This window comes from Anabas testudineus, chromosome 2 (assembly GCF_900324465.2).
Source record: "Anabas testudineus chromosome 2, fAnaTes1.2, whole genome shotgun sequence".
NCBI lineage: Eukaryota > Metazoa > Chordata > Actinopteri > Anabantiformes > Anabantidae > Anabas > Anabas testudineus.
Genome location: NC_046611.1, coordinates 17,122,127 through 17,368,724, shown reverse-complemented (window position 1 = coordinate 17,368,724; position 246,598 = coordinate 17,122,127). Strand labels below are relative to the sequence as shown.

General features: G+C 40.2%; 14 protein-coding genes across 26 annotated transcripts; 4 read left to right on the top strand and 10 right to left on the bottom strand.

Moving 5' to 3' along the window:
* Window positions 1-16,050: 16,050 nt before the first annotated feature.
* On the bottom strand, window positions 16,051-20,471 carry LOC113163196. 2 transcript variants are annotated; one of them, XM_026361581.1, is made up of 5 exons: window positions 20,414-20,471; window positions 20,014-20,310; window positions 17,028-19,151; window positions 16,631-16,741; window positions 16,051-16,200 (listed from the first exon to the last, which is right to left on the bottom strand). In XM_026361581.1, exons 2-5 carry the CDS (start codon window positions 20,306-20,308, stop codon window positions 16,172-16,174), a joined length of 2,559 nt encoding a protein of 852 aa, XP_026217366.1. In that variant the 5' UTR covers window positions 20,309-20,310; window positions 20,414-20,471; the 3' UTR covers window positions 16,051-16,171. The 2 variants fall into 2 exon arrangements, with proteins under 2 accessions (XP_026217366.1, XP_026217365.1); XM_026361580.1 differs by having other exon boundaries at window positions 20,418-20,465.
* A 1,520-nt stretch (window positions 20,472-21,991) lies between these two features.
* On the bottom strand, window positions 21,992-25,284 carry buc (bucky ball). Of its 2 annotated transcripts, none has more exons than XM_026361576.1 (7): window positions 25,090-25,284; window positions 24,783-24,935; window positions 23,257-24,699; window positions 23,073-23,174; window positions 22,431-22,520; window positions 22,272-22,338; window positions 21,992-22,106 (listed from the first exon to the last, which is right to left on the bottom strand). In XM_026361576.1, the coding sequence occupies exons 1-6, from the start codon at window positions 25,094-25,096 to the stop codon at window positions 22,307-22,309; spliced, it is 1,827 nt and encodes a 608-aa protein (XP_026217361.1). In that variant the 5' UTR covers window positions 25,097-25,284; the 3' UTR covers window positions 21,992-22,106; window positions 22,272-22,306. The 2 variants fall into 2 exon arrangements, with proteins under 2 accessions (XP_026217361.1, XP_026217363.1); XM_026361578.1 differs by having other exon boundaries at window positions 24,804-24,935.
* A 460-nt stretch (window positions 25,285-25,744) lies between these two features.
* On the top strand, window positions 25,745-36,632 carry kbtbd2 (kelch repeat and BTB (POZ) domain containing 2). 3 transcript variants are annotated; one of them, XM_026364001.1, is made up of 4 exons: window positions 25,745-25,870; window positions 28,138-28,698; window positions 32,735-32,900; window positions 33,419-36,632. In XM_026364001.1, exons 2-4 carry the CDS (start codon window positions 28,526-28,528, stop codon window positions 34,976-34,978), a joined length of 1,899 nt encoding a protein of 632 aa, XP_026219786.1. In that variant the 5' UTR covers window positions 25,745-25,870; window positions 28,138-28,525; the 3' UTR covers window positions 34,979-36,632. The 3 variants fall into 3 exon arrangements, with proteins under 3 accessions (XP_026219786.1, XP_026219785.1, XP_026219787.1); XM_026364000.1 differs by having other exon boundaries at window positions 25,745-25,900; XM_026364002.1 differs by lacking the exon at window positions 25,745-25,870 and adding an exon at window positions 25,931-26,130.
* A 1,607-nt stretch (window positions 36,633-38,239) lies between these two features.
* Window positions 38,240-58,260, bottom strand: avl9 (AVL9 homolog (S. cerevisiase)). 2 transcript variants are annotated; one of them, XM_026362635.1, is made up of 16 exons: window positions 57,854-58,242; window positions 56,069-56,189; window positions 52,475-52,560; window positions 51,600-51,671; window positions 50,878-50,967; window positions 50,725-50,791; window positions 50,424-50,464; window positions 50,306-50,344; window positions 50,139-50,208; window positions 49,153-49,643; window positions 48,603-48,737; window positions 48,283-48,502; window positions 46,904-47,021; window positions 46,104-46,157; window positions 40,463-40,551; window positions 38,240-40,020 (listed from the first exon to the last, which is right to left on the bottom strand). In XM_026362635.1, exons 1-16 carry the CDS (start codon window positions 57,935-57,937, stop codon window positions 39,893-39,895), a joined length of 1,905 nt encoding a protein of 634 aa, XP_026218420.1. In that variant the 5' UTR covers window positions 57,938-58,242; the 3' UTR covers window positions 38,240-39,892. The 2 variants fall into 2 exon arrangements, with proteins under 2 accessions (XP_026218420.1, XP_026218421.1); XM_026362636.1 differs by lacking the exons at window positions 38,240-40,020; window positions 40,463-40,551 and adding an exon at window positions 42,207-43,278 and having other exon boundaries at window positions 57,854-58,260.
* Window positions 58,261-61,338: 3,078 nt separating this feature from the next.
* Window positions 61,339-79,553, top strand: ezh2 (enhancer of zeste 2 polycomb repressive complex 2 subunit). Its single transcript, XM_026363162.1, has 19 exons — window positions 61,339-61,715; window positions 66,203-66,326; window positions 68,500-68,628; window positions 68,721-68,840; window positions 68,954-69,074; window positions 69,581-69,760; window positions 69,967-70,072; window positions 70,242-70,405; window positions 70,712-70,809; window positions 70,943-71,171; window positions 71,929-72,095; window positions 72,216-72,351; window positions 73,187-73,312; window positions 73,436-73,614; window positions 73,783-73,878; window positions 74,128-74,209; window positions 74,501-74,581; window positions 74,660-74,744; window positions 75,581-79,553. Exons 2-19 carry the CDS (start codon window positions 66,210-66,212, stop codon window positions 75,639-75,641), a joined length of 2,277 nt encoding a protein of 758 aa, XP_026218947.1. The 5' UTR covers window positions 61,339-61,715; window positions 66,203-66,209; the 3' UTR covers window positions 75,642-79,553.
* Window positions 79,554-80,017: 464 nt separating this feature from the next.
* On the bottom strand, window positions 80,018-99,210 carry LOC113164044 (cullin-1). Its single transcript, XM_026363141.1, has 22 exons — window positions 99,036-99,210; window positions 90,291-90,699; window positions 88,979-89,153; window positions 88,664-88,831; window positions 88,314-88,364; window positions 88,148-88,238; window positions 87,316-87,479; window positions 87,033-87,195; window positions 84,911-85,041; window positions 84,520-84,627; window positions 84,295-84,401; window positions 84,088-84,136; window positions 83,735-83,866; window positions 83,520-83,637; window positions 83,049-83,125; window positions 82,797-82,915; window positions 82,207-82,312; window positions 82,037-82,084; window positions 81,461-81,543; window positions 81,226-81,331; window positions 81,027-81,140; window positions 80,018-80,844 (listed from the first exon to the last, which is right to left on the bottom strand). The coding sequence occupies exons 2-22, from the start codon at window positions 90,428-90,430 to the stop codon at window positions 80,764-80,766; spliced, it is 2,331 nt and encodes a 776-aa protein (XP_026218926.1). The 5' UTR covers window positions 90,431-90,699; window positions 99,036-99,210; the 3' UTR covers window positions 80,018-80,763.
* A 2,332-nt stretch (window positions 99,211-101,542) lies between these two features.
* On the bottom strand, window positions 101,543-106,582 carry zgc:194621 (uncharacterized protein LOC795037 homolog). Of its 2 annotated transcripts, none has more exons than XM_026361392.1 (5): window positions 106,015-106,582; window positions 104,616-104,674; window positions 104,430-104,513; window positions 104,232-104,308; window positions 101,543-103,351 (listed from the first exon to the last, which is right to left on the bottom strand). In XM_026361392.1, exons 1-5 carry the CDS (start codon window positions 106,461-106,463, stop codon window positions 103,307-103,309), a joined length of 714 nt encoding a protein of 237 aa, XP_026217177.1. In that variant the 5' UTR covers window positions 106,464-106,582; the 3' UTR covers window positions 101,543-103,306. The 2 variants fall into 2 exon arrangements, with proteins under 2 accessions (XP_026217177.1, XP_026217179.1); XM_026361394.1 differs by having other exon boundaries at window positions 104,236-104,308.
* Window positions 106,583-108,155: 1,573 nt separating this feature from the next.
* Window positions 108,156-129,232, top strand: si:ch211-230g15.5 (polyhomeotic-like protein 3). 2 transcript variants are annotated; one of them, XM_026362863.1, is made up of 12 exons: window positions 108,156-108,627; window positions 108,711-108,969; window positions 112,360-112,996; window positions 116,754-116,906; window positions 118,248-118,455; window positions 120,798-121,862; window positions 122,690-123,024; window positions 124,425-124,590; window positions 125,914-126,025; window positions 126,292-126,412; window positions 127,358-127,643; window positions 128,473-129,232. In XM_026362863.1, the coding sequence occupies exons 3-12, from the start codon at window positions 112,379-112,381 to the stop codon at window positions 128,625-128,627; spliced, it is 3,219 nt and encodes a 1,072-aa protein (XP_026218648.1). In that variant the 5' UTR covers window positions 108,156-108,627; window positions 108,711-108,969; window positions 112,360-112,378; the 3' UTR covers window positions 128,628-129,232. The 2 variants fall into 2 exon arrangements, with proteins under 2 accessions (XP_026218648.1, XP_026218647.1); XM_026362862.1 differs by having other exon boundaries at window positions 108,156-108,969.
* A 742-nt stretch (window positions 129,233-129,974) lies between these two features.
* On the top strand, window positions 129,975-132,552 carry cldn11b (claudin 11b). The gene is made up of 3 exons (XM_026362867.1): window positions 129,975-130,200; window positions 130,515-130,679; window positions 131,395-132,552. The coding sequence occupies exons 1-3, from the start codon at window positions 129,975-129,977 to the stop codon at window positions 131,652-131,654; spliced, it is 651 nt and encodes a 216-aa protein (XP_026218652.1). The 3' UTR covers window positions 131,655-132,552.
* A 547-nt stretch (window positions 132,553-133,099) lies between these two features.
* Window positions 133,100-142,696, bottom strand: slc7a14b (solute carrier family 7 member 14b). Of its 2 annotated transcripts, none has more exons than XM_026362866.1 (9): window positions 139,788-142,696; window positions 139,127-139,247; window positions 138,329-138,768; window positions 137,950-138,186; window positions 137,436-137,653; window positions 137,190-137,336; window positions 136,258-136,466; window positions 135,376-136,160; window positions 133,100-134,512 (listed from the first exon to the last, which is right to left on the bottom strand). In XM_026362866.1, the coding sequence occupies exons 3-9, from the start codon at window positions 138,627-138,629 to the stop codon at window positions 134,091-134,093; spliced, it is 2,319 nt and encodes a 772-aa protein (XP_026218651.1). In that variant the 5' UTR covers window positions 138,630-138,768; window positions 139,127-139,247; window positions 139,788-142,696; the 3' UTR covers window positions 133,100-134,090. The 2 variants fall into 2 exon arrangements, with proteins under 2 accessions (XP_026218651.1, XP_026218650.1); XM_026362865.1 differs by having other exon boundaries at window positions 134,091-134,512; window positions 139,127-139,243.
* Window positions 142,697-142,822: 126 nt separating this feature from the next.
* Window positions 142,823-144,518, bottom strand: rpl22l1 (ribosomal protein L22-like 1). The gene is made up of 4 exons (XM_026362868.1): window positions 144,454-144,518; window positions 143,497-143,610; window positions 143,141-143,262; window positions 142,823-143,051 (listed from the first exon to the last, which is right to left on the bottom strand). Exons 1-4 carry the CDS (start codon window positions 144,460-144,462, stop codon window positions 142,907-142,909), a joined length of 390 nt encoding a protein of 129 aa, XP_026218653.1. The 5' UTR covers window positions 144,463-144,518; the 3' UTR covers window positions 142,823-142,906.
* Window positions 144,519-145,831: 1,313 nt separating this feature from the next.
* Window positions 145,832-152,273, bottom strand: eif5a (eukaryotic translation initiation factor 5A). The gene is given in 6 exon segments (XM_033325832.1): window positions 145,832-146,957; window positions 147,277-147,408; window positions 149,476-149,580; window positions 149,919-150,106; window positions 152,133-152,210; window positions 152,213-152,273. Coding segments are annotated over 6 exon segments (630 nt in total). The 3' UTR covers window positions 145,832-146,891.
* Window positions 152,274-153,241: 968 nt separating this feature from the next.
* tnikb (TRAF2 and NCK interacting kinase b) lies at window positions 153,242-201,673 on the bottom strand. Of its 4 annotated transcripts, XM_026363203.1 has the most exons (32): window positions 201,152-201,673; window positions 195,198-195,263; window positions 185,953-186,009; window positions 185,621-185,746; window positions 184,764-184,874; window positions 184,513-184,603; window positions 184,304-184,434; window positions 182,847-182,901; window positions 182,205-182,283; window positions 181,309-181,484; window positions 181,159-181,225; window positions 180,512-180,710; window positions 180,103-180,219; window positions 177,752-177,961; window positions 175,702-176,004; window positions 173,159-173,323; window positions 171,601-171,840; window positions 170,598-170,704; window positions 170,096-170,211; window positions 169,245-169,336; window positions 166,069-166,250; window positions 165,262-165,376; window positions 164,387-164,533; window positions 163,034-163,142; window positions 162,608-162,784; window positions 162,381-162,524; window positions 161,193-161,327; window positions 160,931-161,031; window positions 160,015-160,164; window positions 159,228-159,387; window positions 156,521-156,660; window positions 153,242-156,228 (listed from the first exon to the last, which is right to left on the bottom strand). In XM_026363203.1, exons 1-32 carry the CDS (start codon window positions 201,257-201,259, stop codon window positions 156,145-156,147), a joined length of 4,260 nt encoding a protein of 1,419 aa, XP_026218988.1. In that variant the 5' UTR covers window positions 201,260-201,673; the 3' UTR covers window positions 153,242-156,144. The 4 variants fall into 4 exon arrangements, with proteins under 4 accessions (XP_026218988.1, XP_026218991.1, XP_026218989.1 ...); XM_026363206.1 differs by lacking the exon at window positions 175,702-176,004; XM_026363204.1 differs by lacking the exon at window positions 164,387-164,533 and having other exon boundaries at window positions 201,152-201,672.
* Window positions 201,674-207,454: 5,781 nt separating this feature from the next.
* On the bottom strand, window positions 207,455-240,707 carry pld1b (phospholipase D1b). Of its 2 annotated transcripts, none has more exons than XM_026362481.1 (26): window positions 240,609-240,707; window positions 225,659-225,826; window positions 225,368-225,531; window positions 224,922-225,064; window positions 224,561-224,672; window positions 224,410-224,475; window positions 224,237-224,295; window positions 224,018-224,110; window positions 223,592-223,744; window positions 223,322-223,471; window positions 221,822-221,905; window positions 221,120-221,201; window positions 220,766-220,876; window positions 220,503-220,685; window positions 220,026-220,245; window positions 217,623-217,751; window positions 217,413-217,531; window positions 216,904-217,017; window positions 216,557-216,667; window positions 216,265-216,353; window positions 214,308-214,421; window positions 213,902-213,951; window positions 211,246-211,380; window positions 210,313-210,466; window positions 209,895-210,012; window positions 207,455-208,950 (listed from the first exon to the last, which is right to left on the bottom strand). In XM_026362481.1, exons 2-26 carry the CDS (start codon window positions 225,792-225,794, stop codon window positions 208,726-208,728), a joined length of 3,114 nt encoding a protein of 1,037 aa, XP_026218266.1. In that variant the 5' UTR covers window positions 225,795-225,826; window positions 240,609-240,707; the 3' UTR covers window positions 207,455-208,725. The 2 variants fall into 2 exon arrangements, with proteins under 2 accessions (XP_026218266.1, XP_026218264.1); XM_026362479.1 differs by lacking the exon at window positions 240,609-240,707 and adding an exon at window positions 230,031-230,208.
* Between the last annotated feature and the right edge of the window lie 5,891 nt (window positions 240,708-246,598).

Genomic DNA, 246,598 nt, shown 5'->3' with positions numbered 1-246,598 from the left:
ATAGGTCCCCCCAAGCCTGGCACCAGGTTCAGCCACCATGATGAGGACATTTACATTTTAAGCATTTGGCTGACGCTGATATCGAGAGTGATTTACAGTTAGCAGGTCCGGAGGGCAGAGACTGACCTTGTGCAAATCACTGGTCGTCTTTGTTTTATGATCTAAGCTGGGGCAGCTTGCGCACATTCATGTTCCCTGTTATCACACATCAGGAGAGGAGCTGCAGTTTTCCCACAACATCATACACTTTAAACACTTTGTATCTCTGGAATGAACTAATCAACCTTGAAGCGGAGCACTAATGAAATGAAATGTGCTGCTGAGGCCTGACTAATGAACATACAGATTATATTAGTGCAGTAACTGTTAGTGTTATTCCAGGATTTATGATGTATAAAGGATAAAAGGTTGTTTGAACAATAGTTCTCCATTCATACTAGTAACTACAGCCCCTTTTACAATGCATAGTATTTACATTGCACTTGATCAACCTCCTCTCGACTCCTCTGCAATTAAAAGTTCAATATTTCTGCATTTCTGGCATGAAAGGGAGTCTGTCTAACTTTTGCTTGATAACACTGTAGCCTCAAACAGTCACTTAATGACACGATCATTAGGCAATCTGAGTGAGAACCATTCAAGCCAGCACCCGGGAGCAGCACTGAGCCAAAGCATGACCTGCATAAAGACTTTTATTGCACACCCCTATTATGAAGATGGCTCTAAATTAACAAATTGCTCTTTGTATTATCAAAAACTGAGGGAACAGAGTCCCATGCAGGAGTATGACCATGTTATTTTTATACCACTTACTGCGCAGGAGGTAACAGAAAAACAGCTCAGACACAGACAGACTGTGTTCCACAAAACCAAAAGATGCTGAATATTTTTAATCATCATTAAAAAGAAGACGGGGCTGAATGCAGCCATGAATAACAGCCAGCCGTGGAGTGTTCAGCTCCATAGTTTTACAATGGTGTAATTGCAGAAGTTGCCCCTGTTGCTTATTTGACACATTCAGCAGTTGAACAGTCCTTTGTTTGGAGCATGCTGCCGCTCCACCTGATGAATGTAAGTCCAGTATTACCTGTTTTAGCTCTGTTTTTGGTCACCACCAACTCCTTAATTAAATGGCTCTTTAGCTGTTAAATGCTTTGTTCACTAACAAGTTTCCAGCTGTGTCTCTCCACTGTTGGGCTGGTGGTGTGTGGTCGATTTTATAGCTGTTTTTTTTGCTGAAATCAACCGCCTGCTGCAGCTGAAACAATAAAGCTGTGGGTCGTACAACTAAACAATGCACTGAAACACACAATAAAGCTCCATAAAGGTTTAACGTGGCTGTTGCAAGTGGAAAGTGAATCAACCTACTTTTATGTTCAGGGCTGCACAATGCATTGTTGCACACCTCTCACTTTTTTCTGTGAAATCCACAGACATGTTTATCATCACAGAAGCAGACTTCCAACTTGGGTTCACTAAACTGCATATAGCAATGAATAATTTATATATTATTCTGAAAAGCTTCCTATAATACCGGCCTGCACTTTATCTCCTGACTAAAATATCGTACCTGCTGCCAGGGGGTTTTCTGCCATGTAAAGGAAAAAGTTCCTCCCACCACCTTCCATCACTTTCAGCTCAAGATCAGGGGAGGATAAGAGGATAAAGAGTCATTTCTTACTAAATCATCACTTTTCAAAGAGCCCTGTATGACCCTTATGAGCCACTGCTGCAGCTGTACACAGTCAAGTCTCTCATTAGCTTGTGCATAAGTAATAAATACAATTACAGTAAGTGCAGTTTACAGACACATCAACACACAATCACACGAAAGCTGACTGATGGTGACAGAGCATTTGCTGACTCATCCCTCAAATGACCACCACCGTCACTTCACACTCCATTTGGCAAGACGAACATTTTGCTGATACCCCGCCACCACTAAACCTAACCACTATCAACCCGATCAAATCCACCTTCCAATCTCTGCTCGATGAGGAAGAGATAGGAGTTAAGGTGACCTCGCTCTGAATGAAGCCTGCAGGGCTTTATAATTGGATATTTTCTGACGAGATTGGGTTTATCCCAGGTTGAAAAAAAAAATCATAAGCTCTGACTGGCCTGCTTTCCCAGATACCTTGTTGGCAAACCACAGCAGTAGCTGGGAAACAATCCACATCTTGAGTCTCTGAGATGGATGTTTGTGAATGAAACTAATCATTTGACAGAGGCTGACACGGGACACGGAAGCAGCAATCAATTAAAACTGCTGCTCCTGCAGTTGCAATAACTCATAGCCAGGTAAACACACCAGGAGTCGACTTCAGTTACCTTTGACTGCTGTTAGTTATGTGTTAATCAACAACACACTTGTTCTAGTGTTTTCGCATGTTACCTAATGATAAGTCAGTGTATCCACCACTTTCCAGAATGATAGTGCTGAATGCTTGTGCACAATTAAACCACCAAAACGTTAGTAGTGTTTTTGTGTTACTGTGCTGAGTTTTCGGTGATATACCACACACAATGGACACTGAATCTGAGCAGATCATGTTGTTGCTGGAATTAATAGACACAGAGCAGCAGTTCCCTTCCTACCATCCCACCTTGGTGGATTAGATAGTTTTACTATGTCCGGAGGAGAAGTTACTGACAAGTAATATCTGCAATGTCGATTAATCATTCAGAAAAGAAAATTAGGATTGATTAATCATAAGTAAAACAGGATGATTAGGTAAAACTGGCGATTCCTGTATTTTTGATGTTGCTAACAAATGTTATTAATTGTATCATCTGTGAATGCAGAGCTTAGCTCTTCTGTCCACTCTATTGTTGTTCGCATATCAGTGCACAGAGTAACACGCTCCTTCATTTCCAGAAATATGGGCATTGTTTAACTAGAAACAGCTCCACAGACTGATTACAGTGGTGACTTTCACAGACTCTCGTGGTCACTGCACATGTCACCAGCTTGTTCTTATTGTAAACATTCACAGTTTTTTTTCTTTGTCTTTCATTACAAAATGAAGTGATCTGTACCTGGTTCAGACCTCACAATTCTGGTGTCTTCTATCTTGCAGGTCCTTCAGAATCAGTATCTGATCTTCATCTCAGTAAAGAGTAATGACAAATATAATATAACACTAAAAGATTCAGATCTTCTATGTCTTTATTGAGAATATTCATAAAAACCTCATCGTAATAGTGGAAAAAGTCTGTGAACCCTTGGAATTAATAACTTGTTGACCGCTAACTGACAGTCCCAAATGGTCTCTATTTGTAGAAATATGTGAATATATGTAAATAAATAAACATAAAGTCCTCCAGTCAACACAAACGTGTGGATCATTTGTCCATACTCACAGACAATATACAGGAGTGCAGCATGACACAGCACCACTATGGCAAAAATAGCACCCCTATGGAATCAGGTGCATCTTGAAATAGCACCCCCATCGCAGCTGACCAGCGAGACCTTCATCATCATGGAAGCACCAAAATAACACAGTTAAGGTTTGGTACAAAAGGCACGAAAAACAACCTGCTTAGGTTTAAATAAAAGGCAGTTTGTCTTCAAATATGTACTTCCTGAATTTTAGAGGATCTTAACATTGCCAAACTTCAACCTTCAGTGGAGACCCCTGAGATCACCGGCCCCATTTAATACTCTGTCGTTTAGAGGAGAAAGTGTAAATAAAATGCATGCTGAAGTTTGAAGGTAGGTTCAGATGTATTTTGTTAATTTAAAAAAATACAGTTTTAAAATAACCAAATACTGTACAACATAATATTTGAATTCTGGAAATACAACCTGAAAGACTAAACTAACATGCTGGTTGTTTCAGTGTGACCATCACTAAAGGTTAAACATCTAACAAGACTTGTCTTCTAAAGTTTACTTACTTACTAAATGAGATGTGGGACACGGGAATTCAACTGATCTCTGACTGCACGGAATTACAGATAAAACAGCCTCTTTGTTTTAATTTTCTTTGGAAGTGATCCATCGCTTTGAAAATGTCCTGATAGGTTCCAGAGTTAGGTTTTTTTTCCTCAAAAGCAAATCAGCAGCACCTGAAGTTTCTTTGTCTTTGAAGCCAAGTTGAGCTAAATTTGGGGAATATTTCAGTGGAGGTCAGATCAAACGCATGCCTCTTCAAATCAAAGTTCTGGCAAGGTGAAAATTAGAAATCAAATCCCCTTAAAGTTAGAATATGCAACTTCTTCTGACCTTAAAATAAAAGATGAATAAAAGAAATCTCATGCATAATCTGTCTCGAGTTCCCAGTTTTTCTTAAGTTTGATTTGGAGTGATGTTTTGGAGTGACCATGAAGCTGTCGCCGGGTAAAAAGTCAAAGGAAAAGAAGAGATGGAAAAAAGAAGTAATTGGCTATCCGTCTGGTTTCAAATAACAGTCACAAAACTGAGGTTACCAATGGTCAAATTCACTAAATATCACTAAGAAAAGTTAAAAAGTATTACAGAGAGATAACAGAAATAAAAATACAAAACACAGTCACACAATCAAAGTTGAAGGAACCGAGAAAAGCTTGAAACCAGAGGCAAAAAACAAAAGCAGTGGCTGAAGCAAGAACACAATGGTTTGATGGTGTTTTTCATTTGTTGCTGCTGTTACAAACAACATATAAAGTTCCAAGATGGATGATCCACACATCAACACTTCACGGTGTTGATGTATGAATATACTGGTTATGTGCTCCTGTGTTTGTATGAACAACGAACAAAGCGGCTAACAATTGCTAACCTCACCAAAACTGGTATTGTTATGGTTAACCTGGCTGGTTTACTGGAATGCCATGAGCTAAGGTGTGCCACCACTCCCATAGGGGCGCATTCAAGAGCTGTTCCACCCTTCAATGTAAATCTAGTGATAAGTGTTTGAGGTTCAATGTGCAGTCTGACATCTCTCAGACATTATCTCCAAATCTGACATAGTGATCCTCTAGAGAGACAAAACTGTGGCTTGGTCTGATCTCTGAATGAGATTAGTGCATTGCAAAACCACAGTGCTAAGATAACACTGTGCCGGAGCAGCTTATTACATGCAGTGACTCGGAGAATGACTGGTTCATCTTGATGGACAACGCCAGAAGTTACACTGTTCAGCGTCTGACTGCGGGAGCTGTAAATCCTCACAGTGTCTGTATCTCACTCCGCAGACACACAGTTCCTCCACGCTTCAGTACATATCGCTCTCTATTTTCCACTCATTCTGTCTCACTTTGTTGCACCGTCTTTTCTCACCCAAATTTCGTCTCTCTTCTCAAAATCTTCTCTTTCCACTTGCCTTTCTCACTTTCGAACGCCTCTGTCAGTCTAATTAATTCTCTCCTCTCATCGTTCTCAGGCTGTGGGTGATCAATGATCTCTCACTAATTTAGTTGGCAGTGTACGGTGCAAGTTGGACACCTTCTCAGGGAGTTGGTGGTGGTTATATGTCAGTAGGCTCCCATGTGCATGAGTATAAAATACAGAAGGCTGCATTAACATCTCTGTCGCGGCCTGGAAATGAAGCAGAAATTGAATTTTGAGGCCGACCACTTCTTATTTCAGGAAGCTGACCTTCAATTCTATTACTAAGTGGAGATGGATGAATATATTATACAGTGTATTGTGTATACAGAAGCAGCAGACACACTCTAATAGCAGAGCAGCAGTAGGAGGTTGTGGGAGGTTTCTGCACAACCTCCTGCTGGGTCCAGAGGTCTAATGACCTTGTGATGAGACTATCTCCAGCGAGAAATTTCATGCATTTTGAAATGAACCAAACCATGACAGTAAATGTGTGCACTTTCACACCTGGATGGCACCTCTGCCCATCGGCTCCATCTCCTCTCCAACTCTGATTCCAATTCAGCTCTGCTAATCCATGATAGAGGCACAGCAGGGTCTCCAGAAATCAGCGGCTGGGTCAGATATTTCTTATCCATGAGGGATTATCTTAGCCTGCCTTGGGATAGTAGGGGGAAAAAAAGCTCCATATCTTGTGTTAACAGGCCCCAAAAGCAGGCAGGAGATCAAGTTTTTCCTTGCTCTCGAGGTTTAGTCATCACAGTTAAAAGGATAAGCAAATTTCCTTCATTACATTCAGTGAAGTTACCTTTAAAGAGCATCGGCTGAGAGAAAACTACAAGATATAACATTCTGAGTTTAAGTATAACAGATTTCATTTGGTTGTGAAATGCAAGTGTGTGTGTTGTGGAAGTAGCAATACTGGCACCATTGTTCACAGCATGGATCAAAATGAGAATGGAGAGCACAGTCGAAGTCTGGGAAGAGTTTTCTGTTCAGTTCTCTTAGCAGACCACATGGTGGAAGCTTTCATGCCATCTGTGCTTCGGTTTCATTTCTTTACTGAAAATTAAACGAGGCTTATCACAGGAGAAGCACAAAGAGAACTCGGCTAAAAGAGGACATTGTGGTAGCTGACAGGATGAGGGCTGATTATCTCAGTGAGTAAGGTCTGAGCAACAGTTTGTTGCCTAATAATACACTGCTGGCAGTTGCCACAGGGAGATGTGGGTCATTTGGGCCCTACTGCACCTCCCTGCCAGTTCGGTACACCGTTATGTGCAAGACATTGAGTGCACAGATTTTCTTTATTCATCAACAGAAGAATTTGCCATTGTAAGTTATTGGTTAGTTGTTTTTGTCCAAAAGCTAATTGAGAGTCTCATTAACATTTTAATAAATTCCCATGTGTATTTGAAATATTCTGACTTCATATTCACAGACAGCAACAGATTCCAAGTGCAAATGCCACATTGAAATCAGCTTTGGATCTTTCACACACCTGTAAATAAACTAATGTGGAAACAACACATACAGCTTTGGAAAATCAGAGCAGCCAACTGTCCAAGGACTTTAAGCTACTAGATTTGCAATGGTTGCAATTCCAACATGGTTCAATTCCTATTTTAACAAAACCTTTAAAAATATAAATTCACTTCTAATCTGACAATGTACGCTGAAAACCCATCTTGACTGTTACTCTTAACATCAATTATGGGTCAATATGACGTAAACACTGCCTCACTGTTTGGATGCTACAAACGGTTCAGAGGCTATGGTTGCTGTGCCCCCAAGGCCCCTAACTTTTATGAACCCCCACTAGAAAGAGCAAGACGCTAGACCACTGTTATGGCTCAATAAAAGAAGCTTATAGATTAGTCTGTCTTCCACCGCTGAGCACTCCCAATCACAACCGAGTGCACCTCTTCCCTGCCTACCACACGTCTACAGAGGGGAAAGGTGTGTTGGAGGTTTCGTCGAGGTGAACTGAATCCTTCTGAGACTGAGTCTGCTAAGATTTTATAATATTTAGAAGAAGAGGAGAAATTTCTATGACAGGTGACCACAAGAAAAGTGAAAATCTGGTCACAAGAGGCTCTGATGGAACTTCAAGGCTGCCTGGACAGCACTGTGTGGGATGAATTCATTGGATCATGCAGGGATATCGATGAACTAAGAGATGTGGTCAGCTCGTGGGTGTTTTTCTGTGAGGAAAACATAATTCCTGAAAAGGTGATTAAGGTATAAGGAATAATCTGAGAACTTCCTTTTACACAAGTCCTGTCTTTGAGCAGTCTTTTAAGTACTGCAAAGCTGGAGTCAACCGGCTGAACAAGAGTCGTCTCATGGTCCTGTGGTGGGTGAATTTAGTAAATGGTCCTTTGAATCCTTTCTTGAGTTGAATGTAATTAAAACTAGGAATATGTGTATTGATTTTAGATGTAATGCACCAGGTTAGGACTGAGATAAATGGCCATGCTGTAGAGTCCTTTATATCCCTGGGCGCCATAATTGACAGGTGAACAAAATCCAAACGTGCTGTGCAAGAAAAGTCTTTTCAGTCTACGAAGGCTAAACACGTTTCAGATTGACAGAACTGTGATGACATTGTTCTACAGAGCTTCCATTGAAAGTGCCCTTACATTTTCTTGTATCTGTTGATTTGGCTCACTCAGTGTTAAAGAAGTTCATTAAATGTGATGGTTAAAGTTTGTAGCAAAATCATTGGAACTCCATTAAGCAGCCTGTCTGACCTCCATAGGAAGCAGCTGCTGAACAAAGTACAGTCGATCCTGTCTGACAGCTCCATTTCTAACCAACAGTCAACAATCTCCTTCAAATTAAACCATTACTCCTATAGTAAAGGTTTAATGTCAAGGAGATTGGTCCATTGCACAGCTAACAGACACTCAGATTCACACAAGATATAATCATTTCATGTCACTTTCATTATCAGCTTTTGCCTTTATTTGCCTTTAATCTCTCGTGTGGCAGCGTAATCAGCTACTAAACCTGCAGATGTGATGGTAACACAACAGCTCAGCTCCTGCTTTGCAGGTAGGTGTGTGCATTTCTCCTGCTTGCTGTATCCTACCTCATTTCCCACCACCTTACATAACCAGGATTACCTCATTGCTCCTTCCTGTGTGTTATTGTTTTCTTCGCCACCCTATAATCCTTTTCTGCAAATGAGTGCTCTGCCTCTGATAGCCACATCTGGTGCATGTTTGTGGCAATTAGGCCTGTAGAGGAACACGATGTTCCTTCATGCTTTCAGGACCAGAACTACACATGTTTGCAATCTCTCTCTCCTTGGATTTGCTCATCACTGACATTCTCTCCTTTGCTGTGTTTGTTAGGATCTTGTTAAAGTCGCTCAGTGTGGCCCTCAATCCCTGTCAGCCAAGTTCTCACTTAACAACATTTATATGGAACTTATGACTAAACTGCATTTTGTTAGCTGTCTCAGATCTGTTCCCATTCTCCTCACTCGCTCCTGTGCATATATGTATATTTTTGCCACTTCTTGTTTTGTCGACTTGTATCCAGTCACTGGTTCCTGTTCCCTGTTTTTGGTTCCTCTTGTGTGAATCAGCCTATTCACCTGCCTCAAAACCTTTGTTTTCACCTCAGCTTTAAGCCTTAAAATCAGTTTGTTACATCGACCCATGAGTCTGGGTGCTTCTCTCTAGTTGTCCTGTATTTAATAAACTTAATAAACTTAATGAAATCACAAAGCTGTTTAGAAGTTGAGCCTCAGTTTTACAGTTCAGGTTAGAATTAGGTTCAGGTCACTTATCAAGGTAGCTCACTGTTTGATCTGACGACCACAATTTTTGTGGTGCAGGACCTGGAAACAACTTTTTGTTGCTCAAACCAGTGCTTTCTATGCATTGCTAGATAAGGTTGATAACATTAACAAGTTGTTTTGACTGACAGGTGAAAACCTTCCTGCAAAGGCCAGACTCATCCATGTGTACGTCATGGTGGACGTTAACCCCAGTTTGTGCCTTTGTATTACACATTTGAGTCCAATCTGGAAAGATATACCTGGTGACTGTTTCTAACTTGTAGAGTCAATGACAGGTGTAGCTAAACCAGAGTGTCTCTGTATGTATGAATATAGTGTAAAACTAAAAACTACACTTATCCTATGGTTCAAAGCCCTGACTGTTGTCTATAGAGTGGTCAACTACCTGAATACCCTCATCCAGTCTATAATCCCTCCCATCCTCTGCGCTCTACCAATGGTGGTCCTCTCATCTCACTTCAATAGATTGCAGGCTAAGCTCTTCAGCTCAGTGCTCCAATGATGGTGGAACAACCTTCTCACCTTCTGCACGCTCAGCAGCTTCACTCCCAATTTAAAAAATCTGCTGGAAAAAAAAGAAAGGAAACTTGCACTTGCACCTCATGAAAGTGAAACAGTTCTTACTAAACCACTAATGTTTTTCTCCAGTGTCTGCCAAATTGAGGATTATTTCCGTGTTCTGGTAGCACAGTCTCAGGATTATTAGTAAAGACTGTTAGTTAAACATGAGCTGGTATAGTGTGTGGTAGCAGGGAACTGTTTTCACATAACAAAAAATAGTTCAGCCACAATGACCCTCAGCCATCACACCATCAACATCACCCTCTGAAACAACCTGGCTCCATTAAATCCCACTTTTCTCTGAGTCCCATGATTCCTGCGCCATCCTGTTGGGGATCACTGACACTGGCTGCTCTAGGAGGTCAGCGAGGTGCTCTTTATAAACACAGGTCATTTGTCAAGTGAAAGGCATTAAAGTGTAAAAGATATTAAGACCGCGGAGCACAGGCTGATCTGTCTAGCATCACCTCAGTGGTGGAGAAATGCAGAGCCTGCAGCAGGCGGTGCTGAGGCTCGTTTCCTGCCTCTGCTCTGTGATGGAGCTGTTTTATCGCTCGCTAACAAGTGGACACGCTGAACTTTGCCGCTTCTGCTTCCCTCTGGGCTCAGCCAGTACATTACAGTACACAATGCCTGGAGACCTTACACCTTATTCCTTTTCACAGTACACTTGCTCAATATCCGACAAGGCCACGCTTTGTTCTCGTGTTTTTGTTTGTGTCGCAGGCGAAATGCAGACAGGAGAGTGTTGTTGTTCTGATGCTCCCTGGTGTATCTGAATAAGGCTGAGAGGGCTCGGTTCCTTCAGGTAAGAGGTGATTGATAGTGTGAATCATCCCAATGAGCAGAAAAAAAAAAAAAAACACCCTGACATTTCTGTGTGGAGCTCATAAGCAGTCGAGCATCACCAGCTTTTGAATTTGACCTTATCAATAAACAGGTCTGAAACAAGACGTGCTGTTAGATTCCTTATTTCCTTCTCAGTTCAAACTGTGAACACAGAGGATCAGCCAGAAATTTAATTCACAATTGTTTCTTAATTGTTTAATGTCACCCTTTAAAACACTCATGAGGCTGTGCGTTCAGGCTCCTGTCTCGATGTAGTCAGTGCTGCAAAAGAGCAATGATACAGTCAAGGTTGAGTTTCACTGTATGTTGGCTGATCTACATTTCCTCCAGCTGCAGCACACTGCCAGTAACCACAGCGCAGAGTGACCTTCAGTATGTTATTGCCTAATTGAGTGCAAACACCTGAGTGTGGGAGGCCCCAGCGGAAATCAGAACCCCCAACTCTGCCGATGTTAGAGCCGCGGAGCCATTTTGCAGCAGCACACACACGTTTGAATGTATTAGTCGAATTTTTTGCAAATGTTGCACTTCTGCTCTCACTCATTTAGATTTTTTAGTCCGTGTTTTACTGAACACGCAGGATCTGAAGTGGATTACTGCAGTGTTACTAGCGATCCTATTGAACTGTCTAATTGTACCCTTGCTTATACACACAATTGTACACAATGTACAATTTATTTTCTGTGTACAGTAATTGAATTTGCAGCAATTCGACTTGAATAAAAGCCATGTTTTAAAACAGTGCAAAGGGGCTGCTTTGGTGGAAACTTACTGTTTCAGAAACATCAAATGTTATCCAAGAAAATCCAGTTTAAGCAGAACACCAAAACTTGTGACACAGCCTTTTAGACAATTGCAGTTGTAACAGGTAGATTAATGTTAGTTAATGCAGGAGCTCAAATCAAGCTTTGAAATCAAGCAGTAGACATCCCTGATATGATTTTGCAGAAATGGATAAAAGGTCAAAACAATGACTGGGTTGTGAAATTAGCTTTTCATTGGTTGCGAGGGTTTTCTACACCTACTTTCTTTGTAGTTTACTTAAATTGTAAACCAGTGCAGGTGTGATCTGACAAGAAACTGTCTCCCGCAGTAAATGAAGATATTACAGGTGTCAACTTTGACATACTGACTGTCAAAGCCTTGTTAAGTTCCCTAGAGAGAGCCACGCAATCCACCGGCTTCACAGATGCTTTTGTTGCTGTGTCGGGTCACCAATGGGCATAGCTGTCAAAAAGTCTGTGTGGTCCGCTGAGTGAATGATGCTGCCCTCCTACCTCTCAGTCCAGAGTGGCCAGCCTCTAATTGGACGTCTGGGTGACAGAAGGAATCTTTCAAAAAAACATCCATCATGCCCTTCAGGAGTTGGAGAGAGCAGACGGCACTGTCAAGACCACAGCGGTGTTTGTCTCTGATAATGCAGTTTTACTATATTCTGATGGTGGAGGTGTCGTGCTGTCGTGCTGTACTACTAAGCTACAATAAGACACATTTTCCTAATATAGTTTAGCAGAAATATGCTCTGAAATTGGAGGAGCAGTGGGGTTCGTCCATCAAAATCATCAATCTACCTGCTCTACTGTATAGTCTATTGACAGACTTACCTTAAAACTGTTTTCCAGCCATTTTCCACCTGTTCGACTTTAAAGATGTCAGCCCAGGACTGTCCATAAACCAAATGTGACAAAAAAGTATTGATCATTTATTATTATCTTGTGTCTCCATAGTTAGTTATCTTGATAATATTTAAATTATAATAGGTACTTTAAACCCTCCGGTGCCACAGTATAATCTCTTGCTGTATTTTTATCCAGAGCTCTTTTTACTTGCTGTAAAAGGAGCAGAGAGCATTTGAGGAAACTCTCCTCAAAGTAATCTGGTGTTCTGATACCACTTAGTCATCTCTGAGACGTCGGTTGATGATGAGCATTTCAAAACACTTGAACCGTGTGACACATGCTCCGATGTTTTCCAGGAAAACCAACTTGACAGCTTGACAGAATCACTCCGACGGCTAAGGAGGCAGGATGGATGCTCTTAACCTCTCACAGCTTTTATAGGCATCTCAAGCTGTTACACACACCCCCATTCGCATACAGAGTCGTACACTGACATTAACACAAGCTACTCAAACACACTCAGAGACACTGTCAAGGGAAGTTTTCCAAAAATATTTCAATCCTTTGTTGGAAATGCACAAATACAGCAAGCACACAGAAAAAACAGCATCTCATTTATTTACTTTAACCTGAGATACATCAGTCAGTTCAACATTTTGGAAAATACACTCTTGAAGTCTCACTTATTTCATACTAAAGCAGTGCTGCAGCATTGGCCTTTCAGCATTTTCTTGATTACATTGCTGAACTAGTCCATTGGCAAATTTGTGCATGTGCATGAAGAGATGTATTTACATGTATATATCTGTAACTGTATACAGTCCTTACTGACAGCACTGCGACAGCAGGGCTTATTATAAGATAGAACGATATTTGGTGCACAGATTAAATGATATACCTCCAAATAATAAACAAAGAAGTTTTGTATCCTTTTGTTTTAAATCACCCAAATTCTAGGTTCTAATACTAAAATTGACCATTTAAACAATAACTAACTCTAAATGACTCCTACTGATTCTAAGCTTTGGTTTTACCCGTGTCGACTCCATTTAACAATCAGAGAGCTGTCAATGGGAGAAAAGGTGGCCATTCTGAATCAGAGAAAGAGGGAAAAGCAATCAGCACTGCACAAACATTGAGCGTAGCCAAAACTACAGTTTGGAATGTGCTGTAAAAGAAAGAGACCACCGGTGCACTGAGCGACATACAAAGACAGGGGCCAGCCAAGAAAAACGATGACAGATGACAGAAGCATTGTGCACTGGTACCACCAACAACCTCCAAACAAGCATGGTCAGCCAAAAACTGTCTCGTGAGCACTTCGCTATTGAATTGAATTAACTATTTGCACAACTTTCTGTTATGAATGTTGATGAAAGATGCTACTTACATAATCAGTTTGTTTGTGCTGCTCAAGAAAAGGTTTAAAATGCTCTCACTTCTGAGACTTGTCTCCCTTTTCCTGGTGTTAGGAGAACAATTTAGTGTTTGTGCGTAGTAATACATTAACTCACACCTGTCCTGTTATGAGATATCATCACTGCGGGATGTTTCACCCACAGAGACCACGGCTGTTTATGTTGCTCTGTGTGAAATACACTGTGTGTGCGTCCTCCAGCTTCATGTCATACACACAGCAGATCAGACATGCACCTTACACTGTAAATCCCCCTGAGAGCCAATCACTCTGAAGCCTTTCACATTTACCGATAATGCAAGCGTCATGAAGATGGAACTGCAGCGTGAAGAAATCGTCTGCAAGATATGAGCTCTGAGACGGTCCAAACTGGGCTATCCATCTCCGGCCTGAAACTAGTGAATCTGAGGGGAAATCATGTGTTGTTCCGGTGCTGCAACTTTCCTCATCCGATCTGTCTTCCCCCTCCACACGTTGTTAGCTTCAAAGAACCTCTGCACCCCATTAGCCAGAAATCACTTAAAAGGGTTGTTTCAAATTGCAAAAGCCTTTCACTGTCTTTGTTTCAAACAAGGAACAAAAGCAGGACTTTCTCTGTCTTTGAAAGCAGCACATTGTGTGGGATTTCTGTGCAGAGCGAAGAAGAATCGGGAGAAGAAAGCAAAGCAATATGAGGCAAAGTAAGAAGTTATTAGCCTGTTGCAAGAGCCTGAAAATAACATCCATTGCTTTAACTCTCTAACATGAAGCAACTCACAGAAACATAGTACATTATATTTACCACTCCTCCAGACAGGAAAGCTATTATAGATGCCTTTGCATTAGATGTTTCATGCGAAACAAAGTCAGTACAACTGGTTTCATTACCAAGACCTGCTGATCACTGCATAAACTCTAATGGTCTGCTCCAACAGGATTCATTATTTATTGAATACATGTTTTTTTTTTTTTTTTTTTTTTTGCTTTGGGAATATGGGCTTCACAGTTGCCTTCACTGCTTGACAAGAAACATTTATTTCAACAAAATAAAAAAATAAAAAAAACAGCAGCTATGGGTAAAAGCTAACATCGTTGACAGTTGGTTGATGTTTAGCAGTTGCCATTTTTTGATGTCTCATGGGATATTTGTAGGTTGTTTCTTAATTTTCACGACAGCTCATTGCAAGTTGAATAAAACTTAAATATCTCATTAAAACATTTTGTTGCACAGAAAAGACACAGGTAAATGAGTTTCAAAGACATTTTTTCTGTACTTTCTCACTCTGTCATCACCTAAATATTTCCTAATTTAAACATCTTATATGGAAGACCAAAAGACAAATCAAAGAACAAAGGCGGAATACTGGAATACCATAAAGATTATTACACTATTTGTGGATTGTTATGCATGCATTTATGCTTTGTTTGTTTTAGACATTTTACCCATTTTTAGATTGCTTGACAGCAGAAAGGCAGATAGGAAACATGGAGAGAAAGAAGGTGACATGCGACAAATGTCTCCAGCCAGACAAACCATTAGCCTGTCAGTGTGCTCCATGGTCAGTGTTTGAGAACTGATCTGTTGATGTACAAAAACCTCTACAAACTGTTTCACTTTGCTTGTTTAGTTTGATCTAATTAGGCATTTTAAATCTTCTATAGCCTACATATTAGGGATGAATGCACATTTGCATTGTCATGGAGATGCTGCCACATCACAATATGGTCTGAGCTGATATAGTTTATTTTAGCAATGACAAAGCTAAATCTCCCTGTTAATAATGGATACAGGCCAAGGGGATCAGTGAACTGGGACCTGGTCTTCACCAAATATACCAAAAAAGAAAACGAAACAGCAAAACCAAATCGAAAACCAAAACTACAAAGCAATAAAAAGCAACCACAATGAGACACGATATCTACAAAGAAATGTAAAGGGTCCTCAAACAGCATTTTACACGTCTGTGCCCAGGGTCATAATTCATCAATGATTCTGTATATAGACAAAACCAGTTTGTGAAAACTGGTTTAAAAGAAATGCAACAGTGTCCACCTGAGGAAATACATTGTCAAACTGCAGGATTTACATCTTGCCTCCAAAGGGTAAACTATCTGTAAAATTGCCGCTCTCCATGTAGGAGACCGGGGTTTGAATCCTAATAGTGGACTACCTCCAGTAAGGGTCTTTAAGCAAGACCTCCTTACACTTACCCTGCAAGTTGCTTTGGATAAAAGCTTCTGCTAAATGACCAAATGTATCTTACAGCACTTTATATTAAACCTTTCCATTTAAAAAGATTGTTTGCCTTATAAATAAATGTATAAAAAAAAAGAAAAAACAATAGACCAAGTTTGACATTACTTCATGAATGGGTTGTTTAGTTTATACAGAAATGGTTCCATCTAGTGGTCAAATGATTAAACTTTAAACTTCATTTTCACTACTGGAATTAAAAAAAAAAAAAAAAAAAAAAGACAAACTTATATCAAAGTTGTGTTTATTTGAATATTATAAATAGTGAACATAGTGAATATACAAATATATTAAGTGGAAATATTTAAATTAAGTGTCATCATTTAAAAAGTGCTTTTTTTGCTTTTGATTTGTGCTCTTGTGCAAATCAACATCTTGTGTCTTTTCTTAGAGTTCCTGCAGAGAAAAAATAAAATTACACAAAATGTTAAACATTTCATATGTGCAAATTTGAATAATGTGACAATTATATTCACCCTTTAAAACAGCATTGTGGATTATATTACAACAAAGCAGCAATTAGGGACTTAAGTGCTAACATGCATTAATCTCTCTCAGTATTAGGTTAACATTTAGAAGCCTGACTTTGACTGCAGAACACTAGAGTGTCACATACAGATAACTGCTAAATCCAAAGTGAAATGGCTGTAAATATTTTACAGAAAATTAAAGCTCCAAAAATGTCAAACAGCACACAGAATAAAAAGCCCAGAGGAGTATTTAGAATACATACGTGTATATGATATGTACGCTGTCACAACATAAATTGTCACAGCATTCATTAAGTTGAATTTTGTGTACAGTACAGTCAAAGTGAAAAACAAACCTTGTGACTGTGGTTGTGATTTCTTGTGTTTGTTCTGTGCTCTGGCTTCATTGTTGGAGCCACCAGGGTTGGACATCACTGATTTCCATGACCTGTCTGGTGGATGGGAAACTGAATAAAAGACAGAGGATAATTATCAATGCTTGATCACCAACTGGGCCCCAAAAGGTTTGGCTCATAACATTTGGGTCCTTATTGTACTGTAAGGAATCATTATCCCCTGACTAAATAGTTAAATATTCAGTGATCAGCAGCAAAAACCCCAGACATTAATGCCGTTTTCCAGTCTCTTCTAAGCACTGACCTAACATATTTTTGCCCTAGGGCTAGAAGTTTAATATGACAACAGTGCACAGTGTAATTTTTCCTGATATCAAAATGAAAGCCATTTGCTTACCAGTTTGCCACATTTGTGTCAGGTAAATCTGATCCACATTTCTCCATTTGTCCTGAAATGAAGATGGCATGGCACAGTTTTCATCCATTTCCCTTATGGCATTGCCATGTGGACAACGTTGCAGCCTCTCTCGTGGCTCTCGAGGCTGATGCTGCTGCTCATTACACATACAGTTCTTTTCCCTCAGCTTTGGGTACACTGCTGCAGGACACCTCTCTAGGTTTTGTTTTGAGGCCAGAGGCCTTTTAAGGTCTGTATGCTTCCTGGGATTGTTAACTGCCCTCCAGTTTTGTCCCATGCGACAGGAGCTATTCTCAGAAGATTCTCCCTCGGTGTCGTGTCCGTGATAAGAAATACGAACATCAGGATTAGAACCTTTCCGCATCAGTCGCCTCTTGCTGTGAGATTTACAGGTTTCACAAGTTGGTAAGAGCGCATCATTCCACTGTTGGAAGGGAGCAGCTTTTCTTTTTAGGCTTCTACCATCAAGTCCTGGACTGGCAGATGTGCAGATCCTGTGTTTTGCCAAACATCTGGAGCAAAGTCGTTCCATCTTGGACCCATAAGGGGAGAATGTGTTCTCGTTGAAATTTCTGCTAAGGCAGCATTCATGGTCAGAAAGGCTTCGTTGATCCACCTTGCCTTTGGGTTTGTACCTCTCTTTTGGTTTAGGACCAGGTGGTTTTTTGTATTCCAAGTCTAATTTTCTTCTTCTGCTAGGTACATCTAAAGTGCGGTTGGTCAAAGGTTGGTTCTGCTTCTTGGGAGGTGGTGGCATCTTGCTACAGTAGTAGGCTTTATCAAAGTCAACTAGCCAGCTTGTTGAGGGAAGGTATGCAGGTAAGGACTCAAAGGAAGTGTCCTGGTGATCCTGCACATTTGTTTCTTGTCCATGTTGGTTTCTATTTCCCTTAAGAGGGGAATTATCCAACAAGAGCAGATTACATGAAAGATCTACCTCTGCTGTGTGTGTTTTGATGATCATAGGAGCTTCATCTTCAACATCCCTTACAGAACACATAGGTTCAGACACCATCTCTTGTCCAGGACATTCCACAGTGGGGACCATGTCCTCCAGTTCAATGTCGGGGACAACCTCTTCTGTAGGAGTAGCTTCTTTTACTGTCAGCACATCTGCTGAGGGCACTACAGCAGCTTCATCATGAGAGTCTGTGCAGTTGTTCTGCATCAGTGATTCAGACGATGGAACCAAAGTTTCTTCCAATGACCAAACAGTAGACTCCATCTTCCGCAGCTCGTCCAGGTATTTGGGATCAAAGGGTAGGTGAACAACTTTAAAGTCATAATCCTTGGAAGTTATTCTTATATCCTTCTCAATGTTGGTCTCATCAAAGTCACCATTTACTGGCAAGTCAGAAGCGACAGTCAAAGGATTAATTTGGTTCTCTGAAGCGACAGTCAGAGGATTAATTTGGTTCTCGCACTCCTCCAGAGCAGGGATCTTCTCATCAGTGCTTGATGTCCCACCCAACAGTATGTCAGGACAAACTTGAAGTGCCTGCTTCGACTGGTCTGGAGAAAGGCCCAGTCCCTCATCTTGCAGCACATGACCCTGGAGGATGGAGCTGCACTGGACAACATCTTCAGAAAATGTGTGGGACATTTCTGCGGTCTCATGAGAGTGCAGGAGCTGGAGTCCCACTGGTGTGGTGCGGCATTCGATCCTCACTTCCTCAGTCTGAATCACAAAGCCACCATTTTGTGGTTTTGTGGTAGAAGGCACCATGTCCTTAAGCTCCAGAGAATGATCCTCCTTCTGCACAACCAAGGCTGGTGAAAGTGAATGACTGTTGGCGATGCTGGAGGGATCACTCCTACAGACTGGGTGGACAACAGAGGCTTCAAAATCACTGGAAGCTGGAGTGCTGGTCCTCTGGGGTGTAGAGAGGGGCTCAGTTTGAACCTCAGAGCTGGTCATTTCTCTAGTGGGACCATTGTGCTGATAGCGGAACCTGCGGGAGTGATAGGCCATGGTCTGGTAATAATGAGGGTTGAGCATGCGTCTGTAGTCCATCAGATGGAGATGGGTATGTGGCACAACAAAGCCAGGTGGCTCAAGGCAAGGATTTGCCTGATAGTGTGGCATTACTGGCATGCCATAACCTTAAACAACAGAACAAAATAAATTAATAGGAAAATGCTGTCAAGAGTTATTTCAAAAGAACAATTCTGCAAAGAGGTGAGATAGGTACCCTTTAAATCACAACTTTCAGTTCTACTAGCAAACCAAACAGGTCTCAAAGTTTTGTATTGGATGTATATGGCATAGCTAAAAAAGGCTATTTACCATTAACTAGACATGCTACAAGTTTTGAAGATGTTTCACGTGTCATGCTGAAGAATTAAAGAAGTCTTTCTGATGAGAGGTGAAATGTCTTCAAGAATTGGCAAGTCCAGTCCAACAACCAGCTCTTTAGGGATAGCCATATTATTTAGAATTTATTAAAAATCAATGCATCGTATCTTTCAGTCGTTGGTGTCCATGTGTCAGTTGCTTAAAGTAGATATAAAAATGTGATGAGCTGGAAGGGCTCAGCAACTACCATAGCAATACAAGATACAAACATTTTTAGCCACCCTCTAAACCAAACTAAGCCCTACTAGTAGACACAGCAGTGCATTGAGCTGTATGCCAACATTACCATGCTTACAATGACCATGCATCATTTCTTGTTCGTCACTTTAGTTAAGCATGTTACAATGCTTACATTTGCTAATTAGCACAAAGTAATTTTGTCAATCTGAGCAGTATAGACTTCCAACTACTTATTTAGACATGCCTTTCATCGTTAAGGGAAAACTGGAGGATTAGAAAAGTCAGAAGGATTCTCTGGGCAATTAAGACACATAATTAAATTACTAATTATTTTATGGGTGATCACCTCGGGCATTATGGAGCAGTGATTGTGTCTACACGACTTTGAAAACAGTTGGCCAAAAGACAAAGATACTTTTTCTTATTTACCTAAACCAGGATAGCCATAAAATGGGTTGTAGGACACAGGCATGGGCACGGGTACAGGCCACTGCAGACTCTGCATGGGCAAATATGGCTGCGATGGCTGTATGTAGAAGAAAGGTTTGTGGTGCTGCTGCTGGTGGGGCTGCTGCTGCTGCTGCTGCTGCTGTTGTTGCTGTTGTTCCTCTGGAGCTCCTGAAGCCGGTCCTGGAGCTGGTTGATTGACCCCCCGGGCTTGTTGAGCTCCATGTGGCGGGCCTAGACCATAAGAGTGTTGCAAACTAGATGTAGTTGCCTCCATATCTGACAAAGAGATAAGAAGCAAGTTGAAAGAATTGTTTGCTGTTCCTTTGGCTCATTAGCTTTAATGTAATTTGGTAGCAAAATAGGTACTAAACAAACCTACCTACAAGCAATAAGATAATAGCTAACAAACCAACCAAGCTTTTCTAGCATGATTTAAGATGGAAATCAGTGGTGTGGACTTACATTTAGGTTTTTTTTTAGTTAAAAGCTACTGTGATTGGCTAAATTTCGGCACCAGGTGACAGATGTCTAATTAAAGCCAATGAAAAATGTTTGTTTCCCACTGAATCCCTCCCACCAGGGTGCATTAACTCACCTGAGGAAGGGCAGGCAATCGATCAAAGATAGGAAGAAAAAGTAAGACCACTGTCTTAAAACTATTTGCTATGACCTGAAACCTAAGGTAGCAGATGTGGGAAGTTGATTGTCTTCAATAGACAAAAAAGGTCTGCAGCTTGTTGTCATCACCAGCTTGATGATAGAATAGGACGCAGAGTTTACAGCACTCATACAAAGCTAAAAGTCTAAAACATCTTGTCATTTTGAGCATCTTCATTTAATCCTTTTCTAGTTGATCACCTCACCTGCAGCAGAGCAGAGCTAAAATGCAAAACACACCCACACATCGTGTGCTAGGATGCAGGTGTAAGAGTCACTCATGTGCGTGTTTGGTCGCCTGGAGCTGTGTTTTTATATAGAGAGTATTGTTGACAAAGAATAAACCTGCTATGAGCTTGTTGACTTGAACAGTGGCTTACAATCAGTACTGTTTTCTAGCAAAGGTGTTTCCAGATGATCCAGAAATTCATGGCACATTCATATCACTTATTTTTACACATATAAAATCTACTTTTATTAATTGCTGTAAGAGCACACTCTAGTACTAAATATGCAATGGCAAAAGCCAAAAAGCCTTTCCTCTTTAAGAATGGCAACTTACTGTAAATTAGTGTCTCAGCTTTCTGTAAAACAACTGTCTACAAAATAAGCATTAAGATAGTAAATAAAATGCCTGCAGTTAATTTTCATTGTCAAAATCCACAATTGCATGATATTCATTGTATCAAATGTCAGAAAATAGTTTAAAATGCCCATAATGACTCTCAAAGTTCTCTTCTATCTTTTTTTTTTTTTTTACAAACAATAACAGTACAGAATGACTTATTGGTAGTGACATTTTAAGTCAAACATTTATGATTTAGACAAAATCAGTAAGTCCACACATTTGAGTAGCTGGAATATGCAAATGTTTAAGATATCTACTTGATCCTTCACTGAATTCATTATTTGTAAGTAGATGCAGGATGCACATTTACTGAACCTACAACCTGACATTTCCTATTGCTGCTAGGGTCTATTGTATGCTTTTGCTCTGTATTACTAAACATTCAGACACCTCATGACTTTAGTCACTGTTAAATATCAACTAGACCTCCTCTGCACCAGCATTTCTAAAAGAGTATACATCTACAACAGATACATTATATCAGTTGTTTCAAATGTGTATAAAAGAATTAAACACCAAGCTTAAATAATGACTCTTTTATTGGACTGGCCCCAAACAGTGGCTCACCATCTGCAACACAATCTTTCAGCCCATTTGCCTGTTTGTGAAATTCATTAATGAATAGTGTAAGGCAGTGTCACCACATAAACTTTACCTTCTTTCTTTTTTTTAGTTTTTTACATTTAGTTAACAAAAAGAGGGTTCCTGTGCAGTGCATTTCACCTAGTGCTTTAAGTATAAATATATAAGTTTAAGTATCCTGGAACATTTACACCTCTGTGGGGACCTACAGGGGAGAAAGAAAAAAACATTTTTATCAAGTCTGTCTTTGAAGATTGTACCAGTGCATATGAAATCATTAGTCATTGAGAAATAATTAATCCTCTTTTAGAATATTGTGATTGATGGGGAAAAGCTTAATCTCATGCTGTGTTTTGCAACTTTCACCTACAGTTCACACTTTGCTCAAAAGTCAGTCCTGGGACATTAACGTCTTGGTTCTCCCCTCATCGTGGAGCCTTAAAAATGTTAAACAATAACAGGAAATATAGTCAAAAAAGTCACACATTGCCAGAATTACAGAATCATATTATAAATAATACATATTAACCTCTTTCCCAGTGTAATGGCGGTGGCTCGTCGTCATCATTGTCTTCATCTCTTGGTCTGTGGTACATCAGTTTCCTCTGAGAACTCATCTCTATCAAATACAGTTGATCAAATCACCAAAGGCTTAACAATTAAAAAAAAATAAAACATTTATCCTCACATCAACTGTCACTGATTTTTAACAGTCTACAACATCTCACATCTCAGCTGTGACTACAGAAACAGAGTCTCATGAACCTTAACTTAATCTGTCACACGTGTGGGTGCAGACCTCGTCATGTGTCTTTTGTTTTAACTTTTACACTGTTAATACACTGATGTGGAGAAACCAACTCAACTAATTTCAATGCAAGACATTCAAACCTGATCTGTCCAGACAACATGACATATGCAGAATATACTGTATTTCATGCACATTGTTGTCTGAATAATTCAGAGTGTGTGTGGCGCTAAATACAAGTAACTGAATAAATTAAAAACTGCACTCCATTGGTGGCAAAAATCATTATTATGCTGCTCAAGCTGTTTGGACAAATTTGTTTGCCAATTAAAGCTGCAAAATGGCACCAAGATGGAATTAATTTGTTTAATTTTCCAGCTGTAGAGTTTTTGTTTTCATTTTTCCTTTAGTCATTCTTCTAACCTTGTTGTTGCAGGGGAGCTGTCTGTCTCCGTCTGGGGATTGCGTCACAGTCTCCCCACCTGTCGTGGTCTGCAGTGGTCAGATCTTCTCTGCAGAGTCCATCTATGGCACATTTAGTACATATTTCTAAAGACAATTTAACCACAAAGTGCACAAAATGTTGTGGTTGTCAAAAAAGACTTACCCTGACAGGTTCTACAGTGTAGCTCACCACCAGCCATGTCTCGAATCTCCCCATCAGCTGCCTCCTGCTTACGAATGTCGCGACCTTCCTCCTGGTCAACTAGATCTGAGGGATCCTTATATTGACCTCTTTTATACCAAGACTTTGGTGCATGTCTCAGTGGAACAGGATTGGGTTTCCTGGGTGCTGGATGTTTCCTCACAATCACTCGAGCAGGCTGCTCACACCCTCTGCCAAACCTGCTTTCCTCCTCCGAGTCTCCAGCTTCTTCTCTGTAGATCTTGGAGCTGTGGACTTTGCTCCTGCTCGGCCCTTTTGACAGGCTTTTTCCGCAGCAGGTGCACACAAGCCTCTTTGAACCTGGCAGCCACACTTCTTCTGCGTCCTCAGCAGCTTGAGGAGACGCACCCACGACCTCTGCGATCTTCCTGCCTGCGTAGACGTGTTTCGGGAAGAGATCTACATCCTCCAGATCTGTGGAGAACATCTCATCTCTGGAGGAAAGCTCATCCAGAGACGGACTGAGGACGCTCATCCGCTCATGGGTGGTCTGCATGGAGAGGTAGTTGTAGCAGTACGGGGCTGCAGGGGAAGAGAGGCAGCCAGCTCCAGGTGTCAAAACGTTGTCAAAAGGCAGCTTGAGGATCTGGTAGCCTGGGTCAGATTTGGCTTCATTTACCGACACTGCCTGATGTTCTATCTTTGAGCGTTTTGACAGCTTGTCGCTGCTCTTACTGGAAGAAAATGAAGGTGCCAGGGGTTGTGATGGCTGCAGGAGCTCTTCATCATCGCCTTTGGGAACACACTGGTCGGTCACTAAGCTATCTGACTGGATACCTGTGACCTGCTCTTTCTCAAGAGGGAGGCGTTTGTCTCCTGCAGGCTGCTCGAGCTTAGGACAGTCTTCATGAACTGAGGAGCTATCCAGGGGCAGTTCTTCTTCCAGTCCTCCTGACCAACATTCCTGAGGGTTCAGGGCATCTGAGCTCCGCCGGCTGGTCTCACCATCGTACACAGCTGAGGTTGAGTTAATGAAGGTCACGGTGGGAGAGTCTAAATGACTCTCATCGGGTGCTGCACACTGCTCTTCACTTTTCTTCTCTTCCTCTGGAGAAAACATCACTGAGGACTGCGAGGCAACACCAGAGTCAAGTTCTCTGTCAGCACCCTGCAGCTCACTGGCTCGGATTTTATCCAGGCACTCGATGAGCTTGGTTATGGCATCGCTGGGGTCGGTTTGAACCTCTGAACAGGCCATTTCTCTACGGCCCTGAGGCTGCGAATGATGCTGCTGGCGTGGCATGTCATTCCAGGTAGGAGCAGGGAAGCGAGGATCAATCATTCGCCTGTAATCCATCGGATATATGGGGGCGTGTGGGAAAATAAAGCCAGGATACTGCATGTACTGGTAGGGGTGCATGCAGGGACGGCCAAAGTTAAAACCTGGAAAAACAACAGAGGAACAGTGAGATTTCAGGCAATCAATACTGGTTTAAGGAAACAAAATCACTGAAACAGCTTGATACCTCCAGGCAAACCATACTGACTGTATGGGTTGTTCATTTGCCAGTGCTGGTACAGGTAGTAAGGTTGAGATGGTGGCTGGACATAGAAAAAAGGTCTGGGATGGTGAGTCCTCTGTTGTCCACTCCCAAATGCATGTGGCTGTTTGCCTCCATCTACAGGAAGGAGCAGGTTAATAAGTGTGTTTGTTTAGTTTTTTTTTTAAGAGTTATATAACTTTCTAATAATTGTTTTTGATAATGACACAAATGCAAAGTGGTCACAGGTCAAATGTTGATTCAATTTGTAAGAAAGAAAGTCTGTCGCTACCGTCCATTTTCACTTTCGCGCTGATGCTCAACCTGTCAGAAATAAAACACGGCAGCAGTAAAAGCCAAAAAACATCCCCCAGCTTGTGAAAGTTCAAGACAGTTTGTTTACTGTCAGTTTGTCTTTAAAGTAGAGACGCTTGACTCTCGGCTCCACACGACGTCCTACCAACAAAAGGCCAAACATGTCCGCTAATCACTCAAATAGGAAACAGCTGCAGCTCCAGGACTGCACTGCGAGTCACTTATCAGAAGGTGTTTTAATGATTATTATTGTTATAGTTATTATTATAGGAACACATTATTATTATAGGAATTATTGTATTACCATATAGCCATACAATGTTCCCCACCAACTACCAACTGCGACATTATTAATACATATCTATTAATATATCAACTATAGTTCTTCACTTGGGTTACTTCTTGTGCTGTTTTTTAGGCGAGTACCTGCACTTTTACTTTGCTTATTGTGTATTTATGTTTTTACTAAGGCTTTGTAAAGGTTTATTTCTTTATTTATACACAGTCCCGCACGGTTTGTTATGATTGCAGTACCGCTGTGTGTCTGCTGTACGTCCAGCAGATGTCGCTGTTTTGTCGCTGTTGCCGAGTTCCGGCGCATGCGCAGTATCCTCACTTGGCCTCTGGTCTTTGAGGCGCTTATGATGTGCTGAAAGGTTGTTCGCTGCTCGGCGCTTCTTTACAACTGTTTAATGTCTATATTTGGCTGGTGGAGCTTACTTGGCACTTTCACCTTACGAGAAAAGCATCTGTGACGGGTCAGTGTGTGGAGTCCACCAGCAGTTACTGTAAGAAAGCTTGTATTTAGATTATTGGGATAGAAATGTGGCTCAGTCAGGTAGCTAGCTTACGTATATTTAGCTAACCCTGTTAGCCTAGCTAGCTGTGTGTCTACTACTACGAGCAGCACGACCGCTCTTTAAATTACTTTCTGGATTGGTGTGTAGCTATAATGTCCCTTCTGGAACTATTTCACAACTGGGCTGATGGTGTCAGATGGCTGACTTTTTAATAAGCAGTAAGTGTGCATCAGCAGACATGCTAACCCATGCTAGCTAACCCCGGAATTGTGCAGCGAAGAGAAGCTAAACTTGCTAACTTGCCGCGAGTGGCAGTAGTTAGTGATATTGTGTGAACATTACATCGTATATAGCTGATTATAGATGCACAAGTCAGTTGATCTAAATAAGGATGGTCACAACCTTGAAGTTGTGCTTTAAAATGTAATGAAAAGAGAAGTTGATGTTAGGGTTCGCTGGCTTAGCTAACCTCAGAGAGATATGTGTTTTGCCACAGGGCCTGCGTGTCTAATGTTACTTTGTCATGTTTTAAATCGTAGACAGTGTTTGTTTTGGACATGGTGGTTAACAGTGACTTGCTAACGTTGCTAACCGGAATCAGACTAAATATATTAAGAATCGTTTCCAATTTTCAGTCTTCACCTTTAGCTCAGCCCGCTAGTTAGCAGGTTTAGGATGGTAAACAGTCGAAGGTGGACTGGTGTTTGTTTTGTAGGTGGCTGACTAGTGATTTATGCGTGATTTATGTAGATACTCTAACGTAGGTAGGTAGCTAGGGTGAGGGATGTGTGTGTCTTGGTAAGGTAAATGACTGATGCTCGCCAAAATCTAACGTTAGCAGCTCTAGATTGCACACATTGTCAGCAGACAGCATCCCTAATGTTACTTATCTGTAGCATAGACAACATATCATAACACTGACCACACATGTCGTGTCAGTTCCTTTGAAATCTTATCCATTTTGTTAAATGCTAAGTAACTAGTTCCTCACATCACTTAAATAGTGTTCACAGAAACTAAAGATGATATAAATCTCACAGTGACAGCTGTCGCAGGGCGTGTTAACAACAGAAGTGTTGAGGCGAAAAAGATGACACCAGATCAGGGGTTGTGTCGTCTGATCGCCAGAATCAGCCTGCAACAGATCAGATTAAGTGTGCTGTGGTCATGGTTGTAAAATCAATCGATACGCAGTCTTGAATTTGACATAGATATTCAGCTGAGGGGATGATGTGAGCTGTGCTATTTTATTACATTCATAGTGGCTGTGTCATTTTAACCAGCAAAAAGCCCAGTTCATTCAAACTGGGTGCAGTTTAACTCATCTCTTACAGCCAACAGCATCGTTTTTTTTTGTTTGCATCATTTATACATTACATTTTTCTCATTGGCTTTTATTATCTGACAAACTGCAGGACTCCACTTAAAGGCAGTTGTTATATATCTGTATTGACTACGTATTACCTCTCTGGACCATAAAACCTAATTTTACCCAGTAAAGACAATATTAGTTACTAGACATGTTCATATAAACTCATGCTCTCTTCACTGTAACCTGCAAAAATCATAGTCAGAGCTGTGCATCCCATGGAAAAATGTGCATTTTGCCTTGAGTGAATGTATTTACAACTTCATGTCCATTAATGTGTGTGCATACATATAAATCTAATTGAATGAATGCTAACATATTCATTAGTACCATTTTATCAAAAGTTTTAAATTAATCTAACAAATGGCTCTTTGTAGACAAACACTGAAGGTAAACTCAACTGTGGCAGAATGTGATGCATCTTTATCTAAAAAACAGAATATGACTATAATAATATACTATAATATAATGTCTTTACAACTAAAACCAATGATTCTGTATAATTCAGAAGATTTATTTAATAAAAACTTAATAATAATAGTGACATGCTTTATTGAGCAACTTGGGGACAGATGCACAAATATGATGGCGCTGCTACAGGTTCTCAGTGTCTTAAGGACACCTTGACACATGTGGCCAGGAGGAACTGGTAGTCGAATCACTGGCACTGAGGTTTACAAATATCTGCACCACTGCCACCACGATCGGTCATTATGTGTCCAACTGTCTGACAATTAGAAGAAATGAATAAAGAGAGTAACTGGATGTAGTAGGAGTTATGATTTTTCTGTACTGCCACAGTTGTTTCCATGGATTCTAGACTCATCGTCTCTTGTTTTTCCTCTCTGTCTTTTAGACCCAGCACTGATGTAGCAGTGTTGCGACAGCAATCGCACTCTCTCTCTACCTCTGGTCAACAACAAAAGATCAATCCACGAGGGGGAAACTACCCTTCCCTCAACCGGGACCCCTTCCTCTGGACTCCTCTGACAGTAACACCAGCTCAGCACAACCCTACAACCTTCTCATCTTTCAAGTCATCTTCAGCGCAAGGAGAACCAAACATTTTCTACATAAGACCTGAACACCTCCACTTGGGTGAGTGGAGGTGTTGGAGAGCTGTTCCACCATTTATCCTCTTCAGTCATAAAAAATATATACGTTTTTTCTCCTGGTTGTCTTGAGTCCGGTTCTGCCGGCTGTGTGACTTTTCAAAACTGGGGCGCGATTCATGGGATGCAACCATGTCGGATCTCAGTGAGCGCAGGCCGGTCAACACGGAGTATGCTGTCACCCTTCTGGAGCAGCTCAAGTTCTTTTATGAACAGAAATTACTGACTGACGTTGTCCTTCTGGTGGAGGACACGGAGTTCCCATGTCACAAGATGGTCCTGGCCACATGTAGCTCCTATTTCAGGTGAGTGTGCCACACTGCTGTCAGCCTCATGCTGCAGATATGGGATAATCACGTTGTATGTTGGAAATTTCAGTTTTTAACAGTGTTAGGGTGGTATTGATTATCCTTTGTGTAGTATTCAATAAATAATGCAATGTTCAGCATTGTTTTATGTGCATAAAGAAAGGAATTTCTCCCCACAGTTTTATTGTTTTAGTTTATTCATTGTTGTACTTTAGGCACGCTGTCATTATGTAGCATGGTTATGTCTGTATGTGGTCGCCTCCTATGGTTACAGTGAATAATGCAACACGTTGTAGAGCAAGTGTTATCCGCTCTATACATGCAGGATGAAAAACAAAGGGATGGTGTTTCCTTAAAAGCAGGGACTTGGGTCACTCTGTGCTCCAGTTATTCCGCCTCTGCTATATTTTTGCATGGAACAAATGACACAATCGTTAACCTGTAGTACCACAGATGTATCCCTCAAGTCCCAAGGGAGGCCTCATTTGCACGCACAACATTGCATAATGAAGTGTGTGCACTGCAGCAAATGTGACAGAACAGCAGCCTCAACTCTGGGAAGAGTCCATCTGTACATGACAGGAGCTCATGCAGCATTTGAACATGCTGTAAACCTCTGTCTTACCACTCCCTCCCTGCTCGTTTTTCCTTGCACACTCTAACAAGCATTCCAAGAAAAGGTCCTAACAACTTCATGCCTTCCTTACCCTCCCTCACCCTGATATTCCAGAGATTCTCACGCACTTGTTATCTGGCGCGAACATGCAAAACATTTCCCCTCTAGGGTTTAGAGGTGTCGCAGCGCTTCCTCTAAACTGCTACTCCTTCCCTATTTCAGTGTGTGTCTGTCGCCTCTCCTCCCACCTCCTCTCACTTCTCCTTGCACGCATCGCTTTAGGGAAGAAAGGGGGGGACTCTGGAGAGAGCTTGCATTTGGAGGGGAAAGTCTGGTCACGTAGGTCTTGGTGAGAGATGGAGAGAAAAGGGGAAGAAAGGGGAAGAAGAGGGAGGGGGGTGCAGGGGTATGCCTGCAGGGTTGCGTAATGCAGCCTGGCAGGTTTAGCCCCTGCTGTGATCAGCACACAGCTACACACCCCAAACCTCCTGTTCAAGAGGGCAGAGCTGTTTTGCAGCCAAGTTACTGTTAAAAACTAGAGTAACAATTATTTTAATAATTACATAATCTATTCATGTTTAATTAAATCAATCAAAAATCTATAAAATGTTGTAAATGTAAATGGGCTCATCAAGAATGCAGTCTCTCATAAGTGATTGCTTTGAGGGCTGCAATTGATCATTCTCTCTTTCAATTATTTTCTTGATTAATCAATCAGTTCTTCAAGAACTGAAATGATTATAGGAAATAAATATCACAAGTTCCCAGAGCCTACAGGGTGTTTTATTTGGTCAGATCAGCACTTCAAACCGCATATATGTCTAGTTTCCCATCCTATAAGATATGTAACAACATGTTTTTGTCTAAAAACGTCCTCAAAGGATGGATGGATTATCAAAATAATTGCTGTGGCTGAATTAATAAACTATTTTTACTTATTATTTTGTCTGTCCAAAATCAATAACTCAGTAATATAAAAGAGAAAAGCAGTAACCCTCACATATAAGGAGCTGGACCTAGAAAATATATTTATTATTTGATGAATTAGGATTAAATAGTTGTGAAATATGTCAATAAACCATTGATTATAAAAGGAAACTATACACTAAAAGATTCATAGTGCTCACTAATGCTTTGTTTATAGTGCACATTGTGCACATTTACATGATTGTTCAAAATCCTTTGGTGTCTGGAGGTAATGTTTTGACATTACTCGCTATACACAGAATAAAGTAGAATAATTGTGTAGCTACTTTGTGCTTTCATGATGTACAAGTAGTAAAATCTAGACACAAACAATGAAAGCAATATTGTCAGCACTTTGTATTTAACATCGTCGGCTCAAGCTACTAACACTTCCACAGTCACATAAAATGTGACTAACTGGTGTAGTGAAAGAGGTTAAAGATGATCAGAGTCACTGCAAGTGCTGAAGAATGACAACATTCGAGTGTAGGCGGCCTGCGGAGGCTGATGCAGCAATGTGTGCACAGAGAGCCCGTCACTCTTTTGTCAGTCAGTGTTTGGAAAACTGTGTAGATGGGGAAGCTAATCAGTGTATGACAAGTGCAAAGTATCAAAGTAGTAACACTTCAAAATGTTCCAAAATGTTTGGACAAAAATAAATAAAAGCACTTAGTGAAAACTGTGCCTGACTTAAAACAAATGGAGAATTTCATCCATTGCCTGGAGCTTATCTGGATGTTTGGTCACTGTAACATTAGGTTTAACAAGGTAGTCCAGGCTCCTCTCTCCCCAACCACGTTTTTCAGCTCCTTCTGGAAGATCCCCAGACAGATGGCATATGTAATTCATTCAGTGTGTTCTGGGTCTCCCCCTCTGGTCTCTTACTAGTTGGACATGCCCAGTATACCTCCAGTGGGAGGCCTCCGTCCTAATCAGGTGCTCAAACCACTTCAACTGGCTCAGTTTGACACATAGCAGCCGTGGCTCTCCTTTACTATCGAAATTGGTATCATATCTCTAAGCCTGAGCCCAGACGCAAACAGAGAAAACTTATTTCAGCTGCTTGTGTACGTGATTTTATTCTCTGAGCACATGACTATAGGTGAGAGTTGGAACGCTCTGTTTTACCGTCACTCGTGAACAAGACTCTGAGGTACTCCTTCCTGTGAGCAAAGACTCCCAAGCTATGAGAGCAACCACTATTTTCTAGCAGAGAACAATGGCTTCAGACAAAATCATTAACAATGTGGAAAAAAATTGGTAAAGACACTAGTGCAATTCACTTTTCCATATCACATTTTTTTTAGTGTGTTACATCTTTACTTATAACATATTATTGTTAATGAATGGAGCTTTTGAGCTGAAATTATCAAAAAATAAATGCATTGGCAATGACTTTTGTAGTTGATGGTTAGTAGTTGGTTTCACATTGCTGTTTGAAATGAATGTGATGTAAATAAGATTCTGGATTCACAATAAATTTTAAATTTTGACAGATATCCTACTTAATAACTTTCTAACATCCCAACAGTTAATCTAGAAAAAAACTAACGTATTAATCTTGGTGGCTTTTAAAATGAAAAGTTCTCATTGACGATGTATTGCAGTATTACAACGTCTGGTTTTGTATCAGTACACAGATGCGTGTAGGAACATTCAGTCTACATGGTGTTGGCTTTCAAATGACATGACCACAGTGGGGAATTAACTCCAGCAACAGCGGTTACATGTACCCAGGCTCTGGCTGCAAACTTTGTTTTTCCATCCAGTCTGGACATTTGCCAACTGTCATTAGGAGGCTCTGTTTATTTAAAAGAAAAACTTTGGATAGTAAAACAGTGAACAAGACTGAACTAGCAGTTGCTTTACTCTCTACGGGTTTATCAAGAGCTCGGGCCTTTTTCTCTAATTGAGGAAGTTGACAGAAACGCTGGATACTTTTAGAATAAATAAAGAAATTCCAACAATGCTATGAATTAAAAATCCAAAATCCAGCTGCAAAATACTCAGCATTTATGTAAAAAAAAAAAAAGTTTAGTGGAACTCATAAGGACGTCTTCACTGTCTTTTACGATCACTGTCAAGTTTTAAAATGAATATAGGCTAATTGACAGATGAGTAGATTTGTCATTTGTGTCTAACTTTGCACTATCGACTTATCTGTCTATCTATGCTGCACTGAAATATATCTGATGTGATGTTGCCACTATCATGGATCAAGTTTCACTAGCAAATGCTGGTTTGGATTTGCAAAGTACGGTAGAAATCTGACCTGGCTCATGTTACAACACAGTTACCATAATACAGGCCTGACACGAGGTGTGCAATTAAATTCTGCCTGTATTGAAGCAGCTGATGAAATCTCTTCTCTTCATGGAAACATTAGTGAATGGTGTGAGATCTCATTCAGTAACAACTGCTAAAGCCTGCGTCGCCGTCTTTCTCCTGCAGGGCGATGTTCATGAGTGGCCTCAGTGAGAGCAAACAGACCCACGTCCACCTGAGGAATGTGGACCCGGCCACCCTGCAGATCATCATCACCTACGCCTACACGGGAAACCTGGCCATCACTGACAGCACGGTGGAGCCGCTCTACGAGACCGCCTGCTTCCTACAGGTGGTTAAAACATTTACAGAAAACGGTGCATGTTGTATAGAAAAGACCAAAACCAACAATGAAGTGCTCCTGCTAATAAGTATTAATATACACTTTGGCCTCAAAGTATTCAGACTCCTTTGAGAATTTGAAAAATAATTTTTTTTACTACAATGGGCAGCAGTTTCAGGAAATTAGTGAGCCCTTTTCTGTGAAACCATATTTTATAATCAGTTTTAGAATATTTAAATATTCAGTTGCAAGTAACAAGTGATACCAGTTAAGCATAAACTTTCATACACTGGTGTATTCTGTTTGTTTTAAGTGTTCTAATAATAAGTGCCTGTCAAACATAGTTGGTTCAGTTGGTAAGATTATTCAGCGTGCTAGGAACTGCAAAGAAAACATTTAATAGTCCTTGTTTATGTATTTTACCAGCCAAAAATTAATCATAACATGACGTGTATGTTTATAAATATGTCTCTAGATGCAAGAGAAATGTTTTTTTCCTGACTGACTTATGACTCTGTCCTGTTCAGGTGGAAGACGTCTTGCTGCAGTGCAAAGACTATTTGGTGAAGAAGATAAATGCTGAGAACTGTGTCCGCATGCTGAGCATCGGCGACCTGTTCAGCTGTAGCGAGCTAAAGCAGAGCGCTAAACGCATGGTCGAGCACAAGTTCCCCATGGTGTACCGACAGGAGGCCTTCCTTCAGCTGTCCCACGAGCTGTTGATAGACGTCCTGAGTAGCGACAACCTCAACGTAGAGAAGGAGGAGACCGTGCGTGAGGCGGCCATGTTGTGGTTAGAGTATAACATGGAGGCCCGCTCGCAGCACCTGTCCTCTGTGCTCAGCCAGATCCGCATTGACGCACTATCAGAGGTGACACAGCGTGCCTGGTTCCAGGGTTTGCCACCTAATGACAAGTCTGTGGTGGTGCAGGGCCTTTACAAGTCCATGCCCAAGTTCTTCAAGCCTCGGTTAGGCATGACCAAGGAGGAGATGCTGATATTTATGGAGGCCATGTCAGAAATGCAGGGCGAGGGCTATGTAATGTCCGGGTCCTTGCCTACTACAGTGGTATGTTACAGTCCGCAGGCAGAGAAAGTGTACAAGCTCTGTAACCCCCCAGGAGACCTGCAGAAAGTGGGAACCCTTGTCACTCCAGAAAACGATGTGTTCATTGCTGGCGGACAGATCCCTCTGAAAAACTCTATCACCAACCACGGGAAGAGTGGCAAGTTACAGGCAGTTTTCCGCTCAGTCGATAGTTTTTTCTGGTTTGACGCCCAGCAGAATGCTTGGGTACCCAAAACCCCCATGTTGTGTGCCCGAATCAAGCCCTCGCTTGTCTACTGTGAGGGCTACATCTATGCAATAGGAGGAGATAACGTGGGAGGAGAGCTGAACAAGCGCACGGTGGAGCGCTATGACTGCGAGAAAGATGAGTGGACCATGATGAGCCCCCTGCCTTTTGCCTGGAACTGGAGCACCTCAGTGGTGGCACACAACTGCATCTACGTGATGACACATGACCTGATGTACTGCTACTTCCCCCGAGCGGACACTTGGGTGGAGATGGCCATGCGCAAAACCAGCCGCTGTTTCGCCTCTGCAGCTGCCTTTGGTGACCTAATTTTTTACATCGGTGGCCTCCACGTTGTCAGCAACTCTGGCATTCGGCTGCCAACCAGCACCATTGACGGCTCCTCCGTCACTGTAGAGATCTATGATGTCAACAAGAATGAGTGGCGCCTGGGCGCCAACATTCCTGCCAAGCGATACTCGGACCCATGCGTGCGGGCAGTGGTGCTGCTGAACTCTCTCTGCATTTTCATGCGTGAAACCCACATGAACGAACGTGCAAAGTACGCCATCTATCAGTACGACGTGGAGCTGGACCGCTGGTACCTGAGGCAGCCCGTGTCTGAGCGAGTGCTCTGGGATCTAGGTAAGGACTTTCGATGTGCGGTGGGGAAGCTGTATCCCTCCTGTCTGGAGGAGTCCCCATGGAAACCCCCAACCTACCTCTTCTGCCCTGACGGAGTGGATGAGTTTGAGGTGGACGGGGAGCTGGTGACCCTCCCTCACGTATAGCTCTCGATCTCCCCTCCCCTACCTCACTGACTGAACCAGCAATCTGTAAAGCTGAGGGATGAACATGAAGGGGGGGCTCATCAGATCTCTGAGAAATGAAAGGGTTTGATGTTAGCCGTGTTGTGGAGGGATCTCTGGACTTTGCAGGGCTGTATTACCTACAGCTGTTGCTGATGAACAGTGCAGCCCAAAACGAGCTTGGAGCGAAAAGATGCCTCAAAAATATTAGTAATCTGAAAATGTCTGTCTTTTGGTTCTTTTTTCTTTTGTCAGTTGTGACATCTGTTAGATATTATTACAAGTCTGTCATACTGTTTCTACAATGTGATAATCTGAACAACAACTGATTTTGTGATTAGGATGATGATGCACTTAACTGGTAAACTTTCTCGGAGTGACAATGGCAACTGTACCAAAATCCCCCAGCCCCACCCTCCAGTCGTGGCTTCCCCCTCTTACCCCCCTCTCCTCTTTTTTCTTCTTTCACCACTGGTAAAGGAATACTCTGTGGTAAATCTGTGTTTAGAATAACAAACACTCGTGTTCTGCAGGCTTTGAAATTTGGCTTTGGAAAGTTTGTATCTTGCTCCTTGGGTTTAAAATTCTGGATTCTCTGTTTTTCTTTGATTTCTGGTCTCCGATATCACTTTAGACTATAAATCTGTGTTTTCAAACTTGATAAATGACTGGATACCAAAAATAGCAATAGATGCCTACACAAAAGAAGGAAATACAGACTTTTCTGACCCACATGTAAAGCCAACAGAGGCAAGTGTTTGATAATCATAAACACAAGGTTTTAGGGTGGAGTATTCCTTTAAAAACAGGATCTATCTGTTTCTTCATATAGCCCTGCAGACAAGAAGAACAAGGGCTGTGGTAGAGTGGGTGGGGGATTCTGATGACAAGGTGGACAGGGTTTAAAAGAGGGTGACTGCAGGTCCGGTCGCCCATCACCTCTCCTCCCTCACCGCTCACTCCTCCACCCTGACTCCACTACAGTACCTCCATAGGCTTTCAGTCTGTTTGCACATAGGTCTTCCACTCAACCAGCAGTTTACACCTCACCTTATCCATCGTCACATGGTCATATGTTTTTCTTTCCATGAGGGTCTCTGCAAATACACACATCTCCACTCTCATTACAAACATAGGTTTTGGGCTCATGCATTTTTTTTTATTTCCAAGCTGCTGAAATATATATAAATAAATATATATATAAATAAATATAAAATAAAATATATTTTTCATATGTTTAAAAGATAACTGTTATAGTGTGGGGAAAATAACCAGGTCTATTTTGTATTAGTGTCTTTTTTTAATTTAATATCAGACATTACTGTAGTGTGATTGTGGGTAGATGTCCATTTTCCTATCAGATTAAATTTTACAGAATGAATATTGAGGATTCTTGCTGCTGATTGGTTGTAAGAGGAGAGGGCTGGCCCAGGGCTGTTGCTATGGAAAGCGTCCCGGCAACCACTAGGTTGGAGGGGGGCGGGATGGGGAGGGAAGGGGTCTTCCTCCTACCGTCAAAAACATGAGCACAGGTGCTTCATGACAAACCTTACTAGCATGTTTGGCTGCATCATATTCCTTTGGCACTGTATTTTGAATGAACGTTAATTTATTTAAAAATATACCAAAAACGTTCCTGAAACCGTCTCCATGTTTGGTTTGTCTGGACTGAAATGTGGTGTTTTTGTAATGCTATTAATATCTTTATCATTCTTTTTATTATATACTTTATTATTTCCTGTGGGAGAATTGTTGTGGGCAGCTATGGGTTTGGGGTTCTGTGTCCTACTCATGGGCACTTTGACATGTGACCAGAAGGAACTGGGAGTCGAACCACTGACCCAGTGGTTCATGGATGACTTAACCAACTATACAAATCCCTAGGGGTGTAATGATTTTGAAACAGATACCAGAACCACAACAAAAATGTCTATGAAACACCAGATCACACTGTGTTTGAGGACAGTACAAAAGTGTAGGTCATTCATGTTGTGAGGTGTTTAAGGGCAGTACAGAGTGTAGGGCATTAGTGTTTTGAAGTCTTCCAGCCCTCAAGAGAACCAAAAGGAGGTATGAACTGTGGATTTAGAGAATGTTTACACTATTAATATTTATAGTGATGTTAATCTGTTTATAGAAATATTTACTTGCAACATTTAGGTTTTAAAACAAGATGTGGATCAGTTTCAAAAAATTGTCTTGTGCGCAGCCCTATGGTTGAGAAATGAACATCAGAAGCCATCATAAGGTTTCAATCAGCAAGTCTTTAGATAATACAACTTGGTTGACCTGCTCCTCCAGAACGCATTATTTGCTAGAAGCAGAGTAAACATCTGATACAGGGAAGGAAAAGGAACGTGATACCAAAAGAGAATCATAGAAAGCATATTGAAGATTGGTGAAGTTGCCCTTTAAGACACTGCAACTATAATCAGTTTTATTTATGCATGAGATCTTCTACAGAAGCTAGTTTCATCAGCATTGTGATATTAGGTGTTATTCATTATTATATCATATACTGTGAGTTGAAATGTTTGAGAGGTCAAAATTATTTTTATTGTTTATTAAATTTTTCTATTAAATTTAGTCTGCAAGATGTGAGAAGTTCCCACAGCCTATGGTGATGTCTCGTAATGGCATAGTTGTCTGACCAACAGCCCAAAATAAGAATAGAATCACTTTAAAATTATATAAAAAAGGAAAATCCAGAGAGTACTGTGGAGTTAGATGGAAATAGTGAGTTTAAGAAATAAGCTGAAACACTGATAACATGTTGAGCACCAGCACCTTTTTAAATTATTGTTGATTATCTGACTAGTCTGCCTTCAGAAAAAACTAATTTCAGCAAATTTATCAAGAAATTAATGTTTGACCTATATATAAAAAAGTGCCTTATTTACCGTTTCATATTATTATGAACTTAAATTCCAGCGCTGCTCATAAGAAACAAGTCAGGTTTCTGAATCAGTGATAAAACATTGCTGACCCTGTGTGTACTGGCCTCACTGGGAAGTGAATTTCTGTTTGCCTTGGGCTAAACCTTCCCTCGGGTCACTAAGTGCATGCGTCCTGGTGATGATGTTGAATTGTTGTGCGTTTTTGTCTGGTCATGTGCCACCACTACGACACAAAGCCTCTCTACAAACGCACAATCATCACAAAGTGGTGGCTGTGAACAAATATAGGTTGTTTATGCGCAGACAAACCCAGAGGAACAAAAGAAAATAATTGTTTCAATAAAAATAAAAGTCTGCAGTCTTTTAATTAGGTTTTAATACAGCAATATAGCATAGGATCACTTTCTTTTCAAATACATTAAAAGGATCTGTCAAGAAAATATGTGAATTTGGATTCACAATACATTCATATCTTATAAATACAAAAAGAAAAATATATCATCAGAGTAGAAACAGAAATAACCTTTGAGTTGATATTTTCTTCAAAATCCAGAAATCAAATACAAATTGAGGAGGAGTTCTTAAAAGCATGGTGAAAAAAAACAAACATTTAAAACACGTTTAAAGACAGAAGAATGGCGCTTGATACAGCTGTAAAACTGGACTGGACAGAGCATGCTCACTGGACCACTTTTAACTCAACGGTTGTTGAATATTTGTAGGAAGGTGGAGGGAAAACATCCTGTAAGCAGTTAAAAATTACAATGATGGATAATAATATCTGGGTTCACATAAACAGAATATAGTTACTGCTTTGTGCAAATACAAATACACACAGTGGTCCATAGATAAGGACTTGTTCCAGTGTTGTCATGATAAAACATGGATGTTAATGAGATAACAAGTTCATACACAACAAATAAATAATTTATCCGACATTAAACTACCTTTAGCTTGACTAAATAAAGTTCTCCCAATATATTTATATACTGACAGTACAAAAGGCCTGGGGTGGTATTTAAATAGCACCCTGCCAAACATACAGCTGAGTGAAGGTTCCTTCATAGGTAAGGAAGATTATATCGTGTTTATCAGGGCACAAAACCGGCATCAGGTTTACAAGAATACATGTTCTCACACTGTGGTTATTTCAGAAACAGTTTCCAGATATAACAATTCACTGTGCGTTGTTTGTGTGAGTAGTAGCGAAGCCCAAGGACAAATAATGAGTAGTAAGTCTAAGCTATTTTACTTAAGGTCCTGTCAGTTAAGGTATTTTTATTTGTTTGTTTTCATATAAAATTAATAACACCTGCTACGCTCACATTGGAGAAGCAGGAAACGCTCTATCATCTATCAGCTTGAACACTTTACTCACATAATGCTAAAATAAGCCTTCCTTAAGGTGCTCTACATATTTCTTTATGCAACTCTACCCCACACAGGAATCTGAATGCTGTTTCAGAGACAACCACAGTGTTAGTCAGATGAGACTCAGACTAAATTTAAAATTGAAACCATTAAAATCTTCAGAGGTGCCATAGCTCTTGCTCTTCTGTTAAACCCAACACATCCAATTTATATTTTCTCAAAATAGTCATTTATATATAGGCATACTCTAGGAATACACAGCAAAGAGTGAACACCACAAACCCAGCAACAGCATCTTTAGTGTCTCACAGGAAAGCGACCAGCAATAAACTGCGAGGAACAGATGGTCGGACGTGATGCAGCCTGCAGAAATTTCTGGTTTTGATAAAAAAACGCTGACAGCCTCTGCCTCACAGTGAATATGGACTGTACAGTTAATATACCCTTGTCCAGATTGGCGTCGCGTTAATGTGACGCTGGGAACCTCCAATCAGGGATGAGACTCTCAGGTTTTATGGGTCAGACTTTGAACTGCCATATCATTTTGACCATTTCCTGCTCACCTCCTTCTTAAAATCAGCTCTCTCCCAAGAGTCAGAGTCATTAGGGTCTTTCAGGGAACTGGTGGTCACGGTTTGACCTCAGTGGCGGGCTCAGGACATGCTGGGGGGGTTACGGCTGCAGGCTGGGCCAGTGTGGAGAACCAGGAGGACATGGCTGACTTGGCCGTGGTCAACGCGCCACCGACTGACTGACCTGAGTGTAGATATGGTGAAAGGTGATTGTTAGAGTACAGTGGAAACCATAACTAGAAGAGTGTCTTTAATGGACAGTGAACTAATACAGAGGCCTTTTTATCAGTAAACATTAGTCCTGTGTTCCAGTGACATTAATTGGAACAAAGATGTCAATAAAGTAAAACTAATGGCACAGAACATGCTTAAATGCATGAACTGCATAACTACAGTGTCCTGGTTTCCAAAGGTCAGGGGACTGACCTTTGGAGTTTTGAACTGGTGGACAGATAAAATCAGAAATTACATCTTGTAGATAAACCAATAATAATTAGTTGTGTGACCCCAGGAGACAGAAGATTTGGGTTCACCTGGTTTAAGGTGTTGCTGGGCATGATTTTGTTACATTTTATGAACTGCGTCTTCTCTCCAGTGTTACATTGGGTTTCCCTCTGCTTACTTACCCACTGCCTTCCCGGTCTGAACCATGCTGCGACTGGTCGTCATCATGGCATTGCCAATCTTCTTCCCTCGCTCGCTGTTCTGGACCGAGCTGCAGTGGACAATGAGAGAAAAAACACAAGGGTCTAAATGTTGCACCAGCCTGTTTCAGGGGATTGTGTAACAAGAGAGAGGCTGAGCACAAGTCACAGGTGGTGTATCTGATGATCGGAGCCGACCTGTGAGTGGAAACAAGCGAGCTACATTTCCCGGTCAGCTAAATGCAGCCCCACCTGGCTTCATCGAAACAGCAACTTGGAGCGATTCCAACGCGCAACCTTTCACACGGATCCCCACTGACCTGACATTCAGTAGGAATCTCGCTCCTGCATCATCTCGGCAAACAGCAGCGCTGGTAAAAAGACTACGTGGAGACATGTCAGCAGCTGCGGAGCACAGATGTCTGTCACTCCAACGCTCAGAGTTTGCACCCTCTAATGAGCCAATTATTTCATCTGCAAGTAAACCCACTGTGTCCCTGTGAATTACACTGCAGTATATGTAAAAAAAAAAAAAAAAAAAAGCTTTTAATTAGTTATATATAGAATATAGGGATTCTAGAAATGTACAGGAATCATGTTCATTTATATTGTTGTGGACATCAGACGGCCACTGTTTTATTTCTTCAAGCTAAGGGAAACAGATGCAGCACCAGCTTTCTTTTTATGTTACCCTGCAGGATATCTTGATAAACTTTGTCCAGGTCTATAGGCAGCAAAGCAGCCCCAAATCATGATGCTCCCTCGACCATTCTTCACCACTGGGATGATGTTTTCATCGACTACAACTGGCTTCAGAGACACAAAAACCCTGCCTTTTATAGTGGCCCTGACAGAGCCCACACCTTGAGAAGTGCTTGTTTGAGATTACAGCTGTCAGAGGTGGTTCAACCTGCTAAAAAACTGTTAATATTTTCCATCATCTCCCTGTATGTTCATGCGTTTGTGTTTTATCAGCTAAGAAATATCAAGTTTGTTTATCCCTGTGACTTTGATGAGGATCAAATTTCTCCAGAAGCTTTTGCAACTAAAAGGAAAGAAAACTAATTCAAACACAAAAGAGAGAAACACAGATCTTAGCTTGAAGGAAATAAATCTGATTTGTCAGAGCCAAGATTCAGGGTTAAAATAAAATAATGAGAGCTGCAAGACGTTAAGTCTGTGTGTGAAACCTAAAACTAAAGAGAGAGTATGTGTGTGTGTGTGTGCTGCTGGCGTAGCTGCTGTCATTCCTCCACACTACAGACAGATTCACTGTTTATCTGACTACGGCATCAACATGACACCGCTCAGTGCAGCACGAGCCCGGCTGAGCGTGAACTGGCAGCGTGGCTCGTAGCCTCCATGGCGTCTCAGAGTCAGACGTCCGTCCCGCTGCGCCGGCATTCATGGGACACCGAGTGGATCCAGCAAACAAGCTGTGGTTGCTAGGTGCTTGTTGCTAGGATCAATAACCTGGCTGCAAGTGCAGCAGGAATCTGCCCTCACTGTGCCAACTTCCCTTTGTCTCGATTTTCAAAGTAAGAGAACCGCTGTTGTGCATTCCCACCACTGCTGAGGAGCTTAGTGTTTTTTTTTTGTGCTCCACTTAAAGCCACCATGTGAAGAATTTTCTATTTTTCCGATGGCAAATCAAAACAGATTTAATTTCCACTGAAAATTTACCAATGTGGGTTCAAAAAGAAGGGACTTTATATAAATAAAAAAAAATAAATATCACCATAATATAGCAGGTCTGTGCAGTATTGATGACATTATTGATCATTCTTGTAACATAAAATTGTATCTTGTCATTACTGATATTTTATCTTATATTTTTTATATATTTTATGTTGTAATTCTTAGTATATGCAAATAACACATAACTACTGTAGGTTTTTTCCAAGTTAATATTCACAGTTTGAGTTCAGAGGGCAAATAATGTTTAAAGTTTGCTTAGATCAGTAATTTCCAAAGATTTTCAATTAAAACGGAGCAGTATTTTATATTCTGACATGCAGGTTTTCCACTAATCTTATACAGTACTGAGGTTTATGTTATTGCAAATATTAAACTGTTCTACTAAAACGTTTTTAAAAACCTTTCATTATTGTAATGTGTTTTTACATTACAGTTAGCCACAGTTTCACCTGGCTTCACTGACCACCTACAGCAGCTCTCAGGACTCATAGAAATACGTTTCCCTTGGGCAGGATTCACAAGTGAGGATTCACACTGCGCAGGGAAAATCATGGCGTGGTGATAGGCTGACTGCTCGCGTGTGTGAGTGTGTGATTTACGATGCCGGTCGCTACATACAGTCAAAAGAAAAACATACGTTTTAAAGTTCTACTCAATTCCAGGCAAAGAGGTATAAAATAAAGGTTTTTCTAATGTTTTGCTCAATTTACATGCTCAGTATGTTTTGTGCCACTGTAGCACTGGAAAAATGTTAATAACTGTTCAGAGAGAATCTGGGTGGAATAATGGAAACACTGAGGTTCACGTGGTAAAATGATATTTCATCTTTTTTCAGATGCCACCCAGATTCATAGTGGCTGCTAAAATCCTTTCATAACAGAAAGCAATACTTTCCCTCAGTTACTGTGGACAGCTCAGAGAGGAGCCCAGCGGACACAGCGACTCCCCGTCTCGCTGGTTGACCCAAATAAACAGCTCCTTGTGAAGCGGTCATGGGCTGACAATAAAGAAAGATCCTCTAACAGCGAGCCCGCCTGCAGCCGTGCAGCTCGTCATGTTTTCTGAGGACGTCTCTGCCACCGGCTGCTCTTTGTCCAACACTGATGACATAGAAACATGAAAAAGAGATTGGCCCCCAGTGCTACAATACTGCACATGCAGCACAGAATATTCACAAGGAAGTCGAGCGTGGGTTTCTTTCCCTCTTTCTTTTAAACATAAAGTATAAATAGTGGAGAGGACGAAGAGTGAACGTGACGAGCTGAGCAGAGTGGACCGGCACACAATAAATACACTTGGCAAAATCATTTGCTGGGGGAGATTATGATCAGCAGGTGGATTTACAAACCCATCAACTAGAAAACATGATTTTAAGATCTCAGTTAAGGGCTTTCTTTTATTATCATGTGATGTCATCATGTTACTGTAGCATGTTAACATGCTTTTTTCCATGGCAACAAGGAGGTGTTAGTGTATCCAGAGTAATTCTACTTTAATGGAGCATTTCCATTTCAAGCTTATTCACACTTGAACTTCACTACTTTTCAGAGGCAAACACTGTACTTTCAAACCACTGCATTTATTTGACAACTATAATTACTCGTAGTGTGAAACCCACAGGCCACCCAGCAGTATGCAAAGTACTTCAAATCCTCATTATTACCCTGAAAACGTATGATCATCCAAACAGCTTAAAAAACCTTTAAAATAAGTTCTATTGTTATCAGCTGCAACAATAAAGTGATAAACACTTACACTCTAATAATATGAGATTCATTTATGTGTCAAGTTTTAAATACGGGACATTTACTTGGAACAAAGTATTAGTACACTAAGCTACTTTTACTAAAGTACATAATTATACTAATTATTCCGTTTTACTCAGCTTCTCCATAAAATAGTTTTTGTTATTTCGTGAGGTACACATCTCTCCTTCCTCCTGGTTCTTCTTGAGCTCATCCATTTATCAGCGGTTCTGCTATTCAGTGCTGTGAGGTTGAACTTTACTAAACCCAGTTTAAGGTTTCTCCACAGTTTGTTTGTTTGTTTACTGAGGCATTACGACAAAAGTTTACAGCAGCAATGACACCCAACACCTGCAGGTAAAGTGAGTCCCTCAGAGTATCACGCTCAGGCAGATCTGGTCCCGTGTTCTAACCACAAAGCTAAGTTGGGGCTAAGACACACTTGACTGTGTGTGAGAGTGTGTGTGGTGGAGGCAGCATATAGCTGACGCGTAACACTAGAAGCGGCGCTCCAGCTGTGGACGGAGTCACCTTTCATCCACACTTCCTGGAATGAAACCGGAGCCGCAGCTGAAGAAGATTCCAGCTCTGTTTTTGAGAATGAAACTCACTCATAATTTATGGCCTTGGCTGATACGAGACGCCCGCTGCCAGCATAAAAACCCACCGCGACCCCACCCCCGCCACCACTCCGCTGACCACAGAGCTGCTAAATGCATCCACAAACACAGCATGAAGTAACACACTGCCAGAGGCTCTCTGTAACATACACTGGTCATAAAGTACTTACAACTGCGTGTTCGGCTGCGCTGACTGTGACAAAGTTTGGAAATTTAGGACAACAACAAAGAATATAATATTATGAAACTTAGAAAACTATTTCACTCTCTTCAAATGTTTTACTCATTCTACTTTTCTTTTTTCATTTGTGTGGCTAATCGCTGCAGACTGGAACGAAACACCACTGCACAAAAAGTACAATAATTACAATTAGTCAGAGCAGAGGTCTTAAACTAGATGCCAGAATACACCCATGTCTTCAAAATGCATTGTTGAATCTAGCACACAAATATACATTTTTAAATTTCCCGTACTTAGTTTATTTCAGTTAGACACATTGTTATTTCTTCTCCTGAGCAGCTCAATTCTTGCTCCACAGTTAATAAATGAAGGAGTTACACAACATTCACTACATTTTAACTTGTGCGTCTTGTACCAGGAAAAATCTTAAGTATGTAAACATGTATCCTTTCAAAAATCTAAAGGGAAATGAATTCAAATCCTGCCTCTCAGATCCACATAAACTCAACCTGTTCACCATTAGAGGAACAAACATGGTGGAACGGTTGAGTGAAATGTGCTTAATGGTTGAATTTAGTTCAAACAAACACATCAAAAAACACAATTTACCACTAATTATAAGGTTTCATGGTAACCTTTTACATTTAAATGTAGTACTTACAGTTCTTTTTATTGTGTTTTCTTTAATTGTCGGTGTTTTATCAGCTTGCAGCATTTTTTTCTAAACGTGTCACATGTGATGTTCTTAATTTGCTCGTCTTGTGCATCTCCACATTTTTGTGCACTGAGCTCTCAGCGCCACCTTATGAACCTGCCAAATGTCATTCGTGCAACTTGCGTCATGCTGACTTGCATATCATCACGTCACCATAAGAGGGCGGCAGCCTGCATGTTTTGTTGGACACTACAATAATGAACTTTGACAGAAAAAATACGCCCTTGTTTGTTAGTAATGGTAATGTTTTAAAGGGGCAGGTCATCACGTGCTAATATTAAATTAATGTTTGCCTCCTGGCAACTGAGAGAACAACCACAATGTCACTTGTCTGCTACTTTGGTCTATATCCCAATGGCAGTTCATACTAAAATACTATTGTTAAGGCATTAAATTACAAGGCATCACCTGTGATCACACAAAATAAAAAGGAAATACTCTTATACAAAAAGGTTTTATTACATAAAATGTCATATGCTATGAAAGGTAAGCTAGATGTTAACTGAGGGCCGTGTGTCACACAATGCAGCCATTTGATTTTTGAGGTAGTGCCCCTAGTTTTGGAAAAATAAACTGTGTGACATTGCTCCGCTCTCCCCTACTATGCGCATCAGTGGATGAAGTATTAAGTGTAAATAAAGCAGGATGATAAAACAGTACTCACTGTGAGAGCCGTAGTTTTACATCTGCAACGCTGTACTGTCCCTGGAACGGATGTCTGCAACAGAAGAAAATCAGACATCAGTCAAATGTTAATGATGTGCTGCACACAAAGTTCTCCTTTGGTGAATTGTGTTTTTATTTTTGGTTCGTCTACAAGAAACATAAAAATGGAACAAATAATCACATGCACATTGAACACATGACAGATAAAGGCTGCTGATTGTTATTGTGTTGCCGCCTTCTACCTTCACTGAACTCACAGTGGCCCCCCTAACCCTTGTTAACATAATCTCTGCTGAAAGATTCTCTGCCAAAGTTGAGTTATTTACACTGTTAGTGCTTGTTAGGTTGGAGATACGCTTTAATTTATATTTACGAGTAGGCGTCATTGTTCATACACTTTTACGGCGTAGTTTGCGTGTGTTTGGAAGATATAAAAGGTTAACCACAAGGGGGCAGACTAGAGCCTAATCATCCTAGACCGACATTTCTTCCTCTTGAATTTCAACCTTTACACAACATAAACAGAAGCATCTCGCATACACATAGGATTTCTCATCTTTATGTAGCTGAAAGCATCATATTTGGGAGGATAATAATTCAATTTATTTCAATTTGACTTATTGGTCGTTGATCTTCTTGTGTCCTGTTTTATGTCCAACAATGTTCATAAACTTTCAGATGATAATGATGCCACCAGTACAGAATTTGATCAAAAAACACTGCCCTCTTACACATATTTATCTAAAAGTATTTCTGGGAGGGGACAAAATTTGCAAGCACATTGTCCTTTCCACCTACCCCGGGGTTATGGTGGTCATGGCAGGATGCTTGTTGCTGTACCACACCCGGTAGTTGTGGGTGTTCTTCCACGCTGCAATGAAAGGTGCGCCATAATCAGCCAGCAGCCGCTCGTTATCTAAACAGAGATGACAGGAAACAGAAGATGATTAGCTGTGTAACCAGATTGACTGTCATTTTCTCTACAGGGTCATTATGTGCAGTGATCACAGCGTGCGTGACGTAATGATTACAGCATAGCCCATCATTAGCAAAACCTCTGTACAAGACAAGAAAATAAAAAGCTAATATTAATGCAGGATATGCAGGTTTTGGAATGACTTGCTCTGTTTGTTCTGGATGGCTTCTTCCTCTAATCATTCAATATCATTAATTTTATGGGTTCATGTCTTACATAGGGACATGTTTTCATTACTATAAACGAGCATCTTAAAACTTGCTTAAATACAAGTGAACATTTGAGATTGACCAGGACAAGATCTATTTTACTTTAATGTCTACATCTGTACAGTAAATAGGCTACCGCTACCATAAAACAAATGTTTTCTCCACACTTCCTGTCTATATCTCTACTATTACTGAATAACTCTAAAGTACTCTGCAATAATTGTGGAAAATAAAGTTTCCACAAACAATAGCACCAGCTGACACAGAACCTGGTAACCCTGTACCAGTCAAAAACACAGATTTCTTTTTGACAAAGTGGAAACAGAGTCTGACTGTGGTTTTCATTTGTTCGTCAAGCAGCATTTCAAATACTGTTTAATAGAAATCAGGTGGCAGCTGGAAGCCCAGGACATCAACATAAAAACAAACTAACGCTTTAGAAAATGGCCTCCGTAACCAAAGCAAATGCATTTCATACACACGTTTTTTATTTGTTATGAACCATTTTGTTTTGGAGAAAATTTTATTTTGGAGTCATAATCGCAAACACGAAGGAAAGTTCTATCATTATTATTAAAAGATAATGGAATTATTAAACCTTGTTTATTTTTTTTATAAATTTGCTATTTGTATGTGTACTAAGCTCTTGTTTTTATTTTCTTTGAGTAAATTCAACACTGTATAAGTTAAGTAAAACTATATGTACTGTACATGTTTGATCTTTTAACTGACACGATCAGGGCCGTTTTGGAATAATTAAGCTTGAACATCCTTAGAAAGTTAAAGCAAATAAAACTACTTAAAAATGACTTACCACTTAAAATGAGATCAAAGGTATTTAAAGCCTTCATGCTGATTTTTTAATAGCCTACAGTTCAGTGAACCAATTAATGAAGAAGTGAGTAAAATAACCACTTAATAAAAATTAACACATTACAGAATGACAGGGACAAAATTAATAAAACACAAGACGGAGCAGATGAAGGATCTACCTTCTTGCAGTGCAGACGACAGTAAGGAGTGGAGGTACAGGGTGAACTGGGCTCTGATCCACTCGTCCCCGCCCTCCCAGCCCGTCCCGTCCAGGAACACGTCATCGCGGTTCTCCGTCACGTGTTTGACCACGTAGTCTGCGAAACGTAGATCTGCCGTCGTCAAGTTAAGTATCTTCCGAAGCTCAGGGTCGTGGATCTGGATACGAGCTTCTTCCACCTGCAACATGAAACACATGAAGCAGTCAAAGGTTAAACTCCAAAAGGTAACTCAGTTGCTAATTAATAAATAAATAATTTTAAAAACACACAGGGCTTACCTCTACAATAGCATCACTGAGGTGCCGCTGCTGCCGAAAGAGAATGTTGGTCGCCCCAGCAACAAAGCCTCGCACCGTCACGTCTGATAGGAGGTGGTGCTGCTGCAGAGCCATGTACGGCAGACAGAGGTAACCCTGGCAACGACAAAGGGGCAAAGGTCGCTGTGTATACTACTCTCAGACAGTCTCTACCTTTATGAAGCAGCCATCACCTAACATTAATTTGTATTACTTTGTAGAGGTCAGTTTTCAATCAGCCAAATTAAATCGACCATGATGAAATGTTTTTAAAGCAATTTCTTCTTTTGTGTCAAAAAACAAGTGGAAACTTGTTACAGGATTCACAAGGAAAAACACAGTCATCAAACTTTTTTCAAACATTATTTATATTTTATTATTTACATTTATATGAAAAAATGCACAATATTCTCTGGCACGTTCTATATTTGTGTTTTTTCAAACAGCTGAAGGCATTGACATTTTCAATATTTAATTAACGATCAATAAAATAGACATAGTTAAAACACTAATCACTTGTATCTCTTGCTACCTTCGTGAAGATGGCCAGGGGCAGGCCATATTGATCCTCCTCTAGACCAGATACCAGGCCCTGGATGACCCCTCCCTGGCTGCTGGCAGACTGCGGCTGCACTGTGATCGGGGTCACTGGTTTGGAGTCGAAGGTCTCTGGGAACTCTGACCCCGCCTCTTTCCCGTCGATTCCCTCTTTAGAGCCACCTTCCTCTAACACGCTGGGGTCCAGAGTCTCCCAGTCACTCTCTGAGGACTCGGGTGAGGTACGAGATGGTGGTTTCAGGAGGTGGTTGTCTCCCTCCGTGCTGTTCCCAGAGGACAGGGACTCTGCCGGGGGCTGGGCGGTCTCCTCCCCCTCCAGCTCTAAGTTAGTGTTGGCAATGTCAGTGACGGACACAGAGACAAACTCCTCAGCTCCTAAGACACTCTCTGCCAGACTCGCATCCTCTGACACACTGCTCTTAGGCCTGTAGTGAGAGGAATCCACCAGACCGTGCTCAATCATACCTGCACAAATGAAAATGTCATTATCTTGTATGTATCTAACAATCTATAAATATCCTTACACAGTAACTTTAAAACTGGCTGGTTCAGTTAGTTTCTTTGCTGCAGTGATGTTGACAACATGACAGATCAGCGTGTGTGTGTGTGAGTTCAGCAGTGAAACAGACTGGAAACCTGAATCAGAGAGGACGGCTTAACACTGTCCAGTCTGGTGTTAAGTTCTTAAACCTGAGTCCAGCTCTGCTTTGTGATTCAATAATGAAAGAACACACAATATATTTTCATATTTCTAAAAACCTATGATTTTTAGAAATAATTTAGAATAATGTAATTATAATAATTACACTACTGATTTTGTGTCATTTTGTTATCACCTACACACGGTGCATGAAAAGCCTTCAGTGCACCATCCTTACAAAAGCCTTGTTTAATGTACAAGATCAGAAGAGAAAGGCTTTCGTTTTTCTTTCTGTCTTTTTGTCTTTTGGAGTCACTGACCTGGAAACAGTGACAAAACTGTCATCAGAGCTCCCACTAGTCTGTTGACTGGAGACACATAAAACAGGACCTGCAAACATAAACCACAAAATCTACACATATAGATAAAACATACAGGTAAATACAATGATTACTAAGAAGAATCATGTTTCAGTTTGTGATTTTACCTTCTTCTCCAGTAGAATGAGCTTGAACATGATGAGAGCCTGTAAAAACAAAGATTAAGTAAATATCAATATATCGATCTATACAGGATCAATAATCTTGAAATCTTTTGTTTCCTACCTTGTGTCGAAAATGCAGTATTAGATCTCTTGGTGATAACCCTGAGTATCAACAAATAAGGAATTTACCAACACAAATAATTATGCATGAACATTTTTATGTAGAAAATATAACACAAAATAACAACACAGTTGCCTTGTGCATAATTGATTTGGAGACACCTAAGATTTTTTAAACTACATTTCCTGAAAAATTATATTTGTGTGAAATTTATTCAGTAATTAATTCTTTGTATTTGTGTCACCAATAGGAATGTAGGCAGGCTGTGGTGATATAGACGTAGAATTCAGTATTTACCCACCTAAATAAACCTGTGATCCATCCAGAGCTGAACCCTTCAGAGAGCTGTTCATGTGGTCATACAGTTCCTGCAGTGTCAAAGAAGGAGGCAGGAGGTAAATCGACAGAAGTCAAACATTAACAAACGTGTTTCTGTCAGAAAAAAAATTCTCACCTTCAGAATAAAGATCTGTGAAAAGTCTTTCTCCTCGAAGTAGGCATGTGTGATGAGCTGCAGCTTAGCTTGTAGCAGGCCGTAGAGAGGCTGTGAACCAAAACAGACACCGTCAGCAGCAGACGCACCAGTGTGTTTATGTCTGAGACGCTCACAGTACGGCCCATAAAAAACCTCTCATGCCTGGGAAAAGCAACATTCAATCTAGACTCCTGTTTAGCTGGTTTAGCTCTGTTTACCAGGAAGTGGATGATAAAAATCATCATTTTCAGGACTGCGACCCATCGGAGCAAAAGAGTGTGGGCTTGCTATGTTGTAGCTGAACCTCTATATTCTATATTCTTCTATATTCTCCTGTAAAATGCCAACTAGAAACCTGGTTAAGACTAATATGACAGAGGTTTCTCTAGCCACATGCAGAGTAAAATAACCAGGTTACAGTCGACTTTCTTGAGTATGCTGATTTCTTAGCTGTCATCTGAGAGGATTTTTGCTCTAGAGCGTCAGTGGATTCATTTGGGAACATTAGGACAAAATGCAGGGAACTACATTTTCCTGCTCTTCTTTGAGTTTTACACGATCATAGTAAGGACAAGGCAATATTTCACAGCCCACTGTCTTGACTCTTGATATCAGCATTTCCAGCTTGTAAAGGTACTGAAACCTAAATCGACTTTTTCTATTATATCTCTGGACAACAGCATTGTCTTCTGGTGACTCACCACTCGACTGAGGACGCAGACACTCTTCTGAACTGTCTCCCTCGTGACGTCAGCCTGTCGGACCTTGAGGGCCTAAAGAAGGATTTAAGAAATATAAAACTATAAACTATATCTACAGTAAATAAAACTATCAAACAGACAGCGGCAATGTGACTAAGTGCCTAAGATGAATCACCCTGCAAACAATCTCACACTAACATCATGTTGGACAAAAACAGATCCGCATATGTTGTCATTTTATTACTTCTGATCATAAATACACGTGAAAAAGGAAACAGTGATGCTTTGGTTTCATACCAGTAAATACACTATAAGACCAAAAGCATGTGGACACCTGCATCCTGACTATTTACTGACATACATGTTAATAAAATGTAATTAATATGAACATTACAGTTCTCTCAGTAGGTACAGTGAGTGGGTAAATACAATAATGTCAAAGTGGGAGCATGAGTTGTCTTTCTGTGAGTCAGCCATGTAGCAGCCTGGTGACGTGTCCAGGGTGTACCCCGCTTCTTGCCCGCTGTCAGCTGGGATCAGCTGCAGCCCCCTCACAACTCTTGACAACACAAGCAGTTCTAAGTGATGGACATGAACTCAACTTCCATTAGTAGCTTCACTTTAGCCTTACTTTGTATTTTTTGTTCATTTATTTACAAAAGATTCTGACTGTGATTGCAGAATATTCCAATTATCCCATCTGTGTAACCAGACAGGTTTGTCTTTTATTTTGAAAGTTTAGTTATTTTAATAAATCTTTCCCTTATCATGCCGTCATCCTCCTCCTCTCCTCACTATTTTTATCTCTATCTATCTACATCTCTCAATAACATATGCAAAATACATATATATAAAGGGGAAAACGATTGACTGACCTTTGCTTCTATTTGGCGATAACAGGACACTCCGTAGACACACTTCATGTCTCCACTAAGCGGCGGCAGGTGAAAATACACAGTGTCTGTAATAAAGAAAGTTATATTTAAATACACTGTAGACTATCATGATTGTTACGTATTGTTGCATGTTGTAATGCTTTTTTGCATGCACACTTGCTCCCAGGTAAACCACTGAGCATTTAAATCACAGCATCACTAATGTTTCCCTCTGTAAATCAGTATAAAATTATAGTTAAAAGACTTTGTCTAAAAAGACAAAGTTCCTGATTTTAATTACAGGGGCTGCAGAGTTTCGCTTTGTCAGTGTGACAGTGTGGAGGATTCGCTCAGTCACTCGTGTGACTCTGAAAACCTGCAGATAATTTGTCAGTCAAGTGTGTCACTGTGTCAAAACAACCCATCCACACATTCCTACACAGGTGGAAACTCCCTGCATGGGAATTTGTGTTATCTGTTACAGGCCTCAGGTTAAAACAACTTTAGAGCCACTACGGTTCGCCTATCGCCCCAAGGTTGGAGTAGATGATGCCATCATATACCCACTCTCACACCTGGACAGAGCAGGCAGCACTGTGAGGACCATGTTTTTTTACTTCTCCAGTGCCTTATATACAATCCAGCCTGTCCTGTTGAGAGAGAGAAGCTCCTGAAGATGTAGGTTGACTCCTCCTCTGCTTCCTGGATCACTGACTACCTGACAGACAGACCACAGTTTGTACGACTGCAGGGTTGTGAGTCTGAGTGGGTGATTAGCAGCACAGGAGCACCACAGGGGACTGTCCTCTCACCCTACCTCTGACTTTCAGTACAACACTGAGACTTCACAGGAACCATTGGAGCAGGTTGTGGAGAGGAGGATGGTAAACAAGCTGTTGAACATCATCACTTCCTCTCCACAGCCTGCTGGTCAAACAGCGGAGCAGCTTTGGTCAGATACTTCTCCAGCTCCTCTGTGATGAGAAAGGGTACAGGCGGTCATTCCTGCCATCAGCCTGTACAACGACTATATTCAGAGAGCTCTGCACCCACCTAGCCAAACCAACTAGTGGTTAAGCCATTCATTTATTCATTATATTGTATTAGAGTATATGAATTTCCGCATTCTTTGGTATTGCACAATCTTCTCAACATTCAGCTGCACAGAATACTTAACAGTTGTCTGTTTTGTTCTGTTGATGTCACTGTGTGCAATTAGTTTTTTTCTCTCTAGTTCAGTTAGATGTTAGGTGTTTAGATGTGATTTTTTTTTTCCTGCAATCCTCCTATTATCGTCTGTGTGTGTATTTGTGTTTTTGTGTGTAATGGCTACAGCAACACCTGAATTTCCCTTCTGGGATTAATAAAGTATCTATCACTGCAAATTGACTTGTAAGGCTTTTGAACCCTGGTATTTCACCCGCCTTGGGAAACGCAAGGTGTGGCTGAAACACTGGTTATTAAATTAATTATGAAAACGTAGTGTGCAGCCATCATTATTCAAAACTGTTGGGAGGATGCACTTTCAAGTCGAAAGCTTATCAGTCAGAGACCTAAACAAGTGTGTGAGTGTTTTAGTCTACAAGTAACTATAACTTTACATGCCATTAAAGTACTGAATAACATTTTCCACATTGATTTCCAGCAAAACAATGCAGCTAGTGAACTCATTTAGTTAATTTAATTTTTGTTTTGGGAGTGACATCATGCCGTCTGTCAGCATGGTGCATTCAAAGACACTCGCTGACGTGAGATGCTGAACATGTTGCTGCAACATAATGACCAAATTAACATCATCTATTAAAGTGGCCGCATTGTGTTTGATTCGTTAATTCTAAATTTTCAAGTTTAAAAGGTGCAAATACATGTAAAAATGACATGAATATGAATATGCATCTTTTTGGATATTCTCTAATATTTTTCCTGTCAATAACTGGATTACGTAACCCTTTCAAATCCATAAAATGAGTTCAAACAATTTAACCTCTTCTTCTTTCCAACTCTGATTAATCATCTCACAAGCCTTTAAATTTAGGGTTCAACCTCCCGAACAAGGCATCATAAAGCAGTTAAAGCTGCACCTGAAACAGCTACAGCTGTAAAACACTTTATGTTTAACTAATGCATCACAATCTGTTTTTCTGCACTGCAGGTACTTTTACTTTTAATACTTGAAATACATTTTGCTGAGAACACTTTTGTATTCTTGTACTTCTTGTATTCTTGAGTATTTTAACAGTAGATGTCTGACACGTCAACTTTAGTAAACCACTGCTTCTTCAAACACTGTCACACTAATCTTCCGACATGAAATCCTATATTTTCACTCCAGACACAGTGTGGGGGCAGGAAATGTGAAACTCTCCTGTCCTGTGTCATGACCACAACAACAGCGCTGATGGGTGTAGTTTTAGTTGACAGTGTAGATGTGAACTTTGCCTCTGTTCCTGCTATTTGCCTTTGCAGGATGGTGAAGCTCAAGACTGTCACATGACAGCAGCCACAAACACACAACACACTTTGATACTGGGTTCTCTCTCTCTCTCTCTCATGCTCTCTCTCTCTCTCAACACAAAACACAAAACACCTTGAAACAAAAGTTGAAATTCACCCTGAACAGACTCATTTAAACTCACTCATTCCTCGATAATTATGAAATAATTTTTACCCGTGACATTTTTCCACCAAACAGACTTAATTTCGTAATTTCTACTATGAGTATGTACTTGCATTCCCCTACTTGCACAATTTCCATCTTGATTAATTCTCTTTGAAAATGTCTCCTCTGACCGTCCAGCTAACATGAGCATTAATAAAAAGGTTGAAAATTATTTTTAAATCATTTTCTCAGTTAAATTATTAATAATCTCATTTAATACTGTCACTAATTACAACAAAAAGTCCAAAAGCCTGAGGTGATGTTCTTACAAGAAGAAGTTCAACTAACTTACTCATCATTTCAGAAGTTCTTATCAGGTTTCTAAACATCCGAGCCCAGCAAAATGGTAACCAGTTCATCTTGTTGGGCTACACAGCTTGCACATTTCACATTCATTACTCAGGCTGGGCGCCTAATTGTTTGGGAATCCTTCTGAACCTTGTGCAAACATTGCAAATCTGTGAGATCAGAATATTTGAGAAATATTATAATTTTAAGCATAAGACTGTGTAAGCGTCACTTTAATGCTCAAATGACTGAACACTGGTCTAATTTTTTTGATTGTCATTTGAGCCAGCAAAACAAACATCTGTGCATTATTATTTCTCACATTTCACAAGGGGTGACTGTGGATGTTTGATTTCTCAGAAAAAGTTTTTTTTTTATTTTGCATACGAACAGGCTCACATGGTGCACGAACAAATACAAATGTTTGGTTAATATCCTGATAATATGAGGTGGTGACTCAAAACTGGTAAACTGTACACGTCTCTTAAGTGAAATATTAAGAAAAGTAAAGCAGTAAAGCAAAGAACTGATGCAAACATAGGTTAATGAGGAGACATTTATTACTGCAGCCTCCAGAGCCCTTAAAGTGTCAAAAGCTCCCAGTTCATTAAAGCATGTCACCCCACTGCACTGTAGACGTGACGTACCTTCCTGGTAGTTGTGTGCCCCATCAGGCAGAGCCAGGAAAGGGAGGTACTTCCACTCTTCGGGCAGCAGGTTACTGTCATGACCCTCGTCTGGCATCAGTGGTGGGTAAGAGAACTCAACCTGAAAAGGACCGTGTGGTTAGATCAACCAGAACTACTGTAGCGTCTGAGTTTGTGAAGTTTCAAATCAAATTGCCTGTGATTTTTCTTTTTTTCTGATATTTATTTCTAAGCACTGAACCACTCAAAATGAAAAGAATTTTAAAAATGTAAAAGAAAAAAATTTAAAGCACAGTGTGTATGTGAAATCAGAAATGCAAAAATTTTAAAAAGTCAAAATTCGGAGACTCAGAACTCAAATAACATTTTATGTCGTCCCTAATCTTCTTCTGCACATTTCCATTTAACGCAGACAGTCAAGTAGTGTATTTCACATCTATCAGCTCAATATTTTCCTGCGGTGCCGTTTTCTTAAGAAAACACTCACACAAAGCCCAGCCTGCTGCCAGCAGTGACAGTTAAGAAGTGCCTGCAAGTTTAACCTGAAACCTGCTGGTCCTGAACGCCACACACACCCAACGATTCACTCCCTCAGGGCCACGTGCTGCTCCTCTGCAGGAGTGATGTTCTTTGTAAGAGCGCCTCTGTAAGCTTCACGCCAGAGAAACAGATGGGCAGCAGGTGCATATAAGGAGGAGACGAGTAGCAAGAGTGAGAGATGATGGATGGATTAAAGAGCCAGGAACCCAATCTTCCGATACCCAGCAGGAGATCGCTGAACCCTATCAGATAACCTCCACCACCAGAGGCAAAAAACGCCTGAAACAAAGAGTGTTCGCTGTCTGCTTTGTTGCAGCTTCAGCCTCATTTTTATGTCACAAACTGCCTTTTTTGTCTTTGGCCTCAAACAGCAGCTGCCTCCGAGTTCACCGAGTTGAACCAAACAGGCCCCTTCATCTTTTACAGACAGATGGGGAGCAGGCATGACAACAAGGGGCAGTGTTTAGCTTCATGGCTGCCTGCTCAGCCTGTTAATTTAATGAATTTCGAAGACAAGAGCTGATAATTAGAAGATGCATTGGAGCCCCTTGGTGCTGGATGCCTCACGTGCACTCTCACTAATAAGCAGATGCTAAATGCCGCCTCTGTCATGTGGGAGTCACAAATGCCAGTAAGAGATGCCAGTGAAATGTTACTCTTTGCAGAACAGGTTTGCAGAGGCAATAAGGCTTAAAGCAACATGTAAGCTTATACTGAACATGTGGGTGAATTTCTGTTCAATTTAATTAAAAATTAAACCAAATCAAGGCTTTGTGGACAACAAATTGTGCTTGTCCTCCCATTCTTTTAACTAGGCAGTAAATCAAAAGTATAATGTTTGTTTTGGTAAGTATCACCTAATTGTGTTTGCAGACTGAAGTCTTAACAATCTTTGTGCTCTACAAAGATAAATGTTGAACCTAATAACTGCAAAGAGCGTGCAGTAAAAACACTAAACTGGAAATGTGTTCAAGTTGGCAGCAGAGCACATGTTATATAACCCTGGGAGCCCAAAGTAAACAGCTGATGTTAACTACAGCCTCTCTTCAATGCATGTCAGCCAGGGAACAATTATCCCGCCTGTAGGGTTATTCATGCACAACTAGATCTTTAAATATACTGTTAGTGAGCTGGACTACAACCCTCCTGCTCCCTGAGGTCTAACCTTAAAGGAATATAAGGAACAAATGCCTTTATTTCCAGTTAGCAGTTAGCTACATTAGCTAGAAGGAGGAGTTCACGCACCTGACAGCCCTTCTTGTGATGAAATCCAACCACCACAATATGCAGCACCGGCCCTTTTGCTTCGTCTCTGCCGTGAGACTCCATTACCCCCACGGTTTCTGGCAGCCCTGTGTTTCGATCGGATGTACACAGTTAACAGAGACAATGTTTCCCGTCCGCAGCAGACAGACAGGCGGACAGCGGCACACACAGCCTCGGGGCAGATGAGTTTCTCTTCCGCTTCGTTCAACAGAGAGCCGCCATCCAGGACGGGAGGATTCACTGCACAGCACTTCCGCCTTCGTTTGGCTAAACGTGAAACGTTTTCTAACATCGGTAATAACTAAAATCGAGCCTGAATGCGGAGCTCTTTTCGATATAAACACGAATATCGGCTCATTTGTGGTAGTTTTTCTTTCCCGAAAATGATCCAACATCGCTGTTTGTTTTTGTGTTTACGTTTCAATAAACAGCATTTCCCATGGCTCTCAAGGGTTCGCGGGCTTATTAGTCTCTGCTCAACCGAAGAGGCGAGTCCATGAGCGAGTAGAGGGGTGGCGACGAGTCCAGAAATATCTGTAAACTGTAAATGTAAACAGTGGAACATAAATGAGCGAATATTGTAACGTTTTAGGACAGATTTTATAGCTGGATGTTAAAAGAATTACTTTGACTTGAGCTTTTGGTTTAATTTTGGACGAGACTACATTATGATGACGCAAGTGTCCGCACTTCCGTTTAATTTCTTTGGAGTTGTAGTTTTTCAGATGCTATAAATAAAACTGTTTATTACAGAAATGGCGGTTTTACAAAAGGTGTTTTAAATGTGATTGATTGAAGAACTACTGTTACTATGCTGTTTAAGTATTGTTGCATCAAACATATTTCATGCTACTGGAGTACAACTGCAGGAACTGTATTCTATCAAACTATAAAACAAATTACTGTTTTAAATACTTCACTAGCTGTGTGTGCGTGGAAAAATGCTGATGGACACAATTTACAAACTACATATTAACACTACACAATACAGACATAATATCGAAAAAAATATATTAGTTTTACGTGACAAGGTTCCTAGTCTGTTTGATAAATAGCAGTAATTATCTACTCTTTGTGTTTCAGTGCAGTAATAATGTACTTATAAATGTTGATGAACATCTAAAAAGGACTTTGAGTTTCCCACCTTTTTAATTAGTTACCAGTTTTGCTGTTAAGAGGACTGTTTTTCTCAATTTCTAATGACCACACAAACCACAACAATATTTCACTTGTTTTTAACTCAAAAGTTTGATTATCAATTAAATCTGCAAGAATAAATGTTAAAATAATTAAATAACTGAACAGTGTTTTACTCGGGCAATATTTTCCATAATCTGGCAACTCAAAGGTTATGGCATGTTTCAAATCATGTAATAATCATATAAGGATAACTTATAAACCCTTTTTAAAATGGCATCTATCACATATAGTATGTGCTCAGTACCATTTATGAACACATGGTCGTGTGTGTGTTTGTGTTTGTATATATGCAAATGTGTGGCACAGTGGTCAGAGATTGTTCCACCCCTGAGATCCTGCTCAAGTCCAGTTCCAATCAAGTGTAAGAGATTTTAAGACTTTATCTCCTCCCATGTCCAAACGTCTTCAACGTCTCAAAATGCCTGGCTCCATTTAGTCCCCCCACCCCCCAGATGCCTCATTTATACAGGAAGCTCAGTTTCCCTCAGTGTCACTGATGTATCATTGTCTGCAGTAAGGAAACCTGAGTACAACATGCACTGGGATGTTTGTCTGTGCAGTCTGAAAGTGAGTCAGTAGGTTACAGTGGAGAAGGTGGAGGAATCTGTTACGGGAGTGAACTATACTATCACAAACACATGCCAATCACAATCTTACCCTTGAACCCTGATTCTGTACTGTTCCTGTACAGTGTGACAGGTCTGGTGTCTCGCATGAACAGAAGGGGATATGGTTTACAGGATTGTCCCTTGGAACAGGAGACTACTGGTCCAACATCACAAGAAGCCTGCAGGATGATGTGTGCATAGGTGGATGTCAGTTCTTGTCAGTAGCTCATGTGAATGATAAAGACATTGAGTTTATCAGTCCTCATAACATCACAGAAACATCACAGGTTAAGATAATGTCAAGGGTGAAGTACACCTCCAAGTGTGATGTTCATAGAACATCAAAAAAACATGGTGATCATCTCAACAGGAAATAGAAATGTACCAACACTGCCCATCTGTCCTGATGAAGACTCAGTTATATTTCAGCCAAAAGAAGCAGAATTTAGAGCAGAGCCGACCAAAGCATGACCATGAGCAGTATTTGAGGAGGTTTAGAGCCACCTGCTGGCTGAAATGAGATCCTGATGATTTTTTTTACGTCAATGTGACATTTACATGCTGTAGATGAACTCTGGTTTAAATTAAGCTAAGCACTGGGAGCCTTACAGGAAAATTCGCCCAAACTGAGAGATGAATACACAATGAATTGGGTCTGGTTTTATGTACCCATGATTTATCTGCTTGTTTTTGCTGTCTATATTCTTCCTTTGGGTTTATTGTGCAATCCTCTTCTTATAATATTTTGAGATATTATTTTTTGAGTTAATAAAAATACGTGATGCAGCTAATTTCAGTAGATAATAGAAATGAGAGGCTGATTAATTCCTATTTCGGCACGTACATAAGTATAACTGCACAACTAACCTAAATTTCCAGTGGCGTTAAATGCAGCATGATGACGGAATCGAGCTTTCAGCCAATACCTGTTCAGGAGGGGAAGGACTTAATAAACCCTGCGACCCTTACCCATGCTGTCTGTGCCCACCAGCACCAGAATCTCATTCATTTAATCTGACCTAGTCGGTTCAAGGAATTCATTTGTGTTTGTGAACGAAATGCCAAGATCGCAGCCGTCCAGCGCACGATGAGTCGCTGTCACCCCCGGTTGTTCTCCCACCTGTGCTGTCAGCAGAGCAGTGGGCAGGTGGAGGAGGCAGCATCCTTTTATTGAAACGCTACCGAGGTGACAGGGTTTGTTGGCACAAGATTGAAAGACAATAACTAAACCACTATATCCATACGTGTAAAAAAAACAACAACATAAATAAATACTGAGCCAGCTATAAATAGATTTTGGACTTAATGTCAGTCGTAATATTATTGTGAGACGTTTAAGCTCAACAATATGAGTATGATAGTTAACATGCGATGCCGACACTGGTGAAAGACTAAAGATGAATTATGAACATTTATAATTTAGCTGCCAATCAGTCTATTTTGATTTTTATTCCGTTGACATATGAGAACAAAGGGAACCTGTGCACATGTCCCCGTTCCAGGGCCCCCGCCGCATCTCTAGATCTCATTGGCTGGCATCCTGATCCCAATCGAGCAATAGCGTGTCGTCTTATTGAGAAATCCTAACATCGGCTTCTGTGATTGGCCCAAACGTTTGGCGCCTCTTGAATCTGCTGCAGCCGTAGTGGGCGGTGAGTGTGAGACGGTGAGCAGTTAGAACAGTAGCTGTGCTGAGGCGGAAACATTGAAATTGGACAAATTGTTTATAGGCTAGGTGAAATTAAACGGCGTCGTACCCATCAACAAACACAGTATATTTTGTGTTAAAAATAGGCTTAAAGTGAGGAAACGGTTGATCTTTCTGTTAGCCGATTCTGGGTACGTAAAGCCGGTGTCGCGTAAAGTGAATCGCTCCCTCCTCCTGAGCTAACTCCTAGCTAGCCGTAGAGCTAACGCTACAGCTAGCCGGAACACGGAGCAAGCTAATCCGCAACACAAAGGACGACTTTGCCCGTGTTTGTTTAATCGACTCCGAATCACTTCATTGAATGAGGACGGAGCCCCTTGCGCAGGTATGAGAAGCTGTCAATGTTGGTGTCTTTATTCTCAGTGGGTTTTTTTTGTTGTGATTCAGGTGCCCCGGGTCTGTTCTTGGTGTTTTGCGGATGCCTCAATCTTGGTTAAGTAACGTTAACCAACTGTTAGCTAGCTCGCCGGTGTGTCGTGCCAAATTGTGTATCCCTGTCACAACTGGTTATCTCAAAGAAGCGAACTTTTGAGCCTAGTTCTGGAGAATGGAACAACTATGACAATATGTACGCAAACACTTGAGAAAGAGCCACTCTCCCTTATGTTTTGGACCATGATGGAACTGTTCTGTGCGATAGGAAACACATTTGGAGAGGACACAAACTTGGCACGACATCGACAAGCTATCGTTAGTTAGCTTGAAGCTTGCTTGGTTGTTTGTTGCTAGCTCTTTCAGTGGCTGTCAAAATATGATTTGATGTGGTTTTCTGTTTATGTTGTTAACCATTTCCTTGGACGTTTCTGTACAGTTTACCAATTGCTGTGAATAGTTAGAGGACGAGCTAGAATTGGAAATAACTGCATTAGCCGAGGTACTACACTAAAGTACAATTCTAAGATGTTAGTTCTTTAACTTGAGTATTTAAACTTCAGCTTGGCTACATTTCATAAGGAAATACTGTACTCTCTTGCTTAGAGCTACACTTCATGTCGACCTTTTGGATTAATTATAGCTATATAAAATATAATAATCCTTTAGTATAAATATAAAGTAGTATGTATTGTTTCATATTAAATACTACCCACCTTTATCAGCAGTAACTGTAACAGTAATGTGAAGTTGATTGCTCATGCTGTAGAGGCTGTAATCTCAGTGGATCAGAACTCCTACAGATGAGGCCATCACTGTCAGTAATTTCTCCAGCTGATATAATGTGGAGGAGTTTCTGGGATTGAAACAGCAATATTTTAATATTAGGAATGTACAGTAAAGTGTAATATGATTTATATAGTTTAATCCCTTAACTAGAACAGTAGGAGGCAAGTAAAAATGGCTGGCCTTTTATAAGGCAACTATTGCTAATCCAAACATGTAAGTTCAACAGATTATAATTTTCAAATCTGTTTTGTTCCATGCAAACAACGTGAAGGATATTTGTGAAAATAGAATGCTTATTGAACTTGAGGAAAATAATTGATGATGCTTGTCACTTGAACACACTTGAGACAAACACTGAGATTGTCTTATTGTGATGATTGAGAAAAATTAAGTAAGAACTGCCATTTGTTTGTTTGTTTGGCTCACACTATAAACAGGAAGAACAGGGTTGTTTGTATTCTTGACACTTGACCCAAGAAGGTTTTGTCTTGTATCAAACTGCCAGAGTCATAAAGAGGATCATGTTGACTGTTTTGCATACACATTATTGTAGGCAACTGTTTCACAGTAATGTTACACTGTTGAGCTTTATTAGGACTGTTTTAAAAAAGTTTTTTTCAGTCTTATTCGTCAGATATTAATATGTATATCTCATTGTTTTCACTGTCAGAAATGATAAATAACCTGGTCAACAAAACGTATTGGGCCTTGAAGAGTTTACTGAAATATTTCTTTTTTTTGTAATCTCAACTCAGTCTGTGGTTTGAAGATAAAGTTTGGCTAAAAATATGACATACCAGTTCTGTTACAATCCTGACGCAAACCAAACCAGCGTGTCTCCATGACATCCGTCTGACATGTCTAATCGAAAGTGTGAGGGTTGAATCACACACCAGCCAGGCTGGTAGGCAGCGACTCACGCTGACTACCGGGGTGGCAGATGGATATTGTAGCCACACATGGACAAGCAACTGTTGTAATTTACACAGAAAGTTGTGAAAGAACAAAGGAGCGAATACATGGATTTCCTGTCCAACTTCCTCCGAATAAATAGCTGATTTGCCCAAGTGGTTCTAATAACCTGCATTTGAACCACCTTCTTTGTTGACAGTTGAGGGCAAAAGTAAGAAATGAATAGTTATTTCTTGTTGTTGGAAAACATCTGTTTTTGTTTGTATTAGCCGCTCTAGTTCCAGACATCTGATTCACAGCCCACATTTTTTAATTGTATTTTTTCTCAGCAGTTTGAATGGAACGTTATAAATGGCATTGAGTCTGATTATCAGGCTGTCTTTTGACACAGTGTGATCTGTGGGCCTAATCTAAGGTTTACCTGCATGGAGACACATGTAATGCTTTATTTTATTTTATATTCTAAGTAGCATTTCTTATAATTTCTTGATAATATTGTCAGATGGTATACATAAAAAGTGTAAATTCTTACAGGTAATAAGTATATATACTTACAGGTAATAAGTGTGTGTATATATATATATATATATATATATATATATATATATATATATATATATATATATATATATATATATATATATATATATATATATATATATATTTTTTTTTGAGGGGGGAAATAAGTTTCTAGTGGGCAAAATAAACAAAGGTTTATAAGCAGATATCAGTGTATGTTGGTATGTTGAGGCATTTTCAGAAAGACCATAATTCTTCATTAGAAAGAAAATGGGTCGCAATGAATCACTTAATTTCCATTCAGTTTCTGTACATTAGGTGAAGATATTTGTGTATTTGGAGGAAAATATTGATGTTATGATGAAAGCACCTAGGCACCTGTTATGTCTTGAAGAGTTTGCTGCTACAGACAGAATTAGAAAATAACCCTGTTAGTCCCTTTTAGCCAAGAGTTAACCCTGTAGTCTGAAGATAAATACAAAGAGAAGAAGGAAGGTAATGCTAACAACATGTGGTATAGTGCAGGCACAGCAACACATCTGTTGTACCCTGTAGAGCAAAAACACTCCAAAAGTCACACATGGAGATATGGTATGAATCAGGTGATAATGGAAAGTTATGTAGTACTAAAAGATGATAGGTCTATTTGTTCATATCGTGAAATGCTACCATTATTGTTTGTGAACTGCGATGCATCAAAGGCTCAAAGGCTAACATTAGCTTGCTTAGGCTAATGAAGTGATAGCAATAACACGAACTGGGTGCTGCTCATATTGTGTGTGTGCAGCAACCTCTGCAGTTTTCTTTGTCTAACACCTGATAATTGAGATCTTTTAATTATATCTTTACACAGTATCAGGTTTACACCCAGGCTTTTGGTTATTTGCATTATGCTTTTCATATGTCAGACAGCTGGGCACTGCCTTAGAAATGCTATGCCAGCAGAAAATAGTGCGCCTATGCTTTCTCGTCCACAAATGTGTCTTTTGAAACACTGAGTGACAGACAGGGGTAACTTTCATCACACATTTTAAATATAATTGAAGCTGCTTTTTCTTGCTTTTGCTTGTTTTTGATTGTAAACTAGCCATAGGAAGTAAAAAAAAAAGAAGAGATTGTGTCACACTTATTATTTAAAATGGCAACCTGAATTGCATCTTGTTCCCAATTTTCAAATATACTTTAGTGAACTTCCTATTTAGAAATAGCCAATAATGCATGACATTAGGAGGAAAAGTTTAAGAAAAGGTAAAGAAAATCACATATCACATAACCAGCTGATGTTTAAAAGACGTGTGCACTGGCACTCTCCAACCACACAATAAGTAGTTCAGCTCTTTCACTGGGTACTGTGTAGGGGATGTTTTCACATCTGTCCCGTTTTCCTGAATACAGTTTGTCACATGGATTAATGCAGTGCTGTCATTTGTTGATGCAGCTTAGGGAGAGAAACAGAGCTTGATTTCATGCAGTGAATCTCCCTGCTGGATGGATAAAAATCAGCTTTATTGTCATTGTGCAGTGCACAGGTCCAGAGCTAATCAAATTCTAGATGGCATTTAACCAAAAGTCCAAGGAGATAGTATTATTTACAGATGACCAGGTTTGTAAGTGTTAATAGTTTTAATAATAATAATAATAATAAGTGTTGGTTTACAACTTACTGTAATTACAGTGTACATACAGCATATGTTCAATGGAGAAAGAATAAAATTGTCTAAATATATGTATTTACAGGATACATGTTATAAGGTTATGTTTGTTTGTTACCGAGGCAGAGCTGTGATATGGATGTTGATGCAAAATAATAAAAAATGTCAGATTTTTCTCTATAGTCGTTCTATTTTTATTGAAATGGCTTAAAAAGCTCTTACTGTGTAAAGGGTACCCAAATGATAAAAGTGTCTGTGGGGATTTTAGACATATGTCCAAAAATCACTGCTGTCTAATGACATGCCAGCCTTTTAGAGTGGAGCTTGTCCTTGAGGACAAAACAGGCTTAAGTCTGTGAGTGGAAATTATTAATGCAAAAGTCACAAATATGGAAGCAATGCATATATGAGTAACTAGTAGGTCTGGAGCTAATCAAAAGCTGTCCTGCACATGGATGGTTTCAGCATCAAAAGCCTTTAGAGAGCTATAGGTTTGGGCCAAGTGTCAAAATATTAAATCTACAGGCATTCAGTGTGAAAACTTAATTTTTCTCCTGATTCTCTGCAGGTAGATCATGGTGCCGACAGGGAAACGCTCGGAGAAGGGTCCTGCCTGCTGGAAGAGGAGGGTGAAGTCTGAGTACATGAGGCTTCGGCAGCTCAAACGCTTCAGACGGGCTGACGAAGTCAAGGTTAGCTGCCACACAGAACTTCCATCACTGTGGAAATGTGTGAAAGTCAGCTAAAAAGTTTGTGTGAGAATATGGCATTAGTTGCTATATTTTGGACAGATCTTATTAAATGTTTAGTTTGTTACTGTTTTAAGTATGACATAATGCTATGGAAATGCAAATGTTTAGGTAATTTAGTCGTTTTTAATTCAGAGACATGTTTGTCTTTGAGAATACAAAGGAGGCTGTTGGTTAACTTATCTATCGTTATCTCCCAAGTTGCATAATGACACTCAGATGCTTTTCATAAATCTTTGGCTACAAAAGAATTATAGCTTCAGATCTTTGTCAACACTGCAATAACATCTGCAGTGGCAAGAAAAAGTATGTGAACCTTTTGAAATATGGTGGTTTTCTGCATCAGTTTGTCATAAAACATACTTTGATCTTCATCTAAGTCAAGAGTATTAACAAATATAATGTGCCTAAAATAATAACACAAAAATTCTGATCTTTTTTGAGAACAACCATAAAAACCTCATAGTGCTAGTGGAAAAAGTATGTGAATTAATTACTGGTTGGCCACTGCAAAGGGTGGATTTTGTTTTTCTGAAGGCATTCTGTTGTGTGTTTTGGGTCATAATCCTGCAGCATCACCCGACTTCTACAGAGTTTCAACTGACGTACAGACATTCTCACATTATTCTAAAGGTTCTTTTTGATACACTTGGGAATTTATCTTCCCCTCAATCATTGCAAGCTGGCCAGGCACTAATGATGATGTTTCCTCCACCATACTTTATGATTGCGTGATGATTAGCAGTGACATTTTTATGCCAGATGTAGTGCTGAATGTTCCTTCCTGGTAGTTCAATCTTAGTTTCATCAGTCCACAAAAGGTTTTGCTAATACTGCTGTGGAGTGTCAATGTGCTCTTTGCAAATTTAAGGTGTTCAGCAATGTATTTTATTTGGCAGCAGCTTCCTTTGTGGTGTCCTGTCATAGACACTCTGCTTGTTCAATGTTTTACCTACTGTAGGCTCATGGACACAGATGTTAGCCAGTTCCAATGATGCCTTCAAATCTTTTGCTGTTACTCATGGTTGTTTCTTTATCTCATTAATGAGTGTTTGTTGTGCTCTTGGGGTCATTTTGATTGGCCACCCACTTCTTGGTAGAGTATCCACAGTCCCACAGTGTCTCGATTTGTACATGTTTGAAGTATTTGACATCGCTTTGTAACCCTTTCCAGCTTTATGTAAATCTGAAAGCTCCTTTTTGCGAGGCATGGCTCACACAAGCACATTCTTCTTGTGCATAGCAAACTCAAAGGGTTTGAATGGATTTTTTCAGTCAAAGGAGCTCCAGTCCACGCCTCCAACCTTATTTTCTTAATTCCAGGTATGCCTATGCATACTTTTTACTGATTTTTATGGTTGTTCTCATGACATGAAAGATCAGAATTTTTTTGTGTTATTATTTAGGCACATTGTTTTTGTTAATACTCTTGACTTGGATGAAGATCAGATCACATGGTATGACAAATTAATGAAAACCACAAATTTCCAAAAGGTTCACATACTTTTTCTGGCCACCCTATATCTTTTCCCATTAAGCAGAAACTCTGTATCTTCAATTTATACAAACTTCATTAGTAGTAATCATAGTTTTCACCATGGGTAAATGTTTAGATATGTGTTTTGAGTATGTAAAAGACTTCCGATCCATATTGACTCAGATGCCAAGGTTCACAGTTTGTTCTTAACCTCAGATAAAAGCAGCTTGAGCTGCTGCAACTGAGACATGACTTGACAATAAGATGTAGACAGACTTCTGTTGGTAGTAGTCTGTAATTATGACAAGTAGGAACAGAAAATGTCTGCATGCCAACATTTCTCACACATTTTTAACTCTCCTGTTTTTAGGTAGTCAAAACAACATATGGCACTTAGGTTGTGGAAAGAGTGGCTTACATTCACTGACTAGATTTCAGACAGTTAAAAATATATATAAAAGTATATGAAATTCTATTAATTTCCATTATCGAAATGGAGAAGCTGTGTGTTAATAGGCATACATCTGTAATTAATGTTACCTTAGTGAGCATCAGAGTAAAGTTATGTTTCTGTTACTTATTTGGTGCATTGTACCTTAAAACGTGAAACCTAATTTACATTTTTTGGCACTCTCACAGAGCATGTTCAACAGCAACCGCCAGAAAATAATGGAGCGAACTGACATTTTGAACCAGGAGTGGAAGACCAGGCGAATCCAACCAGTTCACATCATGACATCTGTCAGCTCCTTAAGAGGCACCCGAGAGGTCTGCTCAACTACATGTTCAGTATGCAGATATGTAGATAAGATCAAGGTGAAAATACAGGGAAAGTTTTCTGACTGTTCTTTCCTCTGCAGTGTACTGTGGACAGTGGTTTCTCAGAGTTCCCCAGACAGGTCATCCCTCTGAAGACTCTTAACGCTGTGGCCTCTGTTCCGGTCATGTACTCCTGGTCACCGCTGCAGCAAAACTTTATGGTGCGTGAACTTTTAACTTCTGCATGTAGTGGAAAACATTATACTTTATTGTAATTTAATTTCTAGTTTTAGATGTATCCTCAGTGTTAGTATTGTTTTGTTTTAAACTTCAGGTGGAAGATGAAACTGTGCTCCATAACATCCCGTACATGGGAGACGAGATCCTGGACCAGGATGGTACTTTCATAGAAGAGCTCATCAAGAACTATGATGGTAAAGTCCATGGAGACAGAGGTGAGTGGACTCAGTTTAGTGGGGCGAAGAATGTCTGGTTCTATACTAAATAACTTCTCATTGTGTTAATTTTTGTAATGGCTTAAGGAACAAGATGGTTTTTCTTGCACTTAATATCTTAGTGAATATTCAGACTGAAAATAACAAGGTATGCAAGATGTTTTTGCTGTGGTTTTCCTTCATCAAGACTGAAGGGTTGGCAAAAAGATAAGTCCAGTTTTAATGAGGCAAACATGAGTTTAAAAGCTTGGTAGACATCAAAACTGTGATTCTTACATATTTTAGTAAACATTTATTGTCACTGTTAACTATTGTCTGAATAGTAAAATTAAGCTGTCAGATTATACAGTACTCTGTCAGGAGTGTGCACAAGTCAGGGCCATGACTGTGTGTTGCATTACAGCAAAAACCTATTCATCCGCTTCTCTGCAGCATTAACCTGAGAGGCATTAGGCTTCATCTTCTGCTTTTCTGCTCTAAACCTTTAATAAATCTTGTTTTTGCAGAGTGTGGCTTCATAAACGATGAGATCTTCGTGGAGTTGGTCAACGCTCTCTCACAGTACAGTGAAAACGAAGATGAGGAGGAGGAGGAAGAACAGGACTTCAAGGTTGACAAGATGGACATGTGTGATGGCAAAGAGCATTCAGAGGATCCCCGCAAGGACGGGCTCGTCAACAATGAAAGTAAGTCCATTAGTGAGATTCCGGAGATCTGTTTGGAGGTCATGGTGACTGCATGCAATTTTTTTTCTGTATCATATCATCCAATCACAAAATTTGAAACCTTTCCAAAAATGTACTTCTTAGACAACTTAGTAACATAGTAAAACTATAAACTTGATTGAATGACACTTTGTGTGTGTGTGTGCGCGTGTCTGTGTTGTCTCCAGGTCGAACCAGCAACGACAGCACCAGGAAGTTTCCTTCTGACAAGATTTTTGAAGCCATCTCCTCCATGTTCCCCGACAAGGGCTCTACAGAGGAGCTCAAAGAGAAGTCAGTGGGTTTGTCTGTATGGTGGTTTTAGTACAGAGCAAAAAATGTTATGGCCTTGTTTGAAGAATTGAATAATACAGTTGAAAATCAACAGAAATTGCATTTGAGTCTCATCAAGGTCACGACAAAGTGCTTTAGCTTTGATTTGCTATTTTTGTGTATGTTTCAGATACAAGGAGTTGACAGAGCACCAGCTGCCTGGTGCGCTGCCTCCTGAATGCACACCAAATATTGACGGCCCCAACGCTCGCTCAGTGCAGCGGGAGCAGAGCCTCCACTCCTTCCACACTTTGTTCTGCAGACGCTGCTTCAAATACGACTGCTTCCTTCACCGTTAGTAGACACACAAACGTGGTTCATATTGGAAGAGAAAACTTTGGTGCATCGCTATTTAAAAAAAGCACAACATGTACATCAGGTTGATAAGTTGATTAGCTGCACTGGATTTAATTTCCTTTTACTGGTGAGAATGGTACTACAGAATATACAATCTAGGAATGTGTAAAACTTTCAAACTCTTCTTAAAAGTGGCTCAAGCATCTTTTTAACATGCAGCCTTAGGTTAAAGTTGAGCTCTAATATTATGTCTAACGACCTCAGAGTACACATCAAACCTAAGGCATATGTCTCTTCCTTTAGCTTTCCATGCAACTCCAAACACTTACAAGCGCAAGAACTTGGAAATCCTGGAGGACAGTAAACCCTGCGGCATCGACTGCTACATGTACCTGATGCAGGTGAGTAAAATAATTTTTAATCATTTATTATAATTTATTTATATTGCTTTGTTATATTTAAATAAATAAATATATTTTAATATTTATTTATATAAATATATTGAACGCAATGTTTTATTCTGGGATTTTTCAGGATGGGATCGTGAGGGAGTACCCTGCAGGTGTAGTTGCAGAGCGGGCAAAGACGCCTTCCAAACGCACGGCAGGCCGTCGCCGTGGACGACTGCCAAACAGCAACAGCCGACCCAGCACACCCACCGTTTCCTCGGAAACCAAAGACACAGACAGTGACCGTGAGGGCAGCAAAGAAGATGAGAGAGACAATGATGAAGACAAGAAGGACGAGAACACCAGCAGCTCAGGTACAGTCCTATCTATTGGATAAAGTAGATTTTACCGGTCCAGGAAAAACCTTTTGACTTTGAGGTTTGTCAACTGAAACGGGAGTGAAATCATATGACATCCCTCTGAGATTCATAAGTTGGTGTAAGGTGTCAGCTTTGGACCTGAAATAAATTATAGTTTGGTCCAGATCCGGACCAGACTGTATACTGACAATGTAGGAAGTTGCATCGACTCAAGAAGCTGTCAATATGTCTCTGTTAGCTCCTTGAAAAAAACAATCCTAAGTCAACTGCAGTGATTTTACATAAGTTAATAAGTAAATAATAGTATTGACAAAAGTGGTTCATTGCCAACAACAGGATTAGGAACCAGAGGAACCCCTTCCAGGAAATGCATTCTTTTCTGTTTCCCACCTTGTTTCCATTTCGACTGTATGTAAATAACTGTCTCAATTAGACAAAAAAAAAAAAAAACCTCAGTGAACGATGACAACACCATGGTGGCATTTGAAATGCAGTTTTATTTACTGTTGTATGACTTATGACTACTTTCTCTCATGCATTTGAATCGCTTGTGTTAACTTGTTAGAAAAAGTAATCAAATTATAATCAATCTTACTCTCTCTCATATTGATGTCTTAAATACTCGGGTTGAAGCTGCAGTGTTTAATCAGCCATAATTAGCTCTTCTTAGTTCTTCATTGTTGCTTCTAAGGCAAAGTTCCTGAATTAGAAATGCCTCAAGTGATGTCGTTGTGTGTGTGTGTGTTTACAGAAGGTAACTCGCGGTGTCAGACTCCTGTGAAGATGAAGCTAACCAGTGAGCCTGAGGCAGTGGAATGGAGTGGAGCTGAGGCCTCTCTGTTCAGGGTTCTCATCGGGACGTACTACGACAACTTCTGCGCCATAGCACGGCTAATAGGCACCAAGACCTGCAGACAGGTAAGCCCTCAATCACATGTAATTTGATGCTTATAACGTTGCTTCTGTTTCATTTTATTAGTCACCTGAGATGTTTAATAGGGACAGGCTCAATATGTTTTCTTGACTGTCCTCCTGCAGGTTTATGAATTCAGGGTCAAGGAGTCGAGCATCATCGCTCGGGCTCCCACTGAAGATGAGGACACACCACCAAGAAAGAAGAAGAGGAAACATAGATTGTGGGCCACTCACTGCAGGAAGATCCAGCTGAAGAAAGGTCAGATGTCACCTCACTGACTTTAACCACTGTCAACAAATGTGTGATTTTACTATTATTACTTTAGCTACTTTAGCTAACTCGGCTAAGGTTACCATGAAGTTAATATTGTGCATATATGGTACATTTGCAGTTAGATTGCTTATTGTGTGTCTGGGATACACAGCAGGCATTTAGCAACTTTGGCTCCAGTGCAAAGAAATTAATAGTGTCACACTTTGCTGTGTCCACTTTTTGGCCCAAGCATCTGCTGAGTCATTAGGATTCATCTTCTGCAGATAATTTTTAACATTTTTTGGCATAATTTCTTGGGTTTGTTTAGTAGTTGACACATGGAACTTTGGACCACGACTAACATCAGCCTGTGCATGTATAAAAGTATAACTAAAAGTTTAAGTATGGGAGGAATGGATACTTTTGGAATAACTCAAATCTGTATTACGCACATCTTGTCTGAGCTATGAAAGAAGATGGTGCAGGGTTGATTTAATTGTGTGATTACGCACATGTGGTCATGTGGTTTGGATTCTCTTTTAATTACATCATTACACACCAAAATTGTGAGTTTTATGTTTTTGTATTTTGCCTTAATTAGGGAGTAAAAGTGTGGATACAGAAAGGAAACAAGCAGAGAGAGAGAAAGAAAGAGAGCAATGTGTAACAGGCCAAATCTAAATCTAGTTAATGATGAATGAAATTTATTTGGTGTTGTTGAGTGGAAATACTCAAAGTATTCCTGTCCAAAGAAATAAATCACTGATTTACAGAAAACTCAGTAAAATGCAGAAGATGATGATTTGAAAATGATTTACGCGTTTCTCCCATCCTCTTAAAGACGGCTCGTCCAATCACGTGTATAATTACCAGCCATGTGATCACCCCCGGCAGCCCTGTGACTCCTCCTGTCCCTGCGTCACTGCTCAGAACTTTTGTGAGAAGTTCTGCCAGTGCAGCTCTGAGTGTAAGAACATTGTTTTGTTTAGTTTTTTTCTTACTGTAATACTAGGTGCTTAGTTCAGCTACAATAAAAGTTATTATTTGTCTAATACATTTACACTTTGCATTTCTTGCTTTGTGGATGCAGGTCAGAATCGTTTCCCAGGTTGTCGGTGCAAAGCCCAGTGTAACACCAAGCAGTGTCCCTGTTACCTGGCAGTCAGGGAGTGTGACCCCGACCTCTGCCTGACCTGCGGCGCTGCAGACCACTGGGACAGCAAGAACGTGTCCTGCAAGAACTGCTCTATCCAGAGAGGAGCCAAGAAGGTAGCACATCAAGTCTCTTTAATTGGAATCTGTACGCCCAATAACAAAATATCTAGTATGAAAGGGTTTGTTTCAGTGTTTAGGTCAGTGGGTGTAAAATGTGTTGTACATCAGTAGATCTTTAGTTCAAATGGCATCATCTGATGTTTTTGTCCCTCTGTCTCTCAGCACCTGCTGCTGGCCCCGTCAGACGTGGCAGGTTGGGGCATCTTCATCAAAGAGCCGGTCCAGAAAAATGAGTTCATCTCTGAATACTGTGGAGAGGTAGGATTCAGTGTTTTCTCTTGGCCTTAAACTGGCCTTAAAGAACAGTTTCTACTGGAAGAAATATTTGATATAAACACATTTTGGTAATGAATCCGTTTGGCTGGCTGGCTGGCTGAAATTCATTCTGAATGAAGGTAATAATAATATATTCTGAATCATACAATACCTCTTTTGAAGAAAGAATGAATGTTAAAAGGCAAGTGTGTGGGAGTGAATGTCTAATTTGGTCAACCTCTGTCTTTGCAGATTATCTCTCAGGATGAAGCCGACCGCAGAGGCAAAGTCTATGACAAATACATGTGCAGCTTCCTGTTCAATCTCAACAACGGTAAAAACACAAACACCCAAACAAGGTTGTACATAGATCTGCAGATCGTATTAAGATAATCATCTCTTTTGCAAGAAAGAGCCTCGTGAAGGCTGCAGGTTTCAGTTTTTTATTTTTTTGTTTTTTAATCAGGTTTCTTCAGGCTCAACTGTTTGTGAAGGACAATGTGTGATAGTTATTAACTAGAACTGTAAATGTTGTACATTATGTTACTAACAGCCACAGAAAAATGTAATATGAATACATGTGAGGGGGGCTCATCCACAAGTTGTTTGTTTGGGGTTTTTTCAGACTTTGTTGTTGACGCTACAAGGAAAGGCAATAAGATCCGCTTTGCCAACCATTCTGTCAACCCTAACTGCTATGCAAAAGGTAAGAAGAGGGAAATGCAGCACACATAAGCTTTATGTTTCACGTCTATGTGCAAACTGATCCGTCTGTTCTCTGTAGTGATGATGGTAAATGGGGATCACAGGATAGGGATCTTTGCCAAGAGAGCCATCCAGACTGGAGAGGAGCTCTTCTTCGACTACAGGTCAGTAACAACGAGGGGGAACATGCAGAACAGTAACCCCAAGAGCAGGTTTTAGAGTTGGTATTGTCAATAACAAGAGAATAACTTTCAGGGGGCCTGGAGTTATGTTTGTTTTTAATTCATTTAAAATTCTTGCCTTCAGAGCAGGTGGTTTTGAAACTCAAACCCGAACCGAAATGCAAAGATAAGCACCCACCCCACTGCACGTTTGATGAGTAAAATGTCTGTTATGTTCAGAATGACTCAAACATTGAGAAAAATGAGTCTAGTGCCTATAATCTAGCTCGTCAAAATGATTTGAGGTTGTTGCTTGCTCGCCGTCTTCACTGAGGCCCTAAATCCAGCTTTACTCATTGTGCATCATGTTTCCCTATAAACTCCTATCGCCTGAACGATTTTTGTGTAGAGTATTTTTGTTTAGTGTGCTCCTTACTGGGTCAGTGACAGCTGATCACACAGGTGCATGTGAGAGAGCATGGAGAGGTACAATGTAAAACACTTCAGCAGCTCTGTTACGAATTCTAATCTGACATGGTCGTAATTTCTCAGTTTTTGATTTGAGAATCTCATCAAGCTGATAATTCTACTATATGGTCATTAGTGACTAAACTAATTGTTCAGCACCATGAAAAAACACAGCTCTCATAATTCTTAACCCAGAAAAAGGAGGTAGATCTACTCTACAGGAAACAGACTCTTCAGGAAATATCTTAATTTCCAATATTTATGAAATAAAAAAAACAAACAAACTGCCGCTTCTTCATCTATTTAGCAGTGTTAACTAGCACCGCTGCTCTCTCCTTAAACCTCCTGACAGTCTTCTGTTCGTGTTTCAGGTACAGCCAGGCGGACGCTCTGAAGTACGTCGGGATCGAGCGGGAGATGGAGATCCCCTGATTGTGACTTCTACCTCCTGTGGATCTACAACACAAAGGCCTTACACACAAACACAAACGTCTCTTTTTTTTTTTTATCTATCAAAATTCTAGGAAGCTTCAGGAAAACTGGGAATATTTGAAAGAATTTTATTTTGTTGCTGTTTTTCTCCACCTTGTTTTTGTTTTTTTGTGATTTTTCTGCTGTCAACAAATCTTCCTCTTCTGTCGGTGGGATGTTCGGATTCATAAATCTTCCCTCAGATGAAGGTGCAGATCAACTACAAACTGACTCTTGCCTGTAGTGTTTTTTTTTGTTTTGTTTTTTTACAGTTTAAGTGTTTTACAGTGAGAGGAGACAAACCAACGACTTTGTCTGTTTTCAATTTAAGCTTCAGGGACCAAAATCTCCACCAGCCGCTTTCACACAACTGACTGGACTCTTGTTTGTCCTGTGTGCCACATGTGGGTCAGTTGTCACGTAAATATTTATGTTCTTTGTTTTATACAGTGTGAACTCTTCACACACTCCTCAGAGTGCAGGATCACTGTCTGTAAAACGAGAGGGTGATCACAGAGCAGCGTCACACCAGATCCACAATGGTGCAGCTTTACTTTTAGAACTGATGGTGAAAACATCAACAAACAGCAACAATTTAATAACTGATCTATTTCAGCTTTTCTGGGTTATATGTTGTTGTAAACAGAATTGGAGCTGCTGTATCCGTCAGTGTTTTACAGACAAAAAATGATCAACAGTGCGATTCATGTGTTTCCAAGTCAGAGAAACTCCCGTTTAAACTGGTTCAGTTTATTCATCTGTAAAGTTACAGTTCACTCATTCTAATAAACAAACTCAGAATATAGGACATGAAATATGGAGTCAGTTCCTCTGAGTGTCTTTACACCCCCTAAGATCGTAGAAAACATAACGAGTTAATTTAGTTCTTCTCTGTTAAAACATTTGGTGTTTTCACCACAGTTTCTGATTTTCAAAGTTGCACCAGGAGACTGATTTCTTAGTTTTCTATCTACTACAGAGTAAGACTGGATATAGAAGTATTCCACATGCTTTGTAATTTTTCACATTTTTCACAATATTAGGAAATAAAAACATCTGCAGGTAAAGTGTGTAAACGAGGCTGCATTCACACAGACTGAGACTTTGTGGGAGGGGGAAAAACACATTTATTTATTTGAATGAGTTTAGAGCAGAGGGGACCTGCAACAGCAATATGACGTGGTCTTTTGCAGAGAACAAGTTTGACCTGGTTTAGCTTCTTCAACATGTGGCAAGGTGCTAGGTTGGCCAATCATATACGTGCACGTCTGCCACATTTCTGCTGTTCACCTCAAGTTGTTCACTCCTGAGTGTTACAAACCACGGTGCTGAGTTTAGGTGTCTAACGAGCCTAAAGGTCATAAATCGGCTCCTATCAACAGGACTTCCAGGATCTTATTTTATTTTCTCACTAGTAAACAACAGACCAACTCTGTCTGTGTGAATCCAGCTTTAGAAGACGTTTCTTCAACTGCACTCGCTCATTATTTGTGTTGCTTGTTCTGGATTAAAGTAAAATCCAACTTTAGCTTAAAAGCATCATAACCTGCAGCTCAGAACATCAGCAAACTGTGGCGTCAGCTCTCACAGAGCTGGAGATTTATTAACGGTTGTGTGTGGAGCTGGTCCTGACTCTGCTTTGTGATGCTGCCTCTGCTTCAGGTGCTAAAATGAAAAGGGTTTGTAATCGGAGAGCCAGCCACCCCTTCCCCCACGACATGGAGACTCCGCAGCAGCCAACAGACGGACACTTGGGCCGCGTGTCTGGCTGTCGTTAAGTTTCCCCTCCTCAGTGAGCTCGCTGCTTTTTACCAAACTCACTCGCCAAATCCACAGCGATACCGATTCAAGGTTTTCATTCATTCTCCACTGATGCTAAGCTCTCTCTCCTTGTGTCTGATGGTTCTGTTTTTCCAGTGAACCTCAGCAGCACTGTGCTCTACTCACACTGATCTTATTTTTCTTTAAGCAAAGAACAATGTACTTTACATTCAGCGTGTCATTTAAAGGTTTTATTACCTGGAACTGTAAAGAATCCAGGTTTTAGCAGCAGGTTCCCCATTTTATTCTGGAGCAGACTATAATATAAATTATTATTTTATTGGAATACTTTCTCCACATTAACACAGTCTTACCTACAAACTGTGACAAATTCCTGTTAACGTTTCTTCACACATCTTGTTTTGTCTGATTTTTAAATGACTAAATCTAATTAGAGAGTCTACAACCAGCAAACATTTGGCATTTTAGAGTAAAAACGATCCTTTCACCTCTTAAAGTAATGTTCATAGAAAGGAATTTGTGTCATTAAAAAAACTCTTGTCTAAAAAACATTTCCTCAGTTTAAATTGCAGAAATCATCAACACTGTGAATTTAGTGAAGGTTGAGAGTTGATGGTTTGTTTTAGGAATGATCAACATTTTCTCTTCCAACGTCGATGATGAGACCCAGTGTCTGTAAAATCACTGTGGACAGTAACATGTCAGGGATTGTTGTGCAGCTACAGTTGTTAGCCCACTGTGACTTTATTCATGTCATTTGCTTAATTCTTGTAAAATGAAAACAAATGATCCAAATCTCCTCTTTCTTGCTTTGAAGCTTTTGCTGATTTTCTGCATCGACTGTTGAGCTACAAAATGAGAATTAGCCTAAAAATACCCATCACTGTATTCTGTAGTGTGAAGAAACGGGTTCAGACGTGTTTAGTTAAACCAGTTTGAGGTTTGAGCTGGAACAGTTGTTTGTGCAGGGTTTAATTAAATCACCAACAATAAGCGCTACTGGGCTCTGAAGAGCTCTTGAAACACAGATGACCTGCACTCTGTACTGTCCCTGAACTGATCTTACTCAGTTTAAACTGATGTGAACTAGAAAACTTCGTCTAATTGAGTTGCTCCAATGTGGGAATTTGCTGCTGTGGACGTTTCCTTGTAAAAATGATAAATAATGTTTATTAGTTGACAGATTGTTTGAACTGAACCCCGACGATTGAAGTGAGTAGAGCACAGTGAGGGCTTGAAAGGCTGGGGGGAAAAAAAATGGTTTTCTGAAACGTGAAACGGTCTCCAGATGTTTGTAGATGTTGTCCCACTCTCTGCTGTGCCTTCAGTCCTCCACAGGTCACTCAACAAGTGTCCTGCTTTTCACTTTCTGCATGATGAAGTTCCTAAAACCCCCGAGGATCCTCCGACACGTCTCCGTTAGAGGACCTCAGGTCACTGTACTGCCTCCTCCACGTGATGTCCAATCAGTAGGATGTAATCTTAACCTTGCTCAGAGCATTCCTCCTGTAAGCCTTATAACAACGTACCAACAATCACTTTGACTCTTTATCTTGTTTGATGTGAATTCTGGTGCTTGTGGTGTCTGACCAACTTGAAGCAATACCAGCCTGTTTTCTGTTTTCATTTCTCTTCCCTTCCTCTTCTATCTTCCTGCTGAGGAGATGTTCTTTATCTCCACCTGTAATTTATTACAAACGTCAGAGACAGAAGGGCGTCTCATGCTGTTGTGTTGTCTGTAGTTGATGGATCAGAGACTTCAGGGGCTCTGAAACCTGGTGCTTCACTCGTGGGGTTCCTACACGTCTGGAGTTGAGGTTCGGGAGGGTGTATGAGTGACTCTGGGCTGGGTAACAGGAAAACCAAGAGCCGATCAGAAACAAAACAGATGTTTCTACAAACATTGACAAAGTATTTAAATGTGGCATTTTGAGCGTTACCCTGCCCTGTCTCACATCAAAACTGCCTGCGTTAACTTTTCTCTCGTCAAACCAGGACCACTGTTTCCTCCGATGACACGGTGCTCATTTTGTAATGTTTACAGGGATTTTGTTGTTTCAAAGTGTTGCAGATTAAAATATTATAAATGGTTCTGTTTGGTGTTTTTTATTTTTTTATTAGTACCTCACATCCCTGTAGAAGTTCGTACTCCTGATATGTTTAAATTTGTGAAACATCCTCAGTCACAGTCCGTGAAAAGAGACTGAAGACTTTTAAACCTGATCGAGCTGCGTTTGAGGAAACTTCACTGCATGCTGTTGATGCCTAATGACAGGACCCAGCAGCAGCTGTGAGCTGATCTGAAACAAGATCACACAGAGCTGGGCTCTAATTTGAACCATGTGATCACAGATACAGTCGCATCAGATCAAAAGGTGTTTTTAAAAACTAGAAGTCAGTTTGTGCAAATTTGCATTTCAAATGTTCCAAACTAAACACTGAGCCTCAGTGTTGTTGTTTTAAGACAATCTCACTTTACCACAGAACAAAACACTGAAGCAAAACTTGACCTGAGGTGTGTGAACAGAGTCTCAGGAGAGAGAAGAAGCGTTAGAGAAATCTTTCCTTTTTATTTATCACACATTTAGAAAATGAACCACACTATACAAATGTCCACCGTTCAGTAATGAAACAGGCCTCCTGCATGAACCCAACCGACCTCAAACCAAATCTGAGACAACTGCAGCAGACGAGGAAGCGTCGCGGCTGCTCTAAACTCTCCTCCACCTCCGGTTATGTCGCAGACTTAAATTACAGGGCCAGGGTTATTCTTGTCGTCGTACGGTGGACTGCATCGGCTGCCCAGTGACTCGACTTTTAACTGTTACTTTTCATCTTTTCATCTTTTTGTGGTCACTGTGGTGCAGGTAGGCAGTAGCATGCAGAAACCTTTGGATGCGGCTCTCCTCTGATTGGCTGTAGGCTAATTCATTACATTTGCGCTATGTAAAGAAGGGAGAAGGGTTTTTCCTCTTGGAGTCTGTGGTTGTTATTTACAATATGACAGCAGGGAAGTGAGTGTGTTTGAGTCCTACGGATGGGACGGGACGGGCGAGCGCGTACATGGGGCCTTCCGGTCTCGTTTATTCCTTCATCGCTGAAGGGAGAGCAGAAAGTCCACGCCCTCCTCCCCCCTCAGGTTTGGTTGTCATATCGGGGCGGTCACATGGTCGGCGACACACTCAACATGTCCGGCGCTCAGGGGGATCCACACTTTATTACTCAGACATAAAATTAAAAAAAAAAGTTATAATAACAAATAAAATAAACTGAGGAGAGCCGGCAGGTGGGTGGGCAGCAATCAGGCCAGGTAGCTGTACGTGTCCTTCTCACCGTCCACTCGCTCCAGGTACTCCTTCTCTATCAGGATGTCAATGCATTTCTGTCCATGAGAGAGAGACGAAGCCAAATGTGAGACTAGAAAACGTCCACATCAGTATCGTTCCAGACTACAGTTCAACTACAGCGCTCATAAGACCAAAGCCAACAATCGGAGTTTCTCCGTCTTCCTACTTCCTAATGGGTGAATAAACATGTTTATCAAAGACCGTGTGTGTCTGTTACCTTGATGACGGGAACTCTGGGCTTGAATCGGGATGACAGCTGGTTCAGGACTTCAGCCAGGAGCTGCTGGTGCTTCAGGACCTTCCTCATCTTCATGATCCTCACTATAGCAGCCTACAAATACAAGTCCACGTGGTTCGTTAGCCCCTCATTTTAACCCAGCAGATTAAAAACCTGCAGTGAAGGTGCGAACATTCACCTGGATGAGGAGCTTTCGATCTTCTTCTATGTTCTTGTGAGTCGTCTCCTGCTCCTGTTTCTGCTCCGTCTTCATCGGGACGTTGATGTTTACTCTCAGTTTCTTACTGCAGAGAAACAAAGAGGGAAAAAAAAACAGCTCAAACTCTTGTAATAAACTAAAAGTCCCGAATAAAGTGACAGTAAAGAGGTCAATCAGAGTTCATCAGTTACAAAAATCAAAAGCCGTTTCTCACTTCTTGTATCCAAGGAAAAGTTTGATGACTGTGTCGGGTTTGAAGTCAACCTCGTCCACGTTGGCGTTCTCGTCCTCCAACACCTGACGGACACAAAATCTCAGATTAAACTTTACACCTGCAGCTGTGTTAGAAAACACTAAACACAGGGTTTAATAACGGGGTAATTAATTATACATTACCAATATATTTAAATGTGTTAATATTAATGTGTTATATCTCAGTGTTTATTAATGAAGACCAGCTGCACCTACTCATTTATCACACGGTGCCATCTCCTGGTAACAGTAAATTATAATTAATTATTAAAAGTAAAATTTGACATAATATTTTGCTTTTTACAACATTTTAATAAATCTTATCAGCTGCAACATTGAGGCATTATTAACCCTAATCTACTAATATTAAATATATATTCTAAGAAAAATGGTAATTCTATATGTTTGCTGTTAGTACTTCAGGACTTTATTCAGTTCAGGGCTTGTAACAGCATTTATACGCTGTAGAATGTGTAACATGAACCGACAGTGTAACTGTTGACAGGAGCAGAAACACTCAATTCTGTTTTTTACTCACCAGCAGCTTCGACTTTAACAAGATTTGCAGAACCTGAACCAGAATGTCCTGAAAATCAAGGAAACATTCAGTAAAATAAATTAAAGGTCACACCAAGTAAAAAAAAAAATAAATCAGTGCTGGAGATTTAGGTCCAACCTATACCCAGGTGTAAATGTCGTCATGCTTACAGTTTTGATCTGCGTGCTGTCGGTGAGCTGCTGGACGGTGTAACTGTCCTCGGTGTTGTACTGCAGCAGGATGGCCATCTGGAAGGTGGAGGCCTGCAGTGTGTACCTGTAAACAACAACAGATTCAGCTCAGCCTGCTCCTCACAGCTGGTCACTGGTACTTTGTCAAAGTGTGTCGACTGTTCTGCAGGTTCAGGAACTAACTTCAATTTGAACTTCATTCTGATGCTTTAGGATCCGAAAATAAGAAGTGAATTTATTTATAGAAGTGGTTTAAGAAATTAAAGCCAGGTCAATGTTCAGACTCAGTTTCTATATTCATTGTATATCAAGGTGTGTGATACAACAGCAGCTTTTAGCCAGATGTTCTTTGTGTAGCAGGCAGAAAACCTGTTGAAGGAATCAAACCAGCAACCTCAAGTCAAGCAACTGTTCTACTACTAAAATTCTCCAAATCCACGCTTCAGTGTGAGACCTCAAATTGTTTTGACCCCTGAAAAGAATTGATATGATGTTGTACTAAAAGCCACAACCCCCTGTGCAGCGCTCTCTAGCGGTGACTTTAAGAACACACTAGCAGTGTACTGCACCTGTTCTTGAAGCAGTTGGTGACCAGCTCTCCTTTGGACAGATGATAGAGCCAAGTCAGCTTCCGGCCGCTGTGTCTGCTCGCATAAAACGCTGTGAAGCGCTGATAGCTTCGCTCCAGCTGCACAGAAAGAGAAAGAAAAGGAAAGGAAAGGGCTCAGAGGAGGAGTTCACAACCCTTGAAGGTACTTCATTTTGGGTTTTGCAGTGTTCAAATCTTGTACTGTATTCTGACTAGTTTATACTGTACAGACCTCGGAAGGCAGAGCGAAGGTGCAGGACTGCTGGAAAGGCCACGACCCAGAGCTCAAAACCTGGATGCTGAAGTCCACTGCAACACACACACACACACACACAGGTTCATTTTATCATGTGGATTTTGTGCGATTTAAAAGTTGAGCATTATTCCCCTGAAATTTAATTCCCTGTTTCATTTGGACCGACGCATTTAACATAAAATTAAGTTCAAAATGAACAATTTGTTTAATTAAATTAAACTGTTACAAATGTATTTGTTGCTGTTCTTCAGTGTTTTATGTTCTGTATGTGTGAAATGACAGTTTTATTGTACTGAGCCTTCAAACAGCTCAGTTAAATTAAGCACTGTTCCTGAGAAAACAATGACGATATTTATTCTTACAATTTGAAAAACATATTTTCTTGTGCATCCATAAACTGTCTCATTTGATGACTGAACGTGTGTGTGTGTGTGTGTGTTTACTTACAGTCCAGCGGCTCGGAGTTGCTCAGATGTTTCTTAAACTGTTCATTCAGGTCTTTGCTGACTCCGATGTCCTGGAACATTCGCTGTAGTTTGGATGTGTATTCGAACCCACACGCTTGCTGCACGACAACAAAAACAAATCAGATTCTGTCTGGATGCAGAAAGCGACACAGGTTAGCTTGGAGATGTTGCAGTTTGTCAGCCTGTAAATTGGACCTTGAGTTTGGAGATCATGCTGGCCTCGGCGTCGTCACTGGCGCTGTTCTGGTGAACCAGACGTTTGGCCAACATCTTGGCGTAAAACTTCTGGAAAACATCTTTGTCCTCGATGTATTTGAACACAACCATCTGGAAGAGGACACAGAAATTATACTATATTTGGAAGTAGAATAAAAAAAAAAAAAAAAAAACAGATACCACAATAGTTTTGTGTTATAAAGTTTAGCAGAAGTTATTTACTAAACAAATGAGAAAACGTGTTCTGTGGGGTTAATATATAAACTGTACTTCTTTATGGCAAAATTCCTGGTACAGCTCTGTGCATGCACACACAGCTGCAGTTAACTCACCACTTGGTTAAGTGTGTCCTCCAGTTCTGCCTCCTCTGGGTTTTTGGAGCTGAAGAGACACAAAGGGCAAAGTTCAGATTTCGAACACTGATAGAACATCAAGACAAACCCAAAATGCTGCACATCATTCCTTTCACTGAGCTCAGGAACTGCAGTTGCATGTTTAGATTTCACACACACACAGACACACACACACACAGCTCTTACCTCTTCTTCAGTAAAGAATCGCAGTATCTGGCCAGCAGCTCAGGAGACTTGCTGGACGACTGAGCCATCCTGGTGACGGCGTTGTTGTTTATGAACCGACCACATGCCTGTTAACGAAGACACAAAAATTTTTAAAATGAGATGTCAGAAAAGATCCAGACAAACGTTTCCAATCTCTCTAAACATGTCGTTCTTTAAGTTCTACTTCTCCAAGTGATGATATACCTTGTCCAGTGCTGCCACAAAGCCAGCGTCGTTGTTAAAAGCAGACATGACCAAGGCGTTGTACTTCTTATGGACGTCGAGGGTGGTCTGGACATACACTTTGGGGTCCTGAAAGAAAGACACATATACATGTTTTACATCTTACCATATGACATGTGGCCCATTTTCTGGACCTCTCTCTTACTTCTACTAAAGCTTAAAATCTTCTAACAGATTACTGTACTTCTTGTTAGACAGTGATCAGCCTGATAAAGATAAGAGTAATGTGTTGTGCTTCCTTACTTTGGGCTGTATGCTTCTTTCAAATCTGTCAGTTTTTAAAATAATTTATTTTATAAACAAATTACAAAATACTGAGAGTTTGATTCAGAGGTGAAAAAGCGGTCCGTACATTAAGCGCAGCCTCCCCACACTTCTCAATGGCAGCCAGGCCCTGGTTGTGGATGTGAGTCTCTAGAAGTTTCTTCAGTTCACCCAGACCGTCTGTGATCCTCGACACCAGGTTGTACATCCGGCCCAGGTCTAAAACAAGGCAACAGAGAGGAGCGTCAACACTTTTACAAACTGGGATGAGAATTTAAAGTTCTAGTGAAAAAGTAAAAACTGGTGCCTTCGTTTAGAAACAAAAGCCTCTGCTGCATCAGCGTTAAGAGAAGACTTCTGCCGATCTTTCTTTAGTAAGACAATTTAAGTATGTAGTTAGCTTGTAGAATTAAACATTTTAATTACACTGTTAAAAAAATGTCCTTGGGAATTGTGCCTTACGTATAAAGATGTGTAATCAGGAATATTCACTCAGCTCTGCCCTGTAAGTCCTATTGTGTGTGAGAAAACGTGTGCTGTAAAGGCAAAAGAGGTCAATCTGTGTCTTCTTTTCAGATGTGATACAAGGGGAGTTCAGAGGTATGTGTGTGTGCGAGTGTGTGAGACTGCCACTGCACTGTGTGATATATAGTATGGTTCTGAGAGTTTCCTATAGGTGGCATACTTGTGTGAATGCAGCCTTAGATTAAAAAAAAAAAAAAAAAAGATCAAGCCCACAGGTGGAAAAATAATTGGGTGTAGCTTCAAGTCACCAGAAGTTCAAGGCCATGCAGATGGCAGATGAGAGGGGGATTTCTTAGAACAAGAACATAAATTTAAAAAATGAACACCATAGGAGGGGTACGGGCTAAAAGCAGTGTATTCAAAGGGTGTCCACACTCAGCTTTTGATTTTTATGAAGAACATCTGCAACATTTTTGACACCATCAAGAAGAAGAATTAGGCCGAAGAAAAAAGGAAAACTGTGGCACCACAGATTACAAACAGCATGAAATTTGCAGATTTCTCAAAGGTCAGAGTGTAATCCCGTCTTTGCCCCAAGTCCATGTCTGTGACTGCTGTTCTGAGGTAGCACTTACACACCAACTTCACACCCTTCTCTCTCTGTATTTGCTTTGTGCCTTATGTGTTGAAACTGTGGTTGATGTGAGATGATTATTTTCTCAATTTTATTTGGGCTCTCTGCTTCACACTGGACTTTGCATTTCACGCAGCCTGGTAACACAGCTGCGTGTCCTGCGTGTTTTGAATTGTTGGTGATGACATTAAATACACTGAAAAGTTCATAACTGAACTTTTACCCCTCTTGAGGTAGTTTTAGGTTACACTGGTTCATTTTATATTTTTTTTCCATTGCTCAAAAACAGTGTTCTGTAGAGTTTGTTCCTGGATTTCTGCTGAAAACTAAACAATCCACAAATTCCGTCTAATGATGAGATGATGATAATGTAGGAAACATTTAGACAGATGCCTTCTTATTCCTAGCTGACACTCAATGTCACGGGTTTAAATCACAAATGTCACCACTGGCTGATTAAATCATCTGTAGCTAATTAATGTTAAAGCCACAGCAGCTAAAGTGACAGTTCCGGCTGTTTTGTTCAAGCTGCTGTTGCTACAGGGATTTTTAATGAGGGAAAATAAACCTGAAATCACTACACAAACATATCAGCTTCAACATATTCTCACTGTTCGACTTCTGTATATATTATATATAGACCAAATTAAAATCACCAATTTGTTTCAGAACACATTAAACATGTTAAAATTAAAGCATGTCAAAAGTCTGTGAATTATGTCGCACTGCATTGTGTCTTGGTCTTTCTGGTCAGTATCTTTTTGGGTGGAGCAGAAACGAAGCTTGGTGACAAACTGAAGCCACTGAACTATCATGAACCCAGAACAAGTGTAAACTCCATTCACAATCTACATCACTAATAGACTTGAAATGCAGCTTTCTTTTCAACACCATGTCAGGTAACTTACCTGGTGAGTTAAGAAAAGTACATAAAGTTTTTGAAAAAATAGTGAAATATCTTTGTTTATCCTGCATTTAGTTTTATAGCTGCCTTTAAAGAACTCCATTTCCCCTGAGCCATCAGGGGTCAGCTAAACATCATGTCTCAACAGAAAGACCATTTTGCGCCTTGAGTTTTTATTTCATTACGCACACTAACATAAGACATTACCTTCATTCTTGTCAGCATCTAGGAGGTTCTGAAACTCTGTGTGGAAGATTTCCAGGTGTTTCTCTATGAGGACCTGCTCACACTTCCTGGCCAGCTCATCCTGGGTGGATTCATGAAGGTAAACCTGCACACGCCGCTGCTCCTCCAGCAGACGAGCCTCTGCCTGGAGAAAGATACACAATATTCATCAAGTACAAACACACATATAGACATTGTTATGTCTTGATAGGAACATCAGATTCACTGCAGTCTAATGTTTGCTCTGTTTCACTCTGTTTCATACCTTCTTCATGTACTCTGTGACAGGGTTCTGCTGCAGGAACTCTGTGCTCTCACGTGTGTAGAAACGTTCTGTGTCAGTCAAGAATTGACATTCAAAGTATTCTTTGTAGACGGACAGCGTGGGGCCTTTAGCGAAGGCATCTTCTTCATTTAGACCCAGTTCAACTGGAGGAGGAGGAAGAGAGGTAAGATACAATAACTGGTATTAACGTATGGTGCTACCAGAATGAATGACATTATTGGTTATTTGTTTATATACATACATACATACATACATACACATATATCATAATTTATTTTAATTTTTCTCTTTCTACTTAGGATACCACTCGCAGATACAGGAAATGATTATGCAAGTCCTCAGAGATGGAGGAAAGTGTAATTCGATGATAATAAAAATAAAAACAACACAACAACAACAACATTTTTTATTGATCCCCTTTGGGGAAATTGTGGTTGGACAGCTGCCAGACAGTACATTTCAGCTACTACAGGGTTTCGGTGTCTTGTCCAAGGACACCTCAACAAGTAGCAAGGAGGAACCTTGATTCGAACCACTAACCCAGTGGTTTGTAGACGATTGCTTTACTACCTGAGCTACTGCCGACCCCAATATTAGGTTTTCTATAATGATTAAGATTTTGAGTGTAGAATAAAGTTTAGTGTAGTTAACATCGGCAATCGGCAGAAAAGAACGAGCTCCTATAAGAACAGACTTTACAAGGCAAATTTATAAACTATATTTTTATCTGTTTAAATCATGGTATAAAAAAGTTATATTGTTGACTTTGAGATTTTTACCCTGAAAAAACATTGTGTATTTATGGACCTACCATAAGACTGGACTACTCCGCTGATCAGTCTGGTATTTATGGTCTCGCCATTCCTCTCTCTCTCTATCAGCTTCAGCACAGCGTTTGTTACCTGAAGGAAAAAAAATTGTTTGTGTCGAGAACAAAAACAACACTGATTGTTTCTATGTATTTGCATGTCACAGACCTGTTTGTTGAGGGGTCGGAATAAACACTCCCTCCAGGTCACAAGTGCCAGCTACGAGGAAACAGCAGGGAGGAAGAGCAGAGGGGGTAGACGGAAGACAAATGAGATGGTTAACAAAAGCTCAATACTTTCTGCTGCATGTCTGTAACCCATCACCTAATGCAAAGACACCGAGGTAAGCTAACACTACTAAAGAAAAGTTAAGTTAAAGTCATCAAGTGTTGCTCTTTCCAAACAGAACTGAATGTCAAGTTAGATCCAAGCGCATGTTTAGTATTGACTTAACATTTACTGTTACCAGCAGTACCCACAAGCATCTGTTCGGAAGCCCGTACAGATATTAGACTTACAGAGTAAATCTCATATATGCCCTTGCGTCCCTCATCACACTCTCGTCTGACCCAGTGGCGGTTGAGGTAGGCGCAGATCCCGTTGAGGACCTTACTAGAGAAACGGTAATCCTCCCACTGCTGGGTGTAAAACTTCAACACACACTCATCCATTAGATCCTCACCATCCTGAAGGGAAGAAAAATGAGTAAAGGGTTAGAGGACATCAATTAAAAGGACATTGAAGGGAAAAGTAACTATAACAGTGTGTAAAAACATTGAAAACAATGTAGATACATTTATACAAAACAAGTCGCCTGGAGTGTGTGAACTTACCTTAAGCAGACTGGTCAAATAGTTCTTCAGGAACTCCTTGAGTCGCTTGTAAAGCTCCAGGCCTACAAACTGAGCCCCACCTGGTGTGGTGGACTTTTTGGAGGGCTTAGCTGGAGGCACAGAGCCCCTGCCCTGGCTAGACTGGTGGACGCTGGTACAATAGTTATATACATGTCTGAGGGAGAAGGTTAAGGAGAAAACACAGACACACAGGACTATACAGCAAATCTAAAAACTTAACTTAAGCTTTAACATATCTTGTTGCTTCCCTCATGTTTTTGTTCTTAATATTCTGTCATTTATGCAGAACTGTCACGGTATAACAAGCTGTGAGCATTGGTGGAAACATCCCTCAAAAGCTCTGAAAAGCAACTATATACAAACACATTCTAGCTTCTGTACAGTTTAAATTAGTGCGGTTCTTTCTGCCTGGTAGGACAGGATTACAGTTTTGAGATTCTCTGGCTGGGTGTGTATTTCATATTTTAGAAACATGATGATGTCCTGTAATGGTGCTACAGACAATCAAGCTTGTCAAATGACTCAAAAACCGTGGTGGTAAAAGCTTAATATGCTTTTCTACATTTAAAAACTCCATCTGATGTTCAATTGATTAAGTAGATCAGGAAATATGTTAAGATGATGTTCTGTAGGAAAGCTTTGTTTCCTGTTATCATGACTCTGGTCTGCTGAATGCCCTTTGTTGTTACTTTACTACCTGATCACACAGCTATAAAACAGGTTTTGCTTTCTGAGAAGGAAGTAACAAGAGAGCGCCAATGAATATATCACACAGCAGCTACCAACTAAAAGAACTGGCATAATGATGGTAAATATTTTCTGTGCTATGTTTTTCTGTACCTGCCACTGTAATCAGCCATCCGTGTATGAAATTGATGATCTTGCAGGTAAACTCTAGGATCACTCCAGGTGGGTAGAATTAATCTGACACTTTGAAGAAGGCGAAATGTGTTTTTGCTCTAAAATAAATAGGTAATTGTGAAAATTAAAATGTAAAAAATATATATAATTTATGGACAATACAACTATCAATTACTTAATCTTAATCTATTAGTCTACCTGTTGTTTTCTCATTTAACTGTAATTTTGTACAAGACTAAGATCCCACAGAATCTGTGAATACTTTAAAAATAACCAAGCACCAAGAACTTAATCTTTCAATATCTAAACTCCTGCCAATACATTTTCTGTTGATTGTTTGTTGGATCATTCAGGAATAGTTTTAACTTTTGAGACCGATCTGTTAAAATCCACAGCAAAGTATCAACCTTCCCTCAGTCTCTTAGGATACGTGTAGAGTTCCATGTAGCGTGACTTGGCCATGCTTTGCCGTGTGTACACCTGCTGGATTCCAGCCCGCAGGTCGTCCCATATCTGGTCCAGGCCTATCTGTTTCAGTCCATGGGGGTTCTGGGTCCTGTTTGACGACATCGTTGAGCCCCTTGTCCTCTCCTCTTCCTACCGAACAATGCCCTCCCTTTCCTGCTCCGGTGAGCGTTCTCCCCCAGGCTCCTCTCCTCGGTTGATTTTTGGGCTGACTCGCTCTGCTCTCAGAATGTGCAGTCCATCTGGCAGCAGCAGTAGCACTTCGGGAAGCTGGTTGTCAGTTGTGAGACAGGATGCAGTCCCACTCTACACACTTGGGTGGCGCAGTCGTCCACTCCTCCACCTAAAGGCTTCGGCACTCCTCACCAGATGACCTGCAGAGGAAATGAAATATACATTTATTTATTTCAAATCACAGAGTGAAAAATCAATCATTAGAGAAGCTTCCGTTTCATCAGTACTGTGTTGATAGCCAGGTTGGTTATATTGGTTTATCGGCTGACACCTGGCTCTGATCCCTGCAGACACGGTGCTGACCAGACCCTGACATCACCAAGCTAATGACAGATTAGTCCACTTCAGCGGCTCCAGCACGGTGGAGAATGCATACAGCTGGTTTTCAGCCACGTCTACCTTGCCTTTGTCTGCAAAATTTTCTTCATGAACACTAAGCGTTTTTTAAGTTCTCATGCAGATAATCCATCCTTTAAGTAGTTTTATGTTGTTGATAAAAAACTTCGACATGAAAAACCACCTTATAAGCAAACAGTGCATTAGGTATTGGGTATTTCAGGCAGATTATATCCACTTATTCATAAAAAAAGCATAAGAAATCTGAAATCACTAAACTGATTGAATATGAGGTCAGGTCATGACTGCAACACTACCACAAGAGTGAACTGACGATAGTCCAAGGAGGCCAGGTCACTAAGGCTAACAGACAGACCTACAGCTGTAATTTCATCCCCACCAACCAGTCAACAGGAGAAGGTAGATGAATACTCTACTCTCTTGATGTTTGCAGCAACAAAATCTTTCAAGCTGTAGAAAGTGAGGGAGAATGAGACACATTGACCTTGAATGAAAAGCCCAACAGACATTTCATACTGGGCATGAATGATTGTGCTGATTATTTGCACTTACAGCATCTAGAAAAATACTCAAGCCCTTGACAAAAAAATGTCAAATTATGTAATTGAGAAAATAAATATCAGACTACATGATGAAAAATTATCATTAGTTAAAGCATTAAATCAAATCATCCAGTGCTAATGGAAAAATGAGAAAAAGGCCAAGCATTTGACACCACAGTAAGCTTGCACTGATACCCAGAACATTTAGGAGGAACAAACCAGAATTATGTAGCTAGTCCTGTGTAAATGCAGCTTAAAAGAGCCAGAGAGAGTAAAGGGAGGGCATATGAGTAGAAATTGCTGTCTATATGTAGGCAGTGCTGCTATATTTAGAAAGACCAGGCATGCAGTGCTGCCCGTTTCTGGCCATTCGCAGCTATTAGGTCCAGAGACTCTGTACGTGACCCAAGTGTAATAGTCTCTCAGTGAAAAGTGGGAGGAAGCTGAGCGGCCTGCTCTGTTTACTTCCTGTCCTTGTTGACAAATCCAGACCGGTGCTGTCGACAGTGCATGAAGACTTCACATCTGAGCAGCTCCAGTGATCGGGCAATGAGAAATTTGTTGATGTTTGTAAAGCTGGGGTAGAAAAAACATTAAAGACCACAAATGTGTGCTTGTGGCGGGTTGCTCCTTGCACCAAACACCAACCTATATTTAGATTTTCAAATGGCATGATCAGAAAAACGACTCACAAGGCAGGTTTGTTTTTTTTAACTGTACTGAAGAATTTCACTACACTGCAGCAGCACAAGATCACTGTTCTTTAAACTAGATGTGAGAGTCACACCGTTTATCCAGAACATATTTTTCACTAAATTATTTACAATCTTTATTTAATTTTCACATTTAAGATGCTGAAACAAAAAAACATTTAGCTAGACAAATTACTTAGATTGTTGGGGAAAGATGCACAACACAACATGCAACCCAGCTTCAGTGCCAAATGTCCATAAAGTTAGCAAAAAACTGCTTCTGAACCAGAGGCTGGTCCTCTACCTGGCTGACAGCACTGCCAGCAGGACAATCATTTCAAGATGTGCTAAGACTTTGAAAGTGAACGCCGGATGCACCTTTTCAGTTTCTGACTGTTGGTGTTTTAGATATTATGCCATTAACCTTTAGGGGTTATCACTGATGACAAAGTGAGCTTTACCAACCACATCTCCTGTGTTTCAAGGGCATGCAAACTTGCTTTTTCAACATCACCTAATGAGTTGTGCTGCATATATATAAAGGAAGGGTCTGATCTTTCTGATGCTGAAAAGTACCAGTAATGAGAAAACTCTCAGCTTCAAATCAGTTTATCAAATAATTTGTAGCAGGTTCCTTTTCCAGTCCTGGTTCTCAGAGGAACACTATGGACCAGGATGATAAAAAAAAGAGGAAGCTCAGAGGCAGAGGAAAAGCTGGGACACAGCAGTACACTCCAGGCTTTGATTAGGCCTTCATCAGTCACTGAAATCTGTCACCCTCTCCACATCCAACCATCCCTTCCCCCGCTACCACAGACTGACCACAGCACTGCAGCTGCAATCTGCTGCAACTGGTCTCCAGCAGCCACAAACTGTTGTGACTAGACACACTAAACGACACTTATGGTTGACCTGACTTAACAGTCATAATTTAGAAGATGCTGAAATCACAAATGTTTAAAATATTCCATTATTTGACCAGTGTTCTCTCCAATGGGTCACAGGTTAATACAAAAAACAAAAAAAATCTGTTTTGTATTTGTAGGCCATGTTGTAGGTGAAACAGTGTTTCTCCATATATTTCATGTACAGGTGAACAAACAACTTTTTACAGTTAAATATTTACTTTGAAAAAGGATTCACTGAGGCCAACATTTAATATAAACACATCTTAAACATTTAGAATAAAGGTTTTGATTTAATACTGGCAGAGGTTTAACTACACTTCTAAAAAAAAACTGCAAAAGAAGGTGCTATATAATGCGCATTTCCATCCCCCGTTGCTTGAAATAAGGAGAAGAGCACACATCTGTGTCCTTCAGCTCATCTACTACAACTATGCATATATTAGGGATTCAGTACATATGTAACAGCTGGTGATCCTAATACTCTACTAAATAGATATTAAACCAATGCATTTAACCAATACTGCATTAAAAGATCTGTAGCATTTCCAGAAGCAAATTGAAAATGTACACAAAAAAAACTGATGTAAACAGACCTACTGATTTGTTGTCTGTCTATTGTTTTAGCTTCATTGATGTCATTGATGCAGAAAAATAATACACATCTCTGAAATACCAGATCTCTTGGATTTGGCATTTAAAGGTCAAGTAATGTCGTAGGTTTGCCTATACAGCTCAGCCCAGACTCTAGACCAGGGGTGCCCAATCCTGGTCCACAAGGGCCACAGTCCTGCTTGTTTTGCAACCAGCCCTGCAGTTCTAGCTTCCGATTGGCTGAACACACCTGATCCAGGTAATCAGCAGTGTGTAGGATAGAGATGGTAAGAAAACTAGCAGGATAGTGGCCCTCGAGGACCGGGATTGGACACCCCTGCTCTAGACCCATTTCAGCCTCCACTTCTCTTCAGCAGATCATTGCTCAACTTGGAAAGGCAGCCCTACCTACCTGAGGTGCTCTGGCAGTTGCCATGGCAACAGGGGCAGACAATGCTTCTCAGTATCCATTCGACTACAGAAGGTAGTGTTCAGCCTCTCCATCTTTTGCGCTTCTATTCAGCGGTTGTAAGAAAGGTGCCCTTCACAGCAGCACTGGGATCAGATTTCAGATTCCCACAACAGAAGTTATAAGATAGGTGCCCCAACTGTATCTGACCTCTAATCAGCTCAGCAGCTACATGCCCACAAACGTGTCGACAGCTTCTTGAGTGGTAACGGTTTCTAAAAAGTTTGTTGTGAAATAGGAAACCTGTGCCTGGACATCCATACAAAACTATGATCAGCACGTTGCACCAGTTCAAAGGTCATGACTTGAATTGTGACATAACCAGTCTAAATGTGTCTGAGCAACGACATTGTTTATGAAGGCGCCACTTAGCCAGGAGAACCAAAATAACTAACAATAACTGAGTTTAGTGGATTCAGATTTCTGTTCTCGTTCATTTTTCAGAAAAAAAAAAAGCTAAATATGAAATATATAAATTTTTCTGCACATCCTCATTCTTAAGACTGCGGGATGTGTAAGCAAGGAATGTGAACACAGCTCCACAAGCTGTGGAAAATTACAAAGGTCGTCTTTCACCAATTTTTTATTAACCACAAATTTATAAAACAATTTGCAGGTCAATCAAAAAGTACAACTGCTAGTGGCAGATTTTGAATGTGGGTCAAAGAAGAAAGCTGCAGTGGGAAAGAAAAGTTGTACTGGTTTATATGTAAGTGCCATTAGTTCCATTTGATCCTGTTTTTTTCCAAACATTGTGATTAATCACACTCACTTCCAACAGCAAACAATGGTCTTTCCACTGCATTATAAGGAATATTACACAGTGAAACTAACTTTAAAATGTATTTTTTAAAAGCTAAATATTAATGTCTTTTACAGTACAGTACTATAAAAGTTCTTACAGTTTCCTTGGCAGCAAGCGCACAACACAAATGTTCAGCAGCAGACAAACTTAACAGCCAAACCGCAGCCCGAATTCAGCTCTTCACTCTCCCACAATAACTTCGTCTTTAGGTCGGCAGGTGTTACCACAATTCATGAACCAGAGTGTGTCTGGCTGTGAGTTGAGTGTGTGAGAGATTTGCTGAACGGGAAGGATGCAGGGTAGTGGAGAGCGAGACAGAGAGAAGAAATAGAGAGAGAGTGGTGCTTGTGGGAAATAAACGTTCAGCCTGGTAAATCTGATTACCCTGGTTACCGTGTGTCCTGGCCAGACTCAACAACCTAATACCCTACATTTAAAATACAAACAATACAAACCACAGCAAAAATACAGATGGAAGAACCCATAATCACGGCGTGCAGAGTCAAAAAATTCCATTACAATCACTTTGATTTTAGGATTTTCTCAAATTTGAGTTTTGGGGACGAGAAACAAAAACATCACACTCAAAGTGTGAGTCATGAGAAGTGATAAAGCTTCACTTGAATCTGAATCACAGTGAACGACATGCTTGTAAGTCATGTGTTTGTGTGTGTGGATGCAAACCGATCATATGCCAGTTTAAGCAGCGAGGGAGAACATTTCATTAGTGTAAGCAGCTTTTGATTTCTGTTGCTCTGCTCAGCATTCACTAGCGCGGCCAAGCAGAGACTCACAGACCCTTTAGATCGACTTCACAATCACTGCCCTCAGACGTCACTTCACAGCACCATCCACATATTAACGAACAGATCGGAATGGGTCAGAGAGGGTAACTTCCGATTGGGATTTCCTCTGAAGCAAAATTAACCCAATGGATGTTTTGAACTCAATATCAACAAGCAGAATATTTAAATGACTGCAGCTATGTCTGGAACCTATTATTCTGATCACTGATCGATTTATTGATCAGATAGGTTGGTATGTTTATTTAAAAACTGGCTCGAGTTGAGTTCTGAAATTCACATTTTTAAATGCAGTGCTTTATGTGTGTGTAACACTCCAAATCCCAAAGACATCCAGTTCACAATCACAGAACGGCAAAAAAAAAAAAACTTTTGGGGGAATTTTGTGGTTTTCTGCATTTATTTGTCATAAAAGATTATCTGGTCATCATTTAAGTCAAGAGTATTATCAATTATGATGTGCCTAAAATAATAAAAGAAGCCTGAAGTTTGCTAAAGAGCACACTGACACTCCACAGCAGTATAGTGTAACTCTATAGAAGCTGGGTGACAGGACAATAACCCAAAACACCAAAGCAATTCCACAACAGAATGGACTGGAATAGCTTCAGAAACACAAAATCCGCCTTTTGGAGTGGCTAAGTCAGAGCCCAGACCTCAACCCAATTGAGATGCTATGGAATGACTTGAAGAAAGCCACGCGCATGAGACATCCAAAGAACATGACAAAGCTAAAGCAGTTCTGCAGGAAGAATGAACTAGAACCAGTTATTAATTCCAAGGGTTTTTATTGTTGTTCTCAAAGGCATTTAAGATCTGACTTTTGTTTTTGTGTTATTTTAGGCACATTTGTTAATTACTTAGATGAAGATAATGTTTTATGAGAGATTAATGCAGAAAACCACAAAATTCCAAAAGGTTCACATACTTTTTCTTGCCATATTATATTACAAGGAAGAGCATTAAAGCAGCAACTCTGACAAGCTTCAACAAGCATTTAATCATTTCAGCTTTAGCTACAACTAAAAATTACAATACTGTCATTTATTCGTCTGACAACAATTGTCTTGATTGATTGTTTGGTCTCTAAAACAACAGACCACAAGCTGACCTATTTTTAATTCTGTTGTTTTTGTTCAAACCATGTTTTTTGTGCTAAATGAACTTTATTTCATTTGACTTGTTGGTTCATTGTTTCAGCTTTATTAAAAGATAATAGAATAAAAATACTGCTGATTTACCAATAGCTGTGCCCTCAAAGGAGCTGCCAAACATTAATGCAGACTGAGTTCAGTCGTGCACGCCCGCTCGATGGTGAGCAGAAAAAGAATCTGCCCATAAACTCAACATGTACCTCCTCAAACTGACGATCCATGAGATATGAAACAACAGATGTAAGGGAAAAACAGAAAATGTTTTTGTTGTCTCGGAACAACAAAGATGTTAAGAGAAAGACACCCGCAGCTTTTTTTTTTTTTTTTTTTTTAAATCACAGTGAATGTATAAATGCATATTTCTATATTGTACTAAACTAAATACACACTATTGCCAAAATTATGGTCTGTACAAACACACATAAATCCTCGAGCTGTAACAGGTTGATGTGTGTAAGACGTGTCTACACAGGTACATTTTAGACTCATGACTCAACTGAAACAAACTGTAGCCTCCTTATAGAAAGACGTCACAAAATCAATGATCAACGGTTGCAAGCCAACAAAATGAACATAACCCACCTTTAGTCCTTATTTCAAACTATATGTATGAAATCAGTAAATGGTATCAATAATTGGCTAAATTGGCTTAAAAGGCAACACTATACAGGTGTAGTGTCATTTTATTACTAATTAAACTTATTGTCTCATGATTTCTCACTAAACACAGCAAACTCCAATCCTACTAAGGAGAGAATACCAACTTATAGCTAACAATTTACTCAGTCTTGCTATAAGTAATATTTCCCTGAAATACAGGGATACTTTTTAAGTATAAGCAACAGAAATATAATTAAAAGACACAAAATGCCAAAATTCTGCTCCCTTTTCTTAATACCCACTTGCCTGGAATATGGGAGCCCTATAATCAACTTCAAATCAAGTCAAACGTCCCTTAACTTGAATCAGCCTATACTGGTATGACGATGGACAATACTGCCTGGGTTTGTAAACTAAGAAACTGCACAACTGGTCTATATGTTTTCCATTTATAAACAGGCAAAAAAGCCAGTCAGCAACCAGCATTTTCATTAATCCTGATTATTTGGAGAAAACAAAAGTAATATCTTCATAACTTAACAAAAACTGGTATCTCCAGATACCAGTCAAATGATTGATTAACTGATATGGATCAATCAACAATGGTAAGACAATGATAATATTGACATAAAACCAGCCAATAGCTAAGCACTGTATCTGTTTATGTTTAGGTAAAACAGCAAGTTTACACAAAATAAAAGTTGATAACCTTGTGAACAAGAAACTCCACAAATTTTCCTTTGCACTTTTCCCAAACCAAAAGTAATTAACTCAATTTAAAACTCGTGTTTGCCATAATAAATGGAGGACAACGAGTCAGCATCTAACAAATTGATCCAGCAGTTGAGTTAAAACAGAAAGTGTAAAAGCTCATCAGAAAGCCATCCCGCTTTCAGGAACTCCTTAATGTCCCCAGGCCTGGGAATGAACAATTTTCCTGGTCTTCCAGGAGTGTTGGAGCCTTGTATCAGGTTCAAATCACTATCCTTCAATACAAAGAGGCAGAGGACCGAGCTGGTTAATTTATACAGTCTGTGATCACGTCAGCTCAAGGTGGACTTTCGCAAACACCACAAAAAATATTAAGAGGCTCTACATTAGCCGCTTTTGAAGATATCTGTTGGGGTTTCTCTGGGCTGAGCTGCGAATGGAGTCAGACACTGCTACGCAACATTGCTAGCTTTATTAGCTTCTCAGGCTCGATTAGCCAGTTAGCTTATTAGTAGCTCGGCTACCTGACGCTGGGTGGACGATCTTTAAAGCAACGTACAGCCTCGGCTTAGGTCACCGTTATTATCCGTTTCCCATATACAGGTTATATGATGGATATAGTTTACATAACTGCTGTGTTCATCGAGCTAACAGCAGTGATAAGGACAGACTAACTGTTTGTGTAAAATGGCAGCCTAGCTTCTCGGGCTGCTCAATAATGAGTCAGGAAAACAGTCCGCTAGCTTACAGTTTAGCATTAGCCAGCTAGCTGTTAGCTAGACTGACTGTCGTACGAGAAGAGCGCCACCGGCCTACGTTCACAACTCTGTAAATGTCTTCTTACCATTTTAAGGCCGTCGCCCGTCACTGTATAAGCGCAGTGGGTATGAATTTTCGGGCCCAAAAGCGGTCTCCTGTGCCGTCTTTCGAGTCTCTGTGTGTGTGTGTTTGCTTGTCCGTTGCTAACTGCGACCGCTCGGCTTCGTTCGCACAAAGATCAGTTCGGTAGCCACCGAATCACGCTGCCTTCAGGGACTGTCGGAAATACGCACGCTACAGCAAAAAAAAAAAAAAAGCGTAAAGACGAACAAGCAGATGAAAAGATCAACAATATTATTAAATCCACCAGTTATTCAAGGAAGGTGGGAAAAGTATACACTCTCAATGCTCAAGTAAAAGTACTCCACCACAAGTAGAAATAACAATTCAAAATTCTTACTCAAGTTGCTATGAAATGTACAAAGTACAAGATTCTTCTAGACATCAATACCACTGAGTTACTGATTAATAACAACCTATTTAAACACTGTTTAACCTGATCGTATAGGTCTAGTCCAGATTTGCTCCACATGGGCCCCATGAATAACATGCCTGCAGATATCTAAAATGTTCAGGCCTTATATTTAATTTATATGCAGATTAAGGGACTTAATTCAAGCGTTTAATCTGAAAAATCATCAACATTCATTTATTAATATTAGCTCACTCTAAATAAGTCACCCTTTAATTAGTAGCAATAAATAAGCAAATGTTAGGAGTTCAATTTTAAACAGTCACCATCCCAATTTTCATCTAATTGTATTATTTATTATTATGTTTGCGTTATGTACTCATTCCCTAAACATTGCCCCTGTGTGTTTACTTGTACTTATGCACATGTACTTATGTCTTTCCTATATATATATTGTCCTAAAATACGTGCATTGCTATGATCAATATTTTGGTTTAATAAGATCTGGGTACTTCTTGCCATAATTAAAGAGCTAATATGTATGATAGACATGTAATTTTTCTCCTGTGAAAAATTTAAATAAGAATACATGTCACAGTAGAAAAGTCTGAATGATTGCATTATACATCTTGCGCACTTAAAATAAACCGTTATTCGTGGATTTATGTATAAAACTATTTTAGATACACTTTGCTACAGACGTCTCTGTTATTTTAATATATGTATATATTTATTTATCAAGGTAAATCATAAATTAACGTAAAACTCTCACATTTTAAGTAGTGGGCACTGATATTTCGCAGCTTGTGACGATACCCGGAATGCAGCATCAGCGTCACCGAATGGCGTCGGAAAAAGAACTACAAACATGGCCGCGCCAAACAATTACGCTTGCTTCTTCTACGGACATTGCAATATCTGTCACGCATGCGCTTTTGTCTGCTTAAGTCACCTAATATGACATTTTAATTATGCATGCCCGAGACAGAAGCACGATGCTGACATTTAGCTCCATGCCCTTTAATTTGTTTATGTGCGTGTTGTGCGCAGACTGACAGTTTATCATAAGAATTATTCTTATGAAAATAAAGCTATTTGGCTGCGAATGTCCCGCAGATCAGCTGTGACCTTATGTTATTTCAAATCGTATTCCCTGACTATAATAATGAGCATTAGTTAGAATAGCTTAATTTTGCAGGTGACAAAGTATTTTCCAAACACTGCTCAGTCAGGATTTGCACGATCTGCTGTGTGGTCATTATCTCAGTCCCACCCTGTGCACCTTCAGAGCCTCTAAACCAGGCAGAACACGACCTCTGTTGGTGGATGGCAGAATGACAGAAACCTTTTAGCAGGTGGACTGGAACTACCTGCGGAACGTGAAGGGTCAATTACATGTGTATTTGACTTTATCTGTTCATTAATTAGGCCATTTATTTTACATATTTTTACACATAATTTCCCCACATATTCCATGCATGATGCACACCAATAAACCAAATGTAATTCTGCAGTGACCACAGTGCAACAAGAACAGCAGACTGAAACTAAAAACTGTGAATAAAAATTAACATGTGCAAACATTGCTGCAGGTTTAAGGGTTCGAGTGAGCACTCTTAGATCAGCAGCAATAACTTGGCTTGTTAACATCTGTCTAATTTGTTCCATGCAAGTAGCGAGAAGATGTGTGTTGTGAACAAACAACCATAAATTGCCACAGATTGTAAGGTAAAGTGATATATGATGGCATAATGGTTTTGTTTTTGTTTTGTTTTTATTTCCATTTACCACCTGTATTGGAGTGCAGACAGAAAGATACTTCAATTTCCTAGAAACTTAAGCCACAACTAGCTACATTTGTAGATCCAGATGCAAAAGTAAGTAAACAAACAAACAAAAAATGTTTTGGTTGAACCTCAAATCAAGCTCTTTAAGAAGCATGTGTACCGTAATAAGACACACACTGTCAAAACCACTTTAAGGGTGACACCTAAACATAAAATTACAGTGGCTGGTTGTTCTGTGGTCCACAGCTTTTAACAGGGAACAGGAACTCTGCAAATCAAATAGTGAATGCTACAGAAATGAAGAATACACCAAAGCAAACAAATGAGGTTTTAAGATGTTTTTTAATTATGTGCACAGATTCTGTTTCTGTGAGCTTGCAGGGTTAAAAACCACAGCAAACAAAGTCACCTTCAGTTTTAAGCCATGAACTTGGAACAACCAGAAAGCTCCTTTAAATACAGGGGTGTGACCATTTAAATGTCATATACTGCATGTGTTGTGAAAGATAAAGACACACAACAGTGTTATTGCTTTATGCCACATGCTTTACGTTCCTTTTTTTTTGTCTGTGGTTTTGCTTCAGTGCCTTTCAAAAGGTGCTGACAATGTAGAACAGAAGTATTTTGTATGTCGGCTGTCGTTTCTCCCAATAATCTCTGTAACACCTTATGTAACAGAGAAGAATGGCGTGATGTGCCTTTGGCCACGCCTTGAAGTAAGTACTGTACTGTTTGCTGTGAATCAGCTAATTGTATTATTTATTATCATGTTTGCATTATGTAATCATATTCTGCCTGTAAACAGTATCTGTACGTAAAGTATGTGTACGTTTTCTGTGTTTGAATAAAGATATTTACAAGAACATAGTTTATATGATAGCCAGATTTTTTCACAGATTTTCCATCTGCTTTGGTTCTAGTTTGAGGAGCACTCCTGTCTTCCCAATATCTCTCTGCTTCTAGCTGAAAAACTCCTCCACATGACGTCACCTGTATGAGTTCTGGAGGAGCAAGTGGACTGTGACAACAGTCTTCACATTACGACATCATCTAAACTGAGATACCTTCTCCTGATGACGTCATTTGGAAGAGTTTTACAGCTAGAAGCAGGCGGATGTGGTAGAAGTACTCAAGCTCGATACTCAAATAAATATTTGCCTAAAATAATACCTCACTACAAGCAGAAGTACCACTTAAAATCTGTATTCAAGTTGAAGCTAAATGTACATGTTTTAAAATGTACTTAAAGTACTAACAAAGTACAAGTACTGCACTAAGAAAACGATCTATTTTAAACAATTTAAATTTCATAGTAAATTTGATAACTGTACCAGTGTGATTAGTTTGACAAACTTATGAATATGAAAAATATGGCAAATAATATGTCTAGCAATTAATAAATAATAAAGATCTTTGACCTTTAACCACTGTAAAACCAGTAGGTGCATAGTTCATAATAATACATCATCATTTATTAGTTGACAATATTTTCAACAATCTGTAAAAAAATCCAAAAAACAACTATAGTTGTCAGACAAATATAGCAATATAGTAAAATATTTCCCTCTGAATTGCAGTAAAAGTATCACAAAATTAAAATAATCCAATTGAAATGTACTTAAGGACAGTACTTTAGTAAGTGATGTACTTATATAGTTTCTTACCACATATGGAAGCAGAGACTAACTATTAGTTAGTGTTATTCTAATTGTCCATGATATAAATCTACTATGTTGCTCTGTTGCGAACACAGAACATCTATTTCACGTCTGTGCTGGAAGAGGGATCTCTGCTCTGTAGCTCCTCCTGAGGTTTCCTCCACTTTGTTTCAACTATTAAAGCTTTTTCTACATGATGTAAAGATGCTTGAGACAATTTGGGTGAACAAAGCAATGAACTTCACGTCAAAACATGAAGCGTAATGTGTGAAATATTCAAAATAATGTCAGAAACAGAATACTGTACACGAGCAAACATTTATAATACAAATTTCAGACAGGCTTAAAGTTGATCTCATATTCAAATGTATGATTTTAAATCAGTTTTGTGCAGTTACATCGAGGTGTTGCACTGTCAGCAGCCGCAGGAGAACGATGCTCAGCTTGTCAGGACAGGTGTCTGCTCCATCACCTGCTTCTTCACCTAAAACAAAAATGAAGCAAATACATACAATAAGTTGTCTATATGTGAAGTGTGCACGCTCCAAAAGCATATTCGAAGCCACGATTTTGAAAATTTTCTGCTCTTCCCAGCCCTCCCTCTCCCTTCTCTGCTATACTCTGCTACCATCTGCCACTCTCTGCACAGGCGCTGCAGATCTTAGTTATTATCAAATCTAAAAAAAAATCGAATGAACTACTAAATAAAGTAATGAAGTAGCTCTCATTTTTATTTAAATACTGAACATTTTGTTTGTCATTACTTTCTCCTCTGAGAGTTTGTCAAATAAATCTGACTGAATTTATATCATCAACAGCATCATATCCAGTGTGGTATTGAGTACTTTTGTATATTTTACAGCATGTACTTTAACTTGGAATTTGAAGAGGTACTTCTACTTGTAGTGGAGTACTTGAACCTTTATGTGACTATTGAGCTGGTGTGTGTTCTTCATGAGAAGGATTGACAGCATCTCTCCAGATTAGAATAAATAGATATAGTTTCCATAATTTCTTAGTTTTAAGCTAAATGCCTATTTACTGTCTAGTATCTGTTGTTGTTTTGTGTTGTTTATGATTGTGTAATCATGTACTATGCTGTTTTTTTAACTGCCTGCTCTTGCTGAAGATCATTTTACACAGCGTGGCTGATAAAGTTCCTAATCTAACCTATTTTAGAATAGGTTTTAAAATCTTTCTAATGAATTAAATATGGGGGAAAATATAAATTATACTGTATGTACACTATACACTAATATGTGAACTGATTTCTTGTAACATTTAGTTTAAAATATTTATCTGTAGTGTCTTGTAAATGCTTGAAAAGTAAAACGTGAATGTAAATAAGTTGTTTGTTATCAGACCGACTTCTGTTTCCTCTTCGCTTGCATCATTTCCTGCTGCTGCTTCAACCGTACTTCCTCTAGACTCATACAACCACCTGTTAACACACACAGTGAGAGAAACCCCTTCACACATCATGCTGAATGTCACACATGTTCCTTTGTGTGTGTGTGGGTGTGTGGGTGTGTGTGGTGTGTTGTGGTGTGTGTGTATCTCACCAACGCTGCTGGGGTTAATGGAGACGTAAGCCATCGCTCTGCTCAGCCGCAGCTCCTCTAGAGCAGCGAGCTCTGCCTCCGCCTCTGCTCAACCAGTCGAACATCACACAAAAATCAACCAAACACAGAAAACAATAATAAACAGGAAAATGCTGGTTGGATACATGCACAAAAGTGACAACTCACTTCTCTGGATCTCTCTTCTCTTCTTGGGATCCGGGGGGATGACAGTAAAAGCTTTGTGACTGAAACAGAAAAACACACTCTGCGTGTCTAATCTACTCTTATCTAATTTGTTCTCTGAGTTCATTATTTTGTGTCTGGTTTATTTTATAGTTAAATATGGTGTATAGATGTATAGTTGCAAAAAGCAAACATGTTTGCACATACAGATACATTTTTCTGAGTGCTATGCATGTTATTGCACAACGTACAACTATAAAATTGTTATAAAAATACAATTTTACTGTTTTTTATTGTAAGTGATAACAAATATGAGACATATGTCCCCATTTGTTCCTGCTTCCTGTAAGATACTACCTTTCTAATTCTGGAGCATTCAGATGATGAAGCAGTTTTTAAAATAAAGAGAAGAAGCACAATTTTTCTGAAGTTTAACCTAAATGCTAAAGAAGTAGGGATATGCACGTATAAAAAGACAGTTGTTGAATTCATTCACAACCTTTTGTGGCTTTTATACTTACTGGTTAATTATTTTTGGTAAGTGTAAAAGTAAATGTGGCCACAAACCAAGAAGGAACTGTGTGGAGCCACTGTTCAGAAACTAATTTGATGTTTGACATAGTTCTGTAAAGTACATGTGGCTCCTGGTTGCAGTGAACTGTCCAACAAATCACCAGTTATTTCTGGATGTTTACACTGAGTTCACCTGCGCGTCTGTCGTGCCAGTGGGTGGTAAAGCGTGTGGGATTAGTCCACTGCAACAGATGGCTGCAGACAGCAGCAGGAAGCTGGATACTAAGCTAAAGTTTTTGCCTGTAAGCACTCTGATACATGTTCTCCACGTTTTTACAGTTATCGTCATTTTGTGTCTCTTCATACTTGTTTTCTTTCTCTTTGCAGCCATTTTGCATCTTTCTGCTGTTTTGTCCACAAGGAAAGTTTCTTTTGTGCCATTTTAAAGATATGTCATGATTATAACAAAACAAATTACATGCATAATGGCAAAAAAGAAAGAAAATGTTCTGTGTTTTCCAGCCACAAAAGATTTGCACAGTCACTCCTAGGAGCAAATACAGAAGATGATTTGTATCTGTATGTGGGAGGAGGAGGAGACAAATGAAGCAGCTGACACTCTTGTGTTTTAATGTTTTTTCTTTCATCCTTATGTCTGTTATTGTCTTATCAGCTTGTTGGTAATGTAGACATTAAGATCTTATGGACCTGCATAAAAACATTTATGAGCACATTTTAACATTATTTGAGTGATGATACATTTCTCATGGTAAGAATATATCAGTACAGCTTCGCTGGATTAAATTCTACTATTACAAACCGATAAGAGCTCAGCCATAAAATAAATGAAAATAAAAGTGCCTCTGGATTGATGAAATCTATGTCTCACCTTTGACTTGCATACTTCGTCTCAGCCCTGATGCTCCGCTGATCCCTCTGGACCGGACCAGCGGCCGTTTCCCGGGACTTTGTGTTGACAGCGGCGTGTTTCACAGAGCCGGTCGTCCCCCGGTAGCTCGGGTTTGTTTTGGGACAGTTGTCCGTGAGTTTGGGGGCAGTAGAGTTGGACCTGGTTCTTCTCTCACAGCTCCTTTTGGAGGTTGCTCCCTTCCCAGCGGTGGTCCTGTCGCTCCAGTCCCGCTGTGGGCACCGGGAGCAGCTTGACGCGCGACTTTTACGCACAGCGGGCACTTTGAGTTCACTTTGCGCCGCTGTTATCTTCACCGCTTCGGTTTTCTCCAGGGTTTTTCCCGTCGCCTCCACTGGTTTAGGCTTGATTACCTTTGTGGATGGCATTTTTAATTCAAGGTGACACTTCTGTCTCCGACTCCACTTCATGTAAAAGACCCGTCATCGTTTCCCGGTGTTTTCTTCCATTAAATATAAAACCTTCAATTTGAAGAATTTCTTTTTTGGTAAATCGGTTGCTATGGAGCTTGCACCTTAGCAACTCCAGAGTCAAGTGAAACAGATTGGACAAGCACTTCTGGTTCTGACTTTCAAAATAAAGGCTCACTCTAGTTGGAACAACGCAAAGCTCTTTCGTGAAAACTAAGTCAATTCGTTTATACTGTTAGATACTGTTCTTATTATGAAATCTGCGCTTCTTTGTGGTAATTAATAAACCAGCATCTGGACACCTCTAAAAACAAAACAACAACAACAACAAAAAAAAAAACTGGTAGGCTAATAACCTGAAAGAAAAAAAATACCTCGGTCCCGTCGCCTGAAATAAAAATACTACTATTACAGACTTGATAGTAATGAGTAGTGTTGTAAGTTACCGCAGAATAAAAAAGCTTTTTTTTAAAAAAAATAAAACTTTCTTTTTCATAGACTGTTTTTCCAAACGGGATTTTGCTGAATCTAAGGCTGCATTACAGTCTCTTGAAATCATTCTATACATTTTCGAGCAAGGCGATCAGTATAATTAATGGTGCTGAGGTGCTTTAAACGTTTGCACAAAACATGAAATTGAGGAAGTGTTCATTTTATCTGAAGTCAAGCTGTTGTGTCTCGTATTTTATTTTGAAGGCCCACCCCGCTGTTTCCGCTCTAGTCCAGTGTTCCTGGGTTTATTTTGGTGCAGCTGCAGATTAAAGTTAATGACGCAGCAAAGTATTTGTTGTCAGTAGGTGTCCGAGGTCCAGTCTGCAGCCTGTTCAATGACAGACACTCATCCGATTACTGACACGCAACTCTACCCAAGTCACATGAACGCATTTTTATTTTAGTAGTGAAAATGTACAAAAATGAACTTAATCTTCTCCACAAGTGCGTGAAAGATGGAAAAAGAAATACAATATTTGTATTTGTTATTTATAATTATTTATTAATACTAAATGTAAACATAGAAAACAGGGAACCTAGACTCTAGTAGTTCTGAAAATATCTTAAAACATACATTGTTTGGTTAAACAATTGAGTAATTGTTACTTAACAATAGTTAAGCCTGCTTATAAGAAACCACATTTCAGAGGATGTGTAATTTCGAATCCACAACATCTTTGACCTGAAGCATTAATTTGAAGATTAAGATGAGCAGTCATGGTTCGTTTATAAAATAAAATGTTTTCTTATAGCCTGTGAAGATTCTGTCTTTATAGATAAATCTGTACAAAGTGTTTAAAACCAGCTCCACCAGAAAGTAAATGCTGCTCAGTGTTTAATGCTTTTGTCAATGCTATTTACACAATTTAATTCTTTTTCCATTTCAACTCTCCACATGATCTTAGGCTCAGTACTACATATTATAGATTGTATACGTAGAAATGGTTTAAAAAGTACATTTACTTACTGCACTTAAGCAGTATTGTAGTGCATTTGAGATGGAACTCTTGTTCTCTACAATCCACTATATTTATTTGATAGCAGGTTACTTTTCATATCTATTACTCTGGTGTAATAATATTAAACCAGTAAATATAATCAGCAGCTGCTGCTCAGCTGAAATTTATCTTTAACTATATGTTTTCACTATAATCTGTTAAACTCACATTCTGCACACGGACTAACCTACTTTTCATTTCAATTCTAGCTCCTGATGCAGAAAGTCGAAAGCAGCCATTTCACTTTGACAAACTATTGTCATGTTGTTGTTTCACCGTGTTCATTTGAGGATCTGTCTTCCACCCCTGCACAGTAAAACAGTAATGCTGTGTGTTTAACATTAGTAATAACACCGTGCATTGCGCAGCGTGCATGGAGCAGCCTGGCTGTAAATATCCGCGTCTTCTCAGTCCTCCTGAGCTCTGAGTGGTGCTGTCTCGCCTCCGTCCTCTTGTAAAAACCACCTTCCATTGCATTTCTCCACCAGCGGACTAACCAGGCCCCTCGCAGCCGTTACACAGTGGCCCCGAGCCGGGCAGATTCCCACCACAGACCCGGCAGGTGTGAAGGTGGGGGTGCAGCGGAGGACGGCGGCCGACGTACAGCCTCTGAATGATGGATTCGCGGAGCGCTCCGTGGGAAAAGCCCGGGCTGCGGTGAAAGCCTAAACAAAGTGCGACACACATGCTAGTACACATCATAAACGGGCCCGTCTCGCCTTGCAAGTTGCAACTTTGTGTTTGTGCCTGTCTGCAGGGCTAACGACAGATAACCATAGGTGAGGCTGGTGAAATTATTGTCTGGGGGGAGGGGGGGTGACGCGCACTTCACAGCAGCCCCTGCGCTGTCAGACGAGGAAGTGAGGCTTCATACACGCCCATTTCAGCCTGTCGACCCTGCTAAAAAAGCCCAGACCCGCTCATCTGATAACACAGCAACAGACTTTATAAACATGCGCTCACTTTCGGATGGACGACACCGGGAATAGCCTGCACGACGACGCCGATTACAGGAGGTAGGTGACCAGAGCGCTTTACGCATAACGTGGACATGACAATTCCCCAAAATGTTATTATCGTGAGACTTCTGCACTGTGAAGGCCTGTCTCCATCTTTTTTTTTTATAGTCACATGCATGATCTCTGGCCTAGCTGTCATCGGCGTGCACTGTGACTCATTAGTATCATCGCCATCGTGTGCGATAATGCCGTGAGGCAGACACGTTATGTTAACAGGCTGCGGGCCAGATGTCAGCATCTGTCCGCTGTGTGGCGGAGTGGCACCTGCTTGCGTGGGGATGTTGCGTTAATTAGGTTGAGTTCAGGCAGCAGATTGAGTGTCCATTTAAACCAGAAACTGCCTTTTGATAAGATTTTCCCCCAAGATTTGCACCGATTTCCTCATGTTTGCAGTGAACTTCGAGCGCGTTACACGGCAGTGACGTTGGGATAGTCCTCATTTTCCAGGGGCCACCTGGGTCCACAGTGGGACTCCTGGGCTCCAGAACTGTTGTACAAAATCCTGATAGGCCCACATAGTTTTTACAGCTGCAACAATACTGATACTTGATTAATCATTAATTAATCTTTTGAGCAAAAGTGGTTAAAATCCACTGGCTCCAACTTCTTAAATATGAAGATTTTCTAGTTTTTCAGTGGCAGCTTGACTCTTCACAAACAGTCAGATATGTCACTATGGGCCTATATAAACATTGGCAGTGACCTTATAGACCAAACCCGTCAGTTAACTGTGAAACTAGTCAGATAGAGCCTTTGAAATATGAAAATGATGGTTTATTTGCATCCTTAAATGCTTCATGTTGCACTGCTAGTTTTAGTTCTGTATAATCAGTGAATATTTACCAACTGATACTGTGCACAGCATCACTATAAATATGTATTTTATGTTGTTTAAACGCTGGGACTACATTTTGTGCTGGTTTTCTTTCATTTATGTAATTAGAAATTCAGATGTGTCATCTGGATTTTTCTGATCTGAGTATTTTGGCTGCTCTGAACATGTTCTGTTGCTAACTGTCAAAGTACAGCCTAAAAACATAAATATTTTGAAGAATCAGAATAAAATGTGTTTATCCACATTGCTTTAAACAGTCACTGGATTAAATTATTTCCTCACTACACTTTTATTATATTATTATTATTATATGTGACATGAATGGGAGAAAGCTGGTCCTGGTGATCCAGTTCATTTTTAATGATCTCGATGCAGTTATGAGCTTTAAACTCCAATAACTGTTGTGAAAGTACATTGAGTTTCTTTCTTCTTACAGGTGAAAATGTTGGTCTGTTGAAGTAGTGGTGGAATTAGTACTTGATGCACTGGATGTAGCAACTTAGAACGAATGGATAAAGCCCCATTAAAGGGTCTGAGAATGAAAATGGTTGCAATTCCTGCACATGTCATACAATACTCTCGACCAAACTCTTAAATAAAGCTGACAGTCTCTAATTTAGGAACATCTTGATTGTTTGGCTTCAGTTGCGTTCAGTTGCGGTGTTGTACAGAGCCAAAATGATGAAAGTTGTCAGTTGTTCACACTCTGTTCAACCAAGCTGTTTTTATGAAGTGGGGAAGACAATGAAGTAATTGGTCTTGGTCTTATTTGAGAGGATGGCAAATTGTATAGATGAGCGTTGGTTCTTAATGGTCCAAAGATTAACTAATGTACAATTTGTGCTTGTTAGTAAGTTGCAGTGCTGCTAGAAGAAAAGAGTATTTGGCCAAATAATCAAACTATAACTTCCATGACTGTAGTGACATTATCATATCAGTACTAGAGGCCATAGTCGCACTCCTTCTCCTTGTAGGATGAATTTTCAGTTTCCCTGCAGTGGCGGTCAGATTAACCGCTGCCATGGCTCTAATCCAAAACACACGGCTGAAATTGATAGTAACGGTGTCATGTGTCAGTCGGTCTGCCGAGTGTTTTCTAAACAGCCACTGAAGCTACAGCACAGTCAAACATGTGGTCTCAAGATTTTACTCTACAGCGTCAGTGAAAGCTTTGATGCAGTTGTCACATTATCAGACTGGAGGGATTGTTTACCATGTCTAATCCATCACTGTCTGAAAAATGCACATATGAAAACTAATATTGGTTTTATGTTCTGGGTGTGGACTTGAGTTCAGTGTAGTCAAACATCATATTTGTTTCAGTTACATCTGAGGATCCATTTCTTTGTCATTTCTTTCCTAACCCTCTCCTCATGACTGAGAGAAAACTACTTACTACTACAATGTCAGCCAGGGATTTAGAAATACTGCAGTCACGTGAATTTATTTTGCTTTATCATGGTTGGCTCATATCTTATTTTATTTAAGTTCTATTAAAACGGAGCAAAAAGTACTATGATTGCTTAAACAGTCAACTTAACCATCTAAACTCTGACTAAAATAACTATTTTCATACCTTTACCTCTCTTTTTTAGTTCACTGTTTGCCCAGAATGTGCTTCTACTTATCCAGTTTTTGTAAATATTACTTAAAATATTGACTATTATTTAATTATTTAACAAATTTTAGTATATAGTCATGTAATGTGAAATCATTGTGTTCAATAACATCTTTGAGTTGAAGCAACTTAAATATATGAAGTTTTAACTCGGGGCCTCAACCCCTGCAGCACTCTGCCAGCTTCTGATTGGCTGATTCAGTCAAGTTCAGTTAAGTGTTTTGCAGAAATAAAACCAGCAGAAATCCTAACACGTATTATTTGCTGGAAATTTTTATTAGTTCAAGTTAAATAGTTTCTTTTCATTAGATTAATACGAATGCTAATCGTGATAAGGACTAGTGGTCAATTCAGTATTTATCCCACAGATACTTTAACAAAGTTAGTGAAAAGAGATTCAGATGTTGTGTTTGTACTGATTTTGATAAAGAAACATACACTTAATGTTGAATGAAGATCTGACTGAGAAACTATGCTGATTTTGAATCAAAGACGACAAGGTTTATAGAGAGGAAAATTAAATAGCAATGTAATTCTGCTTAGAAGATTTCAATATGATAACTAAAGTTGCATTTGTTAAGTAAGAAGTTAACATTTAGCCTACTCTGAAAAGTGAAGTAAAGGTGAGACTTCCTGACTTTTTTCAATAAACTCGGCGTGTTAGTTTCCGTGAAACTAAACAAATAACAAACCTGCAAAATCAAGCATTGCTGACTTATTCACCAGAGGATTGTGTTGTTTCAATAAAATCATACTAAATCAATTTGTGATGTCACAAGTGAGGAGGTCATCCAGTGAGTATGTTGATCAGTAGGTAAGTCAACAAGCAAATCAAACCAGTGAGTCAGTGAGTAAACCAGTGACTGAGTTAGTCAGAAAGTCAGAAAGTGAGTAAGTTAATGAGTCCGTAATTAAGTGTCTCTCTGTCTCTAAGTGTGATACAGTGCTGAACGATGGACGGGGAGCTGGTCCGACAGAACCAATCAGACCACAGAGAGGCCACCAATGGAACCAGCCCTCCGACCTCCACCACACCTGACTCCTCCACTCCTACAACTCCCACCCCTCCAAGACTCACCCTCAACCCCATGCTCCTGGACTCCCCTGCCCCGGCGCTAACTCCCACCACCTCCTCCCCTCCTCCTCCTCTCACCCCTGCTCCATCTGTCTCTGCCACTCATGCCCCAAAGTCGGCAGCAGGCTCTGCTCCGTCTCCACACATCTTCATCCCTGCTCCACCCAAGCTCACTTCCACCACAACCCCTCCCCTCCGTACGTACTCTCGCCCCATCCTTCCCTCTCCGGCAGGCAAAACATCTACCACACAAACCTCCACCTCCTCCTCTCTTGTCCCTCCATCGCCGCCTTCCTCTTCTTCCACTCCTGCTGCAGTCAGCACTGCCTCCCCCCTCCCCTCCTCCTCTTCTTCTCCTGTAACGCACAGCAACATGTCCACCATGTCCACCAAGACCTCCACCAGCCTGACCAATGGGAATACAAGACCTGTATCCACGCCAACCCCCACACCAATAACGCCCTTTCACACACCAGCCAGTCCACCTGGCAGACAGGTAACGGATGCACATGCACACTGATCTTCATATGATCCACTTACACAACATTTAACTCACAGTTTGTGAATTAACAAATATTACATCCTAAGTGTTCCACATAGGCACAATCTGTCAAACGTTCAGGTCAGCAGAGAGTCTCTCCGATGTCTTGGAGGATATAGAAGCTGCAGCCACTTAGCATCGCTTAGCACTGGACTGGAAAACGGGGAAACAGCCAGACTCTGTTCCAAGTCAACAAAATTTGTCAAACAGCCTCCAAAAAGCTCACTACTTGTTTCATCTGTACAAAAACCAAAGTGTAAAGATGACGCATTGTTGTTTTACATGGCAGTTATATTCTAGACATTTTTAGTGACTTCCTTTACCACAGTTTTGGGGTGGATCTGTAAAGACATACATCTACAGTGTACGGCTAATTTTACTACTCTTTAAAATATCCAGGCTGCTGTTTCCCACTGTTTTCAGCCTTTATGCTAAGCTAAGCTAACCAGCTTCTGGCTCCACCTTAAAATTAAATGGACCAACATAAGGTTTATATATCTTCTCATTAATATGTAAAATGTCTGGTTGGTTAGGACACAGGACACGTTGCTGGAGGCCACATGCTGTGGTGTTACATATTATTTTTACCTCATGAAGTAAGAAACTATTTAACATGTTGTGATGGCTTCAGTTTAAAAACTCTCAGAGGACACTTGGTTCCAGTTTGTTTGTCACAGTGTTTTTTGTTGTTGTTGTTGTTGTTGTTGTTTTTTTGTGTTTTGTTTTTTTGAGTGCTGTTGTGCTCTGAGGTAACATTTCCTCCAAACGTCAGTTTGACTCAGCACCTGTGGGAGGAATTCACACCTGCTACACTGCGATCGCCTCTTCTTTTTCACTGGTTTCAAGGTGCATTGCTTGGTTTACAACAGTAATTTAACACTTGTGCTGTGTCTCACTTCCACCTTACAGACACAAAAATGCAACGTCCGTGCACCCTTTTTAATATTTCACGTTGATTTTGTATTGTCTTGCGGCCGTGGATGAGATGAGAGAAGATTTCAGCTGAGAATAATGTTGATTTCTTCCTGTTATCCAGCACTTTCTGCCCTCGGGTTTTCCTCTGAGGTCCCAAACATTGTACAAACACAGTCCCTTTAAGCTACCGTGCAAGATTATTGTTGTGTTTAGGTCCCTCAAAAATAAGTGTCCCTTTAGGCTCTATGTTTTTGGTAATTATAATATTCTCATATTTTTTATTTTCTGAAAACAAACCCAACCACAGACTAATTTTAGCGAGGGTTTAACTGCTGAATAGTATTTATAGTAGCTGTGCATACAACTGGGATAAAGTGCTGGTCCCAGGGAGAATAACTAACCACAAAGATCCTAAATGACACAAAGCTGAACACCGAACACAGACTCTTTTGTTCTCTATATACCATCAGAGGAAGAAACAGAAAGTTTGTGCTGGATTTTTTCCAGAAGAGTTAAATGCTAAAGCCTGTCCATAAATGTCTGATCTAATTGGACATCTTTTACTTATTTATTGATCAGACAGTTCCTGATTTAGTAGTTTTAGATTGTATTTTATTTGATTTATGATGTAACATTTGTATGAACTTCAGATTACAAGTTAAGTTTCAGGTGATGCTCAGTCCTCACTCTAACGCTGGATCCAGGTCTTTTTGGAGCATTTGGATTAAAAACCTGACCACTACGCTCCAATGTAAGATTATCTGAGCCTTTATCCGGTTCACTGCTAACCTGTGAACACACATACAAACAGATTACCAGTGATCAAGAAGCTTTAACATATAAAAACAAATGAGATTGAAATAGGATTTTTTGACTTTCTAATCTGATGAAACATTGGTGTGAGCTGACAACACAAACTAAACAAAATGTATGAACATGTGTCACAGCCGTCCTCTCTAAACTGCTCTCTGGGTCAGCGTTAGACTATGGCTGACTGTTTGGGGTTACGGTTTCCTCTGTGTCTGCTTTCATCTGAGTACGTTTCACATCCTTATGTGTGTATCTCATGTATCAGACTTTGTTTGTTAGCCAGCCCCAGCCACATATACTGTACAGGACACACACACATCAAGTACAGATACACAGCTGCACCTGCACATCAGTGCAGGTGCTGCTGCATATTTTATATCTGTACTTACTCCTAGAGGGGTGATTTCATAAAGGAATGCTACACTAAAAATCTATCATTTCAGCACAGGTGGCCACATACTTAGTGATCGTCTAGGGACACCAAAAAGGAGGAGGAAAAATCTTATAATTCCTGTACTGCTATGTATTTTACCTTCTTCTTTCATCTAGTGTGTCCGTTACAAACGCCACAGAGGAGATGGAAAGTTGATCTGCTGCTTTTACAACCCTGTTCTTCATTTGCTCACACTTCTGCTGTATGCAAGACTCACATATGAGTAATGATGTTATATGTTCCATGCAAACATTAGGCTATAATATGATCCACGCCAATGTAAATCATAATCAGGATCCGGATACTACTGTATGTGCAGGGGTATCCTCAACTCAAGTCGGAGTTAGTCGTCAGTGCGTTAGCGGTTTAACAAAAGTTCATTTTTGATGAAGGTGGCAGCTATAAATCCACTAAGTCACTTTACTGTTCTTTTGATGTTAATGAGACATTCATGCCACAAACCATCCACACTGATGCTGTATCGCTCTATCTCTTGGTGAAAGTTTAAACTGTGCACTGAAAGTCGTTAAATTAGGTACAAATAGAATTACAAGATATTAAACGTGGTCAGGCAGTCATAGGTCAAAGGGTAATGTTAATGGCATCAGTTGTGTCATAATAAATAATATTAATAATTTAATAATGTGTTCATCATAGAAAATGATGAAGTCCGAAGTTGAATTTGTACTCAGTCTGCTTTTCAGTATCTTGTCCACACAAAGTTAGTCAAAAAATGAGATGGTACCAGCTGCAATGTCTGATTAAGTATGTATGTATGTATGTCAAGTAGAATAAGGCAGACCTGTGCCGCACGCAGGAAAACTGAAAAGGCAGTAATCCAAACAGCATAGAAATTAAAATAGAAATTATACTGTTTCTAAAGAAAAATTAGGAAAAAAGGACCAATGTTTGTTACAGTTAAAAGTTGGGTTCAGGACAGTTGTGGGACGTAAAACCTTTATTTCGAGCCCTACCTCCAAAAAAGACAACAACTAACTTTTCAGGGCCACTTTTCAGTCACAATAGGGATTTCGTTATCAAAAAACAGATTTTTTTTTCTTTATATTGCACCGTTCTTAGGATGAGAGGGGCACACACAAAGAGCTGGGGATTAATAAGTCACACAACATGATGAATTATGAACTGTGCACAATGAAACCAGAAACTACCCCAGTCACTGAAGAAGCTAAGAAAGCTGAAACGTTTTGTTTTTACAGGTTCTACCTGACTAGATACGTATCCTGCTTGTAATAACATGCACTATGTAAATATAATTCACTTGCTTTGCCTAGATGCAATCTTAGTGTGTCACAGGTGAGTGTGGGATCACGAGTACTTCCAGCTAATCAGTGTAACGGATCCTGAATATTGCTGTTTATGCTAATGCAGCTCTTGCAGCAAAGGTGGGCCTCTTTCAAATGGTGTTTTCCCCAGAAATTATTAGGAAATATTCTTTATTTACTGTCATGGTTTCCACCACTGTACACACACACACACAATAAGAAAATGTCATTTTAAGCGTTTCCTTAACCCCCCCACCTCTTTTTTTTCCAGGCATCTCAGGCTCATCCTGTCGGCACACCTGGTCTTATGCGAGTTAATCAGAACCCCTCCCCTGTCAGGCAGAGGGTGTCCCAGCAGACTCTGCTCCTTGGAAAAGGTCTCAAAGGGTCTGGCCAAGACCAGGTGCTGCTTAGAGCTCAGATGGTAATCACAGATACACCCACACATCCATACACACATTTACATAGACTTTTATATGCATGCAGCAACATGCAGCACGGTGAGTGGAGCTGCAGAAAAATGACCAGTATTTAAATGAGGAGCTGCAGGAGGTAGACCGGAGTTTCAGGATGCATTCAGGATATTCAGGAGTTTTCTGCAGTGTTTCTTTGTGGTCTTTATTTGTCTCTTCGGACTTGTTTTGAATCCAGTTGTGGTCGTTCATGTCTTCTTGTTGTGTGCCTGTAGTTTTGTGTCTCTTCTTGTTTTTCTGGGGGACCCCCCCAACTCCCGTGCCCACTTGAGTGTAAATACTCAGCTCTGGTTCAGCTTGAAAATAAGTTGACTGTTAGATGATTGTGTACTGTACCTGTAAAAAGCAGGTAGACAAGAAGGATGTTACCCAACACACTCACACACAAACATTCATGATCAGACTGCGCCTTAATCCCTGATCTCCTCTGTGTATTTCCTACTACATTTATTGCTTTCCTTGTTTCCTTTCTCTTTGTTTCTTCTTGCAGCTGATTCTTACGTCTGCTATGCGATCTGCCCCATCCTCTTCTTCCTCCTCCTCCTCCTCACCCTCTCCCCCTTCCTCTAACCCTGCCTCCGCTCAGGTGAGCAGCCGAGCACATGTGACTTGTAGTGTGTGAGCATCTGTGATTTTGTTGTTTAAATGAATAACAGTGGTAGATACTGTACTAAAGTCTTTAAACTTTATTAAAAAGTAAGAGTGGCTTTCGTAATTTTCCTTATTATTGCACAATTGCTCATTTCAGAATAAAATACATATTACATTATTGGACTATAATTGTGCAGCTGTTAAAGCAAAAATTCCTTTTACCTACTTTATGTACTGATATGTGGTTAAGTCATAATAAAGCAGTATTGTTAGCTAATTATATTTTATATCAATAATATACATGTGCATTATACAGTCGTTTAATTTGCCAGAGAATGTTCATCATACGTACTGACCTTTTTAACATTATGTTGAGAAACGAGTGTGCATAGTTGCACCTTTAGAGTAGAAGTAGAAAATATTCAAATAAAGTACAAGTACCTTCAAAATGTTCCAGTACTTAAATAGTAGTTACTTTTCATCACTGTTGAAAAGGCTCCTTAAGCTCTGTCGCTTTCACTGCAGCACCTTGCACAATGCTTTAACACACCTGGTTGGTTGCCTAGCAGCAGTTGTCAAACTGTGATTGGACAAAAGCTGTTTGTGGGAAGGGTTTAGAAGACACCTTTAATGAAAGCCTGGACGTGGAAAGATGTGTCAAGGTCTAACTAAACGTTTCTCTTTCTGTCTCCGTTGTCCAGCTCCAGAGTCTCACCCTGAGGCCTCCTCCCCCCGGGGCCCTCACCATCCCTCCTTCCCTGCGTCTTAAACCCCCCTCCTCAGCACCTCCTCCCCTCTCTCGCCCTCACGTCCCCATTTTCCCGCCTCTCAGGCCGCGACCACAGCCCAGCGCAACGGCAGCAGAGAGCCCGGCCGCACCCAGCCGCCACCTCTCCGTTCCCCCTCCAAGTAGGTCCCAGAAGGAAAAACGAACACTGGCTGGAAGATTGTGCTGAGTTTACTTTAGGTTTTATTTATTTTGGTTTGTATTTTATTAAACTGAAAATCTGACATCAACTTGAAAAACCTGTGCACACACACACACACACACACACACACACACGAAAAAGTAAAATAATCATTAGATTAGGTCAACCTGTAGCCTGAGAGACAAACCTCAGGTTATAAAAACACAACGAAAAGAAAACTTGATGCTGCTCATGAAGCGGTTTAGACAAATTTCAGTGATTAATTCAAACAGTGACAGTACCAGAAGACAAAGAGCAGCGTGCTGCTTCTCCAGGTTTAAACCCCTTCTGAATACTTCCTAAAGTTACACAAAATGTGGTTTTCCTGTAGCACCTCCTTACGTAACCTGATGCAATAATACCTGATAAAAATTACAGATATTCACCAGGGTATTAGTGATGAGCTGTTGAGTGATAATTGGTTTGACAGTTAACACATTAATTCATGTGTTGGAACCACAGAAACAAGCACAAACATGCAACATGCAAGTAATCCTAATCTAAATTTATAAGATGCCAAAAAAAAACAAACAAAGAGGGCAAAAAATCTTTTCATTTCAGGGCCTTTTTGACTTATTCCTAAACCTCTAGCAGGGTGTATCTTATTTTTGAGTTTGCTAAATAAATCTAAAGACGCTGGGAGATATCGAAAGAAATGACAATTTAACAACCTGTTGAGGTGATGTGCAAAACCTGGGTTGAATTACTTTAATATAAAAGGAAAATAAAAGGCGTTTCCACAATTTAATTGATGAGGAAAAATCACAAAAAAGAGTTGATAAGAATATATGTACCATCAGACACTCGCTGCAGTCAGTTGTTAAGAATCTGACATTAAATTCAGACACAATAATCAAACACAGAATTTAACAGTTCAGGAGTTCAACAACTCGCTTATAAATGTAACCGTGCCCCCTCCAAGCCGCTTTCCTCCTTCACGTCTTTTTATCCAATAAAAACAAAACCCGGATCACACCTTGAGTCAGGTGTTCATCAGGGATCAGTCAGTGAAGCCCCAGGTGTTTAGTGCTGGTCTCAGAGGTGATCACACTGGAAGTGCGGGGGGTGCACATTACACTCCAACTCATGTTTGTACCCAGTTTTACAAATACACAAGGACTATTTAAATCAACAGAACTTTATCTATTTAATCCTAATTTAATCTGGAGCTGAAACAAATAACTGATGATCTGCTCGACAGATTTATTCATTATTGGCTATTTTTTATCTTTTTTCAACAAAACCTATTCTTGTTTCATTGTTTCAGATTCACTGATGTCAATATTTGAATATGAAATTAAAGACATCACAGTATACGCTGGGAAACTGTACAAATCCTACTTTTATAGACTGTAAACATCTTTATTAGAGAGATTTGTCATGAGATTAATTATTAAAAGTACCCTCATTTAGTCAGGATCTACACAGAGTAAATATTTTATGCTGCATCAGAGGCTGAAAAAACAAAAACAAAGTGCACGTACAACCTGTTTCCTTTAAAAACTACAGGATTCAGGATTCTGAAAAATGTTTTTGTCAAACTAAAAATTATTATAAAAATGCCATTTTATATTTATGATTATGTAGTTTGGGCATCTATTAAGTTGCTATATATGGGGAAAATCTGATTTAGCTCTCAGGGGTAAAAGTGTCATTGAGATCATCATGTCTTTTTCAAAAGAGACCAGTTTATAAGACTCAACATACATACTTAGTTTAAATGTGAAGATTTTACATTTACACATGGAATTACACATTTTTAAATACAGTCTTTTAAAAGCATCAGCTTAAATCAAAGTTTTCTGCAGCTCTTTCCACTTGTGGTAGAACCTAAAATCAGTTCTTGAAGCTCAGTTTGTGGTAGAGCTGATGTTAAAACACTGTGTGACCTAATGCTGTGTGTAGTTGAAGGACCATAAATCAGACTAGAGAGTTAGGGTAGTGATGTAGTTGAAGGACCATCACAGCTTTTTGTAGAAGATGAAACAACAGCGCGATGCACTGTGACACACAATCGAGAGGCTTTAACATGCAGCAAGAAGCATTTATACAAAATCACCACAATCAAAAACAAACGTGAGTCTAGTGTCCATTCAGATTCCCTGCACAGTGCAGATAAGGACAAACCTTCAAACCTTTGTCAGCGTAGCAGTAGTATGCACTTTGTATTTTTTAGTGCTAACTTTATTCCCTCACACACCTACCAGTCAATGCTGAGACATAAAAGTCTCTCTTCCACGTTTCTTCTTCACTTTAAAGCAGTTTTTCCTTCTCCCCCCACAGCTCTCTACTCTTCAGTGCGGGCCGTCCCTCTGAGACCGAGGCTTCATTCTCCAAACAGTCACAAAACGACATCACCGAGGCAAGCCTCGACCCTCCAACCGATCGCTGCTGCTCCCTCCAGCCAGGCGTCCCCCATCAGCAGGCCGCTGGCTGGGTTGAAGAGCCAATCCCAGCATGGCTCGTTGTCTGCGACCAACCCCAAGTCTGCTGCTTCTCACTTCGAGCACTCGCCTTCTGCAGCGAGGCAGCTTCAAATCATCGCTCTCTCTTCGAGTCGCCAGCCTCAACCTGGCACGTACGCTCACGTCGCAGGGCAGTCGCCACCTCCGGTCGTTGAGTCGCCTGAACCTTCCAGCCAATCAAAAAGAACTTTGAGCAGCGATGAGGTGCTTCCTATTCCACTAAACCCTTCTTTGCCAAAAACAAGCCCCCCCCTGCCCTCCCCTCCATCTCTCCTGAGTCCAGCCTCCCCTCCGAGTCAAGCTGGACCTCAAACACCTCTGGTTCCGAAAGGAGAGGTGAAAGAGAGCGAGGAACAGAGAGAAAGAGGACGAGGGGTGAGACAAGGAATCAGAGACGAGGGGAGTGTTGGTAAAGACCTGAGGGTGGAGAAAGACGACCAAAGAGAGAAGGTGAAGGAGGAGAGCCAGACGGCTGAACAGGAAATCAGTTGTGATAAACAGGTGGAAACAGGCAGAGAGGAAGAACAGATGGAAGTGACGGAGGAGGGACAGAGCGACAGAGAGAAGACAGAGGAAGACAAGGGGAAGAAGGTGATGGAGGAAGAAGGAAGCGAGATCGCCATGGATCAGTCTGAGAGTCTGTGTCAGACCACTGATCCTGTCCCAACGCCTGATACTGTAAAAGACTCTGACACAGAACCAAAGCCTGTCCTGGACCTCGTTTCTTCCCCAGTTACAGCCCCCACCCCTGCCTCGGTCCCAGTACCAGCTCCAGTCGCAGAGGTCCAGAGTCAGAGGCTACCAGAGTCTCATCGGGACCCCCAGCCTGTGAGCCAGGAGGACTTCTGTGAGAACATGTCAACCCAGTCTGACAACCAGTCAGGTACCGTCAACTTGTACAGTCGTGGAAACTAAGTACATTGACTCAAAGGCAGCCATAGATTTAATACCTGCTGGATTCTGCTGAGATGCATTTTTTAATTCTGATAACTTTATTATTGCTGTGGTTGATTCAGAAAGATTCACTTCTCTACAGTTCAGATTGTGTACCTTCATTTTTTTTTTTTTTTTTTTTGAGATGCATCAATTGTCTGACAGCACAAAACAAAAGAACGTTGCATTTTCTTTGTAAAACAACTCCAAGGTTTAGTTTTTTTGTCCTGTAAACACCCAAATCAAACTCTACAAATTCAGCACGCAGACTCAGTCTCACTGGTTTTGTTGCTGGTTTTGTCCCAGTACTGGTCAAGCTGATTAATCCCCGCTACACCTTTTCAAAGCCAACGGCCATGTTGTTTAAAGTGTTTTATTTGGTTGAGCTGATGCACTGATTAGCCACAACATTACCACCTGGTGTTAGTGACAGGGTTAGCACAGGAAAAAGAAAAATCCACCACAGGTTGCCGCATTTGATGCTGTGTGGCTGCAGACTGATCAGGGTGCTGATGCTGGTCACTGTCCACCGCAACATCAACACTGTGTTGTGACTGAGTGGTGTATATTAAGATTTTAGTGGCATGAAGCTCACTCCTCTACTGTTAGAACAAACAACATTTATTGGGATGAAATTTCTTTTCACTCCTTATTTAATTCATTTAATATCATTTCATTTGAATTTTGGCTTAGATTAAATCATTTTGGCAGAGTGGACGACTCTTTGATTGACACAGCGTTTGAACTAATTCTGTTCACTGCCTCTGCTCCTTCCAGCGGTGTCCAGCCTCTCTTCTCAGTCTCCCCCCTCCTCGCCGTTCATCAGCCCCTCGGTAGAAAACCCTCCTCCCCTCCTCTCTTCTGAGATCGCCCGCCCGACTGACCTCAGCCTGTCACAGCATGAGACGGAGAAAGTCGACAAGCCGGTCGGCGAGTCGGAGCAACAGGCTGATACAGAGACAGAGCCCCTCGGCCAATCAGAAGACGAGTCAGAGAGCTTCAACCAATCGCTGAGCAGCCCTTGGGAGCCGAAGGTGTGGCCTGAGGGGCGACAGGTTTTGACTCACCTGGTGGAAGGATTTGTCATTCAGGAGGGGCTCCAACCGTTTCCTGTACGAACACACACACACACACACACACACACACACACACACACACACACACAACATTTGTTTTACATGGCAACTAGAAATAGAAGTGAAAAGCTAATAAAAGCTAAAAGTGATCCTATGTTATGCTTTTTGTGTTCTGATGTTACATATATACTTCTGTGTATATATGTAGTCTGAGTTCTCCATGTTACACATAGTCAGAGGCTCAATGCTTGAGATAAACATATATTTGCCTGCTGGCTCATAATGAAACGCCCAGGTTTCAGTCTCTCCAATTAACTTGGAGGACAGTTAAATGTTTTTGTTGTTCCCAAAGACAAAACCATAAAACAACAATAGATACAGTTGCAGGGCAGCAGCAGACTGTGAGTGAGGTTTTTATCTGTTCATGGACAACTGTTTTCCCAACCTGCACCAGTAAGTTGAAGGACAGTGCTGTTCTAAGTGGGCTTAGTTTGGCCCACAGGAAGACTTACATAAAGTGGCCAATCAGAACAGAGTGAGGGGGAAAAGTGGGCCTTAAAAACACAGGAGCTCAAACAAGCCTTCTGTTGCATAAAGAGGCATTGTAGTACAGGCAGTGTACAATTTTAGCCTGAAAATCATATCATCTTGTAATAGTGGAGCCCCAGAATTAAACATAATATGGTTATTTTATTTTACTCAGGCCATCACAAGTGAGCAACAGCAGCTCTGACTTCATGTGCAGCGAACACAAACATTAGGTGTGAAAAAAAAAACAGCTGCAGTTTATATGAAGAGTTTAAAGCAACATACAGAAAATCTAACCTCAGTAACATAAAGTCATTTTTCTAATAGTCCGTCATGGGTCAGTAGTTTTTTGTTTTACACTTTTTTTAAAGAGCTGCTGTAGCTCAGTATTTTGGCTTCCAGACCTTAATATTTTAGTGATCTTAAAGCTACAGTTACATCACATGTACAAGTCACCCTAATCAAATTTTTTGCCCTCTGAGTTACTCCATCTGATCTCATATGTTTATTTTTTTAACCAAAGCACGAACCAACCAAATTAAATGTATTCATATCAGATCTGGGGCCACTTTCACATGTGGTCCTAGATCTGATTCATATCTGAGCTCTGGCTCTACGACCACTGACAGAACAGTCAGATTAGAATTTGTGTGGTTTCTTTAACATCTCACTCTTCTGAATACGTCGCAGTGTCAGCTCTTCACAGCTACTAAAAATAAACATGAATAAAGCAGAGTAAGAGAAAAGTATAGAAATGTAGGACTGAATATGAATTCACAGCTTTTCAAAGAGAAAAAGATTCAACCTTTATGATGCAGCCCTCATACAGATTTAAAGATGGTCACAACGCTCTCACAGCCACAGATTGTTGTTGGATTCTGGGATTAAAATACCTTTTGGTTGCACAGGTGAACCGCTCATCCCTGCTGGTTCCAGAGCAGGTGGCCAAACCACAGGAAGTGAATGGGACCAATGGGAGCGCAGCGTTGCCTGTGATGGACACAGTAAAACAAACGGAGTACTCAACAGAGTCAGACGAAGAAGAAGGAGGAGACACGGACGACCCCGGGACCAGTAAGAGCCTCGTGAACTTCTGAACTTGCACACCAAGATTGATAGATTGTTATAACCCATTATTTCAGAAGAATTATTTCTGATAAACTTACTTTTGAATGCTTGAGACCTCTGTCATATTATCTGATCAGTCAGATCCACTATTTTTAAAATCCTTCCTTTGTGTTGCATTCAAAGACACTCAACATTAAAAATGTTACTTTTTTAGCTAATTCAAAACTGTGATATGCAGCAATGTCCCACAGATCACTATGAAACAATTTATTTAATTGTATGGTAGCCTAATTATTACAGTAAATATAGATTGGGTCAATCTTACACACAAAATGACATTTTAAAAAAATAACAACAATTATTTTCTAAATTATACAAAGTAAGAAATGTATTTATTATTCTAAATTCAAAGTAACAAAAACTTGCTCAAGAGAGATTAGAAGCTAAAAATGAATAACTTTTAAATCACAAGAAAATAAAGCAGATTACTTTAAATTAGAAAGTTATAGAATAGAAGTACAACAGAATTAATGAAGAAACAAAATGAAATCAAAACAAATATATAAAAATAATAACCATACATATTTATTGCAGTTTTAGAGTCAACACTATTTGGGTCATCTGTATCTAACTGAACACTAAATTTCACCTGATTACTAAAATTTCAGACTGTCTAAAATTATAAGTCCTTGGTGCTGATGAATGCTTAAATTAAGTTCTGTAAAACTATAAATTATGATAAATAAAGATATAAATAAATATACAAGTCAACAAAATACAGTAATAATAACAACATTAATTTATATTTGACTCTTGATTAAATAATCATTTGTTATGTAATAAATGTCATCTGAGCCCAGTGTCACTTATTTAAAACAACAACATAACAAGGCCAGTGAAATCAACAGCTGCCTGAAAACTTGGAAACCCTAACCCTTAAGGATGATAACCTTAAATATGGCAAAAGGCCATTAATAATGTACATTTTCTTGCAATAATCTATTGTAGATAACAGTGTGTAAAAGACTACACGTTGTGGTTTCAAACTCCACTTTTTAAAATCTGTGGGGCTGAAGCAATTAGTTAATGAATCAATTAGCCAGTCAACAGGGAATTAAACAGCTTCCACTTCAATTAATCATTTCATTTTTTAAGTAAAAAACTAATATTTTATTAGCTTTAAAAATGCTGCTTTGGCTTAGGTGGCATAGAAGATGGTATTCTAGTTGGTTTGGAACTGTTTGACTAAACAAAACAAGCAATTTGGCCTTAATCCCTATTTTCTGACATTAATCCAGATAAAACACAGTTTGTCTCTCACACACACAGGGTCGGGCCACAGGGACCGAACAGTGCTGCACTGTCAGTTCTGTGGGAAAAGAGGCCACGCGCACAACTTCATGCGGTCCAAGCGTTTCTGCTCCACTTCCTGTGCACGCGGGTGAGACCTGATTTCACTATCTTAAAAGCAGAAGAAGAAGAATTGTATCCTATGACTTTAAGACAGTGTTTCTCAAAGAAGCGGTGTGTTGTGTGTTTATGGGTGTTGGTGCTTTCGCAGCAGCAGCAGTGGTGGCAGGATGTGGTTTGGAGACAGACAGGTGTTAAATGCAGATATGAGTGTGAATCAAGGCAACAGAACGAGGAAATAATACCACATTTTTTGCTGTCTCTCCTTCTGTCTGTCTCTCTCTGCGACTCTGTCAGGTTTAACGTGCGTCTGACGAAGCGTCTGCGGGCTCTGAGTGCAGGCAGTCGGTCAGAGAAGCCCCGACCAGCTCTGAACAGGGCTGAGTCGGTCCCTGGGAAACCTCTGTTACTGCGGCTGGTAGGGACCCTGAACTAACCACTGTACACTGTTACATTGAATGAAGCTCAACAGACTGTACTAACAGCTGGAACTTCTACTAAGTGTTTCTTTCTACAACACTCACGCCAACTAAGGCTGCAATTAAACAATTTTATCATTATTGTCTGTGAAATGTAACCAAACTGTTAAATAAGTTTGTTATAGGTGTCAATAAATCTATAAAAACACCGAAAAGTATGAAACACATATTAATAATTACAATTTCCATGTAAATTATTAAATAATTTGTATCATTTATACTGTAGTTTGTCAACAAGAAACCATGAACTAGTTTGATCAATCAATCAATCGATCAATCAAACAATCATTAATTAACCAAATTTAACAGTGGAAATATTTTTCAAAGCAGCGTTTCAATTAAAATGTTGTGCTGGGGTAACTAAGTAGAAGCTACATTACTTTAATGTTTATTTTTAAGGTAATTGTTTCAGAGGTAAAGTTGTAGTTTTTAGTCTAGTACATTTATTTGACAGATAATCTTGTAAAACACAATGCATTGTTCAACTCACACGAGCCAAGATTTCATAAAAAAGCTAGGAATAAAGAGAGAAATCAAAAAATATATATATTGAAAACTCTGTGACAGGAATGAGTTTTTTCTTCTTTCCACTCCCATTACTCATCTAAAGTCCCTTCAGGTTGGCAACACTGGACAAAACTAAATGATTAAATTAACTGTATATAAAATTGAAGTAGTTTTCAACATCAATCAAATGATGCTGCGTAAAGTATGTTCAGCTCATAATATTTCTCTTAACTAGAATTTTATATACAGATGTTTTACTTGGAGCAAGTTTATGTTTATTAAAATGAGGTTAAAACATATAAAAAGAAAGACACACCTGTCTTGTTACCTTAACTCTGCGTTCAGTTATCTAATTTTCTCAACATCGCTCACTCCAGCCTCGTGATCTCTGGAGCGCCGGCCGACGCGAGAAGGAGGGAAAGGACAAAGCAGCGGCAGCCGAGGAGGAAGATATAGTGGGCGCAGGGGAGGAGGATGACGATGACGGAGGGGAGGAGGATCCTGCCGTTGCCATGACAGTGAGGATGGACCGTCGGGCGGCTAGGAGAGCAAGGAGGGCATCGGCCCCCGCTGTCACTACCTCTACACCCACGACCACGTTCAAGCCCGCCCCGTCCCAGTGGAGTGTGGAGGAAGTAACCGCCTTCATACACACACTGCCAGGTAAACTTGAAATAGTCTCAAACACACACAAATGGTAATTCACACATTTGGAGCTCCCCCTGGGATGATGAGCTTCTTTGGAATTGGCAGTCTGTGTTAAAATTGTCAGTTTGATTTATGCAGACACAAAAACATCTTAATTGTAAGCAGATGTCAGAGGGCTTGTGCGCAGCTTCTCTGGCTCCCCCTTGTCCAATTTGTGTTTCGCAAAACGTTGAAATCAACCAGTGTGTGAGGTAACGTGCATACTTCTAACCACCAGTCGTCAGTCTGAGGGAGATCACTGTGAAATATGTGGCAGGAAGACAAAACACAGTAAAACTTGGGTGATATTTCCAAGCTAATCACAAATATCTGCAAGTCAACTCCATCTCACTTCATAGGTGAAGATGATTTTGTTGTGAACATTGAACAAATTGAGATTTGGCATTTGTAGTTTAAACAGAGCCACTTGTGGTCTCCACTGACCCTGCTGCCTCACAGTTACATTTACAACTTTAACACATTTTTGTGGAGCTTAGGTGTCTTTTCAAAAAGGCATTAATTTATAATAAATGTCCCATAATGGAAAGTGTGAATCAGTATGTTCAGTCCCTTCCCAAAGTTTTTAAATGACACAGCTAATATGAATCTGAGAAAAGAAAGATAGTGCTGCAGACGCAAGAAACCACTGGTATATTGAGAAACACACACATAATGGATTGGCCAATAAAAAAAAGGTGCACAGTCACATTTCTGTTGTGTTAGAATTTCTCAAGACAAACTCATGAATGCAACTATGCTTTTGACCTAATGCGTGCTCGTGTCGCTGTGTTGTTGTTGTCTGCAGGCTGCAGTGATGTGGCAGAAGCTTTCCGGGTGCAGGAGATCGACGGCCAGGCTCTTCTGCTGCTAACGGAGGACCACCTGATGACAAGCATGAACATCAAACTGGGACCAGCACTCAAGATCTGTGCCCACATCAACGCGCTGAAAAACCAATGAGAGAAAATAAAAATAAAAACGAAACAGAAAGACCAAGAAAAATCGAGATAGGAGCTGAAGGAAAACAGACAATAAAGAGGAGGTGAAACAGAAATCGAACAATCTGAAGACAGCCGAGAGAGTTTGAAAACAGAAGCAGACACCAAGGATGACAGAACAAAGTCACAAAAAGAGATTCACGGTAATTAACGAGATTATAAATCAAGGTGTGGCCTTAGTAGACGGGAACAGAGGTGATGTGCAGATGCATGAAGACACCAGAGTCTGGAAGAAACGTCGTCTGTTTTTGGTCCTCTGACTGTAGCAGGAGACCGGGGGGGATTTTTTTGTAACTTTGTGTATATTTTACAAGACGCTGGAGAGTGTAAATTTGAAGCTATTTCATGAAGGATTTTGAACATTTAATATATAAAATTTGTCTATTTAGTTTTTTTAGAATGTGACGTCAATGACAAATCTATCCAGTAGCTAACATAACCGGTGTGTGTAAAAGAAAACATAATAATAATACGTAGACTTTGTAAGTGATTAATGAAAGTTTAATGTTTTATATCACTATATTCTGGACAAAAACATGTCTGTGGATTAAAAAAGTCACTATCAGGGTAGAGACTGGTGTCTTTAATCGTCACATTTTTATGGTATCCTGCTTGAAATTATTTAATAAATGAATACTTAATCAAAACAACTGGCATACGTTGTTGTTTGACATATAATGAGGAGTTTTTTTACTTGATGAGGATGGAGTGAACACCAGCAGAGGGCCACACTGAGGTTGTGAGTGATATATCTGTATTTTATTAAATAAAGTGAGTTCAGTTTTTTGTCTAAAGGTTTCCTGATACTCTTTGGGAAGCTAAAAACTTTGGATTTGACATGTCCCAGCTGAAGACTCCATAAATGTCATATGCATATGGTGCTTTTCTGTCTCTCCATAGCTGGTTTAGGTTAAGATCTCACATGAACTCTGATTGGTTTCAGTGTTGGAGTGAAGGGCATGTTTTTCGCCACACCCTATGATAACTCTTATTCCTGGCATTTTTCTGCAGCTCAACCTGGGGCACTGTAGCGGGACAGAGTGTGAATATTATACTATACTAATTTCGACTTTTTTTCTGGTCTAAAACAGAGATTACTGCATAGTTAATTTATTTGTTGAGAACTACAAGGTACTTGGTTACTTTTATGTCTAGCACATAAATATCCTTGTTTTTCCATTGTCTGGATCTGTAAAGCTGAATTTTTCATAGCTGTGTACTGCAATATAAAGACTGCGTCGCTACCCGAAGCTTAAAAACAGTGATTTTCCTTTTTGGAACGCGTAAAAGCGCACAGCGGACGCACACCATGGCGCACATCTGTAGGCAGATCACGGGCAGCACAGCGAGCTGTGTGGGCTGGGTCGGGATCATCGTCGCCACCGCCACCAACGACTGGATCCGAACCTGTGAACACTCCATGGCTACTTGCCTCCGCATGGACGAGATGGGCTCCAGGGGACTCTGGGCAGAGTGCGTCATATCCCCGACGCTTTACCACTGCGTGACCCTCAGCCAGATCCTCAACCAGCCCGGTGAGATGGATGGGTGGATGGACAGCTGGGGACAAATAAATGTTTTCAGTTAATATTTGAACACAGACTGTCGAGTTTCTAGTTTCTAATTTAATTTAAACATCATTTACTTTTCTACTTTGCCACCCTTTACTTTTTTTTACATTGTTCCAACAAGCCAGATAGAGACCAATGCCTGTGAGTGTGTGTGTGTGTGTGTGTGTGTGTGTGTGCATTTAACACTAAATGTGACTGAGTGCTTGTGCTGAGCTGTGTTGTTGATTTTACTCTAAACAGATGCTTCAGTTTTTAATAAAACCTTCGCTCACTCTCAGCCTACATCCAGGCGTCTCGGGCTCTGATGATCCTTGCATGCCTGATGGGGCTCCCTGGGATGCTGCTGGTGCTCTCGTCGATGCCCTGCGTCCGGCTGCCAAATGACACCTCAGCCATCAAGAAGCTCCGAGCCCGAGTGGGAGGTGTTCTCTTGATCCTCGTGGGTGAGGACACATCCTAACACACATTTACATTTGAACTTTGCCTTTCGTTTAGCTCCTTATTCTAACCTCAACAATCACTGCTAACCCCGAGCACTAAGGCTGATATTGACCTACATCAAACCTGACCAAACTCCCCAGTGTCCTCATAAAGATGTCTGCATGTCCACAGGTGTAAATTTGACAAACATGAACATATAACATAATTAATTTATTGCATTGTTTTCCCTCCGATGGATGATTTTGTGGTTCAAGGACAATGGTTTGAGTTTTTAAGGGGCAGTATTTTTGGTTTTAGAGGACCAAGGTTTGGTTTTGGGGGACAGTGGATTTGGTTTAGAAGCTTGTGAAACAGAAGGTTTTGGAAGGTTTAGGGACAATAAGTAAAATAATACAATACTAATAAAAAGTTAAGGATGGACAGTGCTGTGGTTTTTCAGAGGGAGGAGGGGTGGATGGAGGGTCAGGGTCTGTCAGCTCTGGCCTCAATGCTGACCCACTTCCCTGATTTCCTGTGGGGGGAGACAGGTAGTTCCTGTTAACATCCTCAGGGACAGACAGCCAGATGGACACGCGAACCTCACACAAAACCTCTTACCCAAGTAAAACAGTACGTCTGTCTAAAAATATGACTTCAAACCAGATAACATTTCATTTTTGTCTCTTTTATTTTACCTTTGTCTTTAAAAGTACCTCGTCTTCTGTTTGTCTTGTCCAGCTGTGTGCGGCACCATATCCACTGTCTGGTTCCCCATCGGTGCTCACAACAACGAGGGCCTGATGTCATTCGGCTTCTCTCTGTACGCCGGCTGGGTCGGCTCCGCTCTCTGTCTCGTGGGCGGCACCATGATCTTGTGTTTCCACAGCTCTGTCCCCTGGACCCCCAGCAGGGACAACAGCTTCTACTACTCTAGGCAGCGGGGCACAGCCACGCCAGTGGACCCCCCAGCCAACCACAGCAAGAGCGAGCGGGTGTGAAGAAGCACTGTGCAGCATCTAAATCAAGTCTGTGCAGTTACTTTTCACATGTAGCTGATTATTGGAGGTATTTGAGTGTGATTTATAGGAAACAGGGAGGTGGCTGTGGGGGCGTGAGCTGCTTTCTCGCTTTTTGAGTAGAACACGTACAGAAACTTTCTGACGGTGGGAAATACCGAGGTAGATTTACTCAAGTACTGAACATACATCCATACAACTTTAAAATACTTTATCTGAGTTTTTCTTTTTTCATGTTACTTTTACTTCATTCCATTTACTGTACACTAGTTACTTTGCAGATGTGGATACTCACTACAAAATATACTTAACCAATAAATTATGATGCAATATTACACCTGCAGTAAACAGTATTTTAAAGCTCTGTGTTTACCAGCTGCCACATTAACTTGTTCCTTTAAGAATATTGTGATGATATTATATTTGTACTTGCACCAGCTCAACACAGTAACACAGATATTTAACCCTTACTTTTAATAATTACTAAAAAACATTTGTTTGCAGTTTACAGCACAAACAGTAAATATGTTAACAATAAAAATATTCTCCTTGTAAAAATTTGAATTTAGCCCCCAACATTTGCTGCTAACTAAAGAGTTATTTCTTGGAAATGAGGCCTCTCTCCTTGAATCTTTACATAATTTCAACTTAACATGCTCTGAAAATTTTAGATTTCTGCAGAAACCTTATTTTGGCGAGAAAACATCAGGATTAGATTAAAAATGTATCCACAGCATTCATTTCAAAATATTTTAGGTTTGATTTTTAACTTTTATTTGCAGTTGAGCATCTACTTTAATGTTGAGTTTTTTTATTTCTTCCAACTGTGGTTGATATTGAATTCTTGGCTTAAAAACATTATTGGAGCTAAAAAAAAAAAGATATCTGTTAATATTGTTCTTTTACCACATGAATTCCTGGAGTTGAATATTGTATTGTACTCAAAACCGTTTGTATATAGACTTACTTCATTTGCTGCATGTACAGTATCTTCAGCATGTTACACTTTCACTGACAGGAAGAGACATCTGCTTCGTGTGATTTGGCAATCAGCCGGTTTAACCGACCGTGACCTCAGTTTTTAACTACACGACTCAATCCTGTCCTGTCTGGAGAATTACTGTTCATTAGATCAACAAAGTCTCTGTTTCTCAATCACCTGTCAAAACTTTAAAGCAGTCTTTTTATTGCCTTTACTGCATTTTGTTTCTTTTATTGTCTTAAGATTATTACCTAAAGTGAGTTTTCTTACTCTCCTTTGATTCATGCATCTACCTATTAAATATGATTTATGCTAATAAATATATTCATATTCATGATGTAATCAATATGTATCAGCTCTGTATCTTTTTGACAACTGCTACAAATAATTAAAAAAATAGTTTCTAATGATAAAAAGCCTTGTCATTAATTATTCCACTCAAAAAGACAAATTTATTCCTGTAACATGAAGAAAAACAAAGTTCATTCTCACCACAGAATGGAGCAAACGCCTCTAGATGGATAGAAATAGACACCATTCACCCAAAGGGACTCATCGGTAAGACTGTAAACATAGCGCACACACAATCAATAAAAAAAAAAAAGGGAAGAGCAAAATTACTGTGCAGCATTCAGGGTCTCCGAGGGTTCAGTTTCAGTTTGTGAGCTGAACATATGTAGAAGAAATCACACAAACAAACAAAATCAGTTTGAGACTTGTTAAAAGCAGCATCACAACAGCATTGATTTCACTTGCTGAGCTTCAGCTTCAAACCAAACCAGCCTCCTCAAAACGTCATAAAACCCCACAAACAAAACTTTCTGGATTTCAGTCAGAAAAACGTCTCCCTGTGGGACGAGGGACAAAAATACCACAAGCCAACAGCAATCAAAACACTTCTAGTTACCTTGTCCAATATTTTGACACTAACACTGGGTTAATGTGTGTATTTGAACTGATCGTGTGTCTCATTCTGGTCAGTTTGCATCTTTTAACTGTGACTTTCAAACAATCATTTCATATAAAGGCTCCTGACCTCTAGTGCCTGGTTAACTCTTTCCATCACACTAGACATTCAGATTCAGGCTGAAATTAAGAACCAGGATGCAGCGCAGCTGTCAGTGCAGGTTCACTGTTACTGTGCTGGTGAACAAAGGGAAGTGGGAACAGAACTTCTACAGCAGCAGGTTCTGCAGCCGCTTTAGGTCTCATTCAGTACAACATTGGTGGTGGGAGGGGTCCTTTGTATCATCTCTCTTCATATCCAAATTAAAGAGATGACTTCACACTGGTGAATATGAACATATGTCGATTTAGTGTCTCTACACACAGCATACAGCAGCTTTTATGTTTTTATTAACTTCTTTATATTTTTACATCAGTTTTGTTGAAAAACGTCACTGGACCAAGTCACACATGCAGCAAACCTCCTGTTCTCAGTCCTCCTCTACACCTGCATCAAAACCATGATTGGTCCTTCCTCTGGACCTGCTGCCTCTGCTCATATGCTGGCCTCCTGGTCCAGACTGGTAACCATAGTGGTCTCCATTATCCTCATACTGGCTCTCATGTTGCTCTCCCTCTTGCCCCTCATACTGGTTTTCCTGCTGCTCGTACTGGTTCTCCTGCTGCTCGTACTGGTTCTGCTGCTGGTAGTGGTAGCCCTTCTCCTCTGGGGCAGACCAACCCTGGTAAGGTCTCTCATCTTGCTCCTGGGGGTAAAGGTCATCATCGGGGGAGAAGGTGTCATCAAGGTGGTCATCGTAGCGTTGGTAGGAACTAGCGTGCGCCTGTTGCTCGCGGGCGTTCAGCTCCAGCGTGCTGTGCCACACTCCGTAACAACAGTAGATCAACAGACCTGAGGACGAACAGTTACTGTTAACTTGGAATTTAAAAGCCTTACAGAAGGCGGCCACGTGGAAGCGTCATGCAGAAGCACTGTCCACCTGGAGAGAGTTATCAACATTCATGAATTCCAGAAGGTGAAAAACCTGCACACAATTCAAATACAGCACAGCATACAGCATGTCCTCCTCTTTGCAGGCTATAGTCCACACAAACACAATGAAAGATCTCTGCGGTTTTGTTTTGTCCCCCAGGTTTAGAAAAGCACTCATTTTAATTTAAAAATGCAATCAAATTTACAACGTTATAAGTCATAAGACAGCTGGCAACACTCGCTTGAAGAAGCCAAATGACACTTCAGACAATCATAACAGCAATTAATGAAAATATCTTGTTCATCCTTAAAATGAGAAAAAAATCACATGTATTGAATTTGGATGTTGTAGCCTGTGGTTTTAATATAAACATGTTTCATATTGTGAGTTTGATCTCTAATGCGTTGTGTTTTCACTAAAAGTGGTGCTGGGAGTTATTTTGCATACAGTTCAGTTCGTGAACTAATGTTTAGATGTGTTTTTTCTGCTGCATAAATGTGTTCTGACATGAAAACAATCTAGCTGAGGTTGCAGCTTGCTGTTATATTATCTGCAAACTGCTTTAAGTCTTGATGTTTCAGTGTGTTCACAGTGCAGAAAACAGAAAAGCCTTTTGACCTCATGGTTTCAAAAACAAGGAAGTGCTGCAAAGCTGTTATTTTGACTTCTATATATAGCACAGTGAATCACCTCTGTGTTAGTGGTAAGTGAGTGGTAGGTGGTAGTTAGTTCATGCATTATCACTTTTTAAAGCTGCACCTGAAATCCATAATCAACTCACCTATGAGGCACCAGATGGTGAAACGGGCCCAGGTGAGTGCAGACAGTTTAAGCATGAGGTAGCTGTTGACCAATATGGCTGCTGCAGGGACAAAAGGCACACAGGGCGCCATGTAGGGCAGGCTCCGTGTGCTCTCCGGCTGCTGTATGATCTTAATCAATAGCTTTGCCATGGAACCTGCCATCATTAAGGCCATCAGACCTGAAAACGCCGCCCCGACCCCTGTTCCCTCCTCAAAACCAAATATGACGGTGGACCAGAGGAGGAAGGACATGAGGAAGAGGAGGAGGGTGCATCGAGTTACCATGCGGCCAGTTGCTGGGGTGGGACGCGCTGAGGCGTCAGGCATTCCCAGCCGCAGCCGCAGGGTGTAGTAATGACCTCCAAGAAGTCTTTTCAGCAGAGAGGCGCGGCCTGTGTGGAAATCAGAGTCATCACCCTCCCCCTCAGTCCCACCAGCATGGTAGGACGATGATCCGTCACCTCCCGAGCCTTCGATCAGCATCTTGTCATCTTTCATGTGGAAAGCTTCGTCATCCTGGTGCTTCAGTCCGTCCAGGTCCTCATCAGAGGTGAACTGGTGTGTGTCGGCCTGTTCGTCAGGCTGGTAGCGCAGTAAGAGCACACACACGCTGACCAGAGTGTAGGCCAACAGGGTGCCGATTGACATCATCTCAATCAAGTCTCTCAGACTCACCAGCAGAGCAAGGAGGGCCGCGAAGCTCCCCGACACCACACACGCCACCGTAGGAGTGTGTGTATGCAAAGACACATGGGACAGGAACCTGCATGTGCATTTACCATGGAGTTAGCCTCTGTGAGTGTAGTAGGAACCAATGCAAACTGTGTTTTTGTGTATTTGTGTTTCTCTTAGCTCCTCACCTGAACAGCAGTCCATCCCGGGCCATGGCATAGATGACCCTGGGCATGGGAAACAAGGAGCCCAATAGAGAGACTGTGAGTCCAGCTATGGAGCCCACAGCCACGGTGTACTTCCCCCACAAGAAGCCGTGATCCGCAAACATCTCCATGAGAGGAGCCGAACCGTCGATCAGGTTGTAGGGAACCATGAGAGTCAGGATCACACTCACCTGCACAGAACAGAGAAAACGTCTTTCTCACTGAGTAACTGAATAAAAGCATCAGCAGTTATCAAGAAACCAACATAAATACTCAGTTAGAGCCCATTAAGAGATATTTGAAAGGGGGCAGTTCAAATAAATCAAAAGGTTGGTGGTCGACCTAAAAACTCAATAAAGTGCTACTTGAGAGAACACGAAGTCGAAGTCGATTTCATTATTGTTTCCTAAATGCTGTGCTTGTGTTTGCAAATTGCCAAAGTTGTTTTCTTAATTTGTCTTTTGTCTCCATTTGCGTTTGCATGCATTTTCTTACGTTGCTGTGCATTCAACTTTTTGTGGCTCTAGGCAACTAATAGTATGATAGTGAGTTGGTAAATCCAACTTACAGGTGTTAAAATTCCCTCAATGATCAATGTGAATTCATGGTAGATCTGTAGTTACAACACTCATGATGTACAAACTGCAGGGCAGTTTAAAATTGGTGCATTTGTTTTCCAAAATTGTCCACTTAAAATAAAAATGTGTAGTTGAATTGCAAAGTAACAAAAGCTCAGAAAGGTAAGACATTCTCCTAATTTTTTGCTGTTTCAGAAGTATTTTAGAACAGAAACTTATTTAAATACTAGTTATTAGTACGATTATGAATTGCTGATCACAACATGCCACAAGTTGCCAGTTGTTTACAAAGTTACACATTTACATGCAAACACCTGCACATCACTGCTCACTGACCGACACGTAAGCAGTGAGGCAGGTGACCAGCGAGGCGGTGATGGCGTATGGGATGGAGGTGTTGGGGTTTTTCGCCTCCTCTCCTGTCGTTGCAATGATGTCGAAGCCGATGAAGGCGTAGAAACAGGTCGCTGCTCCCTGCATCACCTGAGCAGGAGCAAGAGATTATTACTTTTAATTCAGTAACATGACGACTTCTCCAGCTTATTCAGATTTGTTTCAACATCATGAACCAGAGTAACTCACCCCTGACCAGCCATAAGGAAGGAACTTGCCGCCCTCCCAGTTGCTTGCAGAGAGAAAGAAGAGTCCAGCGATGATCATGAAGACCCAGACCACCAGGTTGACCACGTTGAGGATGTTGTTGAAGCCCACTGAGTTACGCACACCGAGAGCGATGATCACTGTGACCAGCAGGGCAATAAACAGGGCGAGCAGGTCAGGATACGTGTCTTCACCTTTACCTGAGAAACAGACAGAGGCAGCAGCACGTTCATGCAGATGTACAAACACAGGCTTAAGGCAAGAGCAGCACTTCCTGTTTGTGGTTGTAGCAGTACATGTTATCAAGCGCTTCTGAGAATGAGTCATAAATTACGACGGTTTCCTTTATAAATTTTTGGACGACTATTTTTAACTCAGGTTACATTTATAAAACTATACCTATGCATCGTTCAGATTTGTAAATATGACATGTTTAGAGACAAAACCATCACACGTTTCTGGCTTTTTAAGGTTTTATATTTTTGCTCCTTCTTACCAAGTCCTCTGAGCGTGCCCAGGTGTGTTATCATGTAGTTACTGATGCTGTGATTGGCCAGAGAGTCAAACATGCTGCTCAGAGCTGATGCCCCCGCCGCTGTGCCGATCAGATACTCCAGGATCAAGTTCCAGCCAATGAAAAAAGCCACAAACTCTCCAACTGTCACGTAGCTGTAGGTGTAGGCCGAGCCGGTCGTCTTTGGGACTCGAACACCAAACTCTGCATAGCACACACCTGAAAGGAGAATACACACACAGCTGTAAACATCTGACAATAAGTGTGGATTAAAATACAGCTGTAAAAAAATTACATTAAACAATGCCACAAGATGCTATGCTATTATTAATGCAGTATTTTCCACCTGTTGGTGACTCACCTGACAGTATGGAGGCCACTGCTGCAATAATAAAGGACAGGATGACCCCAGGTCCAGCCATCGCCTTTGCAACCAGCCCGGCGACCACATACATCCCAGTGCCAACGCAGCTGCCCACCCCGAGTGACACCAGGTCCACAGTGGTCAGGACTTTGGCTAGTCCAACTGCAGAACCCTCCGCCAGCTCGTTGAGGTCATCAGAGCTCTGACCCATGGAACCCACGGGTTTGGTTCGCAATAGGCGGGAGTACATGTTGTACCAGGCGTCGCCCAAAGACAGCCGGCCCAGCCACGCTGCCATCCCTGCACCTGTTTAGTACCTGTTTATGTGAAGGTGTTTCTCACTGCCTGTACCATGCTTCCATCATGATCCTTCTCATCAACCGTCCTCTTCTGTGTTTGTGCTTTTTAGGTTTTTCTCCAAGTTCAACTTGAGGGCACTGTGAAAACAGAAGTGGATCATGAGTTAGGAACAAAAACACTTTTGTTTTCAGCCCTAATATAATGTTGATAATCCATCTTCTTTGTTTTTGTTGACTGTCTTTAGCCAAACCAGGCTGTGTAATTTAAACCGTGTTGTCTGCAACTGCATTATTATGCCATTTTATATTATTATTATCAATTGTTAGTTTATTTTATATTATGAAGATGTGCTTAAAGTGCATCAGACATGACATCAGCTTTACTTTACGGGTTTGTTGAACTTGATATACAAACCATGTACGAATTGAAACCAGTTGTACTTCAGTCCTGAATTTTTGGGGTCCAAAACCAAACCTTTAAATTAAGTTTTAATACCTGCTCACGACTCTTCAGCAGCAATCTGTAGACACCACCAGATGCCAGGTTTCTACTTCCAGAGCTTTACTGCAGCCGTCTTCACGTGCTGATCATGTCTGCTTTCTGGTGAGGTGACTGACTGGGCCAAAGTGATGAGAACTGTATCACTGCTCCAATATAAAAGGAACAACACAATACATGGTAAAATATATCCTTTTTATTTGCATGAACAGACCCTTTTGTTATTCAATAGTATTAGTCACCTTTAATAAGCTTGAATCAATGCTAAAGGCCATTACGTTTTTTAGAAAGGGTAAATGATGATGATGTGAGCCAGCAGGTGACGATGCGATACCATCAGCTGCTCTCCTCACTCACTAGAGCGAGACTCCCTCTGTGAAAAATTAATGAACACCAAGGATCTACTTTTACATCGGAAAGGTACAACTGTGAAAGCTAAAATTAAACCTGTACAAACTTCTGAAAATGTTTCACATTTAAACAAACGAGTTCAAGCGACACCTCAACTAAAATCACATGCCGACCACATCAAGAGGTTTGACTTAAGAGAGTGTGAAGAGCACAGACAGTTTTAATGCAGATTAAAAAACACAGATACACAAACACACAACACGCAGTTTAAGGATGCCCACCTGAGCAGACAAGTAAAAACACTCACTGCTCAATGTTTGTTTTCCCTCTTGAGGAAGTGTGCTGGGCATCTGGTTGAGTCCCTGTCCACTGCAGACCAGCAGGAAATGGTGATAAGAAGAGGAGAGAAGGCAGCGTTATTCCTTCAGACCTGACACCATGTGACCAGGCTGCTAAAATATTTAACACGTGAAACTGAACAGGGACGTGTGTGAATGTACCTGTCATCATTTACTCACCGAAGGGAGAATCAGGTATCTACAGTTAAAGGCTGTATGCAGGGCTGGGAACTGGCCAGGTGTGTGTACGCATGTGTGTTTGACCAATAAGTCATCTGATCCCTCAAAAAGATGAAAGAAAACCTCCAATATTTAGTGTTTCACCAACTGACTGACCGCTAGCACTCAGTGAACTCAGGAGTGTGTAACTTTCCTTTCGGTAAAACATAAAAACAAATGATAGATTCACTTAAGACAAGAAGGAATAACTGATTGTAGGTTTGTGCAAAAGCTAAACTCCATCCAATGCAATTCCCTGATGTTCTGCATGAAATCATTGTTCACTGTTTTGCACAGTGAGTGCAACATTGCGGTGGATTAATGAACTTTTCCACAGCAAAAACACACATGGAATGGCTGAAATGAAAGAACAACAGACCAAACAACGCACCGTAACAGAGACTCCAGCAACCAGATCAATTGCAAGTGCAGAAAGAAGGCGAGTTAGATTAAATAAGCAAGATAAGTGGTAACATCAGTGTAGAGTGAAAAGATGGAGACATTGCCTGACAAACTGTGCATGCCCACGGGTTCTCTTTGTTTGTTTGTTTTTTTGTGCAATTTACTCCATTCATTTCTATGGAAAAGAACATTTTAATTTTAACATATTTTGATACATTTTTAATAAAGGTTTCAGTGAATTCAGACATTTTTAATCACTTGAAAGACCTGCAGAGACTGATTATTTCCTAAAAGCTCTGAAGGTTTTAAATGGATTATTTGCACCTCTTCTCTGGCCCCTGCATGTTTTGTACAGTGTGAATTCAATAACTGTTTATAATTAAATATTCTTAATGTCCTTTGCATCACTTTGTATAAATATTTCTTGAAACCTTAAAATAAATCTGTTTAAACAATTCAAGGAGCCAAAGTTTGTGATCAACAGATTTAGACGTCCAGAACAACAAACTGATCTTGGCAGTGACACAAAATGATTACAATGAAAGACTGAACTTGGAAACTGACGCCAAGACACCACTACAGGAAAATACCTAAAAACCCTTCTGTCAGCAAGTGGACAGGGGACTGTCTGTACTGCACTGACTTCAGAAAAGAGCACAGGAAAGTCTTATTTCCTTTTAGATTCAGATGAACTGAACAGAACTGTAAACACATAAAAAATAACTGTGAATCAGCTGCTGTTGAAGGTGGATGCATTCCTGTGCTTTATACGCAACAGATGAGCAAATGGCAGTGAGTCCATACACACACATGTGAGCAGCAGAAAAAGAAAGAGGCAAAGCACAACATCCAGAATAAAGGTTTTAGCTGGCAGCTTCATACAGGAGCAGAAACCTGGAGAGAGATGGACTGTGTCTCCTCATAGTGGCCTGAAATGGGTAAAGAGCTGGAGGTTGTTGTTGTGAAGACTCAGTTATTCTTTTCTCTTTATTTTAATAAAGCACATGCTTGTGGTTTTCAGCCCATAGATTGCAAGATAAACAGGAACAAATACAGCTCCCATGAGGATTTGACAGAAGACGCAAAGCCAAACTGAAGATTTCTAACCTGCTGCTCATACAGAGCAATTCTGACAATGATGACGACAGCTAAAGTTACGTACATTAGAAAATAAGTCTTTAAGCTTTTTGATTCCAGTGTGACTGACTCCCCCCCTAGTTTTACTGGATGCAACAGAAAACCTTTAATATGGATTACTTACTAGTTTTTACTAAATTAGAGCTAAATACACAGTGAAACAAACAAATTCACTTGTTTTGACTGAAGCAAACTTAAAACAATCAAGTACAACACCAACAAAGGAAGCCCTTCTATTACTACACCAGTGGGAGGCAGTAATGCAGGAAACTGGGCCTCACCAAGTAAACATAATTTTGGTAAGTTAATTTGACGCTGATCATATGAACATAATTAATTTAGGTTCTGGATGTTACACATTAGTTATCCCAACTTAGATATGTTGTTTCCAATACTTATTGGAAACATCAACTTGAATTGATAAATTCAAACTCAACTGTAAGTGTGCTACACTATACAAGCTTTTGTTAGTACAAAATGCCTACTTCACTATTGGCTTTAAGACAGTTGTCTAGCATGCTATTTTTAAATAATGTTAACTATTTATAGTCCACAGTTAAACACAGGTTTGCAATCACCAGCCGCCCACTGAAAATGATTTTATCCTGTTAATACAGGTCTTCAAGAGATGACTCCAATAGTTGAGTTGAGTCCGAGTTGTTCCTCTACTTGGACTCATAATACATAATATAATTTGAGGGTTAAATTTTAAAAATTATTTAAGTGGATATGTTATATGCAAAGCTGCAGCCAGAAATTGCAGCTCTTGGTTTGAAGGTGCAACATCTCGAAGAACCTAAAGCAAGTCCAGTTGCCACCGAACAGCATTTTTTTGTATGAAATTGACCTGGATGCCTGAGAATCTCCATGTTTATATGTTAAAATTACATTTTCAATTAAAATGTTTTGCATTAATTATGGTACACAGTGCACATATTTAATGAGCAAAATGAGGTACACATCGCAAACCACTGATGAAATAAATCGCTCTTCATGATGATAATGTTCAGTTTTTCTTGAAACTTGATTTTGAGGCAGTAGTTTCTGTTGCTATTGAATGGCACTATATGACACTGGTATATTTACATTTAGTCTTATTAATCTAAATGGGGTGGACAAAAAAGAACCATACAGTACTACAATAATGTTAAATATTTAAGAGATGAGTATCTGTACCACCATCTAATGGAGGTTTAGTGTAGTGCTCCCACATATCAACACCACAAAAAACAAACCAAACACAATATAAAAACTTATTTTTCCACATTTATTCTCCCTTCCTGCTCCAGCTGCTGACACACAGACAACTGTGGCACTCTCCCGCAGACATTTACTCGTCTGCCTCTGACTCTTCGTCGTCCTGGCTAATCTGGAAGTAACGCAGTTCATACGTCTCCTTGTCAGATGCTACCACTCTAAGCCAGTCACGCAGGTTGTTCTTCTTCAGGTACTTCTTTGTTAGGTACTTCAGATACCTGTGAGGAAGATGAGTATGTTTTTAAATTGTTACAGGTGTCCAGGCATGTCATGTTCAAATAGAACAGTTCCCTAAACTCCTCCTCACCTTTTGGAGAACTGCTTCTCAGACGTGACATTGATCTTGTTCTTCATGCGGCCGACCTGGACGATGTTACCCAGATTCCCGGTCTTTCCGTTGACCTTTATCCTCTCTTTGAGGAAGGTTTCCTATTGGACACAGCACAGTAATGCACTAGGGAAGAGAACCCTAGTAAATTTGGAACTAGGGAAGGGGGCCCTAGTCCACACACAGGTTAGCTCACTAATTAACCCTTTAATGTAATTTCCACATGGGACAAAAGTTTGCTAAAAATCCTGATTATAGCTACAAGTGAAATCTTCTACTAGACTTTCTAATTCTAGTAGGATTCTCAATTTGGAGTCTTTTTGGTGAAAACTTACAAAGTTTGCAGAGTCCAGGATCCCATCCTCCACAGGGTGGGTCAGGTCCAAGGTGAACTTCCATGCTGCTCCCTTTTTGGACTTTTTGCCAACAGCTGGCCTCTTCTGCTTGATCTGTGATTTATATCACGAGCAATAAAATCAGAAACAAGCTTCTTTCTGACTTTTTACTGGTAACCAAAAGTGGCCACCATAACATAACAGCACGACTAGTAACTTACAGTGGCTTTTCTATAACAGTTGTCCTCTTTCTTAACAATGTATTAATCTTTTTGTAAATATAAAAAGCTTATATTTGTATTTAGTTAAACCTCATGTTCTAACAGTAAATACAAGAATCAAACTTTATACCTATTCTATAGTTGATATTACATCTGTGTGACCTAACAATCACTAATGCACTTATACATAGAAACTATTGATTTTTTTATATGTAAAAATGAACCATCACAACATTGGCCACTTTAAGAATACTAACACAATACTAGTAAACGACACAATATTTTTTCTAGTTTCATATGTATCATATGTAAACAGACATAACTTGATGTCACTAATGAAATTACTGAATACAGGCTCAATTATTAGGAGCCATAGTATGGTCAAGTTCATAAAAAGATTATGCCGAATTGACCAGTGGATCCTAAATATCACGAAGATTAACATTAAGTACAGACATCAAAAACAAAGCGGGATAAAACCACTGATGTGACTTAAAACACATTTTATTTCTACGCAGACTGAAACACGTGTACGCTAACGTCAAGTCTGCTACGAGCTAATGCTAACTCTGGGTTCTTACTGTAGTTAGATTCAAAAGAATGTTACCAGTCATACACAAAGTTACAGAATTCAACCCTTACAATAGCACCCTACATAATACAAGTGAAAAAAGAACAATCAGCAAATAAATTATCATTAAATTCGAAAAAAGCGAGCGGAGCTAAGTGAACTCACCGGCGCCATGTTAAGGAATCGGGCGAAAAGGAGAGAACCGGACGTGACGTAGGTGTAACGTAGGGGTTGCCGCCTGGAAGCCCTTACCATATATGGTAAACCCAGCGTAAGGCAGACATATACATTATAGATTCTCACATGAATCTGAATTTAATAATAATAGTAATAATAAAATATTATTTATCCCCTTGGGGAAATTGTTGTTTGGACAGCTGCAGAAGATGACATCTGGACATGGAGCCGGAGGAACCGGGAGTCGAACCACTGACCCTGGGGTTTATAAAGCTAAAGAGTTGGAGACTGTAGCATTGCAGAAGTCCTTCTCTTGGAAACATTGACATGTGAACCATTCTGTAGTCCAGTTATCACTTCAATGTGTGAAAGCAAAATGAATCCTCCGTCTTGCAGTGGTGCTGGTCCAATGGTCAATGACAGTCCAAACACACTGATAATAAAGCTGCTGAGTCTGGTCAATCATTCACAACCTCTTGACACAGACACAGCTCCACTCATTCAGTTGCATTTCCATGAACACGAGAGAGCGTTTAAAATCCCTGATGAGTCAGAAACCTCAAAAGACCAACAGAGGAGCACGGACTAAGGGAAAAATGTAACATGCATCTTTGTTTCCATTGAGGTACCAAGTGATTCATATGACTGTTAATGTAGAGGACTCCTCTGTTGCCATGGCTCAAAGACCAAATAAAGACACTGCAGCACAGAGGGAAAAGCACATTAATGGCATCCATTTCAGGACTTCATTCTAGTATGAGATTGAACATCAAACTGTTTTTATACAGTTCAACCAGAAAGACGACCAGGAGCCACCAAGCTGGACAAAAACACATTACTACACTACATTAGAGGTTTCATCAAGTACTCAGACGCCCTCTACTTTCTGCATGGTTTGGGAAATTTCGAAGCAGAAATATGATGTAAAAGTTTGTCCACTTACATTAAAAGTTGAGTAGGAACATTTGAATGACTGGTTTGAACAGGAGGAAGAAGTACAGTGAGCAAAATCTGATTTAGGCACCTGATGATCATAAGAGACTTGAAACTTGTGAACATTTTCCTCCAAGTATACTTCGATTCAAAAGCTAAAATCAAAACAACCTTTTAGTCAGATTTCTTAGGAGACTTTAGAAACAAAGTTAACATTTTGTGAAAGGTGGCACAGAGCTGATGTGTGCACGAGGGTCTGCTGTCCTACTTGTTTTCCCAAGTAGATCAAGTCCTGTGCAGTTTTGACTGCAAAGCCACAAAACTAAATCAATCTAAAAAGCAACTTCAGCACTGAACGGACACTTTTGGATTTCTTCACAACCTACCCGATACCCAGTTTGTTTTTAGAGACAGAAAACCAGACAGACATGGATTGCAGTTTTTATCCATTTGTTTCATCGTTTTATTTTTGCCATCTCCAGTCAGGTGACAAAGGCCTCGAGTGAACAAAAAGTTTGCAACTCTACCACCCTCCCCAGCCCGATTGAGTCCCTCAAAAGAAACACACACCTCACTGCAAACCGCCTCCTACATTTCGGAGACCCACACCTCTACACACTCACGCCTCTCAAAACAAAATAACACTCCTTTTGTGTTGGAGATGGCCGGGGCAGCAGGAGCAAGTGCTTGACTGCCCCGATGTAAGTAAGGTGTGAGCGCACAGGACCCTCACGCTCCTCAAACTTCTACACAGACAAGAGACTGGCATCACGAGGATAAATCACTGAAGTTTGTTTCTGTTTTTTTTTTTAAAGGGGTGGGGGGAGGAAAAAAAAGAAAATTATTGGTTTTAGAGCTTTAACATGCTGGGGCTCTTAAGTGCTACCACCAATCCCAGCGCTTAGGAGAAAAACGGACCTCGTTGTGCCCAATCTACGCTGGAACCAGAGCAAAGGCCATGCTGGAAGCCGTATGCTAGAGGGACAACCTAAATCAGAATTTAGTATCTACAGGGGCAACCCTCCCTCCCACTGCTTTAACACAAAAACTCCCCCCTCCCTTCCCTCTAAAAGGCTTTAAACCTGCTATATTCATCTAAAGAATATAAAAAAATAATCATACAAAAGCTGAATCCCGTTGTTATTTAAACATTCAGGAATGTGAGTGGCGAAAACCAACACTTTGAAGGCAAAAAATAAGCAGGAATGAGCAACTGATCATTATTTTTGAAGTTGTTTTATATAAAGTAGATTGTTACCAAACAAAACCTCAGTGATCAGGCAGAGGACCACGCAGCGAGCTGCGGTGGAACATTCCCAACAGCAATGGAAAACAAACAAAAAGGGGAGAAATAAAAGATCAATGATGAGAGAAATCACAACAGAATGATTGAGGTTGTCTGTGAAGGCCGACGCTTTGGTGACAGAACCAATGAGAATGCAAGAGACTGGTTGTGGGTGGTGCTTGTTGTCTGGGCAGCAAAGTCCATCTCCCTATTTGCTGGCCAAGACCTTGGTAGCGACAGCACATTCCTCCCCCATGGCAGAAATCACGGTGACCTGCAGAGAACACACACGCAACATGTTCGAGTCAATCATCTGAAACTTTACACATGCAGCTGCCGCTTCTCATTTTCCCGCGTGGGACAACGTTCTGCTCCAATGCAGGACTCTGAATCCACCTGCTTTAGGTAAAACTGTTTCATTTGCAGGTGGTTATAACATTCTCACTGCTGCCAACAATGTAGAGAATCATTTATATCTTTGGGTTTAAGCTGTGACCATGCCTACATTATGACAAATGCGTTTTTACAACTCGGGAAAATCAAATCTTGAAACATTTGTGCCACAAATCAGAGCCCTGATCTTTGACACTTACCATGAATTCTTCACCCGCCTCAAACTTTGACTCGATTTCCTTGCCGACTTCGTTCTCAGGGACACGCAGGTCCTCTCTGATGTCACCGTTGTCGCTCATCAAGGACATGTAGTTCTCGTTGATGTTAACCAACTAGAAAGGTAAAGACTCGTCAGACAACATTTCATGATCACCTTTACATCAACAGCAACATTAAAGACAGTTCACTTAATTCTCAGGAGAAACAAATACTTGTTATTTTCTGTTTATTTACTATGGAGTCAGTCTAATTTAGTAAACATGTCCTAGTATCCAATATGAAAAATTGAGAGCATGAATGCCACTGCCATGTTATCAAATAAGAGACAAAAGCTGGAATATTACACATATCCTAGTTGAGTTACTCTTGGTCATGTGTTAGATCATCCTTCAATGATCTAGTCGCTCTATTCTGTCACTACAATATATATATTTTTTGTTTTTTTATGTCTAACTTAGTTTGTAAAGGCTGAAAGCTTGAGGGCAAATACAGATTTCAAATTCATTCTACAGGACCTCCACCATAGACACTTCTATTGCAACGTACAGTATTTAAAACAGTCTGTATGACTGAGGCTGTGGTGTCAGTCTGATAAACTGATGACACAGAAGTAAATTTAGTCTAGTTACACATGTATTAGCTTTCCCCCCTAAACAGTTGTTCCATAAAGTAGTGGTGTAAATTTTAAGAAACTGTACATTTACTGATTCATTGCCACTTCACTCTATAACCTCACCCTTGTTTGCATGGTTCACTATAGAACATCCACTAAACCCAGTCATGTTTCAGCCAAGTTTAATGTAAGTGGCTGTTTGTGCCATTAATTAGGCTAACAAATCCAGAACCTTACATTGTGCATGCTGGTGAACTTGAATATCTTAAAGAATTATATTTTTGTAAGAATGGGTTCAAATAAGATACGTGTAATATTGTATGTGGAATAAAAATTAAATAAAGACGAATAAAGAATTTTTATCATCATTTTTTAATTTGTTTGAAAATAACTGAAGCTCAATACTAAAATAACACTTATGCAGCAAACCAGCTTCTTCCATACGTTTTAAGCTACAGCATCTGACATGCAAACTGATTCCTGATGCAAGTCCTGAGAATAGAGGTTTTTCCAATACAAAAAACTATAGGACAGCATCGGAGTGACAACTAATTAGTAGCACGTGCTACTGTAACCCATGCAATCAACACCTGGCTCTACCATGACCTACAGGTTTGTCTTTCTCTGAGGTGCTGCTTGTTTTCCCCTCTCCCTTCAAGTCCTGCTGGTTGTATTTGTGCATATTACAGACAGCCCTGTGTTTATTTTGAATCTGAGCCATTCTGGTTATTTTTATCCTCTGTCGCATTAGATCTGGGGGAGGGCATTTAACTCAGGTTACTACAGGAGGCAATTCCATAAATTATCTCAGCAGATGACATTTGTGACCATTTTATCTCAAACCAAGACGTTTTTTTTTTTTTATTTTACATGTATTCAGATGTTATGTCTTATGTCAAAGTGGTGAAGTTGTACTTAAAGCCATATTAAGATGTTCCTAATAATTTACCTTACTTATGCAAATACAACAAAGGAAAAAGACCATAATATGATCCTCTGCCCACTATGACCAACAATAAACATGCAGTAGAATTATCAGCTGACAATTACAACTTAACCAGTAAAGTAGACTACAATGCAAAGCCTTTGACTACTTAGTGACTACTATGAGTCACCAACCACAATGAGTCACCTGGAGAATTTCAGACAATTTCAAAAGATTTGGCAATATGGATGTAGTAATCTAGTCAATGTGGTTGAGGAGCTACAGCCATTATATTATGGGGACGCATTTTAGCTGACTTTGCTCCAAAGTAGGTACATGTGCATGCATTTTATTAATTAACAAATGTACCCGATTAGGCAGTAATTTTTTTACTTTTAGCTATAGAAAATTCTTCAGTCGTTTATCGAGGAACAAATGGGAATCCATTTCTATTACTAGTACTTATTTCTAGTACTTAATCCCCGCAATTCCTGGAGTCAAGCCTGACCATAAAAAGCTCAACTCTGTATTGAACAAAATGTGCGACTAAGCTTTTTAATACGTATACATGACAGTCCCAAGTTATATTTTACTAAATGCTGTGGCATTTAAATGTGTACAGATACCTAACAACCTGCATACCTGGTAATCTATCCTCTTGATGGAAGGAACATCCATGTTGTGGGTGGATGGGCACATATCTTCATACTTCTTGTTAGTGAAGATGTCAATGCCGACCAGGTTAACCTATAGGAGGAAAGTTGTTTTTACTACAAAGTGAAGTGAATGAACCTGGTTTGAGAATTGGTGCAGGGGGAATAAACAAACAAAACAGTCTTTGAAACCGACACCTTTGCAACTTAAAGCTAAAATAAAGTTGTCACTGGAGGGTAAAGATAAGGAGACCATACATTACTAAATAGAGCTTGGATAAGGTTGGTCTGAAATCTGAGCTTCATAAGACCCATGCTGAACCTCAGGTCTCTGACAGTGGACCTTTCCACAACCCCATTTAAAACTCTGCACTGCCAACTTACAGCTGAGTTTTATGGTTCCATATAATCATGCTTTAGAGACAATTTTACCTTGGCATGTCCGTGCTTGCCAGTCTTGGAGGTGGACATCTCCACAATTTTGCAGGGGCGTCCCTTCAGCACCACATAGCCGTTCTTACGCAGAGCAGAGCACTGCATAGGGTAGGTGGCGGAGGCGCCAGACTCACCAGTCTGGAAGTCAAGATCGGGATCTGCCATGGTGCGATGGGTCAGGGGCGCTGCAGAAAGCATTGAGAGATTGTTGTAAACAAATGCTGACAATTAGAAGCACTCTGATCTAAATGGCAGACTGATATTGATTTAACACATAATTAAACACTATCTCCATTTACTGAGCCTTTTAAATTAAAAAATAAACCACTAGTAAGCACATTCTTTAGAAGAGAGTGGTGCTAAAAGCCACAAATAGGTATTTCAAAAAGACTGATGTTTTTGAAAAAGATTAAATCGTAATAGCAACCTTATGTTGTTTTTAGAAAGATATGTTATTTTAGGAGGTTCAGATGACAAACCATAAACAAAATGTAACTTGATCTTGCTGTAATCAAATTGGTTCACACAAAAATACAAAAAGCAATATAAATGTAAAAGACCAATTATAAAATTCTGCAATTAACCTTTCCAAACCCTCCAGGGAGTTGTACTAAACAAAACCTATATTAAAACACCCAATTCTAGGGCTGATGATGGGTACAGTTTTTCCCCAGCATGTCAGATTTCTGCAATCATTCTTGTCCAAAGAGATGACCTTATTGCACCTTTAAGAGAGGCGACCCAGTACAAAATTGTTCTGAAAAGTTGCCATTTCCAAGTAGGCTTTGGCAGTCCAAGTTAATCAAATCAATTAGATGTCTTCCAAATATAAGTGTAGTACAAAATCAACTTTGCATTTCATTGGACACCGTTTCTCTGCAGCTTTGATGACAAGAGAAAAACTGTCATCCAATTTCCAAAAATGCATTGAATTTGTCTAAGGCTCTTATTAACTAAAGATGAACTATAGAAATGTAATTTTGCACAGACTGAAATTTATCCCTTATACTGTGCATTGGGAAGAACTCTTTAAATGCCCAACATGCACACAAGAAATAATTAAAGCAAAGACAAAGTTTCTATGCTCGAACTATATTATATTAAGACGCTTAATGAACCCACAGTAACCGAAACAGTCCTGTTTGGTCGAGATTCATTACAGTTTCTCCTTTAGCTCCTCTTTATTGAATATTAGGAAAATATACAATCCAAGCATATGTTGTCAATGGATACTTTTGTGTTATTGCCAGGTGTCAACCTCCGTCGTAAAAATGTATTTCTACCCGTTTAAGGGGAAAAAATATATATAAACACTGAACCTGCAGAATACCGAAATGGGGTAGCACGGCCCAACACGAGGCTGCGCCACTTTCTAACTATGAGTTAGCAAACTCAAGTCAGCATTAGCTACAATTCATTTAAATCAACATTAGCCAGTTGACTATCAGAAAAGTCGACGACGCCTTTGAGTCAACACCGATCCCAGTGGAGATTAAAAGGTTGACTTTTTAGAGCCAGTCAGCAACACCTTAGCACGAACAGTAACGTTAACAAGTCAGCCAAGTGGAACAGCGTCAGATAACGGTACAAAAACCAGCTAGTTCACATAAACGACGCATAACTAGCTAGGTAAGGGTATTTCTACGATTATAACCACTTTAATTACTAAAATTGCAGGCGCGGGTAAGTAACTGGTCAACATGCGCTACGGCTTCACCATTAACGAGTACCGTTATCCGACTGTTAGCAACAATGCTAACAGCGGCTAGTCACGCTAGCCGTCCATTCAGCTCCGTCCAAATACAACCAGATTGCCGCTCGATCGACAGCGGCCGGCGCATGAACCGCTAATAGCGTTTTAATGAGCAACGTTATAACGTTATATGTCAATTAAAGTGCGGGTTCTGAACGCGTAGCTTTCGCTAAAGCAGTCATTAGCATGGAGCATGACAAGCGACTTCCACCGACCGCGCCGCTGAAGGCCGCATGTCCCTTTGATTCAGCCTGGTAACGTTAGCTAGAACATGGACACCCACACCCTGCTCTGACACCGACTACAACCACCGAGAACCGCTAAAACTAACTCCACGGCCTCCCAAACAACTCCACAACTACTTTAGTACTTCTCAATACGGTATGAGTTGAATTAAAAACCCGGTAACTCTCCGTTTATAACCCCCAAGGCAGAAACACGCGCCATGCCACACTTACCTTCCAAGAAAAAGAGGACCGAAACTGCGCAGGCGCGGCCAACTTTACTGCAGCATCCGTAGAGGAAGAAGAGAGGGAGGAGGCGTTTATGAGTTCCGGTGGCGGCCCAGCAGAAAGGGATGCCAGGTCTGAGGCAAACATGGCAACCCGGCAGATCACACGTTCATATATATACACTCTTTTACAATTTACCAGTTGCCATAAGTACACAAATGCAAGGGCTGCAAAGTACCTAATTATGTTTACACAAATAATACATTTAAGCACAATGTTGAGGTATTTCTACTCTACTTGATTATTTCCATTTTCTACTACAATTGCTACTAACATTGTTTTCCTGCAGTACATTTATTTTATAACTTACTATTTACTTCTGATTAATAATACAAAATGTAGTATAATGTAAATATATTGTCAATCCTGTGACATTCATCTGCTATCCAGCAATATTTAAAATAATGGGCTAACATGTTAGATTTAAATTGTGTCAGCATATAAGGTGATTAAAAAAATGCCACTTGCAACATTTTTGTACTTTTATTTAAGTAGTATTCTAAATGCATGACTTTTACTTATAACTAAAATGACTACTATGTGGTATTACTACTTTTATGTAGGCTAAGTACTTCTTCCACCACTGTTCAATAGTCAGAAAAACTACTGACAGGTGGTTAATCTATAATAATACATAACTATAGTTGATTATGTTTTGCTCTGAACCTGCATCTGTGAAGTACCATCAGTTGTCAGAAAATTCTAGTGGAGTAAAAGGTATTTTCTTGCTAAGTATGTAAATACTTGAGTAATTAGACTTAGTTACCACCACTGTTGAAACTGAACTTAATTTTTTCATGTTCAATTAATCCATTGATCAGCTTGTTTCAGCCCTGTGAAGCACAAATTTCTATTAAGAGATTGTTTTCATCATAAAAAAACAAAACAAAACCATACTGTCAATATCTTGCACTAGTTAATAAATTGCACAAACAATTGGTTTCTATAAATAATAATAAAATGTTTCATCTTATTCATCACCTGTAATTAAAACTATATGGTGTAAGACCTTTGCTGTAAAAACCAGTTGGTGAAAAAAGAGAGCGGAGCAGGTGTTGTTGCTGTACAAGGAGAGGACATTTATTGTAGAATTCCCAACGTCACAGATGTGTTACCAGATTGAGGTTGTCATTTGACTGATTCCAGTGATTCAGACAAGGTGAAAACATACACTCACATGCATGTCACACACCTGTGCACACAGCTGCTCACCTGTACACTCACACACACACACACACACACACACACACACACACGCACACACTCACAGGCTGACAGCCGTACATACGTTCACAGTCTTGATACGTACAAAAATTGAAATACAAATAATACCACAATAAAAACATTGTTTTTTTTTTTTAGAAATTCTTATAGCTATGTTCTCTATTCTGTAGAAAGACAACTAAGCTTTAATAAGTGAACATTATTTTTTGTCTTTCTCTAAAATGATTAGTAAGATATCATCATCATAACGAAAATTCTTACAGTATATATAATTTTTTATCCATAGTTTCTCAAGCTAAACCTGCCTCCTGACCTTTATTCACAGGGTGTTTTAACAATAACATCCTGCACATGTAAAAGGCTTCATCTGGCCTTAAAAAGGCATCACTTACACCTGTCCCATTTTTTAAGATCAATGAATGATAAAAGAATACCAAGTAAAAGATCACCTTCCTCTCTCATAGGATGATCACAATCACCCCCCTCCCCAATCCCCCACAAAAAAAGCAAGGGTCAAAGTGACGCTCAGTCTCATCCTGCCTCACTCTTCATAAGCTGCTGTGAGTATGAGAATGAACAAAAAGCTTGAAATACAGTTTTAATGGTGAATGTGAAGTTATCCAGTGGAGAATCCTGATTTATCTGAAGGTTGCTTAATAGATAGTTGTTAAAAATGAATAACAGTTTTAGTTTACAGCTCAGTGTTGTTGTGAGAAAGATGCTTCTGGGTTTATGTAGAGAGTTCTCCTCTTACCATCCAGCTTCTACAGTCAGACCCGCCAGCGTATTGCCTTTAAATTACAATTTATAACTAATGACGACAGGTAAAACATGTATGTCACCATGCAAAATGTACAACTAAATAAACAGTATTAAACTACAGAAAAAAAGAATGAACTAGGTGCGTTAACCCAAACCAAACACTGTGTAAGTCCTTGCTCGGCTTGTTGGTCAGAAAAACCTCCCATCTGAGAGAAACTACAGAACAGACAGATTTACAGAGGTATGGCCAAAAAAGCAAGACCATTATTTTTTTCTTCATTTGCTTTGTGATTTCTTTCCTTAACATCAAAGTGAGTATTTATACAACTGCAGTGCACACAGAACAGTAAAAGGTGGAGAGAACAAAGGACAGCAAAATTAAAAATTCCAGAAGTTGGCAACTACTCTACGCCAAGTTCTTCCTGTGAGAAATGAGAGATTTTGTTATTGTGTCGCTGTTGCAGCAATAATACAATATCTACAACTTTCTGTCCCATGCCAGCAATATACCAGGCTATAGTACCACAGTTGCTGAAAGTGACTGTGCAGCATCCACAATGACAGGTGTAAAATGCCTAGTTTCACTTGTGTGTGTGCAGTATCTTCCACTCCTAATGAGGAAGAGACATAGAAGGTGTTTCAGCAGCAACTCGAAATGAGCGTTCACACTGTGAGCAACACTGTTATCAAGACACAGCAGGTTCTGTCCATTTCCTGCAAAGAGACAGTAGTGATTACGAGAACAAGAATGCTGTCCACTATCCATCCACAACAAAAAAATCAATTTCTAAGTTTTTGCTACAAGATGTTTGTCTAGAAAAAGTTGTCATCGCTATCAGAAGTTGTTCAGATGATAACAACAATAAGCAGCATCATATTTATACACTGAGTTCAACCTTTTGCTTGCGTTTCTGAGTAGCTAAAGGGTGGTTCTTTCCACACAAGTCATGTTAAAATGGTCATTTCCATTTGAAAACGTGCCACTTAGACGACTAAACAAGCACTGTGAGCAATTGTGTGTGTGGTAACAAACATAACTTAACTACATGTCGCACTGCGCAAGAGAAGACTAGTACAGCACTGGACACAACCAGAAAGCAGAAAAATAACCAAATTAAACCTTGAAAAAGGAAGACAATTGTCGGTCTAATTGTGGTCAGAGGAAAAAAACACAACAGGGAATTCTAATTTAGTGAGTTTGAGATAGGTTTGTTTTCTGCAGTAGTATTGTACTAGCCTGCCACTGTATTTTGTTTAATTTCACGCTGTATTGCCTGCAAAATGATTTTGTGTCAGTGCTGAGTGACTTTGTGCGTGACTCGTTTCCCACACTATTTGGGTTCATGCTATGTTTTCTTCCTACTGATGCTATCTTCATAACAAGCAAATGTTTAGTCACTGTAACAAATACTGTGCAGTAACAGATGTCTGATTTGCTGCAGTAAAGGCAGTCATAACACCTGAATCACCACTATCAAGAAGGACAGAGTGACAAATCTACCAGTGTACCCACAGTGTGAACACCCTGTAAGAAAATCATTGATGTGCTACACAAATATTATCCATAGACCCCCATTCAATCACATAGGGACGAAAAAGGCTACTCGGCATGATGTCAGTGTCCTTTAAAGTCTCAAGAACAACCATCATCCCGATCAAACAGTCCACAGGGAGGGCGTTGTCCACAGACAGTAGGTGGAGCCACCTTTGCTCAGCAGGCAGTGAGACCGTCCATAGGGACTGTGGCACCCCTGCAGTTGGAGGGTACCTAAATGGGGGGGCACTCCTGTGGTTTTTACTCTTTCTCTAGTAATCAACTGTTCAGCAGCTTGTTGTTTATTATCCACAAACACACATAGACACATACACACGCACACATAAATTGTCCTCTTGTCATCCCTCCACGTCTCTTTTGGTGGTGAGCGATGTCCAGAGAGAAGAGGAGGACGGTTGTTGGTGGAAGCAGAAATGGTTACCAGTTCATCATGGAGCTTCTGTTGAGGGTCATGAAAAAGACTTGACTGCTGCCTCCAGAACGCACGGAGGCAAAGAAAACCTGCAGAGACAAGGACAGCCTGAGCACCTGTCTCTGATGTGTAACAGGTTTGACTTAGTAGATATTTCAATGAGATGACCAATGTTGATTTTTTTTTTGTAAGTGTGAAGTATCAACCTCTGATACAGTGACTATGAAACAGTTTATTTATCTATGTACTGACTGCAAAACTGAATTTAATTTAATATCTATATTCTAATAAAAATTGTATTGTACTTATGCAAATGCTGTATATCATCAATGAACCTTCAAAAGTGATTCGGTGCAAGTGATTTGTGTTTATAGAACCCACCTTGTCATTCCTCTCCGACAGGAACTTCAGTCGCTGAGCTCGCTTGTGCATGAAAACTCCGTCGAGGTGTCCCGTCTCCACGGAGCGGATCTCAATGGCCTTCTCTCCCCAGCCCATGATCTGGTTGGAGTGGATGTAAGCTGCAGGTACAGGAGAGGGTGCGCGCACACACACACACACACACACACACACACACACACACACACCACACACAGGGAGGTTGGACAGGAGAAGACTCAGCACCAGTCTCACACCCAAGCCAATCACACCTCGAGGCCTCGTCTGCCTCGCCTGCGGGAGGAGATTATTGCAGCAGTTTCTGAGGGATGTGAACGATCACGACCTCCGAGCTCTTCGTGTGAGAAGAAGCTCGATGTTGAGAAAGAGCAGGTAATGCAGGAATAGTGTAGAAGACTGCTTGATGGACTTCCATAGATTTTATTAGGTTTGTTGTCAGTATTTGATTTATAGGAACTGGTCAGCATCAGTTGTTTTGCAGCTGCTTCACAGTGAGATCATTCCAGTGGTTTACCATCTGGTTTTGTTACTGTATGACTGATGAATTCAGAAATACCACATTATTGAAATGCTTTATATTGTTAATCCACATATGTCTGGCGTAGATCTTGGCAGCGGATACAAATAAACCACTATTCACGGATGGTCACGTCCTTGTCTCCATGAGTCAGTTGCTTGTACCACCATACACATGCTTACATGTCTATGAATTTATTTTTTAAATTTCTATGGGTAAAAAAAAAAAGTCCTGCTTGACGGGAATGGGAATCAACCAGCAGCTCACCGTTACAGCTTGTGTGCAGAATAAAACGCTACAAAGCAAGTTATTCGTCTGTCTCGCCTGGGGGCTGGGGGGCTGAGGCCGGGCTTGGCTGTGAGAAACTCTGGTGTGACAGTAATATACAAACAAACATGTTAACAGGAGATGATGTCCACATGTAGAAACACAACACAGAAGCACAGCCAGTGCTTCAGGACAGTGACACAGTCAGTCAAACAGGTTGAATTAATCAGGATACTGACATTTGAGAAAAACACAGAGACTTTGACAGACTCAGATCATAAGATCCAAGATTCATCCTTGATGTGCGCGGCTCTGCTTAACTCAGCCGTGTCTTGTTTCCTCCTTATGAGGTACGACTGAGTGTACTAATAAATAATAGATTGGTTTCAATGTGCTGCACTCAGTTATGTTCTAATGCAGATGTTTCATCTTACATGCGGGCGGCTAAAACCTAATACATTTCTGTCTGTTTAGGTTATTTTAGAGCTCATGCAACCAAGGACGAAATTAAGAATGTTTAAAATACTCATAGTCGTACAGAACAGGAGGACAGAACTGAACATAAACAACACATGAGCATTTACCCCAGTGCATTGAAAAATGTGAAAGGATAAAGTGTACATGAAAAAGGAAAGAAAAAGACACAAAGTCTGTGAGAGCATCTGTGTCTAGATTGCAGTGGGGCAGAGAGAAGAGGTAATGCTCTGTGGGATGTGTTGTTGTCAGCTCATGTATCAGATGATCGTTCAACACTTGGACATTAAAGGAATATGTTAAGGTTTTGGGTTGTTACACCTCTGGTCAACATGTCTGATAAAAGATGAGTATGATGCTATTAAAACTCTTCATGTGTCTCAAGTAGATCACTGTAGTCTTGTGACAATGTTTTAGCAAATAGTAACTGAGTGACACTGAGTGTGGCTCGTTTTCCTTACATACTCACTATTTTGATATTGTGCCAAAACTTACTTGTTTCTTTATTTCATTTACTTTGGCTGACTTGTACCATTGGTATTTAGGCCCATCAAATCCACCCAAGATCCTAGTGGGGGTCACAAGTGCAGCTGTAAAGTCACAATCCCTCACTGGCATCCCACCAATTAACATACGTGGGCAGGAGTATTTGGTGCAAGTTACACTACGTGGTATTATTTCATTATGATTATGTGTTCTTGTTCGTATTGTGAGACTGACTTGTTGACATGCATATCCATTTATATATGTGAAGAGTTGGTACAGAAGTGAACTATGAATCTATTAAGGGCATAACTGAAGCTGTAATCTGTTGTATGACTTGGTAAATCCTACATGAGTAAAACTAGCAGAGCACTAAAAAGCACATAGCATAGCATTTACTTTCTCCAAGTCTATGGCTTAGTTCAGACTATTTTTTTGAGCCAGTTCAGTTTGTACCTTAGTAATTGCTTTGTTTATGTATTTTTGGGTGGTTGGGGGCTTTAAAAACACAGATGACCTATTCTCTGTACTGTCCCTGAACACCTCACACCATGAAGGGCACAAGACCTGCAGCTGAGAGCTTGCAATGCTCTTTCTAAGCTACTTTATCAATGCCCACAGAAGGGGCGTGTGATAGGTCTTGCCCAGTGACTTGTGGATGACTTTAGCTGTATGTTCTCATCACTTATACTACAGTTGAGCAGTCGGTTACTTAATTTCCCAAAAACCTTCTGTATTCCTTTAAGCAGGTAATAAAACAGGTGAGACAGTCTTGGCTTCTTGTTTACAGGTGTAACTGAAAGCGAAAGGCAGGAGGAGAAAGAGGAGTGTTGCTTTGAACGGAGAAGGGTAGTGGTAGGTAGTGAGGGTGAAAGATGATCTGCTGAGACCGCTTAAAAAGGTCAGAGGTCAGGGGTCAGGGAGAAGCGAGCTGATTGGTGGACATACCGACGGAGGTGGGCATCTCGCCCCACTGCAGCACCACGTCTTTGGTGATGCGTCCGTAGGTGTTGACGTAGACACCCTCGTCCTCGTAGCACAGCAACATCTCCATGCCGTCCGTCTTGGGCAGAACCACGATGGCGTGCGGAGTCACCTGACCCTGAATCTGCCAGGGCGACACATGGGCGACACATTTGAGGTGGTGGGGGTAGTAGGTGGTTAGAGGCTGCCATGAGCCTACAGGGACTTTGGACCCCCCCCAACTGCACCTTCCCCACCCTGAGAGAGAAGAAACTGCTGCAACAATAGTCTCCTGTTCCTCTGCCATGCAATCGCCATGGAAACAGACATGAGCACAGCGTGACTCATGACTGCCAACAGCTATGTGGGGTGGTTTCTATGGTTACCGTCTCCTTCCCCCATCCACCTCTGACGGTAACCGGACCGGGTTAGAGGAGGACACCGATTCAAGCACTCCATCACTCAATCATCTTCACATCAACTAGTTCATTTAAAGACTCATCCATTCACAAAGTACTGAGAGCTGATGATAACCTTCACAAATTTATTTACTAACTCACACGTTTAATATTTAATTCTCTAACTCACAAAGTCACCCATTCAGTCACTCACTCACTCATTCAGTCCTATATTAACATGTCTTTTTACCCATGATCTTGACAATAAATGAATCTGTTGACTAATTAATTAATCAGTTAATTAATTGAATTACTTCACTAATTCCCTATTATTACCCTAATTACTTAATTTCTTCATTCATTCATACACTTACATGTGATGGGATGTAAATATCGTAGGGGTTGCCTGAGTCCACATCAATGACATGGAAACCAGCACAGGAGCCATAGATGACCTTTAACCTCTGTCCCTCCTCCACAGTCAGGTCAACCAGCAGGGGGCGATGCTGCAGGTCAGTGAAGGACTGACATGCAAAGGGCAGGAGGCAGAGAACAGATTAATTTAACATCTTAGGCTCCAGAGGAACAGTTAATTAAAACGAGTAACTTCAATTAAAACCTCTACAAACACAACCATACTAGAAAAAAGTCATTCAGCAGTGGCTTGAAAAGCCAACTTATTATTTCAAGGGAAAACATGGAAACATGGAAAAAAAACACGAGAAGCTGGTATAAAACTATACATAGATGGATAAAAAGGGCAGTGCAGACAGCACAATAGAAGAACAATATATTACTACTACTACTTACTAGTATGAACAAGTTGTGACCTACCCTACTGTATACAATGCACAACCTATTAGTAGTAGTAGTAGTAGTAGTAGTAGTGGTGCAGCAAGTAATAGTATTTAATAAGTTCTATGTCCTAAGTTTTATTTACATAAAAGTGCACAAAAATGCTCATTACCAGTAAAATATGCTGTGTAATATAACTGTTTAAATCTAATGTAGGCGGAATGCAAAAATCCACATCATCAAATAATACTACTTGTCACTAGTCCATGGCAGTCCTGTGTTTTTTGTCTGTCACTGATTCACTGATACAATGAAAAAGGTTTAGTTTTCTCAGAGAGATCCAATATCTCAATATAGTTTCGTCCTGCACAAGTGAGGGATAAATAACTGTGCAGCTCATCAGCTACTGAAGTGGTAGCTCTCATGTTCCCACAACACAAAGAGTTGATTTATTCATGTTTGACCGTCTCTAACACATATCCTGACACGTCTTACCTTAAAGGCCATAAACTTGTGGTAAGGTTTAGGTGCCCAGGCATAGATCTCCACTGAATTTTTCAGAGCTATCACCAAGAATTTAATCCTCTCATACTTTACTGCAGAGTGGAGCAGAACAAAGTAAAAACAAGTCAGATACTATACTGTATTTAACAAACAATCAGCATCCCTAACCACAACATGTTCAGGAACACTGAGCACTTGTTGGTTTATAAACCTTTTATAAAGCTTTTTGTGCATTTATTAACGAGTTTCTCACCGACTTTGTAGTGCACGCAGCCCTCCAGCTCCCCAACAGTGATCCAACCCTGTTTCTTTTCCACTTCAGGGTCGTTGTGTAATATCCTGTTCCTGAGCCAGGACAGGTAGTAGACACGCAGCTTGTTCTTCTTCCCTGGTTTGTAAAACAATAACAGGTGTCTTATGCACATCCCAACATGTTCTCAGATGTGTTGACTAAAGGTAACACGATCATTTCTAAGCCACTGAAGCCAGATCTGATCAGTTAGCACTTTCTTTGTGAACAGAAACATAGTCATTATGTTCAGTGTCTTGTTTTGTTTTGTATTTGTACTGCAAACCGGCAGGGAACACTGGAGACAATTGTAACTGAGAGAAACAAAAAACATTAAGGACTAAAGGCTAAACAACAACTAAAACAGTTGAGGAAAACAGGCTGTAGATGTGGAAAGAATCCAGAAGAAGAACAGAAGATTTTGTACAAAAACACTAGTTTAACCTGAACATTTGTCCTTTTTGTATATTAAAATAAAACCAGCTCTAAGCTGCCCTTTATTAGCTTTTAGAAGCATTAATCTACATCTCGCAGTCTTCTCCGGTGAGTAATAAAGACTGGCTTATTTTGGAAATTTGACCACCCTCAAAGACGAATGTCATCGGGCGGAGATGTGATATTTTTAAAATATGAAAATATTGAATAATGAATAGTTAACCTGGGAGTTTTTTGTTGGATCAGTTTGGAAACTTGGGCACAGGCCCAATCAACTCTCAGACAGCTATTGGGGATGGGGGTTTCCGGAGCTGTAAGAATGGCTAATGCAGCAGACTGATGTCTTTAGGCTGTTCATAAAGGTCAAGTGTAAAATTAAATGTTCTTTTATTTCTGTGAGAGACTGAACCTGAAACTTATTTGAACATCAGCAACAGAACAGAAAAGCGACCTTTTCAGATGCTGGTACATAATAATTTGCCTTCATTTTTTTCAATATATATTAATTGTTCATTCATCTTGCTTAAATGTTCTTTGTTAGGTGCTTTACATAGACTCGGATGAAGGCCAAGAGCTGAAACGTGTTGGTCTTGCACTAAAGTTGTTCTTTATACTGCATGTGTTGCTGGAGTTTGAGCTTTGCTCGACAGTTAAAGGAGATACTTTGTTGCTGTGCTTTGCCTCTTTGCCGCCTGTGCATGAGCTAAAGGTGCCAACCTGAGATGGTGACCAGGACGTTGAGTCCCTCCAGGACATCCATCTGTTGAAATCGCCGTCGATTGATCAGGTTGTAGACTTTGCCCTGACCACTTCGATCCAGCAGCATCAGGCCATTCTCCGTCCCCACCAGTAGGTTCACTCCTGCACAAACATACATAATTCACTGCCTGCAAGTGCGGATAATTAATACTAACGCTGCGGAGATGTTTAGGTCGGTGTCTCACCCCACAGAGCTGCACAGAGAATCTCAGAGTTGAAGCGCTTCTTGTATTTGCGGATCTCCGGTGTGTCGCTGTGTGGCCTGATGTTGGTGGGGTTGACGTTTACCACTGAGATCTTTCTGGCCTCGTTGAGCCTCGCCTGCTCCTGTTCCTGCTTGAGCAGCTCGTCAGCAAACAGCGCTGCAGCATGAAACACATAAATTCACTCACTGTATCCAAACTGCGTAGCTTAACTAGTAGCGGTAGCAGTGACATGATATACAGTAGAACATAAGATGTGCTTGATTTACCTGAACTGAATAAATATTTTTATTTCTCACAGTAACACAAGCATGTCTATGTGTAGCAGTTCAATCAAAGGCTGATATAATAGTGACATAATCATCTTGTGACCCCCCTGTAGGTATCAGGACTGTGACTGCTTTGTACCTGATGCGGAGATTTTATCTTCGTCGTCAGTCGGAGACGTCCCGTACACCCTCGGATCAACAAACGGTGTGAAGGAAGCCTTGGAGCCTCCGCCGCCTCCCACTCCGTACTGCAGATCACAGAAACACAGGTTACAGTGAGTCAAACGTTTGTCTGGTGGTTTGTTAGTTTTGGGGAAACTGAATTAAACAGGTTACTGTCAAAATAAAGGAAACAAAAGCTGTGGTCACAGAGGATCTTTGTCCTCGTTAAAGAAGTGACTTTGATAGACAGATGCTGTAACTTTCATTCAGTTTTGCTTGTTTCTGCATTGCACTAATGCAAAACCTATTTTGTGAAACCCATTTAAAGAGTCATTGTTTCCTTTATTTCGTCAGCTACTTGCGTCACGTGCTCAGGAACAGGGTGCAGGATTCGTTCTGGATCAGAGGCTGGAAAACAGAGAGAAAACGGAGAGACAGGAGGGATAAAAGAGAAGGATCAAATGACTCGAGCAGGGAGGGAAGAAATCCAGTTTATTCCATCTGTGGGGAAAACAGGGGAGCCATAGTGGGACAGACTTAAACAGGACAGGGCAGGAAATTAAAGAGGCCACATGTTGTCATCTTTTACTTTCAAATCTCATTTACCACAAACCAAAACAAAAGAGATAAAAATAAGATGTATCAGAGTAGAGCAGCAAATGAAACTATTTGTAGTTTTGTTTCACAAAGGTTCTTACTTTTTTATTTCACATAAACGGAATAATTTAGGTCAAACTTAATTTAACACTCTGAAGGTGTTACTTTGTGAACACTATTTTTGGTGACTAATGTTAATATTCTCCATACATTTTTACCTGTGCAATACCTGATTTCTGATTTCTGTTTTAGGATACAGGGCATGGAAGTGGTGGAGTTCTACTTTATATCAGCACACACACAGCAGCTTACCTATCTGCTATTTACAGTCTTTTAAAGAAGATAAAAATAGAATTAATGACAACTAAAAGGGATATTATGTGTTCTCTTAATTTAAACTAGTCCCAAAGAAAATGCAACTATGATCCAAAGGCATCGAGCAGAATAGATATTTGTTATATTAATACATTACTTACGACACCTTATTAGTAAAATACTGTATTTTCATATATATTATAAGAAGCCTACTTCAGCTTCAGTATTTTTATAAAGCCAGTTTAACTTGACTGACGTTCGTTTGGTGGCTGCTGTTAATTTCCCACCCTGACGAAGGATCAAACAACCAGCTGGCGACAGGTTTGTGGGCAAAAGACACGGTGAACAGGTGACTGTCTGTCAGGATCAGGTGTGAGGGGGGTTTCAGGGGCCAATATTTGGGTGCTGCTCCACCTACTTGAGCCCCAGAGGCATCACCAGGGGAGACCAGGGGGGAGGTGCTTTGCTGCACCAAATCGGGGAGATTGGCGTTGCCAGAGAAGAGATTAGCGTTGCTGGGGAAACCGTTGCTGGTAGTGGAGCTACGCCTCCGTTTCCCGTGTTTCTGTAAAGAGAGAAAGAGTGTGTACGTGTGTGTGTATGGGTGTGTGTGTATGTGGAGGGGCGTGGGGGTGGGCTACTGTGCAGCATGGCTGATTTACAGGTCAGCTGATGGAGGGAGGAACCCTGCTGTGTGCAGGTGTGTTTGTTCGTTTGCGTTGATTTTTAGAAACAGACATCCTCCTTCACACCTGATGGTCACGTTCATTTCAGCATTTATTCGCTCTTCATAGTAAACTAAATATCTTTTGTTTTTTGGACTTGGACATAAAAAAATCTGTGAACTAATTAATAGTAGAGATAACTATTAGTTGCAGTCCTACATCTCTAAATGTGTATAATCACTGGGTCATAGTGAGTCTTTAACTTGTCAGACTGTCATCCAGACACACAAAAAGTGGAAAGCAAAAAGTGAGTCAGCGTGAGTCATTAGTGAATATTCACATTTTAAACAACTCATAATAAATAAAATAATAATGAATAAATAAAATTGATATCACATTTTTCCCCATGAAGATAAAAATGGTAGTTTATTGAGATATTTTAGATCATATCTCCTGATCCTAAGTGAGGCTGAGCTGACCTGTTTAAAATACCTTGGATATGTCAAATACATAAACATTATTATTCCCTCACAATGAAACGGAACAAAAACAGAAAATAGCCGAGCAGTGTTAGTTTCTGTGGAGTCAGCGAGGCCAGAGCCTCGGGGTCAAAGGTTAAATAACTCACCTCACGCATCATCAGGGTGCTGTCCTGAGAGCTGTTTCCATACGATTCTCCGTGCGTGTCGTTGTGACTTCCCATAACAGCAAAGGACTCATTGTTGCCTTGACTCGCTGGCGGCCTGAAACACAGAATTTGTTAATATTAATTTAATATTGATCTAGTTATATATTATACATTTTTATCAAAACATAAAAAAAACTCACTACTTTGTACTATTATTGTTGTCCTTTTATTAAACATACACAAAAAACAAAGCTGCATTTTATTTCAAATATAACCTTTATAATATTATAACAGGCTAAGATACGAATCATAACACTCACAATTTTACAACTTTGGAAACAAGTGTTTTATCTTTAGTTTATCTCCAGGTAAACAGTGCTCGGATTAACACTTTACATGATGTTACTTCGTGTGGTAACGCAGGAATCTCTGGTTACTTCCTTTTAAAATACTTTATGCACTCATAAACTCATTAGATTCAGAAACGTATTGTGATATTTTACATCTTGAACGAGGTGGTCTAAGGTACATTTGTGAACATTTGTAAGGAGAATCAGAAACACCCATCAAACTACTAAAGGTCAGCAAAAACATGATTTTCAGTGCACGTTTATTAAGAATGTAGGAATATCGATACAGTTGAGTACAGCAGTATTATGTTTCATGATACTTTACTGATTTTCAAAAGCTCTGTTGATGTTTAGTTAATCATTTAACTGTAAACATTCGTGGCAGACACTGTCTCGTTTTGTGTGCGTTTCATTTGGTCAGGAGAAAAAGTGTTGAAGCCCAAACACATATACTCACATAATACGGGGAATATCGCTGACTGCTACTGTTCCATCATTAGCGCCTCCCTCTCCCTCCTCGTCCTCACTGCTGTGAGAGTCCTCGCTGGATGAAGAGTAGTCCGTCACTTTGACGGGCGGGCGGCTGGTTTCCTCACCCTGTCGCAGCTCTCTCAGCTCTTTAGCCAGAGCCGTCAGGTCCTGGAGGAAAAAAGCAAATCAATCGAGAGTGTTGGAAAGTGTATGGTGTCACAGACCTTAACTAGGAAACGACCAATGTTTTAAATATTTGATTTTTGATTTGATATTTGAATCGGACAGATTTTTACACCATGCACTTTAGATTCTTAAGAATGAGGAGTTGTTTGCAGTTATGTTGTTATTTTTCTTAATGCTCATGTGCCTCCTTTCAGTCATTTTTTAACTTTCTGTCGCTTTTGGTAGTTGTTGTTTTTGTTTCTTTTCCTTTCATGGTTCATTATGTCATTATGTGTCATCTGTTTATGGTCATTCTAATTTTGTCATTTGTCTCATTTTGTTCATTTTCAATATTTCTCAGTAGATGTAGATGTTCAATAAAATATCGATACACTTGAGTACTGCAATACTGTTCTGAGTGATACTACAGTTACAGTATTACAGTTTTTAATGAATAATTTACATGCAAAGATTCATGGCAGACATTTTGTGTTGTGTTTAAACTCCAGACCACTAGATGACAGTGTTGTATGTTGTGTGTGTGTGTGTGTGTGTGTGTGTGTGTGTGTGTGTGTGTGTTTAGGGACATGTTGGTGTGTTCTCTATTCTATGATAGGTTTTGTAAAATTAGGTTTTTAAATATATTGAATTATAATCTCTTATAGGATAATATGATATATATCATATCAACAGAGTCTTGCTAATACACAGCTCTACTTAATAGTGTATTTAAAGTATCAGTATATATATGTGGTGGTAATCATGTTTCTTGCCTTTTTGAGTTGATTTTGTGCCTGTTGTTGTTTGTCATATTTCTATTTTGGGGTATTTTTGATACTATATAAAGTATCAGTATGTAATGGTAGCTGTGTCTCTTTTTATCTTTCTGGGTTCATTTAATTTTAACTTGAGCTATGTGACTTTCAAACAAGAAATAATAAGAATAACTTCTTACAGGGACTCTGGCCCAGAGATCCAAGAAGTGTTTTAGTAGACCACTTACACTTCAGAGATAAAATATACACTGGTTACCAACAAATGCAGTTTAAAAATATGCATAGTGGTAACTGAAACATGGCAACAAACAGCAAATAGGAAACATTTCAATTTTGACTCTAAAGATCTAAAGTTAGAGCTCATTTGAGATGTTCGTGAAGCAGCTGCAACTGTGTGAAGTTAAATGGAGTACAGTATAAGTGAGGTACAAAGCGAGTAAATATCTAAGCCGAGGGGACAAATTTTAAAGTAAAGCGCTCTAGAAAGAGCAAAGAAAGATTCGGAAGAGTTCTGTTTTTGAAAGTTAAGAGTGAGGCAGCCGAGCGTGCAGAGGTGGGTATATCGTTCCACCATCAAGGAATCACTGAGCTGAAAGGTTTTGCCTGAGATCTTTTGAGGTGAGGGGACCACAAGACGTCGTTCACTTGCAGAGCATAGTGAGTGAGAGGGATTGTAGACCAGGATGAGGGGGTTCAGGTAGGTCGGTGCTGGTGAGTTGACCACTTTGTAGGAAACGGTCAAAGCTTGAACCTGATGCAGCAGCTACACAAAGCCAGTGCATAGATCTGAAAAGTGGTGTAACGTGTCCTATTTGGCTGATCAAAAATGAGACGTGCTGCTGCATTTTGGATCCTCTGGAGGGGTTTGATGGTGCATGCTGGTAACCATCAGTAAGACACTGCAGTGGTTGGTAAAGCTCAGTTGATCATCAGTGATCACTCCCAACTTCAAAAGTTCTGTTAAATTATTTATAAACTAAAGGCATCATTTAAACTGCAGCTACCATGTTCATTTATTTAGATTCTTGTAGAAATCTGGCAGCAGAATTTCAAATGTGCTGCAGAGGTTTGTAAAATACTGGGAAATTAGTTTTTTAAAAATTGAGCACGGAAGAATGAAGTGTTTTTGTGAGCTTCATTTACATTTCAGCCACGTTTCTGATTCTCCATTATGAGGAGCAGGCAGCAAGACAGTGAAGGGGGAGGAGGAGGAAGCGAGTTGGACTACAGATGCCACCGTGCATCAGTGCAGGAGGGGCTGTGCCTATAAGAGGTTAAGTGACAGGAAGTGGAAGAAGTGGGGAAGCTGTGGTCGAAGTGGAGGTGGTGGTGGGAGAAAATAGTGAGAGTGGTTGTCTTACCAACTCCTCCTGATGAGAGAGAAACAAGTGATAAAATGGAAGAAAGAGACAGAGAGAGATAATGCATATGACAGTGGAAATGAAACATTCCTACAGTGAAATGAAGACACGAATCCTACAGCAACTAATAACACACTGATAACAGCTTCATCCCGGACACAACAGGAAAACAGATCAATACAAAGCATAAGACAGCGCACCCATCAAGTACCTAGAAAAACTGTGGGCAATTGTACGAGGAGTCTCAAATTGCTTCCTATACAGCTCAACAGCAACAACAAATGCATTTTGAAGGAAAAGTAATTATGGCTCAATTAAGTTGTCACAGGAGCTACTGCGCTATTCAGGGCCAGACAAACCTGCCTGGGTCTTATAAACCTCCCTGTGTTGGGTTTGTTGTCGCCAAATGCTGCAGTGTGTTGCTGCAAGATTTTACCAAGGATACAGCATTGTTTTAAATGAGCTGAAACTCCTGAGAAGGCTGTGTCTTTTCTAGCAGTGCAGTCTGTGTAAAAAAAACCCAAGGGCAACAGTGACTGACAAAGAGACAATAATGATTTTAAATTAATTTGTACTAGGAAAGAAAAGTATTTCTGTGGGAACTGTCAAATAAGACAAGCGAGTGTGAAGTAGAGCTTGAGACGTGGTTATTAGAGTGGAGACAGGAGAAATGTCACTAACCTCGTCTACAGCTTTCTTATAGCTCTGATGGGAGATGGAAGGAAGGATGAGAAAAGGAAGAGAGTGGAAATGAACAGCAGCGTGGTTAGTTTAGACAAACGAGTCGGTCAGTCACAGCGGGTGAATGTGTTCTCCAACATACTGTACTTCGTATTTAAATGTGTGTACAGTTCACTCACTGCAGGCCTGCTGGGCCGCGTCACCTCTCTGCCGTCGTCTTTGGTCTCATGGGAGGAAAGTGTTGAGCCTTCGGTTTTAGCGGCTGAATTTCCTGAGCACACAAATCAGAATTAGTGCACTGTCAAACAAAAACACAACCAGTTAACATGTGTGAATGTGTGTGTCGGAACAGCACAGACCCAGAGAGTGAAGACATCCTATCACAATTTATAAATCTTTACCTAATTTGGAATTTACAACTTGAGAGAGATGGAGTTTTAAATAGTGAGTTTATTTAGAAAATTAGAAAATTTTGGCAAAGTTCAGTTTAAACTATGAGAAATTTAAAATCAATATTTTTGGTAAATGAGAAAATGTGATGACAATTTTTTAAGTGGGGATAGTTTTGAGAAATTTAGGAATTTAGAATTTGTTTTGTATTTTTTGCAAATTTGAGAAAGTTTAAGACATTTTTTGAAATGTAGATTCATAAGAATTGTGAAAACACAGCACCTTTGTCCTTTGTTTTTAAAATGTTTACATTTTATTGTGTCTTATTATCTGCTTGTCAGGCATGGTGTGTAATTCACTTTGAACCTGCAAAACCTGCTAGAAAATCGTAAATGATTGAGGGAGCACAATAAATAGTACCTTTATATAGTGAGGACATTACTGCTTCTGTAAAGTGCAGACATTTTGTCAAATGAGAATATTTTGATACTATACCACTACATTTTGGAAGACACCTATCTCTTGGTTCTATGGAGGCTGTATTTACTTCTTGTCAGCTGATTTTTATTTGCTGAACAATTATAAAGTACCCGTTACAGAATAATCATGTGAGTGAGAGTCTGTGTGTCTGTGTGCGCACCTCGCTCGTTGGATCCTCCCTGGGAGCTGGGGGTGCTGGAGCTGGAGGAACTGCCGCTGCTCGTCCTCTTCAGGGGGGTCTCCATGGAAACGTCAGTCCTCCGCAGGTCAGGGTTGCTACAGCAACACAAACACAGCGCCGTCTCATTCATGCACGAGGAAACTGTTGAAACCCTGCTCTGAACTAAAAAAAAACCCATCACACCTGCGTTCCCACAGCTCTACATCAGAGCTGTGTGTGTTTTAGGGACTTTTTGCCGAGCTCGGACGAGGTTTGCATCAGTAGTATGGACGATTAACAAAGAAAAGAAATGTATTTGATAATTTCTTGCCTAAACTAATGGAGCACTATACATAAACACTATATTATAATACAGAAAAATACAGGAGAATTGAATAGAAGGGACTTTCATGTCAGGTGACCAATCATTGAGCATTACCAGGTCATTTTACTGTTAATTATGTTTAGTTCATCTATGTGTGCCCACTTTGTGTCCGTGTACCTAGCTCGTATAAGGTGAGCTCCAGCCCGAGGTCCGAGGCCAGGCCCATTTCCAGGAGAGTTCTTTCTGACTAAAGCAGGAGAGATGGAGGTCGTCCTCTGAGGAACCTGTAAACACACAACACGACCATCTGGGTTAGGAGCTGCAACGTGTTTCCATGTCACACACTGTCTATTACACAGTTTAATATGATGAGCTTTTAACGGAGGGAAGAGCCTAATAATCAATCAACGATCAACGAGTCTTCACTGAGCAAAGTGGTTACACAAGCTGAGCTGTTACTGCCTGTATGTGTGTGCAGGGAGGTCTACTGGACATGTACATACAGTACACTGTAGTGTCCTCTGTAGGTCAATCTAATTCAGTGTTGTAATAGGTGTTCAGATGGGTGCATAAGAAAGTATACAGAGATGTTTGGTTACATTATTTGGTGCAATTTGAGGCCAGAAAGAGCTCACGCATGCAGTAGGAAATGTTATAAATCATGACCTGCAGTGACAAAGGGGAAAGGGAGATAAACTGTAAGTATGCAATATTTTCTAAGGATCCAGTTAACAGTACTCTAGCTAACATTACTGTGCTCTGCTTTGCAATTGTTCTGAATACATCCTATATTATGAACATATTGTCAGAGAAACTAAAAACCATTTTCAGCTAACAAGAAGTGTAGTTTTCAAATACAGAGTATATCTTTATCAAAGTAAATTGTATTTTTCATAAATATAGTACAAGTAGACTGGTTTTAACCGACCTGTTGGACTGCACTCTCTATCCATGATTCAAATTGATTTTACTTTATTGCCATTCATAGGATCAGACAACATTATCTTTTCTTAAAATTATACCAAAACTTGCAAAGAACACAGAAGCAAAACGGACAATGAAACCTGCACACAGAACCCACTCGTAAACAGACAAACAGAAATGATAAAACATTTAACTTTTCTTCTACCAAAGTTACACACACAAGGACGAAAACACACAGGTTGTGGTAGGCAGAGACCTTGGGGGGCATGTCGTCATCCTGCCGCAGCCAGGAGCTGCGGTCCAGCTTGTCGAGGGGAGGCGCCAGGCGGGAGAGGGGCAGGGGAGGAGGGGTGTCAGAGGTGGGGTCGGAGTTCTGCCGAGGCATGGGAGGCCGGGAGGGTAAGGGTGATGCCGAGGAGGAGGACACCCCGTGGGGGTCGTACAGAGACTGGGAGCCTGAAAGACCGTGACTCTTCACCTGCATCAGGTGGGCCATCTGGACTCACACACAGGCAGGAAACAGGCAGGGTTGAGGAGCAGGATTAGGATTTGGGTTTACACGATGTGATCAGGATGCAAGTCAAGAGAAAGTGATGCAGAAGGGGTGGTGAGGAGGGTGAAATGAGGTGAGAAAGTGACAGTGGAGAGAAACACATGCCTCAGGGTGCATTCACACCAATAATTCGAAATGTCTGGGGTGTTTGCTCCTTTAGTTCGCTTACCTCAGTTGTCCCTGTGACAACCTGCCTCTAACAACCCTACAAACACAAGTCTGTTCACCAGCAACACAATCATTTTGTGTGCATCTCTGCCGACACTGCTTCAGCCTGCCTAAGAACCTGAACCCTCAGCTCACCCTTTGTTCAGACCTGAAGAAGAAACCTGCTACCAAACTGAAGAAGGCACTTTTTTAAAAGTAACACAAGCTCACACTGGGAGGTGCTGCCTTCAGCCTTCTGTTCTGTTCTCTCTCCTCTTTCCACTCATCCCAACCAGTCGAGGCAGATGGCCGCCTACTGTGAGCCTGGTACTGCTGGAGGTTTCTTCAGTTAAAGGGAGGTTTTCCTGTCCACTGTCGCCTAATGCTTGCTCATGTGGGCTTGTTGGGTTTTCTATTTATTCTCTATACACTTTTGTAAGTCTGTAAAGACTGTAAAGGGCCTTGAGATGACTTTTGTTGTTTCGTGCAATACAAATAAACTGAATCCAATTAAATTAAATTGAGACAGCACAGGCAGAACCCAACACCCATTAAGAATGTGTTTACCTTCTTGCAAATAAAACAGAAACAACTCTTTGTGTTATAGAGATGGCAACGGCCTGCAAACCCCATACACTTACTCTGCAGTACTCTCTGCAGTAACACACAGTCAAGTACACAAAGTAGAAGTCAACTGAGTAAAAGCCAGAAACACGATCACAAAAGATAACACATCTTACGCTTAACTGCAAATCCCAAAGTGCAGATACATTTTAAATGTCATGCAGTGCTATTTCCTACTTGTGCTGAAAGCAACAGTTTCTAAATCTTACACTGGATGCTGCAATTTGGCAAATGGTTGTCAAGCAAGATACAAAATCCAGAGCTTTAAGCATCACAGAACATATGTCATCCAGTAATGAAACTGTTTAGCTAAGTGACCTGCACCATAAAGATGGAGACATGTATATACCTCACAGTTCCTCATCTGCTCATCTGACAATAGTCCTATCACAGGTAAGACCAAAGAAACCAAACTTGAAGTGTGACTGGACTGAAGACATGTTACACATGAGCATACATTTACATAATAAACGTTCTGTCAGACACACACCTGTGGTTCAATGGAACGGTGCATGGGTGGAGTCCGAGCCTGCTGGATGCCTCCGCTGCTGAAGGACTCTGAGCGCGGTGGCAGCGATGGGTCCGAAATCCGGTTGGACACCTTATGCTGCAATGGAGGAGAAGTCTGTGTGCTCATCTTATAATGCTCCTCCACCTGACACACACACACACACACACACACACACACACACACACACACACATGTCAGATCACTCAACATGCAGTGAGGCTGCTGCTAGTTTACATCTGTAGAAGTTATTCTTCTACTTCTTTTTTTTTATTATATATGTATGTATATATGTATGTAATATATATAATATGTAACATTGTGTCCCTGTTGAGTTGCACTGGAGTGAGAGTGAGATCATTTAGTAAATATTAACTTGAAAAGTCGATTAGTTTGATAATATATGTGGACCTGCTGTTTCATTTCCCCTTTAGCCATGTCTCAAAAAATAAATAAAATAAATAATGGGTTGTAAAAATATTGTGTCGCTGAACAAGAAAAGCATCTACTTTTTGAACACTTAGAGAAAAATATAACGAAAATAAATGAAAAATGCTTAAAAATTATATATGAGAGAATAAAATAAGTCAAAGAAAGGGCTTCTGAAATAACAAAAATGGAAATCTCAATAGCTCTACCTTTGTAATAAAGGTCACCATGGTTACAGGTGTTAAAGCTATTGAGTGTAAAGCCCATGTACTTATTACTATGGTCGCAGGCTCATTGAACAATGATTTCATTCTGCAGCAGGCTGAGTTTCATTTGGCTGCAAATGTCACCTGCAATCCCTGATGGGTTGCACTTTCATGCCTACAATCATTTTGGAGGAAGGTTACTTTTAACGCTGGTCATCTGTTTTTAGAGTGGAACATTGGGTCTGCAAGCGCTGGAAATAATTCCTCCTCTGATGCACTGAAGGAAATCCTGAGAGGCTGAGATGAGGGTAGACCTATCTGTGCAGAGCGTGTGTGTGTGTTTCCATGCGTGGTGTCCAGAGGGAGACAGACTGATATAGCTACAGCTGCCCTACATCAGTCCACCAGCTGCCACTGGAGGACAGGCCTGGAGGTGTGCCCTAAATGTGTGTGGATTCACATGTGAGTGTGCACTTTTAAATAGCCCTGATTTATGTATAGTGAGAAAAACACCAGCAGAGTTCAAATATGGAGCAATGACGTGTATTTTCTGCACTCACGTCTTTTTTAGAAAACACACACTGGTGTTAGTTTGCTTGAGGACACGTGGGGATTTTGAATGACAACATGCATATCTAAGTAAAAACAGCTAAAAGTGTCAAAGGTTCATGTTTGTTAGGTGTGTGAGGCTAAATAAAACTAACCAACAAAGAAAAATATAAGAAATTAAGAACAATCTGCAACCTGATCAGTAAACAAACCCTGCTGAAGGAAAGTTGATGTTAGTTTGAGTTTGAGTTAGTTTGAGTTGTTGGAGTTACTGGTTCATATATATTACACAACAACATGCACTGAAACAGAAGCTCTCATTCTCTTTAGTTGTTTTTGTAGCTTATTGTTTCAAATCAATCATAATAAAAGGTGAACTTTCCCCTTCTATGTTGTACACATTAGTATATCACTGGAAAAAACTTTAAATCTGCAGTTGTTACTCAGAAATGACAGTTTTATTATAATAATGGTAATGAAACCACGAGAATGAGAGCCACTGGAGTAAAGATGAAAACTGTCCCACTAATGAAAGTCAACCTGCAGCACCCAGACACTGTCAGTAACCTGTAAATAGGAAATAAAGTGAAGGTTGAGATTAAAGCAGATTCAAGGTTGTGGAGGGAAAAGCGTGACAAACATTAAAAGAGAAAAAGAAGAACAGGGGATTTATTCCCAGGAGCTAATTATGTTTGTTTTTGCCGTTTTTTGCATCATCAACCAAGTTTACTTCCTCTCTCAAATTCAGTTATTCAGTAGTTTAAGTTATTTTGTACTGTAAGCATTTTATATTTCCATAAATGGGCAACTAGCGCAAACTGCATCGTATCATATCATTTAGGTTTTAAAGATTTGCCTTTGCAAATTCATCCACATCCACAGGCTAGGTAAAAAGTAATTAAACATTTAAAAGCAATTTATGGGTTCTTCCCTGCATCAATCTCTTATTCACATTTGAGCGATTAAATGAGCCCCAAAATTGTCCACAGTGGTAGAGCTGACCTTAAAGCATAAACTAAACTGCCATATATTAGTTCTTAGTTCTCAATTCTTGCTTAACTTTGTGTAAAAGAAGTGAAATAAATTCAGTATTTTTAGACGAGAGGTGGAAGTCAGCCTTAGTTTTGGAATGAAAGTGAAGATTAGGAGCCCCAACCACCAATGAAAGAGGAAATTCCCGGTGTGATATGAGGAGAATTGAAAAGAGCGGCGTCCATATCATAAGTCCACCTGGTTAGAGAAACTAAATAATCACCATGCCACCGGCCAGTGTTAGTGAGTCAGCCTGGACAGACTGTAGGATGAGACAGGAGTAAAGAGTCCGCTTATTCTCTGACTGACCCGGCGGCCTGGGCTTCGGCCCCTGGATTCTGAGCTCTGGATCCTGGAGTCGGGGCTCTGCCGGCGCATCACTGGCTGAGGTGGTTCAGGGTCTGGTTCAGGGACACATGTGATACGGATTCGAGGTACATGTGCGTCATCCCTTACGGGACTGACATGGGCAGGGTAGGAGGGGGGACGGGGGCGAGGTTTGTAACCGGGGAGTAAGAGGAGGTTGTCGAGGTTGATATCTCGCGTCTCCTTAAAGGAGTGGTATTTCTTGGGAGGCATGCGAGGCGAGTTGCTCTGAGCTCGACGCATCACCTGGGGAGTAAGGTCAGTGTTTACAGCGAAGAAGGTAAACGAACACACAGCCTGGAAAACAGAAGGTGTTTTAATTTGATAGAACAAACTCTCCGGCAGCCATTTTGGATCAGCTGATACCATTTCTAAATTTAAAATGAATTGTCCGGTGTTCTATATAATTTAAAGTTTGTTTATTATATTATTACATTATTGAGCTGTACATTGTAAAGTGACCTCAGTGATTTTGTGATCTAATAGCTAATCATAGGGACTTAGGTGACTTTGTATTAAAATATGTGATTTGTGCTTCTGTTTAAAGTGCTGTAGTCTCAACTTGTGAGTCTAATGAAATCATAAAAAGGTGTTTTAACAAAACATATATTGTAAAGTAATGTCCATTGAAATTCTTATTCTCTTTTAGTACAAAAAAACAAAGATACAAAGTGAAAATGTTTGTGCTGAGATGCTACTCAGCAATAGAGCTGCACAGGTTACAACACTATAGATATTTTTTTTATGAGATGCATTTTTAAAATCTAGTTTACTAGGATAACCTGTGCAACTATAAGTAACTATGTTTAATTCTGATAAAGCAGTGGCATATTTCTAGGATGTAGATGTAACGTTGTCTGTGACTGTGAAAGTTAACTGCTAAACACGGCTGTCAAAACACCAAGACATCACACTGACCTAAATTTGGAATAAAATCTAATCTCACTAGACAATTGGTGTTTATCCAATTAACTCTATCCATAATGGCTGCAGGAGGATTTGTGATGCATATGTAAAAGGTTCATACATCGGCATTAAGACCAAAATAGATAAAACAGTCATTCCAAAATACTTTGTCCAGCTTTATACATATTTAATTATGTATTTCTTACATAATAGTCACTGTACTAGAGAGAATTAGTCATCTTTGACGAGCAAAGGCCTTAAGATGGTTAATTCACCGAAAAAAATCTGTGAAATGTGCTCATTAACTTAATAAGGTAAATATAATTTTAGAATGAAACTAGTTTGACAAACGTAGCACATAAAACCATCAGTAATAGATGCATCTCACAGCACGTACTGTCCCACTGTTGCAGCTAATATATAATCAGAAAACACTGTTTTTAGACATTGCCACAGATGAGACAGAGTCTTCTTCAGGTAGAGTTCAGATGATACCTGTAGGGAACAAAACTCCACAACAACAGAAACACAGTGATAACCCTGCGGAGTTCATCTAATCTAATGGGTGTTTTTATGAATGAAATCTACCACAGTACAAGCAACGCAAGCTCCTTCACTGTGGCTGAACAGGTGTAAGTACTAATGGAGATGCTGCTCAGTGGATGTTTTCGTGTTCAAACATTCAGAACTGGTCTTTTGTCTGTGTTTGCCCTGGTTCAGTGTCTGTCTGAGTGTGTGCGCATACTTGAGTGTTGAGTTTCCCACCATTGTAAAAAAATAAACATGGAAAAAAATTTAATCACAGTGGTTCAGCTTGATTTAGTTATAGAAGAAAAAGCTTTTTGACAACATCTAGTGTCTGGACAAGTCTAAAAAAATTATATTTCTAGTTTAAAACTGAGAAAATCATTAAGATCTTATACGTTAATATTACGTATACAACATAATAAACAGTATATGATATTTTACAGTGTTCAAACAATTTTAGAGTGTTGAAGAAGAAGTATTAAATGAGTTACGTTTGTGATGGGGATTTTTTTCTCTTTATTTGTGTGTGTGTGTGTCCGCGTGTGTGCATCTCAACTACCTCTTTAGCCCAGGCGGGCTTGTCGTTGCTGCTGGGTGCCTGGTCTTTGTAGTGGTAGAGCTGCTTCTTGTCCTGCGGTGGTCTTGGTGGCTCCTGCTGCTGCTGCTGCTGTTGTTGCTGCAGCGACACCAGGTACGCTCTCTCCTGCTGCAGCTGCCTCTGCAGCCGCTCGGCCTGCCGCTGCTCCTCAATCTGTTTCCTCTTGTACTCCTGCACAACAGAGGGAAGACAACAGGTGAATGCCGGAGAAATGAGGGAGTTTCCATATGGGCGAATAGGAAGTCTTTGTTTATGCATAACCTTTGACGTCAAAGTAAAGCTCATCTTCAATCATCTTCAATCTACTTGTTAAGAACATTCAGACAGAATAACATCTATGTTTCAGCTGTATTGTAGCTTTACTTGCCTACACCTGGTCATTATGTACATTGATCAGGACACCGTCCAGTCTATTATTTCTTATATGAAAGTCCTGTGTATGGACAGATTTCTATTCCAAAGGCCAAACACTGGTACTACTGTGGAAAAACCTTTTAGCATTACTTCCAGTAGTTGAAACATAAAAAAACCTCTTCCTTCTTGAAGGAAGGAATCAGTTAGTGGAACAGAATCATATTAGCATATTGGCTAAAACTTACAGTGATCAAGTATAAAACATGTTCAAGCCTACATATCCTCATAATATTTGATCTATTACTCTAAAAAAACCAAACGCCATCGACTGATCAGCCTGGATGCTCACTTTAAAACTGTCTATGTGCCTTCCTCACACCTTCTTATTAGTTTAAATGTCTGGCATTTATCTGAGGTAAGTGTGAAAATCTGCAGCAGTCGACGAAAAAAAACCCTTGTGGGTAAAACTAGAGCCCTTGCTGAACAGTTTAATTGCTGTCTTGTTGGATGTCATTGAAAAAGAACAACAGCATCACGATGAACAATGAAGCTGAATAAAGTCAGGACCGTCAGCTATCGACACATTGCCACATCCGCTGATTAATTTGATGTCTGCTGACGTTTTTAGGATCTGATGCGCGGTTCTGTCGTCGTTGCCACATCACGATTTGTGTGTAAACAGCAAATAGGCTGACGTGGAACTTGCATCTTCCTGTTTCCATGGTCACCAGCCTTTTGTTATTGTGGTCTTAAACACGTGGAGTTCAGGAAAACGGCTAAACTTCTGCTTTTCATTAACGTGAGTGTGTGATGTTACCAGCAGTAAGGCTTGCTCCTGCAGGAGCTGCTGCTGCAGGATCTCCAGCTGCCTCTGCTCCTCCTCCAGCTGTCTACGGATATACTCCTAACCCATCAGTACCCGGGTCAGCATCACACGCAGCCAATCAGAGAGCACCCAGGCAGGTGAGAAGCAAATAGGAGCCCAGGCAACCAGTGACGTCAGCAGAGCAGGAAATAGGAGAAAAGAAGATGAAGGAGGAAAAACATAGATTTATTGAAGAGGTGTGAAAGTAGGGATTTAGTCAGAAATAGACAAGGAGGAGATAAAAAGGGAGAACCAGCAGGGGGCCGTATTTAGTGGAACAGAAAGACATGCAAGAAAGACGGATGTTAAAGATCAGCTTGATATCAACTGTGCAAGAGGCAGTGAATAGATATTTGAATGGCAAAATGTTATGAAAGCATTGCACTGCAGGAAAAGTTACCTGTTAGTCATGCTGCCATTTGCAGTGTCTCCCCTGTTGGATGGTATGTTAGATACATGGTGCTACTGTGTCTGAGATCCTACCATTTTCTAACACTGCATCCAACAGTACAACAAACGTTGACTCTATTTAAAAAGTATGATCCACTAGACAACAATAGTAATAAAACTAAGCTTATGCTCCAGAGGCACTAGATTTCCCACAATGCAACTTGCTTGTTTTGTCTTTATTGTTTATCTCTGATTGAAGACAGAGAGGGTGAAATACTTGTATAAGCTGTGTAGTACTCACAGAATGAGTCTAAATTCACCTGTTTAATGTAAACCAGTGGGAATCACATATGTGCACAGAAAACTATGAAAAACGATCGGATTAATGTTCATTTGGCTGAAAACTAAAAAAGACTGTCTGATCTGTTATCATAGTCATGCTCAGGTACTGGAAGTAGTAGAACTTTAACTTTGGCTTTAACTAAAAACTGTCAGTTTCAAAGTGACTGTCAGTCTTCACCAGTAGTGTTTACAGTTGATAAAACACTTTCTTATGCACCTGAAGACATTAACGTTTAGTATTTTGCCAGTTACAGCCAGGTTAGCAGAGTTGTGTGAATTATATTAGTAAAGTGCAGAGGTTACATCAGCAAACTGAGAGATGAACTGAGAAGCTACGTGTGACGTAACATCTGGTGTTTACCTGCTCTCTCTCTGCGTGCCTTCTTTCCTCCTCACGGCGGAGCTGCTCCATCTCTTCATACCTCCTCCTCTGCTCTCGCTCCTGCTGCTTCCTCAGCTCTCGCTCCCGGCGCTGTTGCTGTGGGCGGAAAACATTTTACACAACAACGCTTTATCTGTGTGTGTGTGTGTGTGTGTGTGTGTGTGCACATCAGGTGTGTTTCCCTGACATTTCGATAAGCTGAGGTGCTAACATCACAGGTGTGGTGGGACTTTGCAATGAAGACATTTTATAATCAAAGGTTTTTCACACCTTAAAACAACCACAGGCTGAAACTGGCACACAGCTGCTCTCATTTAGTTTTTTAGTTTTTAATACTGTGCTACCATACCGTACTTCATCTACCAAAGTAATAACACATCAAAGCTACCTCCTCCAGCCGCCGCCTCTGTTCTTTCTGCTCCTCGATTCGTTTCTGCCTCTCAGCCAGTAGTTGGCGCTTGTGTTCCTCATTCTGCTGCTGCTCCAGCTGTTGACGCCGGATCAGCTCCGAACGCTCCTTATTGGCCAGCTGCAGACGCAGAAAGTCCCGCCTCAGAGTGGACTCTCCGGGAATGTTGATGATGGAACTGGAAGAAGACCAGTCGTGGGAAAATCAGCCATTTGATTACAACATAACCGTTTCATTATGTAACAGAGGTTCTAATGTAACATTCAACGCAGCTAAAGCAGTAACTGTGGCTGCAGCAGTGCTACTAGAAACCTAGTAGTTACTGCTATTAGTAGCAGTAATTATAGCAGTACTAATACTGTAGTAACATTGCTGTTGCTAGTAGTAGCGACAGTAGCAGTAAACGCAGTAGAAGTACCAGTAGAATTAGAGATGCAAATGCAGTAGTAGCTGTAACAGAGCTTTCTAAAGTGGCATTAGAAGTGGTAGTAGTAGTTTCACTAGAGGCAGAAATGCTTGTTACTGCTGAACTAAGTTGAAGTAGCAGTTGTAGTAGCATTAGCAGTAGTATTGGTTGCAGTTCTGATACTACAGTAGTACAGTACTACCAGCAGTAGTAGTCATACCTGGACTCTCCAACGTCCCTCTCCTCATCCTCTTCCTCACTGCCACTGTACTCGTACTCTGTCTCGTCTGGAGGATACAAACACGTTCAGGTTAGCTTCCATGTGTTTTACTGTGCTGTGTTGATGAGCAGTGGGGGGGTGCCTACTCACCCCTCTCCCCCCTCCTCTTCTTGGTGCGGTCGATGTGGTCCTTCAGCTGGATGCGGACCTGCCGCTCGTTGGGAAGGTCCCTGATGAACGGATGTTTGAGGAGCTGCTCTGTGCTCGGCCTCTGGCTGTGACTCTTCACCAAACAGCTCTCGATGAAGGACTGGAACTTCTTCGACCTGGATGCACAAGGTAGACAAACGACCAGTGGTCACTCAGACCCTTTACTGAAATAAACTAACCATGCCACAATAAAAAACCACTGCATTCTACTTCTACTTTAGAAAAAGCACTTCATTATTACCAGCAACTTTAGGGAAACTAGTGATGTGACCCCTGTCCTGCTTGTTGTCCAACTGTTCCTACCTAACCTATACCTGCTGATCACCTGGATCAGGTGTGTTCAGCCAAGCAGAAGCTGGAAGATACTAATTCTCTTTGTCTTTTCTCGCTCCACACTCAAGAAGGTATTTTCCAGTTTTGGATTGACACCTGATCCAAGTAATCTGTAGTGGGTAGGGCGGGGCATAACAATTATTGAAAATAATAAAAAATATAATTATTATGATTATTTCCTACTGCCAAGATACTGATGAGGCTGTGTTGTTGTTTTTCACCAGTGTTTTTATTTTCTCTCTAAAGTATTTAAGATGTCTATGCATACAATTCTACAAACATCCAGTTTGAGCTCAGCTTAATCCCCTTAAACTGAACCTTTGTGTGTAACGGTGTGTGAGATTGTGTAGGTTCCTGCTAATCAGTTCACTGCAGTACATATGAACACTGAGGAGGCATAAGAACCACAGAACTGTGCAGGTGCATAGCAAATATTCATCCCTCTGTGTGTGTATTTGTGACTCCATAATTATTTGTGTGTCTTTTAGCACACAGTGACTCACCACTTCTTAGACTTGAGTCTGGGGGCAGGATTTCTGGGGATGAGGAAGAGTGCTCTCATTGGATGCATGTCACAAAGAGCTGAGGGGGCGAGAATGGAACAGAGGAAAAGTAGAGGGCAGTAGACAAGAAAAAAAAAAGAGGAGAGAATTAAGGCAGATGGGGCAAGAGGGAGAGAAAAAAGAGGAAATGAAAGGGAACAAGGAAAGGGAATAAAACGAAAAACAGGCAAAAAAACAAAATGAAACAAGACAACATGAGACAAAGGAAGGAGCACAAAAAGAGAGGTTGAAACATGAAGGAAAGATAAAGAAGCAAAAGAAGATGAGAAAAGACGAGATGAGACAACATGGACATGACAAGAGAAAAGGAAAATGAGGAGATAAGAAATGAAGAAAGGAAGCAGAGAAAGGTAAGAGACAGGAAGGAGTAAAGAACGCGATAGAAGAAACAAAAAACGAAGGAAAGGAAGAGACATGAGAAAAGAGTAAAGAAAAGAAAAACAAAGAGACAAGAATGCAAAGAGAAGAGCGGAGTGGAAGAGGAAAGGAACAAAACAGAAATAGATTTAGACTTTTCAGTTGCAGACAAACTGTAATCTGTGTCCACTGATAACAGTGCGATCAGTGATGTTTCACACTTACGTGGTGCTCCCTCTGCCATCTCTATAGCTGTGATACCGAGCGACCACAGATCACTCTGCAGAAAGAGTGAGAGAGAAACGGGAAACTGAAAACTTTCACATCCACAGAACGATTTAACACATCATGTTTTTGGGAGGCTGGTCCACTGGTTAGTGTACTTGTTAAGTGATAAAAATACAGAGACAAAAATGACCCATCTGTCGGTGCTACTGTAGATTTACGGCCTCATTCTAACATTTGATCAACTTTATCTCTCTGCTCGTTTTTGTAATTTCATTTATCTGCATATATCAGCCTGCAAACTGCTATTTAAAGTTGACGGTAGTGTTGTACGGTGAACTGAAGCTCCAGAGAGTGGAAGTTAATGGCGTCCTAACAGTGCGGAGCTCGTCCTCCAGGGGCTGTAGCTACAGGGATTCCTCCTGTCCCCATTACTGCACAGCTTTAATACAGCGATGGCTGCAGGAGACTGTGTGAACATTGCTGGTTTAGTGGGTTTTGTTGCTGTTTCTGTGAGAAAACACAATAAATGTCTCCCAAAAAATGCAACACATATGATCACTTTATAGATTTTTGTAAAGGTCAGTTGGTGTTGCTTGTAGACAGCTACAAGCATTTTGCCTTATTTACTGATGAGTTATTGGATTTTGGGAGTTCTACAAAGGCTATCTAAGAAGAAAAAGCAGCAGAAACTGTATTTACACGAAAGAACAAGTACAAATGTTATGATTTCTTTGTGTGGTGAGCAAACGGGAGCACGACAGACCACAAGTGACTGAAGGAGAACAAAGAAATATCTAAAGGCTAGAATTAAACCTGTAGATATTTTTGATTTTAAAATAAAGTTCGATTACTCACTGTGATGTTATATTCTACTATTATTCTACTTTTTTATATAGAAATATGCTCTGCACCTAAAAATGCTCAGTTTGTATGTAATGTAATTTGTTAAGCTACCTGCCTAATTATGCTTTACAATCTTCTACTATGAGCTGCAGCAACCTTTACTTACTGTGTGTGAGTATGTTTAGAGTCATCTGATTCAGATTCTCCATAATAACATAACCACCTCTACAAACAACTTTCCAGTAATAAATGGCTGCTGTTTTATATTATGTTAAATATTTTCAGGAGATTAAATGAATTGGTTGCTTCCATCTGAGCATGCTCAGTTGAGTGTGGCAACCTGACGGGCGGGTGTCCATGCAGTTTATATGACATGTATGCACACATATGTGCTTGGTTAGAGTTGTTGTTGCCATGCTAATCTACTCTGTTTAATTTTTTTAGTCTTAGCCCTGAACTAATCTTTAAACACCCTTCTCATTGTGACGACCGGCTAAAATTTCCTTACTTTTTAAAAATGTTACACATTCATGCTGGTCCTAGCAATGAAAGCCTTGCAAACACACACACACACACACACACACACACACACACACAGACGTCAGGTTTACCTTGAAGTCGTATGTGGCTTCGGGGTTCTCATCACAGGCGATGACCTCCGGAGCCATCCAGTATGGCGTCCCAATAAAAGTGTTCCTCCGTCCCACTGTACGGTCCAACTGAGCGCTCACACCAAAGTCCACTGCACAAACAAAAATCGTTTTAGTAAATTATTCAATATTATTAAAAGTAAATGTATTGTATGTGTGTGTCCTCTCACCGAGTTTAACCTCTGCATTCTCGGTCAGCAACACGTTCTGGCCTTTGATATCCCTGTGAATGACCTTGTGCTGATGGAGATGGGTCAGACCCTGGACACAAATGATGCATGACTGAATTTAGGTGTTTGCAGTGTTTTAATACTAATGTTTAGTTTTTAAAATAAGATGTACTGTAGTACAAGTACAGTACAGTAGATGTTTTGGGTATTTTGATGTTGGTGTTTACTTTCATTTCAGTTTCAGTTCTCACCCTGAGGATCTCTCTGCAAATGTATGCAATCCACTCCTCCTTCAGAGAGTTCCCTTTGGTGTTTTTGATCAGATCCGTAACCGAGCCGGCCCCGCAGAACTCCATCACCAGCTGCATACATCACAAACAGTCACTGCACTCATTTGCATACGGCTTCACGTCCACTTTTAATCTAACTCCTTTGAAATTACAGACTCTTGATGAGCCGTCTGTAATCTAATCCACAGGAACATTTTGTCCTCTGTGGTTCGTCTGCTCAATAAATTCATTTTTAATTTAAAAAAGACTAATTCCACTATTACTGTACTCCACTACTTTGCATTTATTCGTTTACCACTAGTTACTGGCTACTTTTTAGAATCTGATTAATAAACAAAATACAGTATAATCATAAGACCTGCACCATGCAAAGTACATGATCTGTTCTTACTTCTTACACTGATTACCACTAAATTTAACATGCACTTTTGAAGTAGGACATTTTATTTCAAGATTCAAGATTCAAAAAACGTTATTAATCCCAGAGGGATACAGTTTCGCCTTTTCTTACAGCTGCAATACTAAAAACTGAATATATATACACAGAATATCAAAAGATGGATGAAATGGTCATTAATAATAACAAATTTGTGCAGTTCCTTGCCTTCCGCTCAAAGAATTCAACATCACATTAACATTTAATATGTGTAGGGGGTGTGTTCAAACTAAATGATGCTGTCTTTTCAGCTTAAAAATGTCTTGACGAATATGACGCATGATTATATGTCTTTTTAAAAACAGCTCAGTACTGTAGCTACTGGGATAAAGGTCTGATTCTACATTACTGATTTTCCACTGTGTGATGAACTGTAACGTACCCAGAGCTGGTCATCCATCCCAGGAGGGTTCTTCTTTATGAAGGCTCCATAGTAGGTCGCAATGTTCCTGTGGTGGCTGTACTTCTTCAACATGTTGATCTCTGCTTTAATCTCCTCCTCCTCATCCTAAACCACACAAACACACAATGTAGATACAAAATTTCTATGCTCAGTGAAATAAAAAAAAAAAGGGTAAGAAAGAAACCCCTACAGCAGAGTCTGGTGATGACAAACTGCTGCTCAAGTGCCCTCAAGCAAAGTCACTTGTGCTTAAGATGTGTGTGAATCTGATGCGATTGATCACAGTTTTGTGTTGTGTGTTTGTTACTTACTCCTGTGACGTCCATAACCTTGATGGCTGCAAGTTGGCCTGTTTTGACATGGCGACCCTGAAAGGCACAGAGAAAAACATTTAAGATTATTGTCTGATGGGAAATTAAAGATTATTTTTTATTGATTGCTGCAGTACAACGATAAATGTATCCGTATTTGTTTAGGTGTGTGGACATGTGTGCGTCGCTACGTACAAAAATCATCACTTCAGGCACTGTTTTATTGTTTTGATTGCGAGTGGTTTTAATAGCTCTTTCTAGCTGAAAATCAACCAGATCATATGTATGCAAGCATATATTATTGACACGTGAGACATTTGAGAATTGCTTCTCATCAGACTTGAAGAACTGACAGAGTTCAAACAATCTCAGGACCCACCACTGTATTTAGAAGCTTGTGGAAATGGCAGCTGCATCTCTGCAGTGGGTTGACATAATTCTGCCACATTCAATCTAAAACATGTCAAATTTAGGTCTCTGGATGTCTTACAGTTCTGCTGCATATGAATTGCCTGTAACAACGTTAGATAAAAAGATATTTCCTTGCTGCTTTTATATGAGTGCTGAATATGTTTAAAAGAAAAAGAGAATTATCTTTTAGACTATGGTGATGTCAAAAAACATTCTGCACTACTGAGTTGCACCATAAACCAAATGAAAGTACAGCTTCTCTTTAATATATAGGGACAACACGCATCAATACATCTTTTGTTTCTGTGTTAGACATTCTCAGAAGCAAATGCAGATGCAAATAAATGTTTTTGGTAGGTAAATGCACAAATGGACAGGTAGCGACAGTTGACAGTAAAATTGATTTGCAATGACAAACTGAATAAACCTAATTTTTCTGTGTTTAGATTTTTAATGTTTGAGTCATTTTTGTCAGTGTTTGGAGCTTCATCTAAACTGAGCAGCTGGGAAAAGACTTTACACATTAGTTATTGTTTTGGGAGCTGCAAATGTTTACATCATCCATCAACAAAGATAGTTGTATGATTTTAAATTACTATGACTCTCATTTGACAATACAGCATTGCAGTAGCAAGAAAAAGTGAGTGAACCAATTGCAAATTCCTGGTTAGAAATATTGTGTTTGTTGATGTTTGTGACTTCAGGTCACATTTAATGGCCAAAATATAGAGAACAAGGAAATGCAAATAGTTCAATTGCTTTTTCTCTTACAATGGAAAAGTTTTCCCTGTCATAACAGGAAATAGGATGTTGACACGAACACAATTTATTAGGCAGAAACTGGTCAGTTCAGTAACAGTAACAGCTATGTTCCTATTTACGTTAAAAACAGATGGAGCTTTGCAAATTGTTTCCTTATAGAGAGCTACTCAGGTGCATTAAATTCTTCATTTCTATTTATTTCTTAAATTAAATTAAACTGTAATGTGCCTTTCTTAGAATCCAATGACCTAAAAACAGCAATGATTTGAACTATTTATTTCAATAATAGAATTCTTCTCATTCACTGTCCTGTGACTCTTTGGAAGGATCTGGACCCATAGATTGGAAACCAGTGCCCTACCGAGGATAAAACTGTACCTCGAGAAGCTGCACTGTTAAAAACACAAGTCTAACTTTTAAGTGAGAAAGAGGAAACTTTATCCTCATCACCACCTCCAGCCCCACACCACTCCATCACACACAGAGACACACACCATTTCCTCGTGGTAACTTAGCAACAGACCTGGCAGGTTGTCTGGTGAGGGCAACGAATGTTTGGTTGGAAGAGGCAAAGTGATGGTACTGCATGTGTGTGCGTTTGTGTGCAAGTGTGTGTTAGGAGGAAGCGATATTTCACACTCTGGGTCACTTGCAGAGTTGCACAGTCTCACACACACACACACACACACACACACACACACACACACACACACACACACACACACACACACACACACACACACACACACAGTGTCTTGGTTACTCAGTGTTGCATCAGACACTGAATGTATCTGACAGGCCGAAAACCACCTCAGAGTACGGAAAGTCTCTTGTTCTCTTTCACCTCTTTCTGTCTGTCTCTTGTTGTGTCTCTCATCTTTTTGTCTTATATCCAATATTCTACACAATATTCCTGTTTTAGTATCAGATTAGTCAATCAAGGAGGCATAAAGTCAAGATGTGACCGTCCAAAAGACAAAAAGAGACCTCAGCCATTCAAAGCTTTCCATTTGTTACAACAGGTGATGCATAAGTTACCAGGGAGTTACCAAGTTCACTGCTTCAATAGAGAATGTGCAATCAGAGCGTTCAGAATGAAAGCACAACTGGAAGCATTCATGGTTAATGGGAGGTGTCAGGAAACAGAGTGAGCAGATGAGCTACATTACATCTGCACTAACTGCTGTTCCACTAGCTTCTCTAACTTAATGCAATCCCCCCCCCTTAAAACTATGTTAATTAACAATTAAGAAGTTAAAAACATTACAGATGGCAGGGTTTTACTAACTAGACAGATTGTGTTTTCAGTGTTGCTGTACTCTCTGTTACCTCTGCTAAAACCATGGATTGATGGCTGAACACGTACCATGCACACCTGAGAAGTCAGGTGACCAATGGGCCTGTGCCTCTGCACAAAATAACATGTTTCTTGTTTGAGGGATGCAGGGGTCAGTTAAAGACACAAAACTATCAAAATATGTAAACAAACAAACAAAAAAAGATGCAAAGGCCTCATTTCAACCAAAGGGGCTTTTCCCCAGGACTGAGAATCTTGTTTGGATCTTAGTTCCTCTACCTGTGGTGCCATCAGAGGAACCTGGTCAGGGGGTGGTATTTTCTGAAGGATCAAGGGCTCTCAGGGTGGGGCCTGCAGAGCCGAATGTTGCTAATTAGTCAGATACTATGCAGCATTCTTCAAAACCAGCTGAGCAAGAAACTAGTTTTGTTTTGCTTGCTATAATAAGGCAGTAATTGCCCTATAGATTGTCTCACTGTAATCATCATTTGAGAATGATTAAAGATACTGTAATGGAGAGTGAGCATCAGGAGTGGCGTGAGTTGGAAGAACAGGGTAATTGCTTAATCTTCCCAGGGGTTTGTCCCTGCTATGGAAATGCAAATGACATTGCACTAGAGGGACTTTTACTAGAGGGAAGGTTCCTGAAAGTACCAGGAACTATAAGGTGGAAATAAAACCTAAACCTACAAAAAACTCCCTCTGTCTGAGGAGCCTTTAGAGGTGGTTCCCATGTCCGTGCTAAGAGGCCCATTTTCGTACAATCTGTCCATGACTGTGACCTTTGCTTTCGAAACAAGATCTATAGCCATGCTGCTGCTGCAGTCTTACTAAGTGTTTTCCAGGGCTTACTGTCAAGTCCTAAAGATTCTTGGGGTTCCTGGGATATTGTGTATTATATATGCAAAGCTACTGTGCAACCTGTGCTTCTTGGATCACAGGTTAAGTGTGTGAAGTGTTGCTGTGACTGCAGGACAAATGGCAGCGATCCACCCCAATGAAGCAATAAAGGGTGAAGAAGATAAAACAGAGGAGATGATTGGAAGAGATAACGTCTAAGGCAGGCTTTGTTTTGCTATCTCTCTTCCTCCGACATTGATGGCCGGCCAAACAATCTCCCAAAGGTGACACCAGGCTCCCAGTGTGTGTTTGTGTGTGTGTGTTTGTGTGAGCGAGATTATGGCAGAATCATGATGGCATGAGGAAGCTGTATTAAATCTCACACACATACACGCACGAACACACGCACATGCAGCAAGGGAGAGATAAAGATAGCGACAGAGCAAGAACAGAGGGAGGTGGCAGGTGAGGAGGAGGATGACTGGAGATGGAAAAGGGCAGACTATCCTTTTGAGGCAGCCTGAGGCGTAAAAACACATCTTAGGTTCCGCGTTCAGACAAGTCTCACATTCCTAACACGAACACAAGTCCTGACACATTACGACGAGACAGAAACAAACGGAGAGAGGCAAGATACAAACTCAGTCTCCATCCCTACACGTAAAACATGTAGAAGTCTGTGGAAAAAGCAAATGCTGATCCACTTTGTTGATATATTATTGTGACAAAGTGGCTGTTGCGGATTGCAGTGGTTTGAGTCATCTTTAAGCTGAACACAGACAGCCACTGTGTCCAGAGATATCTAAACCATCACCTTTTTCAACTGGCATTATGATTTTTTGGCAATAAAAAAATGACTGAATATCAGGAATAGAGGTCACAGCGTTCCCAGGGATTTTCACCATAACGCTCCCTTCTTTTTAGGTTAAAGATGATCCAGATTTTTAGTATGCACATGCTTGCATGACTGTGTGTTAGCAAACAGAGGACTGAACAGTAGTACAGGTATGTACTGAAACAAATATAAAAAGCAACTCATTTTCACTGCTTTGCAACTTACATTCCACTGTCAAATGCACGGATAAAAGTAGCGTGACAGGTCACAGGTGCATTTGTTTCTTCCGGTTGTTTCTCAGCTTTAACATGAGTACAGTATCTGCAGGTCATGCAAAGTCTTGTAAAGCTTGAAATTCTGGTGGTGTGTCAGTATTCAGTAGGTATTAAACCTTTCAAAATGAATTACATTTAAGTCACTACTGCTGCTGTAGTAGCTCATACTAGACAAAGAATGTATCAAAATGAACTTAAATGTGACCTGTGTGCTTCAGCAGACAAGCGTGAAACAGTTTAGATGACAGCAGCTCTGAGTCTAAAGCCATGATTCTCTGCCACACAATGGTGGATTGATCTCTTCAGGTCCGGTGTGAGTCGCTGCCCCCAGTGAAGGAGTCGACCAGTAATGTGGGTTTTGGATTGAAATGATTTGGATAAACGGGGAGCTGAACTGGAAGACATAGCTCTCACTTTAACAGTAGATCTTTGTCTCAACCCACATCAGTCTTGGCAATGTGGTCAAGCAAGTCAGGTCCGCTTAAGTGAAACTGCTGCCTGAAGTGGGCATAGATTTTTATCTGGCTGATTCAGGAAGTTACAGAAAATCTCTGATGCTGCAACTGTAAAGCTGCTGAATGAGACACGCAGGCCTATATCTCCAAACCAGAGAGAAGAGCAACAGGTGTTGAGACAGGCCTGATGTTACAAATAACGTCCAACAGTTTCAGTGAAGTTTCTGTACGTCAAACAGCCAAAACAACATATACTCATAGCTGCATGCAAATAATTTCTCTTCCCATCAACTGCATGCAGTAACAGCCTCAGGTCAGCACTGCAAACATGGTCAGACGCAAGAGAACAGATAAGTCGATGTGTTTTCAAGAGGACTTAAAGCACTTGAAAAGTGCAATAATCATTTTCATTTTTCTGCAGTTGTGTGTTTAAAATCAAACTGCATTGTCAATAACATATGCCTGCCTTTTTAGAAAATGAACGAGATAAATTGTGTTTATTATTTATTAGATATTCCTGGGAAGTAAAAAAAGAGAACATTTAAGCCTAGTACGCAAAAGGCTGTGACGTCAGAACACCAGATTCAGAGCAGGTTTTTAAATGGAGCAGTAAATTTGCATTCTGAGCTAAATCAAACATTTTTGTTTACGTTGTGTGTTTGCAGCTGATTTAGAATAAAAATCCCGCAGCTCCCAAGGAATCTGATGAAAAGAAGACACAATCGTAGGAGGCGGTATCGTTGGGAGTGCCTTTAAACCAGATATATGCGTTGTAGTTCAATCTAAATGACTATAGCGGAGAAATCTACTTTCAGTGTAGTTGTGACAAGTGAACACTGTATAGATGTGTCATTCTGTCATTATATACCCATTATGTTATCATGTTTACATTCCTCAGAGGAGCATGAACCATTGCTGCTTCTTATATTCATCATCCAGTGTTTAAATGGTTATTATATGTCACATATCTTCTCCTTTCCAGCAGTTAGAGGTAAAATTAGAGGACAAAATTAGTTCTGATATTTACAGGGATACAGCTCACAGGTTGAAAGAGCCCCTCTGTGGTTCAATCAATACACTGTAACAAACCGGATTAACTCCACTTGATTAATCAAGTCCAATAAAAAACTCAGCCTTTTTTTTTAATCCTGCCTCCGAGCTTTTTCACCCCTGAAACACTGAAACATGTACGATCAAAGTTTGATTCACTAAAGCTGCAACTGTGCTGCTCAACAAGACACCTAGACTCCTGGAAATCGACAGATAAAATATCAACTCCAAGTGTATTTTTTAGACTTTCGTGCTGTCTATTAACTGAAAATATTCTGCTATCATCCAGATATTAATATTTTTCACAAACCTGATGGTAGAAAAACAATTTGAAAGCAAATTGAAATTTGCTCTGGGTAAAAGAAAGTCACAGAATTAGCAGGTAACTCAGTATTTTCACTCCACTACTTTGATTTAAGGTCGTTGTTATGATGTTTCCTGGACAGAAGGTTATAAATTGGCAGAAATTATAGGGGCAAATCTATTAGCAAATTCACAGCAGGTAGGCTAATATACAACCATGAATTCTATTTTTATCTTTTCTGTTCTTAAATTTGTGTCTTTCATAACACAATTAATTAAAGAATAGTTCTCCTATCAGCATGGATGGATATGATAATCTCCTTCTTTTCAGCTGTTTATGGTGTTTTTTACGTCTACGGTAGGTTCTCAAATAGCTTTATCACTTTAGGGTTTTTTTTTTTTTCTAGTTGTATATTTTGTGGGTATTCAATGCCTCTTGTTGATAGTCATGTCATTTTTGTCTCTCAGGATTCATTTTGTTTCTATTCTAGGAAATCTTATGTCTTTTTAGTCATTTTATATCTTCTATCTTTTTCGTTTTGTGTCTGTTTGCGGTCATTTAGCATTAACTGAAATCTATGCCTTTAAAACAAGATATTTCTATTTCAATGGTGATAAATACCTCTACCCTATGGTTTCCTACTTCTGTGGATTACATTCCTGTTGGACTAGGTGGTGCATGTACATTTTGTCTGGGGATAGTGTTTCGAAAAAGCCGGATTTAACTGCGGCTGTTATCTCCAGAGGTATTTTAACACCTGCAGAGCAGCACGCTTTCACTCATATGTTTGGTTAGCAAGCAACTGCATCTCTGTCTTACAATATTATGTCCAATTTCCTTTCAGGAAATTCCAAGTAGAAACTACTGATTTATTTCATATTATTGCTCAGGGCTTTTCCATAATATCACATTTAAGCATTTGGCAAGGACCAGTAGTTTGATTTTTGCTGCAGTTTGTCTCATTTTCTCCATGTAGCGTTATTCTGTTTCCACACCATACGAGCTGCAATTCAACCTGCTCATATACTTTCATGATTTATATAGTAAGGATCCATCATTAACAAGATATTGTTAATCATTTGTCAGATATTAGCTCTTTTTTTCATTATCTGTAAATGACCTTATCCCACATGCAGAAAATATTTAATTCATTAAGCCATATGTGCAACAAAGATCACTGCATACAAACACACTGCATGTGGTCAGGAGATCACAGCATTAACATTTGTTTGCAGTTTCTTTACCGTTGGATGGAGTCAGATGTGCATTTCAGGTGTATTGCTGCTGGTGCTGGAGATCGTAATTGTAGTATTGATCCGTAAGGTTTCAATGAGCCCACCAGAGTGTATCTTTATATGAAGATGTTTCTTGCAGTATGTGTTATTATTTTATAGTTCAATATCTTAATTTACTCCACAGCTTGTGTTATTTTGTTCTATCAATAATTTCCATAAAAGGAGGCGTCACCGTGTAGAAAGAGCAGATCGATACAGAACATCTAGCAGACAGAGGGAATTTGTTATAGCTCTGCATGTCTATGTGTATCAGCAGGCGTGTGAGTGTGTTAATTGCTTTCAAAGTGAAGAGAACAAGAGAGAACAAACACACACACACACACACACACACACACAAACACACACACACACACACACACACACACACACACACACACAGTCTCTCTGCAGTGTTGTTACAGTCTGCGTGGGCGTCTTCCGCTGCCTGACAAAGGAGAAAGTCAGTAACTTCAGTTTTGGTCAAAAATTAGATGTTGTCGATTCTAGGAGCTCATTTTGGAATCAGGAGGAGAAGAGGATGACTCACTAATACGTCAAATCATGAATCAAATGAGCAGCAGACACACTGCAGACCAAAACACATCATTTTTATCCCTGAAACGCCTGATTGCTCCATAACCAGAGCTCTCTAATAATCCCTAAATACCTACTGTATATTGCTTAATTGTATTTTATTAATGAGTTGCTGTCTGAGTTTCATTAAGAATCTGTGTAAAGTAAATTGTCATCTAAGTCCAGCCCCTTAAAGACTACATATGTCTGCATGCACCAGAGTAAAGTGCAAAGTTGAATCTGTTTAGGAATTACACATGCGTAAGATTTAAGACCTAGATTTTTTAAGTTAACTAACACTAACAGTATTATGTGCAGTGTAGATGTTCCTGATGGTTACAGCTTTTCAGTCTGTGACCTCTAGAATGAAATGTTGAAGTTTTTCTGATTTTACACCAATATCAGCAAGACAAGGATATTTGTGACCCCTCTATAATGTAGAGGCCCTAAATGATGTTTTTGCCTTGCAAATGGATTTCAGTTTGGTCTTAATGTGGCAACACTGTGACTTGTTACTGTGCAGTTATTCTCAGAAACACATTAATTTGTCCTCCTACATCTTTAATCACTGTACTATTCAGCTGCCTGAGCAAATGTGTACTTTGTTGAACTGTTAATGTTATGCAACACAAGACTGTGGCCTCTTCTTTGATTCACTAAGTGCTGACAATAGTGGATCTCTTATCAAACTTTTTATCTCCCCTCAGTCTTTTTATTAGTAAAGCATTCAGTCAGTTTCTTCTTTTAGCTAAATGTCGGTTAACATGATCATCTGCTGCTGATTCATCAAAGTACACAGTCCACTCAACCACTGAGTGAACTGTGTACTTTTATAACAGGAACCAATAGAGTGGTAATTCTTCTGTAGGAGATCATTTCAATTTAAGAATTTCCCTGTTAAAGTTTAATTCATACTTTAAGCTGATCAAAATAAATGAACATTTCAAATGTTCATGCAGTAAACAGAAATAAAGTTGGCACTAAAACGTGGAATGAATTTAACAAACAGCCTTCAGCCTTAGGTTTCAAATGTTATAAAAGAAATCTAATAGTAAAAAAATAACCTAATAATGGATTCAAGGTTATGCAAATTAGATACATTACTTGAAAAATACTGAGAAATTAGAGAGCAATATGCACATGTACACAGACAGATTTTGAAGTCTTACCTTGTAGACCTGCCCATAGGTGCCATTTCCAACAAGCTCCACCAGCTCAAAGATACCAGCTGGGTCCTGAGAGAAAGAGAGGGAGAGGAGTGAATGAAGAGACGACTCAAATATGGGAATATAACTAACTAACACAGTGTGACACAGGATAGATGTACATAAAGTATGTGGAATTAAAGCTTCACACACACACACACACACACACACACACACACAATGAAAGATTGACCACATGCCTGTGGTATAAACTTGTAAAAAGCTTAAATGCACTTTAATTATATTAGCCATCAGCAAAAAGAACTCAGTTATTCACTCTAACTGGTGCCTTTAAACAACTCCAAACCCTCTACCCTCACCTGTACACCTAGTATTTAGCATAAGATAAATCTATATGCTGACGATATACTCTTTTTTTTAGGTTAGGTTTTAGGTTAAGTATGTAAGCAGATTTATTGGCCATCTAACCACTAGCATACAGTAGTCCTACAGAGTGCAAAAGTAAGTGACTGACAAGTGGCTATTGTGTGCTGGTTTGTTACCCTGACAATTAAAAGTCAGTTATTATTGAACAAAGGACACTGCAGTCATTACAGAAATATTCAAACTTCCCTTTCTGCACATTTTACTGCAATGTAAATGTTTAAAATTATTAAATGCAATTATTCCATTCAAATTACACACAATAACCCTTAATAATGAATTGAAAACATCCAAAACATTTCAGACTAATTAAAAATCAAAAACCTAAATCTGTGCTCTATTTAGACCCGTGATTATGGACTTTGTAAAGCACATTTGGCAGTTATTACAGCTCTGAATCTTCTCAGCTTAGTCTCTACAAGCTTCTCACGTGTGGATTTAAGCAGCTTATCCCATTCTTCCTGACAGATCCTCTCAAGCTCCATCAGATTACATGGGAAGTGTCAACTGCCATCTTCAAGTCTCTCCACAGATGTTCTACTGAGTTTAACTTTAGGCTTTGGCTGGGCAACTCATGGACGGTCAGTGATGTGTTCTGCAGCCACTCTAGTGTTATTGTTGCTGTTTGCATTGGATCATAGTCATTCTGAAACGGTATCCATCACCCCAGTCTAAGGTCTCATGTTCTGCTGGGCAGATCTGATTCAAGATGTATATGACTGCATTCATCCTTCCTTTACTTCTGACAGGGTCTCTGTGCCTGCTGCTGAGAAGCCCCCTCCATAGCAAGATGTTGCCACCACCATGCTTCACCATAGGGATGGTATTAACCAGATGCTGAGCAGTGCCTGGTGTTCAGACATAGTACTTTTCTGCCAAAACGCTTAAGTTTAGTATCTTTAAAGAACTCAGGGTCCTTTAAATGTTGTTTGGCAAACTCCAGACAGACTGTGGCTTCCTTCTAACCACTCAACCATTAAAGCCTGATTGATGGTTCTCCCATCTTTGCACATAACTGAAAGTCTGTTTAAATTTACTGTTGGACTATGGGGTCACCTTCTCGGCCAAAGTGTTTTTTGTCCAGTTACTCAGTTTGGCTGAACAGCCAGCACCAGAGTTCTAGTGGTTGCAAAGTTCTGCCATTTCACCATTGTTGAGGCTTCTGTGCTTCTGGGAACACTCTTTATAGCTTTAGAAATGTTTTTTACCCTTGTTCTGATCTGTGCCTCACCAAATAAAATGTTATTTTGAAGGTCTACAGAGAGTTCTTTGTAACAAACTGGAAAATATCAAGTACAGAAGTTACTGGAATTATTATCTGTAAAATATCAATATTTAGTTTGTAATCCCTTGGACTACACATGGGTAGAAAAGGTATATTACCACCTTACTAAGTAATGTGTTAGGTCATCTTTATTTAAAAGATAATACATCTTCATGTTCAGAATAATTCCTTATAAAGCGTGTTTACAACGTCGGCCTACACTGACTGAAGAACATTTCTCTCAGGTAATAGGTTCAAAGTTAGACATCCAAAGGATGAGAGGAATCATCTACTATAAAACCACACCATCCCATCTTTGTTTTTTGTATAAATTACATATTTACAGAATATAGATTTTTGGACAGAGACTAGCTGTTTCCCTGTTAACAGATTAGTGGTTGTAGCTTCATATTTAACAAAGTGTACTGATCTTCTCATCTAAGTCAATGCATTAAGTTTAAAAACAAAAAGCAACTCTCTATAGCAGGTAAAATAATGCAAACATATCTGTTTGTACTGTTAATCTGGGCGCACTCTGTGACAGACAACAAGTTTAATCTCTGCTTGAGTTTAAGATCAATAAAACATCAATATGTAAAACAATCATTCATTCAGTCATTATGTATTGATGTGTAGTCTGCGAAGATTAACACACTGGCTGTGACAGAAGTGCATTGTATTTGATTGTGTATCGGTCTAAAGTCCTTCCAATAGATCCTTCAGAGAATGACCACTGACAAGGACCAAGAAAACTCTGAACAAGACTGTAGACAGATGAAACTCAGCAGGGAAATTCAAACACATTTACACACAGGTAAAACACCCGCGCAAGCAAAATGCACACAAACACACAAGAGGAGATAATCTTATCTTCAGGCTGATTTAAAAAAACAAAAACAATAAAGGTCCCAAACCACAGATCTCAATCTTTAAGCATATTTGTGTGTGTGGTAATAGCGTACTGTAGGTGTATGCATACAGTGGGCCACAGGAGTGCATTGAGACTATTACACTAGAGCCTCCTGAAGGGGATTAGCTCAAAAAGCAGCGCTCTTTTTCACTCAAGGTCAAACAGAGGCACGTCTAATCCTGAGAGACCGAGCCCGGGCGTGCACACACGTACACTTGTACAAGTCTGTTACAGCTTTTACCAACTGTGGGACCACACGCATTAGAAAAAACAACTGGCAAGAGAGAAAGCAGGATGATGGGAGCTGATGTAAACTTTAACCAAGGCTCACCTGAAACCAGCTTTCTTCCAGGTTTCTTCCTACTGATACAACCATATGGGTTTGAACCAAAACACTGTGTGAGTATTTGAAACATCCTCTCTTCATTAAAGCAGTTTTCATGTTATCAGTCCCAGCTCCATGCTACAGTACCTAATAACAGTATAAACTATAAGATACATACGTACTGCACGTATGTACATCACAGCCTCTTACTCAGGCAGTTTGCATAAAAGAAATCTGGAACTGTGTAATTTTTATAAACACAAAATAACTCTTGAGACTGAAACATTTTTACACTGTACACATTTAACTACACTATTAACTAGTAAAGATGTTTAAAATGTGGTTTTATGACCTGATCTCAATTAAAATGATCGGTTTGTGTCGTTTTTTCCCTTTTCTAGTTTACTTTTATTTGACAGACACATCACACATTGATAAATATCACTATATGACTCCCAGTAGGGTGCCTTTAATTTTGTCTTTCACCTTCATCTTTTCCCGTCTCCATTAGATTTGAACAATTTAAGCAACATTAGGCAAAGAAAACAAAGAGTAATCACTGTGGCAGCCACAGGTAAACAGAGCATACAACTGACACTATGGCGACTCTAAAGTAAACAACATGCAACAAGGTGTGACGTAACCTCACATTCCCTGTAGACACTTTCTTTGAACCTCACTTCATAAATGACACATTACATAGCAGTTCAGTTCTGGGAAGAGAAAGGGTCTATTAACACCCACACTCCAAAACCTAATCCAGTGCTTGTCATTTTACATCTTGAGGCCCCTATTGTTAAGGTTTGGTTATGTTTAGGAACTAAACACTTTGTTAGTGTATTAGAAAGATTACATCTAAAGGAACCAAAGAGATCTCCTGTTTCAAAGTCAAACCATTCACCCTGATCTCCAACAGTTAATATTTCAGAGACAGTAGAGGTCCTATTGAGCACACACACGGTTTTAATGTTAGAGAAGTAAAGACAATTTGGATAGTATGGCTTGGACTTTAGCTTAATGTTTTTTTTGTGCAGTCAGGTTGGGGTTAGTCAGCAAGTTTTACTGTTTGAAAGGAAAAAAATGCAAATGTTAAAATGTTGCATCGTGTTTCTGCTTTGAGCATCTGTCCCTTTGCAGCAGATCTTTGTAAAAAGGCATTTCGGACACTCTGGCTCATTTCCAAATTGATTTGTATCATATGAGTAAACTGTTTACAGCCTGCGAGACAACATGTCTGTTCCTGACCTGTTGGACTCTTGAGAAATCAGCAGTGAAGCTGTAACTGGAACAAGACATTTTCCTTTAAGATAACATTAACAGCATCTTCTTTTTCTTTCTTCTCAATGTCTGCTGTTTTATATGACAAATGGAAAAGGACAGGGAATAGCAAGATCATGACCTCCGTGTGTCTCTAACAGCCATTAACGCTGGCCCTGACAGCGCCATCAGAGGAATATAAACTCGCTCTGTCATTTGGTGGATGAAGACTTCAGCGCTAATGGGAGATACAGTGAGGAGGAGTAGGGGAGGCAAATAAGGAAGGTGACGATGGATAAAACATGAGGATCACTTGGGACATGATGGTCTGCTCAAACAGGAAGTGTGTGTGTGTGTTGGTGTGCTTGCGACAAGCTTTGCGTCACGATGAAATGTTTCCCCCCAGCTCTCTCTGCTCTGTCCTGAGTGACCTAATTTCCAGTTGTCATGCCACTGGGGGGGGGGAGCAAGGATCCTCATTTTCTCATGGAAATCTCTTTTAATCTGTCTCTGTTTCTCTGCCTGCCTGTCTGTGACCCCTGTGTTTCTGTACATCTCTACCGCCCCCCCCCCAGACATGCAGTCCCACCCTGCGATCATGTCCAGACTTGATTGTTGCTCTGCAGGTAAAGCTGTGTTGTGTAAGCAGCAGGCAAAAGGAGGAGAAAAGAGGAGCTGTGCAGAGTCACACACACTCACACACACACTCACACACACACACTCACACACACACTCACATCCTGTGGCATCTGGGCTTTAGTTCACCTGGAACTGAGCACATGTTAAATCCGAATAACAACTTTCAAGTTTGCATTTCTGTTAATGTATCATCGCTCTGTGTCTGCTACACACACACACACACACACACACACACACACACACACACACACGCACGCTCACATTCCTGCGCTGTCTCCTTTCTGCACACCTCCTATCCTATAGAGGTGGGGCGCGCACGTGTACGCGCACAGCCCCACAAACAGCCTCAGCGATGCAACGCTGCTGTCGCCACAACATCACGAAATGGCGGAACTCGCTGCTGTTGCGGATATCATCGCTTTTTATTCACGGTGAGTGTGTGAGAGTGTGTGTATGTGTGTGTGTGTGTGTGCGCGCGCGCGTGCACGTGTGCGTGCACCTGTAGCCTCTGTGGATGCGTGTCTAACTGCCTCTGAGCGTGTGAATGTGTGTGTGTGTGTGTGTGTGCTGCGAACCTGCCGGGCAGCAGGCAGCTTAACATCTGCCCCACATAGTACAGACACAGCAGCCTCTATGATGCCGTCTGACGCACGCGCACGAGGTTCGTGCACGCGCGCAGCAGCAGCAGCTCTGGGCCTCATTACATCACGTCCCAATTGTTATGAAAAAAACATCAACAAACAACAACAGGAGTGTCAGCGGGAAGCCACATGATCACACACACACACACACACACACACACACACTCTCTGATTTCCGACCTGATTTCCTCAATCACTGGCCGCTGTGCACGAGCACTCCAGCCCTCACACTCACACAGTCATAATCAGGCTTTAAATGCTGTCGTGCGTGCACGCGCGCGCGCACGCCACCGAGCGGGCGGCAGCTTCGGCCGAAGCAGAAGAAAACCAGGGAGACGCATCCTCGCGCGATGCAGAGGAGGGAGCGGGTGAGGATGGAAAGAAGAGGGGAGGACAGGAGGGGGGTGGGCAGGTGCTCAACAGCTCCACACGCACGCACACACACACACACACAGACAGAGACAGCACATGCACGTGCACACACGGAGAAGCATTTACCCGTAGGGCAGACAGGTCTATCTCGTCCAGACTCCGCGCAGGGGAGTCGCTCGCCATGGTTCTCTCGGTAGACACGGGACTCAAGATGGAAGCTTCCTCAACGACCATCGACCGAGAGGTGCAGAGCGGCGGGGATGAACACGCACTCACACTCCGCTAAAATAAATAAATCCCCCCACCCACCCCAAGAAAAATCCCCCAAAAAATGCTTGTGCAGGCGATGCTTCCCCCGAGAGGAGAAACGAGCGCTCCGGGAGGGAGAGAGGACGGAGGAGGGGGCGCAGGAGGGAGACGATGTGCGCGGAGCTCCAGGTGCTACATGCTGCACGGCGCCGCGAATCCGGTGAATCCGGTGCTACATGCCTCCACCTCGACTCCCGGTGTGGACAGAAGACAGGACTGTGGGTGACACACGCACGCAGCTAGAGGGAAAGACAGAAACCGAGACCGCAGGAGCGCACGGCGGCCGAGGCGCACTGAGACACAATCCGTCCGTCTGAGTGGAGCAGCAGCAGCAGCAGCAGCGCGCTTCCCGGGAGTGGCCTGTGAGGAGGCTGCGCTACGGACAGAGACGCCCACTATGTCACTTAGACACACACACACACACACACACGCACACGCCTCTAGTGTGAAAGGAGAAAGAGATTTACACAGCTGTGCGTTCCTGTACGACAAATCTGTGGTAATGAATCAAGATTCGGAGCCGCAGGTCACACTCACGTCCCCTGGAGCATTTTACTGTGAGGGATGGGCGCACACACACACACACACACACACACACACACGACACACGAGGAAGCCGCCACCCTGGCCCTCTTTCTGCTCTGGGTGTCAAATGGCCTTTAAAAAGCCACATGGGACAAATCCATGTTTCATTTATGTCGAAATGTCTCATCAAACGACACTTAAGCGGTGACACTAGTGTCCTCAGTTCAGTGTGGAACCAGTTTGTGCCTCAGATAAAGGAAGAGGTTTTCCTAAGAATAACATGTATAACTGCTCATCTTTAAAACACACAAACCAATATAAAAACATACAGTTTTTAATTTGGATTGATGCTGAATAAACTGAGCAATGAGGGTTGTCAATTAGAGGAAAATTACAATGTTGGAAACAGAGTATTTTGCATCCACAATAATAAATTAATTTTATTATAACAGAATATTTTCATAAATAAACTAATTCTTCAGTACACTTCAATACGTTTCCATGAACAGGTTCATTCCAGGAGCTACACCACACACAGGACCTGCGTTTCAACCTGCACCCAGGCTGCGGTGACCTCAGTGAATTAGTAGATGTGGTCTCGGAGCATGCACGGGCAGATTTGTAGCCACATGTCTGAAAGCACACGCCCTGCTGTCACTGGTCTCTGCAGCTGCTGCTGACAGACTCTCAGCACCTGAGAAAGCAGAAGCAACGTGCGGGACACACCCTTAATCTGCTCTTGAGATGGTTTCTGTTATCACTGTCTGACATCTGGAGACAAATGAACAATTGTTAGAGCAAAACGCTCAAAACACACATTGTGTTTTTTTCACATGAAGGCAGCAGTGGGTGTCCACAGCTATCAGTTCACTGTTAGGATGTTTTTCTTTAAATAAACATATATTCTTATACTGAACCACACTATCAATGCAAAATGTCTTACTGTGTACTGTGTGAGAGATAGTGTGTACTGTGTATGTGTGGTACTGTGTACTGTGTATGTGTGGTACTGTGTACTGTATATGAGATACAGTATTACACACTCACTGTGTCAGTGGATCTCTTGTGGCATTGAGCCACAATCTCTGTGCACAATCGCAACAGCTCAGCAGGTGAGATCCTCGCACGACTGAAAAACTCCAGGGAGGCAGAACAATATTTACACTATTCTAAACTTAACACAACAAAGTGTGGATTCAAAAGTTCCTTAGTGATAAATGTTCTGTCATCATTATCTTCAGACCTTCATTAGCGTCCTAGGAAAAGTCTGATCCCTCCTGCTGTTCATACATCACACCCACGTCCTGTAACGGAAGCTTTTGATGTCCGAGGACAAAAGTGCTAAAACTGTTTTTATACAAGAACTGTAGAAATAAAAAAATAATAATATTCACAATATTCTACTGTAAACTATCATCTTCCTTGTTCTAGTCTTATTCTACTGATTACCTACCTTCAAAACTAAAAACTGAAGCTTTAGAGAAGCAAGAGACGACTTTCCCAAATCTAGTAACGCAACTGAAACGTCCTTGCTCATGTGGGTTAGGGTTAGGTCACCACTTCACTTTGACGCACAGTCAACTTATTACTGGAAAAACAAAACGTAGTTCTGCAATTCACATGAAATTATATGTTTCTATCTGCAAACGGCAATTAATATAATGTGCAGCCGTCACTTGTGGGTGTTTGTGAAGACATGCTTCTGTTTCTGTATGTTCTCAGGACACACCCGGGTCAGATTGAAAATGTTGTGTTTGTCGTAATTCAAACCCTCAAACATGACCCCACTCGTGACGTGTCTTGTCTTTACATGTAGAGTATTTTAGTTCCCTAAGTCTTGTGTAAGTTTCCGTTTAATAAAGTTACGTGTTTAATCTTTCACATTATACACTTTACAGTGTTCTAGTTTGTTGCATTGTAATAATAAGAAAATAGCACATCTGTATGTGGACATGTGAACATTACAGCCTTGTGTGTCGGCTGGACATGTGATGTGAAACCACAGGGATTAAAGTGCTGCTCTAAAAGCCTCCACTCTTCCCGATATTGAACCTGGCTGCAGGGATTTGTTCCCATTGAGGCACAATAGCATGAATCACAGTCTGTGTTTCGCTTCATCCTGAACGTGTTGGATGTGGTTAAGGTCCTGGCTTTGTCCAGGCCTGTCATGTTCAAACAGGTAAAACCACTTCTGTGTTGACAGAGCTAAAAAACGTCGGCGTGTGCCGTAAATTTGCTCGTTCCCTTTTGTGGAAACAGCATCACTGTGGTGTCCACACGCTGAAGTGCGGTCAGTCTAAGGTGCTGCTTGTGTTTCTGTGGCGCCATCCAGTGTCTGTCACGGACAGTGGAGGTATCCTGAGGACAAAACAGATTTGATTTTCACAAATAACACCTCTGTCATTTCTCTGTGACTGTGATAAAACCTGTGCAAAGAGTGAGAGGAAGAGGAGAGAAAAATATTCAGCGATTACATAAGAGGAACAAGAGATGTCAGAGTCAGATCAGACTAATAAAAAAGTGTCTGATTTACTCAAATATCCCTGTGGTATTTGCATATACTCTTTTGTTTCCATTTCCAGCTGTTGCAGGTAATAAATACGAGGGCAACTCACAAAATGTTTCCATCATATGTCAAAGCAGAGTCTGCAGCATTTAAAAACAAACTCCGTTCTATATGAATCAAATATAAGACTTGATAGTATGTTTTATGTGTAGCTGTATTAATTATATTTGTTTTGTTCCATGGACTCTTTATACAAACATTCCTTAAACATTCAGGATAAGAAGCCAGATAAAATCATCACAGTAGAGATGTACATTCATGTTTGGAGAAAACCATTCAAGATTTACAGTTTAACTTTTTGCAAGTGATGATGAGGTCATGGCAAATACTTTGGAAAATACTCACTACTGTGGTTTCTACAGTAGTGAGAGCGGGAGGTACAGTAGAAGGTTCAACTTCCAGAGGAGAATGATCAATGGATGTAGACAGTGAAACAAAAGTACTTGTGCTGCTGGAGAGTTGTTGATCAAGGCACTTAACCCCGAACAGCTCAGACTGTGGCTGCATGAGGCCGTTTCCAGGAGTGAATCAGCAAACATTAGTCATCACTTTCCACATGTTACTAGTGGCAACTTAAAGTGCCACAAACGATGGAGGGACACCGAACAGGAACACCAGACAAGGGTGACCTGAACACTGTGGCTCTAAAACCCAACAAACCATCTGGCAGAGAAGCAGCAGGAAGTGGTTGGTCTTATGCTAAACAGGTAATAAGAGGAAATGGAAACCAGGTGTACAGTCAGAGTCTGAGGACATCTGGTGGCAGAACGAGGAACTGGCAGCGAGCAGAAGAACTACAGGACCAAAGCATCACAGCATTAAGTTCTTATACAGTATATATGATTAGAACTAAAATAAAAATCTGTTTTATCTGTATTCATTTTCACTGCTACCACCACTTGTGTACCCCATTTACTGAAGTCAAACTGAGTTTACAGGATATTTTATACCTGCATTTAGAAAAAGTCCTGTTTTGTTTCAGATGACATGAGTGAAGAAGACCAGATCCTTTTTTTCCACTGATGTTTTTAATTCCTTCAGTTCCGTTGTTTCACAGACACCAATACATGACTTGTTACTGCAGATCATTACAAGCGGTCGCCATGAGATAATAACAGTCTGTGCAAAAAGTGCATTTTTCATAGAGTCACAGAGATTCAACAGACAGAGAGAAAAGGCAGGACAGCTCAGTGTTTCTCAACTTTTTAGTTTTTGTTATACTTTCTGATTTAGGTCTTAACAGGCGGGTATTGCACATAACAACAAACATTCAATGTTTGCTTTTCTTTTACAACAACTACATTTTTCCAAATGACAATTCATCACAAAGACTAAAAACACGTTCAGTTGAGAAGCACTGGAGCAGGAGGTAGAAACACAGAGAGGTAGAGAGAAAGAGAAGGGCACATTTAACTTCATGTCCAATCGTCCATAAATATTAAGAGAAGAGATGTTGCAGGTGCATCTGGCAACGTACAGATTGTATACAGGCACAGTTTAGCATCAATAAAGTTAATGGCTTTAAAGGAAACCATTATTCTTGCAGGGTTCATGCTTTTCTCTATAATGTTTAATGGCAACAAGCTCCTGTCATGCTGGTACATACAGGTATTAAGTACTCTGTTTTTATAAAGATTTATAGCAACATGCTGATAACATACAGACCAACAAGGAAGACAATGAGAAAGAGTAATGCTGCGTTCAGGAAATGTCAGAAAATCTAAAAAAGCAGACATGACTGTATTTGAAGAAGGAAAAAAAGGAAAGTTACAGATGTTTGTTTTTTAGAACTTTTTGTTTTTGTAATTATTATAAACACATTTGTTTATAAAATGTTGAAGCTGCATTAACTGATCTTTTGAGCAGACAAAACTAAACAAACACAACACACAACCAACATACAATCACCCTATAAAGTTTATATGGCTGAACATGTGCAAAGGTTTGCTTATTTACACTTCCAGTAACATTACCAACACACTGGGGTATCCCATTAGCTCCATGTTTGGTCTCCACCAACTTTTAAAGGTAAGATATTAAATATCAATAGTTCGTTTGAAGTTTGATGTTTAGCAGGTAGTGGACAGAGGGGTTCCTTAGAGTTCCTTCTCAGATGATAAATGACTTTATTAGGTAAATTGCAGTAAAACCACAAAACTCAACCTCGCAATTTTATTGTTTTGGTTCACTCATAGAGCATGTATTCAATTGATTACCTTTTCAGTTTGTAGAAATTAGTTTTAGTAAACATTAGACATAAGGTAGGAACTATCTGGTAAACAAAGTGGAACAGTTAGCAGTGAAAGATCGAGACATTTCACTCGGCACTTGGTAGAGACCAATACCAGAGCTAAAAGAGAGTGAATACTGGACCTCAAATCACTAGTTGGACACAAACCCAACCCAACTCTAATTGAATGATAATATCGTTTTATAAACTGTTTGTTACCAGTTTTCTAGTCACAAGAACTGCATCGGGTGATTATGTGCTAGTTGCTGTGTTTCAAAGTTCTTCCACAATGTTACCTGCAGTTGCTGCAGGACTTTCTGATGACATTAAATGAAATGCAGCGTTACTATAAACTGATCATGCAGTCCAAATAAGAATGGAGAAGCTTTACAAGAGTATGTGATTTCCTGGTATTTCTTGGATATTATAATGTACACATAACTGTACACACACTCACTTACGAATTCAGAATATCTATTTAAGTTAAGAGAATCCCGGGGTCAGTTTAATTTGTGTACTGGCAAATATACAATTTAACTTTACAAACTTTAACAAGAAAAAACAAATATTTACTTGGGTATAATGTTTTTTGTAAAATACAAACAAACATATTAACGGTACTAATTAATATACATATACTATACAACATTATTTATATCCAAAATGTTCCAGGAAACTACAGACCTGTAAATAAAAACACCACCAAAGAAGGTACAAAGACCAGATGAGAGTAAAAAACAGGTAATTTAAGGCTTGATATAGAATCCACAGTTTAGGGAATGTAAAATAACATCTGTACTTTTTTTTTTTTTACATCAACATCAGGCTAGTCTGTCTCCTTTGGCACTTGTGATTTTTTTTCTGTTACATAAATATAAACAATGAAGGATTCAGAGATATAAGACGTCAGACAGCTCTTCATCCTCTTCTCTCTTTTAGTGTCTTTTAAAACCGTCTTTAACACAGAAGAGTCCGAGCTGCGTTCGCCAGCCCTGGATTGTGCATAGTGTTGTTAGAGAATGGAGGAGCAAGATATTTAAAAATCATGACTATAGAGTAATAGCTTGAGCAGTGGGAGGCTTCAAGCTCTAAAGTTGATCATATTAATTTCTTTTACTTCTCTTCTTGTAAACACACGGCCCAGGTTTTCAGGCACAGTACAGTTCAATGCTCCATCTGCTGGTTGATTTTGATGTGTCTGTATGTACATATAGTATCCAGTGAGCATGTGTGTAAGATGTTTAAGATTATGTAACGTTATTCATGTGCATTCAGTGGCACTAGTGGTCCAGAGGCTTCATTTAAAATCTGCTGCAACCAACACTGAGGCCATTTTGGAGGTTATTCAGGCTGTTAATAGAAATCTCATCAAATGTAAACAAAGCTGCTGTGGAAGACTTTAAAGTAAAGAGTAAACTGCAGATCTTTCTCTCAAGCTGCAGCCAACACTGGCTGTGTTTTTGTATGTGTTGAATATGGATTTTATTTACTATATATATATATTTATGTTATTTCTAACATTAGTCAGCTTGACACAGACACTGTGTTCTCAGCACCAAAGAGCAGAGTACACACCACTACCAGAACAGTTCTGACATTATTTGTACATGCAACTACAATAATGTCTGTGCAGATGTTAAAGCAAATCTTTTAAAATTCAAACAGCTGTTTTCTAATGTACCAACCTTACTCACCAAATGTTTGTGTCTATCTACACACAACAGCATAGAAGGAAACTGAAAATAACCTCAATTTGCAGCTGATAGTAAGAACTAGCCAAAAACATTTAGTGAATAATGTCTGGTACACTAGAGAAGAGATGTGCAACATGTTTTAATGTTGATGAACATGCAACTATGAACCACTGGCAACGTTAGTGCTGTCTGATGTCTGATAAGTGCTGTAGATGTTTAAGTTAATATCTCACAGCAGCACAAAACAAAAACAGCCATTAATGTGTTTCAGCCAATAGAACCTCCAAAAAGGCACCAGAGTGGATGTATGGACCTGAAAGTGTTCCTGATGATGAACACAAACACGTGAAAGCATACACGAGCCTCCCTCTCCTCCTCAGGTCCAGACCTCCATGGGCACCATGGCCTCCTTGGAGCCAATGGGAGGAAGTAAGTTCTGCTCGGACAAGAACTGAAGAGGAAACTGGACCAAGAAGCCACGGATCTTCTTCAGTTCCTCACGGGCACGGACTGGATCCTCCTTATCCAGACCCGACTTAGCCAGGTAGCCCTCGAGCTCCAGGATGCTACGGACATCGCTGGATGGGAGACAGCGGAAAACCTGGAGGCCAAGAGAGGAAGGTGACGAGTCAGACTGGAACAGTGGTTGTAAATGAGTTTCAAATTCAATGTATATGAAGCAGGGATCTCCTAATGTTAAAGTTGCTTTAAATACACGTTTAGATTCCTGAAAATGACGTTCAATTTATCCACACTGATTAACCATGCATCAATGCACTTGGTGCACAGGATTTATTAAATAAGCATGTAGAGTAAGCCATTAACAGTCCTGTTATATGATATAGCAACATGCACTTTCAATGAGATAATTAGCAGTGAGGACATGTCAGCAACATTTTGCATGTCTAACCTTGATGAAGTGTTCATTTCTCTTTATTTGAGCATTAAATTTAATTTGTATAAAGAGCAAATTAATCGAGAGAGAAATTTGCTGTCAAAACAAAACGATAGAAGACATTGAAAATGGGCATTTCTAACATTTCATAGACAAAAGGATTTATCAAGGAACTAAAGAAAATAATCAGTAGAGTAATTTACACAAAAGAAAGACATTCTTTCATCCATTTTATTAAGATAACAATTAAATTCAAACTAAAAAAAGCTGTCCCCGAAGTTTGCAAACATCAAAATAAAAGCACAAACACGAAGGGAAGACAGAATTAAAAAGGTGGCAAACATTGCAGACTGAATTTAAAGGTTTCATTTATTTAAATTAGATTTTTAAGACTTTCAAAAAAGTTTCAAAATTTAGTTTTTCCCTTCTCAGAGATTATCTAAAACTGATTTTATTAAATGAAAAATATTAATTTAGGAACAAATAATGTCTAAATCTCAACTGTAGAGAATGTCTAATAATGTTGGCGTTTCCACTCAGATATTCTGTCCACTGCTTTAGACCATCTCATCAAAGTAATAGATTATTTCAACAAAACATAAATAAATATTCCAGGTTAAAAGATAAATACACAGTGACATCAGATTCACCTTCTGGTATATGGTGGCATTACGAGCCGAGGTGGCCACCCACACCTCCTTGTAGAACTGGTCACTGACGGGATCCGACACGTCGATGGAGGGGTCTGTGTAAGCGCCCAAAATAATTCTGAAGAAAACAGGAGGAGACAATTAACACTAAAATCAGAAGAATTTTTATGGCATTCATAATTATTGACTCCTCAAAATCATCTCACGACCCTTTGATAACTCTCTAAAAGTGTTGCTTGCTCCATCTGTCATTTTATTGTTCTGTCTGACCTATTTTCATCAGAATTTTCCCACTAGACTGTGATGATGTACTAAACTAAACTATTTTGGGAGATTTTGTGAATATACATAACAAAACCAAATTTAAACTCATACAAAAAAAAAAAAAAAAAAAACAGATATCAGGATGTTTCAGTACTTGAAGCACTCGAGGCGAAGCTGCAGAGCAAATTTTCCAGCTTGGTACGTCTGTTCGTCCATCACCGAAGTCATCGTCTCCGTGTCCTCCACGATCACCGCCACCTCGCTGTCTCTTTTTCCCAGCATGCTCCGGTCGTTGATGTTGGCAGAACCTTCAGGTGCACAGAGGACAGGGGTTAGACCAGAGCCCACCAGCAGATGGCGATGCAGCACTTGGTTCTTGTTTTTACTTCTCTAGGCATCTAGAAACCACTTAATCATAGCAGAAAGGAAGCCCTGCTTATAGATGAGGGCAAAAGGAAAAAGGCTGGGAACCCCTGATGATTTAAGATATTTATAGGCTCTGTTCAGTTCACCAAGCATCACATCTTCAGTTCAATTACAAAAACTCAAAAAGTATCAGATTTGTAGTAAGTAAAACCAGAATAAGAATAAACAACTTGTGGTTGTTTTTATCCTTGGTCCTGATAAAACATTTGATTTATTTTCAGCACGTGTGGCTGCAGTGGAAACCGAAACCCCAAACCTCACTGCAACCCACTTGATGCCTTTCATTCGTATCGTTTTTGGACATTTTAAATTAGTAGTATTTTCTCTGTGCCTTCTCAAAACACTGAAAGATAGAGCCACCTCACTGTGCTGCTCCTCTTTCTTGCTCCTCTATTATACATGTTTAGTCTTGTATAACAAGAATACTTCATTAGATCCGTCATCTTTTAATCTTATTATACCATATCAGTGGTGAAGAAATTCAAGATGCTACATCAATGACGTAATGATGAAACTGTGTTTTGCAAATATAAGCAAATCCACAGTTTGATGCCTGCGAGTGTGTTTAGTGCATTTTAGTGCAAAAATGCACCTTTTCTGGAAATGTGGTTTGTAGGAAGTCAATTAACACAAAAATACATGAAATACATGACACCCTCACCGATGATGACAGTGTTGTCGTCTGCGATCAGCATCTTGCTGTGAACGTAGATGAGCTCAGTGACAAGTTTCCCTTCGAGCTCAGCGTGAGTCCTCAGGCCAGCGAAGGAGATGTAGTTCATCCACTTGTCTCCCACTGGAAACAAGCACCAGTAGTCACAGTTTAGTTTTTAACAAACATTTAATACGATAACACACACACACACACACACACACACACACACACACACACACACACACACACACACACACACACACACACACACACACACACACACACACACACACACACACACACGCACGCACAGTAGTATAAAAATACAGCAGTGATTTGTGCTAAATTGTACAAATTCACAATGTTTTGAATGTTTAAGGTCTGAAATGTTCTCAGACTTTAACGTAGGGCTGTAGTCTGCGTGTGTGGCTGGGTGGTGGGTTGATGGAGGCTACGTCTCTGGGGAAAAAGCTATTCCGTAGTCCAGTCCATGACCTACGGTCTTTTTTATGAAGTAGTCCAGCATACACCCAGTCCAGATCTGGAAGTGGACTTCCCACATTCCTTTGGCTTGTTTGTAGTGGAGCATGTACTGTCCTCTGGGTTGTCCTGTAGTCCATCATGACCTCTTTTGTCTTAGTGTGTTTAAGACCAGTTTGGTATCTGGACACCACTGGATGAGGTCAAGGATCTCTCTTCTTTATTATTGTCCGAGATAACTCCCACTACAGTGGTGTCATCAGCGAACACTTAAGGTTTTATTGGAGACATGGATGGGGGTGCAGTCATGTGTAACGAGCTGGAAGCACTTTATTATGATTGGGTTGAGTGTGACTGGGAGGTCATTGAGCCAGGGAACAGCAGACTTCCTGGGCACCACAACAATGAGAGATGACTTAAGGCAGGTATGGACCAAAGCCAGCTGCAGGGAAAGACTGAAGATGCCCAGAAATACTGCCAGTTGGTCTGTGCATGATCTCAGCGTCCATCCAGACACCTTGTCTGGGCGTGCAGCCTTGGTGACACTGATCCTCCGCAGTGTGGATGAGTGAGCAGAAGCTGTATTTATTTCTCTGTTGATTTTCACTGTAAAATTAACTTGACGATAGGAGGCCTTTCTTTTGGCTTTTATACCCCCATAATGATTTGGTATTAAACAGTCCAGATCTACTGGAAGTGTTTCTTCAGCTGTTCCTTTATAATGAAGCTGATGGAAAAATCAATATGAAGTCCACCAAGCTGACAGTGAAACAAGCCATCGTTAATCTTAACAAGCTACACACATAAAGCAAAATATATTTAGTATAGTAGAATAGTATATTATGAGCTATTCTGTATATGTTCATCATAAATGTTTCATTTCAAATCCACAGTTATAATGTCCCTGTCCAAACACTTATGGACCTGACTGTACTATTACTAATGTAAAGTTGTGTAATGAAAAACATGAAAATTCAACGGACAGATTAAAAGGCAGAACTTTTCTTAAATTACACAGAACCAGAGAGCAGATGTAGCGTTTCCCTGTTCCATGTGTGCTCTTCTATATGTATGTATGTGGTTTAGCGTGTGGCCATGTGCACTCGGGACAAATCTGGGTATAGGTTGTAGGTTTTGCTCGAGCTTTAATGACAGACTATGTTAAACTCTCTGTATGTATGCCTTCCAGGGCTACATATGAAACCTTTATTTATGTTGCAGGCTGCATTTGTACATTGTACCTCACTGTTAGTTGGTCTTGGTTATAAGATTTGTATGGTTCTTGTGCTGATTATTTCATTATATCGCATGACTTTAAATTATATTACATTGCATTACGATTCAATAAATTTACATTATTGTAAATTAACAAATCCTTTTCTCCAATGTGGTGGTTTATCCAATATCGGGAAAAAAATATGCCCCCAAATGACTAAAATCATGTTCAATGCAACAGTATGAGTGCTTTGAATCTATATGTTTTAAACTGTATTTACAACTAAACCAAGCTATTTCAGGGTAAACGCAATTTCTTTTTACATCAGTTTACATTATTTTCTATGGAACTACTTCACTTCCACATACTGTATTGCATATTACAATATAGTAATGGTCTCCTATTACTATATTGTATTTTCATGCAGAGGAGGATGGTGGTGTCTATAATAGCATAAGTAAGTAGTAGCTGTTGTAGCAGTAGCCGCTATTTGTTGTCTTATTACCGGCAAACAGCGTATTGATGAATCTGGAGTACGTGACATCACTACTAAGTTAAACAAAAGTTAAATCACTAGAGGTCAGCACAAACATGTTTTCATACAGTTATGGCGTCCTGCTATGAGGATATTTGCACAGTTTTCCTGAGCTCATCTTAAAACATGCAGATGTGCACGTACAAGCTTGATTTGTGGAAACTAATCCTAGTTTAATAAACAACTGATAGCAAAGTGCGACGTGCAGCATTATAACTTTAAATGCATATACAAGGAGTCATCTTTTCAGCAGTTGAACTTGAAATGCACAACATTTGCAGTCACTTACTTATGTTAATTCTCTAAAACATTTTTAAAACAAGTTTTGTTTGTGCTACAGACTCAAGCTTCCAGCCTCACCAGAGCTGCTCAGTGAACCATCAGTAAAGATAATGACAATGAACGCAGTGCTGTCAGAGCGTTTGACTTACTCTCTCTCCTGAGCTGGGAGATAATGGAGTAGTCTCCTCTGTTCATGGTCCTGCAGGGACAGACAGACAGGGGTGGATGAGCAGCAGGTCCACATTCCCCACAATATAAGCCTTTGTGTGCCAGTGTGTTAGCATGGGGAGGGTTGAGTGTTTACTTAAGAATGCATGCTGGACAATAAATTTCAGCCTAGAGAGGAATGGATTGTGCGCACACACACAAACAATGTGTACACAAGATTTTAAGGCCTGTAGTTAAAGAATTACAACGTGGCAGTAATTTATCAGTGGCTCCTTCCGGGATTTAATCCTCATCAAACAAACAGCAGCAGGTGGATTAATGGCAGCTTTCTCGTCACCTGCATAAACACACACACACACACACACACACACACACACACACACACACCTGTAGTTGAAGTGCATGACAGCCTGGATGGCACTGCCCCCTCCGGTGTTGATGTCTCCTTCAAAGCCTGGCAGAAGAGGAGTCACCACGTACACTCTGTACCTTTTACCGTCCCTAGAAAATGGAAAAACGTAGACAAAGTGACAAAACACATTGACAAAACATTCATTGAAAGCCTGAAATGGGAGTACAAAATGAAAGGAACACATAAAAAGCACCACACTTCAAACTGTGTTGTCGAGGTTTGTTCAGAAACCTGTTGCTGCATATAGAACAAAAAGACTAGTCAGGCCTACAGGAGAAAAATCACTAATGGGTAACTCTTCAAATTTCAAGTAGACAAGCGAAAAAATCCAAATGCCACTGTCATTTAAAAAAGAAAAAGAGTTCTTCTTGCTCTGCATTTCTGTGGCTTTGTTATTGATTTTACTCTGACGAAGGCCACAGGCTATAACGTAGGTCTAGGACAGCAGCATTACTAGAATTTCTAGCATGACTTTGACGTGATGACGAGATGGTCTGGATTTTCCTGACACTGCTGATCTCCTGTCACACACAGCAGCCTCAGGAGTTTACTCAAAAAAAAAAAAATAAATAAAAAATCAGTAGCTAAAAATGGCCCAACTCATGTTCCAGTGATGATGAACAGCTGATGATGAACACTCAGCTACAATAGAGGAAATCTGAGGTGCACGGAGGACACAATTGAAGGAACATTTCTAATTTCTGCTGAGAAAAGCAAGTCAGCATCAACAACAGTATGAAGCAGGCTGCTGGTGGAGGTAGTTATGTGGGTTTGAGACCCTAAATACCATTCAATCATAGTTCGAATACTGCAGCCTATGTAGTGATGTTACAATGACCCTCTAGTGACTTTTTACAGCATGATGAAGCACCACGTCCCAAAGCAAAAGTCACCTCATGCTGGTTTCACGAACATTACAATGAGTTGAGTGTACTTCATGCCAGCACAACTATGTGACGTGGGAGAACCAAATTTGCAGCATAAATATGCAGCTGACAAACCTGCAGAAATAATGTGGTCACATCAACATGGAGTCAATCAAAGGAAAGTTTCTGACATCTTGTGGAATCTATGCCAGAAATGTTCTGAGAGACTCTACTCTGTGTTAGTATGGTTGTTAAAAAGGTGCTTAACTAACTGCAGTAATTCCTTAATGTGACCATATTATTCACAATGCTGGCTTTAGATTTTTTTCTGGGACTAAGGTGATTGAAGATTATCTGATTTTTAAGTTTAAAAGTGCAAATACATGTTATAATTCCTCTTTATGCAATAGCTCCTCTGGCCTTAAGACTGAAAAGGCTTGTTTGATCTCACAAGATTATGTTGAGCTTTAGGCCTCTGACTATGTGTAATGTTGGCACCACACATCACAAAAGTATACTTAACATCAGAACTCGAGTAGCTTCAATAAACTAATTTAAAAGGGAGGAAGAAAACTTGATTTAAAGCTTTAACTAGAAGAAGTGAAATTAGCTTTGTAGGTTAGTATATACCAGTGGCAGCTGCAGAAACTCAACTTAATTGTGATGGCTGCTGTTTCAATGCTTTATATCAGCTTCCACCTTTACTGTAAGAAGCCACATATCTGGTTATAAATAGCCACCTTGCACTGTTTATGCAGTGAGGCTCCTGGAAGCAATTAGATCAGGTTTGTGTGTTAGTGTGTTTTGTGCCGGATGTGTGCCCTGATAAACAATGACAACAAATTCAAATAAATCTTCACATGACTTATGATATAAAATCAGTCATCTCGAAGGCACACATAGCAACAAGATCACATCCGTCAACATACACTGTGTTTGGGTGTGTTTTTCTGGGAAACCATTTAAAGCCTGTAGAGACAATGTGAGTGTGTGAGGGATCAACATGTGTATCTGCAACACACCGGAAGAATAAAGGAACACAGCAGCTATATAAAGTGTGTGTTACCTGTACGCTCTGATGATGCGCTCAGCAATAGTGTCTCCTATCTTGTTGAAAACATGCCTGTTGTCTGCACAGCTGATGAAGAACTGATTCTGAAAGATAATGAGCAACATCTTTAATGTGTTCTGGTCCAAAGTCACATTTTACCACTTTTAACACACTAATGTTAAACTGTGTTGAGGCTCCTGATATATGTGGGTTAAGATGTATTTTCTAAGTTTTCTAAGTCTGATGAACTGAGGTTACATGCACTGATGGATGTTACTGGTGTATTGTGCTTCTGATTTGTAAAGACCTCGATGTAGATGAAGTGTTTGCTGTTCTTGATGACGTGGACGTAGGCATTGTGGATGGACTCCTCATGGTATTTGATGCCAGCGGACCAGTCAGAGGCTGAGCGCAGGACCTGAGAGCAGAAGAGTGCCAAAAATGTTAGGGGTTTTTAAGACTCCTGTTTTCCAATATAGTGTTTTGGGGGGAATTGTTCCTTATCTGATCCGTTGGGTTGTGGAACCACAGCATAAGTAAAAGCACACATTGATATGAAGATTTTTATATACATACTGGTTCCTGTGACAAAACTTTCCAGTGTGAACACGCTACATAATAAAACCCTACATCAGGAACTCAAACGGTACCAACCTGCACTTTGGCGTTGACGCAGTCGGGGACTTGGTATTGCTGTTCACCAGCTGTGGTATGAGATTTAGGCAGCAGACACGGATACGCCAGGGTGTTGTACTTTGGTTTCACAAGCTGGCACAGAAAAAGGGAACAGAGTAAAAACTGAGGCAGTTTGAAGACACAGCTGGAGACAGCTGCAGAGACAGATGCATGCTGCAGTGTTGGCCCAAACTTGTAAAGAAAAAGGGAGTTGTTCCATCCCACAAACAGCTGTATGTTCTCTCAAAGTTATCTTGACCCAGTGGTTTAATTGTGTTTTTTTATTTTACTGAGGTTTATATTATGGAAAAAAGAACTCTGTAGATTCAATTTCCTGCTGCACTGCTTCGTTTCTGACTTCATTAAAACCGGAAAAGGAGGATATGTGCTGCATTTTCTGCTTGTTTCTGTATTTCAGTGCACATTCTTCTGCCACTATGTTAATCTCTTACACAGTACGCTAGAGCAACCACTCTATGACCTCTGACCTTGGTGAAGTTCCAGCGCTGGATAAAATGTCTCGCCACATCCCGAGCGGCTTTCCCATGAACCACTGAGGCAATGTCATGCCAGGGCATTCTGGGAGTTGTGTGTCTGTCAATGAAATCTAAAAAAGCAGAAAAACTGGAATGTGAGAGGCGCATGAGATGGAACACGCTCTTCCTCGACACACAGATAGAGCTTCACGGTGAGCTTACCATCAAAGGGTTTGTCCAGTTGAATCCAGTCCTTGTGCACAAAGTTGCAGTAGTCTTTTCCGTGCCAGAACCGCGTATTTCCAAACAGCTCTCCAACACCTGTATGCAGACTACGCATTGAGCCACTTCCTAAAAACACACACAAACCTTCAGTTAGGTTACATCAAAAAGAATGATATCACCTGAAGGCACAGCACACTCTCTAAAATCACTTTTTGGCTGCGGGAACATCACTTTATGTCCACTTTGACAGCAGGGGCCTGGTCCAGGTGTTTGTTCTTGGGTCTACAAAGTTCCTGCTGCTGAAGCAGGACTTGTAACTACCCAGGAACTATCTGAGGTTCTTATTGCTCTTGGTCAATCAAACAAAAGCTTTGATATAACTTGGATACAGCATTTAGACTGCAGGCAAACACCACTATAGGCGTCACACATTCTGATGCACAGAAAAGAGCGAGCAAGTAAGGAGTGACACAAGAGAGACTGGAACTTTAGGAACCAAAAAGATGCTAAAAGCGCTCTCTCTATCTCTCGATATATACAATTTTTCTTTATATATTTATATATAAAGAAAATATATATATATATAATTTATACAATATTCATATTTATTCAAGTATCATATACACGTGCAATTATTACACTAATTAAAACGCTGTCTCTAAAAAAACAACATTTTACACATTTTAATCACAGTATTCTTACAAAAAAATCTATTTTTTGCAGTGGGTAGTTTAGTAGAAAAAATACAGCATATAACAATGCTAATAGAAAACATAACCTGGTAACTACCTTCCTTACAAAATGTATTTACATTGGCAGTTTAGTTTTAAGCTGTTTTCCTGTTAGCTTATCCCCATGGAGGTCGACACAGCAGATTATGGTACGCATATTTACTTGGTACAGGTTTTTACACTGAATACCACACCATGCTGGATTTGACGGTGATACACATTTGGAAATATTTTGACAGTAACACAGCAGCTAGAAGAAAGACAGAACTGAAATCAAGGTTTGGAAAACCCCAGAATAAACAGAAAGTACAGGCAGAAAGTTGGGCACGAACACATAAACAAACCTGAAATACGCTGAAGTACTACTAGTACTGCTACCACTACTATAATGATTCAATTTATTGTTTTATGCATTTTTTCATTGTTTGGAAATTATGATGTCATGTGTTTATAGGACTGTTTGCCCCACATTCATCTCTGGCACTTCCCATCTATAACGTCAGCAGGATAAACAGAGATGAGGCTGGAAAACAAACAGCAACCATAGTCTGGATAATAAAAACCTACTGCATCCGTTTACTGCAGAAAAAACACTTTTGCCAAGAGATAAATATGAGTTGGTTTAAAAAACATTGGGTGCAAACGATTATTAAGTTATTTTAAGTTTGACTCTGCTTTTCATTTATTAATTCTAAATCAGTAACTGTACATCTTGTCTCTGGATCGTTGGGTTTATATAATGTCAAAAAGGAGAAAAGTGTCCAGTGTAATAAGTGTAGTGTTGTCAGACTGAGTGACAGACGCTGACCTTTGACTCATTGCAGAAAAAAGGCTTCAAACTCGCACACAGAGAGCCAAAGGTCGTTCAGTCAAGATCAAAACCACAGAAAAACACACTGGAAAACGCAAGGCGAGTGGCAGGGTTGAGACCTGGCAACCCTGTTACTGGCTGCTCGGCCGGCAGCTCGACTCACCAGCCTGACACTGGCCAATAGGAGCGAACGCCCTCAGCTCTGCCAGCCTGCTGTGGATCAGATAGTGTTGGCTGGTAACGCTGTTGGACCAACCTAAACAGAGCGGCCAGAAAACACTGAGACGGCAGCAGAGACTGAGGCTACCACTGCTGGGTAAGATAATTGAAACACCGACCAGGCAGCGCTCGAAAGCTGAAACACTGAATCAATGTTGAACTGTTGAATACTGAAACCACATGAACCTCTCCATTTAAAAACACGGATCATCCCTTTAAAAAAACCCTTTAAATAGCACTGTTACAGTTTCTCATTAAGTCTATACAAGTGAGAAAAATTAAAATGTTACTTAGGCGCCTATAAAATAAAAGCACTGTCAGATAAATATAATTCAAGTACTGTTGAAGTTAAGTACTCATAATGCAGAATAATGTAGCTTAAACCATGATATTGTATTAAACATGAGTGTAATGAAGCAGCTGGTAAAGCTGGAGTTAATTTTGATTAGCAGTTTATGAACCCTTGGGGCAGGGTTAGGTTTATATTACCATTAAGACTGTCACCCAGTTATTGGTAATATACACCACAACAATATAAAAATCTCTACTATTACTTTCCCATAAAATTTCTAATTCATAATAAAATCAGCCATTAGTTTGCAGATATTGTTACACTGTGCTAAAATGAGAGCTACTCACTCTCTTCGGTCTCCTGGTCACTGTCACTGTCGGCGTGGGCCAGACCATGTTTCTGCAGGTGCCTCCTGATGCTGAACCGGTTTCTCTTTGGCCTGCCGCGACCTTTCAGCTTGGGCTGGTCCACCGCGTCTGACACTGTTGAGATGCCTTTTCCATTGCGCTGGGAAACAGAGCTGCTGCCGTTGGCTGGTTCGAAATTACTAAAAGATGCCGGTCTCGCCTGGGAATGATTAAAAACAAGCAGAGTTAGTCACGATAATGGTAAAATTACATTTATAGAGTAAATTCATGAAGTAAATTCAAATACAAACAATCCCTAAATAATGTCTGAATTACTTTTTTTTCATGAAATTGAAATTGAATTTTTTAAAATTCTATGTAAAACTACAATTAAACAATGAATTTTAAATACAAGACTATTAAATTGTGTAAATTGTTTAAATTGTGTAAATTGTGTAGATTGTGTGCGCGTGTGACCTGCTCAGAATTAGAAAGCGTCACACTTCCAACGTCCGTCAACCGGTGTTCCCTGTCATCCCAGCGTCCGTACGCCACATCAATCCCGCCCACGAAGGCCACCGATTGGTCAATAACGATGATCTTCTCATGATGCGCCCACAGGTAGACGGCAGACGAGACGTGATCTGGGTGACGCATCACCTGGAGAGCAAAACCCCCAAATTCACACTATAAACATCCACGTCCAGTGTGACAGTAAATGTGATTAATCGGACACACACCTTGATGTTGGGGTGAAGTCGCAGCAGCGTCCTTTTGCTGTATCCCGAGTTGATGCCCAGAGCCAACTCCACTTCCTTGTACAGCATCACAAAGATTCGCACTCCTTGTTGCTGTGGAAACAAGACAAACACAAGGCTAAATGTCAAACTAATGTGAAAGTTAAAACTAGAAGAATCTCAACAATTTATCAAGCACGTCTTAGAGGTTCTGGAAATATTATCTCATTACTTTCAGGATGTGTGATAAGTTAGACTAAACACAGCTCCCATGTGGCTCTCACATAAGTGACCTTCTCGAAGGCGAAGATGGTAGCTATTTGTTATAAAACCAGGGGGAAATCTTTTCCTGCTCACCGCTTTGCGTTTTAGTATGCAGTCCAGGCGCCAGCGGTTGCCTTCAACAACCGGCCTCTTCAGAAAGATCTCTGGACTCAACCTGTGGCACAAAACACACAGTGAGATATCACATGGAGAAAATATTCTGATGTGCAGTCGTACTATTTTTCTCCTGTTTCCTTCTTTATTTGTTTCAGGTTTGCTCTTTTCTTTATCTCTCCCTTCAATATGTCCATCTTTTGCCTTACTTCTCTTCTTTAATAGATCTCAAAGAAATTTCAAAAACTGAAGAGACCAAGCCTTCATCCAACACCAAAACTGACTTTATCTTTAGTTTTTTAGATACTAGAGTACAATTTACTGCTAATAAAAGTTCAATGAAGTAACATTTTTAACCATAAATCTGAATTTTGAAGATATTATGGAGCATTTTGGAATTTTTCTACACTACTATACTTTCACTCAAGCAACGGGTTTGAGTACCTCTTCCAATAGTAGTATTGATATGTGTGTCTGTACTAGTATAACAGTAGTTTGAGCCTCAGGTTGTAATGGATCTGTTTGACCAGAAAACCTCCTCTAGAGGTGACCGCCAAGTGCACTCACTGCACTTTGAAACTCACGCACACACACGCACGCACACACACACACACACACACAGATAGAGAAAATACCGGACCTTCTCAAATCTCTCCTCTGCGCACACACACACACACTCACCACCAGTCTGTGATGAATATTTCTTCTTTGGCTTCTTCGAGAGCATCAGCCACATCCTCCATGTATGTTCTCCCATTCACATACCTGCAGAAAACACACATAAATATGCATGAAGTCATCTCAAATGTGAACACACAAGCACACAGACACATAATCAGACAAGAACAAGTCAAACACACGCTTCCCCTCTCACTTTCAATCTGTCCATCTTCTGTTGAATCATTATACTTTATATTATGCACGCACACACACACACACACGCACGCACACACACACACACACACACACACACACACACACACACACACACACACACACACACACACACACCTGTCTCACAGACAGTATAGTGTTGCCCAGCAGGGGGACAGGTGATGAGCAGGCGAGGCTCACTTTCCCTGTTTTTGTGTCAGGTTACTCCAGCGAGACACACACACACACGCACGCACACACGCACACACACACACGCACACAACCAGTAAGCACATACTCCCTGCCAACTGGACCAGACCTCATCTAGTTAGATAGGTTGTTGCAAGCATCTATAGGGACTCGATTCTCAGGTCTTCAGTGGATTTAGTCTGTCTCAGTATCTTCTGTCTCTTCAGGTGATCCCAGACTGACTTCATGATGTTAAGACCAGGGATCTAAAGTCCAGCTTATTTTATGAAACCCAGATACCTTGAAAATCTAAGCAATGCTACAAATATAGTTTTTTAAGTATGTTTGGCTTTCTGCAGAATGACTTTGAGACTGATCACACAACTCCCTGAGGACACTGTTTGAAGTGCTCCCAGTTTTGTATAGTGTATATTTTAAGTATTATGCAAACAAATTCTTAGTAATTTTTGGCAGTGCAGCTCATCACTGGTGTTGGCTCTTTTCTTCATGGTTAAAACTTATTAAAAGACTGTAAAAAGGCACGTCTATCCTGAGACGCTGGTCATGAGTAACAGACTGCTGAGCTATTCAAGTTACACACATTGCTTGTACTGTACTGTATAGGGTGGCTTTGCACTAAAATTGAAAGAGCTGAAACTTAAGGTCTACAGTTAAACAATATTGCAGTATAACACTGTTTAGTTCAGAGTGGCGAGGAAAGGCCAGGAAATCCTCAGTGATGTATCACATCCTATTAATAATGAATAAGAGCTGTTACGATCTGGACGAAGGTACGGGGTATTGCCATTTCAAACGGCCCGGTGCAAACCCTCCAGTACAGCTCAAATCTGTAGTTAAAGCAAACTTAGTGGTTGTGTAACTTTGCATTTGGATGCATTGTGGCAGTATGACTGTTTGTTTTCTGTTTGTGATTGTAATATCAAAAATCAACATTCAAAAAAACCTGTGTTATTTGAATGGTCATAAAACTGCTTAGCTCAGAGAAAAAGGCAATGCGTGATTTCCTATTTCCTGTGTCCTGTCAATAAATGGCTTCTTTACTAAAATCACAAAAACATGCAACTCCAGTGCCCAGTCTCAACTGGCTGCAGTCGTTACCATTTGGCTGGGATGTTTTCTTCCTCTTTGGCGAAGGATCCGAAGCGGTGGTCAGTGAGAAAGGCAGAGCCGTGCTTCTTGATGAAGCCTTCGATGGCCTGACCCCACCAGCGGGCGTGTCTGTAGCTGCTGCACTTCAACACGAGAGACCTGCAAAAAGACACACAGAGCGATCGGAGAATGTAAATGAATGAAAATATGAATGAAAAAATAAATCACCACGGGGAGTGAATAATCCTTAAATGCCAGTTAAATTTAAAGTAAATGTACCTGGAGAGGCTGTCGACACGAACGCCATGTTTGGTCTCTGTGTCTTTGGAGTCCATCTTAATGCTGAACTCTTTGTCGACTAGCATTACAAAGGAGATGGCCCCCGAATCGGGCTTCATATAGAGCAGAAATGAGTCCTTCACCACCAGCCACCTATTCCCACACACACATAAACATACGGTCAGAAACTCTTTATTTGAACAGTATATTTAATGTTAAGTGCCTGTAGGCTATACAGAAATCCTGCAAACACAATGCAATTCAAACCAACACTTCCAATTGACCCTGGACGTTTCTTTGCAGCATCTGTTCCTTACATTTCTTTAAATCTGTCTGATTATCTGCTTTGTTCCTGCCTAACATCTATGTGCCTCCAGTCAGAGTCCTATCAGTGTCTGGATCTGTCGGTGTTGAATTGTAACTGACCGTTTGGACCAGCGGTAGCACATCTTGCTGCGACCACAGCAGTTGATCCCAGGGATCCGATGGCCACCGGATCGCTTCAACACCATTCCTTCTCTGAAAGATAACAGAGCTGCTGTTGCTTCTAAAATCGTGATCTGTACATCCATGCACAACGGACTCTTCAAGCAGCATTTGCAATTGCAAACACATGTAATATGTCTGATAGTGAGCTGTTCTTACAAGCCTTTTGGTCCCAGGTCATGAATGAAGGACAGCTGGCTAACATCAATGAACTCCATCTGAAAAACAACAAAGAACATGCTGAAACCAATAAACTCTAACTTCTACTTCTTAACTGCACATTAAGGTTGTATGTTTTCCCAGAATGTGTGGGAACCCCTGTCCATCCTTACCGTAGCGTGGTAGTTCCTGTACATTGGCATTTTTAGCAGCTTATTTAAATAATCTTCAAGTTGTTTCTAATATAGAGAAATAGCAGAAAGTCAGTATTACATAAAAAAATAAATCAAGCCTAAAAGAAAGAGAGGCTGCCGAATGACGTACCCTGCGACTGGAAACTTGCCCCTCTCTATCCAGCTCCTCTCCTCCACCTCTGGGGAGGTTCGGCATCTGTCTCTCCTCGCTCCTCGCTACTGTTTGCCTCTTTACTGTGTGGCTGCAGAGAGAAATGACGGTTGTCAGGTTACTTTAACGGCTGGTAACAAAACATATGTTTCTGACTGTACGCTGAAGACAAAAGATCTCACCTGGATTCAAATCAGCATTATGAATCCGGGTCAGACTGTGGTCTTGTCAGCTGACATCAGCAGTAATGAGAATCAGACTGCTGTGGTCCTACGACCCAACTTCCACCACTTCTCTTTTACTAAACGAGTAAGGTCAGAAGAAATGTGAAGGGTTTTACCTGCGTGACGGCAGCGGCAGCCTCAAGAAGGTCTTGTACGTCCTAAGTTCTCTGTGGAGCTCCATGAAGTGTTTCTCTTTCCTCTTCACCACCCACGTGAACTCCCCGTGTTTCAGCTCTATCTTAAACACTGCCGGCATCGACTGGACACACAGCAGAGGTGCTTGAGTTAGAGGTTAACTTACTGATTTACACTTTAAAAAGCTTTTACTTCTTTGTTCATTGCTTCTGAGTTGAAGGAGATATTTAACAGATGAATTCAAAAATGAAAATAAGTTAATCCATTTAATTCAGTTTCAGCTCTTGAATAAATCAGAAAATAAATCAGGTCCAAGGCTTTGTGGGTACAGTGTTCAGAACAGTTACAGGTAAAACAAAAAAAAAACTTTTTTCATATTTGTGTGATTTTCAAGACAACATGTGACAAAATGTGTGTCTGTGTTGACCTTGTTGACACTCCTCTGCATGGTGACATTGAAGCGGTCCTGAGCTGAAGTGAACCGCTCCACCTCCAAGATCTTAGCGGTGATCGGTAAGGACAGGAACACTTTGGCTTCAGGATCCTTGAAATTGACCGTGTGGTAGATCACTTTGAAAGGCAAACGCTCCGCTAAATAAAAAAACAAAACAAAACACAGAGACATACAAAGACATACGAGATACCATAAAGAGACGAAAACAAAAATTGTGTTTGCAGTGATGTGAGATGATCGACATGCTGACAGAAGTGCACACACTTGGAGCGTTGGTGTCCGTTGTGTCGTATTCTCCATCTTCCAGGTCGAGCTCACGGGTGTCCAGTTTCTCCATGATGCCAGTCATATCGTTGGCAACCAGCTGTAGGGTGCTGGAGGAAGCTTCTGGCTGCAACATGGCTAACACTTAATCTGGAGCCCAGGGCTCACCTGGAGAAACAGGTAAAGATTGACAAAAGGACTTAATTAAAATAAGTGGTTACATTTTCAGGAGCCAGAAAACACAGAGAACATGGCAGAGTGGAGTCTGGATCGAAGAAAGACCATTATATGGCGTAATCCCTCCTTATATTTAAAATCAGTCTAACTAAAGTTAAACTGACACAAAGCTGCTCGTACAGATCAACATTACATCATCTTTGTCGCTCCGTTTCACCCACACACACAGCATTTCTCATCACATTCATGTTTCTGGGTCATTGTGTGTGAAAATCTTTCTGGTCAATCCTTTTCATTCATGAGTACACATACAATCACCGTTTGATCCTACACACCCACACACACCCACATGGGAACATTCGCGTTAAGAAATGCGGTTAGAAAGGCTCCTTCTCCTTTGCTAATCCTGCTGTTTGCATTAGTGTCTCAATGTGAGGTTGCCAGGAAAGGGATGGATGGAGGAGCTGCAACATGCGAAGAAGAAGCAGCTAAAACAAGCCAGAATGGAAAAGTAGGTACAGTATAAAAGATAAAATATAAATAAAAATATATAAAAAGGAAGATGGAAGGAGTAGAGTTTATAAGAAGAAAATTATATTTACCAGCTAGTCTGGCAGAGGGTTTTTAGGCTGTAGATTTGGGTATCACTTCAAATTACATTTAGCCATTAAATACAAATATTGATTCCAGTCGTTACAAAGGCACTAAAGTCACTTGGTTGTGCACTGTCTGATGTCCCATGACTGAGACTGCTAAGAAATTTTACTTGGAGATTTACTGTGAGAAAAGGTGAGTATCAAATTGTCCAAATAATTCTTAACTCATTGCTGTTTGCACCAGTGACGCTGATCTCTCCACGATTATCTTGTCTGTTTGATTAAAGCTGCAGCAAATATTAACATACCAGACAAATACATAGACGAAGACTATCATATTGTATATAGATCTGAAAAGTGCCGTAGTAATATTTGCCAACCTATTTTTATACGTATATAAAGGATATACTTTCTTGTTCAGAGGTGAGATAACAAGACATAATTGCTGTCACAGAATGGGGAACTTTAAATAATGATTACATTTTCATCATGAAACAGTGAAAACCAATACTCACAAATCACAAGCAGCCACTTATCTACGAAGCTACATCTCATGAGTGATGCATTTCCTGACACACAACCTCTCTGAAAGTTTCAAAAGTGAACTTCTGAGGAAACAAGAGTTTATGTTTTGGTCCTATACAAACTTGTGGTGTGACTGTGGTTTGTCTGCTTTCACTTCCTCCTCCGGAAGAAACCACCACCAACCTCAGCGGGCAGGAAGCATGTCCCATATCAAGGAAGTCGGAACCCAAGAGAGACCAAATAAAAGTGTGGTTTAATGACCCTGAATAAACACAATAACTCAATAATTTTAATCTTCTCATCTGAAACACACTTCCCGAACCCTTTCCTTTCAGTTTTTAGGCATAACAGTCACATTATAGTACAGGAGTATAGTACAGCAGTCTTAAAGACCGTTTAAACATTTAAATCCTCCTACTGTGTATGCTAGTAGCACTACTTTAAGATTTAATATACCATACATTTTTAAACAGAGACTGGTATACTAGTTGCAGTAAGATCCGAGTCTCTAAGTTTCTCTTTTTCTGTTACCTATAGCATCTGATTTACTGTTTTGTATAACATTAATTGTTATTAAATCAAAGAAACTGCAAAAGCACAAAAACAAATTAACACAAGAGCAGATAAGAAAGACTTTTTCCTAAAAAACAGTAAAGTATGCAACATTTTACAATAGCCAAAAGAAGTCTTCTTTAATATAACATTGCTTCTAATAAAGACTCTGAGGAAAATACAGGTCGTTATTTCTAAATTTAATATCACAGGAGATAAAATCTTTCCAATGAATGCGTAGTAATAAAATTCAGCACAATCCTCACATCCACAAATTGTTTCTCGTTGCAAACTCACACAAATTCTATGCAAATACCAAAATGCCACAAAGACAGATGCACATAAACACACATTTTGTGCAAGACATAGCCTGAAGCATAGAAAGCATCTATTGACAAGTTTGGACTGAAAGTGTGTGACAGAGAAATGAAACGTGCCCAAAAGTGCACGTGAGGTGTGTGAACAATAGTTGCTGGTGAAACCGGTGATACAGAGAATGGAAATAAAGAAGAGAAAGAAAGACTGGATCGATGTGGATGACACTGAGCAGAAAACTGAGATGATACAGATTAAAATGTTCTCATGTTGCTGGGTTGAGTCTTCGCACAAAATAGCTCGGCTCTTTTCTTTCTTCTGGGAGCACAACACTATCAGCACTAAACATCACACGAAGAATAAAAGTGGTGAAACGTGAACTGCTACTCTGTTGTATTTTTCGCTTCCTATTTTTTGGTTGACTTTTAGGGTGGAATTTAAGGTGGACTGGCATAGAGTATTTTGGAATGAAAGTATCCTGTAAACACGCTTATCTACAGATATATCTGCTATAATTTTGCTGTATTTGTACCATTGTTTCTTACTCCTTACTTCTTCAAAGATGTTTCTCATTAAAATTCTGCATGTAGAGCCACTAGAAGGATTTTAAGGTGTAATCTAAGGACTTACAACGGCTACAATGATCCTGTAAAGACGCTGCTGTATTATGGTCTGAAAACTGTGGTCACTGAAATCCATACTCCCAAAGTTTTTCCAAATGCACTATAAAGACAAAGAAATAGATCCTACAGTTACACACACATCTGAGGCCTACACACAACAGCCTATGAATATTCACTCTTTTAGCTCAGTTTTTTTGTCTTCATCAACTACTGAGAATAAACACTGGGTTCGTTAGCTGCTAAATGCTCCACAGTGCGGCGCAGGTACAGTCGTGTTCGGAGGTTGTTTAGATCTGAAGCAGCTGCGTCCTGCTGCTTTTGGATACACTGAACTGAACTGAACCATTAGAGCAACAAGCAAAATCACAGGAGCCAAAATAGGCTAAATGACTCTGTAGACCTGCAGAAACCTCCTTTTATTCATTTAGGACTATATATTAATACAGGCTGCAGGACAAATACTTTATATTTGAGGAATTTCTGAGGGCATGACCCAAATTAAATCTACGCGACTCAAATCAGGACAGAATATTAAGCTGAGTTTTGTTATTAACCTTGAAACATTTTAAGATGATTCATTCATGTCGTAACTTGGATGTGGTTGTGTGTGTGTGTTTGTGCATTATTCCCAGGCTAATGAGCACTTACATTATTTGAGTCACCCCCTCTTTCTTTGCAGCACTCACTAGTCAGCCAAGTGGCTGACTGTGGAGTCCACACACACACACACACACACACACACACACACACACACACACACACACACACACACACACACACACACACACACACACACACACACACACACACACACACACACAAACTCCCGCTAGTTGATTTCCACACACAAAAATCCCCATTTTTCCGCTTTCTTATAACTTCTAGAAATTAACTCTTCGTCTCCCTAACACCCACAGATGCGTGTAATGTTTTAAGTCTTCCTCTGAATTTTGCAGTAATCAGTGACAATTCAAAAAATTCAAACCAATTACCAAAAATATAAGTAAGTACTTTGTCATTTCAATAGATGGTTTTATTGGAGCAAACAAGTTTAGTCACACACTGACAGACAAGTTAGATCACAGCAGAAAGCAGATAAAAGATACACTGAATTAATTCTAATCCAGAAAATGAGTAATAGGATGAAAATCAAATGAATAGTGTGCGATGAATCAAAGATCATTAAACTGCAGTGTGACTGACACATGCACCCAGAAGACGAGAAGAGTAAATCTGGGCTTCACCTTGTCAACGAATGTTAGTACAAACAGCTGATCAGATAATAAACAAACATAAGCATTGGATCAACAAAGACCTCTACATAACCACTGTACTGGGAAGTATCAAAAAGTTGATTGACAAGTAAATTAATCATTGCAGCTTTACTTTGAACTCTGATTCACTTGCTATTTCCCATATTTAGGGTCTAAAAGACTAATTGAAAAACCTAAGTGTTTGATTTTAATCACAATAAGATTTTCCTGCAACTTCAGCAGCACAAACACACTCATGCACAGGGTTTCCAGTCAAACCGGGGACCATCAACAGTCCAGACAGAAGATCAAAGTCTCGGCTTCTACTGACCTGAGCCTGCGGAGGCTGAGGGAAGTCCATCATCTTCATCATCTTCATCATCATCATTATAAGGACTTCACTTCCTTTAATTGTCGTTCTGGTAAAAAACAATCCCACTGAAAACAAAAAAACAATCTGCTGCTCTCCTCCTCTGCCGTGTTTCTTCTCCTCTTTAAATCTCCTCACACACTCAATAACACACACACACACACACACAGTCACACACATCTGCAGACACACACACACACAGTTGTGACAGGCAGTCAGCGACGTTGAGAGTGGAGTGTTGCAGCGACACAGACGCACAAGAGGAAGACTGAGGGGGGAGGGACATGGAAGGAATGGAGGAGACGCTATTGGCTGAGAGGCTTTCAAGAGCCTAAAGACAGCCAATCAGAGAGGAGTGGGGGGGCTTCCTGTTTGAGGCACCTGTCCAAGTTTCTTCAACACTAGAGTTGTTGGTCCATATGTGACTCAATGAGAGCTGCAACAATTCATCCTCTAATCAATCAACAGAAAACCATGATATATTAAATTAAATTTGTAGAACTTTACAAACTATCCCCTTTTCCAGCTTCTGCACAATTTGCCGCTTTTGTGGGACCGTTCACTTTGGTGTTGGGCTACAGTGGCCCTGAGAGGTCAATTTAGTGCAAACAGACACATTTTTTGAACAAACCTTTTTTGAAGATGAATTTGGAATAATATATATATTTTTTAAAAGCTGCCAAGACAATAAACAAAGAAACACAGAAATATGCTGCAAAAAGCACACGATGGAAATGTTTAGGGGGTCACTATATCTGCATCATTAGAAAGTTCATGGAAACAACAAGAACAGCCGTCACTTTTTAACATCTTCTTTCAACAGGTGTTTGTTTGTTTTTTTTTTCTTGCATTTTGTCTATTTGAAAGCGTTTTCATAAGCTGCAGAGCAAACAAAACAAGCATGTGACTGTTGACTGTAGGTGAGTGTGAGAACAGTTTTCATTTGAAAGGAGGAATTTTAAAGAATGTTGATTTTAAACGATAGTCAACTTTCTTCAGTGAACATTTTCTTTTCAATTGTTCTGAATTCATTTCTATTGATGGAGGGCAAAAAAAATCCTCTTTCTGTTAAATAATGCATGCACATGTTTGAAGCTTATATTGTGATTTAGCCATCTGAGATGATCCAAATATAAGGTTATTATTCATATATAACATATAGCGTCTTTAGACTAACAGCTGCAATGTTAGCAGATTTGCTGGATTTGTCTAACTGAGGTGAGTGAAGCCTGAAATGAAATGTGAAATAAACATTTGCACCCTCACAGTTCACATTAAAGTATTATTCCCCTTTTTGGGGCTTAAAAACAGGTCCTTGGAGTCCCCAAAATGTGCCAGTATACTGTCGTGCTAAAGAATTGTGTAGATTGTAGTGAGCGGCCAGTCTGAAGATGTGTGCGACACAGACCCTCTCCAAAGGAGTGCTCTTCTAACATACTTAGTTTGTGTCTACAGGCACCAAAGAGTAATGTAAAAGTACTAAAATGACCAAAAAGCGAATTTGGTATAATATGGGCTCCTACAAGTGACATAAGGGAGAAAAATCTTATAATGTTCAGTATGAACAGGAGGAATAATTACATTATTTTATTAGTTACATTATAATTACAACGTTCTTTTCCACCTGTAAAGACTATTTACAGCTTTAACATCTACATACATACTGTAGTATTTCATTTCAGTTTATTTTAGTTGCAGGTAGCACACAGGTGCACAGAAAACAGAGCCCTTTTGAAGACAGAGCATATTCAAAGAGTGAGTATGTTGGAAAATGTTGGAGCCAAAAATTGATTTTGCTGATTGGCATTCTCTAGAAGAGAAGCCTCGCAGTGATGTCATGGTTCATTTACAAGCTGCTGCATTTTAATATCTGAGTGCAATTTATCTTTCCACCAAGGAAAAAAGTACCTCAAATAAGCGGATTTTCCAGAAAGTATCCATTTACATTATGCCTTTCCTCTCTCAATTAATCTGCATATTACCTTTCTAGATAAATTAATTGATGGACTAATCTGCCAAAGGTCATAAAATGTTCATTATGTTTTCTAAAACTGCAAAGTGTTTTCTTCAAATTCAACATTTCGGCTTGAAAAATGACCAAAAATCACACAAACATTAAAGTACAGTAGTTCATCTATTAAATCCAAAAAAACACCTAATTAAAGTTACAGTTCATATGGTCACCAGTTAAGGTCACAGACAAATTAATTTCTGTTTAATCATAGAAACATTACTGACTCCTCTAAGGGTGGCTGAGTGTAAAAGGAAAAGCCCAAACAGTTATACTGTAAAAACACTGGAATCAGTGTCATCATTGTTCATGACACCCAGCTGTGAGACATTGTTTTGGGAAACAAGTGGAACCAGTGTGACTTCTGCATTATAGTGTAATATAGTGTGTGTGAAACTGGCCGCCTGAGCAGCTTGCAGCTCCCAGCCCTGACATGAGTCATTGTTGACATTCCAGACAAGGAGCACGGCATTCAGACTCCCACCCACACGTAAGGGCTGCAGCAAACACACAAACATACACAGGGGCAGACATGCACAAACATATGCATATTTATCCATATTTGCAAAATTTGTTTCTGTTTGTTACTAAACAAAGTATCATGCAGTTTCCAGTGACAAGGTCAATACAAAATAAAAATAACCTAATTCAAATATATATTTTCATATAGTTTGTTCATCCTGAATGCACACAGTTTTAATTTAGTCTAAATATCAGCAGCACATTTTTACTTTGAGCAAGATCAGGGTCTCTGAACAAACACTGATTCTTTCATTAATAAAAGGAGTCAACAATCCCAATATCATCGAACAATGAGCACACAAGAACCACTAATTTACTCAAGCCAACTGTGTACACAGTTGTGCACAAAAACCCTAAAGTAGGGCAGCTCGTGTTAAACCGTTTATTCACACATTGCTCAGATGATTCTTGCAGTCGCTCTTGCTCAGTGTTCAATCTCACAGAAAGGTCAACAACCAGCACAGTTGAGCTGTGTAACCCAATCAATAAGGGGACTCGTTCATTTTCCACATTATTCTCATATTCAAGCTTATTCAAGCTTTTAATTCCTTTTTACTTATTAAGTAATTTAATTATTTAATTAATTTGTTTTCTCTGTGACTCTCAGGAAACAACCTCAAAACCATAGAAGAGTTATTAAGCATTTTATTATAGGTGCCAAATTCAATTTACACATAAAAAAACTAAAGAAAGGTGTGAGTCTGCTTAATATTCAGCTGCGTTTTGCACCGATTCACCCCAAGATATTTCTAAGCCGAAGTAGGGCAATTCCTCTACAGCACAATAACATTCATAATAATGAGGGGTCAAATCCTTTAAGTGGTCTTAAAAAGGAAACAAACTGCTTTTCTTTTGCTCATTTGCCAGTACATTGTATGTTAGAAGTGTCAGCATTGCTGTTAGGTGATTTATTTCCTGAACAAACAGGTTTTCATCTTAATGAACGACTGTCATTGTGCTGTAGCAGGAGCGTGGCAGAAGTCCAACGTCAGAATGACTCAGAGAAAAGCACACACGTGGCTAACACTGTGACTCAAACAGGCTTGACTAACAGTAGGAAATTCAAAGTAACGCCTCTGATGGGGGTTGATGGTATGTGAAAGACATTTCTTTAAATAACATGACCATGATGATAACACAGCATGACACTGCCACCTGGTGATCAGCTCCGCTTAAAGCATTTATAATTTACTGAATATAGACTGTGACCAAGATCAGTCCTGTCAGTGGTGAAGGAAATACTAAACTCACTACAGTACAGGCTGTGGATTTACAATTTATCTTAATGCTTTGTTTAATTATAATTGAAAATAATATTTATTTTCTAGCTTCAATCTCCAGAGCTGAAATCAAGAGCAGAGTTTATTGACCCTTAAAAACAATGCAATTTCTTGTTTAACTAAAACAGATTTTAATGATAAGTAGCTGAACAATGAGCACAGTCCTATTCCTGAAACACTACTGTTGCATAATTACAATGTGTGGAAAACAATTACACGACAGCATTCAGTACAGCAGTACAGTACTGCTGCGGTACAGCGGTACATCCTCTATTGTTAAAAGCAGAGATGAATATTTTGTTGGACCCCCTTTAGCTTTGATCACTACATGCATCAACTGTGGCCTCATTTCAATAAGCTTCTGCAATGTCTCAACATTTATTCACATCCAGAGTTCTCAGTCTTCTCCAGCACATCTCAAAGATTCTCAATGGGGTTAAGGTGGTTCGATTCCTGGTTCCTCCTGGCTACTTGCTAAGGTGTCTGGCACTGGTACTGTCTGGCAGCTGTCCAGCCACAATTTCCCCAAGGGGATCAATAAAGTATTCATTATACAAATATAAATTATATAAATATAAATATATTTATTTAACTCTGTAGTGGCCAATTCATGTGTGAAAATTATGTATCATGCTCCCTGAACCACTCTTTCACAATTTGAGCCTGATGGATCCTGGCATTGTCATCTTGGAATATGTCCGTGATATCAGGGAACAAAAAATCCATTGATGGAACAACCTGGTCATTCAGTATATTCAGGTTGTCAGCCATAACGTTGCTGAACCCAGACCTGACCAGCTGCAGCAACCCCAGATCATAGCACTGCCCCCACAGGCTTGTACAGTAGGCACTGGGCATGATGGGTGCATCACTTCACCCGCCTCTCTTCTTACCCTGATGCTTCCATTGCTCTGAAACAGGGTAAATCTGGACTCATCAGACCACATGATCTTCCACTGGACAGTTCTTAACCCAGTTTTAGTAGTTTCATCAATCTCATTAGATGTTTCCTTTGCTTGATTCATGTCAATAATTTGACCCTTCTGAAACGAGAAGCTACTCACTGCATTAGTTAGGGATAAATAAGCTGTTGACAGCTGAAAAATAATAATCTGTGCAGTAATTGGAGGCTCTTACCTATTAGTTTGGTTAAATCCAGATGGTGACCGTTTTGTTTTTTGGATGGGCAATGAATATATACACAGTGGGGTCCAAAGGTCTGAGACCACGTTAAAAGTTTGTGACATTTTCAGTGCGTGGCTCTAACACATAATAGAAAATAGATCTGTTTTTCTTCCACTCACATCTACACAAAGCTTTTACAATACTGAATCAGTTTTATGCAAAGCATGACCACACATCAAGATTTGGTCACCAAGAAAAAGAGAAGTAGCTTTATTGCACATTCAGAATTAGCTTAATAAAGGAGACTCAAATTAGAGGATCTTAGAGGACATGTAGCTGTCTCTAAAGCACTTCTCAGTGAGTAAAGCATGTCAGGGTGGACTTCCAGACACTCTGATCCCGTGTCTACAAAATGTTTTAGACTGCTCTGCAAATGGAAACTGCATCTCAGGTTTCCCTTTATAATTTCCTTCAGCATGCTGTACATTCTGCTGCAGTATCTAATAAAAGTTGTAGTCAAAAGAAGCCCTTTTTATCTGCAGCAGAAAATAAATACTCAAGTTCAGCTGCAGTTTTGTGGGTTTCAGTGTAACTCACCAGCAAACTGTGACAGAGACAGCCACAAATAATGACAACAAACACTGTGTTCTTTGAGGCCTGGAGGGGCTTTAACCAGACCATAATGTGTCCGGGGGGTGGGACATAAGACAGGTTAATCATCCAATACATGTGACAGCAAGTCTTCAGCACACTTCCTCTTTACAGTGGGTATGTTATGTCTGATGTGAAGTCAGATAAACCAGATGCTTCGCTTCTATACAGCCTTTTCAGTGACAGTGAAGTGAAGTGTCTCTCTCAGTGCAGTCTCCGTTTAGTTTCTCTGTTCACTTCCCACCACACAATCTTAACCTTAAACAAGCAACAAACACGACCTTCACCAGTCAAACCAGTGGCACAACAGGCTGCGTGTGACTTCAATTTGCTGAAATATTTTAGGCACTCACATCCTAAAATGCCATTACATAATGAGAAGCAGGAGGAAGCTCACGCATTGCTGGAAGAGCACAAACATACCAACTCAACTCACATTATGCATTTTGTTCCATTAACAAACAGGAAAACGTGGAGAAAAATTCCATATGTAAACATCTGAGAGTCACTTTTCAGCCAAAGAAATGTTACCATGCACTGATGGAAATCAATGAGCAAAACAGTTTGATAGCACATTTGGATTTTTGCATCAAATTCAATATTCTACCAGAAACTGTATTTAATTTGCTTTATAACCAAAAAACAGTAATACTTGTATAATAAGAATAGTGGACCATCTGCAAAATATGAATGGTAGTCTCTGTCTGTGTTAATGCTGCTTTAAATTTTTTTTTTTTTTTTGTCCATTTAAAAAAAATCGTTATCTCTACAAAACAAAAACAAATCTCCCTCTCTGTGTGTGTTTATCATCCATAACTTTTGATTAGAGGTGAAAATTTAGGAGGTGTTTGAAGGGGACACAAGCCAAATCACCGGCTTAGCTCATAAAATAAGAATGACTGCATCAGTTGTAGGCCTCTGCAAATCAGTCAAGTTGATGTTTCCGTGCATGTCCGTCCAAACTCTTATAGTTCAAGCAAGGGAATCACAAGAATGTGAATGACAGATGGACAACCTAAAAACATAATACATCCAGCTACAGCTGTTGCCAGCAGAGAGCCGCAAAGCCAGAGGTCAGAAAAGTATCAGACTACATGTGCAGTCTGACTGAAACAATGATGACTATGATTTACAGGTGTAAACAGTTGCAGGAACAAGAACAGAACAGGTAATAAGCAGATGGGAAGTCCACAACATGAACAGCATTAAGGACACATGGAGAAAGAGGCTGTAATTTGGCCTGGGCAGCAAAGGGCTGGTATCCACAGTATAGTATAGTATAGTATAGTATAGTATAAACAGGTAAGCTAATGTGAGATTTTTTAACAAAATATGAAAAAAATTCTTTTTGCACGTTTGGTCATTTGAGTTCAGTAAGTTTACCAGTTTCCAGGAGATTCTGGATTAAACCAAGTGCAGTGGGTGGTTTGTCTTGTCCGCTTTAACACCTGCAGCAACAATGAACCCGTCTCTTTTTTCAAAGCACAGCTGCAGATTAATGACGTTTGCACATGGTGGAGTGCGTATTTCAATCATTTGTCTCCACATTCTTTCTGATTACCGACTGTAAAGACTGTAAACAAACTCTGTCACAATATTATTTGATTCCACAACCGCATACTGTAAACAGTGGTGTCATGGGAATTTGTTCCATCCAGAATAAAAAAAAAAAACACAAATGTGGCCCATGCAACCGGAGCTGCTTCCAACGCGATGGAGACGAAAGCCCTTCATCAAGAGTTAATTTAATGCGACACGCTCCTGCAGTCAAGATCAAACCTGTGATCTTTTGTTTACACGGTAATGTCTTTAACCCCGAGCACTGCTGTCACATCCTGTTTGTGCACACGCTGAGAATAAGAATGTGCTCTATCTCGATGACCACAGGACTATCTAAGGTTTATTTGGGGCAGTTGAAGGAAGCTGGAAAGATATTTCTATCATGTAGGGCGTTTCAGTGAGTGAACAGCATCACATATTTTATTTTTATTATTTGTTTCTTCTTCAGCTTCGCCACTGTGTTGAAACCGATCACTTTCTACCAGTCAAATGCTGGTTCTTCTCATTTACTTTACAGCTTTGTTGTGATTCATGAGAAGTAATGCAATTTTGGGATAATGTGATTACTGATTTGCTGCATCTATACAGACTTACAGTAACCTGGTTACCAATTTATACTAGCTCACTGTCAAATCCAGCTTTCTGCATCATAGACTCATGCAGCCTGATGTCACTTCCTCTTGTTGCGGTTTGTTGGCGGTTCCCTCGCTCCTGGCTCTAAAAAAAAACTAAAGGAGACTCTTAAGAAGCTGTGGCTGCTAAACTCTCTCGTTGGACTGTGGTGCCAAATAAACTTTAACAACTTACAGTGCATGTAAACGCGTCCCCCGATCACCAGCACGGAGCACTTTCTTAATAAGACCACGTAAAAACGCCAACTGTCAGACTCCCACCACACCCACTGTCTATCTGTTTGCGTATGATGAATATTTATGTAATAGCACTTATAGCAAATACAGTCCACAGGATGGGAGTGCTTAATTGACTTTGTGGGTGTGTTTGCTTTTATAACACACACACACACACATACACACACACACACACACACACACACACACACAGTATCCTACCTGTGTATGACAATAAAAGACCTAAGCCCATTAGTCAGTCTCCACTGGACTGAACAAGTGAGTCAGACTACCGTCTTTAACTCTGACAGCAAACTGTATCTCAGTGTTTTAACAACAGTAATGACATTCATATGTCTTTGTGCCAGAGATGGCCAGGACCACAGGAAATATGGTTTCAGGTGTCTGTCCGTCCCTATGGCTATGGCTCATGACACTTGACTCGTGCCAATGCATAAACTTATTAGAATATGAGCCTGAAAACACGTGTGCGTAAACCACATCCCTCGCTAACGGAGTTATGAAACCACAATGAGGTAATAGTATGTGTTTCCTGAAGGCTCCAAGAAATAAACAAGTTTATTTTGAAATGCGTTCATTTCATTAGTTTATTTCTTTATTGTGGTAATGAAATTGGTAAAGAGTTTCAAAGAATTTCAGCAGTAGTGGTACCGACTAATTTCTGGTTTCACAACAGCACTAGTTTGTGCTAAATTTAAATTAAATTTAAAGTTCTCTTAGGGTATTTCTGTGACATCGTCTTCACAAGAATGGGAAAATTTTAAAACAACCTTTGACAACTAATATCTAACAGTTTATCCAATTTGAAAAATTTCCCTTTAGGTACTTCCTCCTGTCTCTCATGTAACAGTGGTATTGAAACAACCTCTTCCTACCCCAAAGTGGCCTTGATGTTACCCCACACGTGTTGCAGCAGGAGGACAGTGGGGTTGCAAAACTACCTAAAGGTGTTTGCTGCAGGCTTTCAGTGAAGCACCGCAGAGCTTGAATGGTTATGAAATTCAGGGGGTCATAGCCTCTTTCAAGTTTGGATCAACAGTTTCACCTGAAAAGTTCATCAAAGAGATGCAAAACTACCACAATAAACAGAATATGACCACATTAAGACTACGGCATGCTAGATATAGCAACTGTCTCATTCAAATAAACTCAATAAAAGATTTCAAATGAAAACAAAGAAACACACAATGATCACAACAACATAAAAAGTCTCCAACAGAAGGGAGCAAGAGCACAAGGAGACTTAAATGACATCAGTTAGACTAAGTACTACGATAAAAAGACACTAAAGAGACTAACAGAAGCAAATACAGGCGGCAACAATTCAGAAATACCCCAATACCCCAATACCCACTCGAAAGTACCACGAAATGATTCAGAAAGAGAACAGAGACTCACAATGAGCACACGGACAACACTAAACAAGCACGACTGAAACTAAAACAACGACAGAGGCATTTACAGTAAAATAGTTTAGTTGAATGTAACATTTGCACAGTATGTGCTCAGTTACCAGCTTATATGGTAGGAAGAGCAAGATAAAACTAAGAATCCCATTCAGTTGAATACAATGCCTCTAACAAACAAGAACTGAACATTAGCACCTTAATAAGAGGAGGATTTAGTGCAGAACGAGATAAACTGCTTTAGGTTTTCAGTTGGTGTGACCCAACATCATGAAGTGTCTTAGATTTCAATTTACTGCTCCCTAGAGTTGATCAGCTGGGTGTGTTTCAATCAGAAGCAGTAAATGAAGAGGTGGGAGGAAAAGCAAACAGATAAGCATTCATGGGCTGATAAAGTCAGAGCGGTTGTTTTTACAGACAGGTGGAAAAATGAACCCGCTAAATGCTATTAAACACTGGGTGGAGGTGATGTAAGTTCTCACAGGAGGTGTTGAGTGTGAGTGTGTGAGTGTGTGTGTGTGTGTGTGTGTGTGAGTGTGTGAGTGTGTGTGGGATGGCATGAAGCAGTGAAATGGACCTGCTGATCTGGAGGAAGTGGTTTGTGTTTGCTTTAACTGATCTAAACGGGGGTGAAAAAAGGAAGAAGCGCGCAGTGACAGGCCAGCTGAGCGTCACACCAGCTCACAGCCGACATGCTGCTGCTGACACACTCCTCTGTCTGGGTCTGACCCGCTCTGATCCTCCTGAGACGACGTCCACGAACCCGTGGGTCTGATTCAATTCACATCCCCGACACCGACACTCACACTCGGCTGATATCTGACCTCCACAGTCCAGCGGACAACAGCAGGATGCTCAGCCGGGACACTGCTGAGGACGGATGCCCTCACATGCCAAAAACAAAAACAAAAAACAAACACCCAAAACCACCCACCACGTCGCCGCCGCTGTTTTACATCACCGCATCATCAATCACGCACAAACTTTACGCGCACTGTCACTAATTTACGCACCTGCGCAGCCACGAGCAAACTTTACCAAAGGACGACAACGTGGTTAATCTAAAATATATCACTAAACGCCTGAAAACCCCAGAGTCTGAATCTTTTTCTTACCTCCTGATGAGACGTGAAGCGAACAGCAGCTGGTGGTTTGAGTGTGTGGAGGCACGGAGAACCAGCGGCGGCCAAAACCACCAGCTGCTGGGAGTCCAGCAGCAGTCACACACTTCCTGAGGCTTTACTTTCAAAATAAAATCCCAATGAGCCGGATGGAAACGCCTGTGAACTGCGCCTGGATTCAGAAGCCTAATGTAATCCACTTTATATTATAAACGTGAGTTCATAATAAGTCTTTTAACTATGCAAATGCATTAAACTTGTTATTTAGTTAATATGTTTACTATGTACCTCATGTTAATGGATGGATGGGAAACAATGTAACAACATCAGGACAAAAAAAAATATCACAATTATATATTAGTAGCTCAAATCAATGGGTTGTATTAAAAAATATAGTGAAGATAATGTTGGCTATTTAGCTAGTGGTACCATTTTGTATGAGTACTTGTGAGGTCATGGAATTAGTGACAAGAAATAGAGATAAACTTTTATTGTCATTGCAACATCGTACAAGATTAAGGGAAGGCGATTAGTTAGAGATATACAGTATTATAATGTTTTCTCTGTGGTCATTTTGCATCAAAGCCCATTGCTGAAATAAATAAAGATTTGCATCATTTGTCAAGTTAAACATCCCAAACAAGACAATATAGAGGCCAAATGATGAGTCAGTTAATTGAAAAGATAACCGAATTAGCTGGTGATCATATATAATCATAGTATATGATTGAAACCCACTTCATGTACAAGCAAACACAAATTTTAAGCAAGAAACTGCAAAAAAACAAGGCATTAGAAAATGCTTGAATGAGCATGATTCCTAAATGAAAAGCTTTTATTTTGAATGACAAGTCTCCTGACATTAGGATTATCTAGGTTTCTTTCTCTAACTTGACACAGCTGATAACAAACACTGGCTTCCTTTTCACACCACGCCTGAAACCTCTCTAAATTCTTTACAGAAGAGAAACTTAGTGAAGCTGAAGTGTTTTAGATCATAGGAAATGTAAAACACTGGGATGCTGCTGACAAACTCTGAATCCATACAGGAATATTAAAGGAATATTAGGTTTTGTTAAATGTGGAGTGGAACTGAATAAACGTCTTTCACAATAAATGTTACACAGAGGTTTAACTACCTAATTACTAACTGGGGCAGATCTGTTTTTCCTGCTGTGACTGCCAGCTGGGACTTAGGAGGGTAACTGTTGGCGTTTTGATCCCTGGTTCGACCTACAGACAGAACCAGAGCCACACACATCCACCATGAACACTGAAAAGGGGCCAGATTACACAAACACACTAGGGCAGGGGTCGGCAACGCGCAGCTCCATCCCTCGTGACTTGGGAAAATAAAGTATAAGTATTTAATTGAATACAGAATCACAAATAGAGTGATACTAAGAACCTTCCAAGACCGGACAAACTCGTGTTTGAAACATGGAATTTATCTCCGACACCTACATAAACATAAAGAAATATGCATTTGGAGTCCTGCTGATCTTATGATCCACATACGTATGTGAGCAGCTATTCTCCACCATGAACTACGTTAAAAACAAACACTGCTCACGCCTCACAGACAAAAGCTTACAGTCCTGCGTAAAGATGGAAGTGACTTCGTACAGCCACGATTTGCAGATGTTGTGTGCAGGGGTTCAGGAGCAGGTAAAATAAATATTTATGCTGATGTGAACCATGCCTTGCAGAAAAGAGCTCTCAGAAGACCTACGATCAAGAATTGTTGACTTGCATGAAGCTGGAAAGGGTTGCAAAGGTATCTCAATAAGCCTTGATGTTCATGTGTCCACGGTAAGACAGACTGTCTACAAATGGAGAAAGTTCAGCACTGTTGCTACTCTCCCTAGGCGTTGTCGTCCTGTAAAGATGACTGCAAGAGCACAGCGCTGAATGCTGAATGAGGTAAAGTGTCAGCTAAAGACTTACAGAAATCTCTGGCACATGCCAACATTTTTGTTGACATATCTACAATAAGGAAAACATTCAACAAGAATGGAGTACATGGGAGGACACCACGGAGGAAGCCATTGCTGTTCAAAAAAAATATTGCAGCACGTTTGAAGTTTGCAAAAGAGCACCTGGATGTTCCACAGCACAACTGGCAAAATATTCTGTGAACAGATGAAACCACAATTGAGTTGTTTGGAAAAAACACACAACACTATGTGTGGAGAAAAAAAGGCACAGCACACCTGTAAAACATGGCGGAGGGAGCATCATGGTTTGGGGCTGCTTTGCTGCCTCAGGGCCTGGACAGATTGTTGTCATTGATGGAAAAATGAATTCCAGAGTTTATCAAGACATTTTGCGTAAGACCATCTGTCCCCAACTGAAGCTCCACAGAGGATGGGTGACGCAACAGGACAATGATCCAAAGCATACAAGTAATTCAACAAAAGAATAGCTTCAACAGAACAAAATACACCTTCTGGAGCGGCCCGGTCAGAGTCCTGACCTCAACCCGATTGGCATGACCTTAAGAGAGCGACCAGACATCCCAAGAATATTTCTACACTGAAACATTTTTGTGAAGAGGAGTGGTCCAAAATGACTCCAGATCGTTGTGCAGGTCTGATCTGCAACTACAGGAAACGTTTGGTTGATGTTATTGCTGCCAAAGAACCATTAGGAATGGTGGAAAAACTCAATGCTAGTCTCTAGCTAATGCTCATCACCAGTTGAGTTTGTTACTGTTAGATGCAAACCAGAAGCCGTGGATGACTGTGCACACATTGCTGAGGTTTTACACAGTATTAAGGCAAGGGCCAAACTGTCCCAGGCTACCAGAGCCGCAGCACATGCCCAACCCCAGGGAATTCACAGCCAGTTTCAGGAAAGAAGGACAGCAGGGAATCCAGGCCATCACAAACTAAAAGACAACATTACCTGCTTTTGACAGTGTCTCTCCCCTTCCCGACACTCTGAACAGCTTCTTTGATTGATTTAAGAAAATATATGCAGATTCAATCTAAGGAAGGCTGCTGGACCTGACAACATTCCTGGCTGTGGTCCAGTGTTCCTCGGCACTCTCAGAGCCCACAGCCAGGAATGTTGTCAGGTCCAGAATGTGTCATCATCTGTGACATCACTTACTTTGATCATTCAGAAGCCACACCCACAGAATCAGCTGTCACCTGCATTGTTTGTTAAAAAAAAAAACATAAATTGATTCATTTTTAAACAAAAACAAACAATATCCCAGAACAGACCTTTTTCCCCCACTAAGAAAGTGAGTTCTCTGATCGTCCATCAACTGAGTTACTGATAAAATAATGCTGTTGAATATTCCTATGTATTTAAGTCCGGTCCTGATATATTTCACACGTGCCCCAGAAATAAAGATATATATCCACAGAAATCTTAAATGTCCAGGTCTTGGTAACTATTAACACTAGCTGTAATGATCACAAAGCAGTGGTTATTAGACAAACACTGTTTAGCTTTGATGCTGTGTTTTAATAATTTTTTTATTTTGCAAATATTTATTTTTAATTGTTTAGTGACATAGTGCTTAAGTGCTTAAGTTCTGCTTTTTAATTTATTTGAAAGAGACTTGGCGTGTTTTTGTTTTTTTTTAAGTTCAAAATGTGTTCGTTACATAAATGAAATTAAATTTTCTCTGTAGCACTTCATAAATGTCATAAGAAACACACTATAGTTCTTCATACAAAGGTAAAGATAAAAAAACAAAAAAAAAAAACAATTCAATGTTTCAAAAAACAATCATTTTAAATGTCAAAAAGTATTTGCGGCTCCCAGTGTTTTCTTTTCCGTGGAAACTGGGTCCAAATGGCTCTTTGGGTGTTAAAGGTTGCCGACCCCTGCACTAGAGTCTGTAGGGATTCTCTGCAAAGTGTTCTTGACAACATTTAATCTCGGTTGCAAAAGGCTTTAGCACCTTTTTTCCCAGAACCACATATTACTAAAACAGAAAAAATGTGGTTTCTCCAAAGTCAGCTGAAGAGCTTTTGTTGGCTAAACCCAAACCACTGACAGGACTAAGGAGTTGTCATGACGTCTGTGCTGCAGGGAAATGTCACACTGCCTCAGCTTGAAATGATATTACCAGGAAATATAGCATATTCCAGGCAGTGACTGTTGTGCTGTTTGTTAGTAAGCTAGGAAGATAATTTGTACATGTTTGGTAAAATTAAAACTTCCAACCAAAGCATGCAAAACTCAGATTATGCACAGAATCTTTACAAAAAGACCAAATTAACCAGGAGAGACACAAAAAATAAAACAACACAACTACCACTAATGTATCATAACAGTCCAAACAGAGACACATGATGAACAAAGACATAAAAAATTACTCAAAAGAGACAATTGGCAACTTAAAACAGATCCAAACTGACAAATGAAATGATATTTTTGAAAGACACAGAACGTCCACAAACAGCTGAAAATACTAAAAATAGAAAATGGCAACATTGCACTGAAAAATGACCAAACACATACACAACAAACAAAAATAGAAACAAAATGAACCCAGATTAACAAAAAATGAAACCTAACATTATACACCTTACTATATACTATTTAAATATATAATTCATGATAACAGAAATGAACAAAAGAATGACAAATTGTGAACAAAATCAGACACAGAATAACCACAAAGAGATTTAAACAATGACCACAACCACACACAATGACCTGAAATAAACACAAATGATCCAAACACATGACAAAATTTACTATTTCTTTCAATGGACACCAATTTGTGCCATATGTATATAGGCTCATTGTCCTCAGGTTGGTCTATACAACAGAGTTTCAATGTCAGAATCAGCAGAAGACTGAATATAATTACAAACCAAGAGAAATGCAGACAGCAAATCATAATTGCAAACAAAACTGCTTGTGTTTTGGGACTTTTTCTCCAAGACAACATGTTTATTACACTGGACTGGAACTTTTGTTCACTGGAAGCTTGTGGTGTAAATGGTGTGGAGATGTTAGCACTTGAAAGCGTGTGAAAGATGCTGCAGAGATATAGGGATCCTACTATGTGAGACTTAAAGCTTTCAAACAGTGTTTAATATGTCGAGGCTGTATGTAAACTAAGTGTGGTACAGACCAAAACGCCATCCCACAGGCGAGACCTGTTTTTTACAGTGTACAGAATGCACGTTGCATCCTTTTGCAAATACAGAGAGCTCTTGCTCCTTGAGCCACATCCACAGCCTCCTCCTGGATACACAGCCACAATTAGCACCGCAAAGAGACAGTGAAATCCCACTGTTATCTCATATTCAAACGCACTCTCTCACTCTCACCCACAAGTGAAGGCATTCGTTTACATGCACACACTGCACAAGCACTGACACACATTATGTTCAAGCTGACACACTCCCACACACAGAGCACAGCTGGAGCGCACAGCACAAAAGAAGCAGGCAGTGGGTCTGACTGCTAAAAAAGAATTGTTACTTACTTGATATTCAGCTACATGGTAATTGGACCAGCTGCCAGTACTAATCTCACTTTGTGGTCGACGTTACCTCGGCTCATTATTTGCATTTTCAGCTTTGCTAAGAACTAAAACAATGCAGCTTCAGAGAGTGATAACATGTTCACACCAAAAAATGCAAACACACCTTTACTACAGCTGAGATGTAGTTTTTTCTAGTCTAACCTCTAACATTTACAGAGTACTGTATTTGTATGTGAGGTATTTGTATACTGAGAACTTCCTTTTTTAATATTATACATATATTAGTTGGTTCTCTGTTCTGTTAAGATGCAAAAATGCATGTATATTTAAATACTAATAATAAATAATAGTGATATACTTTATTGATTCCCTTGGTTTTATTGTTGATAGCTGCCAGACAGTACACATCGGCACTACTACAGGGTTTCTGTGTCTCATCAAAGGACACCTCAACAAGTGGCCAGGAGGACGTCATTCATTTATGTAGCAACTAATCTAATATAAAATGTCAGATCATTCTGAA

Excerpts from the sequence above, each read along its gene's own strand:
- LOC113164044 (XM_026363141.1), bottom strand. The coding sequence starts at position 90,430 with ATGTCGTCAAACAGGACCCAGAACCCCCATGGACTGAAACAGATAGGC. Across the intron at positions 83,126-83,519 it reads CAACTCCGAGCCGCTGGACT|TGGACTTCAGCATCCAGGTT; the intron begins GTAAGTAAACAC and ends TGTGTGTTGCAG. Across the intron at positions 82,085-82,206 it reads ACAGCACGCAGATCAAAACT|GACATTCTGGTTCAGGTTCT; the intron begins GTAAGCATGACG and ends CTTGATTTTCAG.
- cldn11b (XM_026362867.1), top strand. The coding sequence starts at position 129,975 with ATGGCGCACATCTGTAGGCAGATCACGGGCAGCACAGCGAGCTGTGTG. Across the intron at positions 130,201-130,514 it reads CCAGATCCTCAACCAGCCCG|CCTACATCCAGGCGTCTCGG; the intron begins GTGAGATGGATG and ends GCTCACTCTCAG. Across the intron at positions 130,680-131,394 it reads TGTTCTCTTGATCCTCGTGG|CTGTGTGCGGCACCATATCC; the intron begins GTGAGGACACAT and ends TGTCTTGTCCAG.
- buc (XM_026361576.1), bottom strand. Across the intron at positions 24,700-24,782 it reads TCAGTATGGTTTGCCTGGAG|GTTTTAACTTTGGCCGTCCC; the intron begins GTATCAAGCTGT and ends TTGTTTTTCCAG. Across the intron at positions 23,175-23,256 it reads ACACTGTAGAACCTGTCAGG|ATGGACTCTGCAGAGAAGAT; the intron begins GTAAGTCTTTTT and ends AATGTGCCATAG.
- rpl22l1 (XM_026362868.1), bottom strand. Across the intron at positions 143,263-143,496 it reads TCCTGGACTCTGCAAACTTT|GAAACCTTCCTCAAAGAGAG; the intron begins GTAAGTTTTCAC and ends TGTGTCCAATAG. Across the intron at positions 143,052-143,140 it reads GAGAAGCAGTTCTCCAAAAG|GTATCTGAAGTACCTAACAA; the intron begins GTGAGGAGGAGT and ends TCTTCCTCACAG.
- ezh2 (XM_026363162.1), top strand. The coding sequence starts at position 66,210 with ATGGTGCCGACAGGGAAACGCTCGGAGAAGGGTCCTGCCTGCTGGAAG. Across the intron at positions 72,096-72,215 it reads GCACCAAGACCTGCAGACAG|GTTTATGAATTCAGGGTCAA; the intron begins GTAAGCCCTCAA and ends GTCCTCCTGCAG. Across the intron at positions 73,879-74,127 it reads TCTCTGAATACTGTGGAGAG|ATTATCTCTCAGGATGAAGC; the intron begins GTAGGATTCAGT and ends CTGTCTTTGCAG.
- LOC113163196 (XM_026361580.1), bottom strand. The coding sequence starts at position 20,463 with ATGCTAGAAAAGCTTGGTTGGTTTGTTAGCTATTATCTTATTGCTT. Across the intron at positions 16,742-17,027 it reads GACACAAATGTGGCAAACTG|TTTCCCATCCACCAGACAGG; the intron begins GTAAGCAAATGG and ends TCTTTTATTCAG. Across the intron at positions 16,201-16,630 it reads ATCACAACCACAGTCACAAG|GAACTCTAAGAAAAGACACA; the intron begins GTTTGTTTTTCA and ends TTTTCTCTGCAG.
- tnikb (XM_026363203.1), bottom strand. The coding sequence starts at position 201,259 with ATGGTCGTTGAGGAAGCTTCCATCTTGAGTCCCGTGTCTACCGAGAGA. Across the intron at positions 182,284-182,846 it reads GATGGCAGAGGGAGCACCAC|CTCTTTGTGACATGCATCCA; the intron begins GTAAGTGTGAAA and ends TCGCCCCCTCAG. Across the intron at positions 159,388-160,014 it reads ATATTTACATCCCATCACAT|ATTCAGGGTCAGGTGACTCC; the intron begins GTAAGTGTATGA and ends TCGCCCTGGCAG.
- pld1b (XM_026362481.1), bottom strand. The coding sequence starts at position 225,794 with ATGTTGCAGCCAGAAGCTTCCTCCAGCACCCTACAGCTGGTTGCCAAC. Across the intron at positions 217,018-217,412 it reads AGCGCTGGAACTTCACCAAG|CTTGTGAAACCAAAGTACAA; the intron begins GTCAGAGGTCAT and ends TTTCTGTGCCAG. Across the intron at positions 216,668-216,903 it reads GCGTCAACGCCAAAGTGCAG|GTCCTGCGCTCAGCCTCTGA; the intron begins GTTGGTACCGTT and ends TTCTGCTCTCAG.
- zgc:194621 (XM_026361392.1), bottom strand. The coding sequence starts at position 106,463 with ATGAAGTGGAGTCGGAGACAGAAGTGTCACCTTGAATTAAAAATGCCA. Across the intron at positions 104,514-104,615 it reads GAGAAGAGAGATCCAGAGAA|AGGCGGAGGCAGAGCTCGCT; the intron begins GTGAGTTGTCAC and ends CTGGTTGAGCAG. Across the intron at positions 104,309-104,429 it reads CATTAACCCCAGCAGCGTTG|GTGGTTGTATGAGTCTAGAG; the intron begins GTGAGATACACA and ends GTGTGTTAACAG.
- kbtbd2 (XM_026364001.1), top strand. The coding sequence starts at position 28,526 with ATGTCGGATCTCAGTGAGCGCAGGCCGGTCAACACGGAGTATGCTGTC. Across the intron at positions 28,699-32,734 it reads ACATGTAGCTCCTATTTCAG|GGCGATGTTCATGAGTGGCC; the intron begins GTGAGTGTGCCA and ends TTTCTCCTGCAG. Across the intron at positions 32,901-33,418 it reads AGACCGCCTGCTTCCTACAG|GTGGAAGACGTCTTGCTGCA; the intron begins GTGGTTAAAACA and ends TGTCCTGTTCAG.
- slc7a14b (XM_026362866.1), bottom strand. The coding sequence starts at position 138,629 with ATGGCAGCGTGGCTGGGCCGGCTGTCTTTGGGCGACGCCTGGTACAAC. Across the intron at positions 138,187-138,328 it reads AGTGGCCTCCATACTGTCAG|GTGTGTGCTATGCAGAGTTT; the intron begins GTGAGTCACCAA and ends TTCTCCTTTCAG. Across the intron at positions 136,161-136,257 it reads CGGGATGGACTGCTGTTCAG|GTTCCTGTCCCATGTGTCTT; the intron begins GTGAGGAGCTAA and ends ATGCACATGCAG.
- si:ch211-230g15.5 (XM_026362863.1), top strand. The coding sequence starts at position 112,379 with ATGGACGGGGAGCTGGTCCGACAGAACCAATCAGACCACAGAGAGGCC. Across the intron at positions 123,025-124,424 it reads AGGGGCTCCAACCGTTTCCT|GTGAACCGCTCATCCCTGCT; the intron begins GTACGAACACAC and ends TTGGTTGCACAG. Across the intron at positions 126,413-127,357 it reads AACCTCTGTTACTGCGGCTG|CCTCGTGATCTCTGGAGCGC; the intron begins GTAGGGACCCTG and ends CGCTCACTCCAG.
- avl9 (XM_026362635.1), bottom strand. The coding sequence starts at position 57,937 with ATGGAGTCTCACGGCAGAGACGAAGCAAAAGGGCCGGTGCTGCATATT. Across the intron at positions 52,561-56,068 it reads GGCACACAACTACCAGGAAG|ACACTGTGTATTTTCACCTG; the intron begins GTACGTCACGTC and ends TCTTTATTACAG. Across the intron at positions 40,021-40,462 it reads TCAGACCGGGAAGGCAGTGG|GTCAGTCAGTCGGTGGCGCG; the intron begins GTAAGTAAGCAG and ends ATCTACACTCAG.